Source organism: Triturus cristatus, chromosome 6 (assembly GCF_964204655.1).
Source record: "Triturus cristatus chromosome 6, aTriCri1.1, whole genome shotgun sequence".
In the NCBI taxonomy this organism is placed as follows: Eukaryota; Metazoa; Chordata; class Amphibia; order Caudata; family Salamandridae; genus Triturus; species Triturus cristatus.
In genome coordinates, this window is record NC_140589.1 from 636537539 (window position 1) to 636825896 (window position 288358).

The following is a 288358-nucleotide window of genomic DNA, read 5'->3' on the forward strand; positions in this document are numbered from 1 at the left end:
CCATCCCCCGTTGGACTGCACAGCCTAGCTACGTCAGTGTAGTGATTGTTGAGTTTGTGGCCGGACTGCAGAGCACTTTAGACTGGGTACGTGTGCTGCAAGAACAGTCCGACCACAAAGCCTTACGCCACTGACCACAACAGAGAGGTCTGCTGGTTCCTGCAACATGTACCCAAGGTGACTGACACTGCCCCAGCCATAGCGGCCTGTCTTAGACTACCCAGGCGCCTATATTCCGGTTCATTTCTGGGTCCCAGAACACAGAGGGCTTGAGAACCTACAGACCCAACACTGATCGGCCAGCTGAAACAACACAAGCCCAGTAATCTATGCAGCACCACCCCCTTCTCTATGTAGCAATAGGTAGCGCAAAGAGCTGAGCACGAGGCACATATATTTGAGTGTAATCCCATGGGTCACTTCTAAGTATTTCACTCTGGCGCTGCTGTTTGTCCCATTCAGCTTGTCATATTGTGTTGTGTGCAGCCCCCCTCCCTGCGTCTCACCCTCACAATGTCTGCTACATTGTTTTCACGCTCAGTAAGTGCCTGCACAATGGGGGGTCGTGGCAGGAGGATCAGTGCCCTGAGCTCCTGGATGATCTGTGGCTGCTAGCGCCAGTAGGCCTGCATTGTTCTCAGCGCCCCACCTGTGCAAAGTGAATCACTCTCACACACAGCGCGTTCAGGCCCCCTCCCTTGGCTCGGGCTGAGCTCTCACTCTCGCAGACACGCCTGGGGTGGACAGGGGGTAGTGGGCAGCGTAGAGAAGAAACCGGATCCTTGTATTTTCAGCCCAGGCTGCGCTGGAAGGCAGGGCTCAGTCAGACACACATACAGGGAAGTGGGTGTAAGTGAGACTCAGAAATAGAGTCTTTGCAGAGTTTGTGACCTGACTGCATTGCCCATAGCCATTGCTGTCTCTTCCTTCTTGCCTGGACAAGACAAGGACAGTGTCCAATTCTGCTGCCCTCCCTCTTTTTTCCTCTTCCTCCCTCTCTTTGTCGTGCTCCTCCTCACTTGTAGAAAACTGTGACTGTTATTTCCTCTCCTTTCCGTCATTCGTTCCCCAGTGAAATGGATCCAAAAAAAGAGGACACGTCTTACAAAGTCTTTTTCTGACATGTTTCTATTCCAAAACGCGGCCTCAGGAGGAGAAAAAAGGTTTTAAAATACGAACAATAAACACATAACTAAATAAAACAAGACAGAGTTGTCGCAAAGTGGTCAGATTGGTTTTATTCACACCCAAGCGCCACCTTACAGAGTTTGCCAGTCTAGCGCTACTTTTCTATTCATGTCCTTAGCTTTCTGAATAATGAGTGTAAAAGTTTTAAGTTGTATTCCCTATGAGTGTTTGATTTTTCCAGAATGTTGTTACTTTTATCAGGCAGCAAATTACTCTGGTCTAGTGCATAGTTTGAATAGAGTTGCTTCTAGGTGTTTATAGCAGGGCACAATTGGGTTGTAGCTGAATGGAGTGTGAGTTTATCTCAGTGGGACAGTATGGTGTTAAGTGGGGGAGAGGATCCAGCACTCTCTGCAGATGACAGAAACTGCAAGGCTCTGAGACAAATGGCTTGTGATAGCACTTTTAAGCGTACTTGGGACATTCTGCGAATGGCAAAGTTTTCAGATGAATGTATTGTGTTGACTAAGAACAACCAAATGCATGTGTGCATTGTCAATTTAAATAAATGTGGAAAAATACAAGCTGCAGCGGTGCCTTCTGCTTGTGGCAAAAATAAATGTGGATAAATACAGAAAAAATGCCCAAAAAATAAATATGGATAAATACAGACGGAAATGGCAAAAAAATAAATACCATAAAACCGGGAGCCCTAGTTATAATTTAATGGAACAGATCATGCCGGTTTTCGTTAAGCGAGACACTTGCTTAACACACAAGTGCTGTCGGTGGTGGGTGATTTGGTTACTTGCTGGCATGTTCTTGTTTAGTATGGCTTCAAAACACAGTTTTCTTCCCCACCATGACTGGTGCACAGACCTGTTAAGATATATTATCAGTGATATATTTAAATTCTCGCATTGCTATTTATGAGTCACTGCTAACGCATCCTAAGAATTAGTTCGGTGGTTTTTTTTTTACTCTTGCAAGGAGAGGTGGTGTAATGCTGAGCGTGGGGTCTTTGAATGTTGCAAAACGCTAGTTTATGTTCACTTGACCCGTTCATTTGCACCTGAATAGTGTCACCATTTGCCGTCCCTGCTGCTGTGTTTGACCTCTTTTGCCAAACCTGCGTTTTAAGCCATCAATAATTGCATTGTGGGGCTTATAGCTTCACATGTTTGATAAACGTTTTGGACCTGTAGCCCAGGCATGCAATATGTTGCTGCCTGGTTTAAGATGTTATGTATAGCGTCTATGGGCATTCTGGCAGTTTCTTATCTAATCTACACTCTATAGATAGGGTAACGTACCTCACAGGTCGAGATAGCGGTATTAAACATTCGGTCGGGCATGGGGCACTGTGGAGAAACTTTTAGGATGGATAACATTCTTAAAACGACGAGTCCACGCCGCTAGGGCTTCTCTAATGGTAGCGGGTGCTTTCCTGAAGACCGCCATCTCAGAAGGAGTGTCCGCCTTTAAAAAAAAAAAAAATCCATGTTCTTCTGAAGTGTCCCAGATTTACATGTTTATGCAATAAAAGCTTCGTTTTCTGAGCCCCAGAGGCTGGCAGCGGGTAATTGGCCATTTCAGGCAACCCTCCCCAGAATCATTTTTGTGAACATTAAAGTGAACAGCCCCCAGGGTGAATCACACAATACAACAGCGCTGTGGTGCTTCAAAGCCAGGGCCACGTGGCCGCAGTGCACCTTCCGGCTACATCCCTAAGGCTCCGAATGCCGTGCAGCGCGTGCACCACCGTAGGTTAGTAAAGGCGGGGCGTCTATTGTTGGGAGGGCAATTTCATGACCGGGCCTTAATATAGTAGAGAGTGGCAAAGTGCTATTAAAACTCAGCTGGCACTGGTTGGTAGGTAGGCGCAGACCCTGCTGGAGATGCCGCGTTATCACTTCTCAGGGAGGTACCAACATAAGTCTCCTCAGTTGCCATGGTTTCCGTGTAGACTGTGCCCTCGTAGAACGTAAGCGATTAGGTTTGATTGTACATTCACACCTTAAGCCGGAATCGGTGGCGTTCGCATCAGCTCTGCTTCTCGGCGTGCATGGGCTCAGTGTCAGACACTGATTTGCTTGAAGTGCATTTCGCACATCAGACTTTGAAAGGTCGCGCAGTCCCTCATCTGAAGGGATTTAAAGGCGACACAGATTCAAAGTTGTTTCATTGTACTGCACTGGCTGTCCAAAGTCAGCCTACAATAATGACTGACTAGACAGAACTAAACGATACACCTTTCAAATGAAAACTTGTAGAGTAGAATTATCGCTCAATAGTTTATGGCCGGAGTGAGCTAAACATCATCGGTTCACGACGCTTTTATTTTTTATTATTATCGGAAGACGCTGTACGCCTTAGTTATTGAAGTATTCACATCTGCCCAACGCATCATGGCTACTACCGCCCATATAACGAAGCCTGCTATCGATTCCTTTCCCATCATGGCTACTAGTGTCTCCATGTCAGTACGTGCCCCCAAACCATCATGGCCGTCGGGCTGCTGTGCTGAGAGTGGCAGGGGCAGGGCTGGGTGCGCGCACGGGCACTGCAGATGCTGAAAGCTTGTGTCTCCGCCCGCAGCGGCATGTGAACCGATTCCAGAGGAGTGTGTGAGCGGTGCGCGGAGGAGAAGGAGTTGGGCTGCGTTCTCCCGCAGGCTTTAGCCTCCACCCGGGTGCGCGGACCAGCATGCTCCCGCATCCACCATGAGCTCGTGCCGGAGCCAAACAGGGGGTCTCCCGCCTCCTGCCCCCGGAGCAGGAATGCGGGCGCGAGCTGAACAGAGGGGTGGCCGAGGTGAGCCAAGCATGCATGCCTTTCTGGGTGGGTGGGCAGAGTACCTTGTGCTTTGGGTCAGATCCGTGGCTTCTACTGTGGGTGAGGTGGAAGATGCGCAGCAGCGGTGGATCTGGGCGCACAAAAGCAATTTTAACAACCGGTGTGGAAGGCTATAAAAATGCATTCCCCAGCAACATTGTTGCTTGATGCCCAAAATACGAGGACAGTGCATGTAAATGTTACAAGGCCGTATAGAAACACTAAATAGTCCTTAAAAAGGTGTCATTTATAAACGTAGAGGAGGCTTTCACGTCTGCACTCAGCCAGCTGCAGAGCTTCAGCCTGCGCCGCTCTCCTTTCCGCAACTGAAGCCAACTCCGGCTAGCTGATTTCGATGCCCATTTAGACTGAGTATCGTTTTTTGGGAAATCCTCATTGAGAAAGAAGAGTTTCCTTAATATTGTCTGCATACTGGCTGCGTCCTCTGTTGCTCGTGCCATGTTTAAAATGTTATTAGACTCTGCTGTGCACAGTGGACCCTGAGCTTTGATTTCTCATCTTTCACAAGCCGGTGATAGTGTGGTTTGTACAGCACGCGCCTGAACAGACTAGTGTGGGCATTACATTCAGCAAACACCATATTGTGACACTAGGAGTCTATATACGTCAATTCACAACCATGTGCCATTTCCATATCTGTACACGCAATAACATTCCAAAACGTGACCGTGCCCCTTACCCCAATAATTTTCCTAGCATTGTTTTATCACGGAAAGTGTGTATATAGTAAATGGCTATGTTTTGTGCCAAATAAAATAGCACGAATCCAGAGCAGGGATTATGAGTGTGGTAATATTGTGAAAACATTCATTCAAAAACAGCAATGCTTTTGACACCTCACATTTTTACAGCGCATGCTCTCACATCAGAGCCGACTGTCATATTTGTTTTCTGGGTCACAGAGCAGTATTTGGTGGCTTGGCGTATACCCGGGCTACAGGTTTTGCAAATGTGAGTTTTACGGTGCGATTCGGACTGTGTAAATGAAGGATGCCGGCTGGATATCACACGTACACTCTTAGAGGTGCAGCTAATGAAAAAAGACCCAGGCGGACAGTCCCTAAATAGTTAAAAAGCAAAATATGTTTGAGGGCCTAGGGTTTCGATGTTCAGTACACTTTGTGTTTTTTTTCCTCACCAAATAACCACCCAATTGCTAAAATCATTTCATGTAGTAAGCCAACATAACGCTACAGCCACTTTAGCGACCTCAGTAATCCAGCGGTATGGAGAGACCCCCTAGTACAGCAAGGCAAACCGCTCATTGACCTTGACTTGCCCACTCCCATGCAGCCCGCGCCCAAGCGTCCCCAGTACCCCACTACGAAACCGTATTTGTCACTCGGGCGAGTGGGGAAATAACTCCAGCTTCGCAAATCTTTTACCAAGTGTTCAGAGCATGCGTAATACCCAGACTGATGATTCTTGGGAAGGTGTTTTTTTTAAAACTGTAACGCTGTTTAGTAGTATTATTCCTTAAGACATAGTTTTCGTGAGGTTTGTGTTTTATTGTCCCGAACTCCAATGATGTGTCTTTATTGATCTGACCCTATTTTACATGCTGAGTATACTAATACATTGAATATCATAGCGGAGTGAAAAAATATATTCGAACCCTGTCTGAGTGAGTTATAATTTAATGGAACAGATCATGCCGGTTTTCGTTAAGCGAGACACTTGCTTAACGCACAAGTGCTGTCGGTGGTGGGTGATTTGGTTACTTGCTGGCATGTTCTTGTTTAGTATGGCTTCAAAACGCAGTTTTCTTCCCCACCATGACTGGTGCACAGACCTGTTAAGATATTTATCAGTGATATATTTAAATTCTCGCATTGCTATTTGAGTCACTGCTAACGCATCCTAAGAATTAGTTCGGTGTTTTTTTTTTTTTTACTCTTGCAAGGAGAGGTGGTGTAATGCTGAGCGTGGGGTCTTTGAATGCTGCAAAACGCTAGTTTATGTTCACTTGACCCGTTCATTTGCACCTGAATAGTGTCACCATTTGCCGTCCCTGCTGCTGTGTTTGACCTCTTTTGCCAAACCTGCGTTTTAAGCCATCAATAATTGCATTGTGGGGCTTATAGCTTCACATGTTTGATAAACGTTTTGGACCTGTAGCCCAGGCATGCAATATGTTGCTGCCTGGTTTAAGATGTTATGTATAGCGGCTATGGGCATTCTGGCAGTTTCTTATCTAAGCTACACTCTATAGATAGGGTAACGTACCTCACAAGTCGAGATAGCGGTATTAAACATTCGGTCGGGCATGGGGCACTGTGGAGAAACTTTTGGGATGGCTAACATTCTTAAAACGTCGAGTCCACGCCGCTAGGGCTTCTCTAATGGTAGCGGGTGCTTTCCTGAAGACCGCCATCTCAGGAGTGTCCCCCTTTAAAAAAAAATCCATGTTCTTCTGAAGTGTCCCAGATTTACATGTTTATGCAATAAACGCTTCGTTTTCTGAGCCCCAGAGGCTGGCAGCGGGTAATTGGCCATTTCAGGCAACCCTCCCCAGAATCATTTTGTGAACATTGAAGTGAACAGCCCCCAGGGTGAATCACACTATACAACAGCGCTGCAGGTAGGACCTGCAGCTTTGTGGTGCTTCAAAGCCAGGGCCACGTGACCGCAGTGCACCTTTCGGCTACATCCCTAAGGCTCCGAATGCCGTGCAGCGCGTGTACCACCGTAGGTTAGTAAAGGCGGGGCGTCTATTGTTGGGAGGGCAATTTCATGACCGGGCCTTAATATAGTAGAGAGTGGCAAAGTGCTATTAAAACTCAGCTGGCACTGATTGGTTGCTAGGCGCAGAACCTGCTGGAGATGCCGCGTTATCACTTCTCAGCGAGGTACCAACATACGTCTTCTCAGTTGCCATGGTTTCCGTGTAGACTGTGCCCTCGTAGAACGTAAGCGATTAGGTTTGATTGTACATTCACACCTTAAACCGGAATCGGTGGCGTTCGCATCAGCTCTGCTTCTCGGCGTGCATGGGCTCAGTGTCAGACACTGATTTGCTTGAAGTGCATTTCGCACATCAGACTTTGAAAGGTCGCGCAGTCTCTCATCTGAAGGGATTTAAAGGCGACATAGATTCAAAGTTGTTTCATTGTACTGCACTGGCTGTCCAAAGTCAGCCTACAATAATGACTGACTAGACAGAAATAATGGGTGGATATTTGGACGTCTGATTTTGCCGTAGCTTTCAATTGTTAACCCTAAAAATCTTGTTGGGTTTATGTCAAAAACCCAACACCTGTCGTTTGGCTAAATAACTTTAAATTAATGTAATCCAGTCCAAGGTTTTTAGTAGACACACCATTTCCTTTCTGCTCGAGCATCTGTTTGGTGACGTGACTGACCGAGGGTCTCTACCATTCGGACTAAAGTCAGTTCTAGAAATGTCTTTAGACAACTGGCTGTTGAAAAGTTTAGGCGTCAAAGATACAAGTTTCCACGTTTACCTGAGGGCAGCCGGAAATGACCAAACTAGGAAGAATAGAATCTCCCACCTTAACTGGTTAGCCTCTGCAAGAGTGTGTGGTCGATTGGTCCGTCTACGAAAATCAGCAGTTACTGCTAGGAATGATCAACCTCTGGTCTCGGGTGGTAAGTGCTATAACATTCATGGGATTCTGTAATCCCTGTATGAATGACAGTCACGAATTTCTTTATAATCGCTGACTTGTGGTGAACCAAGTCGCCGATTTATAAAGAAAATACGTCAGAACTGGAGGATTATAAAGTTATTGCAGTCGAGTTCTGATGTCAGAATGCCTGTTGCCAGCAGCTGAAGTGAAAGGGTGGCCAGGTCATGGAGCATAATTGGAGTAGATGTTTAAAGCAACCAAAACAGAAAGTTGCTTTCCTTTCGTCTGTTCTACTTTAATAGCTTGCAATGCCAAGAAGAGGGAATGTTTATTTTTGTGCACTCCTTAGATAGAGAAAAGCTAGAATCTCACTGTATCTTTCTACACATTCTAAGCTACAGCAGCCTTTTTAACATTAAAACTGGCATGTATTGTACTGATAGTGTTTGCAACAAATAACTAACAGGTTTTTGATGTGTTTAATTTTAGACTAGAGGTTTTATTTTCACTTTTGCAAACATGCTCCCTCTTTCAAGTGAAAGAGCTACGCACCAATGTTTTAACTGGTTCCTGGTAAAGGTGATGGTGTAACCAAGTATGAAATTGGTTAAAGTACCCCCTGGTGTACATGATAAGGGTATTGCAAACCACCTTTGAGTTTCATAACCTTATAAAGTAACTTGTTCCTCTGTATAGTTATGGAAGTCCTCTGTGACTTGCAATTTACTTATTCTGTACGACAGAGGGTAATTTATCCCTAATACCAATGCAATAACAATACAATGTTTCCTTATTAGAGTGAGGCAAGGCCTTCTACTTTATTAGTTTGCTATAGTAGGCAGGCCACTGGAATTATTCCAATTTGCGTCTGTGCCTCTTTCTGCTTAGTTATGGATTTGCTGTATGTGCCTCATCTGCAGATTTTAACCCCAAAAATTGTTTCTAGGGATACCAGATCATAGGTTACTAAAAGCTCAGCAGCAGTGATAACCGGAGTAAAATGACAAAGTAAGGAAATAGTACTATCACAAAATGTGCAGCTTTATTCCTTACAATTTTGCTTTTCTTGCCGCACAATTTAGTGAACGTTGCCTCATAATTTAGTCCTTCCCTGACACATCATTACAGTGGCTCTGGGTATGGGTGAGCGTTTATTTGATGGGAGGGGGTTGGCATCATTATGAGGTTGCCATGCATGCTTGTCTACGAGATGGTGAATTTATATTTTTGAAAAATTAATTGGGCTCCACGGGCCACAAACGTAAATGTTTCACATATTTTTATACGTGGGCATGGAAAGAGGTAGATCATTAGCTCCAGTGAAATAGTATGAGGAGTGCAACATCAAATCTTTATTCACTTAATCTAAGGCCAATATTCATTAGTCTTGTTGTGGGATGATGCTCAGTAAGGTTCTTAATTGCAGGTTTTCTTTGTTAATCTTAAAGCCTGATATATTGCAAAGCCTCTCTAATTTGTGAATAACCTTTTAGAAGGGATGTGTTTGCATTGGTTATGGTCAAGGTCACTGGAATAGTATCCGAGGAGGACCGAAATATCTGTTGGGATCGACTAAATTACGTGGCAAGAAAAGGCAAATTATGCGGCGTATTGTGGCATGAGCAATGAGTCTTACGTCATTATGTTGTCCTTTTTACACATGTAAACACTATTTGGGCAAAAGTTACCCTTCAATAGTTTCAGTTTATCCCCTGTATAGAGCAATCTCCAACAGAAAGATAACCAGATAAAGTTTGCAAAGGCTCTTGCATCGAGCGGCAACAAGCATGGCTGCAATTTTAGTAACTTTTCGTCTGTTTGAGCGAGCAACAAAACATTGGTTTGCTAAAATCTTCAAATTATGCAGTAGCTGATGGCAGGTGCAGACAGTCTATACTTATGATAAGAAAACGTCGAGACCGCAGAGCTGCAAATTTCCAGTGGCCATGGTTATGGCTGCCATTTTGTCTTCATCAGAGAATGGCTGTTTGTTTTACCTTGATTCCAGTGCCGCGAATGTGTGCGTGTGGTGTTTATTTATTATTTTTTTGTACCGAAGGCTCCAACACAGCTGCATAAAAGAGGAGAACATCACTGAAGTATCGTTTTCCTTGTCAGTGTTCTGTTCATTATCACCCAAGCCTGTGGATTTTTGCAAGTTCATGTGTTCTCTGCTCCAAGGATTTGCAAGATTTATAGGCCTTTGTGAATTTTTTTATGATAAATGACACCATTTCCTCTGTGTGGAGTCACTCTGTCGAGCATTCACCTTGTCCCCCAGAGAAGTGTGCCCTATATCCATTTAAGTCAAAGCTACTGATCGACCACAGCACCCTTGTTGTATTTTGTCCATGAGGAACTTCTCCTGTGCTGCTAGTGTGCACACAACACGCAACTCGTTACCAAAATCAATGCAACTTTACTTAACCGGTGGCTTTGCTCCAGGGCAGCACTGATCATTCGAAAAAATGTGTGCACATTTTTTAAACACTTGGAGATTTATATGTTCATTTTTTTCCCTTTTTTCCGACGGAGGCCTGCTTAATATGAAGGCCAAAAGGCATTGCTGGTTCTCTCCTACATTTTGGCACAAACACAGCAAACGTTCTTACATTCTGTATTGAAGCTTCTAAAAGTCACGTTGGTTCCAATGGTAAGCACAGTACACCAGTGACGCATAGAGACGTTTGGGCACAGGGAGTTTATTAATGGTTACTTACTGCTTTGTTGGGATAACTGATGTAATATTTCATTATACATAGGGCTTCTGGAATTATGTGATCATGAGTCTGCTGTGCTTTTCGCATAATTCTGGATCTGTCACATAATCAATCATCTGTTGCATGGTCTGCAGTTAGTAACAAACACATAATGTTTCTAGCTCAAATACATCGAAAGCTACTAAAATTGCGGCGACCCGTGTTGCAGCACACTGGAAGACCTAATGCAAAGGTTTACTGGTCATCTGGTACTAATTTATTGAAACCTTTGTCAAGACACTGTTCACATGTGAAAACATGACAAAATTATGCAGCATAACTATCACAAAATGTGCCGCATAAGGTTGCAAATTTTGCCTTTTCTTGCCGAATAATTTAGTCAACCTTGCAAATGGTCTAAAAGACCATTTGCTTGTTAACGAGGCCTCGCTGTTTCACCCCTTCTAAGAGCCCCTGCAGCCCACTCTGCCTATTGCTTAAAGATTCAGCCCCCCCCCCCCCGCCCCCGAAATTTGGCTCTAGTTTCGCCTCTGCCGCCCTCCACTTCTTGTCTTTGGCTCATCTGCTTCCGCCACTGGTTTCCTTCCTTTCTTTTCCTCTTCCCTTCTCTTTTCGGCCTTTCTCTTTTGGTTTGGGTAAAACTCAGTCTAATGGCCCAAACTAAGTCCTGGTCCCCCCCAATTAGTTAAATACTGCTTGTCATTGGGGTGAATGGCATCCCTACATCCCTCTCAGGAAGGCAGTGGGAGCAGCCTTTGCTTTCTTTTTCATTCTTTTAGGAGAGCTCTGTGAATGTTTGGGAGTGCTTAGATCTTTAGCTTGATGTTGAAGATGTGTGGTGTGGGGACACTGGACTCCCTTAAAGGGCATCCCTAGTTCTGCAAGTGATGAGGGCCAAATCAAGTGTACAAGCATTGCCTCAGGTCACAGACTCGCCGAGCACTGTTGCCTTTCCTTCTGTCCCTTGAGAGCTGTCCACATAATGTTGGAATCCTTAAAGTTCAAAAGTCGGTAACCAGTGCGGCATTTTTGTGGTCTAATGTAATGTGCTCTTAGTTACCAGCCACACCCCTATATGACCTCATGGACGTATACATTTCTATGGTTTCTTGGCAGTAGACTCCATGCTATCCTTCCCTGCATACTAGCGTGCGCTCCACCCTAGAGTGTTTAGTGGAATGTGTCCCCATATGAATTTAAAATAATAATTCAAACTCTTTCCGGTAAACTGCATCCCTAAGAATTTAAAATAATAAACCGAGCTATTTCTGGTAAGCACCAGTAGACACGATATCTTAATCATACCCATCAGGTTCTCAACAGAGAGATCACTTCATATATAGAAATTCGACCAACATGGCTTATGAACTGTTACATGACTTGTATGTGGCGTGGCTTGCTGCCCAAACATAAGCCTTGAAACCATAATCATGTGGTGACAGCTGCGGGTGTTATGCCAGCTCTTTCCACGTTTGCATTTTGGAATTGTGATTCCACAATTAATTTCCCACAGACGTGCGTTTTTCAGTTCCGACTAGAGCAGCTCATGTCGATTGTTGTTAAATGTTGTTGCCCGTTTCATGGGTGGTCTCTGTTCATCAGGCTTGTCTTGTGCTCGGAGTCGGTTGCCAGTGCGACCGCAAGGGCGCTTCAGGCGTTCACATGTACCTCGTGTAAGAAGAGCACAGCGTGGCTCGGCAACCGAGTGCGTGGCTTCAGAGTCGGTTTCCAACCATTTTTTCCTTCCAGGGAAGAACTGGTTCAAATGATAAATCTGAAGTCATAAAACGCGACCACCGTATATCTGAGACTAAGAATGTTGCTGTTGACGCTGCAGTCCTGCAAATGTGGTGGAGATATGTTTTATAGGCGCAGTTATGGCGACTGCGCAGGTAACGGGGAATAATTATGGATGGGTGAGTGAAAGGGGCGGTGCACTCGGGGAACGTAAGAGACAGTTCGCTGAATGAGAGAGAGAGAAGAGGCAGTGAACGAGAAAGAGGCTTTACTGGGTAAGTGAAAGGGATAGTTAACTAGGTGTGAGAGAGAGTCCCTGCACAAGGTGAGGGGAAAAGACTGTATTCGATGAGGGAAAGAGACTTTGTATGGGGTGAGAGAACGTGCCAGTGCATAAGGTGGGTGGGGGAAGAGACTGGTACTGGGTGAGAGAAAGAGAGGGCGTACTCGCGCACCCTACGTTGTCCTCTTTCGTTAAGGGCATCGTGTCCACCGGGGCAGGACTTGGTGAGTGCGCAGTGGCATGCCGTTTCTGCTGTATATCTCAGCATTTCCCTGTAGAAAATTAATATCGCTCGAAAATGAGTCTGTTTGCTTTTGTAGAGAGCGTTCCACCCTTTCTGAAATCTCCTGAAAACTCTGCATGACTCCTTGGAACCCCTGTGTTGCTTCTGAGGCGCGAAATGCATCTTGTAATAGCAATTGGGTTCGATGCCAGTTTCTTTACATTTACGACTGTTGTACGTTTTTGTACAGCTTTAAACACCCTTTTCCCTAACATCAAACGTTTTAGTCTTTGTTTTTTTTAAACTGATTCACGTGCATGAGGGTTGTATGTGCAAGAATGTTGTTCTTGTATGTACAAGAGGCCCATGCATTCATCACATAGGCTCAATGGGGCTGGAAGGATGGGCGCGTTACGCATACTTTTCAAATAAAGGTCATTCTTGGTGCTACGTCCATTTGGTGTGAGTGATGCTTCCTCTCTCATGGTTTATAATCTCAATTACACCTTATGCAGCAAATACCTGAGGAATTAACCCTGCCTCCAACATGTGAGGCCAGTTCTCCTCTCTTCTTTTAGCAAGCCTCGGGCAGGACGGAGATCAGGTGCGTATATCGTCTCTGTAAGGTTTCTGTCCTATGTGCACAACATGAGTTACTTTAGCACATTATCAACTTTACACTTAATTGTACAAGTAAGGGATCTAGCTGCGCATAGTGCAGTACGTGTAAAGATAGTGAGACTTAGGGGTTTGTTGGGCCCACTGCAACCCAGTGACAGCCATTTTTATTTTTTATAGTACCCGAGCTTGGGACGGGGAGACTTAAGGCATTATGGACCATGCCACAGTTACATGGGGTAGTTTCCAGTGCTTAATTTGTGATTTAAAAAAAAAAAGTGCCGGAGCCCTGCTCAGGAGGCCACTGTAGCTTGCGTTACCCATTGCCCCTGTCAGGGCTGTCAATGACAGTAGAAATACAACTGCTATTACACTCCTCCAAGTAAGCCAATTTAGACTGTTGCATCCCCCTTCCTAATATATAAGAATGGCTTTGGGGCAGGTATTAGTACTTTTCAAGGTATATTGAATTGACCAACAACTGTTATTGTGCTGGTCTCTAAATTAAATAAAAAGCGGCCCCATGTGGCAGACCATCCTAAGCGCTGGTGTCAACAATTAAGTGCTGGTGCCAAGCACCAGAAACCACCGGCTCAAATTAAGAGCTGAATTAGTTTCTTTATTGAGAGTGTTGCTGCATCAAGGGACTCTTCGCGCCAGACCTGTTGGACTGATTGAGTACTGCGCAGTGTGCTCTCCATTAGAGTGTGTCTAACACAGCAGTTCATCAATTGCAACCGATGTTATAACCTCGGGGATGCTTTCAAGGCATTTGCTGTGGTATGGTGTTCTGGCTTGAACTCTGAGTGGAAGAAGCGTTTTACCTGATCACATGTAAATAAGTGCCTGAGAAAGAGTGCACTTCATTGCCAGTTATGGCGTGCCTGGGGCCACGCCTTTGTGATATTGTTTTATATTTCTGTATTTTTTTTTTTTGTATAATGTATTGTTGGATCGCAAAAAAAGTTTAAAATTGAAAATGACGAATGCCAAGGCTAAACTAATTGTTTTCGCCAATTAATCTTTATGTTTGCCTAACGAAGGATACCTTACCAGGCATTCTGTTGATTTCTCGATTCGTTTACATTTCCAAACTTTAGTTGCCTTCTCCACAGACATTAAATGGCTCTCGTTTGAAAACTGGAACGATCTTGCAGCAACTGTTTTGTGAAACATGTATTTATGCACATCATTGGAAATACTCTTCAACTGGAAGGTCACATTGAGAACGCCAATTTCTGTGAAAATGCATGCTTACAATACAGAATCAAGAAAGAGGCATGTCAGATGTGCACACCCCTCTGCTGAGCAGCTTGAGTTACCCTCGTGTTTTAGTTCAGTCCCTGAAGCACATTGCAGTTTATTGTCAAGGTACTTCCATCAGGAAGCGTTCAACTGGTAGCTGCTGCAGTCCAAGTTTTGAGATCTGTGTTTAATTTCGGCAGCAGGCCGAGATGCCCATTCCTTGGGTGCTCCTGCGGGCATGGCCGCTATTTCCATGTCAGACCCGTGTTGGTTGGGCCTAATTGTGAAGCTGCGGAAGCAGCACACATCCATTCTGTTTCTCTCGGCCAGAAAACCTAAGAGCTGGAAAGTTTATCATTATTTAAAAGACCTATTTGTATGAAACATATCAGTAATTTTGGCAGCACTGTTTACTTGTGGCGGTGCTTGTGACCCTTTCTGTTACAATGAAGAATTATTGAGATTTGTTTAGCAAGTGGTTTCAATTATGTTGATTGTGTGCATCGGGTTCCTCAATTATGTTGTGCACACCCAGCTGGGCACTATACCAGGCGCTTTACATAGAATGACTTTGAACAGGACCCTTCACTTCCCTTTTGGTAAGGGAGCTGTATTGTGACATACAGGAAAGGGGATCTCACTTACAGCAGTGTGAAGGAGTTTTAGTTGACACAAATCCTTTGGACACATCTTCAATAATGTATGTGTTTAGGATGCTAAACTTAAGCTCTTACATTGCATAGCACATGCCTTCACTTTCCTGTTACATTACATAGAAACTAACTCCATTTTGCCTGGCTGAATTTTCCTTACATCTTTTGACCCATATAAAACAATGTCAAGTAATACAGCACATATGTTATTGCACACCTTGAGTCCCTCAGTGTACTGCATAAACATTTGTTCACAGACCCTGCACCACACCAAGCTGTCTTTGCATCTTTCCTTTACCTCCTCCTAGCTGCACCTACTCAAAGTGACAGACATTATTACCACATGAGCATTTCAAGTCTCGTTTTGACTTGGAACTTAACACATGGCTTTACTAAGAAATAGCTTCATTCGCCAGATCACACTCATTGCCAATACTTTACTTTGAAGGTCGACTATATTTTCCTATAGATGAACGTGCAGATAGGTGTCTCATTGAGTCCCTTTTCTAAATGTTCTCACACTCATCCAGTGCCCTAATTTCAGACACACCTGCACATTAGCGAGTATTGTTCCAAGGAAACAAGAACGACTCCATTACCAGTTCAGTGGTTGATATACTGATCGTTCACTTCAGTGCTTAATCTGTGCCGGTGTTTTCCGATGCTCGGTAAGGGCATTTTTTGTAAATCAGCTCATATTTATGAGAAATTTCCACAAGGTGCAGCCGTTTGTGTATTTTTAAGCAAAGTTCATCATAGTTTAATTCATCAATCTAATCTTCTTTTTTTTTTTTTTTTTTTTTTTTTTTTTTTTTTAAAACCATTTGAATTTAAACCTTCAGTTTAAAGTGGCATGGGTTGTGGCAGCTACAGTGGACCAGTGATTAATACCATGGTCCCTGGTACTTAATTTTTTACAAATTTAGCGCAGTTCACTTGAAATACAGTTTATCTCCGGGTCCTCTATCATCCGCAGCCACTCTACCAAGGAAGTAGGGTTGGATAACTGAAATGCATGTCAGGGTTTCAGGAACTATGAAGCTCTCTCAGTATGAGCCGAGAGGTACTGTGCAACTATGAAAATGTTAGTTACCAGGACAAACCGTGCAAAGGACAAACCGTGCAAAGGGTTCTATCCGGTTACCTGTTAAATGTGTGACTTTTGGGCTGTGGTCCTGCTCCTGACTTCTGTTTTTTCTGCTTCCTGCTCCAAAATGCCTCACTTTCTCTCAACAGCACCAGCATGCTAATGATGGCCTCACTGGTGTTTCAGCACTGGCTGACACCAGAAATTTCCGCACAAGAACACTCGCACAAACACCCGTTCCCAGTGTCGGATTGGCCTACAGGGCAATGGCGCAGTCCCAGGAGGGCTGGTCTAACTGTCAGCGAGTGGGCCATTTTTTTGGCTGCTTGTTGGCATGTCTTTTGGTTTGTTGGCCCGGTTTTTACTGCTGATTTTCCTCGTATTAAAACAAACATTGCCCATCCACTGCAAATCCATGCATTCTTCCATACCTTGCGCACTTATACACTGTGTCTTTACAAATTCAAAACTGACCCAATTGGCAAACATGGGCCATTTTTAAATTATCTGATTCACTAATGGGGGCTAATTTAATTATGATGCCGGGGGCTTATTTTCTATCCCTGTCCGACACTGCCAATTTAACAAACCAGTAGCAATGAAGAACCCCAAACGTTCGCAATTCGTAACGCAAAAAACCCCACCGCATTGCTGTTTTAGAGGGTGTTAAGACTAAATAACACCTTTGTTTAAAAACCACACTGTTCAGTTAGGTGTCATTTAGAAACATGCTTAGTATTTTAACAATACATGATCAATGCAGTGCTTAATTCGAGCCAGTGGTTTCTGGTGCTCAGCACCAGCGTTTAGTCATCCACACCTGCGCTTTTCATGAGCACCAGTTAAAGACACTTTCATTTACAGGGATGTTGAGCCGACTCCAAGATTCGAACCTGGTCGCCCAGGTCCGAAGTCGGCAGCTCTAGCCATTACATCACATTCTCTCCCCACTTTCATGATTAGAAGTTGGTTCTGTTTTAGGCGGCGCTAACAGCAGACATGGGCTGGTACCTTGCACCTCCTGACGAGAGCCCCTGCACTTTACAAATTAACCACTGGATAAATGTATTGTCTCAGATATTTCTAAAATACAAATCATGTTTCTAAATGATACCTAATTGGACAGTGTTGTATTTCAACATTCCACACCCAGTTGGGTCTATGGGTTACTTCTGTGGTTTTTGATAAAGAACAAATGATACAACATACCTCAAGCTAGCCGTCATTACTTCTGCTTTAACAGCAACTCTTTTGCAACAATTTAAATTACCTCACAAGGGTTACACTTGGTACTTAAATATCCTAGTTGAAGCTCTGGTATAGTCTGTGCCTACTCTTAAAGAAACATCCCATATTAAGCCAGCTCTCAAAGCGAAGCTCTCCTGGGCTTTATTTATGCATATTAATTTTATCAGGTGAGTTAGAGCAATTGGGTCAAACGGAGCAAACCGATACAACAGATTGCTGCTTTTATTGGCTAAATGAAAAGTAGGCCATAAAAGGATATAGTTAGAAATCTGTTAGTCCCACTGGCACTCCGCAATCTGTATGGTTTAACTTTATCCAGTTTTTCTCTGATAGCGCAGACAATTTAGAAACGGTTTTACCCTTAACTTATGACTTAGAACTCCAACTCTGCGCCAACTCTATCTCTCTATTGACAGATCTTTGCCACTGTGTTAGAATGGAGAGCAAATCAAAAATCACCAACTTGCAACAGTTTAAAGTACAGTTCATGATGAGAGGGTTGGTACATTTATATAAGTTTTATTTCTCGACAAGAGATTAGTAATAATTTTGTCTTTTATTCAGATATATCCAGTTACAGATATATCGAGAAGAAATTTGGCTAGAGGCAGCATGAAAAATAACAGCATGTTCTATAAAGGAAATAGTTCCTATCTTAATCTAAAGGATCTAACATACCATAGCATGAAACCCATAAAGAGTTCCTTTTTGGAAAAGAGCAAAGATTTGGAGCACCAGCATATAGTCGCAAAAGAGAGAGAACTCGCCATTAAGAGCAGTTCGGGAAAAGTCATCCGAGTTCCCTGACAATTGCAGTAGCAACTGTAAGCCCAAGTAAAAGGAAATTTAACCACAGCAGTAACTATGATTTAAAACAAGGACGTAAGTCTCCTCACGAAGGGTAAGGAATCTAAGTAAAATCACCATTAGCAGTAGCTCACAGCAATTCAGGCAAGCACAATGAAGTGCTGAGGGGCATGGCAGGGTAGGCGAGCAGAGTAAACATACATCGATGAATCAAATATTGGATGAAATAGAATTGCATAGCATTTCCTCTCTAACTATTAACACGCATTATATAAATGCATACACCTATTTTGCAACAACAGGTGCTTGAGTCATCTTGAACCAATGAAAAAGGATCTTCCGATGGTCCTTTGCCTCTCCTCTCGGTTCCCATGGAAAGCATGCGAGTTGACATAAGGTTATCTGAAGAATGCTAATGTTTTACACAGTAGATGCATTTACTGAAGGTTCTCACAAGAACCCACAATATGCCTATTCAATTAGTTGTTCATCGCACAATTCAATAGACTAGTCTAATAAATGAAACCTTTTCTATTTGCAGTGTCGTGGTTAGAGCATATGGTGTGAGCAAAGAAATACATTTTCTTGAAGCAGCACATTTTCTGACAGACATGTATTACACTTTAAATCCTGGAATAAATCAGTAGTCCTAAAAGGCATTTTTAGGTTTGGCATGTAATATTGTATTTAATATAAATCTTAAAAGGGGCTTACATCCTGCCCTCACTTTTCATTGGGTCCCATGCTTGTCGCTTACCTTTGCTCCGTTTCTATTGGCTGTAGCATGCTATTTCCTGTTTGTGCTTCTCTTATCAGTCTCTCGAGGCCCAAATCCTACTTTTTATCTTCATTGGTATGTGGAACTTCTTTTATTACAGTTTCATCCGCACAGTGTTTTCCGTTTAGGTTTACCTAATCTTTCCCAGCCTGCACACATTTGAAGCAGGTTTGTAATCTCTCCCTGCATGCACCATTTGAAGCGTGCTTGCATCTACATGTTTTTCACGGCGCCCGCTCCGGTATGTGAAGCCCCTCCCTTTCGTGTGCTCTCAAGCCAGCCTCGTATTTCCTGGAAGGTTTTGAAGATTGAGCAATCCAGCTTTGAGGTCAGTTGCTTTCTTTTAAGGAAATATTCACTGTGTATCTGCAGCCCCACTGAATGCCTCCACTACGGTTCTCCCGCGGGCACCCACTGATGCACTGCTGCCGGCGGCACAAAACGCTACACACAGCTCACAGCTTCATGTTGATGCCAGCGCAGCCACCGCTTTCTTGTCTGACCTCCTTGTGCCTGGCCCGCTCCCTGTATTCTCCTCCTTTTGGAATTACATGTGCACATCGAAAATATAACAAATCGGGTAGTCGGCATATACAAAAAAACATTCCCACTGCCTTCCCCATTAGTGTATTCAGGATCTCAAACATCTGCTCACAGTATTGCAGACGACTTTTCAGGGGGTCCGTTTAATCTGTGGTGCATAATTGTAGCACTGCCTCATTCCAATTCGGTCTCAGTTCGTGCTGTGTTACTGAATACTGACTCATTCCATTTCAGTCTTTCCTCAGTGCTGCCTCATTTTGGTACAGCCTGCCTTGCTCAGTTTACCTTTGTATTACAACAGCTGTGTCTTTCTACAGTCTCATTTCAAGGCTCACTTGTCCTAATATTGGCTTCCTCAGTGCCACATTATGCAATTACACTGTTGTGTATGGAGGGGTGGCTGCTTATTCAGCTGGATAGAATTCGTTTTATTGCGCTCCTCCGTAGCCAGGTGAGGCTAGCTGTTCGGCTTAAAGGCTTCATTGTGAATACCAATGTACACTGTGTCCATGTTAATGATCTTGCTAATCACTAGCGCATTTATCCTACGCAGAATATACTTGGCATTGTGCTCCTCTGGCTGACCAATCGCGATCGAGCCCTGCAAGTTCAGCACAACCTCCAACAAGGGCCAGGCTCTCTATGGAAATGTGATATTACTCGCGCAGCCTGGAAAGTTTCTCAATATTTGTCCGAAAGTTTTCAATAACACTCTGATCTTCTCACACAGCTCTTCCCTGGGACAAAGAGCAGCTGTGAGGCGAGCCAGCCATAAAGGATTGTAGTTCACCTTTATTTTAACAGCTCCATCAGTCTGAGTAAAAAAGATTGATAAAATGGCGACCTCTGCACACAGCCGTCCTGCAACTTTGCTACGGTTAGACTGTTGTTTCGCCTGGCTTTCACCCATCTTGAGAAGATGCATACTATCACCAGGGTTTGTCTCAGCCCTTTATGTACAGGCATCTCGAGAAAATCCATCTGCAGCCTACTAAAAGGACCACCTGTTCTCCCTATGTGTGTTAAAGTAACATGAGTTCTCTGGCCTGCATTCAGTGTTTGACATGTTACACACCTATGACAAATCTAGTCTGTCAGCGTACGAAACCTGGGGTTGTACCAACTCTGCCTGAACAATCTCCCCATTGAATGCCTTCCTAAATGTGTATGACCATGGTAACACTGTGTCATTGGAAACATCAAGCTATCTGGCAATACTAATCTCCCATCAGCTGATATCCAAATGTCATTTGCATCTTTCTGGTATCCCGCTTTTACCCAACAGGTTTGTTATGCTTCTGTCACATTGTCCTGCACACATTTCAACTTGTCCCAAGTGTCTGTGGCTTTCATCAACATTGCAAAAGAACTCTCTTCATTGGATTCAGATGTGAACTCTCCTTTAAAAGCACAGGCTACTAATGCACAATACCCGGCAACAGAATCGGCTTATCGGTTGCCCATGGCAATGTATTGGCTTCCATTTTAATGTCCAATACACTTCACTACAGCAATTTCTCTAGGTAATTGTAGCACTTCCAAGGGGTCCTTGACATGCATCCTATTCCTTATCAGAGTACCTGCAGAGGGAAGGAATCCTCTCTGGGACTACAATTGACCAAAATCATGAACACGTACTAGCTGTCGGTGAATATGGTGACTCATTTGTGCAGTTAAACTGCAAGCTCTGGTAAGAGCAATCAATTCGAAAAATTTGGCAGAAAAAAATGTTGAAACCATGAAGTTTCAACAACACCATTTATGGTGCTAATGGCATATGTTGCTCTTCGTGTGCCATCATTCCCTCTCAGACATGAGCCATCTACAAACAATACATGGTTGTGGTCAGTCAGGGGTTTAGCCTTAATATCGTGTCAGGTTTTGATGCATAGTTCCGTGACATCTAGGCAGGCATGTTCAACCTCATCACATTTGTCATCATCACCATTTATAGGTAACCGAGTTGAAGGGTTTAAGATGGTACCCCTTTTCAGAATCATGCTATCAGAGCACAATATGTTTTGTTCACAGCGGGTCAGCTTGTTATGAGTTAAATCATGTGTTTTTGTTCTTGTTAACAGTACCTCCACAGAGTGTAAGACCAGGACAGTTAAACGGTAACCCATCACTATGTTCTCGCTCTTTTCCAGACTAATACTTATCACAGCCACCTCTTTAAGGCAACAGGTAAGACCTGCCGCTACATGGCAAGTGTGGCAGAAAAATAGGCAATGGGCTTTCAAGCCCCTCCATGTTCTTGTGTCAAACTGAGAGCACACACCCATCTATCTCACTTGAAAACCATGCAAATTCTTTTGTATAATCGGGCATTCCAAAGTCCTGGGCAAAACACATCTCTTTCAGCTCTAGCAATGCTTTTGTACATTCCTTGTCCCATGAGAATTATTGGAACCAGAGCCATCGTTTTGAAATAAAGGGAATTGCGGCAATATAGTTGGGTTAGGGTCTTGAAATTGTGGCATGACATTCTGAAATAAATTTGCAATTATTTTTGGCATTTGATTTAAATTGAATCTAGGACTTCCCATTTCTGCTGGTGCAATAGGCATCGTTGGAACATGCTCCTGCATTGGCTTCTGCATCTGCTGTGTGGACACATTTTGGGTCTGCATACCTCGTTGTAGTTGTGTATTTCCCCGTGCATTTTCAGCATTATATCGACATTCCCTTTGCCAATATCCAGCTCTATTCCAGAAGTGACTGGCAGTAACATTTTTCATGGAAGTAATCTCTGATACAAATCCTGTACCCACAGGAATACCTCTACCTCTACCCTGCAATACATTCACTCCTCCTTGAGTTCCATGAAATCCAGGCTGTGGCACTGTGACTCCTTACATGTTGCTTTGGTTTCCTACAAAAGAGGGGTTCTGAAAACCTTTCTGAGTCAGCTTAGTTGGAGCTAACATGAATTTCTCTTTTATCTTTTTCTGCTTCATGTCTAACTTATCGCTGCGGTACTTTGCATATCTTAGGATTACACCAAGGGATTGATTTTGCCAAAAGATCACACTTGGAGCTATATGCGAACAGATCTTTGACTTTAAGCCTAAAACAATCTTTGATACAAAAATCCCCATATCCTTCTCCTCAGGATATTCACGTCCACTGTAATGTTGAAACACCTGAAACAATCTCTCATAGTACTCATGTACCGTCTCCTTTGGCTCCTGTGTAGTTCTTTTAATTTTGAGTCAGTCCATATCTTTCGGAGGTCCTATGCCTTTCAAAAAGGTAATCACTGCCTCATACTTCTCCATCACCATAGGAGATGGCACATTTGTCCCATCCACTCTCACTGGCTTCTTTCTGGGTCATTGTACCACAGTCTTGCATTCAGCCCATAAATCAGCAGGCTCCACAATATCCAAGAATGTATTCAAATCTGTCCACAATGCCTTTGAAATATTTATAATCCGTTTAACTTGTGCATACCACTGCACCGGCTTGTCTCTCAATTTCAGCAAGTTGCTCTTACATGCTGCCAAATCACCTCGACTCCAAGGAACATGTATATATGTTTCCCTTGCATTTTCTCTAAGAGGGTAAACTAACACTTCTCCCTCACTTCCTTCATCATGCTTCCCTGCAATAGCTGCTTCACTCTTTTTCTTCTCATTTCTTAGCCCAATTGGTTTCCAATTTTTCAGTCTCACTCCACCTGCGAATGCACTTGACCAATTCTAAAATATGCAAACGCAGTCCTGTAATCCTCATGTTCTCGAATGCTGGGTCATCCAATTGTACCCTATACCTTCTTTGTAAATCCACATTTTTTTAATGATCTTTTTCATACTTTTGTTCTAGTTCAGTTAATTTGTCATGAGCTAAGGCTGCCCTCCTCGTAACCTCCTTGCAAAAATGCAGCAATATCAAAGGAAAGAATTCATGTATGTGCTCAAATTTCAAACAACCCCTTATTATTTCCTCCAGTTCCACTTTCAATTGAGAAACATTTTAGGGCTACTCTTTTTCAACCTCTGATCTCTCAGGCATCCCTACACTCTCTACCTTACTGGGTCCCGCTGTTTCGTTAAACCAGGCTGGTATATATCCCTCCTCTGTCGCAACTATTTCGTCTTGTGGTACTGGGGCAGTGAGTATTAACATCCTCCATCTATTAGTGCTTGCAATGTTAGTGGGGCTTCCAGGCAACTATCTGTGAGTTCTGGGAAGTAGGGACAAATCCAGAGGTGGGTAAACCTCCGGCAACTAACTGAGTCTCAGAACTTACCTCCACAAGTGGAGGAGTACTTGCTACTACCCTTGTAACAGATTGAGCAATAACAGGTTCTGGTCCCATACTAGTCACTGCAGCTGTAGTAGTCACAGTTGGAACAGTGAATTGAGGTCAGCTGTTACTGGTTAAGTAATCTGCAATATTTGTCAGGGTTTTACAATTGTCCGGGTGTGCGGGAGCAGTCGGCACTGTTGAACTAGTACTAGTGTCTCACTCACTTTGCTCTACCAGGATCACATGTGATGGGGGGGTCTCGAAGTCAACAGTATATATCAGCAAAGGAATTATGAGTAAGACTGGCAAGAAAGAAATACTTCTATTTTGCACTGAAGAAACTCTGAATACCTCATATAAATACTGTTGACAGGGTGTGTTGTCTCACATTGCATAAATAAGTGCACAGGGACCCATAGGTTTCATCGGAGTACGGCACTTAGCTAATACTTGCAAAAGATTTAAACCATGAAAATCCATCCTTTTAAAGCTAGCCTAAAACAATGCATGTGAGTTGATGCCTCCGGTGAAGGGGCAGTGCTTCCTCATTGGCATCAACTAAAATCGCAGTTACGCACTAAGTAAATCAATAAGGTGACAGCAGTACAAGTCACATGAAGGAAGTATGTGTTGCTGATAGAAGCAAGCAGCCAGGTTAATAAAGCCTGAGGTCTCCAATAAAAAAAGATTGGAACACATCCAAGCATGGATTTTTTTGGGCCATAGAAAGGGTCTTAAATTGAACCCTCTGTATAACCGAGTATCACTGGTGCGATATGAGAGATATTTAAACCTAATCCCACACTGAAACTGCTTTGGAAAGGATCTAACCTGTCCTGGAACTTCCTAAAATACCACAGGATTGTAATAGTCATGGTTTCTACAATTGTAAATATTGCTAGTGTGGGAACTATTTTGGATCAGTTGTAAGATTAAATTGGGCCTTATTAGCGCCATAATGAGCATGTGTGCTATGGATATGAAGTCATGTTTATCATCCGGAAATGTGATCATAATGTCGGGCTATTTCATAAGATCGGTTGGGGGCAATAAGCTCAATTTTCAATCATTTATTTGGGCAAGTATGCTTCAACCAAGCACCATTTTGCTTTTTTTTTGAAAAAACATGATTATTGGGAAAAGCTCTTGTGGTAGTTTGGCATGATCATGGTGTGGACTTAAGGCACTATGATGTCACCTGGTATGTGGTTTCCTAGGTGATGAAATGTGCTTGTAGTCCAATGACCAGAGCAGTTGAGCTGGAGGGCAGTTTAAGGATGGATGGGATCTTGGATTAAAGTAACCTGCTTTGGCAATACTGCAACCTTGTGTCTCAATTTGACTAAGCTGCCTTCTTAAATTGTCACACTGGCGTAATCCGCAGGATGCAAGAAGTCCCAACACTGACTGATGATGACTTCAGCATCCCCTCATTCATTGGAAATGTGAATGGACGTTTGTGGTCGAGCTCTGCAATTTTACTTTTCCCCTACTTACCCCAGACTCTTGCTTTCAACCGCTTTATTTGTATTGCCTCTTTGTCTGGGCATATTTTGGGAGCTCTCCACGGGCAGGCACTGATGCGCAAGGCTATGGTTTGGCCTGGTAGAAAGAAAGCTTCACTCGGACAGTTTAAAGCCCATTAATGGTGCGTTCATAGTTACTTTAACAGTCATACGGATCACTTGCTTCGCTACTCCATAGGCATTAAGAGGCTGACCGGGACAGCTTGAGTAAAATAGCATATCACATAGCATGCAGTTGCAGCATTTCAGGCTGCCTGGTACTTGGAGAAGTGCTGACAGGCACAGCGTGAATGAAAGGAGCCTGTAGTGCGGTACGCGCTCGGGCTATTTCTTATACTCTTCTAAAATAGGTGTTCGAGAGATATGCAAAGGTGTGTGGTGCTTCTTTGAGTGCTGAAAGAAAGGCGTCCCTTCTTCTGCACTGTTTGAGCTCAAGGTTAAGAAATTCTGACCATCTTCTACAGCCCACACAAGCTGACAGAGAGGATTTGACTGAACATGAGTGGAGTATAAAGAAACTTGTTTATCACTTTCTACCCAAAGTCAGCACAATTTTGGAACGCTATCATTTTGCTAGGAGGATTCAAAGTGATGGCAAATCTGTTGAGTGTTATGTCACTAGGTTACACTGGTTTGCAGCTTCTTGCAAAGTTGGTGGCATGATTTGAGGAGCAAAATCGGGACTAGTCTGTGGTGAGTTGTGTGATTGAAAAGGTTAAGGATGAACTTTGATTAAAGGATGAAACCACCTTGGATGAAGTGTAGTGATCGTGGAACACTTTATTGAATGTGTTGGGGTTATTAGAAAGGAGAAAGCGAGAGAGATCCGAGTGTGTGGTGAAGGTTTAGAAAAGCATGGTGAAATCTGAGGATGGAGGCGAAAAAGGAAATTTGGAGCACATAAGTGTTACAGGTGTGACAGAACTTGTCACCTTGCGAACAACGAAACATGTCCAGCTCTGAAGGCTATTTGTGTGAAATGTAAAAAAGAAAAAGGGACACATTGTGGCCATCTGTAAGATGAGGCCTTTCAAGCCTAAGGTCAAGGAAGTGAGTTTGGAAAGTGATCAGAATGATAATGACTCTGATTTTGTCTGTGGTCAGATTGTGCTTCAAGTGAACGAGGAGGAGATAATTAGATCCACTCCCGTAGACACTATCTCTGCGGAAGGGGAATCAACTAATGTTCTTTTTGAGTCGGGGGCAAAGATAACAACACATTTTATCAGAGAAAATTACAGAACAATGTTGTCTTATCCATACCGGATATCAGGCCAGTGCAGATGGATGAGAAACTATCAAACAACATGGTTTTTTGTTGGTGTAATTGAATACTAGTAACATTTGACATATGTGAAGATATACACATCTAAGAGGGGTGATAGTCTTATTAGTTGGTCACATGAAGGTGAGCTGGGCGTTTAGTTGGACCTTGCAGTGTCACTCCTATTAGCTTGAAGGAAATGAGATTCTTTGTTCTGTTGATTCTGTGAGTGATGATGGCTTGGTGGAACAGCTGAATAGTGAGTTCCCACAGGTATTCAAGGAAGAGTTGGGTTGTTTAATCGGTTAGGAACATGAGATTTGCTTAGTGTCACATGCACAACCTGTTTGTTGTAAAGTAAGGAGTGTGCCCATAGTTGTGCGTGAAGAAATGTTTGAAGAAATCAGAAAATGTAAGGAGGGTGGTATCATAGAAGTTGAAGGCACTGAGTGGCTGATGGCTGTGGTAGCTGCCTGAAAAGCTAATGGAAGTCTACGCTAATGCGTTGATTTGAGACACCTTAACAAATGTGTGATTGTTGACAGGTATTTCATTCCTAACATCACAGAGCTTGTGTTTTTGCTGGATGAGGCTACAGTCTTTAGTACCTTTGACCTCACCACTGCCTACCACCAGATTAAGCTGAAAGAGTCCTCCAGAGAATTAACCCCATTTGTGACACTATTTGGCACATTCCGATTTGTCAGACTTCCCTTTGGCCTGGTATCGTCAACCTCAATTTTTCAATGTGTAATGGAAAGGGTCCCCAAGAAGGTTAAAGGGGTCTGCATCTACCAAGATGACATCTTGGTCTTTAGTAAGGATGTTGAGGAGAATGATGCCTATCTAAAGGAGGTCTTAGGAAAACTGATGGATGTTAATCTTATGATTAAATCAGAAAAGTGTAGGTTTGGCACAAAGTATTAATTATTTGGGCCATGCTATCTCTAGAGAGTGAGTATTTCCTAAGGTGGAGCTGGTTGATCCTATTTCACATATGAGTTTGCCCTCATCACGCGAAGAATTAATGACATTGCTAGGCATGATTGAGTTTTTTATGAGAAATGTATCAGATATGTTGCTGACATGAATGTCAATATGAGGTGTCGCCTGAGGAAGGGGGTTGAGTTTACTTTGGATAATGCCGGTGAGGAGGAGTTTTTAGGCTTGAAAAACTTTGCAACTCATACTGGTGGACAGGCATGAACAAGCAGGTGGAAATGGTTATGTGTGAGTGTTCCATTTGTGCACTTAGCAATAAAACCAAACTAACAAGGGTGCACCCCATGATTGTCCGGGAACTTCCCGATGGGCCATTGAGAGAAATTGCATTAGACGTCATTGTGGGACCCATTCATGGAGAGTGTTTCCCACTGTGATAATTTAGGTGTTTTATAGATGGACTGAGATTTGCATGTCAAATACCACTGAGAGTAAAGATGTAATTAGGTTCTTGAAGGAACTTATGGCACGAGAAGGCTTCCCTCACACATTACTCACTTATAATGGTCTGCAACTAATCTCCAGATAAATGGAGGCATTTTTAATGTAAAGGGGAGTAAAACACAAGTGTGCTTTGTATCTTATGGAAACTAATGGGATGGTGGAGAGGCTGAATAGAGTGCTCAAGGAAACAATTGTTAAGGCCAAATTCAACCCTCTTCATTGGAAAGATGAGGTGATGATACAGAAATGTAAAGGGTTACTCTGCATAGCACCAATAGGAAAAGTCTTTCGAATTGTTTCAAGGTAGGTTCCCTAACAACTTTGTAGAACGTGTCTGGGTCAACAACTATTCGGCTGAGTGGAGTAAAGATGTGGGTGGACTGGGTTGGCGTAAAAAATAAAAGAAAAAGATACAACTCAGAAAAAGGTTTGGACGCTAGGAATCAAAAGAGGAATGTGGAGGTGCATGTGGGGTATTTGGTTATGATTAAATATCCTGGCATTGGAGGTGTGGTTACATTGCCAAAACCCATTCAGGTTATTAAAACTTTTAATAACTATGTGAAGACCAGGATCACCACATATGGAATTTAATCAGAGTTGTCCTGTACAAAGGACTGTGCAAGGATAACAATGAGACGAAGTGCAACAAGGAGATGGGGACAAGAAGATCTGGGAGAGTTGTGGGAAGATCCAAGTACTTGGTAGACTATGTTTAATATGCTTGTTCTTCTGAATAATGTTTTTATTCCATCCTTGTTTCGATTGTTTGGGCATGTGCTCTGCAGAGTCACCACCTTTGTGCAGTACATGCTTGTACGTACTGTATCAAAATGTACAGTTGAAGTGCGCACTTGCAATTAATTCGTTAAGCGTATTATGGTAAGTTCTCGTTTGGTTGATTGTTTAGGAAGGGATGTGTGTGGTAGCTTGGCATCATCATGGGGTGAACTTGGGGCACTATAATGTCACTTTGTATGTGGTCACCTTGGTGATGGAACGTGTTTGTAGTCAAATGACAAGAGCAGTTGTGCTGGAGGGCGGTTGAAGGATGATGGTATCTCCTTTGGATTAAAGTAACCTGTTTTGGCAATACTGCGTCCCTGATCTGTCCTTTGACTACCTGTCTACTTGAATTGCCCCAGCTCTCCTCACTCTCTGCAACTACAAAGGATCCTGTTTTGGGAATCGTAGTTTTATCCTTACTTAAAAAAGCAGCATTGGCTTACAATTTTGTGTTTTCAGTTTGTAGATTTTTAGACAAGAAATAACAAGCTCCAATTCCACTTGCTTTTCTAAAAATGTACATATCTTGTTTTGTAAATGTATTTTTAATTTGTGTTTTTTAAAAAAGGAGAGACTGCTTTTGTACTAATTAAAACAATGGCATTATTTTCACATTTGGAGCTTCTACTGTCTTCTGAAACGTCTGCTTTACTTCTACGTGGAGCGCATAGCTTTAAGCTTATAGCATAGTTGCCTCAGTTATAGTACCACTTTTTTTGGAGCTTAAGTCTACCAATGTATGGAGATAATTTGCGACAAACATTGGAAATTTGGTTAGGTCTCACCTTTTCTAATGAAAGTACCAAGTTAATAGATTTTCTGGTGTTTTGTCTGTATAGCATTATTTTAAAAGTTAAAAAAAAATCTATAATGACCGAGAAGCAAACATCTATTGATATCTCAAAACGGTACATTGAATTGGTAGGTTTTTTTTATTTTTGAAGGCGTGGTTTGTTTTTTAAATACTTTTTCACTAAGAGGACTTTAAGCAGAATGTAAAAAGACTGAGGTAGTGTCAGAGAGTAAACGGAAACACTTTACAAGGCGTAATTTACTTTCCACAGGATTCAGCCATTTACAGATTTCTGGTGGTCCAGGAGAAGTGTCGCACTAAATACAACTTCTTCCTCATTCGTCAGCTGAGTGAGTGCAGCAAATGGCCCATCCCCAGCACCATAAGATTCTTTATGTACCGAAGCCTGTGCTTTTATGTAATATGCGGAATGCAGGAGATAAAACAAAAACACTTCTCAAAGTATGCTTTTCCTCTGGACCCACCAAAAATGTCCCTGTTGTGCTTTTGTAGATATTTGGCAGAGGTGGGGTGCAACAAGGCAAAGTGAGGAGGATATTTTAGGGGTGAAGCAGTACAAGAGGGAGAGAGCTAGAAAAAAGATGCGTTTCCATGGAGTGTTGAATGAAAAAGACAAAAGTAGTATCTTAAATGTGAGCAGTGAAAGGATACAAGTCAGCTAATCAGAAGGATTGTTAAGAGGCTACGGTCTAGAGGAGAGTAAACACAAGGATGTGGCAATCCATCGAATAAGAAGCAAGCAAAGGAGAGTGACTATAGAGCCAACCAGTGGTAAGCAATGGGCAGGCTGTAAGCTAACAATATATCTTTCGCAACCAGACAGCTTGTCTGGCAAGCTCGACCCTATATATGTGCAAGCAAATTTATATAGATGCTAATGATTTGTGTAGTTTTTTACTAATTTTTACAATTTCTGAAAGTGAGACATGTACTTAGGGTAAATTTCTAGTTTTATAATTTCTCAAGCATACACCTGTTAACCCGAAGTCAATGGATAAAGAATGGCAACAGCTGAAGATCTGCAGACCTATGGTTTAGGAAAATGTGCAGTTGCTTGATCCATTTGTCCTCATTGTTTTTTCTTCTCAAGGAAAATGTGTTTTCATGTGATGAAAAACATCCTCTACTCTCCTGAAAATTGTAGGTATTTGAGTAGCCCCTTACCCCAGTCACACCTTCTTTTAGTAAGCATTACTTTGGAAGTGAAAAGAGTGTGGGAGAAGGCATTACAAATGTTGGTGAATTTGCACAGTTACTTTGTTTTAGTTTCTCTCTCCATTAGCAATATCAATTATTGTCAGAGCACCCATATTCCCACCCCCAAACTTATGACCTGAAGATTTGCCAACTGGCTGTACTTCCTCTGCAATCATGCCATCTGTGACTTGAAAAAATTTGAAGATCATATATATATCGCATCACGCCTTTTCCCGTACCACCAGTATCCTTCTAACAAAGATTTTCTGATATACTTGCCAACATTTGTGAGTTTTTCTTGTTCATATATCCTAAGGGTGAAGTTAGGTTCAGAAAAGTTTACTAGTTTCCGTTTTTTATGTTCTGGTTACCTTGCCTGCTTCGATGAACACATGCAGAGAGAACCTGCTTTCAGATAGGTAATCATTCAGAATTTCAGCGGCTCATTTGCATTGCATGCTACTGGCTAATCAGTTCATACTTTTTAATAATTGTGTTGGCAGCATACCAGTGAAGTATTTACACAGCTGTCCTCTTTGTTTAATTTCTGCCGTGGTTAGAAACCTACTTCCTTGTCAGAATGCATGCCAGCTTTAATTGAAAGCTGGAGTGCAGTGTCCTTGCCCTGCGTTATGAAGGTGGTCTTTTTTTCCTGGTCTGTTTTGGAATCGAGCATATGTTCTGCAGCATACATACTAACAGACAACAATAGTTTCTGTGGACAGTCAACCAATGATCCTTAATATATAATAGCTCAATCACAATATTCGAAGGCAAAGCTGTCTGAAAGAGAAAAGGCGTATAACACGAGTTTTGTATGAAAATACTTTGTTCTATATAATGTAATCACATTATTTTAAATCCCGTGCATGGTGTCCCAAGTTATTGTCTAACCTATATTACAAGGTTGTGACTCTTTGTGACATGAAAAAAAGGTTTCATCAAAAAAAGGTTTCATCAAAAATGTACAAAAGCAACCAATGTGATTACATTATATAAAACAACGTATTTTCATACAAAATTCGTGTTATATGCCTTTTCACTTTCAGACATCTCTTTGCCTTCCATTATTGTGATTGAGCTATTATATATTGAGTATCATTTGCTGATTGTCCACAGGAACCGTTGTTGTCTGTTAAACTGTAAAGTACCCTGGTTCCGTGTGAGTAGGGTGTCCCTTGGTTTTTAGGTCTCGCCTGGCTATCGCGTTGGGTATCGCGTAAGCGATCGCTCAGCGAGACTTATGTAGGGGCTTCAGAAAATGCTCCCAAAGGCTTCCCAGGCGGATCGGGTGGCGGTTACGTGCACAACCACGCGCATTCCATTTGCCACCAGCTACTTCGTGCGCCACCTCACGCATTCAGAGAGATTTAGTAAGGGGCACAAGACCTTAGGAATGCGGTTTATGGCCAGTGCATGTGAGGCATTCAAGCGCGAATCTGGCATCGGACTTGAAAGCAGCAGACTGCTTTCGCCAGCGCGCGCTCGGCCTCACTTCCTGCATCCCCTCTTACAACAATTAACTTTCGTTATAACTCACACCCCATATGCTCGTTCCCTCCCACCCTTCCTTTGATGTCCGCTTTTCTTGTTGTTTACAAACCAAGCCGCACACTGCTGCACGCCGCACACTGCTGCACGCCGCACACTGCTGCACGCCACACACTGCTGCACGCCACACACTGCTGCACACTGCTGCATTACTCACTGCTGCACACTTCTGCACGCCGCACACTTCTGCATGCCACACACTTCTGCACGCCGCACACTGCTGCACGGCGCTGCACGCCTCCCACTGCTGCACGCCTCACACTGCTGCACGCCTCACACTGCTGCACGCCTCACACTGCTGCACGCCTCACACTGCTGCACTCCACACACTGCTTTTAATGCGAGTTTATGCTACTGACATTGTAAATAGCAATGCCTTTTATTTGTTTTAAAACCAAAACATAAATAAAAGGCATTGTAATTTTACAATGCCAATAGCTCAAACTCTTATAAATGCGAGACCTATTGCATTGCAAATGCTTGTTCTTACATGACTGCAGCATACATAACGTTTGGAATAGTTACAGGGTTGTGGGCCATTAATGTCTGTTGACAAGCACTCTTTACACAGCATGGTGTCAGTGAACAGATTCTCCACGCACAACTGCAGACACCAGTGTTGATTAAATAGCCTCTTTTAAAGTAGCTTCTGAGCTACTGGTAGCTCTCCAGCCCATAGACTCCATTCAGGGGTATCCAGGAGCCGCAGTTGTGACCCTTAGCTTGCCCTTTCGTACCCCTGGCACTGCCTTTGCGACCCCTGACCTCAGAGGTGGCAAAATTAGTGCCAAGAACACAAGGGTGTCTTGCATTATTTGAGTCAGGCTCTAAACTTATTTTCTCCTCATTATTATGACATTAATAGAGAATAATCATTACTATCTACTATTGGAGTAATAAGTGGACCAGCAAGATCTGGACCTTCACTAGCATGTTAGATATGAAAAATAAAATGGCTTTAATGTATGTTGTGGGTGAGAGTGAGTTTGAGTGAGAGAGCGTGTATATGTGTGAGCATCTATGTTTGTAAATGGGATTGTTGGTGTGTGTGTCAAAATGAGTAAATATCTGTGAGTCAGAGTAAGAAGTGAGAGAGTGCAAATGAGTGATTCAGGGTAAGAGTGAGAGACCTCTGTAGTTCAAGAGAAGCAGTTGTAGGACAATTCTGGCACTGGCATATTGTATGTAATATGGCGCCACCATGGCAAAATGCTAGTCATAGCAATAGAGGTCATTTTGGACACAACACTAATTGGGTGAACTCATGGGGACTGTCAGATTTCAGTAGCTTGGCACACCATGAAAGGACTGAAATATTTAGGTCCTCATTCACAAGGGATTAATGCAGTGCAGTGCCGCAAGCCATTTGGCCGCGCCATGTTAATACTGAAGCACAGAGATGCGTCATATCTACAACAATTTGACGGATCCCTTTGCTCTCCCCTGCGCTGGCGCACAGTTTGCTGCCATGCACTGACACAGGCACCCTTGAACCATAGTGCAAGGGTGCCTGCATTGAGGGGAATGCTTGTGTATGTGCAGGAAGGTATCCCTTCCTGCAGATGAACAACCTGAAATGGTGTTTTTAAATTTCTATGTGTGGTGCACACATAGAAGTTGAAAAACAGATTTTTTCCAATGATTGTTTTTGTGCAGGAAGGGATACCTTCCTGTACAAAAACAATCACAAGAGGTGATTTCCTCTTCCTATGTGTGCTACAGAATGTAGCATGCATAGAAAGAGGGGAAAAAACTAGGAGAAAATTCAAACATTTCTCCTTTTTGTGCCTCAATACACCTCCCCTGGGGAGGCATCGCATTTGGACGCACATCCAGGTTTACGATTTCTCGTAAATCTGGGAATGTGTCAGGTTCCATGGGTGTTGCGTGGGAACCCACAAGAACACCCATCACCCTTTCACACAAAGTGCTGCGTGTGAAGGGGCGGTATTTACAAGGACAGGATGCGCCACGCAGGGTGGCTTTTCATGTCCTTGTAAACATGGGGCAGCAAAATACACCACCGATGCGTCACAAAAAGTGACCTACCAGCGACTCAAGAGGCTTGTAAATAAGAGGCTTGTAAATAAGCCCCTTAGTGAGTATTTTGTTTAGAGCCTACGGCTTTTTAGCAAATTTATTTGAAAAATGTCCATTAAAATGCACTAGTAAAGCCAATTGTTTTCAAACTTTTCTCAGGGAAGAGAAACCCCCACCCTTTGTTCTCCCATAGAAGAATATATAACATGAATTATGCAATTATGTAACTTCAGCAATGTTAATTAATCTGATGTCATCCGGATTAAGGTTATGTGACATCACTTCTTGGGATGATGAAGGGCCGAAAGTCCTATGATGTCACTTCCTGTGACATCATTAAGGTCAAGGGGTATATGATGTAATTTCCTCTACCCCTGGCATTTTGATGAATCGACGTCCATGCTACAGCCACTAGTAAGTAGCTCTGCTGCTTACTAAATTAGAAGCCTATGCTTAGTTGGATAATATATATATATATATTCACTGAAAAAACCATAGGTTTCACACCCGTTATAGTTGGGAATTAGCATTTAAAAAACCTTGCAAAAACCTTGCAAATTCACTTAAAAAACCATAGGTTTCCCACATGTTATAGTTAGCTGGGCATTTCCCTCGTAAAAAAACAATGAAATTCCCCCGTTATAGTTAGTGCAGGCAACTATAACTCACGCGACCGCAATCCGCTGCTGATGACGTCCGATATTACATCACTGTATTTAGACACTTATTTACCCATGTCTTCTTCCATTCATCTTTAGCTATACATATATGAAATTTTTTTTTTTCTCAAAGACACATATGTCATGAGTGATGTAATATCTGACGTCATCAGCAGCGGATTGCGGTCGCGTGAGTTCTAGTTGCCTGCACTAACTATAACGGGGGAATTTCATTGGTTTTTTACGAGGGAAATGCCCAGCTAACTATAACATGTGTGAAACCTATGGTTTTTTAAGTGAATTTGCAAGGTTTTTGCAAGGTTTTTTAAATGCTAATTCCTAACTATAACGTGTGTGAAACCTATGTTTTTTTCAGTGAATTTGTACGGTTTTTTAAATGCTAAGTTATGTATTTATTAATTTTTTTAAACAAAACTTTTTCGCGTCGCGCACGGTGCGCTTCACGCACCGTGCGCGCGCGGTGGGCACGCGGTGCGCTTCGCGCACCACGCGCCCACTTTACGCAGTTCGTGCCGTGCGCGCACGGAGCGCTTCGCCCCCAAGGGCCAAATACATTTTTTTTTTCTTTCGAAAAATCGCGGAGTGCGCGCACACTGCGCGAACTTCGCAGTATTTTTTCCGTTTGGGTGGTGTGCGCAGGGTGCGCGCACTCAGCGATTTTTCGCCCTTGGGGGTCCTTCTGGGACCCCCTGACCACGGCTAGGGGGTCAGGAACTGTCCACCCTGCCCCCTTTTCACGTTCCCCACATTTGTTTTTCACCCCCTCAGAGTGCGAGAGACAAAATGGCGGCCGACACTTCCTGGTTTCGACCGATTCGAATGTTTACTAAGATCTAACAACCAATCAGAATTGCGCTCGCGCACGGCAAGGTGCGCGCACCCAGCGCGCACGCTGCGTGCGTACAGAGAGATATATATATATATATATATATATTGATTTAAATGCTATTGTCTCTGGAAATACTGAACAGATTTACACCAAACCTGCAAAAGGCACTTCATGGACCTTATGGCTACCTCTCTGCCAAATTACACGTAATTCTGTTCAGCCGTTCGGGCTGTAGCTGCGACTAAAGTCCCTATGGAAAAATCCATAGGGAAAACGCGTTTTGGGACCCCCCCCCTTTTTCTCGGCCCCCACTTGACGAATCACCCCGAGACTTTCAGGGTAGGAGCGGAGCGCCCCATTAGTTTTGACAATTTCGCGAGGATTCGTCAATCGGCGCCAAAGATATTCAAAATAGAATTTTGAGATTTCCTATGGAAACTCGGTCCTCACTATAACTATCTACTGGCGACCGCCAGTAGAATATAAAAAAAAAAATATATATATATATATACCAGAAAGAAAAATTTATTTGACAAAAATGTGTGCTTTTTTTCAGAACTCACAAGCTATTTGAAGAAAAATGGTTGAATTACCAAAATCTATTTAAGGCTGATATTTTAAGCGATAAATCATGCAGCTTTGTGGAGACATACTACTAAGATTATTTTCTTGCTGCCAGAGGCATTGCATCTGTGGCTTTTATCTATAATACATGTAGAGGCATGGCAAGTTGACAAGGCCATTTTCACTTTACTGCTAGCAACCTTGACTGATGCGCTGATTTAACCACTGCTGGTAATCTTGCATATGGTGGTCACTGATGTAATCATATCTGATGTGGTTATCCTTACAATGCTAATAATATTAGTAGCTCTGGATGATTTTCATTGAACATAAGTACCTCTTATTAAAAAGGTTGGAGACCCCTGGCCTATCTATTTTAAGCATAATAGTTTCTTACATATTCCACCCTCTTTTATGGAAGTGCTGTGCTTATGAGCAAAGGGCTAAACACTAATATGCCAAAAAGTAAGTCTGTCTCTACGTCTTAGTTGAAGTTATGTGCTTTGGCACTTCAATGCCTGTACTCTAGTTTTTAGTTTGAACATTCGAGACCTCTTGTATATACTTTAGTATGTACTTTGTGGACCCCCGGAGATCAGCCTTAGTACTGGTCTGCTTCAGCTTAGGGACTTTTTGCTTGTTCAACTGTCTCTATTTAACGGTCTTGATAGAAAACAACAAGTAGAGGTCAGTAAAATACCAGAATTGCTTTCTGCTTAGGGACTTTATTTTTTTTATTTTTATGGCAACTGCCTCCATTTAACTTTCTTGATAGAAAACGACCAGCAGAGGTCAGTAAAATACCAGAATCACTTTAGCATTCTCTAGATTACAGTCGATAGAAATTGTCTCCCACGAGCATCCATAGACAATAATATTTTTTTCAAATCTGGCATTTTCTGTGGTATGAGCCCCAAGGTCCTGATTTTATATTAAAAACCGAGCTTTGGACTATACTGTTTCCCGCTGAAAGGCAATATTTCTCTTCATGTGTTCCCATACCTGGTGTCAGACAATTTGGTGCTTACTTTCCCTCCTTGTTAAAGAACAGTAGATGTTTCAGCACCCAGCCTAATGTGCTGCATAGCTAAATACATATAAGGTCGCAAAGGCGAGATCGATTGCATTGCAAATGCTTGTTTAAAATGGAGGCAAAGTTCAATTCCTTAGTTATTGATTCATGCTCTGCAAGGAATGTCAATCTGTAATTTTTTAGCTGAATGGCATACATTCTTTGTGACTGCTCACAAGTTTTTTGTGGTGTTAGCTATTGTCACAAGTAGTTGGCTTTGTGAGATGTGTATATCGGAGCCTTACTGTGGTTCAATACCACTGATGGTCACGTGGCTGAAATAGCAAAACAAAAATAACAAGTTAAGGACAAGCTAATCTTAAACTAACACCTACAAAGAAGACAAAAAAACTTCTTTCAGGATTTGCTTACTCTACTTTTTGTACTTGTTTCGTTATTTAAATATTGACTGCAATCAGCATGTGCAGTCACCCAGAAAGGGGTATTACATTTTTTGTTGTTGTGGTGTTCTAGTTGTGCTAAATGGGGCTTTGGAGTGCTTCTACTTGTGATATTACTGCCAGATGAGCAAGTCATGGCAGTTAGTAAGCGTTTGGAATATACAACCATACTTGGTTTTTTTGTGTGCAGTTTTATATAAGACGAACTTGGCCCAAGGGCATTAGGGCACATTATATGAGCACCAGATTAGATTACACAAGGCCAGATTCATTTCTAAGGCACATATAGATTGAATGTCATGCCTAGAATCACAGGCTGTTGAGCTGGCACCAGGACTTAAAAATAGTTGCCCAGTTTCAAAGTTAGCAGCTCTGGCTGTTAGTCCACATCTGGTCAGTTGTAGTCATAGTTGGTGTTAAGTTGAGAGTAAGGAGCCTCTATGCTGGTGATGGTCCTGATGTAGGACAAGTGAGCCCTCTGGGCAATGGGACTTGGGAATCTGCAAGTTGCAGCCTTATGTGATGTTTGGGCCAATTGACTTGGAGTAGTATGGTCTTCATCAGAGGTGCTTGTGGAGAGAGGCGAACAACGATTAACAAGTTTAGTAGTATGACTGGGAAACCTACTACCAGACATCTCTATTGAAGAATGTTTAAGCTTCTTTACATACCTAATGCACAAGTTTACATATAATCGCAATCGTGCGTGCTTGGATCTTCCTCTCAAATAAGTCGGGTGCAACCAGAGTCTTTCGATGTTTCTCTTAAAATGGTTAAAGTTTCCTTAGAGGTTGAAATACTGGGTAAATGTCAACAAGTTTGTGATTTGTTGTGAAACTATGTTTGGTTAGATTATATTCTTCTTAATGTTTTAGCTGTGTTGCTAGCACATGGCATGAGCAGCGGTGGCAACATATATCAAGCATTGGTAAAGCCAATAGGATTGCCTTTGGGACTTATTGGTGTGCAGCATGGATAAAGAGTAGGTTAAAAAGTGCCTACGACGTTGCCAGCGCAGGTGCTTTTTTTAAACTTTTTATTGACTGCCGATTTGAGCTGGATTGACTGTAAATAAAAAGAAAAAACTAGCACAAAACCCAAGAGGAAGCAAACCCACTCCAGCTGGTAAATGAGTGACAATAAAGCCAACCAGTGGTAAGTACAGGAGGGAGTGAGCTCTAAGCCCACTCTAAGCTGAAAGTAGGTCTTTTTGTGAACATTTCAGCTTGCTCTGTCTGATAGGAGAGATCTAAAAACTGCCTGAAAGACTTACAGACCTGACCAGTCAGCTGGAGTGGCATCAGACCTTTGTAGTACAAAATGCGTGCACTATTTCTGTTATGAGGTGAAAGCAATGTCACTCTTACAGTGTCTCCTTGTGGCGTATGGGAGTAAAGAGGTATGTGATGTTGTACCTCATAGCTAGTTAGTGCTTCAAAGTATCGAATACTTACCATTGCTCTTATTACTAACATTGGCACTTTTGTATGGCAATTATGTTGCGTAGAGGCTTACATATGCTATTTTGTAGCAGGTGTGATGTATGTTGACATTACAATTGAAGAGTTCCCATGATTGAGGGATGTCGCGAGGAAATGCACGGCTGAACTGAACGCCGAATCACTATGGAAGGTTGGAGGTGGGGATCTCTGGAAAAAACTAAGGACTAATATGCATTTCCTGCAAGTCCTCTATTACAGTTCTCCTACCACCATGTTACAATTACACATGTACACTTAGCACGATCAAAGTACCTTGGCATATAATCAGCTGTGAGCACTTCCGTATCAACATGAGCAGTGAGGCGTTATTGGTTGTCTTTCTCTTGTTTCTATGACACTTCTGTGTTGACACAAGCAAAACAAGACACTCGTGTGTCAAACGTCGCCAGTAAAACACGTCAGCCTTGCGGCGAGTGTTCATTCTGGTATAATAACCCTTTGATATGTGCTCTGATCCTGATTCCTTCATATATGAAGTGTGATCTTTCACACATGTGTGATGTATGTTCAGTTACATCAAATCCTGCAACTGTACTTATGATGAGCAGGTTTTCTCTCGTGGTTCATGTTTGATTACTCAAAATGAAAATATAACTCTGTTGGCTGCCTATCTATACCTAGTAGTCATAACTTGTAGAGCATAAAGTTAGGAAATAATGACGCGTTGTGCACACCCTGAATGATCCACAACCAGGGCGATGTGCATGCAGTTATTGAGCAAAATGTGTATATATGTTAATGCATGAAAGGTGGCTGACTACTAATAATGGCTGAAAGATAAAGGTGGGGGCAGCTGTATTGCCAGCTGCTGCCATCGTTTGTGCCCCCTCCCCCTTTGCTGTTGCATCCAATATATAGAGTACTGTATAGAGAACTGACTACTGTGTCTGTTATTGATGCATATTTTTTCTACACATCGCTTAAGCCTGGGTTCTATTCCGTTGTGTTAAACTCTGCCTCCACGGTGTGACCCTCAGAATATTGACCATAAGATGGTTACATTAAAAGAAAGTAGTTTCTAAACTAAACAAGCATTTGCAATGCAATATGTCTCATATGCGCTGTTTTTAAAACTGATAAATAAAAGACATTGCCATTTACAATGCCAATAGCTTAAACCCTTTGCAAATGCGAGACCTATTGCATTGGAAATGCGTGCTATAAAATTTTAAAAAATGTTAGGAGAGAGCGTGTCCTGCCTGCAACAGCAGGCAAGACAAAGCAATTTGGAAAAATGGTGCCCGGAGGCTATAATTAAAGCCTACCGAGTAACAACACATAACAGGGGGTGTCGCCACGGGAGGTTACAAAATGAGACAAGGCAGTACTAAGGAGGGACTACTAAGCCTTCTGACCAATGAACATCTACAGTTAACAGTGGACAGTGACCCAGTCCAATGAAACATGTGGGCGGAGCTTCAAGTTTCTACCTCAATACAACATGTCTTGCAGAGCAGCACATGCGCTGCCCAGGCTCGACCTAAAAATAAACATTGCAAAAATAATGTGTAAACAGCTTATTTCGAAATCAAATGAAGGAAGACAAGTAGTCGATCCTAGAAGACCGATCAGGTTGTTGTAGTTGGAGGGCTCCGTCTGGAGCCAAGGGTTGGAAGGACTGGAAGGATCAAAGAGTATTCCCTATTAAGTGTGTATGGGAAAATGTGTTAGTAAATATGTATCTACATTTTTCATTTCATGTTAAGCCCTCATGTTACAGCTGCAGCCTGATGGCTCCTGTTAGCTCTTCATCCCGCATACAACTGTTTTTAACTGCCTACGCTTTGCCCAGCACACAGACCCCCAACATCACATACATCACATTGTCACAGATTCCATTCTAAACATTCTGGAGGGTGCCCACTAAGCCCATGCATTAAAGGTATGCCAAGACACTACATGTTGCATGCCTCCACCTGGAGACCAGTATAATTCTTAACACATTTATCAGAGGAAACACTTGAACCCCAGCAGCATTACTCTTCATATTCCATTTCACATAGTCTATTCTTTTTTTAATTTAAAACTCTGTTTATTGAACTTAAACAACACTGTCATGCTTTACAGGTACATGTGTCGTACGTCACAGCAGTATACATAGTTTAAAGGCTGACATACAGTTTCCCCGCTACGACGGATATCCCTACCATTTCATGCAGTGGTATTTATATCATACAATGGTCTTCGGGTGTTGGGACATCCGGGGGTTCGCACAGTCCTCCCCGGTACTCAGTCCATTTTGCAATCCATTTTTTGGGGCACCCCCGAGCCACATAGACCGTTTTCTCTCTCAACATACACCAGTCCATGTCCTCTTTCCATTTCTTCAATTTCGGCGGCACGGTGGCCCCCCATGCCTGTGCTATGTTACGTTTAGCAATCATCTGCCCCAGAGTGGCCCATATTCTCCCCTTCACATCAAGATCTGTGGGCTCCCAGATTTTCAATAGGCATCTCTTGGCCTCGGGCATAAGTGGGACTCCCCAGATCTCGCTCATACATTTTAAAAAATTTTCCCCAGTAACCTTGAATTAGCGGGCATTCCCAAAGAATATGCATGAACCCGCCTTCCATTCCACACCTTCTCCTACAGCGCCCATCTGCGCTTTTGCCCATCATCATTAATTGCTTCTCTGAGAGGTACGCCCTGTGTAGGATTTTGAGTTGGACTAGTCTAAGTTTAGCGGGTATAGCCACTTCCTTTGGCGACGAGATTGCCGCCTGCCATTCCTCATCATTCATTTCTAGGCCATCTCGTACCCATTTCTCCCGAAGTGTAGTGAGGGGGTTAGGGGTATTATGAATAAGCTTCTTATATGTGAGCGATATACATTTTTCCGGTAGGTGCCCGTCGAGCAACCGGTCCTCGAGTGGGGATGACTCAGGCAGCGCCGTACCAGATGGGTTATTCGCCTTCAGGGAGTGTTTAATCTGTGCATATCGAAAGCGCTCTGAGTCAGCCATTTTTTATGTCTGCTGCAATGTTGGGAAGGGTATCACTCCCGCCCTCCCCCAGAGGTCCCTAATCTGCGAGATACCTATAAGGTCCCACCTGTCAAACCCCTTTGTGCGCCCCAATGTTCCCAGCTGTTCAGCATCCCAGAGAGGGGTGGCCATAGTGAGCCTATTGGCCCATCCTAACGCTTTGGTGACTATGTGCCACAGCTGCACAGCGTGTTTCGTGGGCCCGGTAAGTGTGAACCTAGTTGGTTTGGAGTAAAGTGCTCTTGTGAAGTCACCACCAGGCAACAACCACCTGTCCATACCGTATGCCGGGTCGTCCCCATTCCCGTATTGGCATTGGTTGATTGCAAAATAGTCTAGTCTTGATCGTGAGAACGGTTTGATTCAGGTCAACTTAAAAATATGCAGGTCAGGAGTCTGTGCCTGATAATGACTGTGTGGGCACAGCTTTATTAGGTCTGGCTTGACAGTGCAGCTGTTTGTCTTATCTATGATAACCAATTTGTTAACATAAATGTAGAGTGGGAATTACTCTTTTACCCCATGCTATTGGCTGTTCGGTATATCATTACACCTTCAAAGATTTGTGTAATTGAAAAAGCATAAGGACCTACTTTACTAGCGCCTAGATACCCCCGGGGGATTGTCGCGCTTTATACATTTTCATTTCATTCATTCATTTCACATTTGAAAAGTACACCCAATAATCACACTGTTTTGTTGGATTCCAGAATTCTTCTAGTATAGCATTCTAGAGAGAACACTCTTCTTTTTGTTTGATTCCCTGCACTGGCGATAGTACTGGCTGTAATGTGGTAAGCAGCATTTGTGTATGCAGCACATTTAAATAGCAATTGTCAATGCACTAATGTATTAAAGGCAGACCTATTTGCTTTGTCTGCGTAGAATTTGTAGAAGTGTGCCGTGCTCCAGGGTATCACACTGGAGTTCAGTTTCAAGAGGTCTTGTTTTACAAGTGATTCAAACATATCCAGGCTTTTATGGCTTATGGGAGCCATGTAGGTGCTTCTCACTTTCAATCCCTTTAAAGGATCCTCTTCGGAAGCCGGATGGTCAGTGACTACGTTTTCAGAGAAGTGTCGCAATCTCAATTTCCTCATGAGCTTGAAAAAGCTGATGTCTAGTTCTAATCCGTTGGTCATTGGTACGAATGACGTCCCCTTTTGTAGTGTTTTTTTAATTCTAATTCAGAGAAATGATATTCTGAAATGTTTATAACTAGATTATCTAGAGTCCGCCTCTCGTGCCCTTGTCTTTCTTCGCCATGATCATGCGTGCTCACATGACTCTTGTCATCACGCAACACCTATTTTTACACTAGCCACATTTTTTGTGAAGTATAGCACCAAACCTTCGCATTTGGCATCACCTATCCCCTTCACCATGTTCATTAATTATCACTGCACCGGTCTAATATGGCTGCCATACTCCGTTCTACGTTTATTCATATCTTTACTTGAATTGATTTGCGCAGGTCCGTCACTTGGCTTTTAAACGCCAATTACTTCTGCATTAAAACGCCACGGATTCACGTGATCTGCACTAACCACCACGCCAAATTCCAAGAAGAGATTCGTCAGCGCGTAGTTTTACAAGTAAGCTATCTCAGCAATTCGTTTAGCGTGCACTGTAACTTTTAACCACAGTGGGCGTATAGAAACGTCCATACACTTTCGAGTGCTTGGTAACACGTCACCCAGTTTAATTCAGTAACGGCCAGGGCCGGACTGGCTACCGGGCATTTTGGCATGCTTCCGAGCTGGGGGATGATTTCGTTGATGGAGACCTGCGAGTGCTTCGAAATAAACAAAGCAAAACTAATTTCGTTAAGCACACGCAGGTCCCCATTAACGGAATCAGCCCCCAGCTCTGCAGCATGCCAAAACGCCCAGTAGCCAGTCCAGCCCTGGTAACGGCGAATGTAAATAGAAGCATGCATTTCACGATTCCTGCAGGGGCGGCCTTAGGCATGTGCAAGCTGTGCACCTGCACAGGGCCACCAAACCCCAGGGGCCACCACGAGGAATCGGATACAATACATATTCGTGGCGGCCCCTGGCAGGGATTTGGCACATGAACGACTGAGGCGTGCTAAATCCAATGTGATGCATGCTGAATGGTTGTTCTTATACTCTTTTCCTTTCTAACCCAGTCTAGTCTTTGTGTGGGGTCGGCCTTGTTTCGGGCTCTTCTGGTAGGTCTTGTGCTTGTTTAGAACTTTTTATCCAGGACAATCGAGCTTGTTTTAATAGTCCAGCTCTGGCACCTCCGGAGGCTCGCATGCGCAGGGCCCGCGAGTCCTGCAGCGAAGGGGTTACAGAAGCACCACGCATCACTGGCGGCAGGAGGGGTGTCAGCACCCGTGCCCGGCGTGCAACGAGCAGCAGCGAGACCGGCCGAGGCCATGCACCGGCGTGCCTAGAGACCCTGGGCAAGCAAGGCCGCCTTGCAGAGGATAGCATGCCAGTGCGCAACCTTTGGTGCCAGCTGCGAGGTGAGCAGCCCGAGGGTCAGGGCATGGGGAGGGGGAGTGAGGAGGTCAGCGTGTGCCACTGCAGAGTGAACCCGAGGTAAGGTGAGCCATTGGACGAGGGTGTGGGGAGCCCTGGGGAGGAGGGCAGATCAGGCGTAGGAATGGATCCCAGCCCGTGGGGGTGAGGAGCCGGGGGCGTGGGGAAGGTTGGGTGAGGATGTAATTGTAGATGGTGTGTGCTTTGGGTCTGGGTGGAGGTAAGCCATGTGAGGTGGCGAGCTGGAGGTATTCTGGTGGTCATGGGAAGGGAGGGCATGATGAATCGTGAGAGAGAGCCTCTCTCTCACGATTCATCTCTGAGAGGGCACGGGTCGGAGAGGTGGTCACCGTGCGCCAGGGGTAGGGAGTGGTACAGATCAGCGCTGTATGTTGAGGGAAGAGTGAGTCAGGAGTGCAGGGGCGGTGTTTACTTGTGGCTGAGGGGAGGCATGGTGGCTTTTGGAGGTGTAACTTGGGAGGCACGGTCGTATTGGGGGGAAGAGGAGAGCAGGGTACGAGGTGTTAGACGTAATGTTAAGGATTCATTAAAATGATTACAATTACTTATCAACAATCATGAAAACAGAGTATGAAGCTGATACTTGTGATCTAATGAGTGGATCTGCCTGCACAAATCTTTTAAAACATCGAGTGTTCGAATGTACTTGGCATTTGGTTATGTCTGTTTATATGGTGTTGAGGCAGACATGAAATGCAAGCACCTATGGATGGACGCCTGGAATAGGATGGCAGTGCCTACCCATGTTAACTCAATTTAATGACCTTTTGCAGAGACCTTGGTAGGAGACTGGCTTCTTGATCATTTCTTTAATTACATTCCAGTGCTTGTCATGTGACTAGCAGAGAAAACTAGTTTAACTAGTCCTCAGTTTGCAATTGGTGAAGCAGCCTTCTCTGTCCATACTAGGGGCATAGTTACCATTGGTTCAGCAAGTACAGTGGTACTGAGACCCAAAACCCTCAGGGGCCTATTGAACCCTGATAATTGCTATATTTTACTTCCTGAGCAGCAGCCAAAGGGGCCATTTTCCTTGCTAACGCCACGGCTCATGGGGTCGTTGGTACGCTGTGCTAGTGGTTCGTACGTCTGCTTTAAAGTTGTCTCCTGACTGGATGTTCCTTGCACATTAATTTTGCTTCAGTGAACCTCTAGTGCCTTTTCATAGCCTTAGGACTCACTGTAATTAATCCTTGTTTAATAGGTGCTCTGAAAGCGAGCAGAACTGGTTGCTGGAATATGGCTCTATACAAGAAACCTTAATGAAATGTATTGTATTTTGTCTTTTGACAATGTGGTAAAGTGGACGAGTCTTTGGTTACCTGTAGGCTGTCTTCAGGATCAGTTAGTGACGTACTGAGACAGGTCTCTGTGTGCCATGATTTCAAGGTAGCTTACTCTCTTCCTGCTAAGGTCACTTCCCAAATAGATCATGAACTATTCTCCAGGTTCTACTGTTCTCAGTGGACTGAGAAAACAGACCTTGTATGCCAAGTCACATGATCTACCCTATAGTTTTATAACACTCTTCAAATAAACCTTCCATATGTGGCTAGTCCTCACAATGTGTCATACATGCAGTGGGAAGGGTAATTACTATCAATCAGTCAGGGTTTGTAAAGCTCAGCTGCTTCACACATAAGGGTCTCGAGGCGGTGTGGGATTCATGCTGCTGGATCATGCTGCTTGTTGGTTGAACAGCAAGGTCTTGTGGTCCTTCCTGAACTGCTGGAGCGATGGTGAGGCTCTGAGGTGCAGGGGGAGGGTTTTCAGGTCTTCACTGCCAGGTGGGAGAAGTAGCGGCCTCCACTGTTTTATCAGTGGCTGCATTGGGTGGCTGCTAGGGAGATGGTTCTGGAACATATTTTCCTGGTAGGTTGGTGGAAATTCACTCGTTCATTAAGGTATGCTGGTCCTTCATTGTGTAGTCCAGGGAAGACGTGGCTTGGCAGTTCGGGCTGGACTGTTCCCATGAGGCACAGGGTCAAGGCTGATTTGCATATGGCCATGTCTGAACTGGGGTGGTGTGGTGAGCAAAAAAATGATGGATTTAGGCCCAGATGTCTGTACTGGGGTGAAGGTATTACATTGTTCTGCATTCTGTCCATCAACTGTTGTTTTTGCAAGAAAATAAAAATGACACATCAAACTCTTTCAGCAGCTGCCACTGCTGATTGTCGTCTTTTTTTCCCTACCTACTGCTAGCCTCGCCCGCTGCATTGCAAGCAAAATGAAGAGAATTCGAGTACACAAATCTGGTTATTCGAAACGAAAGAGAAAGGTGGCTCAGCAGGCTTTCGTAGTGTCACAGGAAGGAGCAATCCTGAACTTTATCACCCAAGGGAAACCTAAAGATGGAGAATACTCTGGCCAGAGTACTGCTGATGCACTAGGTAAAACAGGCACTGGCGACCATAAAGAAGAACAAAAAAATGATGATATCCATGAGCAGAATGATACTCATGAGCAGACCAATGAAAATGAACAAGGTGACTCTGAAATTGATACAAACATGCAGCAATTACCAACTCAGGGTGAGGATTATTACAAAAGACCCTCAGACAGAGAAACTGAAACATCATTCATCGGTCCATCAACATCTGGCATTCTGAAGGAGGTTCAGAGTTTACAGATGGATGATGCTGGTATTGAAAAGGAAGCCAAAGAGCAAGACCATGTTACAGACCTGTGTTCTGAATATGATTTATGTGATTGGAGGGATTCTGCTTTGTGGCCGAACTCTCTTACGGACACGCAACGTGTTTTTCTTGTTGAAAGGGGTCCCTCCAGAGACCCAGATTCTAAAACAAAGTATCCAAGTGATGAGCACTCAAAAAGTAAACGTCGTTTTTCTGTTACCATGTTACTGGTCATCTAACACCTTTTCTGGACGTTTTATTAAAACACCGTCCTGAGCTCCGCCCCGCCCGGACCCCCTCTTCCGGGGCCCCCTACCTGCGCTCCCTGCACAGGGCCACCATGAGCCTAGAGCCGCCCATGTATTACTGAGCACAGAGGATGTAATTATCTAGTTTGACAGACATTACGATCACAGTCTTTTAGCCACGGTTTTGTCAAACACGGGCCCCAAGATTTTCACATCGCCAATCGTGCAATCACAATAAGTGACACTCACTAAATTTGTCGCACCGCTATGTTTTTAAACCTTTTGCACTTTTTCATTTTTGGGGACCCCCTAGCTCTCGAATTTTTAGACAGTATAGTTACGCAGTGGTCCTTCTTATTTAGCGAAATATGTTAATTTAAATCCATAGATTGTCCCTGGATGAAGGCCAAAACGGCTGAAATGCATTGGGACAAATGAATGTAAACCGATAATGCATACTGGGAAGTGCAGTTCAAACGTTTGATAAAGAAGATAGTGTTGTGACATAACAATACAATGAACTTCAATGAAATAAAAGTGGAGTACTTTGATTTATTTAAAAATTGAGAAAACTACAAATAACTTTTTGAAACTCATTGGGAACTTGTGCCCGGGGGACATACGCCACACACATGGGGATGCAGCCAGTGTTTGTTTTTCCTCATATTGCTCTGTGACTACTTTGAATTTGGCTCCACTTTCGTGCTATCACAATAGGCAAGTATGAGGGTCATATGTTAAATTTTGAGGAGTGGAATTAAAGAGCACCTATATTTGGTATGAGATGTGTTTCAAATGCAATTAGAATATCCATATTAACATCATTCAGATTCACTGCAGCTTAGATAAATAAGTGCATTATGGGTAAGGCAAGCAGCACAAAATGTCTCTAAATGTGTCTAACCCTGGGCGTAGTTCGTGAAGTAGCACTACGCGAAGCTACGCAAAGTGCACTACGCGAGCTGCGCAGTACCCTGTTCGCACTGTGCAAGATGCCGTTTTCAATAGTTGCACAGTGCCGGAAGCTTGTCCGCACTGTGCAATCATTGAAAACGGCATCTTGCACAGTGCGAGCTGTAGTTTTCTGTCGCTCAAGTAGATTTTTACTCGAGCGGCAGATTTCTCAACGCGGACTGGTAGTTTCTCATCGCGAGCGGTCGCGACCACTCGCAATGAGAAACCTGACCTCCTCGCGTTGATTATCTCGCCGGGATGTTTATTTTCCATGCTCGCGATCGGCAACTTGATGTTGCTGATCGCGAACAAGGAAAAAGTCTCGCCGGGATGTCATTTTGCTTTCTCGCGGTCGCCAACTTGATGTTGAGGACCGTGAGAATGCAAAAAATGACCGCTGCACTACGCAAAGCTACGCTACGCGTGTTTGCACTGTGCTACGTGCATTTCGCGAAGTAGCGCAAACTTCGCGAGTGTAGCATAGTGCTTTGCCCAGGCTTAAACGTGTCATAGATGCAGCAACATAGCAATGCATCTCCTTCGTTTTCAGGGGATTAGAATGATGGGTATAGTTATGTGCTGAGACTTTATTAAGTGACACAAATCATCTTGTTGTGGGAAGTATTTTCTCGCAAATCTATTTATTACACAGATAGGCTAACTTCCTGGCGGTCAGGTGCGAGTTTGAATAAAACATTGGTAACCGCCGTTTACCATGTATTAATCAATAGCTCAGTGAAAGTAAAGGGATCCAACCCCTCCAACATTTATTTTGATGTAATTCCCAAGCAAGTGGGAGTGAAGCTAGGCCAACCCCGGAGTTGGTCCAGATTCAGACTGTCCCTTAGTGTGGGTCCTTATTTCTCTCCCCTGCCTCTTTAGTGTAACTTTGCCCACCCTCCACCCATCGTTGTCTCTTATTCCACTTCCGATACTACGTTAATTACCTACAGGGGGGCACTTCTGTGCGTAGGATCCACTTTGTTCAGAAGGATCTCCTCTCCTACTTCCCTTCTCCTGCTGAAATCTACCTCTTTGTTCCTCTGTGTGCCACCACCACTTTTACATCAAAGCACATCTTTAATCACACCTCTTCCCCGCCTCACATGTCTGCCTTTCTCTTTTCACATGCTCCCCATTATTCATCTGCATTACCCATTTCCTACACAAACCTCCCCTGTGTATAGGAGCCTTTTTGCCTGCCAAATAATGATGTTCTGGGAGCGGTAATGCATAATTCCCACATTTCAACATCTATTACTTGTCACTCCCACTCACATTCACTTTACTGTATGCCATTATTCCTCAAAATGCGCTTGATGTCATCTTCAACTGCTGTGAAACGTGTGGTTCCTTTCTTGTGAATGTAGCCTACTGCCTTGAAACATCATGTCTTTCTATTGTTGTTAATACGCCTTATTTCACCATGTTACAGCACTGTGTTTCTCCCCTCAAAGTGAAGCTCTGTTTAATGCACACTTGTCCCTTGTTCATATTTCACTCCAGGATGCAAACCTAGCTTTTTATTCACTGAAAATACTTCACCAATACACATTGCAGTCCGAAATGCCTACACACAGACATGTACGCAGGTTACGGGAGGAACAGGGTTTGCACAACGAGCATCGACGTGGGTGTTGTGACAGTGTGTTAAGGTGACTTTTGGCCTGGAACTGACTCAGTGGGGAGGGATTGTCTGCAAAACCATGGGTGGCCTATAGGTGATGTGAGTATATATCATAAATACAGGTAATATTTTTTTGAATGGAGTGGGCAGGTTTCTGTCTGATGTAATTCCATACCCCGAAGGCCTCAGACGGCTACATCATCATGTCTAACATGACTGGTGTGACTGGTGTAAGGGTTCCGATGACAATGCAGAGAAAATGAACTTGGGTAGAAATGTTGTTAATGCAAAAGCCTCACTGAGGGTTCAATCCTACTAGGTAAATATGCAATGAGATAGGATCCAGGCGCTATGAAAGATCAGCTCCATCATACGTTCATACCACTGACTCTGGTCCTTGCATGAATGCATAAAGCGCCAACATTAAAATCCAGGTGAGTTCTCATGATTGACTCATGGCTCGAGGAAATGCATGCTAGGACTGAAACAATACAAGGTTGTAAGTGGGGACTGTGAAGAAGCAAATTATTTGATTCATTTGCGGGCAAATGTCTATTCCCATCAATACTAGGGCCAAATGAATCCGAACCAGCTTTTGCCAGGTACTCAAAAAGCAAGTGGTCTGAATATGATACTGCTTTAATGGCCCGTGACATGCCTGGTTCAAATTCCCTTACATTTGTAATGTCTGATTTGGAGACAGAATTGTTTTGCTGGTTTTTCAATCCATTCCTGCTTGCTACTTTAGATGTAAAGGAGCATGTACATCTGATGTTTATTAAAAACAATAAAAATGTTTGTTATAAAGTGTGGGAACATCCATGTAGCCCATCATATACGTGCTTCTGAAGTCATTAAGACTGGTAGTTTATTGTTCAGATTCAATTTTTCTAATGTCACATATTTTATGGTTTCTTTATTCATGCCTGTTCACTCCTTGTCATCTTGCTGATGCAAGCACCGACACTCTGAACAATATTAGCAGCATTAGACTTCAAGGTGTTGCCTGGGGCTGAGGGCTGTGTGTCAGTGACAGATGCTCGTTTCAAAGTTTGGGATATTCTTGGTCTGTCTACAAACACCCTTAGCTGTCTGCCAGGTGTTGTCTTACCACTTCTTTAAAATATAGAGTTGGCATTTGCTGTACCCCAGAGGTGTACTACTTCTTTACCTTATGTTGTTGACTATTTGATATATCATTCCTACGCCTGTGAAGTGCTTAAATTGCAATTACATCTAAAAAATACACTGAATCATCACACGTTCAGTTCTTTGTTATATGTCCATTCTGTACAGAAATTAACCTTTCTTTGTATTATTTCTTTCTGCAGTAGACCTTTAATTGAAATAATCTGTAAATGCTCAGGGACCGCTCATGTCCCGATACCTTCTCTGAATAGGCACTGGTGATAATTTTTCTCCTCCAAGAAAGCGTTGATTCTTCAGAAGCATCCAGGAATTTCACTGGTGGACAGGGTGTTTTTCTGAGTATGGAGTATTTTCATTATCATTGATTAATGTAAAAAATGAAGGAGAACGAATGGGAGGCAAGCACTTATCAAAAAAGGATAGCTCATGAAATGGATGAATGACTAGGTGAGCACAGGGGTGAGTGAGCAGCCGCAGCAGGAGTAGACAATATCTCCCTGCTATAAACATGATTGTAGCCATCCATGCTCTCACTTATTCTTACCCACACGTCTATTCACCCAACCACCTGTCTATGTATTGTCATTTATTGCTCCACCCATGACCTCACCCAGTCATGTTATAGTTTAAGCTTATATGCACCCAATCACTTATCATTCGTTTATCTACCTTCTACTTAATTTTCGCATTCACCCACTTAAAAATCCAGACCAAAAACTCACAAGTGAAGAAGCACTTGTGCAGTCTGGTACTGCCATGCTGACTGGGCAAGTGCACCCACTTGCCAGTCCCTAAACCTTCCCTTTTCTTCATATCAGACACCCCTATGGTAGGCTCAAGGGCAGGGTGCATTGTAAGTATAAGTTAGGACATGCCCTGGTGTGTGTGGCATGCTCTATTAGTTAATTACGGCCATTTTCGTTTTTCACTATTGCAAGGCTACCTGTTCTCCATAGGCCAGAATGGGCAGTTTGATTATTACATCTTATAATCCAAACTGACTCAGGGAACATGGTAGAAATTCGAATTTAGTATGCCTGAACTCAGAATGATAAAATACATCTTTTAGTGAAGTTGGTTTTAATATTCTGTGTTTGAAAATACCACTTTTAGAAAGTAGGTATTTATTTGTCTAACCATCCAAACCTGCCTCTGCTAGGTTGTGTATTCCTTGTCTGGAGTTTGAGTGACAGGGGCTGGGGGAAATTCCAGGGGACAGGGTGAGTCAGCAGAGGGCTGAATAGAGATATCTGCATCTAGATGGGTAGGAGGAGTTGCACCTGGGACCTGAATAGGGCTGTGCCTTCCCTCCACAATGCTGGCTCCACCTCCTGTGGTGCGTCTGATGTCTCTGCCCTGCACTCTGAAAGGAAAGAAGGAGTCATGTAAACAAACTGCTCCAGGACTGACCAGAACTGGTTTGGACTAGACAAAGGCATCTCTGCCTCCAGAGAACAAAGAGAAACTTGGTATAAATCTTGGGACCCAAACCCAAGAGCTTTAGATCACTTTGGGAAACAAGAAGAAACCTTTGCTGAGGACTGGAACCAGAAGAAACTGAGGAGAGACTATCCCTAAGCTGATGTGCTGCTCGGGGGATTGGCCTGCAGTGGTTGCCTGACTGCCAAAGAAAAGAGAAAGGACTTTGTGTGCATTTTCATTCAACTTGTGAAGGATCTCCAAGGGCTTGGAAAAGAGCTTGCCTCCTGCTGAAGTCTCAGGGACAACAGACTTCACCGACCAGCTCCCCAAGAGTTCTCTTGAAGTGCCTGCAGTTGTGCTGGACTTTTTGAGGACTTGCGTGTCGCAAGGAGCTGGAAGCGCGACTCGAGAACAAGAAGCGTGTCGCCGAACTGCTGCTTTACAACACTAAGCGCCTCGCATCGCCGGAGAAGAGGATCGACGTCGCATCAGACGCAGCTGCATCTCCGAGAAGCGTGTCGCAGGGCCTGTCGCGGCTCATCGCCGGGGAAGAGGATCGACGTAGCAGCAGACGCCGCCGCATCACCGGGAAGAGTGTCGCAGGGCCTGTCTCCGCTCTCATCGTTGTGGAAGCAACTCTCATCTCCAGGAGAGAGGATCGACGTTGCATCAGGCGCCGCCGCATCACCGGGAAGCGTGTTGCATCAAGAACAAAGCGCCATCTTTGTTTATTTGCACCGGATCTTCAGCGCATCATCGCCTTTGCAACACTTTCGTTGCCCTGCGTGTCTCAGTTAAGGTACATTGAACTCCGAGTGTCGTATTTACCATCTTAAGAGAACTAAGCTAAATTCTACCATTTTAAAGTAACAGTATTGTGTGGTGTCCATCTGTAGTGTTGTCACTTGATTACTGTATGCTTTACACACTGCCTCTGAGATAAGCCTGTCTGCTCGTGCCAAGCTACCAAGGGGGTGAGCAGGGTTTATTTTAGGAGTGTACCCCTTTACCCTGACTATACGCAAGGATCCCTATTTGTCACAGGTACCTACCTATGCCAACTAGAGACCCCCAAATATAACACTCCCCATAGTGTACAGTACTGTCCCTTTTAGCACCGGTATCCCATGCCATGAAGAGGAACCTTCCTTTCACTTGCCATTCTGAAGACTCCTGGGAGGAGTAGAAAACTAAAAATATATTCTTTAGCATCCTAAGGTTGATCAGGGATTCTCAGTGATCCTCTGTTTAAGAAAGGTCGACATAATTGCTGTCTGATCCGTACTTAAATTGCATTCGATATTTGGAGAACCTCATTGCCCTTTTTGTGTGGGCGAAAGTCCAGAAGGACTCCAGTTTTTCTTCATTGGGTGATTAGTTTTACATTTCTTGCTGGAGTAAAGCATATTTATCACAACCAAAGTGGGAGATTGTTATTTGTTGTGCCCTTGAGGGGTGCTTCTTTATATTAGATTTATCCCTGTGATTCTATGATGTAAGGTACTGTGGTCAGGAATATTGCTGGTGGTTTGGCAATGGTTTGCCAGTTATATGCCAATGGGGCCTTTTGCGTATGATTATTTGAGTATTCTGTCTGTTTTTTTTTGTGAATGGCTATTTGAAGGAGTGTTTGTAACGATGGTCCACGATGACTGCGTTGAGTGGGGAGTGTTGTTGGGAATATGTTAGAAACCAGTTTTAAGCGCATTGGACATGTGTTAGGTGCACATGGTATGGAAAATTTGTGATGCATGGATTGAGACCTTGTGTGGTGTTCCGTTGGTTACAATGATGTCTGTCCCTTTAAACCGTTTTTTCAACAGATCTTTAGTAGATTTACTACAAATTCTGAGCAGGGCACTTGCACGGGGAGGTCTGTCCTGTAGGAAAGAAAATAATCGGGTGAACCATTTGTGACATAGAATAAGTACTAAAGGTTAATGATCAATATTCCACAAGCTTTATTATGTTAGTGGGCTCTTTATGTTTGATCCAACATCCCCTGACCTTTGTTGCTTAGCCACTTCCTTGCCTCGCAGATGTTGCATCATTTCACTTTTCTTGACCTAGATTGCGCGTATGTCATTCTTTGTTAATTTCAAATCTACCAAGATTATAATTCCACCAAAAGGATTCTTTGTGCCTTCCCCATTCTTCTAACCACAGTAGGTTAATTAAAGTAGATGAATCCGGTCACTTGCAGATTCATTGCTGGGTCAGTAGGTTTTAAGATTTCTGCACCAAATCAGGAGCGTTTTATAAACTGAATGCCCCAAGGTGGACTGCTCGGGAAACAAGCATATTGAGATGGTGGCATATGCAGTGGTTAGAAAATGCTTGCCCACAAAGCAGCAGTGACATAGTCAATCATTGCCCTCTGGAGCTATACGAACACAGAATGGGGCTCTAAAGTAAAGAACTAAAATGGTTCAACTCGTTCCTATGCTATCCCTCACAGTGAATCAAACTGGGAGGCTCGATATTGAAATTGTAACCGATTTTAATAAATATATGAATACCTCAAGGATCCACTGTATCCCCCCACACTTTTAAATGTATGCATGGAACCGCTGACAGCCTCATACAGGCAAACTTGGCATACTACATGTATGTAGATGGCACACAGGTATACTTGAACATTTCCTCCAGGTTTGATCTCACACGACCCCTCATTCTTGCGAAAATCCCAAACTTGGCTGCAACAAAAACACCTCAAACTGAACTCCATGAAAACAAAATTCGTACTCTTCTCCCCTCCTCACTTCCAGTACAAGATTGAATGACCCCAACTAGATGTCCTCAACTACATACCCACGACTGTTGAATCTGAAAAATCCCTCAAGATAACAGTAGATAAAAACCTAAATATGCAAGCACACATCAGCTCATCTTAACTCAGTGCATTTTACCAGCTCAATCTCCTTAAGGTGAACCTCTTGTACCGCCACAAGACTTTAATATCGCGTTTCGATACCTGGCAGTGTCCAGGCTATACTACATGACTGCAACCTTAACATGCCTACCAAAATATTACACACAGCAACACTAAAAGCAACACTTAATACTGCAGCTAGTTTAATAACCGGAAAGAGATGCTTCAAACACATCTAGCCCGCTCTAAAGTCTCTCCATTGGCCCCTACAAGAAGCCATCATCCAATTTAAAATAGCATGCCTGACACACACATCTCTTCACCATGATACACCCAGGTGCCTTACAAATAAGCTTTCTGTATCAGGAGGCAGCCACTCCATATGGAGCAAACACTCCTTCCTGCTTGAACCTTCCAGCTTCAGAAAAAAGACCACCTACGCTCACATCTCTGGATCTGCACCAAGAATATGGAACTCCCTCCCTTCAGATATCAGGTCAACTTCATCAAAATCTACCTTCAAGAAAGGGGTGAAAAGAATTTTACTAAACAGATTCCTGACTAAAGGTTTCTGGCCTAGGCTCTCCTCACCAACAGGTTACCCTCCTGAAGAGACTGGATGCGAGAGTACAAGGGCTTGAAATGCAGTTCTGAAGTTGCTTTCTGGAAGAAACAATGTGACTTTCGTTAGAAGAGAGAGCTGGTACCAGGCCATCTTTATTTTAAAAAAAATAAAAAATTGGGGGCTGTGTTCCTTTAGGAAAACATTGATATCCAGGGTGATTCCAAGTAATAAGGCACTCGGTGAGAGTTGAAGTTCAAAGCTGTCTAGGTTCATGTGACTGAACAGGTTTGTAATGTATATTGTTTGTTGTCTTTTGCAAATAATAGGTATTCGATATTGGCTGGTTACAGTTTCCTTCCATCCTTGACAGTATGGGGCATTGGGTCACCCCACTTCAGCCCACTTAAACCATTGGATCTTGCCCTTTGAATGACCGCTTTTGCTCACATTCATCTGAAAATGAGTGTGCTTCAGTGCTGGTGCTTAGTTTTCAATTTTCTTCATTCATAAGTTTTCCTTATTTATTTTCATATTTTAGAGCATTTGTCCGCTCCCCAGACCGCTTAATTTGCCTCTCATTTAATCTGCAGTCCGCCACATCCTGCTTGATCACTACCACTAAATCAGATGATCATCAAATGATATTTTCCACACCATGGTGGGTGGAACTTTAAAACAGCGATACACTCTGTACAATGCTACTGCCAGACGACCACTGACTGCCATGCTTTTGTTAGTGCAAGCACATACATGCCATGTTTAGGTGGCAGCATGTTTATTTTCTACTTTTCTTAATGTATCTTGCATATGTTGTTTGTAATGTGCGTGTTTTATTGTGGATGTTTAAGTACCTGAATGCAAGAATGAGTCAATGGGGGTTAAATGCATGCATGAGCGCAAGGATGAGTGACAGAGTGCATGTATGGTGACTTGAGTGCCTAAACCCATCAATGACTGAAAAGGCTCTTTAATTTATAAGCCAGACCTAATGGCATTGCCATTGCTTGTTTTGTTACTTCACTGTGTTTTGGGATAAAATCTGTACAAGATGGAGAAGTAGGAAGAGTTTTGAAGTCAAATAAAAAAAGGGAATGCTGCAATCTTATAATCTTCAGGCACTACCACCCAGATGTGGAGTTAAGTTTTAAGCGAACCAGAACAGCTCACTTTTCGGGCATGTTTCTGAAATTAATGATTGCTAAATTCACTGGTTCCACATCCTGCCTCCATAGACCCTTGAACATCTGCTTCAGGGTTTGTTCGGATTGAAGTTTGCCATTGATGATCGCACATTATTAAAGTGAGTGGGAGTACCAATGGGTATCCTGTTTATCTGACCCAGTAAGTCTTTCCTACAGTAAAAATAGCTCTACTCTGCCATCTACTAGGATCCTGGTGACTTCTTTCATAGATGGGTTTACCTGGTAATGCCTTTGCTGTCTCAGGCAATTTTGGAGTTTCTTTGATAGCCCAGACCGATGACCTGGTGATGACCTCAATAAAACGGGAGCTCAGCGATGCGTGTCTCCCTGGTTTGTTATTTTCAGTTATCCCCAAGCTAGCTTGCAGGGAGGTGTTTTCTCATCCGTCCACAGTCATGACTTTTATCTTGCGTCTGTTCAGGATCAATATTTTTCTATTAAGCAGAAACATCTAATGTAATTGTTTTAACTTGGCATATATTTATCTTGTACATTTTTGTAAAGATTTTAAAAGGGGAAGTAGTTGCTTTCGCTTCAGGATCAATTATTTAATCTTGAAGACTATTTGAAGTGTAAATCCCTATTATGTATTTACTTTGTTATGAAATCTGGCCATATGTCCCCAGAATTTTTGGAGTTGTGGAATAAATTCTTTCTAAAAATTGGCAGCATTTTGAAGTTCCTACGGCTGTGTTGAGTGTCTTTTTTTTCCCCTATAGACTTCCAGTATAACTGGAGTGTCACATTCGTGGAATTAAATCCATTATTACGGATGAAAATAATTATGAATTGATCCTTATTGATTGCCAGTCTTATACTGACCTTTTAAATATAAATTACAATGTTCAACAAAATGCTATAGTAATGAGTTTTAATTATTTTCATGTTTTTCATTGGAACATAGCTATATGCACGGAACAAATATTTTTATTTTCTCAGAAAATGCCTTTAAATGGTACATTTATAACCCATGCATCCTGTGTATGTATGTATTGTCACTCCCAGTCTTTTTCTGAGGTTTAAAAAAAATGTAATTTGAGAAGCTATCTGTGTTTTTGCTCAGCTTTTGGAAAGAAAGGATTGTGCCATCTATGTTTAGACTATCAGTTGTATTTTGTCACCAGGGTTCCCATGCCAACCTGAAAAGCATGCGTTTGCCTTCTGTTGAGTCTGGTCTTCCCTTTATAAGGCCAGCTAACTAGTTAGAACGGCAGAAGGCTCTAAATCATAGATTGAAGTGTCACGTAAAGCATTGGGAATAAAAGCGGGCACATTTGATTCTTTCTTTGAGTGTATTTCACAATTTTATGTCCCCAGCACCTCTCTTGTCTCGGGGATGGGGGCGGCGCTGCCCCACCACCCCTTCAATAAGATATCTGCGGCTGCCCTGGGGGTGGAGGCCTGTTGGAGGCTTGGGGAGGAGGGGGCATGTGCCCCTCTCCCCCTTAAATATACTCCGTGCCCTGGCCCACCCCAAGGTTTGTTTTAATACAAACGGCCAGGAGCCAGAACTTTTGTAATTTTCTAAAAGGTTTACTGTGAATTCGCAGATCCTGCGTACATTTATAGCAACGTTTAAAAAAAGAATAAATTTTTTTGGCACCACCAGGCCTAGTGGGTCATATTCTCCCAATCCTACCCCCATATCTTTTTTTTTTTGCGTTTTTTTTCATAGGACTCGGGACTGACCTATACATATATACTGTTGCAGGGTGACTTAAAGCCTTTAAAAATAAAAAGACCGACTCTTTTTGTTTTAGCAATGTAAAGACAGCACTTTACTGTCTCGACAGGGAGACTCACCCTCCTCGCAGTGAGGCAGCCGTTCTGAATTTGAGACACCAAACAGCTTCTTTTATACTCCGTTAAACAATGAGGGTTACAAAAGTTCAAAAATAGATAATTTCATCAGTTACGGATTACTACATGCCGATCATAAGAAACATTGTCATCTGTGACCCTTGACTTTAGCCTAATTCAGTACATATCCGTTATTGCAGTTTCAAATAATGCTTATCAAGCTTCTTTTGTTCGCGAGTGCATTTATATTTCTGTCAAATACCTTTAGTAGTATGTGTTCTTTATCATTTTGCACCAAAGACCTCCGTGTGCTCTAAGCTAATTGTATTATCTGCACCTATTGTCTAATCAAGCTAGTCTATTTGGAAACACAAAGTGCGTGCCCGTGAACCTGTGTGCTAAAGCCATCCATACCTTCAAACTTGTTAAACACGAGTTGGCCTTTAACTGCAACCCTTTCAAGTTACTTATTCCAGTGTGTCTTCAAATTAACTCTTCAACTTTCTCTGGTCAGTACGAGCGTTGGACCTACACTGTTCTTTCATCACATACAGCTGTGAGCTTTCTGCTGGGGTTTGTTGTTGCACTATGTTTTTGTTTTTTATATTTTCTACTGTGTTCATATTTTACATTTGCTATAACAATACACACATATACCGAAGATTTTCTTAGTACTGAGAGGAGATGGAAAAAAAGCTAACAAATTGTTGACTAAATGCAAGGATTTAGAAAGACGTAGGTCTCAAGACACTTCTTTTTAAAAAATAAAAAATAAAAGAACGTCATGAAGATTTTTAAGATAAGTTGGAAGGGGGTTCTACAAACTTGAAGCAAGTACTCGGAAATATCAGTCCAAGAACTAAGTAAGAGCTGGCACAGGAAGTGGCAGAAAAGCCTGCATTCTAGCAACATCATACTTGCAGGGGCAATACAAATTGAGTCAATATTTCAATAAGAGTGGTCCATAATTTCTTACTTTCCCTCTGTACTACCAAGGAAGATAGCAGAGTTTTCTTGATCCCTGTTACCCTGTCATATACTTCTCCTATATTTCAGGCAAACATATGCACACGCAACCATGAGGAAGGAAGTGCGCAAACTGTGGAAATCACATGTTCTTCCCCTGCCTCTCTATGATTGCCTTTGATGGCATCAGTCAGCTTGTCTTATTTGGGAAGGCCCAACATTGACAAAAAGCACCAGGCAGCAAGCATAGTGGCAAGGTGCCAGTGTTAACCGCCACATTTCCTGCAAAGTGTCTGGGTGCAAAGGCAATTACGTTTTTTAGTGGGAGGTCATTTTAAGCATTTGCTTGCAAAACTGAAAATTGCCTTCACCCAGTGAACCACGGTGCGTAGGAAATGGCATGCAATTTCTGGTGCTGCTGGACCGAGTTGCCTGCTTCTTCACATTGAGGTTTGCTTTCTTTAGGCTTTTCTCTTGGTCTCCAATGACTTCTATCCTTCATCTCCATTTTTTTTTTCACTTCACGAAGGATGGTCTCTCCAAGAGCCGCAAAATTTCTCCAGCTTGCTAAGTTAATTTCCTCTGACAGGTTTCCCAGTGAGGTTCCCTATCGCTCCTTGACGGTGTGTGGTACCACAGCCTGGTTCCAGGAAGCTCCCTGCTGCTTCGACTGTGCCTGGTCCCACAGCCTGTTTATACCTTTCACAGCCACCTGCTCCCTTCTCTCCCTTTCATGTCACACAGTGTTCCATACTCTAGTCTCATTCTTGTCATGCCCATTTCTGCATTGTTTCCTACCCTGTTTCTCTTTAAAGTGTGGCTCCTTGGCTTATTTTTGGTTGCCACTTTCTGTCCCTTGCTATACCGCTGCTTGGTTCTCATTTCCATGGGGCCCGTTCCTGGCACACCTTTGCCCACTGGAGATGTGTCCCAAATATCCAAAGGCATTTTTCTAATTGAAAACTGCTAAATTGTTATGGCTATGACTATCCTTTATATCTCTTTATTAGTATGTGTGGTATATGTTGTAATAAATGTATAGGGATTCTAATGTGAGAAACAAGGACATATAAACATCTTCAACTCACATGACTAATTCTGTTCTTGTTCCAGATTAATGATGGAAAATCAACAGTCTTCAATCTACTTATGCTGTTTTAAAATGTCAGCTGAAAGCAGCATTCAGCATAGGGTCGATTTAAATAATTTATATTTTCATTTATATCGACTTCATTTCAGCTTCAATATGATTTTCTTCTTTAAGATGAGCATTCTGATATTACTTTGACCTTGGTGTTATCAGCAGCTTTTGTTATGATGCGGCAGAGTTAAAAGGAAAAAAAAAGTAATCGCTCAGTCACGCGTGCAAGGATGCACTCCTAATATTGATTCCCATGGAATATCAATCCCTTAGAGGCTGCCCTGCATGTTTATCTCAGCAGCACATGCCACCCTTAGTTTAGCACTTCATTAGCCTGATGATTAAAGCAAGGTAGTCAATTATCCAGTATTCTGTGACCATCTCTGAAGGGAGTGATCACAATTCTTGTAGAAAGTAGTTAAAAAAATATACTTTTGGCATTTCAATCAAATATATCTTCATACAATGTATTGCACAGTTTGCATTTAATTATACAAGGAAGAGATTTTATTTGGAATGCATTCCTGTATGGAAGCCTTATTGCTGTCACTTGCATAAATACCTCTTACCCGTCTTACCTTCGTACGAAAGTGGCAGCAGAGGGTTGGCGTTTCTTGTGCATGTGAGCATCCGAAGTGCAGCTTCAAAATCCAATAGTTGTGCCACTACACACAGTCATCTGCAGGATTCTAGCCGCAGCTGTTACTAGGGAAGTACCGAGTGGGTGCTAGTTTAGCCAGGGGTTAATGTGCCCGGAAAGTAGAGCGTGTCAGGACAGTTCCCTCAGGTCTAGAGAGACCAGACATTATAAAGGAAAACTGCCATGGGTAGGTCTGAATCGAAAAAAAGACCAGCATCACTGCTGTTGCCAGACGGATTTATAGTGGTAAAAGCACGGCACCAAATGAGCATTTCTCCTCTTACTCTACTTTCTATTTTCTGAAGTTGGCACTTGTTCTGCGTCATAATTTCAGAAGTTGGCTATAAAATCATTTTTTGATAATTCCTAATGGGAGCTTTTTTCCTGAAGATTATAAATATTAAGGTATTCAAGTGGTTACCAGAGTACACTAGGAAACGGTTGCACAGGCTCTAATTGCCAGCAAACTAGACTACGGCAATGCACTTTACACAGGTATCGCCAAGGAGCTCCTGAACAGGCTCCAAACCATACAAAACGGCGCAGCAAGACTCGTCGTCAACCTACTTTGCTTCACCACCCCACACCTCCAGGATCTTTACTGGCTCCCCATACACAAACGCACTCAGTTCAGACTCCTCACAAACACATATACAAAGGACTACACAACACTGGCCCAGCCTATCTCTGCAGCCGCAAACACTTCCTCCAACCTCTCAGGCACCTCCCCTTAGCCAGACTCACTAGTACACACACACCCCCCAACCCCCGTCCCAAAACAAAGCCAGAGGCTGCACTTTCTCCAAAGCATGGAACCATCTATCAAATTCCATCAGAGTCTCCTTATCTCTTCTCGAGTTCTGCAAGAAGCTGAAGACCTCACTCTTTGAATTAATGCACCAGGGAGACAGCTGCATACCCCCCACACAGTGCTGGATACCATCACGGGTGATTAGAGTGCCATCCAAATTAACATTACATACAACTCAACTCTGTCCGTCACAGAAAAAAGAATTTGCCGTTACCCAACATGTGCACTGTGTTGGGGAAAAACAAAGTGTTTGGCTGCAGGGTGAGCCTACCCTTCACTTCAGGTGCCTGTGGGGTAGGGGGAACACAAAGGGGCTCCCGGCATTAAAATTAATATCATTTTTTTAATGGGATTTGTAAATGCTGTGCTGAATGTGCACATACTAGACCAGGTGGAACGTTTTCTGTTATAAGAGCTACTTATGTTCAATGAAAATCATCTCAAGCTACTACTAATATTAGTGTTGTAATGGTGACCACATCGGACGATGTTATATCAGTGGCCACCCTATGCAAGCTTACCAGCAGTGGCGATCTCTTGCATCAGTCAAGGTTCCTAGCAGTAATCCAAACAAAGCCTGGTCAATGTGGGATGCCTCTGCATGGGTTATAGATGAAAGCTATAGCTGCAAGGTCTCTGGCAGCAAGAAAATATTCTTAGTGGTAAGGCTCCACAACGCTGCAAGATTCATCCCTTAAATAGCAGCTTTAAATCTATTTTAGAAATTCAGCACTTATTTCCAAATATCAATTTATGAGTTCTGAAAAAAACCACAATTTAGTCTCGACTACAACATTTAAAATTCCATATATATACATTCGTTCAACCAAGCATAGGCTTCTAATTTAATGGGCAGGAGAGCTACTTACAGAGGCTGGAGAGCTGCCAGTTGCTCACGAGCTACTCGTTGAAGAAGCTTAGACCCTTCCTGGGTCATGCAGACCATTCTGGAATCTCAGGATTTGCAAATCCAACACATGATTCATGAATTCCGAAAACGAAATGTAAAAAGAACGGCAGCTGCACTTGTCCAACTCCACTGTTCATGGCCTTTAGCCATGTTAATGGGGGGGAGGACGGTGTCCACCCCCTGGGGGTTAGCTCCAGGGTCTGGCTGAAGACCTTGTTTGTAGCTAACCTGGCCTTTGGCTGTGCGCAGCAGGGGCTGGGTGCTGCTACAATCCATGCTGTGCATGGCCAAAGGCTGTGCATAGCAAAGGCTAGCCCACCCATGGATCATAAACGTTGAAAAAATGAAAGGATAAAGCGAAGAACTGATTAGCTTTGGTTATAACACGTCAATGCTTGTTAAAAAAATAAATCTGAAGTTCCTCCAAAAACGCAGTTAAAGTGCAGTTATGTTGACTTACACCAACAAAATATTGACATTCACAAGTTATGTTTAGGAGCCCTATTCATACATCCCACAACAAACATGCAAACTATAATTTGAACACTATATGCAATAACTAGTGCTATGACCTCACACACGTTATACCAAAGAATAACCCCTTGAAGCAGAATGTAATTAAATTACAAAACCTGTTCAAATCGAAATATGATACTATATCCTTAATTGTTGCTTTGAGTGTGGCAAGAATAACACGAAATGCTATCTTATACATTCACACCTTTTGATTATGTCACAGATATGAACATGTTACCACATGGCACAGGTGAAAGCTTGGTTAGAAATCAATGTGGCACTTGCTTTCTGTTTTATTATTTTGTTGATAGTTTCCTGATTATAGAGGCCTAGGAGGACAAGCATGTTGTTCTGGTGGTCTAGTTAATAATGTGACTTGAAAGCAAATTGTTATTCAGGGATAAAACTGAAAGATAGTGAACATAATCTATTCTCTCTCCTGGAAATACTCTTTTTGTGGCTGAAAGATTTACAGTTTCAAATAAATTTCGACAGGTTTCGCAGTGGCAAAGGAGGAAACGTGGCATATATCAGTAGAAAAGTTGCAGTCAAAGAACTGCAGTTCACATTAATGATAAGTGAGAAAGTATGCAAGGCTTCTCTGATGGCCACAGACGTTATGCAGCAATTGAGAACGAAATTATGAGGCGAAGTCAACTGGCTTGTGGGGTTTGTTTTAGCAGCTTTTGGTCTGTTTGAGGTATTACATTGAAATCAGAAAATTATGCAGTATCTGGTGTATTATTTGGCAAAGGCAGTAAATCCATGATTAGGTGGAAAACGTCACAGAATTGTATAATTCTATAGACCCTGCCCACGAATTCTTTTATTTTTTTCTGAGTGAAATGTGATTGCAATAGTTTTTTTCTAAATTGTTTACCACCAGTATTCTTACCGGAGCAAGCGTTATTTTGCTATTGAATTGTGAAGTGCTATTTTATTAAATCAACTTTGAATATAGCATCCCCCTTGTGTGGTCAATGAAGAGAGCATTACTAACCTGCCAGGCAAATATCAAATCAAACACAATGCTAGAGCCTTTATAGCCTATTTTACAGTTTAAACCGCTATTTATGATTACATCATCTTCGCCAGCTCAAGGACATATATGGGAATACTAATATATATAAAGCCCCACAAACATCCCTCATAAAACCCCTCAATGACCATCCAGCTTTCAGGGTATGACTCTCTTCCCATACAAATAGAAAGGACCTGAAAAGCCTTAGGCAGTCCGCACCCCTCCTGGAATGAGAATCGACGCTTAGTTTATAACAACCTAGTCCTATCAAGCTGTAGAGTCATAGTTGTGGCAGAAATACAATGGGTGTTTTCACCGTAAACCCTAAGCAATCTGAGATTCTTTCATACTATCTAGGCATTGTCCTTTGATTCTATTGTTATAGCAGACATAAGGAACAGAGGGAACAAACCCGATCCCCGTCTCCTATAGTATGTAAGGAAGGTGAAACAAATTCTCTCATGTCATGCCACCTTATCCTGTACCAATGATGTCAACTTCTCCAGAGCGTGAAGGTTCCACCTTTTCCTCCACCACAATGTTGGGATTGGAAGTTTGGGTGCACTCCACTTCTGAGCTACTGTAAGTCTAGATGCGAGTTGGAGCTACGATATGAGTGTGCCAGTGGGGGGTTTGTGTGGAAATCAACCCTCATGTTCTACTTCTACCAGCATTATCATCAGTAGGTCCATAGGTAAATGGGTTCCAGTAATGTGTTTAATCTGTTGGACCACTTGTGCCCAAAAGTCCTGCACCCTACCACAGGACCAACACAAACGCAAAGAGGTACCAAATTTGTGGCCGCCTCCCAAACAACTTTCAGGACTGCCATAGTCTGCTTTCAGTCATACTGGAGTTAAGTACCATCAGAACATTATTTTGTAGGCCATTTCTTTATACTTAAAACCTATAGTTCACTTAGCTGCCCAATGCCATATCAATATTCACATACTTTCATGATGTCTAGGACCATGTCTTGATTCCGTTTATGAGTATTCACCAGACGTTGGCTGCTTTCTAGCTCCATATAGTCTAGTGATGGCCTTTTTTGTTCCCTCTGAGTTCTGCCTTAGTCAAGTCTCTGCATCCATTCGCCTTTGTCACAGGAGTCCTCACCCAGTTCAGTAGCCTGGTTATTCTGTAATGGTCCTGGGGCTTAACAAGAAGCCATTAGTGCATCAATCTGTAATCATCCAGCATGCCTAATCTTACGCCTTGTCCTCCTGCCCATACTGCATATCTGTGGTCGGATATGTCCAGAGTGCTCAAAGTAGGCCTCAAGCAGCAGGGCAGTCCTTCTGTAGTCTTCCGAAGGTCCAGGAGTGAACTGAATAGTGGGTCCGAGGAAACACTATTTATACCTGTTGCCAGCTTTGAAGTGGAAAAAACCTCTGGAGTCCAACCCCCACAACACTTGGTTCGGGAGATTCTGTCCTCCATGCGCAGGCCCCAAAATGTCTCGAGTGACAATGGCCTGGTATCCAGTTCTTTGTGAGTGTGGGGAGGCAGCTAGTTTGACATGTAAGTGGAGCAGGGAACAGCTCCAGTCCATCCTGTTCTGGCAGGATGGCCCCCTCCCAGCTACACCAAAATCATATTTTTCACTGTCTGCTCTCCCATCAGGAATGTGTAATGGGCCCATTTACCAGGCTCAGGCAGCTAGTCACTCCTTTGAAAGTTTAGGATAGGATATGCCATCTTTCTAAAAGTGGCATTTCCTTTAAAAAAAAATCTAAAATCTGACTTTATTATCAAAGAGGATTTTAAAATGGAATTAATTTGAGTCCAAAAATGACATATCTACCTGCTCTCAATCAGAATTTAGCAAGTATTAAATGTAATGAGGCAGCTCAGTGTTATCCTTTAAGATAGGTAGGCCTCACAGTAGTGAAAAATGAATTTAGTATGTTTTCACAACCAGGAAATGTTAAATTTTAAAATACATGTCCAATTTTTAAATAAAATTCACCCTATCCATTTGGCTGTTTAGGGTTTACCCTAGGTATGACATGTATTTAAAATGAAGGTTTAGGCCTTGCAGAAGGCTTATTTTGCCAGGTCGAATTGGCAGTTTAAAAATGCAGACATGCTTCAATGACGGTTCTTAGAGAGTATTACAAGGCTACTTTAATGGGTGGCACAATAATTTGCTGTAGGCCCACTAGTGGCATTTAACTTGCATGCCCCGGGTACATGTAGTATCACTTTACTAGGAAATTATAAGTAAACTAAATGTGCTAATTGGGTGTGAGCCGGTTTTATCCTGTTTAAGGAGTGAGCATAAGCAAGTTGGCAATGGTTAGCAGTGGTAAGGTGCACAGAGTCCAAAAATGCAACAAAATGGGTTCAGAAAGCACGAGGGGTGAAGGCAAAAAGTTTTGGGGTGACCCTGCAAAGAGGGCCAGGTCCAACACTACCTGTTCAGAAACAAAATTTATCATTTATTAAATGTAATAAGGTAACCCGCATATGAGAGCGGTAGGATTCACAGTAGTAAAAAATGAATTTAGGAGTTTTTCATTACCAGGACTTGTAAAACTTAAAAGTACATGTACAGCTTTTTAAATACAATACACCCTGTCCTGTGGGCTGTTTTTTAGGGCCTACACCAGGGGTGGCTTGATATAAATCTGCATCGTGCCATCAGGACAGTTGTGCCTTAGTTGTCCTGTACCCAACATTCTAAAGGGTGTGTCCAATACTGATCTGAATATAAATAGTAACTTCACAATATTTCTGTACCTCAATGCTAACGGGTACACTGGCTGATGCAGAAAAGTTTCGATCCAGGAGGGTTGGAGCAATGGTCCTGTTACACCACAAACATCAAAGGGATGTGGAGAGATGGGGTCAGGAAACTGTAAATGTGTATCTAGAGATGCTTTAGATCAGCGGTTCTTAATCTTTTGACTTCTGTGGACCCCCAGTAACTCATTACTGGAATCCGGGGCCCCACTGAGGCATTATTGGAAGCGGGGAACCTGTGCCTAAGAAATTTCTATGATTTAAACTTCTAAACAATACACAAAAATAGCAGAAACAAGTATACACTAAACACGTGTACAAATGTGGAAATGTATGCTTGTTTATTTGTATATACTTTTATACTTTTTTATTAATTTTTATGTACTCATTTTGATTCATTTTGAAAAAGTAGTAATCCCCTTAGTAGGTCTTGGATTACAGATTAAGAAAAACTGCTCTAGATTGAGACCTGTTTCATATAAGCACAGTAAGAAGGACCTTTTTTAAGTTGAGCCTAGAGGCAGCACGCATGCGCTGCTCTGAGAGGCAAGCTGTAATACCCCTGTGGGCATTAAATAATATGCCCACCACTTTTTGATTGATTGTTTGGTGTGTCTTTGGCAGTTGTCTCGCATCTCTGTAATCAAGCGAGTGGTAAGTCTACAACAGTGTTTGCACATGATTTCCCTCATACCACAACCCCCCACTTTGCTATTTCAGATGTCCCACTACCCCCTTCCTTTTATGTGCTTTTGTTTGTAGTCTTATCTCACTTTTGTGTGTGTTTGTTTGCAGTCCCCAAAGAGGGGACGGGGGGTGGGGGGGGAGACGAAGGAAACTGCAGCAGGTCAGTGACTGCAGGTGCCGGTTGCAGGGAGATTTCTATGTTCACGCTCACGGATTTCACACCAGAGCTCATTCCACATGGCTTCTCCATGCATACGTCCTTTCGGGTGAGTGCACCACATCCACACCACAATTTACCACCCACATGCACCCCAGCAACACACACTACCCACATGCATGTCACCAAACACACACCATATAACACCACTAAGTTTCACACCATCCCACTGCACCAAGCACAACGTAGACACCAAGTTTGCAGTATGGAGCACAGCAGCCACACAGCTCCTCAACATATCTTAAAAACATTAGCAAAGCCAATAGCTCTAGCTGAACACTTATAAGGTCCCAAAGGTAAGACCTATTGGCTATGCCAGTGCTTGTTTATTTTTCAGACTCCATGTCTACGTAGGTTCCGTACATATATAGTGATTACTATAGGGTTGGAGGAAAGGAGTGGAGAGTGATCGAATGAGATTATCTGGTGGCTCCTGCTGTGTGCCAAAAAACATTGCAAGAAAGTGAGGAGGAAGACCTGCTTTTCCCAAACAAAAAGGTGAAGAAAATGTGTCCATCAAAGAAGAATTGATAAATACATCCATCAGTTATATTCCTGTAATCATGTACGTTATAAAATAGAACTATAAATTGTGGTATTTTTAAAATGAAGAACACGTTTTTTTTTTTTTAACTCTTCTGAAAAATAATTCATGACCATATTTTTTTTGCTTCTGTGCTTAAAGAGAGCAGTTGCCTTTTGCTGCAGCTGTTGTGCCTTTGAAATGAAAAATGTCCTTATTGTTGTATATGCTTCAGTTCCAAATTTCCAGTCTGAAGTAAAGTGAATTAGCATTGTGTGTTAGTGAATGGGCTTAATGTTTCAGCTGTGTTCTTGTACGCAATTGAATTTTTCTGTTTCAAATTTTGTTTTTTGTGCTGTACTCTAAAGTTTCTTCAGTGCCATCAAATACATAAATGTTCTTTACCACTAATGTTTTTATACACATTTTTTCTTTTTGCTCATTTTTTATGTGCAGCGGAGAAGAGCGTACATGATAGAACAATGTGTGTGTGACCTTGTTAAATTCAAAATGTCCTATCAAATATCCACTTTCTATTTCTAAAAGCACATACACTATTTCTATCAGCTAACCACAGTCACAGAGAAGTCTTATAAAACGGAGACTTCCATAAAAGACAAAATTATTGGTTAACTTTAAAGTGTGGATTGAAGGCATAAGTATGAAGGGTTCAAATCGTAAAACATTGAAATAAACAGTGCAAATCTACCTGTTATGTTTTCTCCTGCAATATGAGTAGATTTCCTTCTTCTAATAGATTTTGAAAAATCAATGCAACTACCACACCATATGCATACTTATTCCAACTTTTTTTCTGTGAAATTGCACATTTGCAGGCATAAACAGAAGCATTGCAGTGGCTGCGTTTCCACCACTTCAGTTGCTAGAGCTACGTTTCCTGCCACTGCTCCTACATTTATGTAGAGGGAAATGCACTGCTCTGGCAGATTTTCTATTTTTCTACATACTAAATTTCATTTGTGGGCGTAACTATGCGTAGATCTTTTGTGCTTATCTAGCTTGCACAAACATTGTGATTTATCCCCAAAATCGCAAGATTTTTTTTCTTTTTAGGAAAAGAGATGATTCATGTGAAGATGCACCCCATACTCTGCCATTTATCGCACTGCAATTATGGCGCTAATATCCATGTCCAATCCTACATTGCAGAAAGAAAATTCAATTACATTTTATCTTGTGACCAGCAATATTTTCCTTAATCTCTTAGTTATTTTCAGTTCTGGGTGGACTCCGCACTGAGATTTAAATGTTGCGGTTTCTTTGTGGGTGAATTGTGCTTGCTTAGCACCCTCCAGCTGTTGCTCTGCTCCTCTTTAGTAGAGACTCAGTGTCCTCCTTTCTGTCACAACTCTTCAGGATCTGTACTCTCTGCCTGCTTCCCTTCGGCGATGCTTCCTTAGGGTAGTGGGGTGTACTCGTGAGTGGTTCCTTGACCCCTACAGTTCCTGGTTCCTCGCCAAGCCGAGCTATACAGGTAGAGAGTTCCTAGATCCTTCACAACCCCTGCTGGGCTGATCAATGGTGTTCTACCTACCACATGGTGAGCTGCCCTCCATTTTCTTTTGGTCTTGACCTCATTGGCTTTTCTTAGTACACTAATAGTACTGTCTCCAGGGTAGGGGCAGGAGTAGGTTCTAAGTTCATGTTTAAAAACTATCATTTCTAATAAGTTCTTAACCGATCAGTTCTATAATGTAACGTAATAACTTGCACGTGTCAAAGAAACACATTTTTCGTAATTTTGAAGAGATTTTATGATATTTTATATGATGCTCGTTGTATGATTTACTTGGTAAACATTTTTAGGGTTTGGATTGCGCATGGACTCCAACAGCCAAGACACATCCTTGGCTCTGCTCTGGCTCAGCTCTCCCTGTTCATTTGTTGGCTTGCCCACCACAACCACCCAGCAGTAGTCATAAACAATAGATGAGAAACATCAATGGGCTCAAAACTCCTGGAGCACAGAAGTGATGCCTATTGTCTTTTTTCAATACTCGTTTTGTTTATCATTGCCAGTGAACTATTTGAAAATCTACACAGTACCTTATTTGGTCTCCAGTACTATCCCAGCATTCCTCCCAAGGTTTATGAATTTTACTGAATAGTTATGTGTTCTACATTATTTGAGTGCCTCTTTCAGACCGGGAACACTATTTGGCTTTTTTAAAAATGGAGCACTTTTTGCTGAATAGAAACATATTTTTGGGGCATTCTTTTTCAAGGCTCTGCTGGTACTTCTCTGGACACAGTTCATGAAGGAAGATGGGTATGTACTGTTCTGTTGAGAATGATGTGTTTTTAAGACGGTCTTACTGTCCGATTCTAAAATAAGCAAACATTGCAATCATCAAGTGCGCCAGACTGCAAACTGCTTCAGAAAAATCCAGGCAATTAATTTGTTCATAACTCCAAATTCTAATGTAGTTGTACAAAGAAGGTTGTATTGGTTTTTTCTTTTTATGATTAATGAATGGTACAGCCTAGACTTTTTAGGCAGTTTGTTTTCTTAAATTTATCTTTTTGGCAAATCCTTTTTAGGTCTCGCTGGCGTTGCAGCGCGAAGCGCTGCCGCCAACGAGTACTATTGTTGCCCTGTTTCCTCCCAAGGGAGACAGACCGGGGCACGAGCCGATTTTCCTCTGTGAACGCACTTCACAGTGGAACAGCTTGTTTTTCTTGCCCCGCCCCTTCGGCGCTCCAGGCCTCACTTTCTTCCAGGACTCCCTTGTTAGTCGCAGCGGCAACATAGCGAGGGGCATTGGTGCCTAGACATGACGGGAGAGACTGTCTGCCAGCAGACAACAGGCGGGAGCAAACCATGGGGCTGACGGCGGCGGAGGAACAAGGACGGACGCGAACTGGGTGATCAAGGCGTGCATCAGCCCCGTGCGGCTAACCGGAGAGGGGGGTGCCGCAACTGGCCTTGCTGAACTGAGAATCGTGCCCTCGCAGCGTGGTGGAGGAACGGCGGCCCCCTCAGCAAGTCATCAATCATGGTGAGTGGAGACGCTGGGGTGTGGGGGTGTGGGTGCGGTCCTTCGACTAGCACGGCGCAGGAGTGCCCGCGCCTACCACCGCATCGATTCCCCCCCTAACCCCGGCCTACGACTTTAACCTGGATCCGTGGTAGGCACCCGTGGTAGGCACACTACCGCATCATCGAACTGCAACCGCCGCTTCCCCCCCTATCTGCTGACGATCACGGGGACCTGCATCATTATTTACTGGGCTTCGGGCCAGAATCTGAGTCGAGGGTTAGCTGGCGGCCTTCTGCGGCCCACTGTTGCGACTGGCCCAAGTCACTACACCCTAGCGCGGCGTTCAGCCCGACTTCCTTGCCCGCCGGGGCCTGTGACGGCATGAGGAACAATATTCCCAGCGGGCCTTCTGGTGATGCCTGCATGGCAGTAGTGCTGCTGACCCCCCAGGACTTGGGTCCCGACTTTACAGAGGAGGCAAACGAGGCTCATTGAGGCCTGTGCGGCGGTGGTCGGTCGGTCTGCTGCACTGGGGTGAGTGGCGGTGGGCCCTGGTGGTTCATTGGGGCTTCCCCCGCACGTTTTGAGGCGAGCCCTGGGGCCTGCTACGGCCCATTCCCTCCCCAACCTGCCCCCCCCCCCCCATCATTGAAATTGGAGGCAAGGGCATTCGGTGGCCTACTGGTGGTGTGCCGTCCCACCTCGCTCGGACTGCGTGCTAATACTGGGAGCTGCCGCTTCTTGCTGTGGGGGTCCACGGATTCAGAGGCTGCTTGACCGCGCCAGATTGCCCGGCAGTGTCCACAAGAGGTGGCCCTCGGGAGAGTGGGACAGCTGATACATAGTGGGAGAGTTACGCCCCTGCAGGAATGTCAACCTACTGCCAATTGAAACAAGCATTTGCAATGCAATAGGTCTCGCATTTACACGAGTTTAAGCAATTGGCAATGTAAATGACAATGCCTTTTATTTATGTTCAAAAATCTAAAATAAAAGGCATTGTCATTTGCAATGTCAATAGCTCAAACTCGCGTAAATGCGAGACCTATTGCATTGCAAATGCTTGTTGTATGGGTTATTGGCCCTCAAGGAGCCTCGCATGCTATTTTAATGCTACACAATTATAAATGTTTTGTAATTAGAGGATAGTACATACCTTCCTTCCTTCCTAGGCTAATCCGGTGGACCTTGGACACCGTGTTCTCCACCCTCCTGTACTTCATTCCTGAAACACGTGCCTTTTAATTGGTCTCCTAATGAGCTACAAATCAAGTCCCTGCTTAGCCAACTGAAATGACAGAGCAGCTAACCAATAACCATGTTGTTTTGATAAACTGTATTCAATTGTGAACATTTTTCATGTCCCCAATGTGTTTTTTAAGTTAAGTTGATGATTAAACGGTTACCCCTAAATGTGTTTATCAGTTTCTAAAAGCAGCTATGCTGAAAGCACTTTTTATAAATTACTTCATAGAAGTCACTTTATACATATTATTGTTTTTGAGTCTGCTCATTTTAGGTCAACCTCAAAAATATTTATAAACAAGCATTTGTAATGCAGTAGGTCTCGCATTTACGAGAGTTTGAGATATTGACATTGTAAATGACAATAGCTTAAAGTCTCGCAAATGCGAGACCTATTGCATAGGAAATACTTTTTTTTAAGTGCCTCATGCCGTGCTCTCACGTTAATGGCGGCTGCGCACCTTTCTTTAGATGGGCCGTGTCTAAAGAAAGGGGCGCAGCCGTGATTAAAGTGAAAGCACGGTATGGGGCGCTTTTCCCCCAAAAATTGCTTGTCAAGTTGACAGACATGCTTTTTTTTTTTTTGTGAAAGCGCCCCATACCGCCATGTCAAAAGGGTCGCGGACATTGATGTAAAGGTGGCAGCCCCGCTTTGACATGTAATTATTTACTTTTATAGTATTGAGGCATTAAGAGCTTCAACTTAGAAAGATTTAAAGTTAAAGTGCAACATACAGAAGCTAAAATGTGGCAAGTAAATAGGAAAAGTGGTGGTAAAGTAAATAATGTTGTGTCGGTATGACAAGTAAATAAATAGCTAAGGCAATGCCGCGCTGCCAAAAAAACAAGCTGCGCGGGCCGTTCCGCGAGGGGCCCCATAGTGAAAGGGTGTATAGCGCACTGCAAAATAGTGGCCGCCTTTGCTAAAGCGGGCGTGCCTCCAGTACTGTTTAGATTAATTAAGCAAAGAGTTCTTACAAAGGGCTAATGCAAGCTATACAGTAAAGACCCACGTAAAAAGGCCAGTCCTGATGGGAGGTTACAACAGAAGACTGAGAGATACTAAGGAGCGACTAATAAGCCTAATAACAAATCAAAAGCCAACATTTACAAAGGACAGTCACATCAGCTAATTGAAAAGATGGGCAGAGAGTGGGCGGAGGTTCAAGTCCATACCTGACTACAGCCTGCCTCGCAGAGCAGCGCATGAGCTGGCCAGCCCTGACCTAAAAAATAACTGATTATAGGTAGTCATTTTTTTGGTCTGGCCTTTAACAATGTTTTAGCTTTTACCCAGACTATTGTTTTATAAAAAGGTATTCTTCATCCATTGGTGTATTGGATAATCTGTCAGGACTGGAGGCGAGGATTATGCTCAACTTTCTTTAATTCCATACTCCAGCAGGTTCAACTTTAACACACAAATCTTCAAGTCCCATGATCGCTTCAGTTCAGGTGTCATCTGCAGTCCAACAATCAGCAGATCCTATGGGCTACAAGGGCGTGTGGCTGCCAAGACCATTCCTCTTTCTTTTCCTGCTCTCCAGCAGAGATAAGGGTTCCTCTCGCTCGTCAGGGCGTGGGGGGTTTCTATATTTGGTTTGACTGCTTTTAGTAATACAGGATTCGTAATATTGTGTTTGTATTACTGGAATTGTGTTTTACTGCACGTTGTGCGCGGACGCGCTTGTTTTTCTTTTAGATTTTATTGTCCGGTGGTAGCAAGTGAATATTTGCATTGGTTCGGCCTGCGCAGCCGCCGCTTGCTGGTTTTTCTGTGTTCTCATCCTATGTGTCTGTTCGGGGCCGCGGGAGCTCTTCGCTCCACTCGCGGCCCCGCTTGAGGTGACCACGCGGTGCATAGCTGAGGTGGCTAAGAGGCGCGTGCCTGTCTCTTTGGTTCACGTCGCTTTTGAGGGGATGGAACCATCAAGACTAGCATAATGGCCCTCACTGCCTCTGCGCCACCTTACCGCTTCTGGAAGCCCTGACGCCTGCGCTCGCAGGTCTGTACTGTGCTGACTCCCCCCTAACGCCTACAAGCAGCGGGTCAGTAGCGAAAGCCGTAATGCGATTTTTGGTGTTAGTTCTGCGCTCACTGCGAGAAGCACTGCACATGGGGCGGGCCCAGAGCAGATCGATACCCTTTTTTAGATAGCAGGGTGAGTCGCCCCTTCAGGCTAGATAGGCCCCAAAGATAGCACACGTTGAGGTGCCCACAGCAGTATCTTAGTGCACGCTGAAACCTTGTTCTTACCCCTAAGGGTGCTTCATCACTAGCGCTTAGAGCGTTTGGGGGTTCTTTCACAGTTCCCTGGGTGTATAGTACAGTGAGCATGGAGGAGTACACTGAGTAGGAATCCATTCAGGTACTCCCCTTAGATGATGAGTTCTGCGACGCCGTGGATGCCTCCATCCACCAGGCAGTCTCAGATGCCATGGGTCCTTTTGAAAGGCGCATTATGCAATTTGCCTACGAGTGTCAAACTCAGCGCCCTCAGAAGCACAAAAGTGCATCAGGCATGGATCTTGGCACGTTTGTGCGCCTTAAAAGAGCATTTCCGGCCAGGCCAGACGAGGGGGCCCCCAAAGTTCTTTCCCTGAGGTCCCAGAGCCCTCTTTTATACAGGAGGAAGAGGAGTCGGAGTTGGCGGACGAGTCCCCGGACGAGGCAGGCCCCTCAAGACCTTGGTGTCCTGTAGAGTCACCTGGTCCGGACGCAGCCAAGGATGTAGAGTCAGACATGTTGGTCCCTGAGGACCTGGTCCATCCCCGTTCTTCCGAGTGGACCCCCTCACCTAAGGTTGCGGCGTTTGTAGCCAGACGCTTGCGTAAGCCCCTCGATAAAGAGGTTCAGGCTTGTCTCAGGGTGGAGTGCCCGCGCCCTGCCCTAACGGGTAAAGTGGTGATGACCCCGGAGGTTGACCCTAGGATGGCAGCCTTCCTCCAAAAATACATCTGCGATCCAAAGAAAGGGATCGATAGGTCCTGGAAGTCCTGTCAGACAAGCTCTTGGATATCGCAGGTCCTCTCACTAAAGTCCTGGAGTTGGTGGAAGAGGGGAAGTTAGCAGGGACTCCACTTTCACCAGAGAGGATTTCGAACTGGGCCCAGAGAGCACTTGTCTTCCTAGGCAATGCTAATGGCGCCCTTTCTACGGAAAGGAGGAGCTCCTTCCTCTTAAAAGTTGACCCAAAATTGGGAGACCTCTCCTCGTCTGAGGCTGGTGCCGTGGCGCAAGGTCGTCTTTTTGAAGACCCGTTCATATAGGAGCTCACCAAGTTTGTTTCAATGTTCACTTTGTTAGCCAAGGCACAATCCTCTATTAAAAAAAGGGTCTTCCACTACAGAGTTTTTGTCGGGCCGGTCGTGGTAGAGGGCGTTTGACCAGCCGTTTCTATACACAAGGCCCTCAACGAGGCACCAGCAAGAAGTCCTAGGACCCAGGCTGCCAGGAATTTTTCCAGTCCTGATGTGGTTACATGAGCCGCGGCGTCAGAGGAGCGCCCAGAGGCCAATCCGGGCCTAACTCAGGTGAGCCTTTTTCCTCTCCCGCATCACATGGTAGGAGGCAGGTTGGCGTTTTTCGCACACAATTGGAGGGCCATGACCTCAGATGCGTGGGTGCTTCAAACCATTCAGGGTTTCCACATAGAGTTCTTTGGTTCTCCTGTGCAGGAGACTCTCCCTCGGCTGCTGGTTTTTGCACAGGATCAAGCAGACCTTATAGATCAAGAGGTGGAGGATCTGTTGCACAATGGAGCGGTGGTACTCTCTCAGCTTCATCCCAGGGGTTTCCTCAGCGACATCTTCCTGGTCGACAAGACAGATGGGGGACAGCGTCCGGTCATAAACTTAAAGGAGTTCATTCAGTGGCTGATTTATCGGCACTTCAAAATGGAGGGCATACAATTGCTCCGGGATCTCCTTCAGCCAGACGATTGGATAGTCCGGCTGGACTTAAAAGATGCGTACTTAGTGGTCCCCATTTATCCGCCGCATCGCCGTTTCCTGCAGTTTCTGTGGAGAGACCAGGTGTTAGAGTTCGCCTCTCTCCCTTTCGGGTTGTCCTCGGCACCCCAGTGTTTCACCAAGGTACTCAAGCCAGTGGTGGAAACGTTACAAGCTAAAGGCTTTCGCCTCATTTATCTGGACAACATTCTCCTGTTGGATCAATGTCCCCAACGTCTCTCCCAGCAATTGCAGGTGATGGTAGATCTACTCCAGAATCTGGGTTTCATACTCCATTCCAAGAAGTCTGTCCTGACGCCCTCCAAACAGATAACCTTCCTAGGTTTCATGGTCGACTCTGTGTCCTGCACTTTGAGTCTTCCTGCTCAGAAAATGACAAAGTTCTGCAGGGAGTTGAGAAAGGTCTTGGCCCATTCCTCAACTTCATTGCCACAGATCGCTCGAATGGTGGGACTCCTGGCCTCCTCGAATCAGGCGATTTTAAATTTATTTCAGATTTGTTTATTTTTTTGTTTTTGTTTTCGGGTCTGCTCCATTACAGGGCATTACAACGCCTGAAAGCCTCCCACCTCCGCAGGGTCTACAATACTCTGATCAGGTTCCCCTGATGGAGGAAGTTTGCATGGAAATGAAATGGAGGCTGGACCATATGGATTCCTGGAACGGCAGAAGCATTTTCGGTTGCGAACCAGATTTGGTTATCGAGTCCGACACCAGCAAGTCAGGCACGGGGCGCCTGCTGTGGGGACTCCTTTACCAGAGGAAAGTGGTCCGCTGACGAGAGTCCACTCAACATCAATTGCCTAGAGCTGATGGCGGGGTCTTTTGCGATTCAATGTTGGACGAAGGAGAAGGTGTCTTGCACAGTGCTCCTAAAGATGGACAATGTTTTGGCGGTTCGATACATCAAGCGTCACGGAGGGACGAAATCCAGTACCTTGGCAGACCTGGCCAAGGACTTCTGGACATTCTGTCTCTCCCACAACATAATACCTTCCGGGAGCCTCCAATGTGATAGCAGATTGGTGCTCCAGGAGTTGGGAGTAGATGAGCCTTTGGCAACTACATCCGCTGCTGTTCCAGAAGCTTCACGATACGTGGGGCCCGTTTTCAGTGGACCTGTTTGCGTCGAGTTTGGATCACCAACTTCCATGGTTTTTCAGTTGGAAGCCGGACCCTCTGACGTCTGCAACAAACGCTTTCCTTCAAGACTGGTCCAAGGAGAGCGGGTATGCTTTTCCCCTGTTTGCCATGATCATGAGGCTCCCGACGCAAGCTTGCAGGTTGCGGGTGAGGGTGGTTTTGATCACCCCGTATTGGAGGTCTCAAGTATGGTTTCCAGTTCTACTGGAACTTTCTTGGGATTCTCAATCCTTCTACCCCGAGATCCTTTTCTCCTGAGAGATCCTCAGGGTGGTCCACACCCTCTAATCCAACAGGGAAGGATGCCCTTAGTGGCTTGGCGGATTTCGGGAGTCGCTGACGAATCTCCGGCCTATCGGCAGAAGCTCAGGCACTACTGGGAGCGGCTTGGGCTGATAGCACCAACAAGCGCTGTAAGTCAGCATGGACCAGATTAGTTGGTTGGTGTCTGCAGAATGACCAGGATCCCATGGGATGCGAAGTGGTAGCCATTATGAACTTTTTGGCCTCCTGGCGTCGCAAGGACTGGCATATCGGATGATCAACTCCTACAGATCGGCTATCTCAGCAGGCTACTTCCCGGTTTATGGAGCTCCCGTTGGTGAACACCCTCTGATCTGCAAATTATTGCGGGGGATTAGTCTTTCACTCCCCCGGAACCGCGATATTATTCGCTATGGGACGCTAATAAGGTGTTAGGCCTTTTTCAGTCTTGGCAACCCAATGGGTATATATCGCGTAAGGAGCTTACGGCCAAGCTGGCTATCCTCTTATGCTTGATATTGTGCCGTCGAGTGTCTGATGTCAGGGCACTGGACATTACCGGAAGAGTTTTTTGCCCCGCAGGGGGCACCTTTCAGATTAGGCGCAGGACAAAATCGGACTCGAGGCTGGTGTCCTACCCAGCGTTCGATAAATACCCAAAATTGTGTGTAGTTCGATGTCTTGAGGAATACGAAAATATGACGGAAGAGACTCTCCCCCCGGGTGAAGCGTCAATTGTTGATTTCCTTACGGAAGCCTTTCAAAGCGGTTTTGCCACCAATCATAGCCCGTTGGATCAGATGGGTGATGCAAGAAGCAGTGATAAACACCTCGCAATTCGGTGCACATTCAGTGAGAGGTGCTATGGCCTCAAAAGCTTTTTCACTGGGTGCCAGATTGAAAGACATCCTGAACGCCGCAGACTGGTCTTCGGACTCTATGTTCAAAAGATTCTACTTTAAACCAGTTGTGAATATGGCGTCATTGGTGGTTGACAAGCTTTGAACAAGCATAATCCTCGCCTCCGGTCCTGACATAGAATGAAAAATGTCCTAGTAATCATGACGGAAAGCTTCAATTCTATTAAGGACTCGGAGGCGAGGATAATTCCCTCCCGAGGCTTCAAGAGACCTAACCCCTCCCGAGTTTGTACAGAGACGAATTGGTCAAGACTCTTTTCTTTCTTCAACGTAAAGTATGCATCTTTGAGGTGATTTCCGCATGCCTCATCTGTCCTTGATGCTTTATCTAATTGCTGTGGTATCTAGTGCTTGTTGTGACTGAGACTTGTCACGCAGTTGCGGAGAATTGATTCATTGGTTTGCATTTCATTTTTTTTCCTAGGCTTTGACTGTTCCAAGACGGAGTAACAGATCTCAAAGTCCAGGATCGCAGTCAAGAAAGAGGAATGGTCTTGGCAGCAACACTCCCTTGTAGCCCATAGGATCTGCTGATTGGTGGACTGCAGATGACCCCTGAACTGAAGGGATCATGGGACTTGAAGTTTTTTTGCTAAAGTTGAACCTGCTGGAGTATGGAAATAAAGAAAGTTGAGCATTGGCAAGTCAAAAGGTGTAGCTTACACAACTGCACTTAATGAGCAGTAGCCTCCGTTTGTGCAACATGTTCAGTAGCACCGTGCCATAAAAACCTAGACAAAACAGATTACTGCTTTCGTGAAAACTACAAACTGGAGCCTCGATACCAACTACGTTATTTACAATGCAGCCTTAAACATCGTGCCTATGTCAAACAATGAAATGGGTGAACATGTTCCACTGAAACAACAACCCACTACCACCAGGGCTGGCTTCAGCACTGCTGGTGTCTGGTGCGACACTCTACGCCACTTCACGCTGTCTCTCTACTCAACCCTGTGCCACTCTACTCTATGCCAGCAAACTTTACCCCCCTCTACTATGCACTAGTGCACTGTTCGCCACTGCACTATACCCTAGTCTAGGCCACTCCAGTCTACTCTCCACCACTCCACCACTCCACTATACACCACTCCACTCTATGTCACTCTACTTTGTAACAATGTACTCCATGCCACTGCACTCTACGCCACTACTCTATGCCACTCCCCTTTACCCTGCACCACTCCACTCTGTGCTACTTCACTATACTCTGAAACTATCTACTCGATGACACAGCACTCTATGCCACTGTACTCTACACACTACTGCACTCTTGCACCACTCTGTCTCATTTGTCCTTTCCTAAGTCTGCTACATTTTGAAATAGTTGCACAATTCATGTACAGACTTTACATTTTGTTGTGTGCTAGAAAAAATAACCTCCTACAACCTTCCCTCTCACATGGGTGCCGAGCAGGAGTGTCACACACATCCTCTCTCAAAGAAGCAGAATACCCATAACAGATTTTATATTACGATGTCTGTGCCCAAGGAAACAACTCTGATTGTCATGAGCCTTCTACAATGTGATTTCATCTTTTGGTTAAATACCTTTTTTTTTTTTTTAATTAAATATAAATAGAGATGAAAAATGCCATGGAATTAGGGATATCTATTTCTGTGCAGAGTATAATATGCTGTTATTTCCACTGCTGAAGGGGAAGCAGCAGCATCACAAACTCGAGGCGTCCCCTTTAGAGAGAGTCATGGTCTCTCCCTAGTACACTCAAAAATGGTGATAAATAGCACCCTATATTCATCTACGTAAATAAAGAGTAAGGATACAATCTTGCCATCTGTGTAATATGTTCCTATATTTCCATCAACGTGATCTGCTGATGCTATAAGGCACACGTGATTTGTAAATGAAAGCGTTTACATCTTTCTTTTGGTATATATCAATACTTCCATCAGTATTGACTCCATTTACCCATTGCTCTATGCATTACAATTGATTCTTTTTCAAACATGGGCAGAGATGGGATACCCAAATGGGCATCATTAAGCAGTTCCACATTGCATAGTGGAGCCATGTTTGCAATAAATTATGAGCATCTTTGAGGCCGTTGCTACCTAGGTGGCAATAACCGCATAAACACAAACCTACCACTTACGCAAGAGGATGAATACAGTTCTTACCCTACCTATGGACACTGCTAGGCGAGGGAACGACCAGTACAGTGGCCAGAAAACAGGTGCACTGCCTCGTTATTCCCCATTGGCCTTTAGAACCAGGACTCCATCAAAATAGGTTCTTCCAAAAACCCGGCAGAAGAGCTCTGTGACTATCCCCCGCTCTTAGGGGCGTAGCTTGGTCAATAAGATTTGGGATGGGAGGGGGTGAGCTTCAGATTTTCCGACAATCAGGCTGGCATATATTGTTTAAGTACTTTATAGGACAAGCCGGGTGCATTAGAGAAGCCTAAGGGGGAGCAGAGAGGGAGAGGTATGCGATTGATATGAGTGCTAAGAGAAAATACATTTATTTTGTAAAATTAGGAATATTCTGAGGACTTTCAAAACACAGAGTGGAGAGTGTGGGTGCCTTTTTGTCTGTGTATGTGAAAATCTATTGTGAAATCCGACTGACAACTCCTGACTGAAAGCACCTGAACCCAACTAGTTTTCACAAAATACGTTTATTAGGGGAGTGGTAACACCCCAAGCATCCCCCCTGAAGCTACGCCCCTGCTGGCTCTCTTCCGTGCAGCAAGCAGTTGCAATCCAGACTTTGAGTCCAGGGTGGATACAATCTACATCTAATTGTAGAAGTGCAGGTGGGGGTAGGAGAAAAAAACCATGTTTCTTCTGCTGTCTTTGTATTACGCTTCAAGCAAACACGTAACGTAACGCAAGGGGCACAGCTACTCCGAAGCAAAACAGTCACTGTTTTAACCCGAATTTATCTTTCTGTTCATATTCGTGAGGTTAGTACTGTGATTCATTTTTTTTTTTTTTTTTTTTTTAATATTAAGAGGTCATATTGAACACATTATTTTCTTTTGATGGTGTATAAAACCGTGCTAGAGTAACTGAAGACAGTTACAAAAAAATTGAGTTTCTCTTGTAACCCTAAAATTGAGTACAAATATTAGGGTTGGAGGCACCATGACTGTAAATGCTTGTTTATCTACCCCATCTGGTTATTCCTGTACAGACACAGTTAAACACTTGCTAATCCCACCTAAATGAGGGGGCTTGCTGGTCATCCAAGTGCTTGATGATAAACCGAAATATGTTTCGACCTGAAAAGGACCAATTACATTTGTTCCCTACATTAGAAGAAGTATGCCACCAATAGTGCCTCTGAACACCAGTGTCAGCACCTCATGTTTTATTGTATATTTTATGGTTGTTTATTTTGATAAATGAACCATTTCCCACTATTTTAAGTTGCTTTGTCCTGGTATCTTAAATTACTTTTTTGGGCCCACATTGACATCTACCTACTTATACACATTCGTCTCGTGTAACAGTTTTGAGACAGCACTGTGTTCAGGATTTGTTGCCCCGAGGCAAACATATCATCCTTATGATTAATTTAGTCTTACAATAGCCACTTGGCTATTAAATTATAAATGGTCTACCAGCTCACTAACCAGTGTTACAGGGAAAATATGTAGCACAACTTGCATGCCTTTGACTGCATTAATCCTAAAATGTATGACATGTCAAATTTTAGACAGCATAGCCAGGTGCCCCAACTCCATATTACCAATACATTTTATAGAAAAAGACTTCCTTATTCCTTAAGTAATCAATAAGTAGTTCTGTGATCTAAAAAAAGGACTAGTTCACAATACGTTCAGTTTTAGGGCATGGCAATCCTTTTTACAGATTGCTAAACAGGTATTTCCGGTTATTTTAACCTTCATAAATTATATAAAAAATATACATTGTAACGTGAAAGATTTTTTTACTTCCCCCGCCCCTGTCCAGCTTGGAATGTTTATTTTGAGATATAATTTTGCACATAAGGTACCTCTTGCCAGAGGTACTGTCTGTGATCACTCAATACCATTTTGTTGAGATACATTCAGGGTCACTGTAATCTTGTGGCAGAGTAGGACCAAATTATGGGGCAGGTTTGATTAAATTATGTGGCAAGAAAAAGCAAATTGTGTGGATCCATGTGGCACATTTTGTAAGCGATACTACTGTATTGAAAATAGTTTGTTTCAGGAACAAAATCCCTTCAAATACTCATCATAACATCATAAGTTACATTTATAGAGAGGCTTAAATTGTGATGTGGAATCGGACCTGACCAACATTTAATTATTACACTGTAAATCTTATTTTTTTTATAATCCATGTATAGTACAAGAACTTCGACAATCCGAAAGTGATCAGAACATTGGTTTCCGTTTTAAGAATATGTAAAGTTTCATGAAAATGCCTGAACCCCAGGGACCAGCATACAGGAACAATCAACTTTCTTCTTTAATGCGCAAAGCACTCATAAAAAATGCCCTGGCGTTTCAAAAGATGTTAGAACAAACAGGGCACAGATTGGACCTAGGTGTTGATGAAGCCTATTTACAATTAAAACCATTTGCCGGAAGTATGGCTTCTCTAAATTTCATAATATGTTTCTTAGCGCCAGGAGGCATCATTTTGTCCATAAAATCCTCAAAAAGGGCAGTCCATTTATGGTCTTAAAAACGGTGTATAATTCAATTTTACCGAGATTGCAAGATGCATCTGTTCCATACGAACGTGCAATATTGTAATATTATTACTTTATAGTTTTGTTGTTTTCTACATGTTATCACTGTCCGAGCAAACTTTTCACGTCATTAATATCAGTTTAACTCGCAAACACAGCAATAAGCATCAGTAAGGCTACTCAATATTTATGAAGGGCCTTCCACTACATTTCAACAAGCGTTGCTGAGTTTTTAGTAACTTTTCATCGGTTACAGGGCAAAACCATTTTTTTTGCTAGTGTCTGCAGAGTATTCAGCAGACCGTGAATTACATGGCAAATGCTGCAAGTCCAGAAATGTGCGGAAAACTCTGCAGCCGCAAAATCCCATAATTCCACTGATCCTGGTCGGAGTCAGCAAAAACTGTGAAGTGAACAATATGTATATATAATAACAATAGTCCTATTTTCCACCAAGAGATGCCATATAGGCCACGGCCCCATTTGTTCAAGATGCCACTCAACACTGACAGCTAAACTGACTTACTGATACTTATTTTGTGGTGAGTGTTATTTTTCTTTCCGGTGGTAGCTGCTGGAGTGGTCACTGTGTGATTTATTTATTTATTTTCAGTCCACTCTAATGAGAATTTGTGCTACTTTGTTATGGAGTGATAGAAGCAATTTTTTTTCAAAAACAGATTGTTATTGATTTTTAAAAACAGCCAAAAGTAGTACACTTGTTACATTACAGTCTTTCCATTGACAGCACAGTGTATATTGCCCTCTATCTCTCATTTACAATGCGATATGTTAATAAACATTTACATAGGTTTATAAGCAGGGTATTCAGTTCCATAGAGCGTGATCGTGCTATATCGCTTCATTTAGAAAAGGAAGAGAGAAGAGTAAGAAGGAGGAGAGAAAATAATGGATATAAGTAGAGCATTGCTGAGGAGTGGGAAAGGGGGAAGATAGTCAACTTTTATTTCGAAATTTTCAACATCAAACTTTCTCTTGACCTTTATTGTATCTAACTGTTCAGGGGAAATTAAGGTGTTGTTTCATGTGTATCCATATAGGAAACACTAGTTCATCCCATGTTCTTGCAAACTCTGTTGTCCCCTGCCCTCTTTGTGCCTCTCTATGAAACGGTGTCTGCCCAATTTTGTAGTCCTATTAACCCCACACTGTAGGTAGGACCCCTTGTGTTTTTCAACTCCTGGTGATCTGTGTCTTGGCTAATTTAGTGCAAGGTCTATGGCCCATGTGGTTACTTGATTGATGTTAGGCCTGGCGTATAGTCTCAGTAAACACCTTTCTGGAGTGCAGGGTACGTCTCTATTGTGATGGTCCGTAGTGCTTCTGACACCTTGTCCCAGTACTCTCCTGGTCAATCCCAGACCATGTTGTAGAATGCTGCATCTGGGTAGGCATGCTGAGGGCATTTAGCCTGTACCCCACTGTAAATTATCTTCGGGTTATGTAGGCCCTATGCACATAATACAACTGTATCAACTGGAATCATTCATTTTAAAGGTTCTGGGTACCCTTTGCAATGCTGTACTCCATTCACCCTCAGAGCTGTCCTGTTGTATATCAGTTGCCCACACCAACATTGTTTCTTCATTTGAGCCTTTAGTCTGGTGTATCAGCGCCTGATCCATCAGAGAGGTTGCTATGCTTCTTTTCCACTGGTGGTGAACATAATCTGTAGTCTCTTATGCTCAGGTGGTTCCCCCATCTCCGTCTTCCACTTATTTTGGGCTGTCTTCTGAATTGCTCCGTATACCAAAAAATATCCAGTGGGATATCATCGCTCCCCACAAGTCCTAAAAATTCTTTCTGGGTTGCCCCCATGTATATGTCCCCTATAGTTCCTCTGCCTTGTTCAATCCATCTTCATTATCCACCTGATGTTGTTGTGTAAAAAATACTTAAATGGAAGTTCCACCGGATACTGTGTTGTAGTGTGCTTTCTGAGGAGTACTCTTCCAACAGTAGCGAAGCACCTGCATTAAACTGCCCTCACCTCTGGCTCTTCCCTTGAGTAATATCACTAGCATCACTGTGAGGCTCGATATGTCAGATCTTATATTCCTCCTATCAGATTTTCCTTCACCCATCTCATGGCCCACTGTAATTGTGCTGCAAGATAGTATAGCTCAAATTTCGAACAGCCGTACCCCTTTTCCTATACTGGTAGTCTTAACTTTGTTAATGCAAGTCATCACCTGTTCACTCCCCATGTTAGATCCACTCATATAGAGTCAATTTCGTTCAACATTGCCAGGCAGTGCTGTTACATTTTAACAGACCATGTTTCTTGTCTGGTTTTCGGGTCACAGCGCAGGTGTTTTGGCATAAAAGCTTTTGTTAAGCATGGCTCATATTTCTGTTAGTTTCTGCCACTTTACCGGTGTGCTTTGTTCTGATGGGGGTAACCGTAGGTTCCTAGGTGGATGTTGGGGTTTATATTCTTTCGTGGGTGAAGCACTCTTTAGTGTCTGTTTTCTGAGAAAGTTCCCTTTGAACTGACTAGATGGCTGGTCTACATTTAATTGTTTTGCCAAGGAATTGTGGAATTATCTGTTAAATGTGTTCACTTTCACCGTAAGTATACTGTTTGTCTGTAAAAAAAAGAGTCAATTTGGGAGGAACCGTAATAAAGAAAATGCTTTCAGGTACAAAATCTTACTATGCTACAATAAATTCGACATTAAATCAAAGATGGATTTGAAATACTAGATAAATTCTTCAATGGTTTTATTCTACTGTGGCATTAATTTAATCCAATTGTACGTAGTTATAGTTCCAGTTCAGTCCAAAAGACCCTATAACCACAACCAGAACGTGATCCGCTACACAGTTTACTACACATTTACACATTTACTTCACATTTTAATCTTTCGCCCAGGACACAGCTTCCATCTGTGGGTCAACAAGTATTTCAAGACTAATATTCATTTAATTGTATTGGAAGAACCGTCCAAAAAGCTATTTAATTTATCTTTCCAAATTCCCATGTTGTTCAGTACTATATAGTCTTGAAGTTGTTCTCAAGCCAATCTGTTGTTCTGGATGCATTTCATAAGCCCTCTGGTTGGCAGCCTTGCTAAAGACATGCAGTGTGACCCAGAAACAGAACTGCTCCATCTTGGTGTAGGCCCTGTTTTCTGATTTGACAGTTTATATCGTCCAATATAGATAGTTGGTTTCAAATTGAAAAGTCCACAGTTTCAGTAATCCAAATAATGTGTGTGGGGATTTAATTATATAAAGACATAAGACCTATATAAGGCGCAGTATTACGCTCGCATCAACCATGATTTTGGAGTGTTTGTCCTGGTAACTGCTCATTGGCCCTGTGAGCAATATTCTGCTGATGTGATGACTTGCTAGTGTTCAGTTTAACTGATGTTGTTGTCCTCTCTATGTAAAATGGAGCCTGCATTCAGGTGATGAATGCAGTGTTATTGGAAAATGTACAGAAGACCTCAAGACCACTATGAACAAGAGTAGGCCACAATCATATTGTCCTTCCTGTTCATTTGTATGTTTTAACCGTGTTCAAGAAGAAATCACATTTCGCACAACCACAATGCATTATGCTGAGCAGGCACAGGTGCAGTCCCGCTCAGCATATTTTGAGTTCTTGGACTGCCAGCTTTTTCATGGCTGGAGCCCCACTATGAAAAAGCTGGCGGTGAAACAACTTAGAGGGCCCTACAGGGCCCCCATGTCTCCCACGCCATGCGGATACATTCAGGGGGGCACAACATGTGCCCCCCTGTCTGTATTTACCCCCCAGTTTTAGCACAGCATGGATGTCACCGTCCATGTCGTGCTGGAACTTTTTGGCAGTTCCCGTTGCGGTGCCTGTTTTTAAGGCACTGACCATGGGAATGGCCAAAGGACTGTTGACCGTATTAAGAGTTGCACATTTTCAACTCTTAACACGGTCAGCGGTCCTTGCACAGCTTTGGTGCAGCGGAGGTGGCATTGCGCCGGGGCTGCTACTCCAAAGTCGTAATCAGGCCCTTACCTACCTATTCATGCTATTTCTTGGCACCAAGCATAGATTATTTGCTATCTTTTGCAGGCTTGGTTGTTGACTCGGTTATGTACTGGTTGATGAACCTCTTGACGCATTGCATAATAGATATGAACACTAGCAAAACATCACAGCAGCAGAATACATCTTTCATCCCTGAAGGAAATTCTTTTACTATTCACCACATTATTACAAATTAAATTCACAATAAACTTAAGTTTGATTTTAAGAGATCATATAGGATTTTGGATCAGGTAACAAGAATGATATCCTAGGGTCAGTGGTGTAACGCAAAATGGTGGAGTCATCCCCCTCGCAAATGAGATGTGGGGGCTGTGAGTCTTAAAAATAGTGATTAGTCCTGGGCTCAGTGTGGGGCCCCCTTGAGATCTAGGGGGGGCCACACTTTTACGCCCTCACTTAGGGTGTGGTGAATTTTAGCTCATTTAAATTCTCATTACGGTCTGTGACATCCTTTTCTCAGGCCTCGCTTCCTCTGCACTCAACAACAAAAAAATCATGTTTAATGTTCTACTCCGATCTTCAAGGAACTTCACTGGTTCCTTTGTATCCTGGCACTTATCAAGTTAAAATCAATTTGCCTCATTTATGAGGCCATCCGTGCCAGCACACTAAACAAACAGCTGAATTATTCTGGCTCTCTGACTGCAACAGCAGAAGATACTTCAAAAATCTGATGAAACTGGAGATTCCTTTTGTGACAAAACCAGCATTGGCAAATCCAAAAGGAATCACCTTTGTGACCTTTTGGCCTTGCCAATGCTATGGAGCATCAGTAAACTTTTTTTAAAAAAAGGTGCAGTTCCACGTCAAAGTCATTCTCTTAGTGCTATTATGCATGGTGGCACATGCTGGTGGCTATTACTTGAGCGGCTTGTTTATTTACTGATCCAAGACACCTAAATTTATCAGAACACAATTAAAGGCGGCCCAGAGTGGACAATCCCGTCCACTCAGCACCTTGATACGTGCTGGTCTTTTCACTTGGAACATGGACCAGGAGGTTCGTTTCTTGACATAGTTGTCCAGCACGTATCAAGATGCTGAGTTGACGGGATTGTTCACTCTGGGCCGCCTTTAATTGTGTGGGACCCAGTGTACTGATAAATTTAGGTGCCTTGTACACCAAAGCAATGGAAAATAAAAAGATTAAGGTGCCTACAATTGCTTCAAAGTGACTCATTTGTTCCGGCGCTTAGTCGCATGTCACCGCTGACAACTCACATATTTTCTTAGATACAGCGGCCCCTTGCATTATTGGGCTACGCAAATGCGCTGAAGAAGTCCATTTGTAATGGCCGAAACGCGTTGGCTGGTCCAATCTACATGTTGTATGTCACACTAGAACCTATTGTGATTTGAAATAAGAGGAAAATTTGAAGAACACGACACTGGATGCAGATCTAGCATTTTATGGAATTGCAATATAGTGGTGCACCGAATGCTCTTTATGTTCAACATTGTATAGTCCAGTTGAGGACCACACCTTGACAGTGGGTGTTTATGATCGGGTGCACGCATACTTTTGGGCGAGTTCCCTCTAATCACAGTTTTTTGGGATAGCAGGTTAGGTGCTAGTAGCTATAGGGCCTCACTGTCATTTGTTTTACTTCACTGGCTCATTCATCTGGAACTGCCCAATAGTCCTGTCTAAGAAATGAAAACCATTGTCCTCTTGAGATGCATATCATGAGGCGTCTGCCAGTATTCTCCTGGATTCCTGTTCTCCCTTTGCTCTCCTTCTTTACTCCTATTTCTACTCCCTCCCTTTTGTGAAGATTCACCTCTGCTTCTTTAACAAACACATGCTGATGCCTCATTCTCAGGCTTTGAGATGTGCTCAGTTTTCTTCCAATGTAAGTTCATTATTATCCACTCAACAAAATATAAATACATGAAATCAAACCTTGTTTTCTGGTGTGTTTAAAGTTATGTTTTGTTACTCTTCGCCTCCAATTACAATTAGCCGAATTCACAAAATATTTTGTGGATCAAACTAATTATGTCCCAAGGTTTGTTTAATGTTTTACATTTATAAACTGGGAGATACTGATATATTTTTACCAAGTGGCATTATGTAACACGTGTTCCACTCTCCTATTCTTGAGAAATAGTCCCTATGAAACATTCACTAGAACAAGTGATCCATTCTGTGTTACTAAATGCTGCAAAAGAGCATCTGCACCATTATTTGTAGCTGTGCCAGCTTTATGTATTGTAGGCACTAGTGGTCAGTGTATTAACTGTTCTTCATTTTTGTTTGTTTGTGTTGCTCTGATACTTGCTGCAAATTCATCCACTCTTTGTAACCAGAAATATCTTCTATAACACCTTATTTAACCACATCTGCTTTATAGGTTTCACAATTTAGCATCTAGATTTAGGAGGCATTTCAATGAATATGTCTCTATATCCACCACTTTTAAACTGTCCCTAGGGACTGTCCCCTGTGAAACATTTTCTGACATGTAATGTTCCAATCCTTTTAAACGATTTTCTCTGAGTCCTACAAGCACTTACAACACATTTGTAAACAGTTAGGGAAATTCCATCATGCTAGGAAAATTCCATCATGCTAGGAAATTATTACGTTGTTAGCAGCGTGATTAGAGCATTACAGCCTAAAAAGTGAGAAACAAAAATAAAGGAATTGAAACGTTGAAGCAGAAGGTCATTACCAACTATTGTTTGTGAGTAACTTGATTGTTTTCATTGGTCCTCTCAACATTCCAATGTTCAAACATTGTTTTCAAGTCTACTAACAAAAGCTATTTTGACCATTGAATCAATATTTATTCTGGCCATTCTTTTCCATATGGTAGCCCTTCGGAGGCAAAGTTTAATCGCTTCATTGTTTAGGAAACGTTTTTACATTACCGTTAGAAATTAATAGTCTTTAATATCTGCAAAATTATAAAACTTTTACATTTATGCTGTTATTTACAGTAACAGAAGTGTTTGTAGTATTAATTGAAATAACAGTAATGCTTCTTATTCTAGTAGAAAGGTTAGTAGTATGATTGGGGCTAATAATCAAAGAAACAAAAGTCATGGTAATAATAGCAGTACTGTTTGCGGTAGCAGTACCCGCATTAATACTGCTAAGACTGGTCGAGGAGTAGCCCCAGCAGTAGCATGAAGTGTTCTGTGGACAAGTGCTCCAGGTATATAGTAATATGATGTTCGGGTGGGAGGATCTCACGTTATAGAAACATAAAAAGCAGTAGCAAGGGTTCACTAATGTAAGGCAGTCTCCATCTGATAAAAACCTACAAAAAAGTTAGAAACAACCTGTATAGGAAGAGTTTGGGGACATATATTTCCGATCTAAAACCATCAATACTAAGAAACAACAGGAAACCATTATTAGTACAAAACAGCTATATCAAGATCATGTCTCTTTAAAATATGCTTATGTAACATAGAGCATGTTTCTGAGTATGAACTAGATTCTGCTTTAGTTGTCTCCCAAGCCTCACGTTCTCAAACTTTAACGTACAAATATGCACATATAAATGTCAACAGAGGTGTTTGGGTCAGCCCTCTTCATTAATTGGTCTGAGTGTCATTCACGTTTTTCTTCCATTTACTACAATATACATCATAGGGCAGGGTTAGCCCACTTCAGTTACAGGCTCTCTTCACTATGAGGGACAGCAGTTTTGCTATTGCACATGTTTAAATCCACCCACAAAGCAGTCCATTTCAGTGCTAGTTGTGGCACGCCATTCTCTACTTTTATTTCTAGTTTCATTACTTGTGTTTTGATTTATTTTTGCTAGGTGTGATGTTGCGCCTTTTTATAAACATATACACTTGACTTTAGATGGTGATCTTTTTATTTTTCTCATGACTGTTTCTCGTTTAATGTTTATTCAGTATATTGCTAAAAAAAAGACAAAAAAACTCCACAGGCTTCCCGAAGCCTGATCAATTGGTTTTGCCAATGCTTGTTTAAATGTGCAGTGAGTAATTTTTTTTTATTTTTGTCACTGAGATCAGAGAAACTGGAAAGTGGCACTAAAAGTCAGTTGGACAATTGGGCAACTAATTATGTTTGACAGGAGAGAAACATAAATGTTTTAAAATACCAAGTGTTTGAAGATGAATTAAGAAAGTAGCAACCAAATAAACACACGTATATGTTGCTTCCTTTTCCAGCTCAGGAGCACATAAATGAAACACGCCACACACAGAGCTCTGTAGCAGACGTCTTTATTCTTCAGCATACAATCACGCAACTCCCTAATGGTACGCATTAGGTCATGATCTAATACCCTCAACTTAACACCTCCCAGCAGCTTACGTAATTCCTGTTAAAGTCCTCTGAGAATCGCAAGGGTCCTAATGCTCACAACACCAAGACTCTACAGTGTATATACACGTACACCCCCTCACTTGAACTTACTTCAGCACCACCAGGCAGAGATTTATGTCTAGTAGGGGTATTTGTTAATTTGGTTTAATGTTGTTACATTTTTGAGTAACCTTTATTTATCCTTCACTCGATGCATTGACTGCCCCTTTCGATCATATCGCCATATTTGCTGATTTGTATTATTCAGGGTTTGTTTTAGAAAAGTAGTCTAGACTGTCCTAATAGTGCTTTTCCATGTGAATGCAATGTATGTCAGTGGTGTGTAAAATAAGTTTGTTTAGCTAACTTGTAGTACCAGTATTTACATATTGGCAACAGAAGTCTGCTGTTTTAAAAAAAAATGTTAACACATTTTGTGATCTCCTGCTAATTTGCCTATTTGGACATAACTTTTATGTTAATACAGTTCTTATTCTACTGCTGATCTTTTCGTCGCTATCTGGGGTGAAAGTATTTTTTTCCATGTTAACACAAAAAACGTAATCTCCCTGGCTATTACACGCCTACCTAATACATGTGGTCTACAGCCTTTTCAATCCTGTAAACCTTTTGAGCTACTTATGCTCAATGAAAATCATCCCGAGCTTCTGAAATTATTACGGCTGTAGTGTTGTAATGGTGACCACATCATACAAGATTACATTCGTGGCCACCAGTGATCATCTAAGTGCATCCGGCAGGGCTGTCAGCAGTAATGTGAAGAAGGGTTTTCAATTTGAAATGCCTTTACCTGGGCACTAAATTATAGTCATAGCTGCACCACCCTTGATGAAAAGGTAATGTTAGTAATCAGTATCCCCAATGCCAAATAATGTATCACTCAAATATCAGCTTTCAATATAATTAGGAAATGTAGCCATTTTTCTCCAAACATCAGCTTAGGAGTCCTGAAAAGACACACATTTTCATCTCAATACACACTTTACAATTTTGGTATAAATGTATTAATTCAGCCAAGCAAAAGCTTTTAATTTAGTAGGCTGCACTACACCCAGGGAGTTACTTGCAGGTAGCCGAAGAGCTGGACTAATAGTATGTGGAGTCGAGATAGCTCATAAAACTCTTAATATACATTCATTTTCTTTTTCTTCCAAGACATTTATGGGCAGTACTTGCATTTAATTAATTGTTTACAACTTTGTCTTTGTCTTCATTGTGGTGTGATAATTGAACACATTACATTGTAAAAAAAGGCAGTTTGGCATAATGGTTGTTTTCCGCTTTACTAATGTTTACGTTGTTAATGCCTTAAATAATATCATTAAAACATGATCTCACACGTGAATGAAAAGTATTTTAGCTGTGAAAAATCAGTTTATGGCAGGATTCATTTTTCATTGTTTTTTTTTATAATCGCAAATATTCTTTTGACAGGGATCACAAAATATACGTTTTTAACATTACATTTGGACAAATTTAGCTATACCTGCAAACCATTCTATTTTTTTAAACTGAAGTTTTGAAATCCATGGTGCTCCATCTTGAAGGTACAAAAATTAAGACACAGAGTGTTTAATGTGTCTTGATATGGTAATTCCATAACACTGATACTCTGAGCCTTTACTGTAGTTCAATTTTTCTTTGGGTTGCACATTTTTAGAGTAAGTATTTTCTCTAAATATCTTTCTCTTCTTATGTTCTTGATGCCTAATTTGGAAAAGAATAAGTGCTGGTGCCTAACTTTTTTTTAGAAGCTCGCTGCTGTTGCTGCCGAATGTTGGGGATGCAGAATACAAGGGCAGTCTTGTCTTGATTCCACCTCATTCCTCTTTCATTCACTACCATACACTTCCTGCCCCTTTTTCTCACCCCTGCAGGTTCTCATTCATCGTTACTCCATCTGTCACCATTTCCCCGTCTTTCTTTTCCTCCTCCTTTCCCTCTTTTCTACCTTTCTTTATCTTGTTCTGGGTCAAAGTCTGATGATGAAGCAGGTCCATAAAAATGGGTGCCGGTTGGCCCCACCTGCAGGCACTGGCTCAAACTAAACACTGAATATTCTTCTGTCTGTGGGATTTGTCCTAAATACTGGGAGGTCCCTGGTTGTGAAGCATTCACAGACAACAACAGGTGTACTGCAAACAACTAATATGCATTTTGTATGTCCTGCTTGGAAGAAACAAATCACATTATTTTCCCCAACTCAGCGTTTTTTTCTGTGTTCATAAATGTTTTTGCAAAATGGTTGGGTATATTTGCGATTTTAAAATTTTGGGACACTGCAGGTTATATTCTGTATTTTTTGTTTACTGCATGGAAAATATTTATGCTTTATGCAGTCGACCTCTCAATTGAACAAGGAGGACTCCAAAGGTAACCTTGGAACATGTGCAGAACAGGCCACATCCTCTAAATGTTCTCCTTGCTCTTCCATATGCACCAGAGATGATGATGTCTTACTCTGGAGTTCACGGTGGGAGACTGTCTTCTTTAGTGAGATCTGGCAGCCTTGCTTTAATAGTCTTTGCTCTTGTTGATAGCCCCATTAGAGTTCACTCTGTAGCTTTAAGGTGCCTCTCCGTGGCTGCCAATGAATTGTTGATAAATGTTGTTCTTAATACTACTTCTAATATGTTGTAATTTGCTTAGCATGAAAAAAATCAAGGAGTCACTCTTTATAGGCTCTTCTTTTTCTGCATCATTGAGGCCAAAAAGTTTGTCCCCCTTTTTCATTTGTCTTGGTCCTTTTTACGTTGTGCGCTCTGGTTCCAGGTCATATGTGTGAATTGCAGCTGGGGTGGGGTCCAGAAGCAACTCTGGAACCTACCACTGACTAATAAAAAAAAAACTAATCTACATCCACAAGTTCCCATTCAGGCAATCATTGGGCAGCATTCCCTGTATGCACCCTAGCTAGCTGGGAGTGACTGCCTGTCTCTAGCGGCATTCCTCAGTCAGTGATAGTCCTTGCCATAGTAACCAGTGAATGAGGAATTCCCAGGACAGTCCAATTCGGCTTTCAGCCGGTATTCGTTTTCTAGGGTGTCACCACTTGACCTGTCTGACAACCGGCGTCGAGGTTATAGAACCAGCACCCACCTCAGAAATTGCCTTGCTAGTGCTGAAAGAGTTCATATGGAGGTTGGAGGAGTTTATTTTCTTTGTAAAGAGTATACATTTATAAATTGCTTTAACGTTATTGTCTATACATGTACTCTAGTAGCTCCTATCACGACAGCCTTACAGTAAGTGTAACCCATCCACCTAAGAGGCATGTGGCCTATGGCAGAAATCCTGTAAAACAGTTTCCTGGTAGATATGGAACTTTGAAAGAAACATGGGAATTAATAGAGGATGAAAGTAGAAAACGCACAGATGATATCCATTGTTGGTTCTGAAAAAGAAAGGTCCAGGAGCAGATTATCTCTGCAGAAGTTATGGCTAAAAGTGCTCCAAGAAAGCCATAAAAGATTACCTGGTATATCGAAGACCATCTTGAGATACCATTATGCACATTTCTTTAACATCCTTCTTTCGCTAAGAGGACTTGTTAAAGTTATTCATCAATCTGAGCAACATGTCAAACTTATTTATCTTAACCCCATTTACAGGAATTCACTTGGATACAACAAATGACAAGGTGAAATCCAATGGAATTGTCGGAAGTGTATTATAGCCCACTAGTAAAATCTAAACCACACACTTTGGAATTATTTGTTGGTTCCGACCAGTTATAACATCGTTGTATGGGCTAGGTGTGATGTCTGAAAACTAGACTCTAGGGGATAAAGTGATGGATTAAAAATGTGTCCAATATTTCCTGAATAAGGAAATTTCATCCTCTCCTATGTCTGTGGTTTTGCATCAGACTAGAGTGTTTATCTAGGCGTGTTCCTGGCTTCAGCTGGATTCCTTGGTTACTTTTTTTTAACTATGGGAATACACGGGAAAGCAGTCTGCCAAATTTCATCCCCGGTAAGCCCTGGTCCTATTCCACATAGGAAGGACATACATATGTTGTCTAGTGCTATGGAAGTCAACTCGAAGAAAGCAGAAATGGTAAAGATTGACCTGGAGACTGTTGCATTCACTACCCTTTAGCATGCAACATTGTGGAGCTGGAGGCTTTTTGCTTCCACATTGTGTATTCCTGCATGGTGGAGAAATTCTCACACTTGCACAAATTAGCGGTACATTTGCAGCAATCAGAAGAGGTAGGTGAAGTCGTCCAATTGCATTCGGGGCAGTTCACTTGATAGAACAGTGAATAAAAGGGCTTCAGGGACAGAAATATAGTATTTGCTTCTGACTGACTCAACAATATTGTGCGACTCAGTGCTGATCATTGAACCTTCTCCTCAATACTTGTTCTATGTATGTACCTGTTACAATACCTCACACTCATACTCCTGCAATACAAGCATTCTCTGTGAAGAGTTTGCAGGTTATTGGAGCCAGTTCCCTGAACTACCAAGTATTCAAAATACAAATATTTATAATACTGTTCACCTCTGAATATTTAACGTTTGATGTGAAATATGATTTTTTCTGAGACCCATGTGCAAAATAATTCAATGTAAAAGTATACCTTCTTCATTTAGTATGCTAGTGCAGAAAACCAGTTTATGTTGACTGCCCTCAATATCATATATTATATATGAATAATAGGTGATTGTCCAGTCCGTGATTTTTGTGTGAAAAAGGGAAAGCACATTTATGACACATGCTACTAAACACTATGCAATAATTTACAGATGGATACATCAGGCAGATAGAAATAGCTTGGGTAACATTCTGAAATCACTTTTGACCCCCAAAATCACAGTGCACGTCCACCTATACCAGACAGAATATCACAATGTAGGGTGTATTACTTTAAATAGAGCAAGCCTATTGACTTTGTCACGTTTTCACCACAACAATATGTAAGGTAAGCCTATTGGCTTTGTCAAGGGGTCACCACTGTAAAAAGACCAATAGTCACATGTTAGAAACATTATGATATGCTGAAACCAATTACCCCGTTTAAATGAACTCATTACTGTTAATTACGCTTTGCAATGTTTATAAAAAAATCAATGGCAGCAACATTTTGTCAATCACAAATTGAAAATGAATATAACGTGTATCTGTACCTTTCTTTAACACCTTTAAGTCGCGTACCAGGGGCATAGGAACAACCACTAGTTGCATTTCCAGGCTGTATAACAAAGTTCCAGCCCGGGTAATGATTTGAAAATAATGTTGAAAAACCTGGAAGTCGTAGATTTCATGACCCCAGGAACTTGGGGTCAGTTTATCAATTCTTGTTGGGGGAGGGGTCTGCTGCACTCCCTGAAGCCTCCCCATACTTAAAATTCAGGTTGGTGGTGCCCCTGCCCTCCTGGAGTCACCGCAAGCAGGATACATCTGTAAAATTAGGCCTGCAGGGCATTATGGGTTGCTCCAGACCAGGAAGCAGTGAATATTTGAATAGTCGCTCCAGCCATTTTTGTATGTGCCCAACTTCACACATGTTTCTTTGTTTACAGGGTGCCCTTGGTTTACCCAGGGCACCCCCAGTTGCCATAACATTGAAGCGGCATGGGGAGCCCACTCGAAGACACGTTCCTTTTCCCAGCACAGGTGCCGGCTGTATACCTCCTGGGCTGGCTCCTTTTGTTGTAGGCCCGGGGGATGGGGTTCTGTGGTCCTCCAGGTATATTTTGGGGCTGGGGATAGGGTATCCAGCTCCAAAAAATGTCTGGGGGGGGACTGCACACACGCCACCTTTCTTTGCAAGTTACTTCAAGTGTTTCTGGCCCCGGTCATAGAATCCCTGGGCCCAAAGAGACTCTGGGAAGGGTGCCCCACACACGCTCCCTCTCAGTAAAATTGAAATTCACCAATTCCCCCCTACCCCACCCATTCCTTCCCGCACTGGTCCACCACAGGATATTCCACTGGAATCCTGACAAAGTGCCACATGCTTGGTTTCCTAGGGTGTCAAAGGTCAAAACCCTTTAAAGTTGCATAGTTCCATCCCAGATGGGAGTATTGCATCGCCTCCTGGCATTAAAAGGGGGCACACTCAGCAGGGAGCTGGTTTCACTGGCTCCCTGTGCTAGACTGCTCCTCTGATGTGCCCTCCACAGACCCCATGGCCTCGTGGCCATCATGCAGGGCAGCTGGAGGGCAGTGGAGTCCAACTCTTTCCCCAACTAGTTGTCAAGGGATGTAATGGTGATAGCATCACTGGCCCTCGGAGAGACCCACCAGTCCTGCGGTCAGCTGCAGACAGTCCTCAGTCCATCGGGGCTTGTCCTACCAGCTGTCCATGGCGTTGCTGCTGCTGTGGTCCAGGTCTCACTAATATTGTGCCCCCCATTAGATAGATACATTTGTTTATTAAGTCTTTTTTGGCCATAAAATATTACACATAAACATCATATAAAATGCATAATCAATTGCATTGTAGTATGATACAATCACATACTCTAAAAATACAAGTAAAATCCATTAAAATCAATAAACTGTACCAAGCTGCAATAGCTAACCTTCAGAAAGTGCATACACATCACAAGTCCACTCTATGCTAGCAAATATTTCAATGGTTCAATAATTAATTCAGGTCAATATGGTGCCTAATTTTGAGGGATTAAGGACATAAGAGTCTTGATTCAAGCGAAAGCAATCACAGTAAAGGAAAAGAGTGCAAAACTAAAACTTCACTTTCAAAATTCAGAGACAAAAAAAATGAATAAAATCACATAATAAATTGTGAGTAATGGGGCAATTAATCAAATCTCGATCTTTTAGACACCCAAGCTGTTGGAAGCATCTGTAGATACATCAAGGCTGGCCTAACTTGATTAAAGTTCAGAGATTTCAACAAAGGGATTAAAAATTGCTTCCTCGGCCAGCTATAATAAGAACAGAACCTGTTTAAATGCGACATATCCTGCAGATACATAATGTCGCAGCTGCAGGGTTCTCTTGCCTCAGACCGTATCTACCCTGAAGGGGATGCCAAAAAATTGTGCAATTGGTTGAACCTGAATCTGGCCATTAGAAACCTATCGTGCTTTGAGCGGACGTTGGTGACATACGGCTCCAACGCCTGCATAATGTTTAGCAGCATGTGATCCCGAACTGAAGTTTTCTGAAGCTCTAGGTGTGACTGTTTCAAGAACAGACTTTTGACACAGCCCAGCTCTCGCTCTGAGAGAGGAGGGATCATCAAAAATTTATGACCTACCAATGTGTTTAAAGGCTGCTTTAAGATGGACTATCCAAGATATTCTTTGTTCGATCAAGAGCCAAACAATCCGCTAAAATCATTTGATTTTGTGATAATTCCACCCTACTCCAAATCTTAATTCAACACAGGAGCGGACTAAGTGATATTAAATCTGACACGCGGATAAGCCCAAGCTCTGCCTGTACAGAAAAGGCTGGAGTAGAGTGTGGAACCTGTACCAGTCTGCAAAGAATCATTTTTGACCAATTGGATACGGTCCAGCTTGGCATACCCCTATACCTTACTACCGTATCTTAGCTTGGAGATGCACTTAGCCTGATACATTTTTAACAGATCCCTCGGCACACAAGAGTCAACCCTCTGTGCAAAATTAAAAAACTTTCCCATAGATCTGAGAAACTCCGCTCTTTTTGCCTACACCAGAGGTTTCCAACAAATGTTGGCATCAAATAGAACCCCCAGGTAAGGGAATGCCTTAACTTTGCCAAAGGTAAAATTAGCGACCCTAAAGATATGACTCATAGTTGACTTGGGGCTCCATACATCACATACAACTTTGAGAAATTAACTGCCAAATCAAGGTTCCCCATGAAAGACCCATACCTATCCAGGTGCAGGTCCAGCCCCTGAGCGGTCTGAGCCATAAGGGCTGCTTCGTCCGCATATAATAACACAGGAAGGAATCTGTCACCTACCTTCTGCCAATCTGCCGCAGCTGATATCCGCACGGACTCAAGCCCATTTACATACAAGTTAAATAAAAAAGGGGGCAAGAATACATCCTTGGCGCACACCCAAACTGGTCCGGAAAGGACGAGTACAGGCGGCGTCCTGAGAGAAACGGACCGAGACAGAGGTCTATGAGCGCAGATTGGCTAGAAGGGTCATGATTTTAACATACATTTTGATACGCTGGCTGCCACTGACACTATCCAGATACTTGATATCACTGCTCCCTTGGGCCTTCTACCCTACGTGATATCGCCGACCCACGATAAAGGCCACACATTGGACCAGATCTTCTCCACCTCTCCCATCTCTGTTGCACCCCCTCTTCCCGTCTTATGGTCGGACCATTCGTTACTAACTTTTAAGATTCAGTCCCTGTTCGCGGGGACGGGTAGGCCTGTCGGATGTCAGTCCCGCCTGTCACGCCCCTTTCATCTAGTCACACCTGAGATGATTGAGCACTATAGGCTATCTCACCCCTGTTCTCTCACCGGGGACTTAGAACTGGACCTCCTTCGCTTTCAAACATGGCTAGCACAGTGTTTGGAGGACTTAGCCCCGCCTAAGCGTTCCCTTAAGAAATCCTCACGTGCCTCTGGCCCCTGGTTCACACACGCTCTCAATACCAGTAGAAGGCTTTGTAAGAAGGCCGAGAGAGCTTGGCGTGCCAACTATTTAGATTCACTAAAGGAGGCCTATAGGTCCTGTATTAAGGCTTATCATAAAGAAATTTATGTAGCCAAAAAAATGTACTTCACCCATAGGATTGAAGAAGCTGCGAACACTAGCAAGGAGATTTTTGCTATTGTTAAAGAATTTACCTCTCCTGCCGCCAGCTCCCTCAAATGTTCCTTTTCTGAGACGTGGGTTTCTCAATTAGCCAGCTTCTTCTCCAATAAAATCAGGAGTATTCAGGCTACTTTTTCCTCTCTCGACCTGGGAGGACTGTCCTGGCCCAATACCCCGTCTGAGGTGCCTAAGCAGGGGCAACCCAGCCTGATGAGTTTCCCTCCTCTCCAACCTCTTGACTCTCTGGAATTACTCTTAAAAATAAGATCGGGCTCTCCGTTGGACCCTTGCCCTGCCAAGCTGTTGGCTAAAGTGGCCCATGTGCTAAACCCGATGGTGAACCCCATTATAAACCGCTCCTTAGAAACAGGCACAGTTCCTTCCATCTGGAAGCAAGCGATGGTCGTACCACTGCTGAAGAAGCCGTCCTTAGACCCTACTACTCATGCCAACTATCGTCCTATCTCCTTGCTCCCAGCCTTGGCAAAAGTTGCGGAAAAGCACGTGCAGTCTGTCCTCTCGCTCTTCGTTGAGTCCCATGGTATTCTGCACCACACTCAATCCGGTTTCCGTGCCAACATGAGCACGGAGACGGCCCTGTTGGAGGTGACTGAGGCCATTAAGGAAGTCCTGGACTCTGGGGGGAAGGCAATGCTGATTTTGCTTGATCTCTCGGCGGCATTTGACACCGTCCCCCATGGCCGCCTTCTAGCGCGCCTTGAGGAGATCGGTATTGGTGGTACGGTACTCAACTGGTTTTCGTCTTTTCTGTCCAACCGCCAACAAACAGTCTGGGCACCCCCACACTCCGCGGTAGTGCCACCCATGGAGGTGGGTGTGCCTCAGGGATCAATCCTGAGTCCTACTCTTTTTAATATCTATATTTCCCCTCTGGCGGCACTTGCGGAGTCTTTCGGTGCCCAGATTGTCTCTTATGCTGATGATACTCAGCTCCTTTTCTCATGCGAGAAAGATATGGACTTCGATGGTGCTCTCATCAAAGGCTGTCTGGAGGCAGTCTTTAATTGGCTTCAAATGAATCAACTCAAATGCAACTCGGAAAAATCCGAGGTTCTCTTTTTTGGCTGTCCCCCTGATACGTGTTGGAAATCCTGGTGGCCGCTGGACATGTCCCCCCCCTCTAATGCAACACCGGTGGCAAAAAATCTTGGGGTTAAGCTGGACACCTCCCTCTCTCTGAAACCACAAATTATGAGTCTGGTTGGCCAGTGTTTCGGGGTCTTGAAAGCACTTAGAAAATTCCTTCCCCTCCTCCCCATTGCCCACAGGAAGACGACAGTGCAGGCCCTAATAGGATCCAGGCTTGATTATGCCAATGTCCTTTATCTGGGCCTCCCGAAGTCTCTCCTCTCGCGCCTGCAGATTGTGCAAAATTCGGCCGCTCGTGCGATTTTTGGTCTTGGTCATCGCGCCCATGCGTCTGGCCTGTTGCAAACCCTTCATTGGCTGCCGATCCAGAGGCGCATTGAGTTTAAAACGCTCACCCTTGCTTTTAAAACCCTTCATGGCATGGGCCCTAGTTATCTCAGAAAGAGGTTCATCCTCTATAAACCAGCCAGAGCTTTGCGCTCAGCGTCTCTATCTCTCTCCACGGTCCCAGCAATTAGGCGCGCCCGCATTGGTGGACGCTCCTTCAAGTACCTTGCGCCCCGGGCTTGGAATGCCCTCCCACTCTCTGTACGGATGAGTGAGAGCTTGCTGTCCTTCAGAAAAGAGCTCAAGACTTGGCTCTTTAGCCAATAAGCCCCCCCCCCCCCCTGTTTAGAGCTCTGTGGCTTCGGGTCTGATAGCGCCGGGACACTCTGCTTGAGTAGCTGAGCGCTTAACAAAACCCCGTTTAACATAACAACATAACATAACATAACATGATGCTTGGGTCTATCCCCATCCCGCTAAGCAGAGTCCAAAGTTTCCCTCGATTCACCCTGTTTGAAGCAGAGGTCCGGTCCATAAAGGCAAAATGTATAGATTCAGACCGAGCCATCGCATATTTATTAATAATCAAATGGAGGTTCAGGCATTGCCCTGAGGTGGAATACCCTGCTCGTAAAGCATACTGAGCATCACACAGAATATTATTCTCCTCTGCCCAGTCACTTAGCCTATTTAAGACCACCCTCCCCAGTATATTGACCTTTGAGTTCAGTAATGATATTGGTTTATAGCATTAAGGGTTGTCTGTGTCCCTCTGGTTACTGTGGGGGCCCAGGCCAAAAGGTCCCTAGGGGCAGTGAGCAGGGTCACAAGCATCTAGTCAATCACAAGACTCTAGCCCAGACGAAGGGAAAAATATATTCGAAATAGGCACATGGTGTGGCAGCCTCAAGTGAAAGCATTCTCTGGTTAGGTGGGACCCCCTATGAATATAAGAAGCCTTGTCTATAGAAGAAACCCAAGAAAAGGACCACTATCCCTGGTGTGTCTTGTATCCGGTGGGGGAGCAGCCATCAAAAGTTCACCCGTTTGTCAAGGGTTGTTGAAATTTACCACCACCCAGGCCCCCCACAGGTTTCGTCTCCTTGCCTACCCTACTTACTCTGCGGGCCATGATGTGAGACTCCGCTAGCTCCCTATTACAGGGTAAATATGCACTAAGCCAGTGCAGCACCTTGTTCTTAAGTTTGTGGTATACTTTTCCACTAGAAGTGAGGTGGGGAGGGACATTCTGTAGAACAACTACGTAGTGGGTTGCATCTGGAGGCAAATTAAGCACATCCCCAGGCTTAGTAGGATGCCTGATAGAATGATTACCCCCGTCAACACCCACAAGACGGGGGTGAGCAGCAGCACCCAGAGTCTCTGCGTTGTTCCCTAACTTAGATGTAACAACAATAGGGACTGTGGCTAGAACATCATAATTTAACAAAGGGTCCCTCCCAGGGCAAGAATGCTCAAGAGGACCCTGCTCCCCATTAGTCCCACTCTGCCCTCCCTTCCCCCTTCTTCGTCAAAGAAAGTAACTCTGCAACTCTTTCTTCAATGCGAGAAAGCCTCACCAGAATTGGATCCAATAGGTTGTTTAACATTAACTCAACATCCCTGAGCGGTACATTCCCGAGGGACAAACCGCCCTCCTCGGCCGCTTCAATGGTCACCCTGTTTGGACTCAGAGAGAGTCCGGTGTAGTGGAAGTTATGGAGTTACCATGGGTTCCCTTATTAAGCTTCCTCCTGACCACCCAGATGACCCTGGGGAACCAATTCAGAGTGGGGCCCTTCAGATCAGAAGGGGATGGCCATCTGTGAGGAGGTATGTGGGGCCTATCTCTATCCAAGGAAATCCTCCTTTTAACCTACTCTATCTCTTTGGAAAAAAACCCTACTGCCGATGGAGGAAACCTTCTATGGTAGAAGTAAGAGGGGCTGCGAAAGGGGGTGGGGCTTTGCTGGGGAGGCCTTTTTTTCCCCATCCTTGCAGCACCTTTTAGCACCATGTGTCCTTTACCAGAATTCGCCCCACTCTCTGTTGCCGGGGGAAGTCACCACAAAGCCGCCTAATAGTCCCAGTCTAGCAAGCCAATCTGGAGAGTAATCAAAAACAGTAAATTGACCTGGGCACAGTAGTACATTTACAGGCTCGTCCACCATTCCACAGAGCTAGACTCCGCCGACTAAACTGGGTGGCCCTGCCCCGCCTCTTTCTGCCGCTGGCGGGTGCTGATGGGTCAGCTCTTGGCCTGGTCTTCAGCCGGGCCCCAGTTTGTCCCGCACTGCGGGAGCCCAGGCCAAATATATCCTGCACCTCCGGGCGTGATCCTTGGTGTAGGAAGCTTCCTGCCACAAAGGTCGATGGGGCTTGTGGTCTGCCCCTGCTTGCGGTATCTCCCCCGTGCAGCGGAAGCCCAGGCCAAACATATCCTGCGCCTTCGGACGTGATCCATGCGTTGGTGGCTTCCTGCCACAAAGGTCGATGGGGCTTGTGGTCTGCCCCCGCTTGCGGTATCTCCCCCTCGCTGCAGGAGCCCAGGCCAAATATATCCTGCGCTTAGCGGTGTGTTCCCTGGCATAGGTGGCTTCCTGCTGCAAAGGTCGATGGGGTTTGTGGTCAAGACCTGCTCTTGCTCGCGGTATCTCATTTATTCAAACTATCGTTTCCTGCTGCTGGTCGTCACCTATGTGCTCTTCTCCTCCTGTCACGACTCCCAGCAGTCCATGGGTGCACTGCACAGGTTCTCAGACTCCCCTAGTCCCCCGCTATTAAATACATGTGAAATACTAACATTTTAAATGTTTTGCATTCTGCCGTAGGCCAGTTACAGTATCGAAGAAGCCTGAGGTGTGTCCTGGTGAAACCAGTGCGAGCCTGAGGGGGTGGGATTAACAATATATTGTGAGCACACCTTGGGCCAAGTGCGTATGTCCGGTTGGACGGCTGCCTCTCTCCAGCTAGCCCGACATGTGCACTAGAGGCTGCTCAGTCTCTCCACCTGCTCATACTGGAGCCGGGGTGACTCAAAAGCTGCAGCCCCCGGTCTCCGTAATGAGTGGTGAGGTTGTCTACCCCAGCCAATCTAGGACCTGCTGTAACAGCAGGAGCAGCGTCTGGATTTGCTCAGAGATGTGGTACAGTAGTAGTTGCTGGCGACAGCACTGGGGAGGAGGTGGTCTCGGGCACACAAGTCAGCCAATATTTCAGCAGTAATCTCTCGCACTGGCAACGTCCGGGGCATGTCCCATAAGAACGTGGTCCAACTGAAAACCGGTGAGTCTTCACACAGGAAAGGGTACACAAATGCCCTTTAAGCGGGTAAGGTGAATCGGGGTGTTAGATTCACGAAGAGAGACAGGCTGCAGTGTTGGCTGCTAGTAGGCACTCATTTGAAAAGAGTTCACACACTAATGGTTCTCAAATTCCTGGCCTCCAAAGGATAGACTGTTCTGATGGCCTTGCCTGGACTAAAATTACTTTCTTGCACATCACAACAGATGTCGGCAACAAGTCTGTAACTCACTGAACCATTTTGCTGGAAGGCTATATTAAAGTAAGCTATAGCCAGGTGCTGGTGAGGTGGCTTTCATGTCTGTATTTGGATAGATCCAATGGTGCCACCAAGAATAGATAAAGGATTAAATGAGTGAATTGTTAAGCTCCTGCTCACTGAAACAAATACCACAGGTTACAGATTTGGATTTGTTAAAACCGAAATCTAGCGCTGTATTTTAGCTGTTGACCCTCTCTGTAAGTGTTCATCTTAACCCCTGAAAAGTGAGCCCTGCTTGTCTTTCACTAGTAAGTCTGAGACCAGAGGCCACGTGGGTGCTATCTCTATGTTCTTTCCCGCCAAACTCGCTCTGGCTGTTTAGAGTGGGCAACTAAAGTCTCCTCCATTTTAATCTCAAAAGCACATCCCCCTTTCCTTCATTGCGTGACTCAAATCAGGACACTTGGAGGCAACAGGCAAGAATGCTTTAATCACGGTACAAATAAAGCTAACTAACCCCAAATGTGCATTAACTTCAGATAAATTGACTTTTCCCAATGGCCTGCAAGTTTACATGGGATGTTGTTTGTCCTTCTTTTGGCTTAGAATTACAATTGTTTTGTGTTTGATTATGATTAATTGATTTTGGTTATACTGAATAAGCAGCTACCTATGTTGTTATATGAAATCTCTTTATTGATATCATAACTACACTTTCACAATTGCTTTATTAACCTTCTTGCTTTCTCAGATTTGCTTGAAAATACACCATTTGCCCACTCTTTTTTTTCACATTTTCTGATGGTCTGGCTTTCTTGGTAAACTCTCTCGCTGCAGGGCACTCATGCTGAACTTTTACACCCATCACTTTCAAATGTCACCTGCCGCCACTAGGTTCAGGTCCAAAATCATGTTATCTTGCATGTTTTGGGATGCCACTTTTATCCTCAGTCCAGCTTGTGGATGAAGGATTCCCCTTTGGCTCCGTCCCCGCTAGTGTCACAAAAGGCTGGTGTCCGGTCTCTTTGTGTGTGCTGTGGAAAGGCCATTTGAAGTGTAATCAGGGCAGGGCCCAGCTCCTCCCCTGCCATCCTGTCCGGGAGACCCACTCCCTTTACACCCAGGCTCCCTCGTGTGCTGTCTGACTCCAATATGCGTCTCACATTGAGAGAGCCATCACCAGCCCAGACAGCTGGAAACTCTCACAAACTTTAGACAGAAAAATGCCATCTTTCTAAAAGTGCCATGCCTAAAGAAATTATTTAAAATGCGACCTCACCATTAAAGAGGACTTTAAATTACAATTCAAAGGAGTAAAATAATTATTTTTCTAGCTGTTGCCAGTCCGAATTTAGCATTTCATAAATGTGCCAATGTAGCTCAATGATTGGTTGTGGCAGCAGCCAGCCTTGCTACAGTGAAAATCGTATAAAAGTCCAAAACCAGTTGATCAAAAAGCAAATAATATGGGCCGACTAAATTAGCAGAATCCATTTGCAACAAGCATGTAGACTGTGCAGCAAAACTAAAAATACATCTGTGAATGCTCCAGGACACCTTAATTGGTAATCGCATGCTCTACAAATAAATCATACATAAATGTATGCTTATTAGTACACTAGTTTTAAATGGCAGGTGTTATTGGGCCACATTTATCTCTGCAGGCGAAGCCTACCCATCTCGGTCTTGTGTACTGTGCCCTTCTTGAGTAACTCATAGCAGATTTCAAAAGCTCCAACAACATTGTTGTTGCCACGGAATTCTATATATACAGCTGTGATTACTGAGCTGTGCAGCATTCACGTGAAATCATGACATAAGCCTGGAGCCCTCGGGGACTGTCCATCTTGTATTGTGCTTGAACAACTCCAGGAGGGGAAGAGAAGTGCAGCAGAAGCACAAAGAAACACTTGATTGCCTCCAAGGCAGCGCTGTGCACAGAATAATAAATTTGGAATCCAAGATATCACCCATTACAAATATATCCAGCCTTCCACCACAGATCAATTCTTCATGCAATATAAACTATAACGCTTGATGTAGGACTAGGTTACAAAGCTTGATGTGGGATTAAAATTGGGATGACCGCTTAATGCAGTGGACTGTCAGTTAATCCCACAGAACCACATTTCATTGGAGATGATTAAAAGTATCAACCCTATTGATATAATATATATCATCCTCCTAGTCCACTAATTAATTTGTAAAATAATGATTGCTGGGGCCCAAAGCTCTACTCAGCAGCCCTTGGCAGTGCAACTAAATGGCGATGCTCCGAGTGCAAAGGCTGCATAATCTTGAATCGACTTCATGCCTCTTTAATTCACTAGTAGACACTCCATGCCCTTTAATCTCACTCTTGCCAGTCCCTGCCTTTTCCCTTTATGACGATTTCTCCCCCTTTCTCTTCCTCCATCTTTCTGCTTCGTTTGTTTGGCCGTCTCTTGCTCTCTGTAAATGTTTGATGAGGAAATAGAAGTGCCGGCACCCAAAAAATTTGTGCCGATAGTCCACTCCGGCAGCCACTGGCTCAAATTAAGCTCAACAGAAGCTGATTTTTTTGCATAACCTTTTAAGACAGAAAAGAGCTAAAAAGTGAGTGTGCATTTTCGTTAAAGATCTTTGATAGAGTGGGGATAGTAAAATTTAAGAATACAGTTTCTCAAATTGTCAAATAATTTTTAAAGGGTCTATCAGTAGTGATCAACCTCTGCTGAACACCAGCCATGGCCCGTGTGGGTAAGGGCGGTGGGATTTCAACAGACGACAATGGAACATTAATTATTTGTTTAATTTTCCCTCATCATTGTGGGTCGAAATCCCCCCCCCCCCCCCGCAGCCGGCCCCACTGCTCTTACGTGCATGGGCCGTGGATGCTGAACACACCAGAACCAACCCAGCATGGTGTATTTGTTCACACTAGTTCCCTTTTGAATGTTTTAGGATCTGTGAATGCCTACCACTCCAAAGCAAACGACACATTGCATATTTATTTTCCAATAGAAAATGCCTTACAAAGTACAATTCAACAAGCCAATGTTAGCTGGGATGTGTCTTAAGCATGGAAAAGCCTATCAGAATTCCATTTGAAGCATCGTGCTTAAGCTTTCTGAATGAAAAGGCAAAATAGTTACCATTTAAGAATTCTGGGTGCAGGACTGCGTTATCTGCAGGTGCCGGCACGCCAGTTGGCCACTATATTTACTACCTTGACTAGTTAAGGAACTACAGGTATTGCCTTCAATGAGCGTGAATATACACTGACCTCCGACATTTGCCCAGAATGATGAACATTGCTATCCCTACGCCAAAAAAAGGTTTTAGCAATAAAATTAACTTTTTCCTTTCCGTGCCAAAATGATGCAGTTCAGCTAGAGATTAAAATATGTATTTGCCCCAAAAAACAGACTGTTCTTAACTGGAGATTTCGGAGAAATGCTATGGTTGGATACAAGCTTCCTTTGGGAGAGTGTTCAGAGTACAAAATACTAGAGAACAACTTCTGAAATCGCCTCATATTTAGAAAAAATACAAAAGTCCAGGAGTCAATCATTAAGAGTTTCCCCTTTCAGAAAAAAACACCATCGACTCCTTTCCAAAAGCCAGTAAAGAACCCACCTACTTAACATCCCTCTCCTATCCTCTGACTTTTCCAACAAAAATTTGGAGCCGCTTGCTTTGTTATCCATCTGATAATTTTAGAGAAGTTCTATTTCTGATATCAAACAGGGTCCTAGCTATTGACACCAGGGCCCCCAGGTCTTGGGGTCCCCAAATATAGCTGTTTTTCTTAACAGCAGACAGGAGACGAGGGCCTAGTTTCATTGGGGCCGTTGTTACTACATCAGGGGTAAAGTTGGCATTTTGATATTTTAGAATGGTTAGAGGGGATCAGACAGTTTTTGTATTCTTGTATGGAATATGTATGAGGTTGCTTTGTAGACTTCGGAGCCAGGCAGTATAATGCCAAGTTTCTTTGACGAGATCCAAAAAACGACCCATTACCAGATCTCTCAACTGCTAGTGAGGTACAATCTTCTTCCCCTCTATAGTAACCGAAATGATTATTCTTTCTTTATGCAGTGTGGTTTCTGCGGGAATTGATGCGTATCCACATGTAGGACACATTGCAGTTCATTAATACTGATGTATTGGAATTGCTTTTGCATTTTCCATTTGAAACTTAAGGGGGGCAGGGAGCTCTGCTCCGCTGGCAGAGCATGCAGATTTTTTCCTACTCTGCTTTCCGCGGAGAACACGGAGTGTAGGCAAAACTCCTCCTCCGGAGCGGAGTTCTGAGCCCCGGGCCCCCAGCTTTGCCTCCCCACCTCCACCCCCCCAATAAATGTGTAAAAAAATAAAATAAAATGTAAAAATAAATACACTTGCTTTATACGCGGCATCTCCGGGCTGCCCTTCTTCTCCTCGCCGTAGTCTCTGCAAACCCTATATCATACGTACGTATTGGTAGGACTGCGCATGCAAGGATGAGGAGGGCAGCCCGGAGACTTCGCGTATAAAGGAAGTATATTTATTTATATCTTATTTATTTTAAAATATATATATTTAATTGGGGGGGGGGGGTGGTGGAGTCGCGGAGCGGAGTTTCACAGAGTTTTTGCCCTACTCTGTGGAACTCCGCGTAGAGCAATTACACCAGCTCCGTCCAGGCTTATTGAAAAGAGCATTTTTGGTGCAGCAGAGAAAGTTTCAATGCAATTTGTTTTAATACCCTAAAAATGTGTATATATATATATATTGACTGCGCTAGAACTGCAAAGGTGTATTTTTTCAGTTGGGATTTTGCGTCCAGCATGAAAGTGAAAGAATGTGAAAACACCATGGATAATTACACGTTTACTTGAAAAAATGGGGGTGCATTACTAAGGGCTGATGTTGCCTTGATTGGCGTATGTTAATCCGGCAAGACCAGCCTTAGACCGGAAATCTTTTATTAAATCGAGTATCATAAAGGCAAAGATGAGCGCTAACTAACTTCAAACAGACAACAGAAGACGGCATCATCAACGAAAAAGCAAGGTGAGGTGATCTCCTCTTGATTCTAAAATGTGACTTGTGACCATGGTTTAAGGAAAACCCTTTAAGAAGCTTTTCGCCCAATAGTTGATAAGAAGCTTATTAAATGGGTGCCTGGACCCCAGCTCCAGATTCCAACCATTGAGGATGGATAGGCATGGTGAAACTAGCCACTTGAGTGGCGCCAATCAAAGTCGGAAGGACAGGGGGGCTTCTATTGAGTGGCATGGGGGTCCTGGGATGAACCAGAAACTACCTATAATCTGGAAGCCCTGAATGAAACAATAAAGGAGGAGTCAACTTGGTGCTCAAGAGTAGAGTATCCCATGTAGTTTGGAAGCCTGTATTCAATCGTCCCTACAACCAATAGAAAGCAAGACTTGATCAGCTAGGAAGCTAACATATCCGATGGGAAGTTAGAGGAGGCCCAGCCCACTTATGGACGACAATAATAATTCCACATTTGTAAAGCGTGAACTTATCATCCCCTAAGGGTATCCAGGCGCTGGGGCCGTCAGGGAGATTAAGTGAGCTATTGCCCAGAGTCAGGTGATGCTGAGCTGCTACCAGCACCGGGTATCAAACCATGATGCCTGCGTGCCCGAGTCAGCCTCTCTGGCCGCTGCGCCACAACTCTGCTTTGTTGTTCATGGTTGCTTCATCATCTCGGCTGCAGATAATCAGTGAACTACCATGGCTGTTTTACTGAGTTGTTTTTTTGTGTAATATGATATTTGTGTGCTCAATAATAGCCCTACAGCTATCTAATTTAACCCAAACATAATAGCCTTTTTCTCTTCGGGTTTGCTAAGTAGCGGCGCTGTATTGAGTACAGAAATAGTTACTATTCTCCTTTCTCTAGAGGAACACATGACACATCTTTTGGTTTATCAACTTTACTCTACAAGGTATCAGTAAATGATCACATTATTTCACAGTTATTTTAATCTGTCAATTCATTTTATTGTTCAGCTTAACCTTGTAAGATTTAAAACCAAGACGACATTAAACAATATAAATTTGTAAATGAGTATATTAAATCATGAAATTAGAGTCGTAGACTTAACCACAGCAGCAATAAATACTAAATGTTCAAAGACATTACACAGGTGATGGAGGTACAACATCACAACACTAAAGGGAGGATTAATCATAGGCTTAAATAAAGCTGTCGCCTTTCCACGGCATAATGCATCTTTCACTGCTTTCTGAGTGTCATATTCTTTCTGTTGCATAGTGCTCGCTAATACTGTGCTGTGGCATACTGGACAAGATGGTGGCTTTTTTGACATGGAAGCTTAGAGGCTGATGGGACTGATAAAACTTACTTGTGCCGGGAGGGTTATTTCTTTTAATGTGTTGTTTCTTAAAAGGCAAATGGAACCAATGGGCTCTTGTATGGTGGGAGTGCAAAGGGGTAGTGAAGGGGGCAGACATGGAGTTTCGTGAATATCATGGAAGGCCAAAAGCTTGCCAATAGAGGCAAGTCCTGAGATGACTGCTGCAGTGGTGTAAGGCAAAATGACGAGGCAGCCATGCAGACTGTGGTGAGGGGCTCATGAGACTCCCATTGCTCACACAAATTAATAGGCCATAAACTGAACAGGGCACCGTCAAGGGAGTGGGCCTGCCTGCGTTGCATGGAGTGGTTTACAGAATATTTTGATGCTTTTTTGGCCATTAACATGTATACAACAGGTAGTGCTTAATTTGTGAAAGAATAAGTTACAAGGCCCAATTTTTGGCTCAGAAGCCAGTGGCCTTCCCTATTGCATGTTGGCTGCTGAATACAAAGGTTGCGTAGTTTTTATTCTACCTTGTGCCTCGTTAATCCACCAACATGTTCTCTGTGCCCTTTTATGTCACTCATTTTTGTTATAGGTCTAAAGTCTGATATTAAAAAAAGTGCCAGTCCCCAAAAATGAGTGTTGGTGGACCCCACCTGCAACCACCAGCTCAAATAAAGCACCAGAAACAGGCAAAGCAACTTAATGACGTGGGAATTCTGGATCAGCGCAATATTAATATATAGGTCCTTTTGCAAATTGCATACTGTTTTTTTTTTTTTTTAACCAGTTAATGTGCAAATGGTACATCCTGGTTTGCAAATGGGTTTTTATATGTCGGGTCATGTGTTCCTAAAAGTTTAGGTGAAAAAAACATACCTGCTTTCCCTATTTATCTCGTAATTAAAATGGAAAACCTATTATTAAAACATTTTTTCTTAGTGATGAAGTGATCCTCCATTGTGTTAATTACTTTTCACGTCTGATTTTGTTTTTAACCTTCGTTTGTTTATTTGTGCCAATTCGATGCTCAACTTGGTTTTTGTTTAATGTGGTTAGGTGTAGGTGTGTGTAACCGGTGTAATTAATGAATGTAATTTTTGAGATTTTTACAAAAGTTGCGTTTGGGCAGTTGTCTGTGAGAAAAATCATACAGGAGACAGTGGTGTAGCATTGGCGGGGGCCCCGGACGTAAAATTCTTAGGAGCATTTGTAGGGGCGCTGGGGCATTCTTTGGGGCATAACATTATTTTATTTATTTATTTTTTTTTAAGTGGGAAGATACTTGCCTTGCCCCAGGCTCTGTCAACCCACACTACGCCACTGATGAGGTATGCCCTTGTATACAGATGTTGCACAGTATACCTGCTCAATTTAATGGGTGATCGTTTGCATAACATTTTCACTTAAGGTATGCAACCAGGAACGAGGTATCTTAATGTATTCGGTGGTGATACATATGATATTTTTAACTCGACCCAGTCTCCTGTGTTAAAAACGTATGTGAAAAGCATAAGCCTAATAAAAAAAAAAAGTATGACAATTATATGAAACCAAATAATGCAGATTTACAAGAGACCACAAAATGCCCAGGCTGGTAATGTATGTGAATGTATGCACTTCGATTGTACTCCTTCTTTTCGCACCAAAAATACATAAAAATAAATAACAGTGCGATCCTAGCACACAATTAATTCATTTGATTCTTCTTTCAGAAATATTAGTTAGTGCTACTTTTTGCTTCAGAATCTAGCAGCGTGGGTGACACAACAGGAACGCTCCCGTCCTGATAGAAACTGTCTGCTAAATTGGCAGGTTTCTCCTTAGTGTGTAAGGAGGGTGCGTGCTATCTGTTGTTGAGTGGCACAGGGCCAGGGTCAAATCACCGGAGGAAAGAGTGCACTTTGTATCAGTTTCGGCGCCATTCTATTGCAGTGTCAGGCAACTTCTCAATGTGTGTGTGTTTTTTAAAAAAAAAACAACAATTCGTGTTTTACCCTGTCCATTATATGAATTCACTTATGGGACAACAAATTGGCTTTTCTTATTACAAAACGGCTGTTTCTCTTTCTGCGTTCCCAAGTACTCCGTGTCTTTGTAACCTAGGAACGCAGATAGTCGCATTTATCTATCACAACAACTTCCACCTTTCACAATACCTGTAAACACGTTCAAATACTAGAAAAGGTGAGAGGCAGTCGCTGTGCAAATTGTCTCATCATGGTTACAGTAGTCCGCGGAGACCTCATTTCATCATCTGTATTTTACAACAACCGTCTCTAATGGTTTGTGCACAGCCGCTGTTATGCAACATGATTAAAGCTATATTTTATTGAGCTATTAACTGAGCCGGGGGAAATTGAGAACACAAATCCTTCCTAAAGTGGATGGAAAAGTACACATTTCCTTGCATAAAAAATATAATATTTAAAAACTCAATTTTAAAGATTTACAAGTCAACAAAGTTCTGACAGATTTGAGGACGTATGGCAATTATCAATCGGGGAACATTATATACGGAAAACACCTGTAGTACGAACCTACCTATCTTACAGAATGTGAGCTGGCTTCTATGCTTTCTGATTTTGTGATCTAATTTCATTCGCACAGGTTTTTTTTTTTTTACCTGGCAGTTGTGCCTAGGTGCTTTACTAGAAGCTGGGGACCCTAACATAAGCATTTTTGATGATTTGAAATGCAAAACAATACACAAAAATACAGAAATAAGCATTCATCAAACAAATCCAGAAATGATTTAAATATTTAATATAATTTACAAGCTATCAAAAAAAATCAGAATGTTGATGGGAAGGTTGGATTTCTAAATAAAAATTGCAACTCATCTTCATACTATATTCTGTTTCATGCGCTTACACTGCTCCCACGAATCAATCTGAGTATACCAGCCTAATTTTTGGCCTCCAGTTTTAAATTCCTTCACTTATAGAATTTGTTAACATGTACAACTTTATTTTGCTTCTTCATTTATAAATACTTAATGTGCTAATCTATATAATTTTCTGAGCAGTTGCGGACCCCTTGAGTAGGGTTTGCGGACCACCAGGGATCCCCAGCCACAGTTTAAGAACCACTGTTGTATACACTCTAACAATAAAGAAAGCATGTCACACAAACATATTAACATCTGCTGGGCGTAAATTGTGGCAGCTCATTACATAATCTGCTTGAAGACAAAAATCGGGTAAAAATTTATTCTGTTGGGATTTCCTCGTAACATATTTTTGTCATTCAAAGCTAAAAGGTCCCAAAGTTCTCAGCTGATACTTCCTGAAAGGCATGATGTTCGTAGGAAATACTGGAAGCTTAAAACAAAAATTGAAATTGAATAACTACTATGGGATGGGGGGAGTATTATGTGGTGATGCTGATTAGTCTTCACTATGCAATACTGTCACAACCCCCAAAGATGGTCCTTGGTTTCAAACTAATAATCTTTAGTTCAGTCCTGGTAGTGTGCGAAAGAGCAGTCAGGCTTTACTAGAGGAACGTGTGTTAATCATTTCAGAGTACCAACATGATCAATAAGTAATTGGCAAGACTCAAGAGAAATCAAAGACCAATTTATACAAATAGTGTATTTCTATCTTAATTTAGACAGCAAAACAAACTGAATAGTATACATAAAACCAGAGTTATAGATTTTAGAAGCAATATAAATCAGTGCAAAATAATACAGTGAAAATGTAACATTGTGGTCAATGGGAAAAACCACTAGTGACAATCAGTCACTTGCAGGTCAACTTGCGTGGAACCCTTGCAGGTTTAAGGTCATGCGAGTGCCTGGACCAGACCACGACAATCAGTTCAATTTTACCTGGCCTGGTAGCCTGGGTGCAGAGTTGTTTTGGCTTTCTCTGTTGCTGACCGGGAGCTGCGGGGGAAAAATGTGTTTTTGCATCTAACAACTGGTTGGTTACTGATGTCTGAAAATTGGATGGAGTTCCTTCTAGGTGCAGCGTTGAGTGATAGGGTTAGTTGCCGGTCCGGGGGTGCTTCAAGATTCACAGGGGTCCCTCTGTCTGAGGGAACTGAGAGATAGCCTAGGACCAGTCTTGATCCAGCAGTTCCAGGAAGTGGCTCATCTGAAGTCACTGAAAGTTCGCTGAACAGCCAACCATGTTTCATGAGGCCGCTCAATTAACTTTTGCATTTAACAAAAACAAACTCCCAACGCAGGAGCTTGTTATATAAAAACAAAGTGCTAATAACCCTGACACATTGGTAGCTTTCTAGCATCGTGTAAGGCCTATTTTTTTTTTTTTTTTTTTTACTGCTCAGGGCGCCAAGGCTTTTCCTGGTGGTCGTGAACAGGAAATAAAAGTTCATCAGACCATCCTTTCTAAATAGGGCAGCTGGTGTGATGTACTTACACCAGTGCTCCCATGCCCATGAAGCCATCGATGTAAGGTTTCTGCCAGTGGGGGACATTCAATATAAGTAATCATTTAGAAATTCAGGGAGTCTTCACAATTCCGTATTAGAGAGAGCTGGCCTGTAGACCTAAGGTCAGAGCAATAGGAGACATCCCAGAAGAACAAAGCAGATTCTAACTTTGTTGTTCTTGATCCAAGAGGATATTTATTACTACCCCGTAAATATATAAATATAATGTCTGTATAACCCACTAGCTAGTTTTAGCATAGGTTTAGTTAAATGTATGCCTTTGCAAACTCTATCAGCCAACTGGCAGAACTAACCGATACAATAGCTATTAATTATTAATTTTGCTCAACCTTGTTGATCACCTTATCCTTGTTGATAGATACAATTGTAGACTCCATGTAAAATGTTTCTAAACAAAATGTTTGTCTACAAAAGAAATGCCTAGATACATGCTGAAGCTCGATATATGTTCTTGTAGAACACTGCCTTCCCAGAACAACCACACTAACATTTAACAATTGCATTTTGGGAGATTCTCTTACTCCCATTTCAGCAGTAGCCTCTTGAGGTATTTTGTTCTGCAGCCTGTTTTGACATCTCTCACAATGTATGAATCCCTTTACTGTTTGCCTAGTTGGTAGTTTTGGTATCCTTGTAATTGATGCAAAAACAAGAATCAAAACTAAACTGAAATCAATATGTTATGCAGGCAGTATCTCATATTTGCTTTTTCAAACGCAACCATTTACATTTTAGAACCACTGAGTCAGGATGGCCTGCTCACTCGGGGACATTTCCGACACCCTCTGTAGTACTGTACTTTTCATCTTTAAATAAGTGTTTTGACTGCGTTAGTTAGTTGAATGGTAGCATAATAGCAGTACATAGCCCATGATGCAATAGGCTATCACACACAGGTTTGGGGCTGGATAGAGTCCATAATGATCTGGGAGGAGGTAATCCAGATACACTGAGATGAGTTTGCCTGTGGTATGCAAATTAATAGGTGGGCCAATCACTTTCCATTTTATTGACACCAGTAGTGCCATTCCTGTGATCCTAATGTGATGTAACGTTTTATAGTGAATAATTCTCGCGCTGCTGCTGGAGACATTTTGGCTTGATTTTCCAAAAGACTATTCCAGTGTGGTTGGGTTCTGTTCTAGTATTGCTGACAGCGGCCAGAGCGGCTGACTCCGAAGCACGGGGGTCAAGATTCGATCGCCGGCACCAGTGGCAGCTTAGCTCAGCATCATGTGACTCTGGGCAATAGCTCACTTAATCTCCCCAACGGCCCCCAGCGCCTTGAAACCCTTAAGGGTGATATGTTTGTGCTTTACAAATATGTATTAATATTATTCATTGCTAAGAAGGATACGAGGGCAGTGCTGAAATTTTGCTCCCACTTTGCTTCTTTGCTTGAGCCCGACATTCCATATATAATTTTAAAATACCTCATGGTAAAATGCTAAAGAATGGTGCTCTGTATCGGGTAAAGGTGCATACCAGGGATATTATTTAAACATCAATTATATTTCTTTTAGGTAATGTTTATGAATACCCTCAAACTAGCATCCTGACAAATCAATTCAAACTAAAAAACAATAAGGTAACTTAGTAATTAATTAATCTTTAGAACTGAAGAAACAGAATTGGGTGTATTTGTTTTTTTATACAAATGTATATCTCAGTCATAAAAGGGTACACAGATATCTCATAGATACATAGGTGATTAAGACTGGAGATTATACATTAATTAGTCCTCATCACCAATGTAGTAAAACCCATTTCAAAGTCAATCCTAATGAAAACAGCCTATAAATTAGAGATGGTTTCCATAAACATATAGGGTCATTAGTAAAATAGAAAAACTGGGTTGACGCGTCAGCGTTTCGTTCTTTTGGGTGATTAATCGATAAGACCATCAGGACTATGCAATTCCTATGAAGAATACAGACCCTTCTGGAAAAGAAATATTTACAAATGCAGCTTGTTGTTTATTAGATGGACCTTGTCATAAAAAATATGAAAGTACACCCAAAAGATTTTTTCTAAAAAAGTGAAATTAAATTTAATATTTGTGCAAAAGAAGATAAAAGGACCAATTATGCCACAGAGTGGACCAGATTTGGAAAGAGGAAGACGAAATCACCAAATTTCATGGGATAGGTCCTTCGCCTTTGTGTTAGTTGATTTAATAGCGAAGTCTTAGTGGTAAAATTTCCGCTAGTATTCCTAATAACGATTGGTAGCTGAATCAATTCAACCTGTACTAATCCAAAACGTGTGTTTTAAATATGTAGTCTAGAAAAAGTCTGTTTTATTACTGCTGTAGTTTGAAGGTCAAAAAGTCAGTAACTATGGTCAAAACAGCTGATGCTTGCAGGACACTGTAGATTTATTAAAACATCAAAATTGCCAACCTGATATTTGGCAATCCATTCTTGTAGAGTTTCTGCTGGAAGACTGACTCGGTGGAATTAATCTTTATTTTACTCATCAAATTTTGAGTTAGACAAAATATCCGAACTAAAAAGTTTAATCTTAGTTATTTTCATTTTAAACGGGGTGTATTCGACTAGACACACCCTGAATAAGCAGAGATACAGTCTTGGTTCTCATAACCAAATCAAAAGTTGGTTTATATGTCCTAATGTATATGAATCAATATATATAAACTTAAAAACATTAATTAAATATATGAAAAAAGTAAACCTCTTACTTAAATTATCCAAAGCATATTTTTACCAGCATGTTGCAAAACCAATGTCTGTCGAGTGGTATTAAATTATTTCTGTTGCGATGATGAGACAAAACAACAATAGATGGAATTAACCTGGATATTTAAAGTTAGAGTAGTGTTATTTTTAACTAAGTCAAATGACACGATTTAATCTTACTTATTTCTTTGGAAATTGCTATACTCGATCGACGTGTGGACGCGACTTCTCGTCCGCGTTTGGCTGCTCACAGTCAAGCCATAAGCCGTATACTAATGAGTTGGAAAGACGCTTTATAAGCGTTCCTTCATGATGGTCATCTTGAAGTGGGGCCATAGAAGTTCGTAATTCATGAAAAGTCACTTTGTGTATTCATAATGTTAACAGTCTGAATTCAATGAAATTTAACTGAATTTAGGTAGTGACATGAATCCAAAAAGATCTTAAAAATACGAGAAAAAAAGTATGAAAAATAGTCTGTTTTTCCGAGACCGTTCGATGTAAGTCAGTCTTAAATAGTTGATATAGTCGATCTTATGACTGTATATTATATAATCAATTAAATCCAAAAATGAATCTGGTGTGGGTTGACCATGACCTGTACATAATTCATGGTCAGGCCAATACTTCATCGATGTTATTTCTGTATTCAACCTTATAGTTATATATTGAGAAAAGGTATAGGAAAGAAACAGGTTGCTAATTCTGATCAGGAAACGGTGGGAGCCCAGTGACAAAGGAAGTGTTTATCATGATTCTTATCATTTGTTCATGTATCAATCAAGAGCTCACAGTTATATGTTTAAAATATGCAATATTGAATTTTTACATAGCAAAACACATACGTTGTAACTGTTTGCTTTATATCATTACTAATATAAAATCATCATCTATTACATAAATTAAGGAATAAAGATATAAAGAATTGTACCACCATTCAGCCAATGTTTAGAGGATAACAATCGGTGATTAGGAGAACAAATGTGTTGGACTTGGCCCTTTTTGGCAGGTTCACCCATGAACTTTTTGCCTTAAGCTCTGACATGGTGGTAGTGATTTTAGTCCTCTACACTGGGCCACAGTGCTAAAGTGCGCAAAGTGCGTGCCCTCTCTGTGGTACATTTGGAAGGTTGGCCTGCCCTCCCATAGGAATGCATGGGGATGCCCTGATCAGTGTGTGTCAGTGGTAATTCCTGTTATGAGAGGAGCTGTGTGGTCAACTCTGGTATGTCTGAAATCGTGTGAATAAATGCTGCGCAATAATGTGCGCAGATTTATTGTGGTTATGTTAGAAATGCCACTTTTAGAAGTTGGCATTTCTGTGTCCTGTGTGTTTGCCCGCATGATGTGAATTGCATGTCTGGCTTGTGGTTGACAGGAGCTGAGAGGGCTGGGGAATTCCGGGAGTCAGGATGAGTCTGCCCAGTGGTGAATAGGGAGATCTGCATGTAGATAGGAGGGAGGAGTTGCACCTGGGACCTGAATAGGACTGTGCCTTCCCTCCACAATGCTGGCTCCACCTCCTGTGGTGCATCTGATGTCCCTGGCCTATCCTGTGAAAAGAAGGAAGGAGTCATGTACAGAAAGTGCTCCTGAACCAGTTGTATCTGGTTCCCCCAAACCCTGCACCTTTGCACAAAGGGAAAATTATGTATAAATATAGGGGCTGTGACGCCATGTAAATGTTCAGTCCTGTTCTGGTGTGCTGTTCCTGACGGAGGGGGGGCTTGCTGGGGCCTAGGAGGAACCGCCATGGGGGCTGCCTCCCTGCTGGAGGGCCCTGTGTGCTGGCCTCCCTGGGCCCAGCTATGCCCCTGACCCTCTCATGGACTTTTGTTTCTAAAGGGCTGATTTTCCCTGCATTGCCCTTTCCATCTCTGAGGACTTAATACTTTTGATGGTCCTTGCGCGCGCTTTATTTTGTTACTTTATTTATTGCTAAAAAGCGCTTTGGCTGTCCTGAGGAGCGCTTCTATTCTGGACTGGCAGCGCCACGCTGTGATCGAGTTCGGGGGAATCCCGACGTAGGGATTCCCCCGCATTGCCGACTTCTGGCGGGAGCCCACCCTGCACTAATGCATAATTCGCGGCAGGAGCCTACCCTGCTGTTCGCCGTATTTGATAATTATCAGTGGGTGCCCACCCCACTGTTTGTGTGTTTCTGAGCGGGAGCCCACCCCGCTTATACTTTAATTTAAACGCGGGTGCCCACCCCGCGTTCTACTGCTGGGAAATAATCACCGCCGCCGTCCCGATCGAAACCAGAAGCCAGACACGTTTGCCTGGGACATGGGCGGAGCGAGGAGAGTAAGTCCCGCGCCTCCACCAGAGATCCGGTCTGAGCCTCACAGTCTCCTGTATGAAGTCCCGGGTCCCATGAGGAGACCCGGGTGAAGCCAGGAGAAGAGAAGGGCTGAGGCGGATTGGCGGAACTCCCATGGCTGAGGGAGAGCCCCGCGTTTTGCCCCAAGTGCCGCTGAAGAGTCCCGGGTCCCAGGAGGGGGACCTGGGTGAAGCGAAAAAGAGCCGAGTACCAGCCTCCAGAGAGCAGCACGGTGAGTGGAGCTGTCCGGGGGGAGAGGGGCGGGGTGAGGGCGAGATCGAGGCACAAGTGCCAGTGCTGAGCGGCCCCGCTTGACAGTGGGCCGCTCCAACATGGCCTCTCCTGTGTGTGTGCCGAATGAGGCACAGAGCCAGTTCTGAGCGGCCCCAGCCTGATAGGGGGCTGCTCCAGCATTGGGCCTGTTTTCTTTTAGAGCCCATGTGGCTCCAAAAAGGGGCACAGTAGTTTTGGGGCCCAGGTGCCCGTGCCTATTATTCTGTGTACTCCCAGCTGCCCCGCCTGATAGAGGGCAGCTGCAACGTTTGGCATATTGATTCAGAGGGCACAGGCCTTTCCGTCATTTACAGCTGCCCAGCAAGTAGTGGGCAGCTGCATCGTTTAGGCCACAGTGATTTTGGGGCATGTCCTTTTGCAGTTAGGAGTGAGATGCACTCCTTTTGCCCCCCTTTTCTTCGCAGCTGCGCAGCACTTAGTGCCAGCTGTACCGTTTAGGTTTGCGCAATGGCACAATTGGATTCAGCTGCTCGGCAGCAGCCCTTACATTCTGGACACAGGGAGTTTGAGCCCGTTTGAGATGGCCAGTTGGCCACGGGGACTATTAGGTTTGTAGGGCGCTAGGCCCTAATGTGATTTATATGGTGCTAGGAAATGTCATTTATATATTTTGATTTCTGCACCCTGATTTATGCCTCTAAAATGTGTTTTTTTATGATTGAGGTTTTCCCTACTGTTATGTTTGGGTTTTTCTCTACTGTGGTTTAGGTATGATGTATTCCCTACTGCAGTTCATGTTAATAAGTGTATTTCCTAATGTGAGTTATGTTTAAGAGATTATGGTCTACTATGTTTAGGCTTATGAGGTTGGCGCAGAATATATTTCTCGCCTAATGTGGTACTGTACATGATATGATTTATGTTACAGGATGATGCTGAGTATAGTGTTTGCCAGTAATTACTGGTTGTGGTCTACATTTATGATATGTTATTACTTTTACTATTTTTACCAAGTGATGGTTCTGACAGTGGCCCACGTGGCCCTGTCATGTGTAAATAATCCCCTGTAAATATTGCCCAGTGCCAGTTGGCACAGTGTATATTGTGTGATTACCATCTAATGTGTTTTATGATAATACAAAGGATATTTTTGATATAACCTTGTGTGAAGTTCCTTTTTGTGGTGTGCCTAGTATGTTGTTGCTGTGTGTGTTGCGAAAATGCTTTACACATCGCCTCCGGGATAAGCCTGACTGCTCGTGCCAAGCTACCAAGGGGGTGAGCAGGGGTTATCTTTGGCGTGTAACTCCCTCGCCCTGACTAGAGTGGTGGTCTCTGCCTGGCTTTGACACAAGCCTTAGCCAACCAGAGATCCCATTTCTAACAAAATGTTTCATTAAAGACAAAGATTCAATTATGTACACTACAAACAGTGTCTTTGGTATTTCAATTTCATATCACATTTAATGATGTCATCTCTTCTATACTGACAGATATGTCAGTCAGCCATTACTCAATATCAGTTGTCACTGTCTTTCATCAATGGTATCATGAAAGTATGGATGCACTTATATTATGATTGCCAGGGATTGCCATTCTACCGCTACATTAAGGCCTTTTGCTATATTATCAGTTTTGCATATCCAGCCATTTTTCTTTGGTGGTGAGGACATTATTGATGTTTGACTACCTGATTTTGGGTTTTACAACATCTATAACCCACCAAGACAGGTCTTTTTCTGCGTGTTTCTAAAGCGGGTAATGTTCAACCATAGGGGCATGTTCAACTTTACAGTGCATCCTTGACTGATGGTGTACTATATGCTTCTTGATCTGTTGTCGTTTTTCTTATATAGTATAGGCCACAAAGAAATTCAGTGCAGTACACAACATTACATGTATTACAATTGGGAAAGTGTTTAACTTCAAATAGTTGTTCATTGATCAAGCTTTTTGTCATTTTAGTTGTATTGCATGCAACACACGTTACACTTAAAGTGGCCAATAACTGGTGGTAACTGTAACAAGTTTTGTATTGTTGATTTAGATAGTAGCTCATAGGCGTGTACCAGTCTGTCTTTCAGGTTAGATCCTCTTTTAGAAGCAAATAGATGTTTTTCTTTAAACTCTGGGATACCCCTCAGGAGACTCCATTGTTTGCCAATTATTTTTTTGATTTTGTTAGATAATGTCCCAAAAGTCGAGACACAAACCAAGCGCGATTCTGGTGTTTTTTTTGTTATTTTGAGGAGAGCCTCTCTGTCATTATAACATGCCTGTTTGAGTGATTTCTTTAGGAATTTAGAAGGATCTCCTCGAGCTTTTAGTTTTTCTCTCAATTGGTGTACTTCTGAAAAATAATCCTCTTTTCTCGAGCAGTTTCTTCGAATATGAGGGACCTGTCCGAAAGGCAGTCCATTTCTTAGGGTCTGCGGGTGATGACGATTACATTTCAGTAATGTATTTCTCACTATAGTTTTAGTGAACAGTGTCGCTCTGCACCATCGTCATTAGTAAAGTGCAAATCTCAAGCACTACCCTAATACCTGTGATTTTGTGTAACTGATCATACTTACTTTGCAACAGATTAGCTTTTTTTTATCAGGCGATGTTCATTCAGAACAAGTAAACACACATATGAGGTATAACCAAAGAAACACATGAGCTAGAAACAAACAAGTAACTCTTCTGTTAATAATAGAAAAATACAAAATTCACCTTATTGGTATTATGGTGTATGTTTTGGGGTATCATTAAATGATTTTACTTAACATTTAGCTGATTGGAAGAAGCTGGGCATAGTTTTGTGGTTTAAAGGTATCCTTCGACCTTGAAACTGTTGCATTCACCTACATCTCTTACATTGGTTGAAGGTTGAACAGTTTTGTGCGAGTCCTAGACCCTGTCGAGAAACAGGAAGGAGGTTCTGGTGGGGGGTGGCATCAAAATAGTTCAGCCTTTGTAATGCAGACTTGGAAAACTGGGTTAGGCTATAGAGAAATCTAGAGAATTGATCTGTGAGAATATTACCTGTCTTACATTCAACCTCAAGAGATGCATATGCTAACAACTATTTTGAAAAAGAGACCCCTGCCGACGTTGGTCTCTAGAATTTATTCAAGTGTTAATTCATTGCGTGGCAACTCAATATAACCGGATTTTACATGATTTGCTAGGTAGATATTACAGGAATTGGGACAATAAAGTGTATTATTATCTTTGCCATTTTAAGAGAGTTAAAATGTTACTTCATAGGGGCTATTTAATATCAATCCCCTGTATATGCAAAAGCTGGACTAAAAAAAACACACACGATTCACATTGCACTAGAAATGGCCACCTCTATAAATAATTCTAACTAGTGAGTATCTGAGTCATGCTAAGTTTTTCTGGCAGTCACAATACATATAGTGGTTTGAAGAAAACACCCATAAATCAAGATGCTTTTTATTGTCGTTTATATCTGTTCTTAAGTGTGAGCGAATACACCAAAGCTATGAGCATGCCAACAAGAAAGCTGGTTCTCAAAGGGCAGCAGTCTAGGGCTCTGGAACAAAGGAAAACCATTGGCTAATGTTTTTTTAGGATAGCAATCTGTAGCTTGGCATCATTTGGAACTTGAGATTTTGGAAAAGTGAGTAAGAAATGTATGATGGAAGTTCACAAGCTGTCTTTTTTCCCAACCATTGGGAGTAGAAACTTTTTCACATTTTCTAAGCATTGTGTGTGCCCACAAAAAACACAAAGCAACTGTGTGAACATTGTGTGGGTAAAATAAGTTAACTATTATTTACATTTATAAAGTAATCCCATATACTTGCTGACTAGGCTGACGAGATAGGTGTACAAACATTGACTGATTTGATAGTTAGAACTTTCTCATTAAAAATTGGTTATTTTTAAGACACACTGCATCTAAATAAGACCATCTATTTCCATTTTAAATATTCTAAACAATGCCTGGATGACTGCAAGAAAGTCTGTTCTACATTCACTTAATTGTGCTACATCTACAACCTATTACAATTACTATAGCTCACTGGTGGCAACAACATTTTCTTCAGATGTTGAATTCATTTTGAGATGGAATGCACTAACGTGTACAGGCTAACTATTGTGAAACAGTTTCTGTTGTATACTGTACAATACATATTTGCAAACCCAATACCATATTATTTATGTTAAAGTAACACATTTTTGTATATGGAAATTGGGGGTGTTTTTCAAATACTACTTGTGGGAGGAGGAAGAAGGATAACTGATGAAAATCGTTTCAAGTGTAGGGAAATAGTGATATATTAGATCACGGAGGAACAGAGGCCAACTGAATCGGGGCCCCTCTGGAGTAGCGAGACCACACTGATTCTTAAGACAATCGATCTTTAAGATCTTTTTTTTGACGCACTGGGAAAAGCGGTGTCTACACTTGTATAGGCTGCTCTAAAAGCTCTCCAAACCTCGCCGAACCCCAAACCCCAGTTAAATTGAGGATTACATTCAGAACCATGTGCAGAAAGCATATTGGGGCAAAGGTCCTGCTTACCTTTAGAATTTGGCATGCCCCTGTGCTGCAGCCAGGAACCTACTCTAATCCTTGGCTCATTTGATTAAACAGCACTCCTTTATGAGGCAAAACTACAGTGGAAGATCCTTGGGGACTCGTAGCCCGAAACATTGAAACCGCTTCATGCCTCGCCTCCAAACAGAAGCTTCACACCTTCAGTTCAGGAAACTCCTGAAAACCAAACTTTTCAACCATACTTTCAGCTAAGTCAAACATCATGGAAGTTAAACTAAACTAAGGTAAGGGAGAAGCATAATGAAAGTTAATCATAATAGTCAGTATTATCAGAGAATATGATGTATAATACACTAGGCACTTTCCACTGTCTGAATGATAAATATGATGTTAAATGAGGAAGCGATATAGGAGCAGCGGTTAAGGGCATAATTATTGTTTTTCAATTCTGTAAGTGCATTGCCCTGTGTTCTCTGTACCTAGATAATATTGGATGTTGGAGAACATAGAACATTGTTAGAATGTTTAACCTATTGAAGATGATGATATGTTTGTGGAAAATTAAGGAATATAAATTAGTACAGAAATGCACATTTGTACTTGCCACCCGTGTGCTATATTTTTTTAAATCACACTTGTATCGTCTTTTTGTAGTGCACTGTTGAATCTAGGGACCGTTCTGAATTAGAATTATATTGATGAATTAAGAAACATGGTAAATCATGGAATATTTATGAAACCGATTAATACATTTTTACCCATGTAGTCCGAATGTGATCATTTATACAAATTGATCTCTTTGTGTCAATACGGTGTTAAATAACTCGCTGTGAAATAATTAGTCCGTTTAAAATGCACATGCCCTTAACGTGTTTAATGGGAAGGCTTTAAAACGGTAATGTTGAGTGGCTTATCACTTTGAAAGAGCCCTCGGAGGAGAGTGAAGGATTGGTGGTTCTGGTTCTTGATGAAGAGACCTTTCCAACCTGTTTGCGAACCTAGTAATTTTGTATTGAATACATATCTTTGTGTACCTTTCTTCACCATGAGTATTCCATGACTGGAAATAAAATTGACTTAATGGGAGAAGCATACGACTTGGTGGTTTAAATCGCTTCAATTTATCTAATTTTGTGATTTGACGTACCTTGCTAAGGTTAAACAGTCGTCATGGAAGCCATTAAAGAATGTGAACACACTCCTTCTGGATGTAGTCTCCTGTTTTCCAACCTTTTTTGTCTTTTTCTTGTTTTTCCAGTGCTCTGATATAGCATAGGTGACCTATATCACTTTAAAAATGCAATACAAACACAAACCCCGCCACGATAAATTAGGTAATGCATTTGCAGAAGACGTTGAGGCCTTGCTTGTTTGATAGGTCTATTGGGATTTTTCTGTTATCAAAATAAATTACCATAATCTTCAACTGTAGACTGGCTAGGAAATGCTACATACGCTCAGCTTTATTTCTCTACGCCCAATTTATAATTCTGCAACTTGTGGTAATGAAATCAACACTGAATAATTCCTGTACTTTTTTTTTTTTTTTTTACTTTTTGAGTTAAAATAAAAGATATGAAATTAAAAAAATCAAATCTCGGAAGGTTTCAAAGCACTAGTCACAGGTACAAAGCTGTATTATTGGATTTGGAAAGTAATTAAGTGGTTTGCCAATGTTTCAATTTATGGAAAAAATTGTGAAATAAGCCTCTCATGCTCTTGGCTTTGTCCTAGAAAAAGTGAGAATGCAAAATGAAAGCACACCTGCCTTAGTCAATGAAACCAATTGGAAAGAAACGATTGAAGATTAGAGCCACGTATCTACCCCTGCGGAGTCCCAGGTCGTCTGATATATATCAATGCTTAGGTCATCTGGCTTGGTGATTTATGTTTTTAAAATGGAAATGAATTCAAACCGAAGTAATACCATATCTTTTGTTCCTCATTTTCTCTCTCAATGAACAATTGATCATGACCCAGATTCAGAAAATACATTTGTACAAAACTTGTGTTAAAACTTTATGACTTAGAGTGTGAAATGCTGGGTGGGTCGCTCTGTTTAATTTGTTGTGATGCGTATTGATTTCTCTAAAGTTGAGGCCATTTTAAAGCGGATATGCCTATATAGAAGTTGACTATGTACCATGTAATGTTGCTAGAGAGAAGAGCATGGCCAACTTATCAATCAATTAAACCTCTGTTACTGAATAAAATGAAAAATATTGATAGGTTGGTTATGTGCGACATCATTTTATAAAGAATTTTCTCACAACTAACTAGGAATTTCATAAATTTGCCTCTGTAGACATTTTCTTCACTTTTTAAATTAAGGTGTTTGTTTTGTAGAATCAATTGGTGATTGAGTGCTCTACAAGAAATGTGTCTCTTACCATAAAGATGCTGTGTGGAATGTTCAAAGCTTATTGAGAAAATGGTTTCGAATAGATAATTGAGCTAAAAGAGTACACAAGCAACACCAGTGAATTCTGTGAAGCACCCAATTAGCCTTCAATTAATAATCCAAATATTTTCTAGCTGAAGCGTGTTAATTAAAAGGAACCAAAAATCTTTGACTATTGCTTGTTTTAAAACATAGCTATCTTTTAACTTTGAATTTTTGTCTTGTTCACAGCTGCAAAAAGTCATGCCGTGATGTCCGGAGATTATCCAGAGCTGCCACTCCATGCCTCCAGCCATTTCATCTTTGCCGTACACAATGAGGTGAAATTTTATTTATTTTTTAATAAATATTTCAATGGTAAATGAGTCCGAGGAGATTGGGAAATTACGAAATTGTTGAGGACCCAAGCAAAACAGAACTCCGATCTTAGTCAGTGATCCTCAGCTTGATATTCTAGAAGGTGTACAGAGACCTCCTTTTCAAATTCAGTTGTGCGGCTGTTGTTTCAGGACCAGGATTCTATAAATCAAGTGTCCCTGAATTGCATGGAGGCATCAAGGAAACAATCCTGCTTAATCAAGCCCATTTTTCCATTTTGGATTATGATGGAGGACAGGGTTCCGCCTATATCCGTTCCATAGTGTTTACCGAATAATAGTTGTTGGCAGAGCATGGCTCTACACCAGTGTTCAGTCACTGCCCTTTGTTAGCAGGACCATTTGAGCTTTCAAGAGGTTGGAGGTGGAGTCAATTTCACACTTTTGCACCCAGTGGTGGGTGAAACCACCACTTTTGTCATAGTGATCCATGAACTCGACAGCATACACGCAACTGTATTGGTGCTGCAAGGCTTCTGTAATATTGAACATGCAATGAACTGAGAGGGGGGTACTGAGTGCAAACAGACAAGGCCAACACAAGACATCAACGTAAGTACATAACCGTCCTAATGATATAGTGACTATACCTTGCACCAAAGTGCAGCAGGGTTTGTGGGATTCCTGCTTGCGTTGTAGAGCTCCTCAGTGCACAGGATTAGAAGATCCACTAGCAGCTGTGCTGTACAGCATTCTAAGACAAAGGATGCAATTTAGGGATCCAGCACCGCTCTATCATGATGTGGCAGTGCACCCGCTTGCTCCCCCTGATCACTGAACAAATCACATCCTGTACAGTCTCCTAAAAATGTTGCATCTGGTGCTTTCATGTCCCAAAGAAATTCCATTTGTAAATAAGCATTCACAAAGATAGCTGATCTGGCTTTTTCTCCTTTTTTAAAATTTGTTTTCTTTTTTTTTTTTTTTTTTTTTTTTTACAGTGAAAGTGCTTGTTTACTGCTTATTTTATGTATGTGGTTGTGTGGATTGGTGACTGGATGTATGAATTGTTAGATGAGCGTGAATGCATGGATGGGTTATAGACTGACCCATTCAGCCCGCTCACCTATCCACAAGATTACACTCAAACTCGCAAATCAACAATGAAACTTTTTCTTATATTCAAAAGCGAGCCTTTTGTCTTTGTCGGTGCTTGTTTTTTCTGATAATCCTTATTCAAGGGAGTCCTTGTCTTCCTCGTGACAGTCCTGGTTTCATATAAAACAAGTGGTGGATTAAACCCTGCGGAGGCCCCTAGGCAGTTGAAATTTCGTGGCGCCCCTTGCAAATTATCTTCTAATACCCAATGCACTGGATTTTTTACAAACTGACAGCTGCCAGTAGATGAGTTTTGAAGAGACCGTGTTATCTGAATCCGATTTCTCTGGTTTATGCACATTAAGTTGTTAATGGCTCTCATTACATTAAGACAGTATTTTCACTATAGAGTTTTCAATATAAAGTTTTCGTTTCTTTGAGTCGATTCTTTACTTTCTACCTTTTGGAAACCATATTTAAGAAAGCTTGATTGTAATTTTCTTTCAAGATCAAATCAGTATTATTTAGTTCCATTGTCTCGGGGCCCGTAAAAGGAGTGGGGCCCATAGGCCAGAGCCTAGTTTGCCTATTTGGTAATTTGCAACTGTATATGACGGCGTTGAGAGGAGGCCACAGCAATGAACTGTTCATCAGCAGCTTTCCACGAACATCGCAGTCTTGTATAAATATCTTACCTAGGAGAGTAACTTTTATTAGAAACCATTGCTTATCGTGAGTTGACAAGTCATGCATTCCTGTTCCAGAGCTGCTAAGAGCCAGAAGCCAGGATTGTGGTGTTAATGATGTAGAAGATGCTGCTAGGAGGTGTGATGCTGTGGCATACTGAAGACTGTGTCTTTAACTAGATAGGTGAATAAAAACTCATGACCTGGCCATGACTTTTGTTCCTGTGTGGGGAAATCTCAACACAAGAAAGCATTGCACTTGATTCAGTCATGATGCACACAATTTAACAATAACCTTGAGATCTGGCACTCCTGCACTGTGGTCATGAACACCATGGGTTTGGGCATTCAATACCACATTGCCTACCTGCGTGGAGTATGTCATACACAGCCGAGCTCTGCCTTCTGCTAAAGCGCCGTGTTATACAATACTGAATTACAAAAGGAGCATGGCATAGATGGACATATAGACTAAAGCCCAGGAAGAGCTGCTAAATAAATACATCTGGTTATTTCCAGTGCAGGTGGCAAGCAAGCCACACAGACAACATATAATCACAGTGTCCACTAAGATCATCCTTACCACACACTTAACCAAAGCAAAATATTGGGAAAGTGAATCTACCTGACAGTTCTAGAACTAGGACACCCGTTTAGCCTCATGAGAAATAAGACATTTAAAACCCTTCAACATGCACACCCATGCACAGATCAAACAGTAAAGATCCCTGCTGGTCACATTCTTGTATCCATTCTAGTAAGTAGTAACCATATCTCACAATACACTTAACAGACCAATCGTTGTTCAAAACACGACCGCTGCCTAAACCAGACCACTTGGACTCCGGTCAACTAGAAAGCGTAGAAACATGCAGAACAGGCATCCAAACTCTGATAGCGTTACAAAGTCACACAGATGGAAGAAGAGTGTTGTGCAGGTGCGTAACATACATCTACATGTTCTATACACAGATTAGTATATCTCCCATGAACATTGCTGGTACCCTTTTGAGGCACAAGGTAGAATTATAGCATTTTTAGTTGTAACAGTGAACTCTTACTTATCTTTGGTTTTAACTTTTTCGTAAGTTCCCAAAAATTGGACGGCAACATTTATTCAGTCAGGATCTTTAGCACCCACAATCTCACTTTTATTACTATTAACTGTACCTTTGCATCTTATCTTCATTAGTTACTTCCACTGTCACATGGTAGAAAACTGGCACTTATGGTCTGGCATGCGGATAACCTATGTCATCGGCATGTGAGTGGTAACAGAGGTGGTGACCCACGAGAAGGTGTACAGTAAAGATCTCATTTAGATGTTACATGAGGAGACAAAATATAAACTTTAGATATTCCACAGAGTCCTAAGATGGTATCCAGAACAATGTAATACAGTCTCATTAACTGCTGTCAGTCAGCACACAGACTTTGGAATTGACTTCTGGCCTGGCTACCTATGCCATCCACCAACTTCAGCTGATACACCAAGATACTGTGGTCTATTGTGTTAATGACGCATGCCAAAATAAGTACATTCCAGCATAAACAAAGGGCCTTCGGCGTCTATGCTTAATGCATCTTGCTAAATGTCAGCACTTAACACATCCAGTGCTTGGCATGGAACTTCGATTCAAAAGAACCTAGCTGAAATTAATTCACCACATGTTCCTACCACTGTTTTACAGCAAGTTCCTACTGAAAGTTTACTGATCAGGGCAGGTCATTGATCATTAGTTTCAGTAGTTTGTTCCCCTGTACATCTAGGGACAGGTTCATGAATGAAGTGATGGGTCTCACCAGAACCTCAGCATCTTCGTCTACTACCTCAGCCAAGCAAAGAAGACTGGATTGATTGGCAGGTATAGAAAGTACATCTTTTTTCCCTGTTCTCCTGATTACTTATAATTTTTGGACTCTGGGGTAACTATGAATGAAATGAGAAACATCAAGGCTCAAACGTGGACAGTTCGTAGGGGGTAAAAAGACATGAAAAAATAACAGCACGTATATGTTAAGCTGAGTGAAAATAATATTTCCCCATATTTATTTTTTAAAAAGTGCTAGTATGTGCCATTTGTACATACGGAACAGAAAAGAAAACCGTGTCTGGTAGGGTTTTTACCAGAAATGCATTGGGTGATGACGTGAATCATTTGCATAAGAAGATCAACTCAGTGATGCGTTGTGTCATTCAGTTACTACAACTGTGGAGTAACATTTGTAAATGCATTGCGCAAGTTGAGATCCTAGTTTTTTTCCAATAAACTGTTTGAAACAGTGGAAAACCATAGTCTTGTTTTGAAGAGGGATTTTTCTGTCAAGAAAGAACAGGATTAGAGACTGATTACATTGGGAGCCAAGGGGCGTATATAGTTTTGCGCCTTGGGTCTGGCCTACCTTCATGGACCAGCTATTTATCAATGATGAAGCATGCCACATTGCTTGGTTGAGACCACCTCATCCAAAATCTTTTTTTTGACCCAAAAGGGGTCTAATAACCTGGGTAATAGGAATTATCCACTCTGTCAATAGATTCACTGCACTTGTTTTGATGTATGAGGCATCTACCTAGAGACTGTGAAAGAAGTCACTGTCCTCAACATCAAAGGGATTAATTAACATTTCCAAGAAAAAAAATGTGTGTTCCCCCCGCCTTTTTGTAGAGAAGGTGAAGAAGCTAGAACTCTCCCTCTCTTACCCCAAGAAAAGCTAGGACTCTAAGGTCATCTAACAAACATCTAAGGTCCCATGGTCCTCTTTCACAGAAGCCTCCCCAATAGAATTGAGCAGTACTAGTACCAAAGCTAAACACTCCTCATTTCAATTAACCCATCATTGAAACGCTTCTCAAGGAGATTAGTCCATGTTGTAATTCCTACTGGATTAGCCTAATTAACACCTCTTTCTCCCAAGAAATCCCATAGTGATAAAAAAAAATTGGCCTCACATTTTGCACAAAATTTGGGTTGGGCCACGCAGATGTATATGACTTTTGTCTGGTTGCTACCCTTCCTATTGCGGCAAAAGTCCAAAAGACCTGAATAGATACTGAGCTCAAATGCTAAATCAGGAAAACGTACTGACTGAATCCGCTTAAGCCAGGCTTCATGTCAGAATACATCACTGACACTGCAGTTCCCTTCCAACTCATTCAATATTTAAATGGGGTCCCCGCCTTCAATCTCTGCTGTTTTAAAATCTCATGTCACTTTTATGCAGATGACGCTAACCTCCGAGTTGGGCTGCTAGCCTCCCCTCTCCGCCATTGTCACATCTGATATCACTTTCATGCAAATGGCACCCAGCTGTATTTGAAAAATTCCTCACCTTATGATGTTGAAAAATTGTCAGATTTCTTGAAACCGGATGTTGCACCATAAACTAAAGTTGACCACTTAAAGCATTTACACTTACTATGCCCACCCAACTGTGCTATTCCAGTCGAAACGTGTCTCAGCTCACACTGTTAAATTGTAACCATACAATCATGGGCTGCACCAACTCTCTTGACTTCTTCTTGAACAAAAACCTATTTTTAAATCCTATATATATACAATAGGAAGGGGGCAAAGCTTTTAAGTGGCATCAATCCTTGTATCTCTAACGCAGAATTTAGGCTAGGAATCCAATCCTTTACTCTGTCGAGGATGGACTGTAGTTACTCCCTGCTCCCAGGGATTCACAAACGGTACTTGTCTTCCCTTAAAGCTGCACTTCAAGCAGCAGATAGGATGGACTTTTGCACAAGAGAGTTTGAACATTTGTCCGCTTTTCTGGTCTCTCCAAGGAAACCTCCATTAGAAGCAAAGACCATCTTTACACTGGAATCTATCATGCATAAATCCGTGTTTTTGCGAACGCCTATCTACTATGTCCAAACATTGGCCACCTGTGGTGGACAGCTTCTCCTTCAGAGCAGTGATAACTGTCTCCTTGTAATACAATTTTCACAAAGGCAAAAACTTGAAAAGACTCCTTTCCAGGAAGTGAGGGTGGGAAGTGGCACTCCATTACACCGGACATTAGCACAATTGGTTCCCTCCTGTGACTCTTTAAAAACAATCATTTGCAATGCAATGGGTCTCGCGTTTGGAACACTTTGAGCTCTTGGCATTATAAATGACTGGCTTTTTCTTATGTGTTGGTTTTAAAAACATAAATAAAAGGCATTATCGTTTACAATGCCACTAGCTTAAACTATCGCAAATGCGAGACCTATTGCATCTTCAAGTAAGATATAATGGTGTCCTACAAATATACTCCACACCTTCTTGAACTATTGGTCATCTTTCAAGTTCTGCCGGGGTTTGATAAACTAATAAAATGGATAGAACAAAAGTAATGATCAGATTGTGTCTCTAAAACTCTACGTGTCCCTCAATGCACTATTATAATATGAGCGAGAGCCAACAAAATAAACAAAATAGAAAACAACTAAACAACCTTGTGGTACATGTTGCACATATATACAGTGTACTGAGGAGAGTGCGAAGCAAACAAAGGTCTAATCGAGGGGGAGGACAGGGGCCCCACGGTTCCCAGGTATGGGGTAGCGGGAAACCCTGCAATGCAGGAAGATGCGAAAGCTTTGAGGCCCAAGGCTCACGGCGGGTCCGCAGCAAGATCTAAGTTTGCTATATCTGGAAAAGATGAAGAGCCCGCAATCTGGGACCACAGGCAAGGAGTGGCAAACCTTCTGATAGGAGCCTCACCAGCGGACTTCAAATATAATCAACCCCTCTTCGAGAATCCGTCATAATGTCAGTCATGCGTTCGAGGGCTAGTTCCTGCCACAGCCGGGCATGCCATTGAGAAAGAGAGGGGCCCTCCAGTTTCTTCCATGCTGCTGCCACTGCCATTTTTGCTTCCCCCAGGCACAACCACAAGATAGAACGTTCTCCCAGGGTTTGATGTTTCAGGCTAGGATCGCGCAACCCTAGCAAGACCTGTTCCGGGTAGTTTGATATCTGGTATCCTAATATCTCTTCAATCTGAGAAAGAATTTCCATCCTTAAAAGATTGAATAGCAAGGCAGTTGCACCATATATCGCAGAAGGCACCCAGCAGCCCACATCCCTGCCAACATCTGTCTGTTGTATTCGGAAAAAGAGTGTGTAGTTTTTGGGGGTGTAAGTACCAATCGTACATGATCTTATAATGGGCTTCCCTTAGGAACATGCGTCTGTTATATTTAGCGAGATCTTTATACAGAGAACTCCATTGTTTTTGCACTTCTTTTTACCCGTGATATCATTCAGCTCATTGGAGTAACCATAGAAATTGAAGATGCAACTTTCTCTATTTTTCATGATGGCTTATCTTGGTCCTTTATAATAGGGACCCTTTGATGTGTGCACTCCCAGTTGCTTCTCAATAGCCCTTCTCTATCCTAATTGGGTACCGGAGATGAGTGAACAAGACTCCCTTTTTGCAGGGTGATGTAAACACTTTCTTTCATGAATGACAAAGCTTGATAGTTGGCTGTTTTCAGAGAGGGCACTTCAGAAGCATAACACATTATTTTGGAATGAGTTTGCAGTCATTATCTGTTCGAGAATGCACAGTAGCTTGCACAGTCTTTCATGTAGATATCTAGATATGTTCCCAAACTGCCAGTTTTTGAATATTTCCTCTCCATCACCCATTCAACGCTCTTCCCTGTGCTCAGTTTATCAAATCTTCTGGGTCTATGGCTTCTCTTTATTCCCCTCCCCCTCTCTCAGCCCCAGTCAGCCTCTCTAAGCCCCTCTCCTTCATATTCTCTCTCCCTCGGATTCCTTCTCATGATCTCCTCACTATCCTCTCCTTCTATCTACCTCCTCCTTATTCTCTGCACCACCCTCGCCCTTCTTTGAAGTAGTAGTGGTGAAGTTCTTGCTAGCTCCGGATAACTGGAAATTAACCTACTCTTGGTTGTGAATAGTTGGACGTCATTTTAAGGTTTATCGTCTGTAAGATGTATGGTATCAGTTTAACAGTACTCTGTCATGCAAACTATGTGTAGACTTCTTCACTGTATCTTCGAATTGAGAGTTGGGCATGCATCGCTAGTAGGACAGCTAAAGGCAAATAGATATAAGAACATGAAAGACTGCAAATGTCTTCTTTTATTCATCTTCTATAGGGAGTGGTATTAAGCTGGAGACGGGTTTGCTGTACAGACACATGCGAGGCAGGCATATGAGAAAGGTCTGTGATAGCCTTCCTGCACCTGCTCATCGTACCACACTTGAACCCAGTCTCTATCCAAACCTCTCCATCTACCTTGCTCCCAGGATCTAGAGTCTCCCTCGTTTTCTTTATTAGCGACCTCTTATTATGAGCCCTAAACTGCGGCTTGGGCCAATAACTACAAGACGAATAATTAGCCACCATAATTCTCAATTACAGCAAACAACAAAGTGTTTGTTACTCCACACTGTACGGCTCCAGCTCAGGATCACATGTTACATACATGACTGTGGACCATACACCATAATTTTGGATTAATGTTCTGCCTCCTCCAAGTCATCCGATGTGACAGTACCCCCAAAAGTATGTCCTGCTATCTCCACATCAATCTCACTAATTGGGTGCTTCCCACCCTGTGCCCTGATTATGTCTGTCTAAATTGTATGCATAGTGTCAGAGCGTTGACACAATAATAGTGTATTCTTTTTATTTGATTCTGAAGCATTTCACTCTGTCAGAGTGTATATCAACCACTATGGCATCCTGAATCAGTCACTATTTATATACATAGACGTATAACACCAGCACACTTTACGCTCACTTATTTAATTTGCGCTGCACCATTTGGTATCACCTTTGACTTTCAAATTCGCTTGATTGTGAAATTACAATGATCCTTTGAATACACTGTTTTGTTTAGAAATGGAGCCAGTCTGTCCAATCTGTTGATGGTTAAATGTTTTCCAAGGCAATAGAGGTTCACACTTCCCCCCCCCCCCCCCCTCGAGGGACCACTGTTTTTCTTTATTACTTGATTACCCAGGTGCTAGGGTTACTGGTTGCTCCTTTATTCTTAAATATAGTTTCTTTTATTGTCACCCCTATGTTTCTGCAGTCACTACCGCCCTTGTCTTTGTGTTTATTCCTTGCTGCCAGTTCTGCCTTTTCCTTACCTTGTGTAAACCAACTCTCAAAAGTCCCCTTTTAGTTTTTACTCAAATTACAAAGGGCACTTGTCCACCCGCTCTTTGGTAATGCCTGCATTGCTGTTCAGAATGTCACCTGACACTGCGCTTTCCCATCCCTATGCGTGATTTGTTTATACATCTGCTTGCATAGTTTCAGACTGCAGTTGGTATCTTGGAGAAAGTAGTCATGTGGAATACCTTGTTATTTCAATTTTCATTATTTGAAATGTATTTATTATTCGCCATATTCAAAGCAGAAAAGCGAGAGGTCTTGTATACTGCAGCTAGTCTTGATGTTCCTATAAGCCTAGATCTACCATTACATTCTGTATATCTGCCCTTGGTTATTATTTAATGGCTTTTATTGTTCGAATATAAATGAGGATTGCCAATTTTCTTAACGTATAAAACGTTGCTTGTCATAAAATTAGTACACAATATGAAGGATAAGGAAGCATTGAAGTTATTTCACTAGTTAATACACTGTCTACATAGACTATTCATGTTTTAACCACACAAGCTGTTGTTTTGTTGTGTTTATAGTTGCTTGTTTGTTTTGCGCTTGGATGTACCTAAAGGGAGATGGTGGTGTTCCCAGCTAGCCTTTGTTTCCCTGCGAAATAGTATGAACAGGTTTGTAGACGTATTATTTCTCCTTTCAGGTGTCTCCTCTGGGCAAAAATGACAGTGGAATTTTGTTGTGTGCAGCCAGATGGATTGTAGGGTTGTCAAGGAAACCGACTGGTGCAATAAACCAAGTGGCAGCTGAGCTGTCTCCAGAACATCAAAGACTGTTTTGAAGCCTGCATTTTTAACCCGTGTGGAAGGGAAGACTGAAGTAAATAAAATTACGAAATGTTAATTTCCTGTTCTGCATTGCATTAACTTTTATGGCGGGTAAATGGTTTCTAATTTTATGCAGGAGGAATATTTTGTCCCTGCTCCCAACAAGATGAAAGCCATTGAACATTACAGATGGGTCTTTCCATCTTGATTGCAACCTAGTGATCGGCAGTGGGGTTATTTCACTGCCTCGGTAGCAAAGCATCTTAGAATATCACATCTGTTTTTTTCTGCAAACCGTTTGTGAGTCCAGGAGCTTGCAGTTTGGAGCAAAATATAATTAAAAAATGTACGAAAGAATTGTACAGTGGTTTACCAAAGTCAAATCTCAACAAAATAGTGATATTTTATAAGGTGTTTGGAGTTTTATAAATGTCTTTTATTTTATAATGAGAAGTGTGACATCTGTTATTTGCGCCAGCGAAAGGTACTAGAGTAAAATCTTATCAAGGCGGATCCCGTGGTTGAAGGTGGGGCATACTGCTTTCTGTTTTTGTAGGACCTGTACTTATTTTTCCTTATCAAACTTTAACACAGAGCAAGAGGCAGAGAAACGCGAAACAGCCTTTGCAACATCCTCTTGGGGAGAGAATGTAGCCTTACAGCTAGAGCGCTCGAACTCAGACCTGGGGAACCGGGTTTAAGTCTCGGCAATGACGCTCAACTTCATGTGATTCTAGGCAAATCACTTAATCTCCCGTGCCTAACAAAAATGTGTTCATCTGTAACAAAACTGGTGCTCATGTAAAGCGCTCTGATACCCGATGCCTCGGGTCTAGTTCGCGCTATATAAACCTCTTTTAAAAAAATAAAAACCTGAGGTTTTTGCCTTGTTCTGCCTTTACCACGCATTTTTTAGCATGCAGATTTTTACCGCGAATATGCATTTACAACGCATGCTAATACCACGCATTTAAGGTAAGTTGGGGGTATGGGGGTCTCCTCCCGCAAATAAATTGTTTTTAAATCTAACAACAATGCTTGGTATCGGCATGCGTTGTAAATGCATATTTGCTGTAAAAACATGCGTTCTAAAAAATGCGTGGCAAAGGCATATGATGTATTTACCTACGTTGTACCTTCATACAACCCAGAACAACACACACAAGTTAAAGAAGAAGAAAGAAAGACTGAAAGATCGTGAGAAAGCAGAAACCTGTAAGAGTGAGATAAATGGGCAGGAAATGTCTGGCGGTGGATTAAAGACTCGCAGTGGTAGTAGTCATCCCTGCCATTTGGTAGCCCCGGACACTTGCCCCTGAGCAAAACCTTAGCCCACTGCACTTATTCATTTACAAATTAAGCACTGGCCGCAGATCTGTTACATAATTCAGCCTTTTTCAGTGTATTAACACCATTATGGGCAAATATTTCATTTGTATTACAAGAAGACAAGTGGGATATGGTAAGAAAGTACAGATTGGTTCCCTAAGCTTGCCTTAGTTTCCGCCATTGGTAAAAGACCGCTTCCATTGATGTGCATCATGCTGTGGTCAGCGCACGTTGTTTGAAGGGTTGTCCTGTGCGACAGTCCTCTTCCAAATGGATTGAAGTTGCCATATTGGAAGAGGAGTCCTTGTTTCTTGAAAGGTGAGCTGGTTATAGTCCGTCTTCTGTTGCAGTACTTTCTCTATGCTACTGCTGTGCTACCGAGATTTGTTCCTGTATGCTTTATTGAGAATTCAGGTGACCAGTAGCTGACAGTTTTTTCCAATTTTTAGATTTTTTTCATTTTCTGTCTCTGACCACATTCTTTCATAGATGTTGATTCATCAAATGTTTAAGGGTAATAGATGTGACGAGGTAAATTTCATTTAACACACTCCTTTGAACTCCTGGAGATATCACTTGAAGTCAAAACTACAAATGGCATAGCTGAATTGAAAAACAGTAAAATAATTGCTCCTTTAAAATGGGTACCCAAACGTTGCAAAGGCAGATGCAGGTCTATTTTAGTGAACACCCGAGTCTTAACTGCAGTTCGGCATTATACATTCTTGTTTGAAATAAAGATGGTGATAAATCCAAATTTATTTATGCCATGACATTTAAATCGTTGATAAGTATGATAATAACGCCTTAATTCATGGAGTGACGTTAGTAGCATCCTCGCGGTGTTAACCAGGGGAAACGCCTGACCCGGAGCACAAAAATAACTAGCAGTGGCAACGCCAACAGGTCTGACTTTAAAGAACTGATGCATGCAAACAACAGTTTTTCATGTCTGTGATTGCATGAAAAACACATTAAAACAAGACATATTTGCTTCGCCAATGCTTGTTTAATTGGAATGCAGCGTACTACTCGCATTATAATTTCTCTTCTTCAAGAGCAATACAGAGACCTTAGCAATTATTGTGAGAGTGCTGATATGGGCATGTTGACTGAGGGTCTGAATGATACAGTCTGATACAAATGAGTTTTAAGAGAGCAGCAATGCAATGCTTGTTATGGGTCACTTAGAGAAACATTTTATGTAATATTTATTCCATATCAGATTACAAGGCACCTGCAGCAGGGAAACATTTATTAGGATGTGTGGCACCCTAGCTTGGCTTGAAAGGAAAAGGCAAGATCCCGATGTTATTCGGGGTAGTAAGATTCAACTAATACAAAGCACATGTCAGTAAATGAGAAAGGAAAGAGTGAGGCGGGAGAATGGAGAGAGACAGAAAGAGTTATGTTAAGTTTTATGTTGTTTTATGTGTTGTGTTATGTCGTGATATGTCATTTTATGTTGTATTATGTTAATTTGTAGAGCGCACTATTTCTCGGGAAGTTATCCTGGGGCTGAGCAGATGTGTCTTGGCACACCTAGGGCCTAGTAGGGCTACTCAAACAGCCAGGTCTTCAGCTTCTTGCGCCATTTAAGAAGTGAGGAGGAGGCTCTTGTGTGCAGTAACCGACTATTCCATGCTTTAGGAGAGATGTAGGAGAAGGCTTGACCACCGGATCTGGTTTTCCATATGCAAGGGATATTTGCAAGTAGGAGGCCCGGGAAAATGCTATTAACAATGATGTAGACATGACACATGGCGTAAGAACGCAATCATTACCACGCTTTCAGTTACCACACATATGCCTTTACCACGCATATTCCTTTACGACACGTGCCTTACAGCGATTTGCGTTGTAAAGGCTGTAAAGGCATATGCGTGGTAAAGGGAGTCAGCGCTTCAAACTTGGAGTAAATGGGCGAGGGATGGGAAGTGTTGGAGATTTTCTGCCCAGACTTCCTGCTTCCTTCCTGCCAGCCTGCGGCTTGGTGAGTAGTTTTTTGAGTAGGGTTGGAATAGTTATCAAGCCTCAAGGCCGGGTTTTAGGGCTCAGGGTGGGGGATCTGGGTAGTTTTTAGAGCTTTGGGGTTTGTTTTAGGGTGCAGGGCGGGGCTGTGGTGTTTATATATCTGGTGATGGAGTAGTTTTAATGGCTGGGGGCTGGGTTTTAGGACTCTGGGGAGCTGGGGTGCAAGCTTTACCACTCGTTTACTTTTACCAATCATGCCTTTACAATGAAATTCATTGTAAAGGCATGATTGCAAAGACCACTTTGTTAAGGCATGCAAAGTAATTGCATGAGTGGTTCTGTCATACAACTGGTGGACGGACGAATGGTGATGTCTTGAAGGTTTGTGAAATCAGATGCGATTTTTGTGGTATGTTGGGCCTTCCGTAGTGCCTTGTAAGTGTGGGTAAGGAGGTTGAATTGTATTTGAAAGTGGTGCTCCTTTGGTTGTGGTGTCATGTAAAGTAGTGTGGGAGGTTTAGATGATTCTGGCCACTGAGTTCTGGATGGTCTGCATCCTTCTGGTGAGTTTTTAATCATCCCGGCATAGAGGGTGTTCCGGTAGCCCAGTTTAATTGTGACCAAGCTGTGCATAATAGTTTTCAGAGTGCTGATTGGGAGCCCTTTGAAAATCTTCCTCCGCATCTCTAGGGTATGGAAGCATAAAACCGTGATGGATTCACTTGGGCGGTCATGTCAAGTTTGCTGTTGATGATGGCCCGAAGTTCTTGGAATGGGTGGATGAGGTTGCCATTGGTCCTAGGTCTGTTGGTCACCAGGTGGTCCTATGGTGATTTGCTCTTCCTGAAGACCACAGTTTTGGTCTGGTCAGTGTTCAGCTTTGGACGGTTGGATTTCATGCAGTGGATGATTTCAGTCAAGCATGCATTGAACTTGATCCAGGTACTGGGTTAAGGAAGTAATGATGTCTGGTCAGATTTCTCAGTGAATGGTGACAAATGCTTACAGTTACTTCATGTGCCATGCACTGTTGTAATATTTTCATTTATTTAAACTAGTGAATATTTCTGGTGGAAGCATCAGATTTTCTTTCACCATTTTCACTTGTGGATGGACAAGCGCAAGGTTCTCAGTATTGCTTACATTTCTCTGCCCATTGTCATGTTTGACATTTGCAAGCAAAGGGATCTGCAGTCAGTATGCCATCATGAAGTACATAGTGCAGTGATCGGAGACCTAACTGATATTAGCTCAGAGACCCAGTGTATGATAAAGCGCCATCTATGGTTGTTACATTTAATGTGATGTTACTCACTGGTTGTGCAGTAATAACCGCTTGCACTGAAGCCTGCCCTTACCTGGTAACTACGATAGCTGCTGGGTGCTCTTCATTACCGTCCACATAGAACTCAAAACTACAGAATTTCGGGTACCGAAATACCCAATGCCTGTCTGACCTGACACCAATGCACAGCAGTAGATCTGCTGCACAGACACAAAAGGAGGACAAAAGGGCACACTGAACGTTTGAATCAACATGGCATTGGAATAGGCTGATTGCCACTTTTTTGAGATTTATTAATAAAGTGCATAGGTAATTAAAACCTTTACATATAAAAAAAACTCATTAAAACAACAAAGATATGTTAAAAAGTTTGACCTATTAATTGCAAAAGTACTAACTCATAAAGAGCAAGTTTTGTTCCTCGCAATACCAGTCACTGATTACTCTTCATAAAATGTGCATCGCATACATTCTATGTTAATAAATGTTAATGTTCCAGTGAGCCGTATGCCAATTAAAATGGAACAGCGAAAAATCACTTTCTTCTTTAGTTGCCCACACCATTTTAGGCCTTTATTTTCTCCTCAAATAAATGTTCACATTTAACAACCCTCGTGGTTAGCCGGTGTAAGCTGGATCTAGGCCTCGAGTGAGCACGTCTACAAGCTTTTATACCGGCTTGAATAAAAAGGCCCCTCAATAGTCAAACACACACCGAGAATATGCAACATTGTCTCCTTTTCTTTTCCACAAAGCCTGCATCCCTCTACATCCATTGTTCTGGACCAAGGAGGAGACTGCCCCAAAGTTGGTTGGACCCCAAGGCGTAATTGCAAAAATGCCAGCTGTATATGAGACTGGTATCCATGATCAAAATAAGGCAGCAGCTTTAGAAGCTTATAAGTATTAATAACTTGCCAGGTGTGAGCTTTTTTGCCAGGCTAGCCTTGTCATCTTGTTAAGAGATTGATCTAATCATTCGGTTGATAATGTTTAAATTCCTTTGGTGCTACAACGAGGTTCCATACATTTTCTGCATGAAGGGATCGAATTGCATCGCTCAAGAAATCATTCAGTTCGGCCTTCGAGTCTTCGTTTTTTATTTCCTTTCATATTTGGGCCACTACAGTATTGGTTTTGGGGAGCGAAAGTTGTGGCACATCTTAAGAAAGGCGTTTTTTGTTCCCAGGCTAGATTTCATAAGGCCAAACTCTAGGGGCCAGATGTACGACCCTGTTTTGCATGCACAAACAGGTTTGCGGCCTGGGTGCGGAAGGTTCGGGCTGGCGGGAGATCCTTTGATTTCCTGTCAGCCAAGGCATGGAATGAGCTCCCTGTGGATCTGAGGACCTCTGAGTCGGAGTCTGTTCCGTAGGAAACTGAAAACCTGGCTTTTTCGTCACCCTTTGGGAGGTCTAAAGTAACTCTATGCCTTCTCTGTCTGAAGCTCTGCGTAGGAAATTGTTTAGCAGGGGAGGGTTGCTGGGTTTTATTGATGTCCTAGCGCGGGGACACTCCGTTCGGAGTAACCATAGCGCTTTACAAGCTTCCTAATAATAATTGTTGACGTCTCGGAGTACCAATCCTTGGTTTTAAATATGTATATATATATTGTATCTTATGGAGTTTTAATGTTTTTGTAAGTACTGTGCTTTTATGACTTGACGTCGAATAAAGCTTGTTGGATTGGGAAACTAAAATGTTTCATTTTTCTTTTTGTAAATGCATCCCGTTTTCCTCTAAGGAAAACTGGATGCATTTAAAATAAAAATAAAAACTGCTTTATGTAAAAGCCGTCCCAGACATGGAGGTCTGCTGAACCCAGCAGGCCACCATACCTGGGAGGGCCAGCCATTCCCAATGAGGTCGCAAATTGTGCCTCATGAATATTGATGAGGCATGCAATTTGCGACCCCATTAGGAATCGCATACAGTGTGTCTGAAACTGTTGTACGTAGCATTTTGCGACTCGCAAATTGCGACTCGCAATTGAGCGCAATATGGAAATCGCAAATTGCTACGGTCGCACATCTAGCCCTAGGTGCAGCTGGGCCGGTCAAGTTTACTTTGGAAATTTGAATATAAGCTGGTAAGTCTTTGCAGTTAGTATGTCTAAATGTCTTGCCATTTTTCCTGTTGTGTTTTTGGAGCCATATGCTATTGTTGATGAAAGTTTTGCTGCTGTGACGTTTTGTAAAGCCCCCAGAATGGTGCAGTGCAAAGTTTTTGATAGCTGCCGAAAACCAGTTGTTAAAGAGGCAGCTTTTGACTTCATGGTCTCCATATGCGGGATGAAGGTACCTCTAGAATCGAAGATCCCTCCCAAATTCTTCATTGTAAGGTACATGCAAGTCGAAGACCTCCAATAGTCCAAGCACCTGATGTTTTGAGTCTCTTTGTAAATTTGAGCACTTTAGTTTTCATAAGATTTTCTTCAAGTTTATTTAGTTGTGTGTAAATGAAGAGACCGTTTAAGAGTCACTGTAGCCCATTGGTGTGAAAATGATCAACGGCAGTTCGTCAACATATAAGATATGTGCCATCACATGGCCACCAAATTTAGAGGAGTGTGAACTTAATATACTTAGATCACTTGACCAGTTAGAGATGTAAATATTAAACAGCAGCGGGGCAAGGATAGACCCCTGCTTCAATCCTGTTGTATTAATCTTCCGCAAAATTTATCCAACTTTACACAGAGCTAGCCGTCGGTATGCAGAAGTTGGATTGCTTTCGATAGGGTTCCTGGGATCCCAGCCTTTGATAGTTTCACCCAAAATAAAACTCGCAGAACTCTATCAATAGCTGCTTTAACATTGACAAAGCCGGAGCAAAGCTTATTTTTGGAGGCAAAGGCTCGCATACAAATGGTAAGGGCGACATGATTTGATAATGTGTCCTCTCCAGAACGAAAACCAGATTGATTCCAAGGAATGAGGTCCAAAGAGTTTGTCCATGCTGTTCGCTTTTGCAATACCAACCTTGCAGAGTACTTGGAGTCTAAATCTAGTAGTGCTATCTGTTGATAGTTACCAGGATTGCTCCTGTCACCACCTTTGAAGATGGCATGTATTATGGATCCATGCCATGAATCGGGAACTAATTGGTACTGAAACACTGAATTATATACAGTATTAAGATTTCTTACCCAGAATATTATGTTAGACCTGAAAAGAGCAGCGGGCAGGCCATTGGGGCCGATTGCCACTTACTACCATAAGAGCAGTTAAGATGGGATAAAATTATAATCATATAGTCTAAAACTCGGACTTAAACACAACTCTGAAATTAAATTAGCAGTCTTTTTTTACAGAATTTATATAATTTTGAAAGTAGGGTGACTTTATCTTCAAGAACAAAAACTACAGCATGCAATACACTTAAAGTAACAATCCATGTTGGTGGTGGCCACTGACACAAAAGAACGACAGCAGTGCCATGCCCTGTTGTCATTTTTCTGTTGACTAGAACTTTACCATCTTTTGGTGGGAGGTCGGATTTCCTGATCCTCAGATGGCAGTTGAAGTCTGATGTGGCATGGTGAGCAAAAAAACTATGGACCATGATACAATCAGGAGTAGCTACTTGTGCCTGAGTTTAATTGAAGCAATCCACCTATTACTTTTATGTTTTCCTAAGTGTTCAAGATCAACATCAAAAGCTGTGTTCTTGCAAGACTTCAGTATTCATCCTGGGGTCAGACATTTCAGAAGTGTAGTGGGCGAGCCCAGTAGGACGGTCATCTTAAAATCAGGGTCACACACAAATGCTGACTACAACATTGAAAAACAAATGTATTCTGCAATGGGAAAAAAACAAATATTTACTTGTTACAATGCGTGTTTGAGTTAAAGGATTTAATACGTGATTATTCAGTTTGCCTTTGGAATGTAAAATGCAAGCACTCTATAGGAGATGGATGAAACACCAAACAGTTAGTAACATGAAATGAAAAAGAAACACAACTCTGGACAAATGCAAAGATATATATAACAGCAGGTAAAACACACGGCTCCCCTGTCAAGCCAGACCTAATGATTAATATTTAGGAGCAGGTCTGATAGATGTATTTGCTGTACATTAATCACGCAGGATTAGCAAAAACCTCTTTGTATTTTACCAATTTTCTGCCTACCTTACCTAACTTTAAACCGACATGAAAAGAATCTATGAAATGCTAAACCAAACAGCCCAACTTCGGGATCCCATCACCAAGGCCAATGATTATTCTTTATTTTGGCACAATGGCCATAAGAGCATGTTAAAACACCGCACATAAAAGAATAAAACAATCAAAATACATAAAAAGTCTCTCCACACATTGGCGCTAACATAAAAAGTTGACATACTGCATATCGTATGGGACCAGATTTACACAATTAAAATAGTAGCAAACTAGAAATTGCATTTGTAATAATTTAAAAAGAACCGCAATTATTGTGACCCAATCCGTCATCTAGGCATTCTTGGCTGTCTGAGCCTCCAGATTAACATAAACAATACATTGTCTGGTATCACTTCTTCAAATTCTGTTTGCTGTCCTAAAATCCCTAAAACCCAGATCACGGCAAACGGGTACAATCCATTTCCTTCTGAAACCTTGGTATGTTGGACAGAAAAATACAACGTGCTCAACTATTTTCACCACCTGAGGGAAGAACGGACAAAACCTGTTGGAGCCACATGGGTCATGTTTCCATTTGGCTGTGACGGAGCAGATAGGCAGAATTCCCACACCAAACTTGATATACAAGGACTTCACAAAGGCGGGTGGAGAGTCTCCATTTTGTCCAAGAATGTCTCCATGAGGTAATCAGCTTTAAACTCCATAAAGGAGGCAAACGAGCCCTAGAAGAATATAAGATTAGGTTATCAATGTATCGCCAGTAGGTACGTTTTAGTTCAGAGTTTGAGACCATGACAGCATCTGTGGGGGGAGACCAGAGGTGTTGATACCTGATCTGTCCCAGTCGTTCTATCAAAATCCAGAGCCAGGACATCTTCTATGGCCTTGTGGAATGGCATGACCTCTGGGGACACCCAGAGTCTTCGCCAGTACAGCAGCGGTCTTAGAACGCCTATATCATTTGTGTCGAATCTAACCGGAAAGGGACTTGCGGAGTACTGGCTGGTAGGCTCCATAGGCTTTTCATGAAACAATTTTCTGTAAGCTCTACTATATTGGAGCCCCCAAATACAAAGTAGCCCCAGGGCCTGGCATTCTTAGATTTTGAGAACTGGTGTTATCGGGCTGAACAAAGAGCCTTGCTGGCCCCTCAGGATGTCCCATCCATGTTGCTCGAAATTGAGCATACGGTTCTAAACATGAGGTGACCAATCAAAGTGTTCAGTTAGCATAAACCTCAAGTATTCAAACATCTGTACTCTCTCCAGTGCTACACCTCTCACCAAATGTTATGTTTGTGCAAGACATGCATAAAATAACGGAAGGGTGCAATCAGAGAAATAAATATTTTGGAGTTGACAAAACTCTACTTAAACTAGCAACCATACAATTTCCAGACTATAAATAAATGCTTCCAATTTAAGAGGGAGACTATTTTACCATTGGTATTGCAAGAACAATCCTTGATCAAGAATCATTAAACATGAATATGTGTTTGAAAGATCGAATTTCAACCATTTGGTGTTGCACTTGTTAGTCATCCAATATGGAGTGTTGCCTTTGCACATGGTCATTGCATCGGTGCAGCAGTCTGATGATTGCACAGGGTTTCGTTCTCAGCATGGCCCTGCACGTCACTGGGATGCAGTTGCTGCTATAAAGGGTTGACTTCCTTTGGCACACCCGCCTCCCCCAGATACCATTGTACTGCGGCAGGAATAGGCAACATCTCCGCAAGTTCAGGTTTAAGGAACAAAACAAATGTGACTAGCATTTAAGAACCCAATGTTATTGTGCCCTTTAGCCAGTGACCTAACAGGCATAACTTCTAATTGTTGCTGCTGCTTGTACCAGCTGCTAGTTAACGAGCTGGTTATACAAACGATTATTATTGAAATCCTCTCCCTCTGAGTATCCCCTTATGATGAATCCCAGACCACTACCACCCATTGCTATGAAGTGGTGTATCGTGCAGTCCTTTGGGGGGGATGGATAGCACAGGAGCAGCTTCAGTGTGTCTTTGTGCATTACTGAAGGATGCAAAACAGAAGCTGTTTTGAGTTTCTGACTGTTCTTTGGATTACAATAGAAAACACAATTCAGTGTTCAAAAAGAGGCTTGGGTATAATTGCAACAATTCGAGAAACAACAAGTGGGACTTCTGCTCCCAAGCACTAGTTGCACAAGGCCAACCGCATAGCTCTGACTGACGATTGCAATCGGATTGATTTTATGGCACTAAAATGGTGAAGGGTGACAGGAGACACTTTTTTCACCTCTGCTATGATGAGAATAAAGCTAAGGTCAAGTTGTTAAAAAATGAGCACAGGAGCTTGCCTAAGCTCTGGGACCTTTATAGAGGAGGGAATGGGCAGGATTTGGCACCTCTGCTGCAAAATGGTCTGACCCCCAAGAGATCGACTCTACCTAAGAGATGGAGACACTAATTGTACAGTGAGTGTGAAGATGTTCACCTTTATTAGGTATGCTGGTCTCTTGTCTGAAAAAAGAATCACAAAAGTGACTTAATTGTTGATCTTCTCTTTCTTTAGAGGAAGACATTTGAAGTCACACCAGAGATTGCATTATATTACCTGTGACAATCTGAGTGATTACATTTCAAATCAGCCATGCAGTGTGTAATGCCATTCTTGCTTTTCCTGTGCTGTCCGGGTGTACCGCCACTTCAGTGTGGGAAATTACAAAAAAAAAGTTTTACAATTATGCAAGAGTATGTACTTAGGCGGTTAGAATACAGATATTTGCTGTTAATTCACAGTGTAGGAGCAGAAGGACAAGTAGTACTAGGAACTTTACCTGATTTAGGGCAAGATGAAGCAAGTGAGCTAAATGCATTTTACAAATACTTGAAGAAGACTGATAAAAGTTATTTACCAAAAATGAGGACCATTTTGTAACGATACGATTGCAGACGAAGGTCTCCAGGGTGGTGGAGGTGGTTAAGCTCTTCAATTTATTTGTCCTCTGCATATGACTAATCAGACTTCATTACTGACTGTCAAGAATTGACCGCATTTATCACACCAATGGGTGCTTGCAAGTTCTGCAGGATGTTTGGTCCGATTCTGCTGGCATCTGATTTCCGCAGGGGGCATGTCATTGATTGCGGAGTGTGAAATATTACCTCGATGATAACTTTTAGAAAGTTTTATGTGAATCAAACTGAGAGAATGGGCAAGGTTTTGTCATGTCTTGAGGAGGTCAGTCTCCTTTTCAGAGCACGAAAATGTTGCTTTGGGAAAGGGAAGATTAGAAATCTAGGTCATACGATCTCAGCCACTGGGTCAAACGAAGAATGATTTGGTCAATACCGGATAAAGTTTGGAGCCTCCCCTGAACAAGGAGCAGTTGTTGCCATTCCTACAGATGCTAGTGGTTTATAATAAGTTCGCTAAAAGACTGGCAGAAAAGTCCAGCTTTCTGACGGAGTAGCTGAAAAAACATGGAGTTCAAATGGGACAAAGACTATGAGGGTGAGTTTTTCATGATAGAAGAATATCTTGATAAGATTCCCAATCTTCAAGCATTTGTTCTAGGCAGGTAGTGTGAGGTAGTCACAGATGTCGGCTTCGAAGGGCTTTGAGAAGTATTGATGTTTCAAGGGGAAGACCAAAAACACTCCATTGCTTTTGTCTCTGGATCTCCACGAGGAGCAAAATTGAATTGGTCTGTTATTAAAGAGGAGGCTTTGGCTGCCCTTTGGGTTCTAGATAAGTTTAAGGGCTTCTTGTGTGGTGGAACTTTCACTCTTTAGTCTGATGACAAACTCCCAAGAGATTTTTGAGAAGGAGGGATTAGATTTGCTGTATGTCAGAATTATGAAATGGGTGGTAAGCCTGCTAGAATTTGTGTTTAAGGTGGAGTGCGTTAGTTGGTGCAGAAACAATGCAGCAAATTGCCGGTTGAGGTTTGGCACAAGAAAGCCTGATGCGTATGAGTTGGAAGAAGAGGAGTGGCTACAAGAAAGAATGTGTGCAATCATTAAAGGGACTGCATCCGAGAATGAGTGGAAAGAAGAAATGCCCAAAGATGTCACCTTGAGAGTGGTGTTGGAGCAATTGAAAGTTGGATAGGATCATAACAAGAGGGTGTCTGAGAATGTTAAACCCGTTTCTATGGTAGAAGATGAGCTGTCAGAGTGTAATGGTCTGTTGTTTAAAGAATCTAGACTTCAGTCTTGCCAGTGTGCTTTGGAAGGAAGAGATCTTACATTTGATCGGCACCTTGAATGGGGAACAAACCACCGGTTTTGCTTTTGTGTTAATGGATTTTCTGCAAGTGGAATGAAGTCCAGTGGGTAAATGATAGCATCTCAGGGTAATCATTAGGTTTTTGGAGAAAGGCCTTTCAGAGAGAAGGGTTTCCTGATTCTGTTCTGACAGACAATGGTGTTCAGTTGTGTCCATGGGAGGTAGAGGATTGTCAGAGTTAAGTGTGGCATTAAACCCAAGAAGTGTGTGTTGTATCTTTGAGAGTCCCTAAGGATGGCTGAGCAACTTAAACCAAACTGGTTGAGTGACTTAATCAGACTTTGAAGGAAGGAATGTAATTGGCTCCAGCGAGTGGACTGGCTTGAAAAGTGAGATTGCAAAAAGGTTAGTGGCATACAGGTTGACAGCTCGTCAGACTCCTAGGATGTCTTTTTTTGAGATGTTTTCAGGAAGAGGTCCTAACGGGCTTGTACTTGGTTGGATGGAATGGTGCAAAGGTATGAGTGACATGTCAGTTAGGAATAATTGAAGACAAACAGAGATGATGACGAGTGAGAAAAGAACTGAACTTTATGATCACAAGGAATCCACCAAGGAGTCTGTGCTGCTAGTGAGGAATCTAATGAGGAGCAAAGTACTAATAGGAATGGAAAATGGTCCAAATTCTCAAAACCGTTATGTGTGATTAAACCGTTTAATAATTCAGTGAAAACTGAAGTTGACATCATTTGGAATTTGAGAAGGGTGGTGAAATTATCTGGGGTTGTGGAGATTAAAGAAAACTGAGGTAAAGACAGTCCCATCACAGCAGGGGGTTAAAAGTGAGTCTTGATTCTGGTGCAACTTTTAAACGGCTCAGCAGACTAATTCCGAAGAGACTTGGATATCTTGGACTATGTTTTTTTTCTAGGACTTTGTGCAGATGATCTTTCCTCTCTTGCTAGAGGATGGTCTTCCTGTTCACTTCTTGTTATAATTTCTCTTCTGATATGTCATACCTATTTACCCTGTTCCATGTCCCAAGTTTCCTTCCTACATAATTTTACTGAGTACTCCTTTTCTGTTATTTGTAAATATGTTTTGACAGTGAGAGATGATATGTGTGATACTTGGTGCACTCTGTGTGGGTGTTCCTCTATAGAATGGGGGTGGCTGCTGGGAACAGGAATTCTAGGCTTGTTAGTTAACCAGATGGTGGCTGAGGTGCTAGAAAGAAATCTATCCTGCTTCTACCTTCCTGCATGCCCAGTGCATACTTTTTTTTGTAACATATGTTTTATTGATTTTCACAAGAAGCAAACAAAGTAGTGGAAATCATCCACGGGTTTGCATATCCCAATTAATTGCAGGAACGAAGACTATTAACAAAAACAAAAGAAAGGATTATTTCCCAACCCTCTCCCACTGCCTCCCTCATCGCTCTTATTACGCTTATGGACTAAATAATAATTCTCCAGTATTTTGACTTTGCCTCGAAACATTGGATCAATGCCTTGGTTCCATAACCCTGCACCCAGAAACGCCATTGACCATTCAGGCTGTCACAGGTCACCTATATACCATCAGGGTCGGACTTTAGCTCCCTTAGTCCTTTATTCCTGTATAAAATATCTCCCTTAGTCCTTTATTCCTGTATACAATATCTCCCTCAGTCCTTTATTCCTGTATACAATATCTCCTTTAGTCCTTTATTCCTGTATACAATATCTCCCTCAGTCCGTTATTCCTGTATACAATATCTCCCTCAGTCCTTTATTCCAGTATACAATATCACCCTTAGTCCTTTATTCCAGTATACAATATCTCGCTCAGTCCTTTATTCCTGTATACAATATCTCCTTTAGTCCTTTATTCCTGTATACAATATCACCCTTAGTCCTTTATTCCAGTATACAATATCTCCCTCAGTCCTTTATTCCTGTATACAATATCACCCTGAGTCCTTTATTCCAGTATACAATATCTCCTTTAGTCCTTTATTCCTGTATACAATATCTCCCTCAGTCCTTTATTCCAGTATACAATATCTCCATTAGTCCTTTATTCCTGTATACAATATCACCCTCAGTCCTTTTATTCCAGTATACAATATCTCGCTCAGTCCTTTATTCCTGTATACAATATCTCCTTTAGTCCTTTATACAATATCTCCTTTAGTCCTTTATTCCTGTATACAAGATCACCCTGAGTCCTTTATTCCAGTATACAATATCTCCTTTAGTCCTTTATTCCTGTATACAATATCTCCCTCAGTCCTTTATTCCAGTATACAATATCTCCATTAGTCCTTTATTCCTGTATACAATATCACCCTTAGTCCTTTATTCCTGTATACAATATCCCCCTCAGTCCTTTATTCTTGTATACAATATCACCCTGAGTCCTTTATTCCAGTATACAATATTTCCTTTAGTCCTTTATTCCAGTATACAATATCACCCTTAGTCCTTTATTCCAGTATACAATTTCTCCCTCAGTCCTTTATTCTCGTATATAAGATCACCCTGAGTCCTTTATTCCAGTATACAATATCTCCTTTAGTCCTTTATTCCTGTATACAATATCTCCCTCAGTCCTTTATTCCAGTATACAATATCTCCATTAGTCCTTTATTCCTGTATACAATATCTCCCTCAGTCCTTTTATTCCTGTATACAATAGCACCCTTAGTCCTTTATTCCAGTATACAATATCACCCTCAGTCCTTTATTCCTGTATACAAGATCACCCTGAGTCCTTTATTCCAGTATACAATATCTCCTTTAGTCCTTTATTCCTGTATACAATATCTCCCTTAGTCCTTTATTCCAGTATACAATATCTCCATTAGTCCTTTATTCCTGTATACAATATCTCCCTCAGTCCTTTATTCCAGTATACAATATCACCCGGAGTCCTTTATTCCAGTATACAATATCTCCTTTAGTCCTTTATTCCAGTATACAATATCTCCCTCAGTCCTTTATTCCTGTATACAATATCACCCTGAGTCCTTTATTCCAGTATACAATATGGCATTGCTCAGTAAGGCTGTTTCCCCACACCAACATCTGACAAGGCTTTCGGTTCCCTGTCACACTCCTGTGCGTTCCGTAGGTCTGCTGTCATTGCCGCCTGCGCGGTCAGATCATTTTCCACTGATGTTTCAGGCGCTCTTCTTCTGCACCAGCCCACTCCGATACACCCGAAGCCTGTCTGTATGAAGGGGGGGAAGGAGGGGGGGGGGGGGGAAGGAGGGGGGGGGGGGGAAGGCTGCATCCAGTAAAAGGAATGTACTACTTCGTTTTTAGCAGCCCCAGTGCATCCTTATTTACGGTAACCTGACCAGGTTGCTGTAATGATCTATGGTTGAGGTTCGGACCACTAGAGCAAGAATCACCTGAAAGCAGCACGAGGCACATGCCAACACTTGATATTATGCTCATTAGGCTAACGTGAAATATAAACCGAGTTCGCACGACTTCCGTTTGATTGGTGTTGTAGTATCCGGCTGGATACATTCTAGTGTTCCATTTCACTGTAACCCACACTGAACACCCACCCACCACAGGCGTCACGAGTCAGGTGACCCTGTCAATAAAAGGGGCCGAGCGCACGTGCTCGTGGCCAGTTTACTGTACCAGCATCCTGTGTCCTGCGTCCCTCATTTGTATGCATGAGGGCCTGAGGGCCCAATCACCACAATGGCGACGAGTGGGTCCTATCCCTCGTGTGCGGTGGCCTCGCCTCCCCCGGTCCTGGTGGGGGAAGTTTGAGGCCGAGGAAAAGGGGGAGAGGAAGAGAGCTGCCGCGTGGAATCGGCACCCCCCCCCCCCCCCTGCGAGGAAGGTGCCAACCGCCGGAAGGCCTGCGGAGCATGTGGCGAGCCCCGGGCCTGTAGCAAGAGACTGAGGCGACCGGGAGTCCACCCCGCACCTCATGAGCCGGCCGCCGTGTCCCTGGTGGGGTATCGCCCCGAACGAAGAGCAAGCCGAGCGGAGCCCACCCGCAGCGGCCGCCACGCTGTGCCCCTGCAAGAGGAAGTCGGGTGCCCACCCCGACCCCCGTCGAGCCTGCTGCGGTCCCCCGGTGGGGTCGAAGAGCCAAGCGGAGCCCACCCGCGACGAAGACGAGCCGTGCCCGTTGCACCTGCACCCACGAAGAACTAACTGCGAGCTGGCGCGGGGTGAGGTAACAAAGCGGAGCCCACCCGCGATCGAGAAACAACAGTAGCGTTCACTCCCCGCCGCGCAGCGTATGAAAGGTGAGGCTGCTGCGGCGGGGTGCGGGGAAGAAATGGAAGCGTCCGGCCCGCGGCCGGAGAAATGAGGCCCTAGTACCCCTTCCCCCGTGCGGCCCGAGAAGAGCGAAGGCCTGCCGGGGGGGGGGACCTACACGAAAGCAGGCACCGGCAAGTGTGTGTGTGCTCCAGCCCCCCCCTCGCGTCCCGCGACGCGTGTGAGTCGGCTGCGGGGGGGGCGGAGCACTGCAGGCGGACAGCTCCGTGGAGCGAAGAGGAGACAGCACCGGCCCGTGGCCGCTCAAGCGCGGGATGTGACAAGCGCTGGCGGGGAGAGCACAGTGGCAGGACCGGTCAAGGCGCATCGAAGCGCGAATTTCAAATATGCGCGGAGTGCCTCGATCACGAAGGAGATGTGCCCCGACCACATGTGCACACAGTGACAGTGCCCGGCTGGTGCAGATAAATGAAGGTACAGGAACTGAGCCCAGCCGCCATCCACATGAGCAATACACTGCCCTAGCTCACGAGCAGTGTCTCATCTTCCAGGCCGCCCACTGACACTGCCTTTGTCCCCCCGCACCTGCCTCAGAGCAAAATAAAAAAGCAAAAGAGACTTACCTGCTGCCATGTCCTGGACTCCACAGCTCCAGCCCCATCTGGACTCCACTGGTCTGCCTGGCTCCAGCTCCCCTCCGGCTCTCCTAAGCACGAGTGAAGCCTGGAGGAGTGGAAAGGGAAACAAGGCATAGAGTTCTGGCAGTACAGAATGGTTGCTGCTGAAGCCAAAGAAAAGCCACACTGCCACCCAGTGGCCACTGGTGGTATTGCAGCCACCAAGCACATCAACAAGCCTACAGCAATCCAAGGAAGTCCAGCAGCCACAGGAGATCGACGGCTCGCAGCGCAAGGATGAAGATGCAGCAAGGCACGCACCGCAAGGTCTGATGGAGGCGCGAAGGTGAGCGCACGGGAGTGCGACGGAGGCGCACAGGAATGTGCCAGAAGCGCAGGAACGCGACAGAAGCACAGGAAGAAGAGACAGTGCGTCACCGGGATGCCGCGCCATCCCACAGCAAGACAAGGAAAAAAAAAATAAGGGTGTCAAGCCACATCCACCCCAGCAAGGACTGTGCTGTCGCCGCATCAAGTGGAGCGGAACCCTCGAGCGAACTAAAGGACTCAGCGCAGTTGTACCCCGGACGCGGAAGGTACACAGCAGCGCCTAGGAAGAGGAACCCACTGACGAGGATGCGCGCAGCAAGAATCCGACACTGGCGGGCTAAGGATGAAGAAGTACACCCAGTGGCGCCAAGAAGCCACCACATCAAGAAATCACACAGCGCAAGGAGCAACGCGACTCTGAGGATGTACCGCGACGGTACGAAGAGATGCATGCACCAGCACTCGACAATTCCGCAAACACAGGTAGTCGCACGCCGCGACGCACCTCGTGAAGCCGGCCACCCAGATGGTCGCGCGAAGGTTGCCGGCCACCCAGATGGTCGCGCGAAGGTTGCCGGCCACCCAGATGGTCGCGCGAAGGTTGCCGGCCACCCAGATGGTCGCGCGAAGGTTGCCGGCCACCCAGATGGTCGCGCGAAGGTTGCCGGCCACCCAGATGGTCGCGCGAAGGTTGCCGGCCACCCAGATGGTCGCGCGAAGGTTGCCGGCCACCCAGATGGTCGCGCGAAGGTTGCCGGCCACCCAGATGGTCGCGCGAAGGTTGCCGGCCACCCAGATGGTCGCGCGAAGGTTGCCGGCCACCCAGATGGTCGCGCGAAGGTTGCCGGCCACCCAGATGGTCGCGCGAAGGTTGCCGGCCACCCAGATGGTCGCGCGAAGGTTGCCGACCACCCAGATGGTCGCGCGGAGGATGCAGACCTACAAGAGGTCAGAGAGCACACTGACCTGCCAAGGGTCAGAGCCGGAGAGAAGAGAAGTGAAGAGGACCCCATCAGAGGTTCACAAAGAGGACCAGGAGGAGAATGACAAGAGGTCCAGCAACATCAACATCACTCGAAATCAGAAGCAACTACGAGACAGAAGGTCGCGACGACCGGTCCAGTCACAGAGCGAAAAGAAGACAGTGTCCTAGTGGCGGGACAAGACCAGAGGGAAACGCGTAGAGTGCACGCTACACGAGGAAGCCTGGTAAGGACGAGCAAAAGGCAGGAAGACTGGATCACGTCGCGAAGAGGAAAAGAGAAGAGCACAGAGGTGTGCGCAACAGAGCAACACGCACACACCAGAAGGAGAACACCCGAAGAGGAAAGGAGAAGAGCACAGAGGTGTGCGTAACAGATCAACACGCACACACCAGAAGGAGAACACCCGAAGAAGAAAGGAGAAGAGCACAGAGGTGTGCATGACAGATCAACACACACACCGGAAGGAGTACCCGAAGAGGGGAGTGAGAAGGTGCATGGACACCCAGACCCAGTACCTGGAAAACAACATCAGCCCCACTGGGAGTATACGTCGATGCGCTAACCCGAAGGTCACCAGGGGATGACAGAGACGAGCAGGCCGGTCCGTTGGTAACAACCACCTCTGGGACGTCACGGAAACAGGACCGTGGACATCCAAGGGGCAGAGGCCTCAGGGACACCGGTGGCAGCGGATCTCAAGACGAGAGATGGACTGTTGAAGCTGGCTCTGGAGATCCCAGGAGAACAGAGGCAGAGCGCGAAGGACCAAGTGCCAACAGCACCCTTTTAGGTGGAACTTCGGACACGGAAAAGGACCCGTAGCGACTCCTCCAACGCGATTGGAGCGACCAGGCGCGGTCAACCGTTCCAGTGGAAGCCTGGCAACAAAAGGGCCTCCGGGTCGTCCAGTGAGAGGGGACACCCACGAGAGAGGGGTATCCGTGACAGGGATATCCTGCAACGGTGAGTCCTATACGAAGACAACTACTAGTGGGAGGAAACACCTCTACCAGGGCATACAGCAGAAAGTTGAATAACAATGGTCCACCATCATTTCACCCACACTTCCACCGTTGGCGGTACAAGAAAGAGACTGTGAGGCGCACTTCCACGGTGTAAGTCCAAAAGAACACATCCGTAGAGCACTCGGACATCGTGCCAAGGAGACGGAGTGGTCCCGGCTGTCAGAACACCCTCGCCGGCAGTTGACCATCAGCAAAAAAGACTACGTGGAAGTCCTGATCACCAACTTCTGTTTTATTTGTAATCTGTGTTTACTCCCACAGGTTCGGACTTCATTTTGGTTGAACTTTCATTAAAGTTTGGGAGGGATGTAGTATCCGGCTGGATACATTCTAGTGTTCCATTTCACTGTAACCCACACTGAACACCCACCCACCACAGGCGTCACGAGTCAGGTGACCCTGTCAATAAAAGGGGCCGAGCGCACGTGCTCGTGGCCAGTTTACTGTACCAGCATCCTGTGTCCTGCGTCCCTCATTTGTATGCATGAGGGCCTGAGGGCCCAATCACCACAGGTGTCACCTCGCTCCCGGGGTGAAGCGGTGCCGCTCTCAGGTCACATCTTATTATGGACAACTTTCGATGAATTGCACGCGGCGCACACCCACACTGCCTTCTGACAACATCCACATCAAACTTGTCGGTAATGAGCTAGAAATAAATCCCCTTTTCACAGCACGCCTGCCTTCTGGGAAGATATGACAGTTTGAATTTGTACGTTCTAATTCCAGGCGCCTGGCAGTTGCTGCTGCTGCCTGCTGGCTAGAAGGGTTTATCAGCTGACACTGCTTAGCCAGGCTGGGAGAGGATTAACAGTTTATGATACGGATCTGAAACGGGGGATGAGTCAGGCTGTGAAAGTATCTGATTATTTTGATTCGCACCTTCTTTAAGCTTCTTTTCGTCATTCTGGGGATGATATCAGTAGCCCGAAGAATCCGGAGACGCCCCAAAGCAGCAGCCTGGGACACCATGATAATGCAATATAAAGACCATATGGCTGTAAACCCTACCTCCATGCATCTTTATACTCCTCCCCGCCCTCCAGACCCGGGGCCAGCCAATGTATCCTAAAGATATGACTCTGTGTTCTGGGGTTCTCCCCTGACCTCAGTCAATCAATCAGGGGTTTGTGAAGCACACTACTCGCCCATTAGGATCTCAAGGCGCTAGGGGAGGGGGGTGTGCATCTCTCAGTCCTTTCATCGGTTTATCCCCGTACTTTCATCCGTTTATCAATGTTACACACAAGCTTGTGCATTCCACTTTGTTTTTCTGTCTTCCAAGTTGAAGTTTCCTAACTTTACCAACCTCCTCTTGTACCATGATGGCGGTCCTAAATATTCAGTAGCATCTAATCAAAGATAGATCACACGGCCATGCTGATTCAGTATCGTAAGCAAATGGTGAAGTATAAACTGTCTCAGCCAAGTATTAGGACTCAAAGATATCCACCTGTTGATGATGATCTACATAATATTTTAAATGTCATGTAATATAATTCCAATGAGATATCTCATCTCCTGATGTATACAGTGGGAAAATGCTTGTCAAAACGTTTTACTGTGTGACACAGCATTGTACAACCTACAAACCTAATGAGCATTATTTTATCAATGTGGAGTTGGTCACAGGTGGCTCCAAATTTGAGACAAGATTTCTAAAATTGTTTACGAACAAATCTGTAGTGTCCCAATGCCTTTATGGTGTAACAGATCACAGAAAAAGATTGGCACTTAGTTCCCATAACTATGCTCTGTAGATGCTGCCGTCCCTTATTGCGGGTTATGTGATGAAATTAAGTGCCCCCTGTGGCATGCTTTTTTAGGCCAAGCCTCCCAGAAAGCACATCATAAAAGCATTTTGTCAGCTTATCAAGATCTTACAGTGAGCTTAAAGCCCACACATTACTTACCAGTGTTTGGCTTTATTCTCAGTCATTTGCTTGCTTCTTATTCCATGTCTTGCCTTGTCCAATTTGTTTGTTCTTCCCCTACTGCATAGCATTTTCACGCGTGTCCTTCAACTGCTCGCTTTTAGAGAACCATTTTTTTCATTTTGCTTAAGCACTCCATAAGAGCTGCTGTGTTTTCAAGCTCCTCTCCTCTCACTACTCTGAACAATTACTCCTTCCACCCTCTCCCTACTCTTCACTGTGCGCCAACCAAATAGAGGAAGCTTATTTTACTTCCAGAAAAAGAGCATACCACACATGCTATTCAAATTCGTTGGCTGTGTTTAGTTTTATGAAAAAAACAGGAAGCTAAATTTGCAAACCAGTGCATGAGCAACCATTGTCAGTAGGGGGAGGAGGGCACGTTACCATCGAATCTGGGTACTGGATTGTATAAGCCTTCAGTGAAGGCAACTGCAAATCTCCCCCCCCCCCCCCCCCCATTCCCCAGTGGTTAACAGAAGCACTTCTATCCAGTACATCTTTAAAAGCATGTTTGTTTGCTAAATGGACTTTCCCTGTGATCCTGCCTTGCTTACCAAGTCTATTGCTGCCCTGTGCCTCCCAGCTCGAGTTTTTACTGTTTTATTTTTGCACCCTTATTAAATACCACAGTGGCTCAAAATTATCTTTAACACGTCTTGCACCTCCATTCCCATAAAAAGAAAGACGTGCACGCCTTTTGTTTCAACGTTGCATGATTGTGGTATTCTGGAAACAATGTCTGGTAACTGAGAGCGTCACCAAAGCCTTTTTACGGAAAAGTCTTTTCGAATCATGAAAGGGTTTAGGAACCTGTCTTAATTGCAAATAGGAGAGGGTTGTGAAATGGGCACCGCCCCCGTATTTGCGATTGGAAAAGAATATAGCAATGGTTTGTGATTACAATAATGGTTGCCAACCATTGAGCAAATACTGCCACCTCAAATGGGGTGCTATCTGATCTAGAAATTGTGACAGCTACCTAGGGAGGTGGGGGGCGGGGGGGGTCTAGTCAAGGGCCATTGCCTGCTCTCCCCAATGTCTTCTCAAGCGGGAAACCTTTTTACTATTATTCTTTTTTTAAAGCACCTCTGATCCCATTAATGAACACGGGCTGTTTTTAAGATTTTGTTTTTACAGTTTGGAAATGCAGATAGGGAGACATCCCTGCCTGCGTTTATAGCCAATCACAGGGTGTCGCAAACTGTGAACTGCCTAATTAATCATAAGGCAAATCACAAAAGCATGCTTTCTGGACCACAAGTTAGCATTCTGCCAAATTCGTTCTAATTTTATTCAACCGCTTTGGCTGTTGCTGTGTCAAATTCAAATGAATTGTAATTAGGGCTCCCGGTTTTTAGGTATTTGTTTTTTTGACATTTCCGTCTGTATTTATCCATATTTATTATAGGTTTTGTGAAAAAAATAAAGCTGAAACTGGTATCTCCACGTTTATTTAACCAATAAATATACAGTCATGCTTGAATGCCTGCTGGGTTTCAGCGATATGAGCACCAGCAGAAGATAAATCAATGCACTTATATGAAAATATGCACATTTCAGTGTCTGCCTTGTGCATGTCTACTGCTGTTTTCAGCCTCTTTACTAAAATTCATTTTTTAACCCCTTTACCTATCAATCCACATAGTTATTGGCCTGGCAGTCATGGCAAAGTGTATTTAGAATCACTCAAAAAAGCACTCCATTTCAGTTTTTATCCACATTTAAAAATATATATAGACAGGAAAATTAAAGTTTTTCTGTCTGTATTTATCTGTAAAAATCAGTAAAAATGGAAAACGGGGAGCTTAATTGTAATTTAAAATCCTCTTTAATGGTAATGCTGAATTTTAAGGTACAATTCTGGAAATACCACTATTAGAAAGTTGACATTTTCTTGTGGCAACCATTTGTGCCTTCCACCAGTGGCCTGGATAACATAACTGTCAACGGCTCTGCTATTGTGGTTTGTGTATTGCCTCCAGGCAGTAACACAAAGTTGTCTTAGGTGTGGACATGATGGCTGTGCAGAAGCAGTAATGAGCCCCACTTATGCTCTGCTCTGCCTTTTTTCACCCCCAGACAGTTTTGAGCCTTGACAGGAGAAGGGGGACAACTTTCCGGAGCCAAATGTGGGGTTATGAGAAGGTGTCCCTCTACACATAGGCTGGCACCAGGTATACATTTTGGACCTCCAGATCCACTCATCAGCACACTCCCAGACCTGTGAAAAATTCAGGACTGCTCTGGTGCCAGAGGACTGCACTGCTATCAGAGAAGGAAGATTGGACCTGCTTGCCTTCACCCCAGGCTACCCAGAGTGACTCCAAGAGTCAGCTGACTGACCTTCAGTGTAAGCCACAGGGATCCTACAAGCGTTGGAGGCCTCCCTGCAACTGCCCAGCTAACCTGCTTAAAACTGGACCTACAACTAGACTTGTCGGAGGCCTGCTGCTGGCCTCTGCTGGAGTGAGTCCTGATCCCCAAACGGTGCTACCTCAATTCTTGGACCCTTGACTGGCATCAGAGGAAGCTTCTCCTGAAAGAAAATGTGAAGGTCCTTAAGCCTGGGCTCCTTGTGATGCTAACGGATCTATTCCTGCTAGACTCTGCTGCTCGTGACAAATGCCAATGCAAAGCTCCGTTGAAACCAGCTCTTCATGCTGACAATGACTGTCCATGGCGACAGACTGCGCAAGACCTGCATTTCTCACTTCAGCTACGACAGCCTGCGACAACCAACACAAATCTACAGCAACGACTGTCCGTAACGCCTGACTGACTCCTTCTGCTACAGCGATGACTGTCCGCGACACCCAACCTGCTCTTCGCGCCACCGTGATGGCAGTATTTCACGCTCCACTTCCTTCTCGTGGTCTCCGCCAACGTAAACGCAAGTCTTTGCGCCAGACTTAATAACATTTTCAGCAGGAATAAACTGCTCCCTGTATCTGGGCCTTGTTCCCTGAGTGGGGCTTTCACCCCTTTCAATCAATAACCCAATTTCTTACACTAGCCATTACATTGTTTACACTGATAGTTATCCTATCTGCTATTCTATAACATAGGACTCTAAATGTATTTTGCAGTGGAAGCAAATGGAACTTGTAGTTCTGGACATTGTGCTACGTCCCTGTTTGCGCCGCAGCTCCCCTTTAAACAGGTGCATTAGGTGTAAAAAGGGACAGTGCACCCTATTATGATGAATGTGCTGCCCTTACAGTATCAACAAAATTGTGCTGCCCTCAGTGCAGCACATTCAGTGAAAAACACAGAGGCTGCTTCAAAGTCGCTCCATGTTTCTCTGTTCTGGTGGCCACCCGACCAGCACTTTAATGAGCGGTCAGAGATCCCCCTAAAGGGGTGCAGTGAGTGACTGTACCACCTGCAGGGGTTTGTCTGCTGGATCCATGGGTCCCCCTCTTCCCAGTCCAGAGGGCTGCCCTGAGGGGGCGCACTGGTAGTGCGCTCTGTGGCATCCTTCTATAATACTAAAGTGCCCTGAGGGAGAAAAAGTGGGCACACATACCTGTTTTACCCCTGGGGCACTATCTATAATATGGCTCCTAGTTGAACAATGAAGGCATATTAGCCGAATGATAAGCAATAAAGCTGGAGGCAGCAAAGTAGAGAACTCATGGACAATGTCACCAAGCATTGGCCAGGATCCACCCAACATTGGTAAGAAGGACATATTGAAGGCTTACTTTGATATTACTCTTGAAAACTTAGCAGTAGTTAAGTATCATTCATGGCAGCTGGTTACTCTTTGATTCTTTAAGACCAACACAGTGCATGGAGGTGTTCAACAAACTGGACTGGATTGTAACAATGTGTCAAGGTTCTATTTCCACTCATTGTACAGGTACAGCACAGATACTCTAGGAAGAGTAGGAATGTGGCTAATAATAATAAGTGTACTTTTAGACACCACATCAGTCAGTTGTGGGGCCCTTATGTTGAAATAAATAAGTGTCCCTGTTCAACATCAGTGGCTACTCTCGTTATTATGATTCAGGACACTCCAGATTCAGCAAATGTGTTATGCCACTGAACTATTTTGCCAGCTAGGGCCATATTGACCAGTAAGGCATTCTGTTCTGAATTTAAGACCGGATGTGCACTGGAGCTCATTCCACTCTATATAACGAGGTGTAAGGGATGTGCATAAAACCACTGCTACGAATTCTAAAACAATTTAAGGGACTTATTAACCAGTGGCAGCCCCTCCATGAGAGCGGAGTAGCATCGCCCCTCCTGCTGGAGAGCAGGAAACATGAACAATAAAACAGATTTATTAATATTTTATTTTTCCTTGCTGGTAACAGCTAAGTCTGAGTGCAGAGCAGAAGCAGGGACGAATAGTGTTCATTTCAGTTTAATGTGTGCATGCCACTTTGGCCGGCCATCTTGTGACGGCCAGCATGACATGCGCACATTAAACACTCCAACCCGAGCGGTCTTAGACAGATGGGTGGAGAGACTGCTCAGGACCCCGGTGCTTCAAGGAGTGTCGAACCAGTGCACTCCAGCCAGCCCTGGTGCTTCTTTCATGCATCCTGATTTTGTAGAGGGGAGTAGTTGGCTTGAGGTCTGGGAGCCTGCGGTCTAGAGATGAAGAGGAGCATCCAGTACGAGGCAGCAGGTGAGTTAATTTTTCAATTAAAACAAAAATTGTTTAACTCGCTGGCCGGCACTGTGAGATACTCGCAGTGCCTTCAGTCTCAACTCCAGAGCTCTCAACCACGGTGTCATATCCTGCTAATGTTAATGCAATGCTATTCTACCACAAGTTGAATGTTAATGTGATGATGCTGTCAGAATGTTGGATCTGACTGAGTGGACTTGATCAGTACACACGGCCCGTTATAAACGCTGTTTAAAACGGACCACAATTAAGAGCTTTGGCCCTGAGACTAAGGGCATTCTGGTTTTATTAGTGCCAGTCAGTGGGTTAATGTTTTCCCGTCTCCCTTCCTGTTCCAATTGCCTCTGGCCGTCACAGTTATTAACACATACTTTTGAAACATTTCAAAATCTGCACGTTTCAGGTTTCTTCCAGTGGAGGTGTACAGATTTCTGCCAATCAGGGGATTGACAAAAATCGACAGGAAGATACTTAAAGAACTACACAACTGGCAAATATCCGTGCCTACGACTAATGTCCTACTCTTACTCCTGCGAATTGTAATCCACAAAAATAAGTATAGCAGACCCACATTCGCCAATGTAACTTACTCTTTTTTTCTCCATAGGAAAATACTTAAATTATATTTTAAACACAAAGTTGTTACGTTAAAAAAAAAAAAGGAAGGGTTAATGTATTTTAAGTAAGTTTTTAGCAGTAACACTTTGGCAGATTTTAGGTATAACCTTATCATATGAACCCCTAAGCAGAGGTATTGCCACTGCGTCTCCTGTAGATATGAACTTGATGAAAATGTCCGGCTAAGTGAGTCTTGTATACGCTGCATTGAAACATTAATTAACTTTGGCACTGAGTATTGCTTATCCATGATAGGTGCACCTGGGGAAACATATGTGGGCTTCACAATATGCCCAATTAAAGCCATTACAAAAGAAAATATCCCTAAACATCATACTTTGTCTTACAACAGTGTAAAACGACTGTAGGAGTTTTTCACTGCTAGGGCATACAAAACGTAAGTACAGATGTTCTACTTTTTACATACAATGCACCCTGCCCTATGAGCCTTTAAAGTCTACCTCAGGGTGACTTGTAAGTATTAAAAAGGAAGATTGAGGCCTGGCCAAAGTTTTAGTTTGACAGGTTGAACTAGCAATTTAAAACAGCACTTCAAGCTGCAGTGGCAGGACTAAGATAGTGTAAAAGGCTACTTCAGTGGGTGGCACAATGAGTGCTACTGCCCACTAGCAGCATTTAATTTACAGACCCTGGGTAGATGCAGTACCCTATATGTAAATTAAGTGCATCAATCAGGTCGATGCCAACTCTACCATTTTTTTTTTTAGGGAGAGATCACAATCATTTTACCCACTGGTTAGCAGGGGAAAAGTGCACCAAGAACTAATGCCAATAGAAACCGGTTCAGCAACAGAAGGCAAAAAAACGGATGGCGACCGTGCAAAAAGGGCCACTTCCAACAGCTAGAATACGGCAAAAATATAAATAAGCAGATGATGAATGAGGTGGTCTTGATCTACATCTTATTGTTGTTGTTTTTCTGGGGATTTTATGATTAGAGTTTTCGCCTGCAAGTCTCTTCTATGTGCATTTCGTTATTGCCCAAGTAGATATGATGCCATCCTGTGCATTTGTTATTGCCAGAAGCATACCACAAAGATTTTAATCACTTTCTCTGTCCCTGAAAAGAGAGATGTGGCTCATGTAAATGGAAGATGATTCAGGAAAAACTTGGAGCTCCATGTCCTAAGCTATGTTAGCTTCCATGTCCCTTACAAATGATAGAGGTGTGCTGTTAGGGTCAAACCACATGAACTCACTGCCCTCCTGTACCTGGTAATGGTTGCTAAGAGAAGCCTGCTTCTGAGGTATGGTGTGGCCCATTGCTGCAGTTGCAGTTATGATGGTGAACATTTTGTCCTAGTTTTCCCACTTCCTCCACAATTGACCACAGACAGTTTCTCCTCAATCCTGTATGAGAAACCCGTGTATGGGAATGGTGCGCTAGAAGATTCAAAGCACCACTGTTTTCAGTATTTGTCTGCACTAATTTACAATACCAGAGAAAAGAGAAGTGTTGGGTGGAATGCTTGAATTAATCACAGCCACTGAGCCGCGCTCCAGTCCACCTGTTTTTTTTTTTATGCCCACCATGCAACCTGGCCGGTCTGGGTTGACTGATCCTATTGGAGGAGAACCAAGGCTGATATGCATATAGCTGGTTCCTTGAGGTGGCAAGGTGGGTAAACAAAACCATGAATTCAAGCAATCTGCCCGCCACTTTTTTGTTTTCCTAATTTACAATACATTTGAAAGCTTTGCAGAGGACAAGAAAAATTAGGTACATAATGTCCCTTTGTGAAGAAGCCCAAAAGTGAGCAATCAGCTAGTACAGTTCTGGACGTTCTGTAAGATTCCCATGGCGCATCCGACAGCGTGATTCAGGCAGAAGGAGCATATGTAACAATGCCCATTGATTGCATAATGGTTATATTTATCCATCGCTTTTTCAGCTTAATGCAGGACTCCGAACAGATGTACAGCGCATGTGACTCCTGGGAGGCCCATATTTTTAGGATGTGTTTGCAACACATTTTTTTTTCTTCTTTTTAGTTTGTTCGCCATATGCTGAATTGTTTTTAGTTTCTCCTGCTCAGTGCCAGGTTTCTCCTGCGCCTCACTCCATTTGATGCCCGCTGCAATGAATTCCTCTAATGGGGACACTTGGGACAAAGCGTGAGGGCTTTTATCCGCAGAATCAGAGGATGAAACTACCAGGACACAGAGGAAGGCCGCCTTGGGATTTTAAAAAGGCCTCCAGTGGAATGATCTGCCCACTCCTCTTAATGACTTGCTCCCTTAAAGGTTAATGTAGCTCCGTGCATTTGATCGATGGCATACTTTGTGTATCTGTTGGATCTGGAGAATCACAGGTTGTGGATCAGCGTAATCGAAGAATACTTCTTGGAAATGGTAATTGTGACCTTTCCTATGCCAGAAGGGGCCTATACTCTGTGGAGGTGACGTTACTTTCGCACTTGCATTTTAAGTTGCATGCCAGACCTATCTGCTTTGGAAACCCTTGTTGTAATGGATGCACGTTGTGTGATACGTGTTGGATAAAGTAACATGGAACTCACAGGCACCCAGATACAGTTTTGATGCACACAAACACATACAACACATATATGGACACAAATGCAGTCTACCAGCACACATAGAGAACAGTTGGATGCAAGGATGGATTCATAGTGTTATTCAGGGCTGGACTGGTCGTAGCGGGCACCGGGCGTATCCCCAGTGGGCCGGAGGGGTGTGGGCCGGTTTTCTGGCCGTGAGGGGGGGGCTTTGTCACTGGGAGACGGTATTGCTGCAGCACTATCTGCCCCAGTAGCAAAAGCGGGAGCGGTGCTTTTTACTAGCAGGTCCCCCAGCGTTCCCTGGGCCGGTCAAGCAGAAATCTGCCACGGGTGGTTGCTGTTCCCAGTCCAGCCCTGGTGTTGTGGCTGTATGCAAGGGTGAATAGATGGGTGAAAGTCTGTGCATTGGTGGTTAGCAGGATGGGTGTGATGCATAGCTGGATTGATGGCTATATGGGTGGATTGGATGAAGTGATGGATGAGTCACTACTAAGACCATCAGCGCAAGCTTTTCTTATGTGCATGACAGCTACAGCACAGATAGGGCCAGTGCAAGCATCTGTCTCACACAGAGTAGGTATAGTAGGGCAAAAACAGGGCACGTTTCCTTACATACGAAAAGTAGCTGCAGATGGAACCAGCTTGCTTTGAAAACTACTGACCAGCATAGATATAGTAGTAGAATAAATAGCAGAATAAATAGCTATAAATGTTAGCAATGTGCCACTCACTTATACCTTCATAGCTTTTGGTCCAGGGTGGAGTCTTTGTTTTAAAGATGGCCTTTACTTTGCATGTCCACAAGGAGTACAGATGTTATGTATCTGTATTTCAGTGTCCTTAGACGCAACTTGACCGCATCGTACAGCGACGACTGAGAGGCAAAGTATTGTTGCAGATCAAGCTGCAGAGGTTGTTAGCTCAATATGGTTACTGTTGTCGCTTTCAAGAGTTGTTTATTTCAACAGACAGGGATGGGTGGCACATAAGGAAGATTCTCCCGTAGGTATGTAGGCCAATCAGGTTATACAGCACCAAAGATTATCAAACAAAATAACACATCGTCAGACCTAATCTGTTCCATTTTCAATTCAAAGTATATTTACTTCACTCCTTACAAACTGAAGCACAGTTATCTCCATTTCTCTCCAGAGTGATTTAAATGCAAGCCAAGTTTTCTGTGTGATTTGTGGCTTAATGCAAAGCAGCAAAAGTGGTGCGCCATGCCAAACTTCATCGAATATTGCACCTCTTATATTCCAGAGGAGCTTTTTTTTGGTCGAGCCTGGGCAGGGCATTCGCTGCTCTGCAAGGCATGCTGTATTCAGGTAGGGACTTGAAGCTTCGCCCACTCTCCGCCCATATTTTTTATTGGCTTGGTGTCACTGTCCACTGTAAACTGCAGCTGTTCATTGGTCAATAGGCTTAGTAGTCCCTTCTTAGTACGGCCTTGTCTCATTTTGTAACTTCCCATGGTGACACCCCCTGTTACACATGTTGTTACTCGGTAGCCTTTAATTCAGCCTCCAAGCACTATTTTCTCTAATAGCTTTGTCATACCTGCTCTTGCAGGCTGGACACGCTCTCTAATGCTTTTAAAATTTTTTATAGCATGGGCGCCAGGCGCATTTGCAGTGCAATAGGTCTCACATTTGCGAGAGTTTAAGCTATTGGCATTGTAAATGACAATGTCTTTTATTTATCTAGTTTAAAAACAACACATAAATAAAAGGCATTGTAATTCACAATGCCAATAGCTCAAACTTTGGTAAATGCGGGACATAATGCATTGCAAATGCTTGTTTTCTTTAAGTCTGAGGTAAGAAGCTTTTTCCAAATAGGCAGCTATGAAGGAACAGCCCGACATAAAACTGTCAACATTTCTGGCTTAATGGCTTGCATCAAAAGCAAAACACATTCAGCATGTGCGCAAGCAGTCCAAGCAAGGAATCGTTTGCTGCCCAATCAGGTGGTAGAGGCTTTTTTCTCCCCTTATCCCCTGCACTTCTCTTCATACAGTATAGGTCACTTTCCATCTTTCATTAGCCCCACTTTTGGACTCTGTAGGAATTGTAACGTGGAGCCAATAGTACAGTCTGGCAGGGGAAGCCTCCAGCTCCCTGACTATGCTCACATGTGGCAGGCTGAGGCAGTAGTGGTGCTAGAAAAATTTTCAGAGGAGAGTGCTGGCATCTATGTTACATCACTGAAGTCATAGGGATTGTGAAAAATCTATGCATCCCTTCAAAAAGAAGTGTAGCAAATGAGGTGCGTCCATTCAGAAGGATAGTTAGTGGTAAGCATGTGGTATGTAGCCTGTGGTGCATTTTGGAGCACACTGTCCCTAATCTATTTCTAAACAGTAAACCCACCAAAAAAGAAGCAATTTGTCAGGAGACTTAACATCCCATTTGACCTTTGTTTTATAGCGCACTGTCAATGTGACAAGATAAAGACAATTTAAATGCATCTTTGTTGCTCATTCACTTTCTGAACTCAAGCATGGTCATTTTGGGGGTACCACAGCACCCCTGCACATCTACTTCTAGCATCAATGGGCTGATGCTCAGCCAAGCTTTCTTTTCAGCACATCCCTGGATCCAGGTCACTGCGGAATAGGTGCAGTCACAGTGATCAGGAATGTCTAATTAGCTCAACATCTTTCTAGGAAAGGCTCCAGTTGGGCTGTGGGAGTGCTCTTACGATGGCCCACGAGACACTGAAAGCCACATGCAGAGACCAGCCTCCAGCCAGCTGGGTAAAACTAGGCAGACTGCAGGGCAAAGCTAGAACCTAAGCCACCTTCATTTATTAGTTGTATGACTTTGCTTCAGGTGCTCAATTGACCACAAGTTCTGTGGGCAAAAGAAGAACCCCTAAACCCCCTCCGACTTTCAATTGCAAATCTGGCACAGGGATGTCCATTGGCGTGGGAACCCACAGCGGGAATGAGGGGGGCAATGGAAGGTGCGTGCCCCCCGCCCTGGATTGTCACTTGCCCTTTAAAAAAATTAAAGATCGCACTGCTGTTTGGAAAGGGTCGGAGGATGGATGACATTAAAATGATGTCCCCCCCCCCCCCCCCCCCGGAAAAAATGTCTGCGGACGCCCATATCCATTGAATGCAGTTTTGTATCCTTCAGGGAACGCGTCTCCATTTTTAAGTCACTCTGTGTTTTCAAACTTTAAGTATTTTTGCCTTTTTTTCTCTCCAGTTTTGTGGGGAAGTCATTTAGACTTCAGGCACTGCTCCCCTTATCTGCATACGAATGCAGAGCAGATTACTTCTTAATCGTTTTTTGGAATTTCATAGGAAGGCGGATGGCATACTTATTTCAGCTTTATTGAGGGCAGATTAATTGACGTCTGGATACTGCATTTCAATACTCATTGAGCCTGTCCTCACAATGCAGGCATTGTTTTGTACAATACTCCATTGAAAATACCCATTTTTAAAAACTATGAAAGTCCCCTCTGCATATTCACATAAGTCACTGGAAACGAGGTTCTGATACATATAAATCAACTTGCATGAGAAAACCACAGAAATTATGATGTTGTGTTCTTTAAAAAGGTGAGTCTTCAACTCTTTCTAAAATTGGAGCTGGTCCTGATGGATGGTCCAGCAGGTTGTCAGAGATTCAGGACACATATACCTTTGTCTATTTTTGTATGTGTTTGGATGTCTGTGCATGTTCGCAAGGGGTCTTTGTCGTGGTGTGTTATTGTGAGATGATGTGTGGGGTTGTGCAAGGGAATTTGACACTTGCATAGCAGTAGTACTTTCATCTTCTAATTGGCCGTATCTTTGCAATGTGAAATGTAAACAAGATGGTGTTAAGGAAACAAAGTTCCAGGAATCGACAACGCTAGCCTGAGACTCTGTGACCAGCCTTTAAGAAGTAAGGGGTAGTTTTATTTTTCCCAAACATTTACCTAAAGTGCCCAAGGCCAGAGCTCTTGGGTGAGCATGGCAGGCAAAGGCTCTGCTGTCCCAGGACTGACTTGAGCTGCGGTATCCAGCTGACTCAATCAACACATTACTGGCTGGAGTCTGCATTGAGAGAGGCTGAACTAGGAGTCAACTAGGACAGCAAACAGCACCAATTGGGTGGTATAGTTTCAGATCAAATGCCTAATACTAGAGGCAGGAGCAGAGTTAATGGGGTGTAATAAGGGAGTGGGAAAGGACCAGACCGAGAAGATTGAAAGTAATTTTATTTTATGGGTACATGTATAAAAGGTGTTTTACGCAAGGTTCACAGGTCAGAGAAGAGCTTGGCTAAAATTAAAACCAGCCATACCCAATAGGTCTCGCCTTTGAGACCTTATAAGTATTTAGTTATGCAGCAGATCCCAAAGGCGAGACCTATTGGCTATGCCAATGCTTGTTTAAAAGAGGACTCTGTTCGTCCTTAGGAGCAGTGATTGACAGCCCTTCTCATCATAGCCTAATTGCACCTTCTACCAGCTGTCTGAAATTACAGACATCAACAAAATATTCACTTGCTTTCGGGTGGCATGAAAAACTATTTGGCCAATCATGCTCACGTCATCACATCATGAGCACGAATTACAGTGGATTCAGAGAGTGCGGACCTTTCAAAACCCGAGTCATTGGAGAGAACGTTGTCACCGCCCGAACAACAGAGAAGATTCGAGACCAAAGGACCGGCAGAGGAGTTTTTCTGAAGAGAGGAGCCTGGTCGAGGAACACAAACTGTGAGACTCAGACCTGGTACAGACAGCAGTCTATGTCGCAGAGCCGATCGTGAAGGGGGGAGAGAAGACCGGGTAAGAGAGCAACGCTCTGAACTGACCTGCCATGTAGATGCCTTAGGGGCTTCCTGGGTAAAAAAAACTCAGACAACAGAGAAGTCTGATGGGGGCGGGAGGATGGGTGGGGGGTTGGCAGGGGGAACAGGGTTATACACAGCCATTTCTTTTTTGTTAAAAGCCTATCGTTGCGCTGCGTCACTGGTGAAGGTTTAGGTTATATCCGTTCCTTTTCCCTACTCCTTTTCCTTAATTCATAATAATTAGAACAAGCATTGGCATAGAGTGCGTGAGCAAAAAGGAGACGGAGAGGGCAGAGCGAGTGAGTGGCCGCACTTCATTAAACATGAAGCGCAGTGCCGTGAAGCGGTGAGGTTGTGAAAGAGAGGGGGAGCAGGAGGTGAGCCCACGAGTGGTGCGGGCGCTTGGAAGAGCAGTCTTCACTTTTCAAGCACTGCACTCGTGCTTGTGGCGCGCCACTGCTCGCTCCTGCAAGGTGGATGCTGCCACAAGCACGAGTGCAGTGCTAGAAAAGTGAAAACTGATGGCTAAAGGTCCTCCTAAGGCAGCGCATGCGTGCTGCCTAGGCGGGTGCATGCGCTGCCTAGGCGAGACCTAAAAAAAATGAAAACTACCAAATCTGTGCCATTTATGTGCAAGTCTAATGTTAGCCACCCCACAAACAGAATTCTCTCTTGCCACTCGAACAGGAGATTAACCTGATATCAAATAAATGGTACTCATTTAATCAACATGGTGAGGATGAAAGACTGAGTCAACTCAGCTGTAGATTGTCAGTGGTCTGAAACTTACACAGCTCTAATCAGGCACTACTAAATTACTGCTCTAGTATAGTCACTTTACCATGACCCAGAGAGTTTCCGCCGAGCTCGTTGTAAGCTCATTGAAATCAAACCACCCATAGCTGCAGCAGCATGTTGTTTTCCACATGAAAAACTGCAGCAGCATTTTTCCAACTGAAACATCTTCCCCATGAGACGATCATGTGATAATGACAATGGTGGTAGACTTTGTCTGCAGGAACAAAAGACACGAGAGACAAACTGAAGTTTTATGGTGAAAGGAGATGGGCAGAGCGAGGGTGAGGAACAGTTGATGTGTGAGCAAAGGGAAATCTAAGGGGAGAAAGTAAATGCATTGTATGTGTGCAATAGGCTCGGCCATTGGAAGTTTTATTCAAGCCCACAACAAATACTTCTTCCCAAGACTCAAGCATTCTATATAGTCAGGGCCACAGGAATTATGCAGCAGGAGAGGCCCATATTATGCAGCGGGTTGAGTAAACTATGTGGGATGAACTCAAATTATGTGGCATAATATGCCACATTTTGTAACCGTATTACATCATTTTTTTAACTTGGTAACCTGTCTAGGCATTGGGTGCACCTCATTAGCACCAATTTAACACCCAAATATAGCAATAAGCAACAGAAAATTGACCAGTTTAGCTTTGCAAGCCGTCCTCTACGGAGTAGCAACACGCATTGCTGCATTTTTAGTAACTTTTGAACCGTTTGAGCTACAAACAAAATGGTTTTTTTTGTAGACATCTGCTTATTATAAGGCAGATGATGCATTATGTGGCAAATATGTAACTATGCAAAAATTACAGCAGCTGCAGAATCTCATAATTCCAGTGGCACTGTATATAGTAACAAAGCAATGAACATGTCGACCTCTTAAAAACAAACTCTATTGATAGAGCAACAAGCAAATTGCTCCTTGAGCAGACCAGGAACAGCTTTCTTGTTAATGTCCTCTGCTGTGAAAGCTTTTAGTACCTGTGCGCTATGCACAGGCTGCTGACATCAGGCCTGACCCCGAGTGTGTACTGCGGTGGATCAGATCGTTCTCGTAGCACTCGATCACATTCAGTGTTTAATTTGAGCCAGTGGTGGGTGATGGGCCCACCAGCACTTACTTTCCCGTGTTACATATGTACTGAGAGCAAGAAGTGAAAAATACACAAGTGGAAAAACAATGAAAGAGAAAGATGGACAAAATGTCACAAATGGAGAAAGCGGGAACCTGTATGAGGGAGATAAAGGGGCAGAGAGTGTCTGGTAATGAATTAAGGAGACATGAGGTGGATTAAAGACTATGCAGTCTTAGTATTCGATGCTCTGGCATATATTATCACCGGCCGCCGGCTTCCGAGCAGAGCTTTGGGCACCAGCACTGATTCTTTTACAAATCAAGCCTTGATTCACCTGACCACAAATCACACTGTGATGACTGCGGGTGTGCGCTCTGCAGTAAATAGGGCCTAGCGGTACTTAGTTCAGCTGCAGCCCGAAGTCATGCAGGTTGACCTAGAGGTTTGACCAGATTGCGTGGGATCTGATGGAAAAGTGCACAAGGGAAGAGCTGGTTCGCCCTCTGAGGCCTAATACACCGTTAAAAGGTGGCACGCACACTTAGACAAGCCACAATGATTGTGCATGAGGCAAGTTAATCAGACCCACAAGAATATTGCAGCATGGATTAGGAAATTTTGCGGCACTAAAATGTATATTTGCTTGCATTTTATGCGGCATGTTATTTTAAAGAGTAATTTCTGTTTTGTATAGTTCTATCTTGTGATTTAAGTTTAGTAATAATAATGTAGTTACTAATCCTAGTGTGTTAGTTATTGGAATGTGAGATTGTGAAGTTGAGAGAGCGCTCAGCTCTTTAATAAGTGGCCTCAGTTGCTAATACATGCCACTTATAAGAAGCATGCATATGCCACTTGGAAGCCTTACTCAGAAAGCAACTGGAGGGAGAGGCTTGTTACAGAAAACTGCATTTTTATTTTAAGTAAGTACGTTTACACTAAAATCCATCAACGTCCCTGTACAAAGCTGCAAATGAAAAGGCCTGGACCATTCCCTCCCAGCCTGCAGTCAGCGCCTGACAACTTGGCAATTGTTTACAGTGGTGGCTTCCCCGCCAAGGCAGAGGAGCATCGCCCCCTTGCTTTTTGCAGTGTAAAAAGGGAAACATAAAATGATGATCACTCGAGGTTATCATTTCAGTTTTCACCTGTTGCATTGTCTTTGTGGTGCGGGTCTGCTCTCAGATCAGGGGGAGGAGTGGTTTGCACTCCCTTTGTGAGCATGAGTGCTTGGCCGGCCCTCTCGGGCTGCCCAAAACAGTCATGCACACATACTGTGTTCACCATGCAGGCTGCATTACAGCCTGCATGGAGAACATGCCCACCTCTCCTGCCCCTGGCTGAGTGCCGTGTCACAGCGCTCAGACCAATCACAACACTGCATTGCGGCATTGTGATTGGCTGCCTCCTGTCTCCTTCCCCCAAGAAGCCAAGAAGAGGACGTAGGAAAGGCGGCAGGACAACCGGCTGGGAGGTAAGTGATTTTTTTTTTAACCTATTCCCCTTCACTTCTCTCCCCCCCGCCCCAACGATGCTTGGTAGCAGCTGCCGCTGGTTGTTTCACTCATGTGGCTTGTGCCCCTGCTGCCTGTACCCCCCTTTACCTGGGGGTAGATAGACCATACTTAGGAGAGTGCATGGGGGTTCTTCTACATAAAAACATGTGATATTTCTTGGGGTATTTAAGGAAACAGTTATCTTGTGCCTGACGCATGCACTGGTGTGATAGGTGACAGAACTGAATGACAGGCCAAGGCCATGGGAAGTGATCAGCAGCATGTCTGCACTCTTCTCCTGTGCCTCACCCCAGGTGCACCAAGGTGGGTTATGACAGGTCTTGAGCCATTTCATTGGTGCTGGGCTCTCATGAGCAGGGCAACACTCAGAATACAGGGCTCGGAAACAAATGGGATTGGTGTGATTTGGTGAAAGTGAAAGCAAGTGCAGACCCTCTGAGGCTGAGATGATGCAGCAGGCAGGAACAAGGAAGCACTGAGGGGACCAGTGCTGAAATAACGTGGAATAAGCATTGGCATAGCCAATAGGTCTCGCCTTTGGGACCTTATAAGTGTTTAGCCATGCAACAGTTGATGTTGTTGCACCAAGGATATTGTGCTGGATAACTAAACACTTATAAGGTCTCAAAGGCAAGACCTATTGGCTATGCCAATGCTTGTTGTATGTAATCGCGTGGCTTGTTGAGGCACAGCAATTGGTTTTGCCAATGCTAGTTTTTAAAGTAAATAAGAAACAAGGGGCCCTATTGACCGGTAACATGAAAGTCAAGGTCATGCAGAGTTCAACAAAAATCAGGGAGTGAAGGTAAAACGTTTGTGGGAATACCACCCCAAGAATTGTCTAATAGGATTCTCTGATCAAACCTCATGAATGGGAGGCTCCATCAATAGTGAGCCCTTGCCTACAATGTTTAACTTATTGGGGAGGAGTCGTAGCCTGCATGTTAATAATCCTCTCATGCACTGCATGAAAGGATGTATGGTGATAGAATATTGGTGTCAAAGAAACAACTGTCTTTGGAACTCCGAGACAAGGGTTCTAATCTCAGCATCGCCATTGAGGAAGCATTGTGTGATACTGCTCATTTCATACCTTCATGTGAATCGGGTTCTAAAATGTTGTAAGGTAAATGTGTGAAAGACGACTTCAAAAGATGTGTAATATAAAAACCAGGGGTTATTTGCAACCAATTACGCCTGCTCTCACACGGGACAAGACAATGCTGTGCTGCGTTGACAGACCTTTATAAGGCATAGCAAACACACTTGTTTGCTGTACCTGTATACCCAATAAACGAATGTAATAGCTGGACGTCTAACGCTGCCCATGTTATGTGCCCTCCATCATGTCCTGGGGTGTCTAATGCGGTCTACCTCTTGACCCACAAACCCGTTATACTGCTCTATGTGAGACAACTCGTGATGAGGGGTTACGTTTGCCATTAAAATGTTCTTTGTATAAGAAATCTGCTGCTTCTCAGACCGGGGTAAGTGCAAATGTATTCTGCCACGCTGTAGAAGAGGCGAGTGCGCATGCGCCTTACCATCTCGTTATATAAGTGCAGATTGTAAGTGATGTGTTACGGTAAGGATCAAAGACAGGCACCTACACTGGAGTTCTTTTTATTTCCATCAGTTAAGTTCCTCCGGGTGCTATCAATAAAACCTCTGCGGGTTTTCGATCCGTCGGTCACAGTTGACTCAAAAGCAGTACGGCGGTCTTCACTTTTCAAGCACTGCACTCGTGCTTGTGGCGGCATCCACCTTGCGGGGGCGAGCCATATGTTTGTAATTAACGTGGCCGCGCTGCTGCTCGCACCCGCAAGGTGGATGCCGCCACAAGCACGAGTGCAGTGCTTGAAATGTGAAGACCGATGGCTAAAGGCCCTCCTAGTGGAGCGCAAGCGTGCTGCCTAGGCGAGACCTAAAAACAGGAACAGTGATGCTCTGAGATGGCTGGTGCAGAGACAGCAGGCTGGAACAGTGAGTTGATCTTTTCCACGTGTTCGAATGGAGCACAAATCAAAATTCATCAACCTACAGCAGTTTAGAGTTCAGTCAAGGATGAGAGATAAGGTAAAGTTTTAAAAGTTTTGTTTTTCATTAAGAGATTAGTAATAATGTATTTTTATTCAGATTTGAGAATGTTGGCCTAGTATGAAGGTTACTAGGGCTGCAAAGTGCACTGCGTGAAGTGGTTTAACTCGTTTAATGCAATTTCATATGCAATTCTCAAGAAATTAAATACATTTCTTCACTGTACATTTCAGTATTTTAAACAATAAGTTTCATCAAATAAATATACATAAATGCGTATTTGTTAGACAACAATTTAGAACAGAACAATCTTTTTGAACCCAATGCATTTCGGGACGTTTCAGTCCCTTCGTCAGGGGTAAGCTGTGGGAGAAAAAGGAGAGTTTTCAGAATTCGCGTGTTGCGAGATCGTGTAATTTTTCTTGTTCTGTTCTAAATTGTTGATATAACCAAAAACATAAGTTCACTCTCAACTCCCAGGAACTGTTCCTGTGTTTTAACCTTAAATGCAACCCCAGGCAGCTCCTCATCCACAGTTCAGTACACAGGGTTGAGGTGGTTAAATCTTTCAAGGTCGCAAAAGCCAGCCTTCTGTATGGAAACTTCTGCATCACCTGGTAAGCCCTTTGAAATGAAATGACAGCATAGCAACACAAACTGTGCTGGGGCACAACTAAGATCCCTTTTGCTCCATCCCCCCCCCCCCCCCCTACAATGATCACCGTTCTGACGGGGGTGACGAGTGTACTGCTCTTACCGCCCCCCTTTCAGCCTCTAAGAGCATTCACACTATAGATTACAGGCCTTCTCAAATGTTGGTTCAAGCACATATTTGTGCTGTATTTCTAAAAAAAAAAACGCAAAAACTTCACTCTGAACGCCACCCGTGCGATCATGTTGCATTTTAGCTAAGTTGCTGTCCTTGGAACAGAGATCTGAGTTTTAACCCCACTGTCAGCAGTTGGCGAAATAATGTGCAATTAGACAAAATGGTTTGTCTCCCAGCAGGTGGGTTGTACGTATGTGTAATGTAAAAATAAACTGTACAATCAGCGTCCCAATGACTTATTGCTGTCAGACCTTATCGCCCCACACAGACCCACACCATGCTGCTCTGCCTACAAGCACAGCACTAAATGTTTATGATGCTCCCGCTGCTTTCAAAATGTAATCTGCAAACTGCTCTGTTTCTTGGAGGAGCTAGGTTTGCGCTTTATCAAAGACATGAAATAAATAAAAAATGAATAAATAGCAGTTCAGTGCCTTAGTGTGCATTTGTGGGACCGCTCCACCTGTATAGTTTTTTCATTCTTTTTTTTTTTTGTAATACTCTTTTTATTAAAAGAGTAAATTCGCCAATCATGTTAAAGTAATCAAAGCCACAACCATATTCGGTCAATTCAGTACAATGGAAGACAGGTACCCTTCCCCCACAGCCCCAGATTGCCAGTGTTCTCTCCTCTCATCCAACTCTTTCATTTGGCAATATCACTTATTTTCCTTGTCTTGAACTCTCAATGGGCGTGCATATCATCCCTCGGAATTCATTCCACTTCCCCCATATTTTTGGTCCATTTCTGCAGGCATCCTCTTCTCTCATAGACCGATCTCTCCGCTTTTGCATTCTTCACCACAGCATTCGATTTCATTGCGCCTTTTAAACATGTGGCATGCGATTAGAATGGATAGCTAGGCAGTTGGATGCTGGCGGTCTGGTGAACGGGTGTCCAGGTCGTTTCTCTACAATAAAACTGCAGAAGATGGTATTTCTCCAGTGAGGATCCATTTGGAAGTGCCTTGAAGTGGAACAGTGGCAAAACTGAATTGGCGAGGAGTCCCTTACTTGAAATGGGTTATAAGAACCTTTATGACGAGCAATGAACATGGTGAAGGTTCAGCCACAGTTGAGAGCAAAGACGCTAACCTCTGCATCAGACCTCTGATGACGCTGGATTCTTGTCTACCTTACCATCACCAAGAATCCTCTCCGGTCGCCAGGATTTTTTTTATCTGCTAAATAGTGTAATGGGGAGGAAATTCAATTCTTAGTACATAATCCACAGAATCAAATCTCAGTTCCAAAGGCCCACTGACTCCGAATCTAAATTTTTAGGATTTTATTACAACCAAGAAAAACTGCACATACAAACACCTCAATACAAGGTGAAGAAAATAAATGGGACTAATACAAAAGATAACCTATGCAGGAATAATCAATTCCAATAACATCAGCAATGCGATAATTAGTCCAATCTCTATATTAGAAGTCATTAGCCTAAAAGAAAAGCAGTTAGTCTATCTCTACTCTATCTCTAAGGTGACATCCCTACTTGGCATTTTCCCTCGCAGGCAAGAGAGTAAAAAGGTGTCCGAAGTGAAGACTTCCTTAGAAGTACACTCACTTAATCCGAGCTCGCTCTAAGATGCTCTTTCTAGCTCCCCACCTAAGCCTCAACTGCTCAACCCTCGGGGCACTGTCCCTAATACAAAATCCCCAAAACATAGAACACGCCCTTCGACACACCTCTTCAGCCAGGTCTTCTTCCAGTACTTTTCCAGTGAAACTTGTACTCCATCCAACAAAGGTTTACTCGTCCTTGGGTCCCAGGCACCTTCTCCGCCGAAAGTATCATCCCTACATTCCAGTATACTCCCATATTGGCTTCTCGTACCATCCTAACTCCTATAACAAAGGCCTAGTCTCTCTAACGAGCTAAATGTCCTTGCACCTGCAACAGAAACATGAGAACGAAAAACTTTTCACTTCACTAAGATTTTTCATCATCCTGAAACCCAAAGCCTTACCAAGGGAAATCATTTTCGGCCTACAGCATGTAGCTATCATAAGAAATGAACAGGCCTTTCTCTTTAAACGTATATGCGATCAGGCCTTTACACTGTTAAACACTCCTAAATTCACACTGTAAGCATTAATTTCATTACTCTATACGTGAGTAAGCAGACTACACAAGCAATCTTCAATATGTTGCACGTTTAACCTAATATACGACATTACATTAAACCAATCATTATGCATTGACTAAAATAAATTTGCAGTGAACTACGACATTACTCTTCATAAAAACATGGTTACGTTTCTAATCACACTTATGTTAAGCAGATTCTAGTAATACATTTCTAAATCACACCTTAATACTACTTCAATTAATATGTGGGTGCGAACTAACAGTGGATATGATGCACCCCTACAAATTTCAGAATAACATGGCGCTCGATCAGTTCCCCCCCTTTGATGGCAAGTGGCATCACACCATTTCACAATTCCCTTGGAGAAAGACCCGACCTAAAAAGTACTTGTCGCCATCATCCCCTGTCAGAATCTTTCCATTCTCTTAATGTTCTGATATTGACTGTCCTGCAGTCTGGCCATTCGCATTTCACTCGCTCTGAGAGCTCTTGCAACTCTGTTTCCTCTGTACCACTTATAAGCTCTGATGAATCCCCACAAGCAAACCAAACAAACCGCAACAATGATGAGGGGTTTTAACACAAAGCCAAGGAATCCTTTTCCCAGATTCGCAAACCAATTTCCCACATGACCAAATCCTTTACCAATCTTTTCCCACACACCCTCTTCGGTCAAATCCACTATCTCTTGATGGATCGTGGTAATGTTGTCTATAGATCTCTCCAGATCCTTGCTGTTGTCTGGAATATACGTACAACATTCCTGAACTTTCAATAATTTACAGACTCCACCCTCTTTTGCTAATAATACATCTAAAGCAAGGCGGTTCTGCAAAACCATAGTCATCGATAACATCTCTCCATCCACAAGTATCAAAGACTTCGCTGTATTCGACAACTCATCAACCACAGTTGCCAATCTTCGGATCTTCACATCATTCAAGACCACACCCAAACTCAGAATCATTGCTCCAAAGGTATCTCCAATCACCATTCCTGCACTCGCAGCTCTTTTTGCTCTGGAATGCTGTCCAGTTTCCAAAAGCTCCAAATCCTCTGCATGGTAGATTTTCGGAAAGATAATTCCCAGATAACATGTACCATACCAATTCGCAGGCAACCTAACATAAGCATTCCTTCCACACACATAATAAACAGTTGGAATCACTTGCACCGAGCCTTGCAAAAAGTTCTTAGCAGAATCTTCCATAGTGAAGACCTGATCACACGCACTTTGTCCTACTGAAACCTTTTCATAGTAGGTCTGATAACATCTCACACACAACTTCCCTCTCTGCTCCTTGTCCAATTCTATGGGACCATAACTCCCTTTGGATCTGTGTAATCTTTCCTCATCAGTCCAATCTACTGGACTATTTCCTGTATCTCATGTCTGTGTTAGTTTTCTATATCTATCTTCTACCTGATCTATAAATTTATTTTCTACCTCTAACAAAGAACAGGTCAAATTATGTCGATGAGCATAAGCCATATCCAGTTCCAAAGACGGTATGAAATACTTCCGGTGTCTGTCCTCTGTAATAATCGTATTTATTCAAATGCTTGTTAGCTGGCACTTCAGGAAGTACTGCATCGTAATTGGAAAAGAAGTACTCAAACTGACCTCTTTCATAAAAGATACTAAGCAACAAACTACAAGAAATTCCATAGGTCAGTGGAAGATGATGATATCTGATACCCTCGTCCACTGAGGAAGGTAACTGCATGCACACAACAGTCCTTCGCATACATCGCATCCACATATTCATATAGCAGCTTCGCATATGCATTGAACTTATAATTACTTCTAGACCTATCTATGTGAAATCTACGACTCTTTGATTAGTAAAGCTCTTTCAGCTCCTATAGTGACCTCCTTTTGCCTAGAAGTGGCAGGCGTAGGTGTTCCCTGTGCCTTCTCTTCCTGCTCATGTGAAACGATATACGAGGCTACAACTATTACGATTATAGAAACTAACACTAACCCTATAAGTGTACCTATTACTAATTGAGACCTACGATGAGCATTTCCAGCATCTATGATTTTGCAAAGTTCTCAAAGTTCTTGGTTTCAGCAGCAACAATTAAGAGTCTATTTTTCCTCCGGATGTCACTTGCTAACCAGTTCGAACTGTACTTCAAGAGCTGGAAATTCCCGCTTCAATTTCAGGTCCTTATTTACACAGTCCACAGAAGACTTCCCTAGCCCTCTTTCGTCGTCTTGACGGGAAGTCCCTAAATGTATTCTTCTTCCACTCGGGACTAGGTTATATTCTTAATGGACTTTTATATACAACAAAGTTCACCTTCAGCCCAAAATAAGATCAGCTCCCAGAATCTCAAACTCGCTGGAAAAGTTCAAAACGAAGCAACACTAATTCCTGATGCGGTGGTACATAACCAAAAGGTTGGAAAAACTAGCGTCTCCAGAATCAGTTCACGGATTCTGCTTAAAAGTGGTGGATTCGGAATAGTTAGAGTCAGTATTCCTTCGATCTCCACTCCCGGAACCAACAGTAGCACATCCACTTTAAGGTTCGGGAAATCGTTGACCAGCGTCAAAGATTTCAGCCTCCCGAGCTCACCACTCCTGGCATCAGTCACAGCATATGTCCACTCTGGTGAGGTGTATCTTTGACACTGCACTCTTGTTCTCCTGAATCTTCTCAGACTACCCCGAGCTTGCTCTTCGTCACTCTGTTCAGATTCAGAGACTGGGGCAAGATCCCTTTCAGGTGCCAACCTCCGGTTCAGCCACCTCTGGCTCACGGGCCAAACATCTGCTGCTTCTGTGACACCTCTGCTGCTTCTGTGGCACTTCTGCTCTCTCTCTGGGTACCCTGTGCACTACTTCCTTCTTCGGCTGAATTTGACTCTACTCCACCCACAGCAATACTTTCTCCGTCCGAGTCAAATTCGGGGCTTTGATTGGCACAGCCCCTTTCAGCTCGATCCAGTGCACAACCAATTGCATCAGCAACCCTCACAGTTTGACTTGCCCTCTCAGATCGCCCTGCCACCTCAGCTGGATTTTCATTTACGAGAGGGGATGTTTCTTCCAAGGGTGCTGGAACTCTGCGGGTATGGGAGGCATGCACCCAGTTCGGCAACCCTCCACACTTCACTGCCGTGTTCGTTACCAGTATTACCTGGTACAGGGCACGCCAACGAACATCCAGGCAACTCTTCCTCACGTGTTTGCGAACAAGCACACAATCTCCCGGGCACAGGTCGTGGCACAGGTCACTGCGGCTGGAACAGTTACTGCTTGTACCTGCTGGGATACGGAACGGACTACGTCAGCCAGTCCCTTACAGTAGTCGAGAATCAAGTCATCAGTGATGCTAATTGGAGCAGTAGCAGGTATTGCTGGTAACCGCATTGCCCTCCCCATCAGGATCTCGTGAGGTGACAACCCCATTCTCCCATCGGAAACACTACGAAGGCTCATGAGGACCAAGGGCAGTGCATCAGGTCATTTCAGAGATGTCGAAGAACACACTTTTGCCATCCGTGCTTTCAAAGTTCCATTAACCTGTTCCACAATCCCATTAGCCTCTGTTCGGTAGCTGCAATGTAACCTCTGATCCACATTCAAGGCAGCACAATGCAATTTCATGATCTCGCTATGGAAATGAGTCCCTCTGTCCGACTCCAAAGAGGTCGGAAAACCAAACCTAGGGATAAGTTCCCTCAGCAACAGCTTAGCTACAGTGAGAGTGCCACACCTACATGTTGGGTAAGCCTCTACCAATCTTGAAAAGACACACACCACAACTAAGATGTACCTCAGCCCATTACACTTCGGCATCTCCATGAAATCCAATTGCATTCTATTGAAAGGCCCTCCTGACCTCCCAATGTGTCTCAAAGTTACAGCAGTTTTTTTTCCTGCGTTCATCTGTTGACACGTGACACACCTCTGACATACAGCTTCAGCAACCGCACGAAACTTCGGATTGTACCATGTCTGTCTGAACACTTGCACCATTGCATCTCTGCCAAGATGTACTGCACCATGTATCAATCTTGCCATTGAGCTCAACACACTTTCTGGTAACACAGCTCGACCATCACTCGAGACCCACACATCCACATCTCCTTTCTCGTATCCTGATCGTATCCAGCCATCTCGTTCTTGATCAGTAACATCATCCTGTAACCGTTTTAGTTCCTCCCAAGTATTGGCCATGGCTAACCTCATGCTGAGCTCAATTCTTTCTTGGCTTTCTCCAGTATAACCTCTGTTAAATATGCATCCTTGTTTTGCACAAAAACGGGCAACCTCATCTGCATAGTTATTTCCCAGAGAAACAAAGTCACTTCCTTTACTGTGAGCAGAACATTTGACAACCGCAATTTCCTTGGGACATTGTAATGCTTTCAACCATTGTCTCACATATTCCCCATTTCTGATGGGTGAACCTGAAGATGTCATGAAGCCTCTCTGTGACCACAACTGTCCGAAGTCATGAACCACACCAAACCCATACTGACTGTCAGTGTAGATCGTTATCCGAATCTGATCAGCAGCCAAACAGGCACGAGTCAACGCAATGATTTCAGCTACCTGTGCGGAGTATACTCCCTCTAGACAAGCAGCTTCAACCACCCCATTGATGGTACATACAGCAAATGCTGCTCTTAATCGACCAACATCGTCTTAGGCATGAACCGTCCACGAAGAAAATTTCATCAGGGTCAGGGAGCGGTTCATCAACAATGTCTGGTCTCGGTTTGGTGCATAGTTCAGTCACATCGAGACAATCGTGATCCTCACAATCTTCACCATCTGCATTTGGAATGGGCATCAATGTTGCGGGATTCAAAACAGAACACCTCTTTAAAGTCACATTTTCTGCAGCCAGTACAACTTGCTCATAACGTGTCAATCGATTGTTTGTGAGGTGATGTGTCTTGGTCCTTGTCATCAACAATTCAACAGAGGTTGGCACATAAACTGTAAGTGGATGTCCCATAACAATACTCTTACTCCTTTCAATGCTGACACCTGTTGTGGCAACGGATTTAAGACATCCGGGCAACGCAGAAGCTACTGGATCTAAAGTAGCTGAAAAGTAGGCAACTGGTCTACGGATACCTCTATGATTCTGAGTCAGAACTGACAATGCACAACCTTCTCTCTCGCAACAGAACAACGTGAAAGCCTTGTTGTAATCAAGCATTCCCAAGGCTGGAGTGCGACACATAGCCTCTTTCAGCCTTAAAAACGACATCAAGCAGTCGTTGTCTCATGGTACCGGATCACTCACATCCTTGTGCGTCAGCCGCTGTAAAGGCTTCGCTTCAAAGGAGAAGTTGGGAATCCATTGGCGACAGTAGCCAACCATCCCCAAGAACATTCTGACTTCTCTCTGGGTGGTAGGCACAGGCATGTTCATAATGGCCTCAATGCGATCTGGTGACACCTTCCTCTTGCCCTTCTCAATTCTGTGGCCCAAATACTGCACTTCACTTAGACAGTACTGCAACTTGTTTGGGGACACCTTGTGTCCATTCTCTGTCAAATGATTCAGTAAAGCAGTGGTATCAATCCTGCAAACGTCTTCTGTTTCTGAGGCAATGAGCAACTCATCGATGTATTGCACAAGGACGGAGTTCTGTGGCAATACAATACTCAAGATTCTTCTTCAAGATCTGATTAAAGATCGATGGACTTTCTGTGTACCTCTGGGAGATACGACACCACGTTAATGCACGGTTTTCCAGACGGAAAGCAAAAAGAAATTGGCTTTCCTCATGGAGTGGGATCGAGAAGAATGCTTGACACAGATCAATCACTGTAAACCACTCGGCTTCGCATGGAATCTGAAACAGGATCACAGATGGATTCGGTACCACCGGACAACATGGAACAACTATTGTGTTGACCTTTCGCAGGTCTTGCACGATCTTGAATATCCCACTTGGTTTCTGTAGTCCCATGATAGGTGAATTACATGGGCTACCCATAATCTCCTTCAGAATTCTCTGCTTGATCATATATTCGATTACGGGTTTGATCCCTGCAATAGTCTCGGGTGACAAATTGTACTGGGGCGTCCTAGGGAATTCTACGTTCGGTTTGACCTGAATCTTCACTGACTCTACACCTTTGATCAACCCAATCTCTTCTCCGGTGAAGTCCCACACCTCGAGTGACACAGAATCCCTAAAGTCAAGTGGAAGTTCTTCCACTGTCAGCGCTGGGTACATTTCTATGCACAAGGGCTGATTTGCAAGTTTAAAAGTCACATTATCCTCATCCTTTGTCTGTACGTCTACTCCCTTAGGTGTACAATAGATGGTGCAATTCAGTTTGCACAACAGATCTCTCCCAAACAGGCAAACTGGACTCGAGTCGCACACCACGAACTGGTGTCGATCCTGGAAAGTTCCTATTCTCACAGGAATTGGCTCTGTCAATGGACTGGTCATTTTCTTGTTTGCTAATCCAACAACTTGGATCGATTGTCCCGAGACGGGTAGGTTAGGGACTTCTGCGAATCTCACAGGAGACCGGGTTGCACCAGTGTCAACCAAAAAGGTGGTAGGGTGACCATCAACATCTGCTTCTACAAATGGTCCTCTCTGGTCCACCTCCAAGACTGCTCCAAGTGTGCAGTCCTCCTCCACTCTCAGGCACCGTCATGCCAATGGGTCTGGACTGAACTCCTCATACCCTTCGACCAAAAGGGCATCTGTTGAGAAGTCCGAGCTCCCTGCTGAACATATTGAACTTTAGGTGACTGGGGAACTTGCACCTGCGGACTAAAAGTCCCCCCCTTTCATTGACTTTGGTCTAGTCACTGTAGGGACTGCTTCAGGTACAGGTACCTGAACTATCTCTACGTCTTGCTGCACTTAGTTGATTGGATTCAAGTAACAGTCGCATTTTCAATGCCCAATCTGGTGACAAAGATGTCCCGCAGTGGTCTTCTTCAATGTCGCCACATCCATTCCGGTCTTGGGATCAACGGGCTTTGGTCTTCTGACCTTGGACATTCTGATTTCCTCCTTGGTTATTTCCCTGCCTCCTTCCTAACATCCCTCCGCTAGGCTGAGCTTGAGCCGTTTGCATCTGAACAAGCATCAGTTTGTCCTTCAACTTCCTGTACTTCGATTCTATCTCATCACTGCAGTATCTGGCATACCGCAAGATCTCATCCACCGGCTTATTCTGCCAGAAAATCAGATGTTGCTGTATCATGAGACTAACCTCTGGTCTCAACCTTAACACAAACTTCGAAACAAACTGTCCCATGTCTTTTGTATCTAAGGCATCTAATCCGCTGTACTGTTTGAAGGTCTGCAAGAGTCTTTCATAGTACTCATGCACCGTCTCCTTTGGTTCTTGGACTGTCCGATCAATCTTAACCCAGTCAATATCCTGAGGTGAAACTTTCGATTTTAGCCATGTAATCACTTGCTCAAACTTCTTCATAACCATGGGTGACGGACCATTCGAGATGGGATCTCTTTCGGGCTCTGAAGTCGGCCATTCAACAGCAATTTTACATGTGGACCATAAATCGCCTGGAACCACAATGTCAAACAACGTGTTCAAATCAATCCACAACACCTTTGAGATCTTAACAAAACGATCAACCTGCTTATACCACTCAACAGGCTTCTCCCTCAAGCGAGGAAAATCGTTTGTTAATGCAGCCAAATCACCCCTACTCCAAGGCACATGCACGTACCCTCCATTCTGTACCTCTCGTACAGGGAAATTTCCTATATCTGCCATCCCTCCACCTGGAGGTGGCGTCTCTCCTACCATCTTTTTAGCACTCTTCTTCTTGGACCACCTGTCCTCCCATTTGTCAAGCATGATCCATGCACGCATTACTATAATCAAATCTTTGATATGGGTCCTCAACCCCATGACCCTTTCCTCTTCCAGTTCTTGGTCATTATACTGCAATCTATGGTTTCCCTGTAGTGACTTCGTTTTGGACAGATCCACCTCATACTTTTTGGCCAACTCTGTGCAGTTCTTGCTTTGCGAGTCACATCCTTCGCTACAAACAGTAACTAATCTTGTTCATACATGTATATCCTTTCAAGAGGCAAATTTCCATTTATTATTTCGACTACCTCTGCTTTCAATCTCACTACATCTAACATCCTCCCTTTCAGGGCGCCCTTCAATATTTCTCGACAAGCTGCCCCATTCCATTTGTCATACTAAGTCCTGTTTTCGAGGTCTATTCTCTTCTTTTATGTTCCTAGAGACTGGTCGGTTTCCTGAATTACCTTGCTCCTCTCTCTCCACGGTTCTCTCACACTGATTCCTTGCAGGCGGTACCCACATTCTCAAATCTGATCTTGACTCAGCCAAAGACCTTGGTCTTAATGATCTCGCATCCACCTGTCCCCTAGAGGAGTCTGCGGTGGCTGGCAATGGAGTACTCCATTCTATAGGTTTTGGAGTCTGCTCCACTCCACTCACTGATCCATTTCCCTCAACCACACTCCTTGATCCTCCAGCTGACTGTGCTAGACTACCAACTCTCTCTTGATCTGGTTTATAAACTGAAACAACGGGTCCAATGGTAACCGGTACTTTTTAAAGCATCCGGTAACCTCACACCTCCTGTGCTTGCTACAGACTGAATTTTCATGTCCTCCGTCCCTGTCGAGATTTTCCCTACTACTCTCACTTCTGACTGAGTCTGTAATCCACTAGTCCCTTCTGCTGGAGCCGACTTCCCTTCATAGGAATCTGGATTGAATGGAGGCGGTCTCTCGGACAACAACCTCTCTACTAAACTGTCATCTGTATCACTGTCATCCTCGTCAACACTCTTTGTTTTAGCACTGTCTGTTTTCTCTAGTAGTGGGTACAATCTTTCTCCCTCTATCGTTTCTACTCTCCACCTCTTCTCTAGCGCATCCCACCTTGCATCCTGGAATGCCCTAATTGACTTCTTCACCCTTTCTTGACTTCGATCTTTTTTCCTGTCATACGCTGCTCTAATCCATGCATGCAATGCCTCAAACTGAGTTGGTCTCGGCAGAGGTCGCAACGAAGACATTACAGATTTCAACTGATACAACACCTCCAACCTGAAAGTACCATATCGTGGGAAAGCCAGTTCTCCCTCACCATGAGTCATTTTATGCCAATTTTCAAGCCAAATTATAGTATGCAATCCCACATTCTTTGCCATATAATACGCCGGAGTATCCTCGGAAGGGGTTTCTTCTCCCCCTCGAGTAACCACCTGTTCGTCACCTCTACATAATTCACGGAAAATCTTAAAACATTTCATGATGAACAAATTTTTGATCGCGAACAATGTTTTCGTTCACTTCCTGATGTCAATCCACCAATAGCAGCGCGACTCACACCAACCGACCTATCGCAGCGCGACACCTTCTGACGTCACACTTCCTCGCAGCAGGTCCCCCTCCTTCATAATTTGCGTCTCACCCTTGCATTTGTCCCATTCACACTCTGAAGCAATTATCTGTCCACAAATGACTGGACAATCACTTCTCTGACTGCCTCCGACAGTCTCTCAAAATTGTTGACTTCAAACCTGGCAACTGTCTGTCCGCAACACGACCGGTCAATCGCCTCAATTGATAGGCTTCAAACTCTTAAATTTCCACATACAACAACCCACGACCAGCGTCGGTTACTCACGCACTCACACATTCGCTCCCCCTATCTCTGTCTGGGTAATCGATGACTTCTCACGATTCCCTTTCAATGGTCAACAAAATCTACCTTGGGTGTCTTCTACACCACAACTTCTCAGACTACTCGTCGAGTCTAAGAATCCCCGGGCTGCACGCGCTCCCAGCCTGATCTCACAATCACTCAACTCTCATTCTAACTCCGCAAGACATCACACAATCAATTCAACACTGCAATCTACAAAACATATCACCCTATTCATACTCACTCCTCCACGAACTGCTGCTTTCAGCCGCACCGCTACTCTCCATCAATCTCCATCAACTGCCGTTGTCTGCCGCTCATCATCCGATGGGTCACCATTACTCAAATTCTATGGGCCTCTAGAATCTCTTATCTTGATCTAGATCTCCCCTCACTATCGGAGATAACCATCCTACTCTGCTACCAACTGATGACGCTGGATTCTTGTCTACCTTACCATCACCAAGAATCCTCTCAGGTCACCAGGTTATTTTTATCTGCTAAATAGTGTAGAGGGGAGGAATTTCAATTCTTAGTATATAATCAACAGAATCAAATCTCAGTTCCAAAGGGCCACTGACTCCTAATCTAAATTTTTAGGATTTTATTACAACCAAGAATAACTGCACATAAACACCTCCGTACAAGGTGAAGAAAATAAATGGGCACTAATACAAAAGATAACCTACGCAGGAGTCTCATTCGACTCAGAATAAGAAGAAGAATCAATTCCAATAACATCAGCAATGCGATAATTAGTCCAATCTCTACATTAGAAGTCATTAGCCTAAAAGAAAAGCAGTTAGTCTATCCCTACTCTATCTCTAAGGTGACATCCCTACTTGGCATTTTACCTCCCAGGCAAGAGAGTAAAAAGGTGTCCGAAGTGAAGACTTCCTTAGAAGTACACTCACTTAATCAGAGCTTGCTCTAAGATGCTCTTTCTAGCTCCCCACCTAAGCCTCAACTGCTCAACCCTCGGGGCACTGTCCCTAATACAAAATATAAAAAACATAGAACACGCCCTTCGGCACACCTCTTCAGCCGGGTCTTCTTCTTCCAGGACTTTTCCAGTGAAACTTGTACTCCATCCAACAATGGTTTACTCGTCCTTGGGTCCCAGGGACCTTCTCCGCCGAAAGTATCATCCCTACATTCCAGTATACTCCCATATTGGCTTCTCGTATCATCCTAACTCCTATAACAAAGGCCTAGTCTCTCTAACGAGCTAAATGTCCTTGCACCTGCAACAGAAACATGAGAACGAGAAACTTTTCACTTCACTAAGATTTTCCATCATCCTGAAACCCAAAGCCTTACCAAGGGAAATCATTTTCGGCCTACAGCATGTAGCTATCCTAAGAAATGAACAGGCCTTTCTCTTTAAACGTATATGCGATCAGGCCTTTACAGTGTTAAACACTCCTAAAATCACACTGTAAGCATTAATTTCATTACTCTTTATACGTGAGTAAGCAGACTACACGTGCAATCTTTAATAATGGTGCACGTTTAACCTAATATACGACATTACATGAAACCAATCATTATGCATTGGCTAAAATACATTTGCAGTAAACTACGACATTACTCTTCATAAAAACATGGTTACATTTCTAATCACACTTATGTTAAGCAGATTCTAGTAATACATTTCTAAGACACACCTTAATACTACTTAGATTAATATGTGGGTGCGAACTAACAGTGGATATGTTGCACCCCTTCAAAAATTTCAGAATAACGTGGCGCTCTATCACCGCTTCACTTGTAGACCTAGTTCATGGTGATTATCTGGTAGGTGAGGTTTATAGGTCAAGGACTCCCGAGACACCATGCACTAAATAGTATCCTCCTGAGTGCATCTCCATACCAACTGTCTAGTGTGTGCACGTCGCAGGTAAACAGGTGTGGTACACTTGTGTACACAGCCACACACATGCGGGTTCAAGGACATGATCCGACGTGGAAGCCATTTTCCTTTGAAGTGATTGCACTTGTAAAGCAGTCTTGACTGTGAGAGGTCATGCACACCAACCAGTGATATTTGAAAAGTGACATTTAAAAGTTGAAATCAACTAAGAATCCTCAAGGGGGGAGGTGTGCTTTGGATTCCCATACGATTACATTGAGTTTATCAGGCTCATCCCATGAGCGCTCCATAATGCTCGGACCTCAAGTGGAATATATTGTGTTAGGAGAATAAAATATCACCAGAATAAAAGAAGTACATATTGAACTGATTAGGTCCAGAGGGAATGAAATTTTACAAATTCCAAAATAAATGGTGCTGGTGATAGGAATGTTTGACAATACATTAACTGACTTGGTTAATTATTTCACTTTTAAAGTGTGCATTGGGATTACAGTGTTTATATTTTTGTATAGGAAGTGGGAAAAAATCTGTTGATGACTTTCTTCCGGCCTAAAGAGGGATTTTTATTATAAATTTGGGAGTTTATATGATGAACGTATTAAAGACGAGGTTGTGATGGTTGCTTGCAATCCAGCTATACAAGAATGTTGGTAGGTAAATGGTGATTCTAAACTAAAGGATGCGCTAGCTGTTGTTCAAAGGCTGAGCTTTCAGACAGTTGTGCTATGGCTGGTATTTCAGAAGTGATAAATTCAGAAAGTGATATAGTGAAGAAGATTAATGTGAGGAAAACGGTAGCGGTGCCTTCCTCCACATGACGTGTGAATAAGGTAGGTTAAGAGAGGGAATAATAAAGATCGACTGTTATAGATGCAAAAGCAGGAATTATTTAGCTTCAAGTAAGTTCTGCCCAGCACTTAAAAATAGGTGTAGTATGTGTGGCACTGTAGTACATTTCTCAAAAGTATGCAGAAAGAGAGGAACAAGACTTAAGTTGATTGAAGCAGAGAAGAAGCTTTCTGGAGAGGAAGAGTGACAACGTTTTGAATTTGGAACAAAATATTCAATATATAGGAGATGGAGATAAGAAAAAATCTAACTAACCGGTGTGCCTGATGATGATTGGGGTTCTGAGTATTCAGGTAGTAGCAGATCTGGGTCACAATTTACAATTTTTGAGAATGCAAGGATGAAAAAAATGATAATAAGCTATGTAGTAAACTACTGTAATCTGATAAGTCTTGACGGCTATAGGAGATACGCAGTTGAAGTGTTGGGTTACTGAAATCTAGTTGTTAGTCTAAATAATCAAAGGGCAGTAGGTTAATTGCATGTTGCCAAGAAAGTAACATCCTTGTTTGGATGGTTTGACCAACGTTATCTCCACATTGTCTTCGATGAGAACTGTGCCAAATATGTATTGATTGGATTGTAGTGAAAAACAAATTTAGCAGTATTTCACTACAAGGACATGTAACACTCAAAAGTACATGTCCTCCCTTTTAAAGACCCTGCACCCTGCCCAAGGGGATACCTAGGGCCTGCTTTAGGGGGGCCTTACATGTAATAAAAGAGAAAGTTTAGGCCTGGCAAGTAGGTGAACTTGCCAGGTCAACATGGTAGTTTAAAACTGCACACACTGGCCCTATGCACATGTAGTGCACTGTATTAGGGACTTAGGAGTAAATCAAATATGCAAATCATGGTGAAACCAAACGACATTACATATTAGACAGAGTGCACATGCACAGAGCAGTGGTAAAGTGGCCAGAGCCCTAAAACCAGCAAAAACGAAGTTCAGCACACAGTCAAAAATAGGTGGTCAGAATCAAAAAGACGGGAAACCAAGCCTAAAGATGCCAGGTGTCACCGTATTAATGACTACTTCACCTGGAGTTTGTGACTGCGGACCATCATTTCAGATTTGGCTCTGTCAGTTGAATTTTATTGAGAATTTCTGTACATTAAATTTCTGATTGCCACCTATGTAACATACTAAATCATTATTGAATGATTTTGGCAGTATTTGCAAGTCCTTTATGCAGTATTGATGTAGCTTTCGATCCAAAAGTCCACATGCTAAGAAGCATCCCACTGAGCAGAGCAACAGATGCCAGTTAAAGATGCAGTAGCTGTGTGGTCCCTTACCACCTTCTTACTGAAAAACTCCCAGACAGATGCATTAGTTTTGTCGTCTTTGTCTTCATGTTGTGATGTAGACAAATATGAAGTAACCGAGTCCACAATGCTCCGAACTGACAAAACCCACACTATAGGTCTGTAACATGTTGCTAAAAATAATTTGGTGCCCTTGGTGCTGTTTGCAACACCCAGACATTCACCACATATGTGAGCCAAAGTACAACAAAGCTTGAATAGGTTGTAATAGTTTGATGTATGTGATATTTGGAAAGTGTGAACCAAGACCAAAGGGTGTGGATCACTCTATAGATTGAAGGGCAACACTAATTTGGAAGAACATAGGAAAACCCCTCAGGAAAAGAATGGTACTAGGAGGAACCCCTGTAATTTTAGGTTGCAAAATGGCTTAAGCAGTCTGTGTTGAGGAGGGCAATTTTACATGAGTTTAGGTTTCACTATTAGGTCATTCTTTACTGTAATGCACTGAAAAAACAGAGCTTCTGGTTTCGTACTGTTTCAGTTTTGTTTTTTAGTACTTTTTCACAAATGCTTTACCATGCTGAAGCGTCAGACGACCAGAGAGAACTCTTTGGCTTATGCGCTTCCATGGTTCTGGTTACCCTTTCTACCTTCCCAAAGAATACAGGTAAATGTGCAAGTATAAATTCACTTCACAAGCAGTTTGCAAATCCTCAAATCACAATTGTGCTGCGTGAGAATGTAAGAACCAGTGGTCGAAGTGGGCAGTCTCGGAGGGGCAAGATGTGCCCATACTTTTTAATTTAATTAAAACAATTCCCCTACTTTCTGTGAAAAGTTGACCATCCTGGGACTGTTATTTACGAGAGATGAAATTCTTCAGCTGCAGTGTAAGGCAAGAAGTCTTCTGTGCAGTGAAAACTACAAGCAGACAGCTAAACATGCCTTTTAGCCAGGGTGCCTGCTTACCTGAAAGAAATTTTAATTTGCACAATGGGTCAATCTGCAAATGTAAAGGGAGCTCGGTTGCTGGTATTGGCTTTAATTAATGGAATCACTTGACACTTCCTGATGACACAGATTTATTATTTTTTAGTGGTTTTGGAAAGGAGTTACAAGCTGAGCAGTGAAGTGTGTGCTTTTTAAAGACCTGTAACACAAGCCACAGGGGCTGCAGGGGCCTATGTTACGCCCCTTAACTATTCTCCAAAGCTCCAACCAGGATTACATTCTGTGGCTCTCTGATTTCAGACAGAGACCTCTAATAGAGGTTTGCTAAACTACAATAGTGCATTACCCACTGATTAACTTAACTTGCATTTATTTTGCATTTAAGCTGTGTTATTTTATATGTACGTACATGAAGGTGAAAGACCGAAAAAAGTTACTGAATATTTTTTTATAGCCATCCCTTTGACCCCGCCCCCATGCGTACTCGCCCCGCCCCCATGCTTACTCGCCCCGCCCCCATGCTTACTCGCCCGCCCCCATTGTGCACACCATCACAGTTCCCTTACTTTTTTTTTTTTTGCACTTCGACCGCTGGTAAGAAAGTCACATAGTCTTGTACCTACTCCCACTTTAGATCGATGCAGCGTGCTCCTGAATATCCGGCTCCAACATCAATTGGTTCATTCAGGAAGACCACCGGCTTAAATCAATGCAAAGAGTTTCGCTTTCAGAGACACAAACTTCAGATGACATCTGAAAAACGAACAGAATACGTTTCCATTTCCCAGCTGGCTAATAGATGGCAATGTGTATTTTAGTTAGGGTTGAGAGCAGCCACCCTGGATTTGCAACCAAGATCATTGGGCTCTTCCTTATCATGTGACAAATAAACTCCACACAGATGGGTATTTTAAACATGTAGCCTACTGTAGAACATGATCATTTATCCATACTAAGAATTAAAATGTAGGTTTTAATGGTGAATCTAGTAATTGCCTATGACAACACAACCGGTATAAACACAGCAGGCGTTTACACCATTCGAAAGTCCGAATGAGCGAGAGATTTCGGTGGGGCAAACACTTGATTAGTTAAAACTGGCATCAATCAGTGCACTTGAAGAGTCATGCTTGAGGACTCCTGCTACCTTCTTCGCCTTCCCTACGACCTCTCGCTGCTAATTGGCCTGGTTTCCACCTTTCTCTCTTTTTTTTTTTTTTTTCTCCTCTGGACATTTCCTTCCATTATACTCCGTTCGATGCCCTCTTTCGAGAGAACGCCCACGCAGGAGGGGGTGATAACGCTCCTCGGGTCAAAGGAGGCCTTCCTTACCTTTAAATGATGCTAAAACTGGTAGTGCGATAATCAGCATTGATGTACTCGCTGCATAAATCTGCATATAATCACTCTGAAATGCGCATGCTGTCATCTCAGCCTTTCATACTTTCAGGCTCACAAAATGTCCGTCCCTAATGGCGCCTATACCGATGATCACTTTAACATTTGTGTTCAGTGGCAAACACTCTTCCCATTGAGTCCCGGGGTGTTTTTCTGGCAGCAAGGCTGTATTGTGCCAAACAGTGCTTTAAATGGGAAAAAATAAGTGCAGGTACTCATTAATATGAGCTAGAGGCGTGGTGAGTGGGCGGGGCTAGGGGCGGGGCTTAGGGCAACATATGACGATACATAATGACTTCTATATCAGTTGCAGCAACTATGAAAAACACATGAGAAATGTGTTTATGTAACCAAAACAGGTTAACTCATTACACAAAATGAAACCCAAAAAGGATATGTTAACAGTTTATCGTTCTGTAATATTTGCTGCTTGTTAATGCCATGCTGTTATGTGGCACAATACTATATGCTCTCAAGCGTGCACACACACGCACACGCTCTATCTCTCCACATTCCCTCTAAAATCTACTGAGAGTCCTGATTCTCTCCCTTTTATCTCCACTTGCCTCTAATCTTCACCCAGCCTATAAACTTCTCACTTGTTCTGCTCCTCTTTTGCTTACTCTCCACAAGTCTTACATTTTCTCCCTGGTTTTTCCGTACTTGTCTCCTGTTCACCCCTCCATGCTCCCCCTAAATTTGCCGTCTGGTAAATTAAAGTTAAGAAATGCACCAGATTTGACTTTACAGAAATGTGTGTTAAAATACAATTTCTGAGACAATTCATGATTTCAAAACTCAACCACCTCACGTCTTTACATTCATCCCTACTCCTTCCGAAGTTCTGTCCACAAAGAGAAGCAGCTCCTGTCCTGAACAAAAAGATGAAAAGAAAACCGGCTTTGGCGAAGGCAGAGGATTTTGTTGGGCTGTCACTGCTTTAGAATGGCCAGTGCAATCAATATCCTGACTGACCGCCCGTCCCAACCCATTTACACACCTGATGGAGAGGGGCGGGGTGAGGCTAAAGCACTTTCAGCAGAATAGTCCTCGGGCACATGATCGACAGTGAAGGGTCTGTCTAGACCCTGCACTGTTAGTCACAGCGTGACGCACGGTAAGGCCTCTGCCCCCTGCAGGCTCAGGCCATTCACATGGGCGCTGCTGGAATCTCCACTCAGCATGAGGCTTGGCGCTCTTACAAGTTCCTGAGAAGCAGAGCGGCATCTGCCCTGTGCTAGAGGAGATAAATAACCGGAGCCTGCAGTGCCATCTACTAGGGTACCGGTACTCTCCCTGGCGAATGAGAAGTGCCGGTACTGAGGGCCAGAAAATTCAGAAGTGCCGGTACTCAGTACCGGTGAGTACCGGCCCATTTAAAGCACTGGTGCCAAAACACATTCTCAAATGCTTTCAGCTACAGCTTTTACGAGTGCTGTCCAGTGCTGAATTTGTAAAAATAAGTGCCAGGGCCCTTCTTGGAAGGCTACTGCAGCCTGCACCACCCATACCCTGACAGCACTTTCATTGACAGTATCAACATAACACCTAAGCGTCAACATCATACAAGTTTGACAATTCGACGATTTCCGTCCACACAAAGCTATAATAATGGCATGAGAGGCTGGTATTATTTGTTTTCAGTGTATATTGACTTAAACACGGCTGCTGTGCTCATTTCAAAATTAAAAAAGACAGCACCACCATGACGTGCGCTGTGACTAGCGCCGGTGCTGACAAGTGCCAGTGCCAAGCACCAGAAACCACCAGTACAAATTAAGCACTGGTAATGTCTCTCTAAATGAAATCAACGGAGGTGTGGATAACATGGCCGTGGAGTAAAACGCATGAAACTCTCCTCTGCCCCAGCCTGAGAGTAAGCGTAAAAGTCTGGCACCTCAATGTGTCATCCATCAACAAACTGAAAGGAGCACCGGCCCTCGGCTAGTCGGTTAAGATGTACCAGTGGGAGCTCGAGGGAAGCCACCCACGATTCATGGTGCCTAGTACTGAAATTGCACACTGCAGGAATTTTGCTTGCAATAAGTATGTCAATGCAGCTAATTCCTGGGGTTCAGACATCTCCTCTGCCATTAGGGCTTACGGTCACTGTCTCACTGGTGGTACCGATATCTAGTGTGCATTGATATTTTGTGTGTGTGTGTGTGTGTGTGTGTGTGTTTGCATCTGTCACATATTTTAACTATTCCGTCCTGAAAAAAGTCCCCCATGCATCCTTCATTACAAAATGCGAAGTGGGTCGCACACCGCTCGTCATACTAGCAAATAGCCCCATAGGATTCTGGAGGATGTAGTGACAGCGGCGGGTACACCTATGCCACGAGTAAAAAGTTTAAAATGCCATCCCTGGACACGTGTTTCGAGGTAATTGCCTCTCGTCAGCAGGGAGCAGGTACGTATGCGGGGTGCTGTAGACTGCCAAAAATTATCAGGTCTAGTACCTCTCACAGCGCGCGGGTGCGGGATCCGGGCTCGTCAACCCATAGCTCAGGGAGCTTTAAATACAAAATGCGAAGTGGGTCGCACACCGCTCGTCATACTAGCAAATAGCCCCATAGGATTCTGGAGGATGTAGTGACAGCGGCGGGTACACCTATGCCACGAGTAAAAAGTTTAAAATGCCATCCCTGGACACGTGTTTCGAGGTAATTGCCTCTCGTCAGCAGGGAGCAGGTACGTATGCGGGGTGCTGTAGACTGCCAAAAATTATCAGGTCTAGTACCTCTCACAGCGCGCGGGTGCGGGATCCGGGCTCGTCAACCCATAGCTCAGGGAGCTTTAAATACAAAATGCGAAGTGGGTCGCACACCGCTCGTCATACTAGCAAATAGCCCCATAGGATTCTGGAGGATGTAGTGACAGCGGCGGGTACACCTATGCCACGAGTAAAAAGTTTAAAATGCCATCCCTGGACAATGCATCCTTCATTAGCTGTGTCACTTGGTGGAAACCAGCCACACCACTCTCCACTGGTCATTTCGGGGAGTAGAGGAGTGTAATCCTCTGTTTAGCTGCTGACTGCCGCATTTGGTACCTAGTGGTTCCAACAGGGTCTATAACGTGGAATCGACATTGTGGTCTGCCTAACAGGTACTGAGGGAGGGAGAGGGGGCTCACCTCATCTTTCTCCATATACAAGTGTGGAAGCTCACATGGGCCATGAGTCCAGTAATTTGCATACATTGCTGCGCTGCCCTGTAGTATACCTCAAGATCAGGGGCGTTGAGTCTGCCCTCTGATTATGATTTTGTTAGCGTTTCCCATGGTACCCAGGGTTATTTCCCAGTCCAGGCTAGTCTTATGAGATTTCGAACATTACGAAACCATTGACTTTGGCAGAGGGATCGGTATATTCACAAAGAAGAAAAGGAAGCCTGGAAGATCTATCATATCCATTAGTGCGATACGACCCAGCAATGACAAAGGCAGTTGGATCCATTTTTTGATGGGTTCCGAGACATGCTGCACATCGCGGCCATCATTTTCAATTATTAGAGTTTCGGGAACAGTATGTATTTGGACCCCCAAGTAACGCACCGGATCTGTAGTCCACATTATTGGGTGTTCGATCTGTGTAGAGGCTGGGTTGGTAGTAAGTGGGAAAATAATTGATTTATTCCAATTTATACACAGACCGAGTGCTGTCCAAATCTCTCCACCTCTCGCAACATTGGCGACAGATTATGTTCTGGGTTGTGCATGTATTATAGCATATTGTTAGCATAAGCAGATATTATTAGGATGTAATGTGGGAACCTTATACCGCTATGTGCATGGTTTGATCACATGGCACAAGCTAGATGGTCCACTACTAAAGCATACAACAGCGGCGAGAGCAGGCATCCTTGTCTGGTGCCTCTTGTAATCGCTATTGGCATTGAAAGCAGGCCATTTATACGCTCCCGCGCTAACAGTTGTGCATACAGAACTTTGACTCGCTTGATTAAACTCCTCTCTAACTCTCACATGCCTCAACACCACAAGCAGGAAGTTCCACTCACTGATTCAAATGTTTTTTCTGCATCTAAAAATACTGTCGCTGCGCGAACATTCCGATCTATTAATAATAATAGTGCTAAACAGTGTACGCAAGTTAAAAGTGAGAGAACGCCCAGGTACGAACCTAGATTGTTCTGGGCCCACTACGCCAGGGAGCAGGGGTGCTAGTTTATTTGCTAAGACTTTGCCAAACAATTTCGTGTCTGTGTTGAACAGCGACAATGGTCTATATGAGGAGCATAGTTCTGGTGGTTTATCAGGTTTTAGCAGCTTAATCAAAATATCCTCTCACATCGTAGGGGGCATTTTACACACTCAGGCCATTTCTTCGAAAACGTTTATCAGGTGTGGAATCAGCTGGTCCTGATAGGCTTTATAGAAGGCAACCGTCAATCCGTCAGAGCCAGGCGCCTTATCATTGGACATGTCGTTTAATGCTACGGCGATTTCTGTTGGGCAGAGTGGGGCCACCAGTCTTTCTCTCTGTGTATTAGACAGCCACTTCATTGTAATGTGGGATAGATATTCTTCAGCAGATTCATCTGCACTGGAACCACACGAAGTATACAGTTCAGCATAAAAGTTGAGGAATCTCTCCACTATCTGAGATGTACCGCACACTGGCTCCCCACTGTAATGTAACAGCAATACGTTGTTGCCCCCCTCCCCATTGGGTCTTGTCAGTCCTGCTAATGTGGTACTAGGCCGTTCGCCCTCTGTATACACTCTGGCCATAGCATCTTTGTAATGTAATGTAAGGGATACTTCTATAGCGCGGCTTCCACCCAACGGTTATCCTGGCACTGGGATTACCAAAAGACACTGTGTGTAACTGAGCTTAAAGGGTAGGACTGGAATTTAATCTCTTTTTTTCAATTCCTTCCTGAAGCGAGACAGTGTATCCATTTGTCTGAGCTCTATTGGCAGAGTGTTCCAGAGTCGGGAGGCTACAAAACTAAATGATCTGCCCCCCCAGTCAAACTTTATTGACATGTGGAATACATATCAGACTGGCTGAGGAGGAACGTAGGCTTCTTACTGGGGAATACCATAGGAATTTCCTCTGTAGTGTCTTAGGCCCCATTTTATGTGCTGCCCTATAAACGCTACAGAGTGCCTTGATCTGGACTCGCAGTACAATGGGCAGCCAATGAAGATCTTTCTAGGCAAGCGAGGACGATGCTCTACGTCTGTTCAGTGCAAGTTTAGCTGCAATAATCTGTATCCTTTGCAGTTTTTTTTTGCAAAGAAGCTGGCGCTCCTAGGAGAAGAGCATTGCAGTAATCTAATCTGCTCATAATAATACTCCTTACCACTTGCAGTCTAGCTAATACAGGTAGAAAAGGGAGTATTTTTTAAGGACTCGAAGCAGAGTAAGACAGGTACTCCGTTTTATCTACTTGTAAATCCAATTGCAGATTACTGTCTAGCAGTACTCCTAAATTACGGACTGTTTTAACAGGCAATGGGGGCTTATTAGCAGAACCTGGCCAGAAGTCTACTGCCAGGGGGCAAGGGATTTTACTTGCAGTGCAGCAGAGTATTTCTGTCTTGTCCCCTTTAAACTGTAATGAGTTATGTCAAAGCCAGCCTGCTGTTTCTCGCACACAGCTATGGAATTTCTCCAGAGGAACTGCATCATTGCCCTCAAAAGAGAAGACGAGTTGGGTGTCATCCGCATAATTTATAACCTCAATGCCATAAGATTTTACAAGAGAGATAAGTGAGCATAGGTATAAATTAAAAAGAATTGGGCTGATTGCTGAGCCCTGCGGAACCCTGTGTTTTACTAATCTGTTCTGAGAAAGAAAGGGCCTCAAGGTCACTGCCTGTCTAAAAGATAGGACCGCAGCCAGTCCAGTGCCCTGCCCACAATGCCACATTCCTCAAGCCTCTCGATCAAAGCCTTGTATCAAAAGCGGCCGACATATCCAACAGCACTAAAATGGCTGTTTAGCCACTGTCCGCACACATTCGCAGGTCATCCAGGACAGTCACTAGTGCAGTTTTGGTGCCATGTCCTGGTCAAAACCCAAATTGGACCTCGTCCAGGAGATTATTTTCTTCCACATGTTTAGTAAGAGATTTACTCACTACTCTCTCTAAGATCTTAATCGGGTAGGGAAGCAGGGAGATGGGTTTGTAATTAGAGGGGCACTGTGGGTCCAACGTAGCCTTTAGTAGGGGAGAGACAACTGCCTTTTTCCAGCATCCAGGTACTGTGCCACTAATTAGTGATTGGGAGCAAATTTGGTAGAGATATGGGAAAAGCTCATTACCGAGCACCTTCGACATCTTATGAGGGAGCGGGTCCAGGGGGGAGCCTGAGGAAATACTGGCTGCAATGGTGTTAACTCCTCTTGTGAGCGAACCTGGAAAAACTCCAGAGGCATCATGAATTCCCTGAGCAATGTTACCTCAGGAGTACTACCGCTTGGTGATAAAAGCATATTACCTTCTGTATCAGGCTCACTATCACTTGGAGCTTTTAATCCAGTTAAGATTTTATTAATTTTTTCTTCAAAAATAGGCTGCCAGGTCATCGCAAAGTTCTTGTGATGCTGGAATCTCACTCTTTGCGCACTCTGGATTGTATATCTCTCTAACTAAGCTAAATAAGGTTTTGAGCTGATTGGGTGATTGCAAGATAGTATTTGGCTTTGGCCTTACCCATCATTGCTTTATAGCTATGCAATAGTTTTTTCAAGGCTGCCTTGTCAGTCTCCTGGTATTTCCTCCTCCATCTCCTTTCCGCTTGTTTGCATTTAGTCTTCATCAGCGTAAGCTCCTCATTATACCAGGGGGCGGGCGGTTTCTTGTCACCCTTGGCTTTCCTCAACGGGGCCAGCCGATCTAGTGAGTTAGTAATCTGATTGCATCTTTCCTTAAAAGCGTTCTCAGTGTAAGCCAACTCATTGAATTTGTCTATCTTTGCCCTAATCTGGGCCAGCACGTCCTGCTCAGGTGCTCCCTGCGCAGCAAGTTCCAACCCAGACAGTTCCTTCTCCTGTGTCTGCAATCGAGTTCTGATAGAGCGGAACACCCCTGCATGTTACAAAATTGTTATGCCTCGGATGTACACCTTGAATATCTCCCAGATAGTGGCCATGCTGGGAACACTAACTAAGTTATTACAGAAATAGTCAACTATTGCTTGTGCTAGTTCTTCGTGAAATACTGTATCAAGTATTGTGGGAATCGCCAGGTGATGATCCTAGGTTGCATGTCTCCGGTCGTCAGTGTTAGTAGAACCTAGAAGGGATCTGAATATGTACGCATTTCCAAATAAAGGGCAATAATTCTCGTGAAGTTAGCCAATAATCCATGCGGGTATATATGTTGTGCACTGATGAGTAATGAGTATATTCCCTGCCCTTATCTGAGTGGTGGCACCAGACATCTACTAGCCCATCTGCGTCTTCTATTGCGGTTATAGATCTAGCAGCCGATGACTGCTCTCTGGTGGGGGGTCTCTAGATCTATCTAGCTCTGGACATTGTATACAATTAAAATCACCCGAGTTGGGGTATTTTCATGTATTTCGTGAGTTTGCAGTGCAACGAGCTATAAAATTAAGGGTCATCATAATTGGGTCCATAAATACCCACTAATAACATGTCAAAATGATCTTTGTGGGAACAAGCTACTACATATCTTCCCCCAATAGCGACTTCTACTTCATGAATATGCAACCATATGCCCCAGCGTACCCAAATCAGTAATCCCATTGAATTTTTCGTGAAACCCGCTGCAATGCAAGTACTCTTCATTCTGCGCTGCAATAGTAACCCAGAGTGGGGCGCTAAGTGTGTTTCCTGCAGTGTACCAACATCTATGTGATGTCTATTCAAATACAATACAACCTTACACATTTTCCATTGATCATTTTAGCCTCTGACATTCCATGATATACATTTTAATGATGCACCGCCTATTGCTAGCAGTGTTACATCCGCACTACCCTTGCTCACAATGCTTTCCCATAGTTACTCGTTCTCCTCTCACTCCCTTCCGTCTGGCTATAGATATCAATGGATTGCATATCAGAAAGTCCCCTTCCCCCTCCTACGCCACATCCCCAAACATATGACCTGGCATAATAATCCCTCCCCAGTGCCCCCACCAAAACAACCTACATTCTCTCCCCAAACCGTGTGTGTTACAGATGAGGGCGGTGATTACCCTTTAGCTGTTCGTGTCTATCTGTCTGCTTAGGCAGCGTATTGATGGCTGCCCACTTACGTTTTGCAACTAACTCTGATTGTGAGCGCTAGTACCAACAACTGTCTGCTTGCCAGGTCTTTTTCCTACTTGCATGTTTCCTGCACATGAAATAGATACAAAGTTCAAGAACTGTTCCTCTTCACTGCCGTCCATTTTATGGTATAGTGCAACTAAATTTAATATAACCTCCTCCCCTCCCATTATCAATAGTCATATTCCTGATTGCTTTCTGAAAGTAATAGACCAGGGATTCAGACATCTACCGAGATCTTATAAGTAGTTGCTTGTTAGTAGTGATATTCAATTCTCAGTCCTGCTGATCCAGATCCTTATGAGTAGTGTTATCTTCAAGGCCAGGTTCTTGCGCTTCTCCAGGAGCCTAGTTTTGTTATATGCCTTAAGCGCCTGTTGTAAACTGTTGGGGTCCATGTAGATTTTTGTTTTGCCATCCATAGTCACTCTCAAATGTGCTGGGCAGTCTGTTAAGCTCCCTGAGTTTTCTCTTCAAAGGTGCAAACTGTCTCACTGTCTCCCTGCCTCATGCACATGAGGGGTAAAGTCAGGGAAGAGTGAAAGTTTGGAACCTTCGTATTGGAGTACATGCAGATCTCTAGCTCGAGGCAAAACCGCATCTCTGTCCCTGTGATTTATTTGCAGAGCGATCAGCGTTCTAGGGGCACACCAGGCGGCAGTTTAAAAGCCAACAAATGATGTGCATGCTCTACTATGAATACGGACCAAAAGATGTTGTGGTTGTAAGCAGCTGCTCAACAAAAAGCTCCATGTTACCCATCTCAGTGGATTTTGGTAATCCAACTATGTGTAGATTATTGCGCCTCGATCGTGCTTCAAGGTCCTTGGATTTGCTCTTTATTGTTGTCAGTATTTTTCCCCATTTGTTTCTGTGCCGCTGTGGTCTCCACCTGCGTATCTTCAGCCTCTGACACCCTTCTCTCTCTACCATATCAAGTCTTTCAGTATGTTTATCAATGCATTCTGACATGTGGTCAATGCGATAGAAAAGGGTTTCAATCTTCCCATCTACTGTAGTGAGACTTTGCTGCATTGTTACTATTTTTTTATGTATATCCCCCAAACTCAGTAGCAGCACCCGGGCTATGTTATTGTTTCTACTTACTCATCTCTCATTCTCGTGGATTTATGCTGTTCAAATTGTATCTTTTTCTGATTTTTATCTGGCTTCCCCATTTTTGTGGATGTTATCCACTCAATCTATTGCCTCTATAGGTATGGAGTGCTCCGGAGTTCTTGAGCTATGTTTCTGATGGTAATGTGCAATAACCGTGTTCATATTTCCCCTGCCAAAATTCTACTTCATGATGGAGATCTTAACCAGTGCTCCTCGTCCATAACGGGGCATGTGCTGCTGCTTCTCTCGGCCCGTCAGGGCTGCTGTATGCTTGCAAATCTCACTCCCCACCAGGCCGTGGATTCCACAGATGCTCCAAACCACTCCGCAGTGTCCCTCAGGTCCACTCAGTCGCCGCGCCACCTCAGCATGTCAGCACCCTTCGTTGCTGAGTGGGCCCTGTGGCAGTGCTCTGAGCCCCAGGAGCCAGCAGACAATGGTCGCAGCCGGTCCGTGAGCTCACTACACACGCGGCCCAGCCGAGGCAAAGTGCCGCCCACAATTTTGCCCCAGGTGGGGGCAAACCAGCTCCCACACTCAATCAGAGATCCGCCAGCGATGCACCGGCGGAAGCTGGAGCCTGGATCGGTAGTCTCATCCGTCAGGAGAACTTAGTGTAATAGACCAGGTAGGCTGCACTTTTCAAAGGCCCGACTGACAAGCTCGGGTTGGGGGGGTGGAGGGGTCTGCTACGACAATGAGGGCATCTATGGGAAGCGATGCTGAATACTAGTCCAAGCTCCAGGGTGAGCGTGTTTTAGGCCATGGATGCGTGAAATCCCTGCAGGATAAGTAAGACGGTCTTGGGAGCTCTCCTTGGCTGCAGCCATCTTGATGTCAGGCAAGCTCCGCACATAAACAATCTTTAAAAGGCGTTTTGTAACTTCTATGTGTGCTGCTTAATGTAGCACACACAAGTTGCAAAACATTTTTTTTTTTTTAAATAATGGTTTATGTGCAGGAAGGGACACCTTCCTGCACATCAACAATCATTGGCATTTTGCTGTTTCCATGTGTGCTGCACAAGCAGCACACATGGAAACAGCAAAAACGAGGGGAAATTAAATTAAAATGTTTTCCTCGTTTTGCCTGTTTAAGACCAGTTTGTCCCTGGTCTTAATTTTGGCTCTGCTCCATATTATGCCGTCCTTGTAAATATGGGGCAGCTTCAAAATCAATGCGTGTTGCAGTGAAACACCCACTGCAACAGCCATTGCCCTCCCCTTTCAGGCTATACCTTTCACGCTAAGTAGCTTGAAAGGGTGCCTTATTTACATGGCAGCATCTGTGCCAATGAATGTTTATGTGCAGTAGGGTGCCCCTTCCTGCACATAAACAATCATGGAAAAAAATTATGTTTTGCAACTTTTATGTGTGCACACATAGAAATTACAAAACGCCATTTAAAGATTGTTTATGTGCAGGGAGGGACACCTTCCTGCACATAAACAATATTCCCCTGCAATGCAGATACCCTTGCACTATGGTGCAAGGGTGCCTGCGTTGGGCCCTAGGTAGCTAAATTTAGGGCCAGTGCAGGGGGAAACGCAGGGTTGCACCACATTCTTGTGTAAATTTGGTGCAGACCTGCGTTTCAGAAGTGGCGGAGTGTGGCGTTAAGCCATGAAGGCGAACACAGCGCTCCGACACTTTGCAGTAAATATGCCCATTAGACTCCGAACTATACAAGCTTCTTTTACTTTCAGCTGAGACTGTGAACACATTGCGTCCAAATAGATGGACATCTAAGCTGGGTCGTACTTTGACAGGGAAGTACTGGAAAGGAGTTTTCCATAGAATTTGCACAACTTGCAGGAGTACTACTGCTGGTATTGAAGCAATGTCAAAACTAATTTCCCCTTAGTACTACACACTAGTCAAACTACATAAATACGACTCCCAGGTATTGGATGCTTTTTGGAGGGGATACCGGGAAATAGACACCTTACTACATTTGATGTGGGAATGCCCAAAACTAAGGGGGGCATTTGGGGCAGAATACTGCATCCACTGTACAAGATATTCAGGATGTCCATACCACCTTTCCCAAGATATGTCCTTCGGGGTCTACTTAACAAACAGATTTACACTTACTTTTCCCATAGAGAAAAACAAATGACCCTGGCCCTACATGCAGCCAAGCAGACAATGACAGCTGCAGTGGAGTAAAGACCAAAGCTAATGACTTCACATTATTTGGGACGTGTTGTGAATGAAGAATATGTACTGCAACTGAGGGATGATCAATGTAAAGACACATGGGCTCTAATTTTGGATTACATATGCATATAATTTAGGGAACTCTCCTGCCCCAGACACCTATAAGTACTGTTTTTACTTGACAACGAGATTCTGCCTGATTTCCCAGCTCTCTTTAAGAAGCATGCTTGTGATGCAGCGCAAAGCTTACCAAATGGTACTTCACCCTTATAACAGATTTTGAATCACTAGGCCCATTTAACCAACAACCCTTAAACCTCATTAGTCTTGATTGATACTTATTTCATTACTAAACATGGTCCTCTGATGGATCTTTTTGTTGAGCTGACAGGGACTAGAATACTTGGAAACATGAACAATTATTCTTTGAGGACCTGAAATAGAACAATTGTTAACTTAAATCTTAGTCAAGCCTTTCTCAACCACTTTGAGATCAGAACTACGACTAAATGAATGAGACAAAATCGATAAAGGTAATTCATGGAAAACATTTATCTAATGCCTCGTATTGCACAGACCGGTCAAGTAAATGCATTTCAAATCAGATTTAATGACACATTTCTATTACAGATAGCCTCAGTCACAATACAGATCATTATTAGACAGCTGGAAATTTTCTGTAATGAGAAACCATATAAATCTAGAGGTTCAGATGTTAATCATACAAATCATATCAAAGCTGATTGTTTCAAATTTGTCCTCAGTTAGATCTGGTCAAGTCTGGACTGCAACACCGCGTGCCACAGTAAAAGTCAATTAAGCTTTTCAGCCGAAAGGTCATTTTCCTGTGCAACTTTACCAAATGTCAAAGTACAGGATTCGAGGTCACATTTAGATACAATTCTTTAAAGTCTATTCCACCCGGTGTAGGTGGATAGAGGCATAGAAAAGACAATAGGGTTCAAAAGTCTGCCTGCAACGCATGCCAGGCAGGAAAGGAAAATGACAGCCAGACCCTGACTCCTCCTCCAATGGGGCAATTATACCTCAAATGTTCCAGGTGTACACCCCATAACGTATCAATTCCATCAGTCCATGGAGTTCTCATTGGTCATTCACAGTAAGCTGTTGTGGGGTGAGAAGTGATTCACACAAATCCGAAAGAATTAGGTAATACTTTTCTCAAACGCCATTAAAATTCATTAAGTTCAATTGTATTACCATTTTGTCACTTCCGCGGAAGTGGGTGGAACTTCACTTTGCTCAGTCCGTCCGTTCACAGGCACTTTTCCCTGGGTTTGCAACAATATTGTTACATTTCTATCAAATATGCTTCTTGTTGAGAAGTGAGTCCGTTGTTAGTAAATACAGAAATGAAACTTCACAGAAGGTTCTCATAGGGCTTAAGTGACTGCCTTACATGATTTCACATTAACGTAGGGAAACGAAAAGTCTTTGAGGCCTGCAGGAAAAATTAGCATGATCTTTACCGTTTCATATTATTATAAATCACGCATTCAGCAAATGCATTTTGACTCGTCATTATTTCAGTTATAATTTTCTTCAGGAACTGCACATCAATATTAGGTACTACTAAAATTTTCTCTAAAGGCATTATTTGTACATTACCGTTGTCTAGCGTATATTTATTCACGTGTCACTCTCAAATACATGTATTATATAAATGTTACAGAACTTCAGGTTCGCACTATGTCAATTCTTTTCTAAATTAAGCAATTTTGCATTTCAAGAACTTCGTTATGTATGTGTATTTCATGATCGGTGCACATTTGAATATATGTATATGTATTTATATGTGTGTATATAATATATATATATTATCTCAAACTATCGCAAAAGTATATTTTATTTTCTCAACACATAAATGCGTTCATGTATAGTTCTCATTGTTTCTCTTTGTTTACGTTTTCGTATCATCATTTTAGAACACACTGCATGCTTTTACGATGCAACATGTATCTTCAAATTTTTCGACTTAGCAGGTTAACATGTCTTCATCAAGAAATATTTGTTGTAGTGCTCTTTACTGGTGATAATGGATAAAGCTAGAGTCAGATAACATCCGCGCTCCATCACTTTCATAGGGTAGAAACTGAAGCTCTGTCCAGTGAAGAGATAGGCTTGAAACTATCCCCACATAGTCTGAACAGACATTTCCCGAGGTGGAGGGAAGGGGTTTAAGTATCGGGTGGCCTTTCAAGTGGACTCCTGCTTCGTTGTGTCCACACCCACCTCCAGTGGTCTCAGCTTGTAGAATAGATATGTGTTCTGAAGAAAATATAAAGAATTGATCCATAAATGAAGTTAACTTTTTCAAAAGAAACCGCTTTCAACAAGAGATATGCATTGTCATAAAGGGCAAAAAGAACCCTGGGATTAGTTGGTGCTGTCGATCCTAATGGTGGAGAGGAAGCAATCGTTGTGGATCAGAGGAGGGTGAAGGATTGGCACCATAAGTGCTTAATTTGAGCCAGTAGTTTACTGTGCTCAGCACCGGCACTAGAGAAAGTATATTACGAAAGGAGCACAACAATCATGTTTAAGACAATTCACATTGAAAATCAGTAATACCACCCTCTCAAGTCATTATTATAGCTTTGTGTGGCCTTACATAAACTGAATTATTACAGTTGTAGGGGTGCAATGGTTAGGTGTTATTGGTTCTGTCATTGGCATTGCAGGCTGCAGTGAACTTCCGAAAAGGGCCCCGGCGCTTCATTTTTTACAAATTAAGCACTGGCAGATTATTTTAATATTTATGGGGGTGGGCGGTCACTTTTGTGGACAGAGAGGGGAAGTCAGTGCCCAGGCCTCTGAATAGTCTGGTTGGATGACTGCAGTTTGTTTTTGTTACTGTTGACCCCCTGTGGTAATGACTTGTGGTGTTCTCTGTGATGGTTTTCTCTGTTTTGCATTTGTTTTCACAACTTAATTCCTCATTTCTTGATCCTCCAATGTCATTGAAGCTAATAATACAAATCAAATGTTCCTTATTCAATTTACATCTGTCGTTCTTGATAGCTTGCTCAGTTTAAGCTGACAATTTTCTTTTAAATTTCAGGTAAAGGGAATATAATGGAAGTACACTTGCTGTAGGAGCATCACTGCCGCTGAACATCAGCCCTTGAACACGACGCTTCCTTTGTTTGATGACTTCTGGGAAAAGAATGTTTTTTTCTGCAATGCTAACACCTGACCGTCCAAGGACACCAAACAGTACATTTGTTGTCTATGAAAATGCCTACACGAACATTACAACAACAGTGGCGACGTTCCAGCTTGCCATTGATCGGCCATTAAAATACAGTCCAGGTGCCATGGTTACAACAGAGACCAGCACTTTTGCAATGAACAGCACGACGACCATCCCAGCACAAGCAATTCCAGGGAGCCTGAGCCTGCCACTCCAGATCATTCTCTGTGCAGTCATGATATTTATCCTGTTGCTTTCTTTCTTGGGAAACTTTGTTGTCTGTCTGATGGTGTACCAAAAGGCAGCAATGCGATCTGCTATAAACATCCTACTAGCCAGCTTGGCCTGTGCCGACATGTTGCTCTCCATTCTCAACATGCCTTTTGCACTGATCACCATCTTTACCACTGAGTGGATCTTTGGAGACATCTTCTGTAGAGTTTCCGCCATGTTTTTCTGGCTGTTTGTCATGGAAGGAGTTGCCATCCTGCTCATCATCAGCATCGATCGATTCCTTATCATTGTCCAGAAGCAAGACAAGCTGAACCCTTACCGCGCAAAGATTCTCATCATAGTTGCTTGGGCGACCTCCTTTTGTGTGGCCTTCCCATTAGCTGTGGGTAGCCCAAATTTGCAAATTCCCTCGAGAGCACCGCAGTGCGTTTTTGGCTACAGCACCAACCCTGGCTACCAGGCCTATGTCATATTTGTAGTTCTTTTTTTCTTTTTTATCCCTTTTATGGTGATGCTCTACACTTTCATGGGCATACTCAACACGGTGCGCCACAACGCGGTTCGCATCCACAGCCACCCTGATAGCATATGCCTAAGCCAGGCTAGCAAACTCGGTCTGATGAGCCTTCAGAGACCTTTCCAAATGAGCATAGATATGAGCTTTAAAACTCGTGCCTTCACCACCATTTTGGTTTTGTTTGTTGTTTTCATAGTCTGTTGGGCACCCTTTACCACTTACAGCCTTGTGGCCACATTCAACAGTAACTTTTACAATAAGCACAACTTCTTTGAGATAAGTACTTGGCTGCTGTGGCTATGCTACCTCAAGTCAGCACTGAATCCACTCATATACTACTGGAGGATTAAGAAATTCCGCGATGCGTGCTTAGATTTAATGCCGAAGTACTTTAAGTTTGTACCACAGTTACCTGGTCACACAAGACGACGCATCCGGCCTAGTGCCATCTATGTATGCGGAGAGCACAGATCCGTTGTGTGAATCACTACCAGTCCTTGTGTGCATTTTAAAGGGAATCATTCTACATTTTCACCAGAAAATGTTGTGAAAGGGAACTGTACTGAATGTCACCTTTTGTATTAATGGAAGTCCTCCATTTAAAGCAGCAGTGCTACCCAGAGTACTACCAATAATTGGGAATCTTGCCTATTTATTACTTACCTCAAATTTCTCAAGTACTTTGGACTGGGCCGCCTTTTCAAAAATTCCCCAAACTGATTTTATTTCCTCCCAATGTTAATACTTTGTTGGACAATAAGACAGGCACCTTTTTACTCTCTCTTCCTGTGCTTTGTAAAGATCTTGACTCTTTTCTGTTCAATGAGTGCTTTGAAAATTTGGATGAAAAGGAAATATTCCCAAAGAAATATAACCAGAAGAGCGCCAGAACATGAAATCCCGATTACTCCCAAAAAGAGCCCTGGAATGCTTGAGGACAGCATTGCAAATCTACGTTTTGGTCTCCTTCTGCATTCCGTACATCCTGAACAAAATGTGGGCGGTGCTGCTGCTTTAAATAAATGCATATTAATGTGGAACTTTGGTTTATTCTAACGAAGCCTGCCACTGCCTTCACTGTAGGCATAGCTTATGCTGCTATAATTAGCTTGACGTGTCAAGTCCTAAAAGAGGTTACTGCTTTTTTGCCACGTTACTTGAGCCAAAAAGTCTTCTTAGATGAGTATTTTGGGCAACAGATTTCAGGGGTATTTAGAAATAAATAGGTGACATTAGTTGATAATTGTCCTTCGAAGTTGTATGTGCACTTTATGGAATCAGCTACAGAATCTGTGGTGTCATTTAATAGATATATTTTTTGTTCTTCACATAAATGCTATTTTTATAGTTTTCATACATAACGCTTAGTGCAGTGCTTAGGTGAAAAGCATGCTGACTTGCTTAGTTCCTGAGAAATGTGTTGATAGATCTGTAACTGTATTTATTGATTTTTTTGCATTGAAATGGTGCTTGAATAACTTGCTGTTTGTTATTGTTACTGCCTTTTTAATGACTCCAACCAGTGCACGTTCTGATTTACAGGTTTCTGAACCTATGACTAGCCCGAAAAAAAGGTAGAGGAAAATTGAAGTGGCGTCGAAGTCCTAGGAGAAGAGAGCTTTACTCTAGCATTACATGTACTGTACAATATTCTGAATCCAAAATGTGACTTCCGTTCGCTATAGAGGATCTGCATTTATTTTTAAATCCAATGCCAGTGTGCTTGGAGTGTCAGTGAGTGCCAGATTTACTAAGAGATAGGTCGTAAGGATTGAGAGAAAATTGCACACGGATTTTTTGCAACCTGTTGGTCACGTCACAAAATTCTCGTTCGTGGGGTCACAGAATGACCTGCCTAATGAAGGTTAATTGGGCATAGGGGCGGCCGGCACAGGTAAGCGTGGTGGGGCGGGGTGTGGCAGGGGGGGGTGTGGCAGGGGGAAGCAAACAGATGATGGAATAGATATTATTTATTTATTTATGCCTATTTCGTCGTCTGTCAACTTCCCCCCTCCCGCCCCCGCACCACCGCCTTTACCTGTGCCGCCTGCCTCTGATTAGGCAGGTCCTTCTTTGTGGCACCCTATGATGGATCATGAACACAGAGATAGTGACCTGCCAGAGAAAACAGACCTCCATCTCTGCATTTGCATTCCCAAAAGGGATATTTTTATGAAAGCAGTTCATGTCCTTTAATGGAAGTGATGCTGCTTAAAAATAGCTTATCCCATTTTGGGGGATGTCGGAGGGAGCAGACCTTTATCCCCTGGATGCCCAATACAATTCCCAAAGCGGACGAGGTCCAACCTAAACAGCTTCCCCTTTGCAACTCACTTACCACCTCCTTTTTTTCATGGCTTGCAATTGCGGTTACAAACCATTGATACATCTCATTGGAAATCACAATTTGGAGGGAGCATCACTTTCAAGACACCTCCTAATGTAGATTAGAATGTTTCAAAATCCCCTTTTCTGATTTTGAAAGGGGAAGTGCAAAAGAAATTTAGTACATGGCAATATGCATATTTTACAGTTACAAACTGTGATTTTGTGAGTCACATGATTTACAACTGCAAAATGCTCTATATCGGGCACTGTGTCCTGTGGGAAAGCGTGGAAACCCTCCTACTTTGTTTTCTTTCTATATTTAAATAGGTTCATCAACTTTTTTTTTCTCCTACTTTAGATGATGTATTGTAATTTGTTAGGGTTTCGGACCCCTCTTGAAACAGATTTACCAAACAAAAGCCTACCATAGTTTTTTTACATTGATTTGGAAATCTGTGTTTTGGCCTGAAATGTAGTAGGGTGAGGATATTGGACATCTCCAGTTTACATTCATAAGTAGCTACATGGCATGCCTTCTGCATATCTTGTGCTGCGCACTTTTAGAGCAGTAATCTGTGGTGGCATTTGTTGCAGACATCTATCATGGTTTTATTGGGTGATTTATCACAGCATACATTAGGGCTTTCTTGGATAACTGCACAAGTTGTATAATGCCCTTTTTGTTGTGCTAACATGTTATGTGATTAAAGTTTGTTTTTCTAACAAAAATGAGGCAGGTATTCAGCCAGTGTTAAGGCACATATTGAAAATAACAGGATTACTTTATTGAAGCTCCTTGCTGTTGATATGGGAAGTTTATTCATCATCTTTGACTATCAATACAAATCACATACAAAACGGGCTCCCTAAATTGATGCATAATGACTTAATTAGTTGTTGTTTTACTCCAGTATGTAGAAGAGTGAAAAATGAGAGCTTGAAACCGACAAACATATAGACTATCGATTGTCATTGACAATTGCCAAAGTAGAATATAGTAAAATATGAAAGGAGTAAAATAAATAAAATAAATAATATGAAAGAAATAAAAGAAGTAAATGTGGAAAAACGCTCTATAGTCGGCTGCCAAAGATTCTCTACCCATATGTGGCCCGATTCACAAATGTTTTAGCACATCGGAGTTCTACTTTGGTGTGAAATTGTATTCATACCAAAGCAGATTAATGGAATTCTAGCACGCAAACGAATACGAAAACTGCTCCGGATATTCACGATCATGCACATTTGCAGATATAAAATATCAATCTGCACAGTTCCCACCTAGCAAACACACAAAACGTACTCCTGTGAAAGGGGAGGGAGTATCACATATTTAAGGGGAGTTTTTCAATAGTTTTATATGTGGAAAGAAAAAAAGTAACTTTTACAAAATCAGGTTTCTGCTTCGTTTACTCCTGAGGAACTCCCACCTGATTCAAATGATGCATGTGTTTGTTTTGGGCATTGAGGGGCATCTGCTTTATGATTTCATTTTATGAATCCTTTTAAATTTGTGAATCTACTTAAAACAAAAGTAATCCAATGCAAGTAGATTCCTGACTTCTCGTAAGGATTGGTTTGAGAATCGAGCCCATAGTTTAGGTAATATTTCACTTTCCACTTGTATCTCACGTTTACATTAGAGCTTTTTTGTAATTAGTTGAGTAGTTTAAGCTATTTATTGACTTTGTGACCCTGGAATTTTCTTTTTAAGTTTGGGTTAGCCAAGACCTTTTGATTTTACTGAAACGTACTTAAATATAAAATATACTTATAAAGGCTTTCAGCCAGCCGTCACCATCCATTGGTCTATTGCTGTGTCATTGTTATCCCATTTTCCATGCAGCAGCCCACTTCAGTCATTGGCTAACTTTATTGTGATGGAAAGCATTCAGCTCTTTCACAAGAGCATAGCCACACACAGGTAGTTGCATTCATTGCCATGATCTACTATGGGAATGTGTGTGTTTTGAGACAAAAACAAATATGTGTGCTTGTAGCCATTTTTATAAATATTAGCAAGGGCCCAGCATTTCCCTCAACAGTAACATTTTTAAAAAATGACAAAACAAAACCTGCATTGACAAAGCTTAAACGTTGGCAGACTTTCCCATACTATTGGCTTTGCCAGTGCGAGTTATATAAGTTGCTGGATGAACTCTTACCACCCTTTTCTAAGTGAGAAGTGATTTTTTTTTTTTATAAACTGTAGTTGATTTACATACTCATAGATAGCTGAAGACCAATCTAGAGTTCCAATTATCATCAAACATTTTTACAAATCTGTTTGTGGTGTAGCAACAGAAAGTTAGCCACACACGCAGTGCTTATTTTGTGCCGGTGGAGGCCACCGGCACTCATTTTTGGGGACTGGCACTTGATTTTACTCATCAAACATTAACCAAGAGCAAGAGAGGGAAAAATACACACAGCTGAAAGACGGAAAAACTGTCATAAAGGGGAAAAAGCAGGAACTGGCAAGAGTGAGGTAAAGAGGCAGGGAGTGTCTGGTGGAGGCATGGGGTGACTTTAAAGCTACGCAGCCTTAGTAATTGGCACACCGACATTTATTTGCGCCAGCCACGGGATTCTGGGCAGAACTTCAGGCACTGGCATACATTCTTTTACAAATTAAGCATTGGCCGCAAATTTAGCACATTATAAAGTAACAATGTTAGATATCACTTAACGGTCTATGGTCGCACATACTGTTTATTCAGTTTTGACAAAAGGCAGAGAAATACTTGGTACTTTCTGGAGTGTGAGTAACAGTTTTTTAGGAACTGTATCTGTGGTTACTCCCAATTTTTCAAAGCACAAATCACATAGCACCACCTAACAATGTACAAATACGATAAAACTTCATGTGATTCTAACTTGATTGAGAAATATTCTTATTCTCACAAAACTGTCATTTAACATCTACAGGCTGCATCGTGACACTGAGGTAAAACATTGTTTTTGATGCAAATTTTTGAAGATGCACACCATCCCAATGGGATGAGCGGTGAACGAAGGCATTACGTTTCAATGAATCCATTTTTGTAATGTGAACAATTATGGAAACTGGCCATTCTAAAGACACCCATGAGCTAAGCATATATGCTATACACAAAAATGTAGTTCAGATGTGTAATTCAACTAAGGATCCGTTTTAGAAATTCACTATTTGGTTTTGAGGGACATGCAAAATAATATATTTGAAAATCTTAACTTTTAGGCAAAAAAACGCATTTTAGTCTCCCATTCTTCAATTTTAAGGAGCATAAGATATTGAATAATACCACATACACCCAAGACAGAATTAGCCTTCCTCTCTGGCAAATCTATATTTCTTACCTGAATGCAAAACCATCAGTCATGACTATGAACTGTGTCTAACAGGAAAGTCAAAGGTATTTAATCTTTCAAGCATGACCTTTTCTAGTTGTCAACATAAAGATGTACATCCCTTCAGCCTATGACTGTGTAGATTTAAGCATCATTTTGTAGATTGTCCTCTTTAGGTCTCGCCTGCATCCATCACACTTGCGCTATTGCTTGGTGATGATGTATTGTGTCAAAAAAAAAATACAAAAAGTCTGAAATTGGGCTTATTGCCCTCCCATTACTTAACATTTTTTGGCATCATTATCACTCTTCTTTGCTACCTTCCAATTCGGCAGCACCTATGAGGCGTCACTTCCTCTGTCACTATCTTTTGGTACTGTGGAGCACTGACCACGTACAGATTGATGTATGTTAATTAGTGTCCGTCTGCGGTTGCACTGTGATTGAGATACTATTGCTTTGTTTTTACGGCATTTTTAAATAGCGTGGATTCGACCTGACCCATGGGTTGGACCGCTTTACGTGAGCATTAGTTACACTACGCAAGTTAACATTCATGTTTTTTTAGGCAGGGGAGATAGTGATTTACTTTCAAACATGCTGCACAGCAGCCACACATCTATACAACATGGCAAAGAAAACATTGGCAAAGTCGAACTGCTCTACTATTTAACTTTTCAATGTTTGTTAAGCCATGTTGTACAGCTGCATGGCTGCTGTGAAGCATGGTTGAAAGTCAAAAAACCAGCGCTATGATGCGGCAAACGATGTTGTCCTAGAACATTTTTTATTTACACTTTTAGCCATGCTGCACAGCAGGTGGGCTGCTGTAGAACATGGTAAAAATCTTTGACAAAACCAATAAATCTTGCATCAGCAAGACCTATTGGCTTTGCCAATGCCTGTCCTCCTAAGTCACAAGAGTTATCACTTATCTCAATAATCAAGGAATGTAATGGCAATCATAAAAATGGAGGCATGCAAACACAAGGCTAGTTATTTGGGGTAGGTTTCACAAAGGATAGTGGGTCCCCACCCCCCATATGGTAACTGTTATGTCTGGATCAAATTGCTGTTCAAGCAATCAGTTCCCGTAGTACCCCTGGATAATTACAACTTTTTTTTTTTTTAATGCTCCAATCTGTCAGATTTATGTAAATAATTTTTCCATCAGATACGATATTCCTCATTTGGAAAAGATAACACATGCTATTTTCTCCAATAGGGAAAGACCTTCTCCTTCAAGCTTGTATAATTTTCCAAAGTTCTTTTCCAATTCCCACCCTGAAAACGCATGTAGTTTTGCCCTTGATAGGGGTAAATGTGAATGGTTTTCCAAGATGAACATGTGAATACCCACAAGCGTACAAGGTTGTAGGTGTCCCCCTGCTTATTCATTTAGAACGACAATGAAACTCCCACAAACCCACCTCTCATTCGAAGGGTGCATATTCTATCACACTGGCAGTATTTCTTTACAAGAGTAAATTCCATACCCATTAGTTGAGCTTAAGTGCACAAATGCTGTGTCTCGGAGTGAATGTGCCACTTCCACAAAGTAACAAACTTTGCAACATCTGATCGTAATCTGCTGTATTATTTGTGCATGCAGAGTCTGTGTTTGGGAGTGAAAAGCGGAATGATGAAGAGTTGTAACTGTAAAATAATATTTGCATATCCAAACCTGGTAGTTTGGAGCATGCATCTGATGAGTTGGGAATTGTTCTAACAAAATGCAAATTCTTCCCTGATCCACAGCAACATGTGGGACGTGTGCAAGAAGTGGAGCATCTTTAAGAGTTACATTTCTTTCCTCTTTAGAGGTTTTCCTCTTCAAATTAGCTGATTTTCCTGGACTCATTCTGAAAATGCCCAGACCCGTAACCAACAATATTTATATTCTCATCCATATCAAAACTTCAGAGATGGATTTTTGCCATGTCCTACAACTACTTGAATTGTACTCTTCATTGCAGACTTTGCCTACATCATGGATATCGATCCTTAATTTCCTTCAGCAAGCAACACATAATTAAGGAACAGCTCAGTTACCATGTCCTTCTGGGATCGTACCCTTCAACTTGCACAGGAAGTAGACAGTCATGTGTTCAGAGTACTGGATAGCTACAATGGAGCTCTGCTCAAACTGCAGAGTCACAATTGAACATAAAATCCATTGGAGAATGCAACAAGCATTATTGATGGATCTGTGAGTAGTTCATGCCGTTACATCCCTCTATATCATCTTGATAGACCGAGGCACATCTTTTGAGCCTGAACATGTAAAGTGTAAATTACCTTTTAAAGTTAATTTGATACCATAGTGAAGCATCTTAACATGAACGCCCTGAAAAAGAGGCACTCACCTTCTTTAAGAAGCCCACATGTTCATAATACACATCATTTGTTTTCAGTACTTGGCCATCCCAGTCTCTATTTTTCAAAGTAGTAGGATCATTGGACTTCATCCTTGTGATATGCAAATATCTAATTATAAAATAGGTTCTGTGTGTTGTTAGTTAACACCCTTATTTTGTGCTGCCAATCACAATGTATGTGCGCCCCCTCACTTTTTGAGTTTCCCTTTACTCATTTGAACAATGAATATAAATAATTTCCGAGTTATACATTGTATACATATCACCTGAGACACTGGAATCTACAAAAATATCCAAACATTTTACTCTGAGAAATAAATGTAGATTTACAGTTTTTAAATATGTTAAAAAAATTATTATGCTACTTTCTGTTTCTAGTTGATTCACTATCTGTTCAGAGCTGCACTCAAACCATAGATACAGTCCTCTTGAGCCGTTCAGTGTTTACACTTCCTCACACCTTTCCTGCTCACCCAAACATAAATAATGTGTGAGGGACTCTTGTATGTGGTTCAGTAAATCATACACATACTAGCCAGTATTACTGAGATCCTTTTCAGATGTATTCATAAATAGTTGAATCTACAAAACATGTTTCTATAGACATCAAAATAATATTGATGTTATTAATTATTTTTAAGGAGGTACTTCGTGCCCTTGGATAATTCTGCTTAGCTTGACTAACAAAATCCAGTCTTCCTTCTATTGATACTCAAATAAAAGGCAGGGTTGATGGAGGAAAGTCTTCTTGTCAGCTAGACAGATTTAGTGTTAGGATCTTGGGTATCTAGAAATAGGGATCGAAATTGTCCACTTCTCTTTCATCGTCATTTACTATCTTAAGAGTTATCCACTAGCTTTTAAGAATTCTATTATGTCCAAGTAAAACTGATGTTTGACATCCGACTTTGTGTTGCAGTGTTATAAATAAATATATTTTTCTGCTAGACCACCTGGGTCTAGACAACTGTATTCCCAGGAGCCCACAGCAAAATTAAGGACTATCAGTAATATGGTACCCTCACTGCACATCTCCATTCTGCAGAGACACAGTATTGCTCTCCTTGAAAGGTTACTCTGTGTAGCCCCTGTTTTCCAATCCTCTCCTGGCTCTGTCCTCCCTCAGCCACAATGATATGTTCACACCCTTAACTCACACAACGCACCTTCAGCCACTTTCTACAGAATGGCCATGTACATGCATAGAATCGCACACTAAAAATGCTCAGACATGCTTTGCAAACCCTTAGTCTTGTACTATGTACTTCCAGTTCATAATCTGCATACATTCGGTCTCCGTGCTCAGCCTTCCCAGTGCTATGTAGGGTGTTGATTCCACAATGTGCACAACTGCTCAACTCCACAGTCTTATTTCTGATTTATGCCAGATTTTCCATCCGTTCCTTTTAGTTTTAGCCACATTCTATCAGTATCTCAGTTTGATCTTTACTTTCATATTTTATCTGACCAGCACTTTCCTACATATGTATATCAGAACCTCCAAATACTCCAGACCGGGTGTCTGGAAGAGGAAAGGGTGAGGAGTTTTGCTATACTTGCATAGGTGTCCAAGCTTGGGGATAAAGAACATCCTGGATGTTAAGGGTAAAAGTAGGACATAATCTGTGTTGGGTAGTGGAACAACCCTAAGCTTCAATTGGTAGAGGGAGAAATTTGGGCATTCAAGGATTGTGAGGACTGCAGAAGTAAAGAAACTAGACACATGCCAGCTCTTTGTGAGATAAAGGCACGCAGAGCAATGAAGGAAACAAGGAATATACATTACAGGCTGCATTGCCTTGTCTCCCCTTCCTTGTATCACTCATGTAAGCAGCATGGCTGTGTCTTGGTGGTAGTACACAGCCACAGAAGCTATCTACTGATACAAATACAGGTGAACTATTAAATTAGGAGAATCGGGCTCCAGAACCACTGCTAATTTCAAACCACAATTCTCTCATTCATGTACTTCATTAAACCATATCCTTCTTTGAAGGATTCTTATTGTTTCACAGTATTCATTTTTAGGGTGCATAGAACAGATCAGAAGAAAAGCAACCACCTCTTTCATGCGTGTTCTCCTAGCTTACTTTTATGGGACCAGATTAAACCTGTATTATAAAGTTGTCCTTGGAAAGGCTACATACATTTATAATGGGAATCAAAGTGTCTTGAATTTCTTAGTAGAATGAATTGGGTAGAAATATTAGTGTCAATAAACAATTTGGTTGGGTAATGTAATATAAATAATTGCTCTTATTGTTTATCAAATGGAAACGGAAGGGAAAATACGTTTGTATATTTATTCTACAATTTTGTATTAAAGATAAGGTTCTGAATTAAAAAATAACATAATAAAATAAGCTATCTTGTTTAGAAGAGGGTAAAAGCAATGTATTTTAACTATAGATAATTTTACAATACCATTGTAATAAGTTTCAGCATACTGGCTATTATATCAAGAGTGTTCACTTACAAATAAAGCTTCTAGAAAAGCAAATCTTTAATACACTCAGGACTCAGCAAATGCAACGTTCCAAGATACAGTTAAATTTGTTTGTGTTCATTGGATTTTTCATAGATTCAAATGCTTGAATGATTCCAGGATCAGGCTGTGAATCCACATTACAAATCTTAAATTTGCAGTTTCAGAAGGTACTCATGTAAAATATGATTTCATAAAATCCTATTTGCTTCAATGTTACAACTACCAGGTATCCAGTAAGGTGCAGAAGGTTTGGGCTCCATCCCCTGATAGATGCTTTATTGACATCCACATCAATGATGCAGTCTAATTTCCTTCAGTGATCGATGGCCGCAAATTAGGATTAACATTGCAAGCCTAACAATCTTTGCATGCAATTCAACTGTATTGATAGTTGTTTAGGTGTCTCATTTCAAGGCTACACCTCAACTTCCAGTCTAGCTGGAAAAAGAAGTTTCCTCTGAAGAAAAGAAAGAAGAAGCTCAGGATGTATAAATTAGCAATGATGCATCCTCCATCACCACCTATAGTCCACCAAATGCAAGTCAGCAAGCTCTGGCCTCTCCAGCATCTTGAGACTGGAAAGGGCACAATATGTCTTCACCAAATCAGCTAAATTTTGCAGAAACTAGCTCTGAAAATAGCTTTCACCCATTTACTTCAGGAGTGGTTTACATCCCTGATTCAGAACCTTCTGACCACTTTATTTGCAGACTCTCCTTTGAATGATACAGAAGATTTTACTGTCTCAAAGTGTCTACATATTCACACATTGTGTAGCTCATACAGAGAAGATAGGGTTTTATTGTAAGATTTAAAAAACAAACTAAGGAGATAAGTTCATGTTATCCCCATTGTTTACCATGTATAGAAAGAACGCTTACTGCAAATACATCATACCACCTCATCTTCAAACGTATAAAGGGCAGACAAAAAAGACAAAGTATCCGAACGGTGCCAGCCTGTTTGCAAAACCTAACAAGTCCAAATTCGGTATAACGTTTCTATTCACGGAGACAACAGGGAAACCCTATTCAGCAGCGAAAGCCATCCTCAAGGAATGCATCTGTGAGTATAGCTACTACCACTTACACACCTAAGACACCCAACTGTCCTATGATCCAGGGATAACCTTTTTTCCTGGCAGTGTAGACAGAAAATTGTATTTACCTTATGAGGAGCAATCTTTGTTTTAAAAACATTTCTGCATAGCATTGTAAACGTAACTAATGCAGAGGCTGCAAAATCTTAGATAATCCTGCAGAGACTGTACATGTTTTAGAGTTCCAGACAGAGGTAATTAAATAAAATACATGAGCTTTTCATTACTAAACTTATCACTTAATTTGGACAGCCCATCTATCTTTGTGTTATATATCAATGATGCAAACCATGACTGTAAACCAGTATGCCCATAACGTATAGAAGAGGAGTCACATAGGAAAAATTCATCACACCAGTTTGAGATGGAAGTGCCTTATGGCAGGGCAGAACCTTTTACCGGTGGGTGAAGGATATATTTTGAAACAGTCATTCTTTGAAATTCATCACATGACCTCCCTATCTGCCCCCACATGTAATGACCCCCAAGCATTTAAAGGCAGTGGAGGGTGAGATTATCGACCATGTCGTTCACAGAAACACAGAATTCTATTTACCGTGTCAACACAGTCAAGGTGATCTGCATGTATAATGTACAGGTGTACAGATGCAAGGAGAAACACCACAGTGCTGTCCAAGGAGGTTCAAGCCACCCATCAGGCAATGTATGCTGTGAAGCAATGTCTTAATACAGATGGATTACTTGCAAGATCTTGACCAGGGCCATGATGATATGCTCAGCAGAGACAAAGCATTCTGTCACAAATGGCAGCTGTGGCAATTAGTAGGAGAGCTTAGTTTACCCATTTAAACTCTCCCATTAGATATCTATTTTTAACTCTCAAGTTCCGAAGCCTACTTATTTAGAGTTGGGGAGTTAACACATTTCCACCCATACCCCTGACCCCATGCTTCTTATCATGATGGAGAGATGCATGCTGGTCTTCATAGGAAAACGCATGGGTATATAATATTGGTACACATGTTCTGAAGATTAAAAACTAATCCTCACCCACAAGATACCTGACCAAGGAGGAGGGTCAGCTACTTCATCATGCAGTTCACTGCCTCACTCCTCCTAGATCTTTGACAATCCATGAGGATTTTATCTAGTGAGCAGCCAGGTACATTGTACAACCCAGGTGAGCACCATCAAGTGTAAAATGTTCCCCCTTTGGCCTCTCCAGCATGGCTTAAATCTCTTCTCTATGACGCATCACAAAATACATCTTTATCTGGAGTAAGATGCTCAGTTCAGACTCCAATATTCCTCGGTTAGATCTCACCTGGCAATTTTTCCCATTTCTTGTCGGCACAGGTCAATATTTGTTTTTACTCATGAGGTAAATAAAAAATGCATGCTGGTCCTGTTTATACTACTTCCCACTCTTTCTAAATCATCTTCCTCATGGGAGCACACTACCGTCCTCACTAGAGTTATCAGTCTCTTGAGCTTAAACACTAAGCCTGCATGATAATGATATTCTGAAAAAGGGACCGAAAAATACAACTGGAGAAATCCCGTAAACCCAGTTGAGATCCGGGTGAATGTGGTAACAGGCAACAATGTCTCAACAGCTAATACTTTAAAGACATTTACTAGAATGTAAAATAAATTACAAGGAGGAGGCAAGAAAAGGGAAAAACACCAGAGTTGGATATCATGGTCTGTATTAGAATTTTTTTGAAAAACCATTAATTTCAGACAGCAATATTACATTTCATTATATGCAAGTGTAATCCAAAACATAAGTGCCCACAAAAGTGCTCATGGCAATGTGAATGGCACAAAGTGAGACACATGATACGGTGAAGAAAACGCAGTTTAAAATTGGTACATAACATGAACACTGCGATCAAAATCTTGTGTTAGAAACAGGTTAGCGGCCACATACTCTCGTGCTTGATTGATGCTCCCATGAGAGTCCTGGCACTTTCCAAGACTATGGATATTTTGGAAAGAGCATTGGTATTGACCATCACTTCCAACAAGATGAATGATCAAAATGGGGACTTTCCCAATCATACTACACTTAATGAAATATTTCTCAAAATTCAAAAAGACAAGGTTGTATTAAATACAAATCCACATTTCTCAACTGAAGTGACAATGGGCTTTCCTTTGATCAGCAGGTTCTGTGGCACACCTATTTTCGAATTCCAACAATACTGGCAGTATGGTTGCTTCATGAAGTAAGACATAAAAATGTATCTTTAAATTTGACCTGACCGATCCAGGGCCTTCACCAGAACAGAGCGGGTGTTTGTGATGAATGGCAATTCTTGCAGAGGCTCTAAGTTGGCGATTACCCTGTGCGTTTTTAACTGCACCACACTTTCACATACAAAATAGGAAGAGTGCTTTAAACACATTCAGAGAACACTTGACCAGAGGAGAGGTTACACTGTTAATTATTTTTGTGGTGTCCCTTAACCAAAATATGGAAAGAGGCACTAAAGTTTAGACCTACTGTCTAGACATCCAGTCCAAATTATAAACCATAGTAGAACTCGCAGTGCACTGGAGTCACTTTCATAATGGTGAGCCTCATTAGCTCCTTCTACTTACTTTGTGGTATTGTTTCATGGTCACGGTGTAAGCCTGCGAGTTTAAGAAAGATCACTTTAATTAATGAAAACAGCCCTTACTCAAGGCTCTCATTGTCTTCCACCATTTAGCGTTATGTACATCTGAGCAAAGAAAGTCTGTATGTAGGGGGAATGGAGCTGAAAGCCTTGCTTTCTGATTGTTTGTCTGTTGCTATGTTCACTGGTATAGTAGATAGGCTTACAATCTATGTTAAATGAACACATCTTACTAGACTGAATGTGACACTGTAAAACTTAGCATTACTGAAGGGCTGTAGTTACAAGTAGGTGATATATTTTTTTTGCTTCACCAAAGTAATTTTACCTGCTGACCATTAGTACTTTGTGCATTTGGTATTTTCGTCTCGCTCTTACACAAAGGTTTAGTGTTGCTAAAGTTTTTCCCAAATCATGTTAATGAATTTTCAATTACTTTTTAAAACATGTCTTAACAACATGAGCAGTGGCTCCCAAAAGGAGGAAAACTTTCACAGTGATCTCTAGGAGAAGGTTGTAGAAGTACTAATTAACTCCGGACTCAAATGTCAAAGGTTTTCCCTTACAATGATCGGTAATGCAAGTGTTGAATAATTAACCTACAATCTAGGTTTATGACTCAAAACAATGATTGTCATATGCCTCGTTACTTCCACCCCAAATGCATCCAAATAATGCATAGCACATTAAAATAGTCTTTTTAATTCACTAAACCTATGCTGTATTTTGAAAATGTTAGTCTAGATCGATTTGATAAATCTATTCAAGCAATCCAGATGTCTAGGTTCCTTTGCAAAAAATTGTATGGTTCACTTTCTTTTACTCTTGAATACAAGTGTGATTATAACAGTAATTAAATTGGAACTTGGGCTGACTTTACAAGTTATTCTGATCAAGGCAAGCATACTTTTTCTTAGATACAAGAAAGATGCATTATCTCTTCTGGTCATTTAATTTCATTAGTAACAATCAATACTTTGCCAGGTTCTGAGTTAATGCTGCGTAATTAACATTTTTGTTACCACACCGAAGTCAAACCCTTAAGAAAAAGGATTATGTTCTGTGCCAACTTAATTGTGAAACCTCTGCAATATTTACAGCCTAGGTTGTTTTCATGCTGGTGCATCGTCTTAATTCCCATCAGGGGTGAGTTTTAAGAGTGTTTTCTGATGGCTGTTAATTATGCTTTCCAAAAACTATTAAAGACCTATTGGGAACTTTGCCAGTCTACCTGAAATTCAATTGATCAGACCAGTCTCACTGAAAAAGTTTCCCTTGCAACGTAATCCATTCTAATTCAATAGCACTAATGTTTAAATATTTGTCAAGCAATGCTAAAAGCACAGAATTCATAGGCAACCATTTTTTAGGCATTCATCTCTAAATTCTATTTCTTTTAAGAATATCATTAGAATGCTGGATTATACTTTTCTGTCATTAAATACAAATATATTTTACTCTGCCTTCTTATTACAGCTAGGTTTCTATCATAGACATTTCTGCATTATTACATGAGGGGGAGGCGGTCAGTCATAGTTTCTTAATAAGGCAGAATAAGACAACATTTATGCAGATGAATTCTAGGCTGTCTGCACTGTGTAGAGAATTTGCCAGTTTCAAAACCCACAGACATGATCTACTTGGTCCAAAAAAACAACTGGGTAAAAAATATACAATGTTTGCTGCAGTAATCTTACATTTTACGTTCAGAGGACACTTTGCAGACAATAAAATACTCAGGTAAGTATTTGTGAAGTTTTAACAATCATTTCATGAGACAATACAGAGCTAGATTTGGCATGACCTACTATCTTACAGATTTCTGATATGTCGCTACATAAAATATTTTTTATGAGAATGAATACAATTTAATGGTTCCTGCTCGCACAAAATCAAGTTGCTCTCTGTATAGAATTTTAGTTTTCAAAATCTGTCTGAACATTGAATATTTTTCTTTGTGAAGGAATGTTGCATGTTTTGTTGTTTACTTGAGTACTTAAAAACAACTGATGTGCAGACGGGAGAAATGTGCTTATCAACCTGGCTGTACTTGATTTGATTACCTAGCCTGATGGTTTGTTTTCTTTGACTTGAATTTACTTTCAAAGAACTATCAGGGTATTTGTAGTTTTTTCATACATATTAAGTGTCTTAGCGTTCGCACCATGCAGTACTGCCTTCTGTGGAGTGCCAATATTTGCTTTGATGTTGCGTTGGCACTCCAGAGCACATAGGCATTCAAGTTAAAAAATGTCTGAATGTTTATGACTAGTAAAATATGTTTTTTTAAAGTACTTTACGTTCAGTTTTAAACTGTGTACATTGGAAATGTAGCTGCTTTTTAACTTTGAACAGTGATAAACATGGATTCAAATTACTCTCATTTATGACCGCGTGTACTTATTTATGTGATTATCATAACAATAGAAAATATAAATACTTCAATTTGCTGTAATCTCTAGTGGCCACGCAAAGTTTGGACAGCATTTTGGAAGTCTGGTAAAGATTTTGTTGACTCTTAAAAAATAGTAGATTTTATACAGAAAAAAACTTTGTGTTAGCTCTTCATTTTACACAATTTGGTTCCTAAGTTAAGATCTTGTTGTATCCTTTTACAATTGTGTTGGTTATTGAACTAAACATGTATAATATTATAATGTGAATTACATTTATAAAAAAAGGAAAATCAAATTGGTCTAGTTCTCATTTTCTTTTCTCCGATTAATAGAGACATTTTGAAATGAAAGTCATAATAAAAATATAACTATATGAACATATAGTAGGCACAATGTGCTATTCTCTTTCTGAACTGTAATCAACCTATGATGTCTTTTCAAATGCTTTTGCTTCAGAAATGTTATTATAAGGATTTTAGAGCATGTTTTACTTTTGATTGTTTAAGACCAGGACATACACCAGATTAGATGGGCACATTTTTAGGTCGAGCCTGGGCAGCGCATGAGCTGCTCTGCGAGCCATGGTGTATTGGAGTATGTGCTTGAAGCCCCACCCACTCTTCGCCCATATTGGTCATTGGCTTGTGTCATTGTCCTTTGTAAATGCTGGTTTCTAGTTCATTATTAGGCCTGTTAGTCCTTCCTTAGTACAGAGTTGTCTTAATTTGTAACCTCCCATGAGGACTGGCCCTTTTACTTCGGTTATTACACAGTACTCTTCTTTAGTCTGTAAGCACTTTTTTCTTTAATGAGTTTGTTACTGCAGGAGGGTCTCTCATGTGCAGTTGTGACCACCAGCTTGTTTAACTCGTAGCAAACAGGGAGCACTTCAGTGGCCATGGGAGACATAAGGGGGCAACTCAGCAATGCCTTTAGGGAGGTCAAAAGTGCGTGATGTAAATTCCGCTAGACCCAGCGTGTTTATTTTCTGAACAAACATCTATGTTAAAAATGAATATGCTTTAGGTTTGCTCCTCCACTCACTTGCTAAAAACCATGACTTCAACATAGGGCTCTTACCCTGTTTTCTCAATTTGTTCCTCTGTGAAAGGGATCCAAAAAAGAAAGAAACTCTTTGGCTGCAAATGTCTCTTTGGACACACGCTCCCACAACTGCAAGTGTGAACCCGACTGGAAGGTATTGGAGCGCTTTACTGAGCAGTTCTCCAGTTCCAAAGTGGCAGCTCACTGCACTTTGCTCCTCGGCTCAGATTCCCTGTAGAGGGTATGCTTTCACCCCCATCTTAACGTTGCTCTCGCTCATTTGCTTTTCTCCCCCTGCCCGCCACATTGCTCTGTCTATCGTTTGCTTCCCTATGCCCTCCGTGCCTATTACCCCACTGTGCCATCATTTTTGCTTCCACACTAGGATTTCCTTCCCCACACCCTCCTCCCCATCTGTGTTCCTTCTGTTTGCAACCCCCCTTGCACACACACTTTTAAACAATTATTTGGAATGCAATAGGTCTTGCATTTGCAAGAGTTTAAGCTATTGGCATGGTCAATGACCATGCTTTTTATTTAGGTGTAAAAAAACAAAACCTAAATAAAAGGCATTGTCATTTACAATGCCGATAGCTCAAACTATCATAAATTAAAGACCTATTACATTGCAGATGCTTGTTTTAATTGTAACCATACACTAGGATTTTCAGAGTAATTGTCAAAAATCACTATTTATTATAAGCTTACTGCTACTAGGGAGTTACTATGATGGTTAATGCAAATTACTTGTTTTTTCATCCATTTTTTGTTGAATGGTGTACATAGGGGAAGGGGCTGGTGAAGTGGGCACACCAGCTACGTCCAACATGGCTGCATTTTCTAAAGGCTCCATGCTCAGGGCTTAGTTGTCAAGCCTGGATTCACACTTGGTTCAATTACTGAGTGCAGATGGAAACTTCACTGAAGGGCATTGAAAGTGCCCTGATGGAGGATGCTGCCAGAGAGCCAGTGCTTCCTTTACCAGGGACTCTGCATTGTTTTGAATGCAGTGGCGTCCTGGAGTATAGTGAGCATCAAGTTGGAGCACATGGAATTCAAAATTATTGTGCAGTACCAATGGTGAAACCGCACCAGGAGTTGGGATAAGAGCGGTTGGTCCGCAGGTCTTATTTATGTAAGCCACACTGTGGGTGATGTTGGCAAGGGGTGCAACATGATGTTAGAGGAAAAACATGGCATCCGCTAACAACAACTCTAGTTTACAATGGATAATGTGATTTCCTCACATCACTACAATCAAGGAGGGGTAACATTCTTTTCTGTGATCCCTTTACTCTGAAAGATCATTAGTGGGATCCTGACATATCTTAGATATTTCTGTAGGATCCTTACCCAAAAGTACCACCTGTGGCATGCTTCATCATCGGATCCTCACCCACTGTGAGTGGGTGGGGTCGACGCAGTTTGTTAGCAGAGCACTTAAGAATTAGGGATTTAAGTGGGAATTAAAATTACCTTCTGGATCCTCTCCGATATAATTAGAGGTCCTTTGGCAAGGTTAAAAACAAAGTGATGTATCTGGGTATAATGACCCGAAACATCCATGGGTCGACATGTTTCAGCCTTCTATGTGCCTCTAAGGTTCATCAGGCTTTCTTAAGAACCGATTTGTGTTTTATCCCTGCAATTAGTTGTTTGGTATTACCGTAATATATACATTTTTAGGTGATGTGATTTCTTCACACATACAAGTACGAAGCATGCACGCAAATACAAACCATTACGTACCTTTTCCTCTGATGCCCACACAAAGCATGATGTAACATTATAAAAGGGGCAAGAGAATACAACCCAATGAAAATATACACTAATCTTCTTTTCTAAATTCCTAGATAATACAGAGGAAAAGATCCTCACCTCCTGGCAAGAACTGCCATCTTGCACCTGTCATCGAAAAGATGGTAGTATATGTGTTATATCACAAGATCAAGAGTCAATTAAGAAAAACAGTGTTGGGGAGGAGCCTAGCGCTTGACCAAGATGGCCACGTGAGCTTAGAGCTCCCGAGACCCTCGCGCCCTCCGTCGACTATCCTGACTCTAATCCTGATGGTATGCATGGCACCGTGTTGCTGAGTTGTCAGGGAGGCGATTGATGCTACCCGCGGTCGGATCGCCCATCGGGAACCGGACTTATGACTGGCGAAAGATTGCGGCCTAACTCCCGGAGATGCCAGGGGCTAGAGTTGGCAGGATGCCCGACTCCTAGTTGATCAACAACGGCCTGGTGAGGTGTGAACTGCCGGTCGGAGGCCCTCGCTCTTTCACTTTCGGTTTCGTTCCCTTTGTCTGCCCGGACACTGTAGTGCTCTGGGTGGCTCTATAACCCCGGGGACGTTCGGTGGGCTACTTTGGCAGAACAAGGCGGACCTGCTCACTCTTTATACCTCTCTCTGAGAGGGGACGGTCCTCACTGCATTGGACTGCCTGGAGTCCATTATGTCGGGCAAGGCAGAAGGAGATCGGCTGAAGACTAAGTCCACCAGGCGGGGAACGTATTCCCAAGTCAACAGTATGGACCGCTACGCCCTCCTGAAGACATCGCCGAGTGGATCGAGCCAGGCGCCGGATGCCCAGAAGGAGGACTCACCTGGGACCCCGGAGCTCTCCCTGCAGGATGTCATGGGCGCGCTTGATGGGATGCAGACCTCGATGGGGAGGCAATTCGAGGCCCTGGCGCATAAGGTGGACGCCATCCTGGTGGATGTCAACTTGATCCGCTCGGACCTGGGCAAGACTAACGAGCGCGTTAAGGACCTGGACCACAAGACCACGGGCCTCACTGATGAGGTTGCGGACCTGCAGAACGAGGTCCGGAAGCTGAGGGCCGAGAGTGACCTCGCCGCCCGCCGGCTGGAGGACTTCGAGAGCCGGTCCAGGCGCAGCAACGTGCGCGTAATCGGGGTCCCGGAGTCCTCGGATGAGGCTTCGGCGGACCTGCTTGTGGAAGATTTGGTCCTCAATCATCTGAAGCCTAAGGGCCTTGGAAAGTTTTTTGCGGTGGAAAGGGCCCATAGGGTGCCGGGCGGACGGCCCAAGGCGGGTGCCCCACCGCGGCCGATTGTCGCCCGGCTCTTTCATTTTCGAGATCGGGACGCTATCCTGCAAGCTTCGAGGGTGACGGGCCCAGTCCCCTTCCAGAATGCGTCGGTGAATTTTTACCCGGACTTTACCCAGCAGGTGCAGAGACAGCGACAGAGCTTCCTGGGGGTGAAGCGAAGGCTTCGGGAGTGGGACCTAAAGTATGCCATGCTTTTCCCCGCCAGACTACGGGTGGTGCATGAAGATCGGACATTCTTTTTTGACTCTCCTGTTATGGCCGACGAATGGCTGGACGCTTTGCCCCGGCGACAGACCGGGGACGACATAGCTGAGCATGGAGACAGTGGCCGGGATGGACAGGGCTGATAACTCAAAGCCGGCCTGACTTGATTTGACCATATTTGAAGATTTGAACAGAGTGCAGTAACTGTGGAGGGTTGCGGGAGGACGAGGGGTGCTCTTTTCCTCCCTTAGGGTACTTTTTGTAGATTTTTGTTTTTGTAGGGCGACAGGCACACTGCAAGTTGGGGGGGCTTTTTAAGCTGCAGCAGGGGTGCAGGGTGGGGGGAGTTATGGGGAGTTCGAGTTTGTTGTTGGGGGGTTTATTTCTGCAAGGCATGATGATTATCCTCAGGGCTGTTCCATGGTGGCGCCTCGGGTGTGGGGTGGGCCTCTTTCCGTTTGAGGATGGGGGGTAGAGGCCTCAGTGTTATAAGCTGGAATGTTAATGGTTTGGGGGATCGCATTAAGAGGGGGATTGTTTTGCAATTTCTGAAACGCTCAATGCCAGACGTTGTGCTGCTGCAGGAGACGCACCTCATAGGCAATACGTGCTATGCCCTGAATAGGAAGGGGTATAAATTCATTGCACACTCGGGATTCTCTTCTGGGTCCAGGGGTGTGGGCATCCTCGTTAGAGCATCGCTGCCTTTTGAGGTGGACTCCACCATTGTTGACGATAGGGGGAGGTTTGTGGCGGTGGCGGGGCAGTGGGAAGGAAGGACTTTGGTTTTGGTTTCGGTTTATGTCCCGCCGGCCCTGCAGGCCGCCACATTTGCTGAATTGGGCAGGGCTTTGCTGACTCTCCCGGGGGGCATGCTGGTAGTGGGAGGGGATTTCAACGCTGTGGGTTCCGGACTGCTGGATAGATACCCGCCCAGGGACACAGGGGGGGCTCAGAAATGGCTTCCAGACCTCCTAGACACGTTTGGCCTGATAGACTGCTGGAGGCTCCGGCACCCCACACAGAGTCAATATACGTTTCACTCCGGGGCGCATGGTAGCCTCTCCAGGATTGACTACCTGCTCACTCTGGCCGCACATGCCTCGTTGATATCCGAGGCGAGGCACATGGCACGTGGTATCTGATCACTCGCCAGTGTGGATCCGGCTGGATCTCGGTCGGGAGGGAGGAGGGAGGGTGGCCCCCATTAACCCTTGGTATTTCCGAGACCCCAAGATGCGCAGCGCCCTGGTAAAGAAGGTAGATAATTACTTTAAGGACAATCTGGGATCCGTGGACTCGGCGATCTCGCTGTGGGAAGCTTTTAAGACCGTGCTTCGGGGGGAGGCCCTCCCCCTGGTGGTGACTGCCAAGAATCGGAGGGATTGCGAAGTGCGGCAAGTGGAGGAGGAGATTGCGGCCCTTGAAAGGGATATGGAGGAGGAGGTCACAGAGTCCTCATTGCATGAGCTTTGCTTGAAGCAGGCGGAGTATAGGGACCTGGTGACGGACGCCGCCAAGACCCTCAGCAAGGAACAACAGGGCCGTCTGTATGATGTTGGAGATAAGGCAGGGAAACTCCTGGCGTGGCTGGACAGGAAGGAACGGGTCAATAGAGTGGTGCCAGAGTTGATTGGAGAGGGGGGAGAGGCGATTGTGGAACCTGAAGGGATTGTGGAGTGTTTCGCGGAGTATTTTCATAGGGTTTATTCCTCTGTGTCGGACAGGCCGCCCGAAGACTCGTCTGATCTCCTCCGTGATATCGAGTTGCCCTGCCTCTCTGACATAGATAGGGACGATTTGGATGGCGATATCACGGTTGACGAGGTGGCGGGGGCGATTCGCGCGTTGAATTCGGGTAAGGCCTCTGGACCGAACGGACTGCCGATCGATCTGTACAAACTGTTCCCGGATAGGGTCGCCCCTCACCTGCGCGCCATGTTTTTGGAGGCGCGGGGAGATGGGATCCTTCCGTTGGATCAGCGGCTGGCGTCGATCGTGGTCATACACAAAGAGGGTAAACCCCGAGATAGATGCGCCTCCTATCGGCCCATTTCACTCCTCAACGCTGAGCCGAAAATTCTGGCCAAGCTCCTGGCTACCCGTCTGATTAGGGTACTTGGGGACCTGGTCCACCCTGATCAGTCTGGCTTTATCCCGCACCGAAACACAGCATTGAACCTTAGGCGTCTTCATGGCGTCATCGCCAGGGCGGGCACGCTGCGTGAACCGGCTGTTGTGGCATCTCTCGATGCCACGATGGCCTTTGACACGGTGGAGTGGGCATATTTATGGGCCGTGCTGGCCAAGTTTGGTTTCGGTCGCGGGTTTGTGAGTTGGGTCCGGTTGCTGTACGAGGGGCCACTAGCGAATGTTGTGGAGAATGGTCGGGCATCTGCTCCGTTTCAGCTTGGAAGGGGTACTCGGCAGGGCTCCCCCTGTCGCCTCTGTTGTTCGCCCTCGCCCTTGAACCGTTGGCTGCGTGGATACGTTGGCACCCGGATATACGGGGCCTTCGGTGGTCGCCTGATCACGAGGACCGTATTTCGCTTTATGCCGACGATATCCTGCTGTATCTTGCCTCACCAAAGAAGTCACTTATAGTGGTCTGTGACGTACTCGCATCGTTCGGTAGGAACTCGGGGCTTGTGATTAATTGGGGCAAATCGTACTTGTACGTTCTTAGTGGCGAGGTCCCACTGATCCCTAGAACATGTTCGATACAGGTTGCTCAGCAAGGTTTTGTGTATTTGGGGATTTTTATATCCATGGATCCTGTTGTGCGCTATGAGAGGAACCTGCTCCCCCCCTTGGCACGCTTGAGGCGAGATGTTGAAGGTTGGCGGAGGCTGCCGCTCTCCCTTGTTGGGCGTGCGCCCTGTTCAAAATGATGTCTCTTCCCCGCTTCCTCTACGCCCTCCAGAACACCTTGGACTGGGTACCGGCTAAATACTTTCGGGAGGTCGAAGGCCTCCAAAGGACGTTGCTGTGGGATGGGCGGCCGCGAATAGCTATTTCAAAGTTGACGCTCCCATGGTACGATGGGGGCATTGCGCTCCCAGACATCCGACGGTACTACTGGGCCACGCAGTTGAGCGCGATCAACCATGGGTTTTACGGCCCTGCCCTCAGCCCTGGGTATGCCATGGATAGGTGGCTGCTGCGCGGCGGCAACTACTACAGGGCGTTGTATTCGCGGTCCCTAGACTCGTCCCTCACGGGGCCCACAGGTGTGGCGGTGCGCGTATGGAAGATGGCGACCGACTCGCTGGGCTGGAAGGACAGGCTAACTCTCGTTACCCCATTGTTTGAATCGGAAAGGTTGGGAAGACTCTGGCATACGAAGGGCTTTGATAAGTGGGATCTGATAGGTATATCCAGGGTGGGGGATGTGCTGCATAAGGGGAGGGTGAAGTCTTTCGAGGAGTTGCAGACTGAGTTTGAGCTAGGGCCTTCAGAGTATTTTAGGTATATCCAGCTGCGTCACGCCCTCCGATCAGTCCTAGTGGAGGGTGAGAAGGTGCCGGAGTCCTCTCCCCTTGAGGACCGTGTCCTTGATGGTCATATGCCCGAGAGCACGATTTCGCTCATATATAAGAAGTTGATAAACGTCCGGGCAGACTTGCTATTGGGGCTGAGAGAACAGTGGACCAGGGATGGCCTCGAGTTGGATAATGAGGACTGGCAGTCAGCGGTTTCTTCGCCTAAGGAGGTTGCGATCCCGTCGCGTCTGAGGCTGGTGCAGCTTAAAATACTGCACCGGGTGTATGTTACGGGGCCAAGGCTGGTCCACATGGGATTCTCGGAGGATGGCCTGTGCAGAAGGGGATGTGGTATGGTGGGTACTTTTCTGCACATCATTTGGGAATGTGGTGTCATTGTGGAGTTCTGGAGGAGAGTCCATGCAGTTATGGGGGAGGTGACGGGCATTGTGCTACAGCCGGAGGCGCGGTGTTGCCTCCTGAACGTTTGGGGGCCCACTGATCTCGACGAGGCACAGACCCAATGGGTGACTCTGGGTAACATGGTAGCTAAAAGGGATATCGCGCGATTGTGGGGCTCCTCGGGTCCCCCTACACTGACCGCGTGGAAGGAGAACATGGATTGGAGCATGTTTAGGGAGAAGACGGTCTACTGCTCTAGAGGTCGCCCCCGGAAGTGGCATGCCATCTGGGGGCGGTGGAACCAATACAGGGGGGGAATATGTCTTGCCCCGGATCCGGAACCTCCCGAGGAACAGCTTTCCCCCTGACCTACCTTCCAGCACAGTTTGGTTTTGGTACCCGTTCTGGGCCTCTGCTGTTCCCCTTCTTCCTCCGCACACAGTCTTATACTTAGTAGATGAGTGGGGTCCTGCCTCCCCTGGGGGCTTTCGCCATGGGATTTCAATGTTCTGCCTTGCTGGGGTTTGTTGTGTGTTTTTTCTGTTTATTTAAAATTGGACCTTTGCATTACTCCTCGTACTGTATCCGGGACGCATTACTGTATCTAACTTGCAATGCTGCCGAACCTTCGGGCTGTCGGCTGAATAGCTGTGTCCTGAATTTCGAAATAAAGGTTTTCAAAAAAAAAAAACAAAAAAAAAAAAACAGTGTTCTGGTTCCAGATTGTATTACTATTGTTAAAAATGGCTATAGAGCAATGGCTGTGTCTCTGCAGACTGCATCCCTGGTTGTAGGCAGGAGCATGAGGGCTTGTAATGGGAGGACCCCCTGTGATAAGAACAGGAAATCCACCTTTAGCTCAAGTGTCATCAATTACATTCTTATTGATGTCAGAATTTGGTTACTGATTGAGGCTATGCGAATAGCTCCAAGGTCAGACAGCGACCATAATCCCTTGCTGCTAAAGCAAGCATTGGCATAGCCAATAGGTCTCGCCTTTGGGACTTTATAAGTGCTTAGCCATGCAACAGTTGATGTTACACCAAGGATATTGTGCTGTATAACTAAATGCTTATAAGGTCCCATAAGCAAGACCTATTGGCTATGCCAATGCTTGTTTTCTGATGATTTGAAGGTGGATGATGAGGTGCTAGTTAAAGAGCTTGTTTGGATTCAGAGTAGACTTCTAATGCGTGGATAGCATCTGTTCTGTTTTGAGTTTCTCTGAGAAGGTCCTTTAATTGAGGAAGTAGTTGGCAATGTTATTTCGGAGTGTGAGGGCATTGCTATGGAAGGATTTCACAGTTGAAAGAAGATAGAATGCCCTAATATAGGTGGTGGGCTTGAGGGAGTTGAGGATGTAGTTGAGATCGATGTGTGATTAGAGGTTGAATTCTGTCCATTTGGAGGTACTTTTAGGCTTGGATTGAAGGCAAACGGGATGTCTGTCTCGTTCTGATCTTATTTATTTTCTGAGTGACAAAGTGATTGCTTTGTCTTTATTGATTGTGCAACTAGAGTACTACCCATCTTGGTTGTCGCCGAGGTTTTTTTCTGTGCATTAAGAGTTGGTGTTTGGTCATTATAGTCTTAATAGTTGTCTGCCATCCCATATTCTGAATTACTGTAACCAAACAGCACAGGTACCAGTGGATAGGATTCTGTTTAGGAAGCTGAATGCTGTTCATCTATTTAGGATGAAAGTTGGTAGAGGTTATTCTGTTTTACTTTGCTGTTTCCCTGCTGTCTCGTGGGGAAAGGGAGAAAACGAACAAGAGAGAAACCAATGTGGCTGCACAGTCAGTGGGACAGCAGACCACCTGTTCTTTCATTTTTTTAAATTTTTTTTAAAGTACCCTTTTCTCATAGCATTTCTGATTAGTTTTCCTGCATATTAGAGGCAGGTCCTTAACCTCAAAACCCCACAACCCCCTGTGATTCCAAAGAAAAAATTCCAGGCTACTCTGTAATGATGGAAAATAATATAGCAACTTAAACTTAATTCATTTAAGGAGTGAGCTGGAGGCTCATCTAAGTTGAGCAATTTGCATACTTTGTAATAATAGTAGTGTTAGATGACCAGGGGGCATATGTATCAAGCTAATTTTTACTCGCAAACGCTGCGAATCGCAAAATACAGCGTTTGCGAGTAAAAATTCGCAAAACGGGCTGTATTAGGCAAAATCCCATCGCAAAATTAAGGAATTGCTAATTTAGCGATTTCTTAATTTTGCCTAACCATTTAAGAAATCGCACATTGCGATTTCTTAAATGATATGTAAAAAGCACCCAAGTTGTGCGAATTATCCTTAAGAAATCGCAAATTACCACCAACTTCCAGTTGGTGGTAATTTGCGATTTCCTTTCAAAATGCACTATTTTTAATTTTGCAAAGTGCCACGTGACGCTCATACATGCCCTTAGGGCATGTATGTGCGCCATATGCGCACACATGCTCATTTCAGGGGTGCATCAGGGTGTCATCATGACACCCTTGCACCTTTGAAATTATTCTCAAATAGCGATTAGCAAATTGCGAATTCGCTATTTGAGAATTACTTCCCATTCATTCCTATGGGTCTCCTGGCCCATAGAAATGAATGGGCAGGTATTCCTTAATTGCGATTTCGCAATTTGCTAATCGCAATTAAGGAATATTAAGAAATCGCAAAAAGTTTGCGAATTTTTAAATACATCCCGTTTTGCAATTCTCAAATAGCGATTCCTTAACAATCGCTATTTGAGAATCGCAAATGGTGATGTTGATACATATGCCCCCTGGTCCTTAAGATCTGCAACTGGAATACCTTTCCAAATTAGTTTATTGCGTCAGCAGCAAACAGTGAAGTAACTTCTATTTTAATAAGCTCAACCCTTGCTGTCAGTGGGGACTGCTAACCCTTAAAGGTTTATATCCTTCCTTTATTCCTCCTTCAGGGTGCCTCTGCAAATGTGCTTTGTTCTTTCTGTATTAGTGGTAACCAGAGCAGGACTGGTGAAAATACGTGGTCTGTTCTGCAGGTGGGATTCCTGGAGAGCCCATTGAAGCTTATGCTGCTTTCTGGTGCTAGAACCATGAACCTTTGCAAGGTTCCAAGACCAGTACAGTAGCGAGACTGTTAACCTAACAGGGTCTGGGAAGATGTTCCAGTTGAAGTTATGGCCTCCTCTTTTTGTCACTAGGGGCTCTGAAAGTATGTTCCCTTCTGTTGTTGAAACCGGCAACCAGTGCAAAAGCCTTGCATGTATGTCTTCCCTTTTGTTGTGTTGTGACAGGTTATCAGTGCCAGACCAAGGGGAAATATTTGCCCACTTCTGTTGCATTCAGATGCTTGCGGTCCGTGGTTTCTGATGACCATGGGCTAGTTGTGGTGGTCTGTGTGTGCCATGATCAGTGGATTCTTGAGCAGACTGGTAAGGATCCGATGTTTGTCACGATAACTAGCCTGGACATGCTCTATTTGGTCTTGCTGATGCATTAACTGGTTATGTCCGTGTCTATGCTGTAGAAATTTGTGAGCCGGATTGATTGTAGTGGCCCTGTGGGGGGTTTGGGTCTCACTGGGGAGGTAGGTTGCAGTGGTCCATGTATGCTGTGGTCACTCCTGAGAATGTTGTGGTGATGTAGGTGTGTACAGTTCTTACTGGAGAGGATGGGCACAGTTTGATAGTTCTTGCGTGTCATGGTTACTGACCCACTTGGGCTGCATTTTATTTTCCCTGTTTTAACATTGACGTACAAGTTAATATGCAGGGAGCTTAGTCATCATTTTAAGTGTTTGTGATCCAGTGCCAACTCTGTTCAGTGGAATGGGGCGATGGAGAGTTTCACAGACCACGTGTATTGCAGGACGAATATGTTGAACAGTGGTGCTGCACATATGGGTGTGTTTACTGTTAGTGAGTGCAATTGAAACCAGATTGAATAAATCAGGAGGTAATCACACAAGTACCGAGGCATAATGAGCATGTGCAAGCCTGGCTTTCACTGTTTGTGTACTCGGGTGGAGAAAAAACAAGCGCGCGCGCCTTGCGCGGCAGCCGGGGTAGGGGGCTGTGCGATTCACTTGCGGGAGCGAGCGGCTGGCACCGCGATAATGGATACCATATGGCGCCAGCTGCTCGCTCCCGCAAGTGAATCTCCAGACGTGCATGCGTTGCCATTGAAGGCAATGGAACGCGTGCACATTTTTGGCTGAAAAGCCGAAGCGATCGCTAAAGATCTTTTTGCCTACGCAGCGCATGCGCGCTGCATAGACGAGACCTAATGAGGGGCATCTGAACTGGGCAGACAGCCATCTGGCTTCCTGTCCAGGGTGGATGAACCCCTTGTAACTAACAATTGCAGAAGAGTGACCTGGGCCAATGTACTTACCAATTGCTCTTTATATACCAGGATTTACGAATTATTTGTACAGTTTATCTCAAGGTTCTTAAGCAATCAGGACTGCGAACAGCTAGGAGGACTACCCCCGAGACTTTCCATACTATTGTTCTATCTTATTTTTAGGTTCACCCCAAAAAAATTGTAATATGTTTTTTCCTCTTTTATTCTATTTATCACCTTCAGGAATGTGAATGCATCTATCATTTCCATCTATGATGTCTTTTCTGAAATGAAGAATTTATATAGCGTTACATATACCTGGAGGTGTCTAGGCACTTTAGCATAAAAAGGCAGGCAAAGGTAAAGATGGAGAGTCGTTAGTAGAGCCAGGTTTTTAAGCGCTTTCTAAATTTGAGCAAATTGAATTTTTTTTTTTACAGATCTCGGCAGGGAATTCCAAAGTTTGGAGGTGGTATATGCAAAGCTTTTTGCTCCCCATTTAACTTTGTGTGCCTTGAGGACGATCAGGTTGCCGCTGTCTGATGATCTCCGTGATCTTGCTGGGATGTAAGGAATAAAAAGTTGTGACAATTGCCAAGGACCTAGTCCATGTGTAGCCTTAAACGCAATGCACAATGCTTTGAGCTGAACGTGTTTGGTGATGGGTAGCCAGTTTAGGTCTACAAGGGCCTTAGATGCCGAGTCATAGTGTGTGAGCCCAAGCAGAACTCTAGCTGCAGTGCAGCATTCTGCGTAATTTGTAGTTTATGAATGCTGCACTTGTTTGTGCTGGCAAGCAGAACGCTACAGTAGTCCAGCCTGGAGGCAATAAGTGCTACTGTTTTTCTTAGCTCAAGAGGGATAAGTGGGAGAACTTTCTTCAAGACTTTAAGAATGAAAAAGCAGGCTGATGGAGTGTGGTTGATCTGGGTTTCAAAGGACAATTTGGTATCGAAGAAAACTCCCAAGATTTTTCACTGTTTGCGGGTTTCGGAGAGGAGCCCATATAATTCGGCCACCATCTGTCTGACCAGTTGACTGGCATATTGCTGAAGAGCATGACTTCTGTTTTAGATATATTAAGCTTTAAACAATTGTCTTGCATCCACATCCCAATGTGTCTCATGCAGTCTTTGAATAGAGCTGCAGTGTCAGTGGATGAGCTGTTGATGGACACTATTATTTGTGTACCGTCCGCGTAAGACACTAGTGTGAATCCAAAGCTTCTTATGATCCTGGCCAGGGGGGTGACATACAGGTTAAAAAGAGTGGGGCTTAATGATGAAGTGAGAAAGCTGGAGAGACGAATGCATAGTGTGCCACCGATTGGGACCTGTTGGACAGGAAAGAGCTAAGAAGGATGAGTGCTTTATCCCCAATTCCCAGCGAAGCGAGACGCTCCACCAATACATTGTGGTTGATCATGTCAAATGCCGCTGAGAAGTCTTAAAAGGTTAAGGGCTGCACTCTCCCCTCTGTCCAGTGTTTGTCTCAACTCTTCAGTGGCCGTGATTAGTGCCAATTCAGTACTGTGATGAGCCCGAAACCCATATTGCGAATGGTCCAGGATGTCATCCTCCGCTAGGACAGCAGAAAGTTCTTCTTTAAGATATTTTTCCATAACCTTAGCTGAGAACTGCAGCCTTGATAAGTGTCTATAGCTGGAGGGATCCTCAGAGTCCAAATTGGGTTTCTTCAAAAGGGGCAGGATGGAAGGTTTTTTCAATTCCGTGGGAAAATGCCCTGAGGAAATCATAAGATTAAAGATGGGCCAAAGTATGGATGCAATGGTCTCGGGGATCAAGATGGAGAATTTTTAGTGGGCATGGGTCTGACGGAGAACCAGATTAAACCAACAAAATTAATTTGGTGGTTCTTTCAAATGTAATAGACGGGAAGACTGAGAGTGTAGGAGACGTGGATCTATCTGCCTTGGCGGGCGGCGCTGGGCTGTTGCTCTGGGGCTTGTGAGACGATGCAGAGAAGTTTGATTGAGGTACAAAAGCATTGAAGACATTTAACTTTTTGCTGAAAGGAGTCTGCTAACTTATTGGAGGATTGAGGGAGCTTGGATTGTTGTTTGACTGTGGTAAATATCCTTTTGGCGCAGCTCTGGGCTCCTTCAATTTTTTCTTTCCAGTAGGCTGACTTTTCCTTCAAAATAAGATTTTTGTACGTTTGGATGGCTAGTCTACAGTCTGATTTAATCTGGGCATCGCTTTTTAACCTCCTTTTTCTTTCTAGTCTTCTACATATTTGTTTCTGTGCCTTCAGTGGCTCGCTAAACCACGGTTCAGAGGATGATTGTCTGACTGTTCTCCGCGAGGTCAGAGGAGCCAGCTGCTGGCCGGCGGTGACAATCCAGGAGTGATAGTCCCTCACTGCCTCATTCATGTCTGCGGGGGCTGGGGGACAAGAGGTGAGCATCTTATTTAGCTCTTCACCCTTTACCTTATTCCAAGTTTGTGAGCTAAAGGCTTGCTTAGATATGTTATTAGGCTTTTTAGGTGGCAGGGCAACCTCAAATTGCCTTGTGATCGGACCAGATGAGTGGCAGTACTCTATTCCATACTAAATTTGGGTGGTCCGAAAAGATCCCATCCAGACAATGAATGTGTGGTCTCCTTAACCCGCTGAGTAAGACCTGTACTATCCATGTGGTCTATAAGAGTTTTGGTGTCTGTCTGCAGTGTTTTCAAGGTGAAAATTAAAATCACCCAGTATCGTAAAGTTGGACTGTTTTGCCTTAATCTCCAAAAGCTGACCAATAGTATTTGAGAAGCTGGATTTAGCTGTGGGAGGATGATCAATTAGTGTACCATTGAAAGTGTTGTGGCTTTCGAGCCCGATTTTAAAAGTAGCTGCATCACTCTGTGTGATCTAAAATTGGTTTAAACCATAATTTGTAATCCTTTCTGGCTATGAGCGTTAGGCCTCCTCCCCTTTTTCCAATTCTGTTTTTCCTGAACATTTTATAGCCCTCAGGGAGTGGCCCTAGGAGGTCAGGTTCGGATGAGGAATCAGCTTTCGTTACAGAAACCTGGGCTAAGTTAATTGCCTGCTCCTCCAGGAGGTCGTGAAATGGTAGAGCATTTTTAATAAGGGATCTGGTATTAAGGAGAACGCAGCGTGTTATATTTGTCCTTTGATCCGCCATTCTTTCAGTGAAATTCCAACGTCTCGCTAGGGTAAGTGGCAAACTATGAACCACCAGGGAACAGCGGGGGCAGTGTTTTTTCTGGAAAACAAAGTGAGGGTCAAAGATGGCGCCTGGGCAGAGATTGCCTGTGGGTTTAAGAGACAATAAGGCTTCCCTGGAATATTGCATGCTAGAACCACCAGGGTTACCTGGGTAAAAACCGGCATAGTAACTGGCACTGTGCACGCACCATGCGTGGACGGGCGCAGAAGGGCTTGCCTTTGGAGCGCCTGCTGCGTGCATCTGCTGTGCGTCCGCTGTGGCATGCTAGTGAAGTAGTGGGGAATGCGTGAAAAGACTAGACTGATACCTTCCGCTACCGGAAGTGAGTACTGAGTTGAGGTCCCGCCTTCCAATCAATCTGCACTATCAGCCGCGGCGGACCAAGGCAGGGCCTGATGCTATTGATATTGTAAAGAACAGTAGCAGGTAAGATTAAAAAAACTAGCCGTTAAGACCGCATATGTGATAAAAACACAAGGTGAAGTTAAAAGTAGATTTAAAATCAGTCAACTGTGCAAATCAGAAACCAGAGGGTAAAATGAGGGCACTTTGATCCAAATCAATTTTAGCTGCACATGGTCATCTAGCTCATGTACCTTTAGCGTGTCTACCTACTTGTGCTCCATTTAACATCTTTGATTTTGGTGTTTAAACTATCAACCTTTAGAATGTCCCTTTTTATGTCCTGTCCAAAGAGGTAGCTCTGTGTTGGGGCTCATGTGATAAACTAAACAAATACCTAAAGAGGCCTTTTAATAGCTCCCTTCAGCCACTGGGTGATGTGTCATTCACATTTTGAATTAGTCCACAGCAGGATTTTCTCTTACCATCATGCTATTGGTTGTTCAAGATGTACTAGTCCATTTCGAGTGCTTTAATTGCAGTGAATGGATAGTAAACAGTTTATGAACTGCAGGGAATGCACACCTATTTGCCTACTTCTATTATAAAATCTAGATCTTCCTCTTCTCCAACTCATATAACTATTGCTACCTCTTTCCCACTGCTCTCTCCATTCCCTTCCCAAAACCTACCACAACTCGTATTCCTTCTACTACTCATGCGGAGTACTCACCTAGAAACAAAGCTTTTGTAAGCCTAAACATGTAAATTAATCCTTTCTCTGGAACTTACCTTAAACTGTCAACGCACCAACCACACTCTCAAAGTTAACTCTCCACTGTTCAATTCACACGGCCAAATTTAATAACGTGTCTACATCCAGCTCACTTTTCTAATGATACTGTCCTGCACTCTGACTTCACCGCACGCATGTCAACACTAATAAGATCATTAGTAACAAATGCACTCCTAACTATATACCTTCTAGTCCAAGTACCAGCTCCATATAACATTCGCTATGTAATATCCTACTCCAACAAATGCACACCCATTCTCCCTGCCTTGAATATAGAGACCCCAGGGACATTCAGTTGTGGTCTGGTCTGCCCCCAGCATGAGTCAGAGTTGCTGGCTTGGGAACTGTGATAACTGTCCCTTAGATGTCATGAGGTGGAACCACCTATTGCCCAGTCCCGGTGGAAGTGGAGGGGCCAAAGAATCCTCTAAATCAGTGGACAGACGGGGGTCATAAGTTTATGGTCCGCTGTATACTTCTTAATGAAATCCTCCAACTGTGATGCAAAGATCAGGGGCACTGAAAAGCAGATAATGCAGCACTGTCATTTGCAATTTGTCCAACTTCCAGGAGTGCATCCAGATGTGACTCTGAGCTGCCACCAAAGAACCAGAAGCCGTACCACGCATGGAGTTAAAGAAAATGTCTTCAAGAAACTAGACCTGTTGATTTATGATTGCAGTGACAGCTATACAGTCCACTCCTCTTTTTTTGTCTTGAGAAAAAGCTTTTAAATTCTTATGGCTTATGTACTCCTCTGAAACACAACGTTGAAGGCCCCCAAGGAGCACTTCAGGGCCACTTCTACCCTCTTGTTAAAAGCATCAGAAGTAATTCATTCTCTTAAGTTAAAGCACAGTGTTAAGTGAGGCCTACCACCAGAGAGTCCACTTTCAGGATTTATTCATTACAATGGGACAGAAGGAGAGAGGAGTTGGCCTAACATCTAGGGAGGTTGACCTCAAATCTGGGAAACCGGGTTTGAGTCTCGGCAAAGATGCGCAACATCCTGTGATTCTGGGCAAATCACTTAATCTCCCTGTGCCTAACAAATATGACTGTGTCCTCATGTAATGCAACTGGTGCTCGTGTAAAGAGATCTGATACCCCATACCTTTGTGTCAAGTTTGCGCTATATAAAACTTCTTTAATCATAAAAACATTACCTTTTTTTTTTTTTTAAAGTCTTATTTTTGGAGAATTACAAACATGTTGATTGCATATCTGCCAAAGTCTGTGTACATATGACCAATGTAATAGTGTTGATATGTGATAGAGCAGCAAACAGCAAGCAATTATATTAATTGACTAATACTGCACCATTACACAAATGACTATAATGAATGTGCTCCATTAAGGAGTGTTTGTGCCAACTAGATAACAAAAAGTAAATGAGGAAAGTTGCTACACATAGTAGAAAATTAAGGAAAGGATATGAGAATATGCATGAGTAAACAGAGGCTATGAACACTGCAGATTAATCTACCCTCATGGGCAGTCACAAGTCAAAGGCAGCCAACCCCTTTCAGACATGGTAAAATCAGTTCTCAGGAGGGGTCTTTCTACAAGTAGGCACCATGGAACCTTATTCATATACTGCATTTTGCCATACATATAGCAGTTATATTCACAAACTACAAAATCCTATTCTCAAATCTATGTGTAGTGACCGCCACCTCTCCTATCTTTGCTGTATGATCTCTTTGCATATGTAGGAATTTGTTGACTGCAAAATGAGAAAAACATGCTCCTGAATGGGAGAGAAATACTTACACACACATACACACACACACACACACGAGCAAGATCATTGCTATTCACAAACTACACTTCTAAAGTTACTACAGCAAAAAGGTGACAAAACAGTTATGACTGTACTCCAGCCAAACATTGGAGTAAGTCAAGCACCACACACGGCCACTCACATGTACTGCAACACATTTTTAAGAAATACCAGAGGTCCTAAGTTGCACAGGGAGAGGAAGGCGGGATCAGCTCATAAAGAGCTCCCTATCCAGACACATACAAAATATCTGTTAGAGATCTACTACACTGGCCAGAGCACAGCTAAAGGGTCGCCTGGGACAGATGGGACAGCATGAGACTTAGGAAAGTTGATGCTATCTGTTGCAAAACATAAAAAACAAGACATATTATAGGCATGGTCCCAATTTGTGCCTTCCTGGAGTGGGAGGAACCATGATTTTTTGTTTGTAAAGTTAAGATTGATACATTCTGGCTGTTGGATAGTCAAATATCACTTTCTAAGAACTGTGACATTGGTTCATCTCTATTTTCATAGACGGGCATTAACTCATGTGACATTGATCAGTCCATGTCGTAAGGGTGCCTAGGTCAGCCCAAATGTTCTAGAAAATTTTTAAAAGTTCTAAAATGTTTAAAACAATGAGTGTAACATGGTAAGGTAGTAGTTCTATATACTCCTTTCTTATGTTTGTGTGATATATGTTCATTTTTGGGCTTGTAGAAAATGTGCATTTCATGTGTAATATTTTATAATTTAAGCATGCTAATAAAGTTTCATTTGAAAAGAGAAAGAATATTTTTGGAAATTCCAAAGGAGATTATTTTGGGAAACTGAAAATATGCTGTGAAATCCAAACTGGACAGAGGGGTAGTTGTATTTGGGCCTGTAAGCCTCAGAGGGAAAAACTCCTTCTCGTCGGAGCTCGATCTGTCTTTTGCTTTTGCATTAACCCTTTATATAAACAATAAAATAATTCACAAATATTTATTTTTCAAACATTTAATCCTATTTACTACCTACAGAATTGTTTGTACCTGAATACATTCTTTTCAATCATTATGTATTCATTTACAAAAAATCCTTTTATTCTCAGTAGTGGGCTGTTCATTAATAAATTCTCCAACAAGTGCCAAAACAAGGCAAAAGAAAATAATCTTCAACATTATTAAAAAATATCAAAACTACGAAATACGCAGACCAATCATGTGCAATGCTCAAGTCTTCACATACCTTTTCATTAGATTGTTTTAGTTGCTTCTATATTTTAAAGGTATTCTTACCTGAGAAACTAAGTCATAAAAATGATCACCATCCATTTAATTCACATTTGCTTCTCACATAAAGGCCAACTGTCAATGCATACACAGATGATTTTTCCCGCTCTGTTCTCCTTTTTTTATTTTTTAAACATAGTTTTATTGATTTTGCAATACCGGACAACGTACAATGTGTGGTTATCATTGTCACCAGTAACTGTGGATTTCAAATAATAGCAATAAAGAACAAAACACCACGTTCATATGGAATATAGCTGCACATCTTCACAAAAAATAAAAAGAATCCATAAGCAGGTCGGTACAGAATGTCAATAAGGAAGGAAAAACACAGATTACATAATAGCAACATATGAGAAAGGTAACAGTCATGGCATAAGTAAGGAGAGGCTGCATGTTGTCTCAACAGATCTAGTCCATAGAAAATATTAAATAGAAACCTAAACCGCTCCCCCCCCCCCTGTTCTCTGGTTCGTAAAGATTGAATGATATCCCAAACTCCTATGGGACCATCTCTTACGCATGTAAATAGTACGTTACATAGGGGTGCAACCCGCTCTGCTCTCCTAGCAAAAGATGTTGCTTGCCATCACTGAAGTGAATTTTAGGGGAGTACACTTTGGACCACAGATAGATTTGTTGGCTCAATCTCCAAAGGCTATTTATACATGTGTTTGTGTGGGATTTCATGTGAACAGGGCTCTGCTGAGCCGAAACGTCGAGACGACATTCTCAACGAATGAAAATTAAGCACTTTATAGAAGGTCCGTGTCCGCCTGTGATTTGGAGCTTTGACGTACATCGCCGTCGTTTTCCCCATTACTAGCGGTAACTGGATATATATATATAACGCCTGTGAACATGGATGGCGTGAGAGAACAGCGTGTCCGTTTGCAGTGTCCTAAAGAAGTAAGGCGCCAACTTCGTAAGCTCGCAGCAACCCACTGTGGTGAAATTATTTACATGAGGAGAAAGTTGAGCGGCATCCACTATGGATAAAGTGAAATTGAACTATACAGACCAGAATGCACTTTGTGCATACGCCCATTGGGCGGGACTTATAAAAACATTGCGAGTGCTGCTTATTCTCACAAGATGCCATGTCAGTGACCAAGGGCGGAGGTTCGCCCGAAACGCGTTTGACCAAGAATTGGCGTATTATTGCTGGAACTGAGATTTTGGTTGCTTTAAAAGACCTGCAAATAAAGGTAAGTAAACGCGCTGTGTGTGGCACTTTCAATTTCGGAGCACCTTTCTTTGGATATATATATATATATATATATATATATATTAACGCTCCATGACTCCTTCAGGTTTCCAGGAAAGAATCGAGCACTCACGGGTAAGTAGTACGGCAGCTTCGTTTATTTCAAAGGAGTAAACAACACTGATGTTGTTTACTCCTTTGAAATAAACGAAGCTGCCGTACTACTTACCCGTGAGTGCTCGATTCTTTCCTGGAAACCTGAAGGAGTCATGGAGCGTTAATAGAGATTGCGGTGCACCTCCGCATTTAAAGCACCCGCCTTCAGCGTGCCGCGCTTCCCAGGTGCAGCTGAGCAGGATATATATATATATATATATATATATATATATATATATAGTTATATTTTATTTCACTAAAAAAACAGGTTTCAGGGACGTTATAGTTAGGAATTAGCATTTAAAAAACCTTAGAAATTCACTGAAAAAAGCCAATGGTTACAGAGACAATATAGTTAGGCTGACAGTTCACTCGTACAAAACCATAGAAATTCAGCTGTTCTAGTTAGCTGAGCTAACTATAACTTGCGCCCCCGTACTGCTGGTGATGTCACATATTACATCACTTATGACATGGTCAGTGACATCACTGATGACATCTCAAATAACATCACAGTGCAGAAAGGGGGCGTGGCCTCTGACAACCTCTCAGCAATCTAGCTGTGTGGCTCACTGGAGGTAACAGGATGGCTAGTTGGCTCTCAGAGACCCTCAAGATGCAAGGGGACCAACCAAGAGCGCACCGGGAGGTGCGTTTGCAAAGTGGTGGAGAAGGGGGCATGGCCTGTGACTACAGCTGTGTGAAGGACCCGAAGAAATGTCTCCAGTGACCATGTGTGTCTGTAACTTTGCCACTGAGCGGCAAATGCACTGGGGTGCTTTCAGTAAGCTGGCCATCATTCTGGGAAAAGGGCGGGAAGATGTTGCAACTCGCTAATGTATATGGGGCAGGGCCAAATGGGTGGGGCTTCTCGGCAAGTTTATATGCCGGTTATAAAAGGTATGCACACTGTCTCTTGTCTCAGCAGCAGAAGACAAGAAAGAACATCCTTGTCACAGGAACTGCATGAGGTTTTGCGTGCAAGAAACGCAATGGTGCAACATCCTCCATCAAGGATTATAGTGATCCTTTCACTGTGGAAATAAGGAGAAACCACACCTGCTTAGCCATGACCATGCCCACAAAGTTAGGCTGATAAATGAGTTACAGAAGTGGAGCTTCAACTTGGGCACCTGTAAGCCCGTGTCCCCGGGGCTGCGGGGGGCATGTGGATCCCCGCATTTAACATAAATATCCCTGGGGAGGTGGTGGTGGTCCCTGGAGCTGCGTGGGGGGACAGGAGCCCCATGTATTTATTTATTTTAAAAAGCCCCGGGGAGGTTGCAGTCCTTTGCCTGCGGGGGGCCCGCGTGGCCCCCGCGTCTAATAAATATAGCCCCGGGGAGGTGGCTGTCCCCAGGGCTGTGGTGGCCTGAGAGGGCCCCCGCATCTATTTAGATAATTGCCCTTGGGATTAAAGAAAACAAAGCACGTTTTGAAGAAAAAAAAAATTTCAACTGGAATTGAGCACCCAGCTCCTGTGGAACCCCTGAGCAGACCTGGGGGTGTCAGGGTGTTACTACTCTGCCCCCTTTTCTTTATTTTTTTATGTTTTTGAACCTTTTTCCATGTGACTCGGTTCAACCGAGTCACAAGATGGCTGCCAACAATTCCTGGTTGGAACTGTTGGCAGTCAATCAGATCACAGGTTCGAGATCGAGAGGGTTTGCGGATCCTCCGCTGCCATATTTGTATATCTGAGAAATGTTTAAATATCTCAGAAACTACTGAACGGATTTACACCATTTAACAAAAAGAGTGCTTTGTGAACCAAGAACTACCATTTTTGCCAAACTTGGTGTAATTCCGTTCAGCAGTTTGGGCTGTAGCCGTGTCTAAACTTTCCAATGAAAATTAACTTGGAAAAAATGCATTTTGGGACCCCCCTTTTTATCGGCCCGGCTTGAAGAATCACCTCGAAACCTTCAACACAGCAGCTGAAGTGAGTGGATCATTAGTTTTGAAAATTTTGCAAAGATTCGTCAAATTGCGCCAAAGATATTGGCAAAAGAAAAAATGCTTTTTGTATAGAAACTAGGTCCTAACTATAACTACCTACTGGCTACTGCCTGAAGGTAATATATTTATATATATTCACTGATAAAACCAAAGGTTACAGGGACAATACAGTTAAACTGATGTTTTAAATTATAGTTCCTTAGTTCCTTCAGATAAGTCTAACTAGAACTATAAGTATAACTATAACTGCTGAATTTGTATGGTTAAAACATCAGCCTAACTATAACGATGCTGTAACCTTTGGTTTTATCAGGGAATTTCCATGTTTTCTTAAAATCTGGGACTTAAATCCATGGAGGATTTGGTTGTTTTTAGTGTTTTGCCCCAAACCCCTCCCACAATTTTGGGCTCATTAGAGGTCCCTCAGGGACCACTCTATGTGACCTATGGTGTCAGAATAGCCCTTGTATGTCTTTAACAGTGTATTTTCGCTGCACCCGGCTGATCTGACAAAACAAAATTGAGGGTACAACTTTTCATTCAGTCTACAGCCAGCCAATCAGGGCCTTCTTATCCCCTCTAGAGCCTCGGATCCTCTCCAGGGGGATCCGCAGAATATCCGCGTCCCTAGATATCTATATTTTTTAAACTTTAATATCACTAAAACAGCGGAACGGATTTACACCAAATAAAGTGTGATCTCCGTAACCAAATTTAGGTTTCTGCCAAAATCTGTGTAATTCTGTTCAGCGTTTTGGGACCCGCCCCTTTTCTCTTTTCTCGGCCCCCGCTTAATGAATCACCCCGAAATGTTCAACAAAGCAGCTGAACTGAATAAAGTATGAGTTTCTAAAATCTCGTGCAGATTAGTCAAGTGATACCAAAGTTAATGGCAAAACAGAAAATGCTCTTCCTATGAAAACTATAACCTTCTACTAGTATGGCAATATCTATATATATATATATATATATATATATATATATATTCAGTGAAAAAACCATAGGTTTCACACATGTTATAGTTAGCTGGACATTTTACTGATAAAAAACCAATGAAATTCCCCCGTTATAGTTAGTGCAGGCAACTATAACTCACGCGACCGCAATCCTCTGCTGATGCTAATACTGTATTTAGACACTTATTTGCCCATGTCTTCTTCCATTAAATTTTAGCTATACATATATTACAAATATTTTTTTTTCATAAAGACACATATGTCATCAGCAGAGGATTGCGGTCGCGTGAGTTATAGTTGCCTGCACTAACTATAACGGGGGAATTTCATTGGTTTTTTATCAGTAAAATGTCCAGCTAACTATAACATGTGTGAAACCTATGGTTTTTTCACTGAATTTGCAAGGTTTTTTAAATGCTAATTCCTAACTATAATGTGTGTGAAACCTATGGTTTTTTCAGTGAATTTGTACGTTTTTTAAAATGCTAAGTTACTTTCCGCCATTCGTGGCGTGCGCGCCCACTTAACGCAGTTCGTTCCGTGCGCGCACGGTGCGCTTCGCGCACCGTGCGCGCACAGTGAGCACGCGGTGCGCTTTGCGCACCGCGCGCCCACTTTACACAGTTAGTGCCGTGGATGGGCCATGTACGCACGATGCGCTTTGTGCACCGTGCGCACATGGAGGACATATTCAGCGCTTCATGGTGAATGTTAATCGTTTCGATTTCTATATAGAAATAAGCCTTGCACAAATGATGCCCTGAGGGCACCATTTGCACACGGGGTGGGGAGAGTGTGGATAATTTTTTTTTTTTTATTTTTTTTTACCGTACGCGTACGGTAAGCGTAATCGGCGATTTTTCGCAAAAAAAAAAATGTTTTTGCCTTGGGGGTACTTTGGGGACACATAGATCAAAGCTAGGTGGTTAGAAGCTGTCTAACCAGTCCATTTATATGTTTTTGGCCTTTGTTTATCCTCTCCCCGTCAGAGTGCAACAGAGAGAGAAAATGGCGGACGCCGCTTCCTGGTTTCGAACGATTCGAATGTTTACTAAGATCTAACAGCCAATCAGAATCGCGCTCGCGCACGGCACCGTACGCGTACGGTAAGCTTACCGTAAGCGCACCGTAAGCTGGCTCAGATATATATATTGATTTAAATGCTATTTTCTCAGGAACTACTGAACAGATTTACACCAGACCTACAAAAGGCACTTCCTTGACCTGAGGACTACCTCTCTGCCAAATTTCATGTTACTCTGTTCAGCCGTTCGGGCTGTAGCTGTGTCTAAAGGTCCTATGGAAAAATGCATGGGAAAAACGCGTTTTGGGACCCCCCTTTTATCTCAGCCCCCGCATGACGAATCACCCCGAGACTTTCAGGGTAGGAGCGGAGCATAGCGCCCCATTAGTTTTGAAAATTTCGCAAGGATTCGTCAACCGGCGCAAAAGTTATTCCAAATAGAATGTTGCGGATTTCCTATGGAAACAGGGTCCTAACTATAACTACCTACTGGCGACCGCCAGTAGGTAATATATATATATGTGTGTGTGTGTATATATATATTCACTGAAAAAACCATAGGTTTCACACATGTTATAGTTAGCGGAAATTTTACTGATAAAAAACCAGTGAAATTGCCCCGTTATAGTTAGTGCTGGCAACTATAACTCACGCGACCGCAATCCTCTGCTGATGCTAATACTGTATTTAGACACTTATTTGCCCATGTCTTCTTCCATACATTTTTAGCTATACATATATTACAAATCTTTTTTTTTCATAAAGACACATATGTCATCAGCAGAAGATTGCGGTCGCGTGAGTTATAGTTGCCAGCACTAACTATAACGGGGCAATTTCACTGGTTTTTTATCAGTAAAATTTCCACTAACTATAACATGTGTGAAACCTATGGTTTTTTCAGTGAATTTGCAAGGTTTTTTAAATGCTAATTCCTAACTATAACGTGTGTGAAACCTATGGTTTTTTCAGTGAATTTGTACGGTTTTTTAAATGCTAAGTTACTTTACGCCATTCGAGGCGTGCGCGCCCACTTAACGCAGTTCGTTCCGTGCACGGTTTTTATCAACTTTAATAAGCCCTGTACATTTGGTGGCCTTCGGCCACCAAAAGCACAGGGGGTGGGGTCAATGTGGATAGTGTTTTTTTTATTTCGATTTTATAATTTCATGTTGCCAAAATTTAGTTTTTTTTACCTATTAATAAGCCCTGTACATTTGGTGGCCTACGGCCACCAAAAGCACAGGGGGTGGGGTAAGTGTGGATAGTGTTTTTTTTTTTTTTTTTTTTTTTACCGTACGCTTACGGTAAGCGTACGGTAAGCGTACTCGGCGAAATTGCCGAAAAAAAAATAAAACCGTTTTTGCTCTTGGGGGATGTTTGGGGACTCCCTCAACATGACTATGTGGGAGGGAGTTGTCAAAACAGCCCCGTAACATGTTTTTGGCCATCTTGTTTGATAAACAACACTCAGTGCGAGAGACAAAATGGCGGCCGCCGCTTCCTGGTTTCGGCCGATTCGAATGTTTACTAAGATCTAAGAGCCAATCAGAATCGCGCTCGCGCACGCCACCGTACGCTTACCGTAAGCGTACGGTAAGCGTACCGTAAGCGGGCTCAGATATATATATATTGATTTAAAGCCTATTTTCTCAGAATCTACTGAACAGATTTACACCAAACCTACAAAAGGCACTTCCTTGACCTAGGGACTACCTCTCTGCCAAATTTCTAGTAATTCTGTTCAGCCGTTCGGGCTGTAGCTCGTTCTAAAGGTCCTATGGAAAAATGCATGGGAAAAACGCGTTTTGGGACCCCCCTTTTATCTCAGCCCCCGCTTGACGAATCCCCCTGAGACTTTCAGGGTAGGAGCGGACCGTAGCGCCCCACCTATTTTGAGAAATTCGCGAGGATTCATCGACCGGCGCCAAAGTTATTCAAAATAGAATGTTGAGGTTTTCCTATGGAAAAGGGGTCCTAACTATAACTACCTACTGGCGACCGCCAGTAGGTAATATGTGTATGTATATATATGTGTGTGTGTGTGTATATATATATATATATATATATATATCTATACATATATATATATCTTCCTAGTAGTAAAGTATACCAGAAGTGTCCAGGGCCTCTAAGCCAAATGCTACTAGTGAGCCTGCAGCATTGATTATGCCACCCACATGAGTAGCCCTGCAAGCACGCCTCAGAAATGCCACTGCAGTGTCTGTGTGTGCAGTTGCAAACGCCCATTTCGACCTGGTAAGTGCACCCACTGGCCTGGCACGAACCCATCTCTTTTATGACATGCACCCCTAAGGTAGGCCCAAGCCTCCCCCATGGGCAGGGTGCAGTGTATTTAAAAGGTAAGGCATGTGGTGTTGTGTATTTACAGGTGTTTGAAAATGCCACTTTAAAAAAGTGGGCATTTTCATGCTTAACAATTCTGTGCCTCTGCCTGCCTGTAGAATACACATCTGGGATGGCTGACAGTTGGGCTCTTTGTGCATTCACTCTAGACAGTCACACAAAGGAAGCTGAGGTGTGCCTCACATATCCTGATGGACCATCACCAGACTGATGGGCCTTCTTGAGCTAGAGTGGTGGGAGAATTTGTCACTGACACCAGAATAGGACTTTGCCTGTCCTTTCACAAAGCTGTCTCCACTAGCCCGTAGTGTGCCTAGAGCCTGGTCAGGGAAGGACAGGGTCTTCTGCATTACAAAGATGTCCCTTTGAAGTTTGCCTACATCAAAGGCAGAAAGGGGTATAAGTATTAGACCTCTGACACCTCAAAATCAGAACTCTTCTGGTCTTCTAGGAAGAAGTGCTGGATGCTTTAGGAGGGACTGCCACTCTGCCTGTTGCTATGTTGTGCTGTCCTGCTTGCTGCTGCTGTCCTCGGAGTGAAAGGATTCGACTTTGCTTTCGGTATCCTGCTTCCTAGGTTCTTCAAGGGCTTAAGTTGAGATTACCTCCTGTTAAGAGGTTTTAGGGGCATCAAAGACATCACCTGCCAGTGCCTGGGCTCTTCTGCTGAGAGCCCTTACTTGCTAAGTGGTGGCCAATCCAGCTCTTGGGCCCTTGGAAGTGCAAGCTGGTGATCTTAAGGAGAAAATCCACACTTTGACTCCCAACGCCTGTTTATCGACGCAAGCTGTAAAAGATCAATGCTATCTGCCCCGGAGCGTGGTGTCTGCTCGACGCATCGACCACAATTTTCACAGCAGGCCCCAGTGTGCCATCACAATGCATCACAATAATCGCCACAGCGTGGGTCCCGAGCACCAGGTCACCGACGTCCGTGACACTCACTCCAGCTCCAATGCATCTCTTGCTTTCAGCTGTGGAATAGACACTGCGCCTGCTTCGCCACTATCACATTGATGCAGCATGTCTGGATTTTTGATACATCGTCCCTGGGCACCAAGTCTTTATCAACACGACACCGCAGTAAAGAACTGAGGCTGTGTGTCCGGAAGCTGATACATTAACTCCCCTCCCAGTAAGATACCGATGCATCACCTCCCCTGAAAGTAAGGAACCAATGCATCACCTACCCTGCATAGCAGTAAGGAACCAACATATCACCTACCACTGCCAGTAAGGAATCAACGCATCACCTCCCCTGTGTAGTAAGTAACCGATGCACTGCTTTGCTTTTCCGGCGCCTCATCTCCCCTGCGCCTTGCTCCGACTTTGATTTTTGATGCATCAAAGGTACTTAGTGTTAAAACAAATGCATCCTTTAATTTCTATGGCCTAAACTTGCTTAATCTTTTAGTGATATTGGATTTTTGTTGTTTTAGTCTTGTTTTATTGAGATAAATATTGGCAATTTTTCTAAACTGGTGTGAACTCATTTTGAAGTGTTTTTACTGTGTTACTGTGTGTGTTTGCAAATATTTTACACATTGCCTCTAAGATGAGCCTGACTGCTCGTGCAAGTAGGTAGTTATAGTTAGGACCTTGTTTCTATAGGAAAAGCGTTTTTCCTTTTGCCAATATCATTGGCGTCGTTTGACGAATCTTCGCAAAATTTTCAACACTAATACGCCACTCACTTCAGCTGGTATGTTGAAAGTTTTGGGGTGATTCGTCAAGCGGGGGATGAGAAAAAGGAGGGTCCCAAAACGCTTTTTCTCCATGTTAAATTCCATAGGAAACTATTGACACAGCTACAGCCCGAACTGCTGAACGGAATTACACCAAATTTGGCAGAAAGGTAGCTTTTGGACCAAAGAGCAATCTTTTTGTTAAATGGTGTAAATCCATTCAGTAGTTCTTGAGAAATTTAAATATTCCTTTAATATACAACTGTGGCCGCGGAGGATCCCCGAACCCAACCGATCTCGAGCCTGAGATCTGATTGGCTGCCAACACTTCAAACTAGGAAGAATTGGCAGCCATCTTGTGACTCGGTTGAACCGAGTCACAAGAAAAAACGTTAAACATTAAAAAAACAAAAGGGGGCAGGGTAGAAAGACCCTGACCCCCTAGGCCTCCTCAGGGGGGTCTCACTGGGACAACCAGGGCCAAAAAAAAGCATTTTTAATTTTCGGCAGGCGTCATGGTGGAACCATGATTCCTGTTGAATTTTTTTTTTTTTAATTTTTTTTTTTAAACCAAGCGCCGTCTCCCGCTCTTTGTTTAATTAGGCCTGTGGGTGGGTCAGGTCCTGGGGCAATTGAACTAATAATGCGGGGCCACTCGGGATCCTGCTGCCCTGGGGACTGCTACCTCCTCAGGGCTAAATACATAATAAAGTGCATGGGGGAGGCTCCAACCCCCCAATACAGCCCAGGGACCGCCACCTTACCAGTAGCAATTACAGTGTGAAATACAGGAGGGTCATGTGGCCCCCTGCAGCCCTAGGGACTGTCACCTCCCCGGGGCTGTGTTTAAAAATGTGTGGGGGGCTACAGCCCCCCCCCCCACAGAGCCCCAGGAGCCATCACCTCCCCAGGGCTGTTTCAAAGATGCAAACTTGCCTCATAGTGTACTGCTGGTGGGGTGATGAGATCCCCTTGCCTCCTGAGGGCCTTAGGAGTAAAGTGGACTTCATCCCCCAAGCAGCAGTGCACCAGGAGGTGCATTTGCAGAGTGGTGGAGACATGGGGCGTGGCCTCTGACCACCTCTCATCAATCCAGCTGTGTGGGGCTTACTGGAGGTAGCAGGAGGGCTAGCTGGTCCCCTTGGACCCTCAAGAGGCAAGGGAACTTCATCCCCAGTGCACCAGGAGGTGCATTTGCAGAGTGGTGGAGACATGGGGCGTGGCCTGCGACCACCTCTCAGCAATCTCACTGTGTGGAGCTTACTGGAGGTAGCAGGTGGGCTAGTTGGCTTTTAAGGACCCTCAACAGCAAAGGGGACTAAATCCCCCAAACAGTGCTCCATGAGGTGTGTTTGCAGAGGGATGGAGAAAGGGGGCATGGCCTATTATCAGAACACAGCAATCCTGCTGTATGGGACTTTCTGGAGTTAATATGAGGGGTACTTGGCCCCCAAGGACATGCTTAAGGGCCAACTACCCCTCTTGTTACCGCCAGTAGGTCCCACACAACAGGATTGCTGAGAAGATGTCAGAGGCCACGCCCCCTTTCTCTACAAATGTGCCTCCTGGCACACTATTAGTTGGGGGATAAAGTCCCCTTGGCTCCAGAGGGACCTTGGGGGCCAAGAATCCCTCCTGGATACTCCTGTAATTCCTGAGAGCTGGTTGGAGGCCCACACCCCCTTTATCCACCACTCTAGATACGTGACGGCTAGTTAAAAAACTTTAGAAATTCACAAAAGAAGAAAGAAAGAAATGTTATATTTAGCAAGTAGAATTTAAAAAACGTTAGAAATTCACTTAAAAAAAACAAACGTTACAGGGACATTATAGTTGCAAAATGGAATTTAAAAAATCTTAGAAATTCACAGAAAAAAACAAAGGTTACAGGGACGTTATAGGTAGGAATTAACATTTAAGAAACCTTAGCAATTCACGGAAAAAACCAAAGGTTACAGAGACGGTCTAGTTAGGCTGACAATTCACTCGTACAAAACCAGAGAAATGTAACTATTATAGTTAGCTGAGCTAACTATAACTCGTGCCTCTGCAATGCACTGCTGATGACATCACATATTACATCACTCATGACATGGTCAGTGACATCACTGATGACATCTCAAATGACATCACTGATGACATCATCCAGTGACTGAGTGTTTCTAAAAAGTTTAAGAATGTTTTATTTATACATGTATCTATTGCACAGAAGTTCTCTCCACACATCCACTGGGAAAGAAGGCGAGCCACACCGGTCTTGCTGGAAAAGTGTACAGTTTATTCACACCAGCGGCAGAAGACGCGTTTCGGCTGACAAGCAGCCTTGGTCACATGTATATAGATGCTCCGTGATTTAGCGCCCAATGCGCACAAACTGATGCACTCACAGGGGAGTATTTTTATTGAACTCCGCAGCAGAAAAGTGGACTCATTTAAAGAAACTTGACAGCGCCATCTTAGTGTGGTATGCAATACCGCAATACTGACCCATCCAGGTGAGGAAAATAAAAATCTATGAGGCCTATGTGTCCCCATGTGCCCCCCCCAAACGCTTATATGCACATACATGTAACCTATGTATTTCCCCTCCATGGCCTTTCTATCATGATGCTTATGCTATAACGTGGCCTGCCATCATCCAGTCTCCCATGAGAGAAACGACAAATCTGTATTGAGGCCTACACGTTTTTCATCATGTTTTCCTGCATTTTCATGAAGCCCATGTTTATGGCTCAGCCAGAGCCGAAAAGAGGTTTCATGCCTCAGAACGCTCTGAAAGCTGCAGCTACGTATCCTTGGCCTTGCACACTTGGGCCTCAGCCAAAGGGGCCCCGACCGAGGTGCCAAGACAGTATTGAGCACGGTTATCTGCTTACTCTTACTGAAACCACATTCTTGCCTGGTGAAGGAGGAATGAACGCGACCCATCTGCAAGGAGGGAGCCCAGCCCTACTGTCTCTCTTTGTGAGATTGCAAAGCTCACGTCAGTAAAAAGCCCATAGCCCCCATGTAAGGCCTCTGCAGTAAATGAAGTAAATGAAGAAATAGATGCCACATCGGCTCTTGGTGATGAGCAACCTATGTCACAAATCAGTCCCTGCTCCAGACATCGGATATCAGATAATACAAGATGTGCTGGTCGTCCTGACACTGAAGGCCTCACTCACTGAAGGCCTCACTTCCAGACTTGTCCGGTTGCATAGCAACCCTCCCCACGTCAGTTACACGTCATGCTCGAGTTGAGCACAAGTAAGGCAAAGTTCCAGTACAATTCCAGCAGATCACGCAACCCCCTCCAGGTATCCACCCACACATGACAAATTACCCATTATCATCAAGTGGACGCCCACATGGACGCCCACCTTCACGCCTACTTACACGCCCACATGCTCTTATCTCATTCTCTCTTGCTCTTTTGCTTACGTACAATTGAGAAATGTATATATACTGTACTCTGTGAATAATGTTTTGAGAATATTGAGAATACTTTTGAGTCCCTTTCCAGATCCTTTTTGGTGATGGTAATATTCTCCCTTTGACTCGAGTTATTGGAATAAAGCCCTTTATGAACCTGATACCACAGACTCAGCCTCTTGCTTTATGCATGATCCTATTGATATTCTGAAATACATAGAGCGTAATATTTTATTTACCACATAATGGCGCCCGAACAGGGACATCTCTTTCCCCACACGCCGGAGATGAAGGTCCAGTTTTGCCCCCTTCCATAGCCGTGACGGACTTCAAGCGCGCACGTCGCGGGTCTTCCCGCCAACTCCCTCAGGCCAACGAAGGGGACAGACTGCGACCAGGCATCCATACGAGGCGGTGAGGAACGCAGATGGTCCTACCCAGAGCCCACCTGCGAGAGAGCTGTGTCCGAGGTATACAGAGGCCCACCAGATTCCGAAGTTCCGAAGTATCCAAGTCACGAGTCGAGTCCAGTCCAGTTTGGTCTAGTCCAGTTCAGTTCCGAGGCCTTCCGTTCCGTGCTACCCGGTGAGTACCGTTGCTGGGGAGGCAGTTAGACGTGCACATTAGGTTGTGCCGGTCAAGACGGGTTTGGGTACACAAATCCGGTCTGCACTGTTTCAGCAGTGTATCTGTACTGTTTAGCAGTATATCTAGTATGTCTTGCATATAATTCAGTATTCTCTAGTGTTAGTATTATGTCAGTAACTAGTTTCCTATTAGTTATCATCGTTCGTTAAATGTTAAATGTTAAATGTTTTAATATGTTTTAAAAATTGTGGTATGAATGAGTGTTCATTATTGTGTTTATTGTAATTTATTGTGTTCAAAATCAAGTAGCAAAGTTTAAAGATGCCGTTCTTTTCAAAATTAAGACAGATCAAAACTAGAAAAGGGGTACTCGAGGAAGCTGTTCCCATTCCACTTAGGGACACTCCAGGGTACTTTATGTATCATGAGCATGGCCTAGATGCCGTATTATTTCTTGATTTATGGGTGGACTACACCAAGGATTTACCAGAAAGTCAGAGGTGGCCCGCAGCTGGGACCTGGGATGCAGATTGCATCATGAGAGTAGAAGAAGAGTTATGGAAAAAGACAGCCAGACAGTCACAGAAAAATGCCATTGAATTATGGCGTAAAGAATTGCATAGACGCACAGAGAAAGCGCTCAGAAAAGAAGAGAAAAGTAGGGAGGATTCAGACAAAGTCCGAGAAAACGTATTAGTTGAGGAAGGTATCCGAGTAAAAGCAGAATAAGTAGACAACGAAACACTCTTATGAAAGAGAAAATGTAGACCAGCTCAGAAGGATGCCATTGAGTTTTGGCGCAAGGAGTCACATAGGAGGACAGAGTAAGTGTTTCACGAAGCAGAGAGAAGTAGACTGGAGTCTGGAAAAGCCAAGGAAAAGATGTTACAGGAGGAAGTGGAGCAGGTAAAATGAGCGCAGGCTGACAGAGGAAGAAATACTGACGTTGCTGGTATTTATCCCGTCCTTTCAGAGGACCTAGCAAGAGTGGCCCCAGTAGAAAGACCAGTTAGAGTGCCACCGCAAGTACCACGATACATATAATAATGATATAGTAGCCCAAAGGTTCTTGAGCCTCCCACCAAACGAACAGCGCATAGCCGGTGTTTACATGGTCCAACATTTGACTACGTTGTCAATAGGAAATTGAGAGGGGTGTAGCTAGAGAAGGAGCAACACCTGTGATTTGATGACACCCCTAATGTACAAAGTGTTAACGAAAAAATAATTAGTGAAAAGTTTAGCTTGAAAAAAGAATTGTGGGTATTTCGAATTTGCAAATTGTTCAAGAATACAGGTTTGTGTTCTTGGTGGTCCAGTGAGCCAATGTGCTGGGTCAAGTCGGTGAGATTGTGACCCCCTGAGTGCAAATTGTATGTAAAAATAATTTTTCAATTGGGCGAATTATTGCAGTTTTTATGGAATTGAGTAGTCTTTTTGTCTTTGACAGCTTCAGAGTGAGGAGAAGGTGGGGGCTGTGTAGAGCAGTATGTGATACAGAAATCGGAGACAGATTCTGACCTTGTAGCCAGTGTAGGTGGGGGCCGGTGAGAGGAGCAGAACAGAGGCACTGCTTAGAAGGCTTCTCTGACATCGCATCTGTGTAATGCCTGCAGCCGGAGAGCCTTGGGGGCCAGGAGTAGGAAAAACAAAAAAAGATGGCTGGCAGCCCAGGCTCAGGCCGCGCTGAGGGGCTATTTTTAACTTCTCTGATAAGACAGGGCAGCTGAGAAATGTAAGTCGAGAAAGATTCCCTTGTTCTATTCTGTGCAAAACGAGTGCCCCGAGGAAATGTCTATGGAGAAGATTTGTTTTATTTTTTAGCAATTGTTATATTGCTTCTGGCCAGAAAGTAAAATGTTGCTCTTGCTTGGAATTTTAAGGGCTATGTGCCTATATAAAAACGATTTTCAAATTCAGACATTTTTGAATTGTGGCCACAAGCTGCCACCAGTTGCATTGGATAAATGATCCAGTGGTTACGGGTCTGTGAGGAAAGATGGGAGATGCATCTTCGACTAGGACATGAGGGTACATTGTGTACATAGATGCATAGCTCATTTTTTATAAAACAAAGACAGGTTCGTGTGTTCTTCATTTTTGATTATTGTTGCTGATCCTGTGTGTCAGACTTGACACGGTGGTTTCAGCTGCCAGCTGGTCATCTTTGGGATGACCCACTGCCAGTTGGGGGTGTCGAGGGCAGGTAAATCAGTTATTGATTATAAGCCTGACAAATTAAGCAGGCCAGAATGTTCGCCTCTGAGCTGTAGGTACTATAATTACGCATCGCTGCTCATTTATATATGTTAGTGTAATTGTCTATGCTTTCTGTGCTTGGTATACTGATGGCTTGGCATATGTATTTTATATATGTTTTGTTTTTGTGTTGTATTGACCAGTTTGTTTGGCGTTAATACAAGTTCTCCTGGGTGTTACAGAGATGGACGTGACGACGTATATCTTTGCGCTGCGCTTGGCTGGAACTTGTTCACAATTACTAAATTTCACAGACATGATATTACCTTTATCATGCTGTCAAAATAGCGGACAACACGTTATCAGTGTATGTCTCATTGGTATTGGAGATGAATAAAAGAAGAAAGTAGTTATGCAAGACTTAAATATGTATCACATGACTGCCTTTCTCTTATAGACAGGCAGCCTCGGTCATATGTTTCCAGATTGGACATTAAGGAACCATTATGATCTGTGCACTCGCATCTTACCTCTTGAAAGGCCTGTTTTAAATAAGGACTGCCACCCCAGAGTGACAAATGAGGCTCGGTATTTAGGGTAATGAGAAAATATCTGACAGGATTTCCTTTTTAAAGTTTGCTTTAGTAAGCTCATTCTTGTAAGTGGTGGCCCCAAAAGTTGACTTGTTTTTAAATTAGGCTGTTTATTGTGTAGGTGGAAATTATTGCAAAATGACGGATTTCTTTAGCAGATGAATTATTAATTATCAACATTAACAACTGTTCTCAAACTTGGTTTTCCGAATATTTAGGTAATTTAGCATTCCTATTAGGCTGTGTATCTCCTATAATTTTGCTTACGCCCAGTAGCTACACACAGGGATTAATAGTGTTGACAAGACACAGGGTTTGATAGTGTTTGACAGCAGTGAAATCTGTTTCAGATTTCATCCTGTCAAAAAGGGGGGGAAGGAGGAGAATATTGGCTTTCTGCTGGCCCCTGAGGAGGTTCGCTTCCCGCTAGCCCCTTAAGAAATTAAGCCCCTTAGAAATTAGCCCCCTTAGAAATTAAGCCGAGGAAATAGGTATGGTGCTTTCCCCTTTTTCTCATGTTTTATTGTGATCTTTCAGGGGAATTAGTCCAAGCCCCTAATACAGCTTCTACTAAAGTCCTCCCTTGGACACAAGAACACACTGTGGCATTTGAAGAATTAAAGAGAGCTTTATGTCAAGCACCAGTTTTAGCAAACCCTGATTACAACAAATCGTTTATGCTTTTTGTGACAGAGCGGGATGGAACAGCACTATCTGTCCTAACACAAGATCATGCAGGAAAACACGAGCCCTGTGCTTATTTTTCTAGTACATTAGACCCAGTAGCACAGGCTTTGCCTGCGTGCCTAAAATCAGTTGCAGCAACGGCCTTAGCCATAAGACAAAGTGACTCGATAGTGCTGGGCCACCCTCTGACAGTACAAGTACCACACGCAGTAGAGGTTCTCTTGAACCGGACACAAACACAACACCTGACTGTAGCTAGACTGACAGGCTATGAGCCAACGTTATTTCAACCACACATAGAGATCAGACGATGCAACATACTGAATCCTGCTACCCTTTTGCCCTCCAGTACAGAAAGCGTTTCACCACACGACTGTGTTGAAGTAATACATACCGTGACTAAACCAAGACAAGACTTGACAGACGTTGCACTCCCAGACCCCGACCTAACACTATAAGTTGACGGCTCATGCATGAGGACAGGGGCGGGAGAATTAGTGGCAGCATATGCAGTGACTACTGATACTGTAATAATAGAGACTAAAAGAATAGACATATTGTCAGCACAAGCAGCAGAGCTCATCGCCCTGACACAAGCGTGCATAAGAGCTAAGCACCTGAGAGTAAACATGTACACCGATTCTGTGGCGAGAAAGAGGTTTCTTGACCTCTCATGGGGCCAAGATACAGCATGGCCCCCTTATTCAAGCCCTACTGGAAGCAATACATTTACCAACAGCCATAGCTATCCTAAAATGTAAAGCACATACTAGAGCCACAGATACCATTTCCCAAGGCAATGATCTGGCAGACCGAACAGCTAAACAGACAGCTCAGACCCCACTAGACATGACAAAATCACAGATACTATCACTGTCCAAAGCCATGACAGTTAGGGATCCTTCCAGGGATGTACAAGACATACAGACACATGCTACTGTAGACGAATTAAAGAAATGATCGGAACAAGGAGGGGTACTGACTGATCAGGGTTGGATGACAAAGGGCAAATCCACATGGTTTCTTCCTGATTCAATGGTACAAATAATCATAAATACCGCACATAGTCCTGCACACTTAGGAGAGAAAGCAATGCTAGACAGCTTACAGAATATATGGTTCTCTTTTACATGCGAATGGTAGCTCATTCTAGAACAGGCTTATCTCCCTATGAAGTGGTCTTTGGTAGACCACCGAATATGTGGGGCACTCCAATGCCTAAAAAGATTACTGATGTTGATTGTAACATGCTGACAGATTACCTGGCTTCCTTGATGTCTGCACTACTCTCTTGTTGTTCGCAGGTTGCTGCCGCCTTCCCTGACAACACCCAGGTCAAGGAACACTCCATCGCTAATAAGGAACTTTGATAGATCAAGCCCTCTTGAGCCGAGGTGGAAGGCGCCGAAGCCGTTAAAGTCGAGGGACGGAAAGGATGGTTGCACCTTCACCACTCTTTTACAAAGGAAAGACTTTGAACACCATTTTCTAGAGGAGACTCCCCAGCAGTTTCCACAAAGCTAAACTTAGATCTAAAAAGTCAGAACCCGTTTGATCAATTAAGTCCACTAGGTGGTGAAGCGGTTGAACATGTATTCTGGCTTGCATAAGATCTTGGACAATAACATTGATAAAAAGAGCAAGATGTGCATCACGATAATATGTATCAGCTTAATACTACATGCTATTTTTCCTCCTATTGCCTCACTCTTATACTCCTCCACTAATGATACCATAAAGCACACATTTAGTGATCTGCCATCCTATGAGCTATCATATCGACTTGCCTTACGCAACAATACCTTTATTCAGATGCTGCACCATTCACATCAGACTAGCAATGCTACAGACTGCTGGGTCTGTGGCCGATTTCCCCCGTATCAGAAGGTAAAGGGAGTGTTGCCTCTTTTTCCTTTTCCGTTCTCCCCTAATGGTTCTTGCGGAGCATGGTTTGCCTTAATGACATCCATCAACGGTGATGCCAAAGAATACAAAGCAATAACAAGGCTCCACAAGATTGCCCAAAACATACATCAAGACCCAGGCACGTGGACATGGTCCGGTTGGCTCTGGGGATTAATATCGGCTTGGGGATGGAAAGTGTTGACCGTCTGTGGGTTGATACTATTAATGATATTCAGTTGTTGCCTATGTCTGCAGGGTGGCCCGGCCATTGTGGCCTGTGTGCTACTGCATGTGTTCCACATCCCTATTTACAAAGCATTGAAAATGGAAAAATAATGCTGCAAGAACAGATCGACTGTCTCATGAAAATAGACGTTACATAGGGGGTTCACTAGGGTACAAGGAGGGAATGAGGAAAATAAAAATCTATGAGGCCTATGTGTCCCCATGTGCCCCCCCCAAACGCTTATATGCACATACATGTAACCTATGTATTTCCCCTCCATGGCCTTTCTATCATGATGCTTATGCTATAACGTGGCCTGCCATCATCCAGTCTCCCATGAGAGAAACGACAAATCTGTATTGAGGCCTACACGTTTTTCATCATGTTTTCCTGCATTTTCATGAAGCCCATGTTTATGGCTCAGCCAGAGCCGAAAAGAGGTTTCATGCCTCAGAACGCTCTGAAAGCTGCAGCTACGTATCCTTGGCCTTGCACACTTGGGCCTCAGCCAAAGGGGCCCCGACCGAGGTGCCAAGACAGTATTGAGCACGGTTATCTGCTTACTCTTACTGAAACCACATTCTTGCCTGGTGAAGGAGGAATGAACGCGACCCATCTGCAAGGAGGGAGCCCAGCCCTACTGTCTCTCTTTGTGAGATTGCAAAGCTCACGTCAGTAAAAAGCCCATAGCCCCCATGTAAGGCCTCTGCAGTAAATGAAGTAAATGAAGAAATAGATGCCACATCGGCTCTTGGTGATGAGCAACCTATGTCACAAATCAGTCCCTGCTCCAGACATCGGATATCAGATAATACAAGATGTGCTGGTCGTCCTGACACTGAAGGCCTCACTCACTGAAGGCCTCACTTCCAGACTTGTCCGGTTGCATAGCAACCCTCCCCACGTCAGTTACACGTCATGCTCGAGTTGAGCACAAGTAAGGCAAAGTTCCAGTACAATTCCAGCAGATCACGCAACCCCCTCCAGGTATCCACCCACACATGACAAATTACCCATTATCATCAAGTGGACGCCCACATGGACGCCCACCTTCACGCCTACTTACACGCCCACATGCTCTTATCTCATTCTCTCTTGCTCTTTTGCTTACGTACAATTGAGAAATGTATATATACTGTACTCTGTGAATAATGTTTTGAGAATATTGAGAATACTTTTGAGTCCCTTTCCAGATCCTTTTTGGTGATGGTAATATTCTCCCTTTGACTCGAGTTATTGGAATAAAGCCCTTTATGAACCTGATACCACAGACTCAGCCTCTTGCTTTATGCATGATCCTATTGATATTCTGAAATACATAGAGCGTAATATTTTATTTACCACACAGGGCACAATTGTGGTTGTTGTCTTAGTGACCCTGCTAATCGGATGTGTCACTGTGTATTATAATGTATACAAACATGATAGCACTGCTATAATAAGACCGCGTCAATATGGCGCTGTTGTGTAATGGATGGAGTGTCCCTCCTCCAAATCTATGATACTGGGCCCATTCAGTGCTACTTTGAATATTTGTATTTGACAATAAATTATAGCCATAACATGGATTATATCGACAATTTTTATGACGGTGTTACACAAATGATGGTGGAAATGGGTCAGTATTGCGGTATTGCATACCAGGCTGAGATGGCGCTGTCAAGTTTCTTTAAATGAGTCCACTTTTCTGTCATTACGGAAAGATGTTAAATAGTGACCATTTCCGGTGCGCCTGATACTGACGAAGGCGACTGATGAAGGCGACTGCCGAAACGTTCAATAAAAATACCTTATGAACTCACACCGTGAGTGCATCGGTTTGTGCGCATTGGGCACGAAATCACGGAGAATCTATTTAAAGCACGGGTACACCCTTGGGCTAAGAGGCACCCACCCGCGAGTGCACAGACTATGGTGTAAAAAGTAGCTTTGATATATATACGCAAAGGTAGAATAAGTGGGTGTACGAGTCTGGATAATTTAGTGGGTGCATGACTGACTATAAGTGAGTGATTATATGCATCTCAGTGAATGTAGGGGTGAGTGACTAATCTGCGAGAATGTCTGTATCAGTCTGTCAGTTGGTGTGTAGGTGGCTGCATGGGTTGGTGAGTAGGTACATGAATAACTACATGGGTTATTGATTAGTTGTCTGAGTGTCTGTGTGGTGGGTGAGGGGTTGCTTGACTCCCTGCATGGATGTGTGAGTGGGTGAATACCTGGGGGGGCCTCTTACCTGAGCTGCTGTGTCAACGGGAGGAATCTGTGAGCTGCCCTGTGATCCCTGGCCCCTTCTGCCTGCCTGTGATCGTGTCTCCCTCCCGACGCCGCGCTTGGAACACCAGCGGTTGCGGCCAGGAGGGGGACTACACTCCCCAGCAGCACCTGGGGCGGGGCGGAAGTGCACGCCCACCGGACGCGCCTGGAAGCGCTTTAAAATCGAGCCCACCCTCGGTGGAGTGGGGGCCTCTTACCTGAGCTGCTGTGTCAACGGGAGGAATCTGTGAGCTGCCCTGTGATCGTGTCTCCCTCCGGACGCCGCGCTTGGAACACCAGCGGTTGCGGCCAGGAGGGGGACTACACTCCCCAGCAGCACCTGGGGCGGGCGGAAGTGCACGCCCACCGGACGCACCTGGAAGCGCTTTAAAATCGAGCCCACCCTCCGCGTCGCGGGACCGCGCGCGGGCGGCGCCGGGCTGAGCCTGGGCAGAGGGCGGGCCGTCTGTGGCCGTCCGGGGCCAACGGAGGCCGGGTCGGGCCACGGATTTTGGCTCGCTTCACCCGGTGCTGGGACCTGCAGTAAGATAATACCCTTGTGTTTTTGTATACTGAAAAACTCTTACAATTGGTCATTGACTGTATTATGTATGTAGGTCCCATTGATATCACAGTCTTTAAAAGCATTTAAATTACCTACAGGTATTAAATAGAGAGTGTAGTTGCTGATTTCTGGCCTGATCATGTCCAAACTTAGGTCCTCAAAATTAATGTCAACAAATGAAATAAAGACACTGGATAACTACCTTGTTAAGGTTGTCAGCAAGATTAACAGAGATAGGAGATTATCACTAACCAGGGCTAGTCCAGAAGTGTCACCTACAAGGGTAGGCACGTCTACCACTTTGTCGCTTAAAAATGGCCCAGCCAACTCTGGTAATGTTGATACCAATAACGACATATTTATGGAGCAGCGGGAAGTGTTATCTCAGCCTATTTTAAGCCAGAGCCCGACATCTCCCCTAAGGCTCGCATCAACCCAGTCCCCAGTACGGAGAACGGTGCGTCAATGTAGGAAGGTTCCTGTCAAGAGGGCGGTGGGCCGGAAAATCAAAAAGGCAGGCACAACATCGGACAGTAAGGGAGATGCCCATGAACCCATAGATAACGCAGAGGGTAATATCTTGCACCCATCCCAGATTGAACTTTTGACAAATATTTTTGAGTCTAAATTAGAGGTACTGATCAGACCCTTGGTGGCAAAGTTAGATTTAGTGGCCCAAAAGGTCACTAGACTGGAAGGAACTCTACACTCCTACATGACACAGTCCTTTAACGGGTCGAGTCCCCAACCAGGCCTAATGGGTGTTACGGGTATTAGTTCAGATGATTAGGTAGCACATGTACCAGCCAGCACTAGGGTTAGTGGTACTGGGCCCAGTGCCCAGGTTCCCTCAGTTATTAACACATCGAATACCATACCTATGAATATATTAACAGCGGGGAATGTAAAACCACACACATTAGCACAATCACAACCTGCACAAAAAAATATTCAGAATAATGTAGCTGGGAGAGAACCTGTCGGAAGAAATAGTCTGAGGAGAAATAACTTTGTCAACCTCCCACCGGAGTGTGCTCCTTACACCGTTGTACTAACAAAGGTCCCGGAGATCGATTCCTGTCAGCCTGACTCCAGGCTAGAAACTTATGTTTCCCTAAAAAACAAAACGCTTGCCTGGCTGAATAGGAATTGTGGTTTTCCGTGTGCTCTTGCTAAAGATATATTATTTACCCGTAGAGTGAGCTGGATTGGCAATGGCAGAAAAAATCTAATAGGGGATTGTATTATTATAAACTTTAAATACCCACAACATGCGGCAACAGTCCTCCTTAGAGCTGCCTCTTTACCAATCTCGGAAAATTCGTTGAGTGTTAGACCCCTTGGTTTCTTCTATAACCATTTGGATAATACCCAACATCGATTGTCTGTTCAGCAAAGGCACCCTGTAAATGGCCTTGGAAGGGGGTCAGTCGGGCATGTCACGAATGCACTTGTGAATACACCTCCTCATCAAAACATTGGGGACATATATTGTCAACAGTTATCAAATAGGCAGTTGGAAAACACCTTACCCCTTCAAAATCGTTATACCGTCTTATCATCGTTGGAGAAAAATGATTGACTCCCTGTTGCTCCGGAGAACTTCACTCAGTCAATAGTATCGTCCCTTAAAATTGCTACATGGAACATTGCTGGTATAAAGAACAAAAGTGGGGTTGCTGAATGGCTAACGTTTTTAAAATCGTTTGATATCATTGCCCTGCAAGAAACTTGGGACCATACGAACAGTTTCTCTTTGGATGGCTATAGCCATTTTTGCAACCCAGCAATTAGAAGTGTGGCAGGTAGACCTAAGGGAGGCCTGCTAAGTCTATTTAATTTGGACATTAAAGGAACATTAACCCAGTGCTTCTCGGGTTCGGAAAACTGTTTGATTGTTGAACTCTCAACTCTAGACAAGGCCAAAATTATTTTTGTTAATTTTTATAATTCGCTTGCGAATGAATGTACCAGCCAAAACCTGGAAGTCTTAGAAACATTTTTGTCAGTCTATAGTGTTAATGTAAGTACTTTTGAATTAATAGTACTAGGGGACTTTAATATACACCCATGTACCCTTCCCTGTATTAGTCAGGATGATGAAGGCCCCTCCCTCTCCTCGCTCGTGCATTTGGAACATACTAGAAGTGGGGAGCATCTTGAAATTTTTCTGGCAAGATGGAATTTGTATGAATCAGGTTGTGGGGCGGGGAATAATAGATCCCCTACGTTTAAGGGTAAAGACACGGGCACCATTATAGATTATATTTTTGTGTCTTCTTTTTTGTTGAATAATGTGTTAAATTATTATACAGAGGTATCAGTTTTTAGTGATCACAATCCCGTTTTACTTGTAGTGAGGCAATCAGACCTAATCTCCTTAAATACACTAAAAACCAGAGGAGGTGCAAACCTAATGGTAAAAGATTAGAATCGTAGGCTGAAATGGACAAAAATTGTTCCGGAAATTTTTCTTAAAGAGGTTCTGTCAAAAGTAGAGGATGAAGTTACACTATGTTTAGAGACTAGCACACAATCCAAAAATGTCTTAATGGCTTTCGACAATATCTGTATGGAAATTAATCGTGGTCTCCAGAATAAATCTGGTCAGAAGCCTTTAGTGGGCAAAAGGTGATTTGATAAGGATTGCTCAAAAGCACATGGAATATTACTAAAAGCATTGAAAGCAACTCCTAAAATTCGAGCAGAGATACTCAGCGCAAGGACTGTGTATAAAAAAACCATTTTAGAAAGAAAGAGGGTTTTGAAAGAGAATGCTCTAGCTCAACTCCTTGAACCAGAAAACCTTAAAAACAGTAGCCTCTTCTGGAAAATAATAAATCAGCCACTCTTTTCTGACGACACAAACACCCCCCCTGGAGGCAAATATCCCAGATGAGGGTTGGATTAAATATTTTAGTCAGATATACCAAGAAACTAATAGTGTGACCGACTTTGATGGTATTTTAGAAGTTGATGTAGGGGAATTTTGCACTGTTGATGCCGCCGTCACCTTTGAGGTAGCAGACGTAGAAAGGGCTATAGACCTAACCCTGAAAAATAAAGCTCCAGGCCCGGATGGCGTTCCTGGGGACAGTTTTAAAAGCACACCGACATTTTGGTCTAAAGTCTTATGTAATGTTTTTAATGCTCTCCCAAATGCCAAAATTCCAAAAAAGGGTAACAGGCAAGACCCATCCTGCTACAGACCTATTTCACTGATTGACACCTCGGTGAAAATATTGGGCCGGGTTATTTTAACAAAACTGAATGATTGGCTCATAGAGAAAGGGGTCCTGTCAAACGTTCAGTACGGTTTTAGACCAAAAAGGAGTACAATAGACCAAGGGCTTAATCTGCACCTATTAGTTGAAAAATATACGAGGGCTAAAGAGGGGTTCTTGTATCTGGGGTTCATGGACCTCTCGTCAGCTTTTGACCTTGTAAATCGTTCCAAACTATGGAAAATGTTATTTGATATTGGTTTGGACAGGGCCCTTGTTAGCCTTTTAGTAGACTTACATAATGATCTAACAGCCTCAGTTAGAGTAACCCCGGAGGGGCGTTGCACGAGTCACTTTAAGTCTGAAAGGGGAGTTAGGCAGGGGTGCATTCTGGCACCCCTCCTATTTACTGTTTACATAAATGCCCTGGAACCTACCTTAAAAGATGCAACTCTTGACATCCCACGTGTAGGAGATCTTGGAATTCCAGTTCTCCTATACGCTGATGATGCTGTCTTGCTTTCACGTACCGGGGTGGGTCTCCAAAGATTATTGGATGCATTTGAGAATTTTATGGGTTCTTTGGACCTTAAGATTAACGCTAAAAAATCTCAAATTATGATAATGGGAAAGAGTAAAAATAGCAAGCTCTCTAAGATATTCACTTGTGGGAAGCAAGAGCTGTGTAGAGTTGCCACGTTTCCCTATCTGGGGATCACATTTGATGAAAGAGGCACTTGGGGTCCCCAGATAAAAAATAGAAATATTGCCCTTGCTAGATCATCCTCAGCCCTCCAGGGATTTAGTAAAAAATTAGGAGCTAGGCCAATAGTATCAATAATAAAAATCTACAAGGCGAAATGTCTGGCTATCGCTACATACGGAAGTGCGATTTGGGGTAACTGTCAGACGGAAAGTATACAGACCACTGAGAATAAATTTTTAAGATCTGTACTCTCTGTACCGCAGTCTTCTGCAACATATATTGTTCATACAGAACTTGGAGTAGGATATATTTCAGATCTGATCAAAGTAGCCCCTGTTCTGGCCTGGATAAAGATCTGGCTGAACAAAGAAATCCCCCTTAATCATATTATTTTAAAAGATTGTTTGTAGTTGGACAGAGCAAATAAAATTCCGTGGTTAAGTTATATCAAAAATTGCTTGGTGAAGGTAGGGAGATCTGAACTTTTTTCTTCCCCGGAATTGATAACTGCTAAAGATATTGGTCTGATAAAGGGGATGATGGGAGAGTTGCTAAGTGCAGAAAGGGAATAAGTAGAACTCAAAAAACCATCAGTCCGACTTAGTATTATCTTGAACACTTGTGTGGGCCCTGAATTATATTTAACCATTGTAAACCAACCTTTTCATCGTTTTCTTTTAACCCGCTTTCGGTTTAACATGATCCATTTAACCCTGGGACATTTTCCTACCTGGTGCACCCCTGAAAATGCTATGCCGTGTAAATGTGACAATTTTTCGATCCAGAACACAATGCACTTTTTTATGTTTTGTGATCACTACATGGCACCTAGGAAGAAATATTTGATCCCAATTCTAAAAGAGGCAGGGTTTATACAGGTTAAACCTGCAATTCTGTACTTACAGCTTTTACAGACCCCCAGGATTATGTTTTATGTCGCTTGTTTTCTAGTGGGGGCTGTTAGGATTAACAAAAGGATGTTGTTTAATTATCATACAAATATGGATTTATAATGGTTAAACTGCAAATAGTGTCCATAGGAATTGGTCTCACCCGGAATTGATGTATATAAATGTAATATATAAGTGATGTTAATAGAATGTTTTATTTTACTGACCTCTTTTTAAATATTTAAATATTTGAATTTTTTAGGAAATGATGATTGTATGAAATTGTGTTGTAGTGTCTTCATGTCTTTTTATGATATTTATTTATTGAAATAAAAGTATTTTGACTGACTGACTATAAGTGAGTGATTATATGCATCTCAGTGAATGTAGGGGTGAGTGACTAATCTGCGAGAATGTCTGTATCAGTCTGTTAGTTGGTGTGTAGGTGGCTGCATGGGTTGGTGAGTAGGTACATGAATAACTACATGGGTTATTGATTAGTTGTCTGAGTGTCTGTGTGGGTGGGTGAGGGGTTGCTTGACTCCCTGCATGGATGTGTGAGTGAGTGAATACCTGGGTGTATGGGTTCATGAGTGCATCTGCAAGGGGCTGTATGGGTGAGTGAGTGTGCATATGGCTGTGTTGGTGAGTGAATGGATATCTCCATGGTATATGGGTGAGTAACTGCATATATGAAAGGCAGTATATGTGAGTGTTGGAGTATATAAGTGACTGTATGCAGTGAGTGATTGTCAGAGTGGCTATATGGGTGAGTGTGTGCTTGTCAGTGACTGTATAGGAGATTAAGTATGTGTTAGTATCTGTATGAAAATGTGAGGTGGTGTGTGTATAACTGTATAGGTGAGTAAGTGGCAGTATGATTGACACTTTGGGTGAGTGACTAGTGGGTGAGTAGGTCTATGGTTGACTGACGGTGTATGAGTGGCTGTAGGGATGTATGAGTGGATATATCGGACGTAATTCGTTTACTGGTGATATTGGTGATTAAAGTGCACGTTTTGCAATCCGTTGAGTGATCTGTATTCCTTTTGGAATGTTAAAAATAAATTAAACAACGTGAAGCTACTCTCATGAGTCAGAGGCACCCGTTCAACGTTGTTCGGCAATTCCAGAGTGGCATTTGTTGGATTGTTTAAAGTGTAAATTGCCAGAACCACTGCAGCCACGGAGGCATGCTCACATAAAAGCGACATTAGAGGCGTTGGCTACCAAGACCTTCCTGCAATTGGTTTTTGCGGCAATGAGTGATGCAAGCACGATATATACACTGCAAAAGAACAGTGTTCTCTTGAAATAGAAGGAAGAACTACTTATGCTGGATTGTGCAAAACGGGTTTGTCACGGACATTGATTTTTACCATACTTTAAGATGGGAGCTCGCTGCCAAGGAAAAGCAAATGGAGACAGGACAACACATCTCCATGGTAAATGACATGTGATCCAATGAGAACAAAGGCGAGTGTATTTAAAAACAAATCATGTGACTTTATATGTAAAAACCAGTATTGAGAAAGGCAGTTTGCCGAAACGCGTCTACTGATGCTATTGGTGATTAAAGTGTACGTTTGGCAACCCGTAGAGTGCTCCCTGTTCCTTTTGTAATGTTGATGGTAAAATATATATATATATATATATATATATATATATATATATATATATATATATATTCAAAAAGACGCTGTGAGCTCCTCCTGGGATTTCGCCCGTTGTTGGGTGGTGCGCTACGCCGGTAGAGCCACCGCCGGCAAATTATATCCAAGTTGTCTGCTAATAAGCAAAACGCACTCTCAGTCGCTGTACAGGTAACTTTTAATTAGCACTGTAACGCGTTTCGGGAGACACGCTCCCTTGGTCACACAGTGTGGCATCTGATCACACGCATCCATAAGTACAAGGTGAAATCAACATAGTCAAAGGACTGCCGGTTTACAGTGCAAAACAAATTGTGATAATAGCGGCCATCTTGAAGTGTGGCATCTGATCACACGCATCTTATGGATGCGTGTGATCAGATGCCACACTGTGTGACCAAGGGAGCGTGTCTCCCGAAACGCGTTACAGTGCTAATTAAAAGTTACCTGTACAGCGACTGAGAGTGCGTTTTGCTTATTAGCAGACAACTTGGATATATATATATATATATATATATATATATATAATCTACTGGCGGTCGCCAGTAGATAGTTATAGTTAGGACCGTGTTTCCATAGGAAATCCGCAACATTCTATTTGGAATAACTTTGGCGCCGGTTGACGAATCCTCGCGAAATTTTCAAAACAGGTGGGGCGCTCCGCTCCGCTCCGCTCCGCTCCTACCCTGAAAGTCTCGGGGGGGATTCGTCAAGCGGGGGCTGAGAAAAAAGGGTGGTCCCAAAACGCGTTTTCCCCATGCAATTTTCCATAGGGACCTTCAGTCCAAGGTACAGCCCGAACGGCTGAACAGAATTACTTGAAATTTGGCAAGGAGGTAGTCCTCAGCTCAGGGATGTGCCTTTTGCATATATGGTGTCAATCTGTTCAGTAGTTCCTGAGAAAATTGCAGTTAAAAGCACATACATATCTATAGCCGCGCACCGTGCGCGCACTGTGCGAGCACCGTGCGAGCACCCTAACGTGCACAAGCGTAATTCTGATTGGTGGTTTCATGTCAGTCAACGTTCGAATCGGTCAAAATCAGGAAGTGTCGGCCGCCATTTTGGTTGTTTTCAGTGCGAGAGTGAAAAAGGAAGGTGGCGAACGTGAAAAGGGGGCAGGGTAGAGAGTTCCTGACCCCCTAGCCTTTGTCAGGGGGTCCCTGAAGGACCCCGAAGGGTGAAAAAAACATTTTTATTTTTTTTCAAAAAATCGCGGGGTGCGCGCACCGTGCGAGCACCGTGCGGACACGGTGAAAAACCTTTAAAAAATATAATAAAACATACATAACTTAGCATTTAAAAAGCCGTACAAATTCACTTAAAAAACTATAGGTTTCACACACGTTATAGTTAGGAATCAGCATTTTAAAAACCTTGCAAATTCACTTAAAAAACCATAGGTTTCACACATGTTGTAGTTAGCTGGACATTTCACTCGTAAAAAACCATTGAAATTCCCCCGTTATAGTTAGTTCAGATAACTATAACTTGCGCGGCCGCCACTCTATCACAAAGATGATGTCATCAGTGATGCCACTGACCATGTCATGAGTGATGTAATGTGACGTCATCAGCAGTAGATTGGACGATGTTAGAGAGTGATGTCATGTGGATGTTGAAAAGGGTCGGGCTGAGGGATGATCCTTGGGGTACGTCGCAGGTGATCTTGGTGGCTTCGGATCAGAATCGGGGGAGGCAGACTCTCTGGGTTCTGTCCGGTGAGGAAGGAGGTGATCCAGTCCAGGGCTTTGTCGTGGATCTCCGTGTTGTGGAGGCATGTGCGTAGGGTGTGGTGGCAGACAGTGTTGAAGGCAGCTGAGAGGTCTAGGAGGATGAGGGCCGCGGTTTTGCCGCTGTCCAGCAGGGTCCTGATGTCGTCAGTGGTGGCGATGAGGGTGGTTTCAGTGCTGTGGTTGCTGCAGAATCTGGATTGGGACGAGTCCAGCGTGTTGTTCTCTTCGAGGAAGCAGGTCAGTTGTCAGTTGACGATCTTCTCAATGACTTTCACCTGGAACGGGAGCAGGGAGACGGGCCGAAAGTTCTTGAGGTCCGTTGGGTCTGCCTTGGGTTTCTTGAGTAGGGCGTTGATCTCGGCGTGTTTCCCGCTCTCCAGGAAGGTGGCAGTCTTGAAGGAGCTGTTGATGATCTTCCGGAGTTGGGGTGCGATGACGGGGATCGCTTTGCTGAAGATGTGGAGGGAGCAGGGGTCTGACGGTGAGCCGGAGTGGATGGTTGTAGAGAGTGATATTTAATAGTTATATGTGTGTACCTTTAAAAGTGGTAATAAGAATGTAATGTTGACTGGATTCTGTAATTTAGAATGTTTGTAGTGCTGATTTCATTCTGTGCCTGACTTCTACTGGATCTGTCGTGGGTCCAGTAGAAGTCAGGATCTGTCGTGGGTCTCTGTGGTAGAAATAAGCCTTTCAACTCTGGATTACAATACTTTAAGTCTTTGCTTCATAATTTCTTGGAAGGACTTTCTACAATGGTGTTCATTGTTTTGATGGTGTTGTTGTCTTTGGTGTGGTTCCAGGAGAGCAGGAGGCCGGTGTGGCTGAGGGGCGGTGAGTCTGGGGTGTCGGCAGCTGTCGGGGGGGTAGTGTTGAGGCTGTCGTGGATGTCTATGATCTTGCGGTGGAAGAAGGTGGCTAGCGAGTCGCAGAGGTCTTGTGACGGCGGGATGTCGTTAAAGCTGTAGCTGGGGTTGGCGAGTTCCTTCATGATGGTGAAGAGCTCTTTGCTGTTGTGTGCGTTGTTGTCGATACGTTCCTTGAAGGAGGTCCTTTTGGCGGTTCGAATGAGTTGGTGGTGTCTGCGGCTGGAGTTCTTGAGGGCTGCGTGGTTGTCCGGTGTCTGTTTGTGGCACCACTTCTCGAGTCTTCGGCAAGTCTGCTTGGATGCTTGGAGGTTGGTGGTGAACAAAATGGCCCTTCTGTCGGTGAGTCTGTTTGAGGGTTTCTTGATCGGTGCGAGGGTGTTGGCGCAGTCGTCGATCCATTGCCTGAGGTTGCAGGTGGCTGTGGCGGTGTGGTCGGTTGGTGGGTCTAGTGCTAGGGTGGTGATTAGCTGGTCTTCGGTGACTTTGTTCCAGCTGCGGTGGGCGATTCGTTTTGGGTGGTTGTGTGCGGTGGTTTTCTCGAAGGATAAGTGGATGCATCAGTGGTCGGTCCAGTGGAGTTCGGTGGTGTGGCTGATGGTGACGTGGTTGCTGGCGGAAAAGATGGGGTCAAGCGTGTGTCCAGCAGAGTGGGTGGGTGTTGTGATGAGCTGTTTGAGTCTGAGGTTTTCGAGCAGGATTGTGGAGTTGTTGTCATTGGCGTTCTCGAGGTGGAAGTTCAGGTCTCCGAGGAGGATGTAGTCTGCAGAGGCCAATGCTTGCAGGCTGACGACATCTGTGATGGAGTTGCTGAACTGTGGTCGGGGTCTGGGGGGCCTGTTGATGAGTGTTCCTCTGAGGGTGGTGTTGGGATAGATGTGGATCTGGAAGTGCAGGTGTTCGGAGGTGCTGAGGGGGGGTTCGGTGCTGGTCGAGATTTTAAGTGTATTTCGGTGGACAATGGCGATTCCTCCTCCTGGTCTGTTGGCTGGGTCCCTGCAGATAATCTTGTAGCCATCTGGGATGGCTATGGCAATGTCTGGCAACAAAGCGGGGTTCATCCAGGTTTCAGTCAGGAAGGCGACGTCCGGGGGCGGATGAGTCGAGCAGGTCCCAGAGTTAGTAAAGTTAGGACTCCCAGAGTCCCAGAGTTCCAGAGTCCTTACTTTACTATTCCTAAACTGAGAAAAATCCTAATTTTAAGACTTTCGGTATTCACAGAAGGCATTTAGGAGTCCTAAAGTTAGGACTCCTAACTTCGGTGAATACCGAAATGAGTAAGTGCCTTCTGTGAATACCAAAATGAGTAAGTGTCTTCTGTGAATACCAAACTGGTAGTAAGTTTAGGATTTTGTCTTAAGTTAGTTCTGTGAATCGGGCCCACCGTAATGACGCCCATTTAGAATTCAAATGTCGGTTGTCTTATGAATTACCAAATTCATTATTTTTGATGCCAAAGTTCTGAAAACATCATTTGGCCTATTGGGAAGATGTCAACATGAATTAATGAGTTTATATTGGATATTTTCAATCCAAACAGTTTTGGAAACATCATTCAGCCTATTGAGTAGATGTGAACAATTAGTGATTTTTTATTTTTGTTTCGGTTCATTAATATTGCATTTGGAAAATTGTGATAGAAAGAAGTAGTTCATATATTTGATGTTTGTATTATATGCAATGAAAATGAGTGTTTACTTTTGAAAATGTAAAGAGATAGATGAAGTTGTTGTAAATATTTTGAACATAGACTTTTTTTGTTTTACAATCTTATTGATTGTATTTTTTTTGCCCGCTGTTTCATGATGATCAACATTGAAATCACTGTGTATGGTGAAATTCAATAGAATCTGAATACAGCAAAAAAGAAAACCTGATTACGTTATGTAATTCTAAGATTGTTGTGTTCTTTATGTATAATATTATATCCAATGATAGTATTTTTTCTTGTCTTTTACAGAAAGTAAAACTCAAGTTTGGAAATATTTTTAATTTAATTTACAATGAAACAATTATAAAATACTTTCAATGAGTTTGATATCTACTTCAATATGGAAGGTAAGATAAAATAATGTAATAAGCATGAATTAATGTTTACAGTCACTTTTATTGCAGTTATTCATTTTTTCAAACTCAATCATCTCACTCCTCAAATCACCTCGGCAGTACTCATGCACTCCTGCAGGTACTGAAGCATAAACTATGTACTTAGAAAATCACCCAGGCATTACTAACCCACACCTTTAATCAGTCTGGTGCTATCCATACACTTCTGCAATCAACCAGAAATTAGGTCTACAGTCTTCCTATCATCCAAGTATTATCTATGCATTTCTTGAATCATTGAGACATTACCCTTCCAATGATGGAATCATCCAAGCAGTAACCATGCACTCATGCAATTACCCAGGCATTATATATAGAGTTACAAAATCATTGAAACAATACATTTTCCCTTTCAAAATCACCCAGGCACTACCAATGCACTTCTGGAATAACCTATGCACTACTCATGCACTCATGCAATAACACAGACAGTGCTTGAATCACCCATGCACTACCTATGCATTCTTGTAATCGCCCAGGTGCTACTCATACACTCCTACGATCACTCAGGCACTACTCATCCACTCATGGAATAACCCAGGTACTACCCATGTACTGTTTCAATCACTCAAGCACTACCTATACACTTCTCTAATCACCTAGACACTACTCATTCACTCGTTCAATTACCCAGGCAATAGCCATGCATTTCTCCAATCAGCCAGACACTACACATCCACTCATGCAACCACGCAGGCACTACCCATACAGTCATGCAATCACCCAGGTACTACCCATGCACTCTTCCAATCACCCAAGAACTATTCATGTACTCATGCAGTTACCCATGCAATCCTCCAATCACCCAGTTAGTACCCAAGCACTCATGAAATCACTCCGCCACTATTCAAACACTTATAAAATCACACAAGCACTTACCCATGCACTCATCCAATCACCCAGACACTACCCATGCATTCATACAATCACCCAGGCACTAATTATACACTAATACAATTATCCACGTATTACCTATAAACTCATGCAATCCCCCAAGCATTACTTATGCATTTATAAAATCACCCAGACTTTACAAAAGCACTTCTCCAATCACCCACGCATTACTCATCCACTGATAACATTACGCAGGCATTACCTATGCACTGCTGCAATGAGCCATGCACTACCCATGCACTTCTGCAATGAACCAGCTAGTAACCACAGACTTATCCAATCACTCCACTAATACCCAAGAACTTATTAAATCACCACACACTACTCTTCCACTCGTGAAATCACCTTGACACAACCCATGAACTCATGAAATCAAACACACATTATCCATAAACTAATGCAATCAGTCAAGCATTACTCATGTGCTCTTCCAATCTTGCACACATTACCTTTGCACTCACCAAGGCATTAACCCAGCAGTTATAAAATCACCCAAGCACTACCCATACACTCCTCCAATCACTCAGGCACTACTCATGTACTGCTTCCATCAACTATGCACTACCTATGCATTCTTCTAATCCCCCACACACTACTCATTCACTCCTTTAATTACTGAGCCAGTAAGCATGCACTCCTCCAATCACCCAGTCACTACCCATGCACTTATAAAATCACTATGCACTATCATTGCACTCCCCCAATTACCCAGGCACTACTCATCAACTCATGCAAAAACCCAAGCACTATCCATACATTCATGCAATCACTCAGGTACTATCCATGCACTCTTACAATCCCCCAAGAACTACCCATGTGCTCATGCAGTCACCATGCAGTACCCATGCAATCCTCCAATCACCCAGTTAGTACCCAAGCACACATGTAATCACGCCGCCACTATCATCACCCATGCACTCGTCCAATCACCCAGACATTAACCAAGAACTTAAACAATCACCCAGACACTAGTCGTTCACTCCTTTTATTACCCAGGCAGTTGCCATGCAGAGCTCCTATCACCCAGGCACAACACATGCACTAATGCAATCACCCAGCCATTACCCATACACTCATGCAATCACCTAGGCACTACACATGCACTCTTCCAATCACACAAGCACTACCCATGTACTCATGCAATCACCCAGGCATTACACATGTACTCATGCAATCACCCATGCAATCCTCCAATCACCCAGTCAGTACCCCAGCACTTATCCAATCACTATGCCACTACCTAACCACTTCTCCAATCATCCAGGCAGTACTCATGCCCCCATGTAATCATGCATATATTTTCCATACACTAAATACAGCAGATAAAAAAAATATCTTTTTTTTAACAGAATAGGTAGTTGTAACAAGAACAGTTTTTTCTTCTTTTTTGTTTTATATTTTTGTGTGTTTTTCTAACTTTTTTGATTGTTTTTGGTGTTTTAAAAATAAATAAACAGAATAAAGTAACAGAACTGTTGTCAAAACTTTTGCAATTTAAACAACATTGCAAAACAAAAAAATTAACAATGATGGCTTCGAGCAGCAAAAGTAAGGCATCGATGGACTGTTTGCAATGACTCAAAATCTTTTTGCATTTGATGCATAACTGTTCTAGGCCAGCAAATTCGGGCCTTATATCAGGTCCTCTGTTCAACGATCCAGGACCAGAGGAAGTGCTTGGTCCTGCTTGCTGGTCGTCCTGCTGCGCTTGTTGTTCCAGCTCTCTTTTTCTTTGCTCTTGTGCCAGCTGCCAAGGCTGTATCGTCTGAAGATGTTTTAACATAGAAGAAGTAACACAGGAGTACTTCTCGGAGCCCCGAGATAAAACATGTTCGCAAATGCTGCAGGTGAGCTTTCAGGCGTTAACTCTTTTTTCACCCTCCAGGAAAGTAAAAAAGGGCCACACAATACTCTCCTTTTTTTGTGTGGGGGTTACTTCAAGTAATCATCTTCTTGATCGATGTTCACCGGTGCATTTGAAGATGCCATCTTTGTAGACTTCTCAAAAAAATACCAAAAAAGATCAAGAAGAGAGAGAAAAACACAACAGGTGTGTCTCTTGACAAGGTTCTTGAAGGAATGACAAAATTGAGTGGGGTCTTGTAACTTCTAGAATTAAAAGGTTCTTAACCAATCAAATTCTTTTTTTAAAAGTCACATGGATTCGTGCACCGTGCACGCACCCAGCGTGCACCGGTCGCAAATCTGTAAAAATATATTTAACAATAATTTATCTTTATTCCAGTTACAAATATATCATTTTTATAAATATATTAATTAATCTCTTGTTTCAATATACATATTAAACTTATAAATATATAGTTTTAAAATTTTAAATTTTGAAGGGGATTCGCTCACTCAGCGTGACCTCTGCAACTACGTACGTAACGTTAAGCGAGGTCGTAATTCATGCACCCGTCGCTTACGTACCGCGCATCCTACATGACTTTACCAATATGGCAGCTTGGATTTGCGCACCCACTGAGACAGGTACACGATGGGTGCGCAAATCCACTTTCTTTTAAAAAAAATAAATAAAAATTTATATTTACTCCTTAAGAACTAGAAAATAATACATTATTTTTATAACAATTAAAAAAATAAGAAAAAATACTTTTGGGACATTATAGCAACAAATTAAAATTTATAAAACCTTTTATATTCACTTAAAAAACCATAGGTTTCAAGGATGTTATAGTTAGAAATTAGCATTTAAAAAACCTTCGAAATTCACTGAAAAAAACGTAGGTTTCAGGGACATTAGTTAGTTGGACATTTCACTCATACAAAACCAGAGAAATTCAGTCGTTCTAGTTACTCACGCCCCTACAATGCACTACTGATGACATCTCAAATGACATCATTGATGACATTACTGATGACATCATCCACGTGATAATATGATGCACCTCCTCACACCCTAATATAACCTTTGATACACCCACTCTAAAATACAGACTACCATTTTCGAAACCATAGACACACCAATACCAGTTACTACATACCCACTTACTGACTCCTAGGTCTACACACACATCCCTCATTAACCCATACAGGCCCTCATACATGCAGTCACTTATCAATGCAGCACTCTCATTTGCACTGATACACCGATAGAGACACTCGCACATCACCACTCATCCATAGAGTTGCTCACACACCTAGTCAATCATGCAAAGAATCATTCACACTCCCATTTACTCACCTATACAGTTATACACACACCACCTCACTAATTCATACAGATACTAACACAGACTAACTCTCATATACAATCACTGATACAAGCACACACTCATCCAAACAGCCACTCACTCTCACATATAGTCATGTATATACTCCAACACACACATATAATGCCTTTCAGATATGTAGTTACTCACACATGTACCACTGAGACATCAATTCACTCACCAACATACCCATACACACTCACCCACCCACCCATACAGCCCTTCACAGATGCACTCTTGAACCTATACACCCAGTGAATCACCTACTCACACGTATATGCAGAGAGTCACACACCACCCTCACAGACACTCAGGAGCCCATACAGA

At 43.2% G+C, this 288358-nt stretch overlaps 1 protein-coding gene across 4 annotated transcripts; it reads left to right on the forward strand.

Annotated features, from left to right (window-relative positions):
• Positions 1-3607: 3607 nt before the first annotated feature.
• Positions 3608-216313, forward strand: GPR63 (G protein-coupled receptor 63). 4 transcript variants are annotated; one of them, XM_085611130.1, is made up of 4 exons: positions 3608-3942; positions 130057-130145; positions 139734-139909; positions 213529-216313. In XM_085611130.1, exon 4 carries the CDS (start codon positions 213617-213619, stop codon positions 214892-214894), a length of 1278 nt encoding a protein of 425 aa, XP_085467256.1. In that variant the 5' UTR covers positions 3608-3942; positions 130057-130145; positions 139734-139909; positions 213529-213616; the 3' UTR covers positions 214895-216313. The 4 variants fall into 4 exon arrangements, with proteins under 4 accessions (XP_085467256.1, XP_085467255.1, XP_085467258.1 ...); XM_085611129.1 differs by lacking the exon at positions 139734-139909; XM_085611132.1 differs by lacking the exon at positions 213529-216313 and having other exon boundaries at positions 139734-139904.
• The last annotated feature ends 72045 nt before the right edge of the window (positions 216314-288358 follow it).

Coding starts and splice junctions, on each gene's coding strand:
- GPR63 (XM_085611130.1), top strand. CDS start 213,617: ATGACTTCTGGGAAAAGAATGTTTTTTTCTGCAATGCTAACACCTGAC.